The 288,358-nt window shown below is 42.9% G+C and overlaps 5 protein-coding genes across 11 annotated transcripts; 2 read left to right on the plus strand and 3 right to left on the minus strand.

Annotated features, from left to right (window-relative positions):
- Positions 1 to 15,219: 15,219 nt before the first annotated feature.
- Positions 15,220 to 54,539, minus strand: SDC1 (syndecan 1). Its single transcript, XM_054022553.1, has 5 exons — positions 54,338 to 54,539; positions 20,960 to 21,041; positions 18,869 to 19,377; positions 18,443 to 18,566; positions 15,220 to 17,613 (listed from the first exon to the last, which is right to left on the minus strand). The coding sequence occupies exons 1-5, from the start codon at positions 54,392 to 54,394 to the stop codon at positions 17,447 to 17,449; spliced, it is 939 nt and encodes a 312-aa protein (XP_053878528.1). The 5' UTR covers positions 54,395 to 54,539; the 3' UTR covers positions 15,220 to 17,446.
- Positions 54,540 to 76,921: 22,382 nt separating this feature from the next.
- Positions 76,922 to 187,485, minus strand: PUM2 (pumilio RNA binding family member 2). Of its 6 annotated transcripts, XM_054021701.1 has the most exons (22): positions 187,274 to 187,327; positions 178,437 to 178,821; positions 150,539 to 150,607; positions 141,589 to 141,694; positions 141,037 to 141,224; positions 140,138 to 140,310; positions 137,363 to 137,633; positions 136,947 to 137,040; positions 129,396 to 129,521; positions 127,101 to 127,237; positions 124,257 to 124,395; positions 107,999 to 108,142; positions 106,680 to 106,961; positions 101,145 to 101,381; positions 93,781 to 94,048; positions 92,969 to 93,098; positions 89,173 to 89,307; positions 88,773 to 88,910; positions 82,093 to 82,218; positions 81,355 to 81,476; positions 80,243 to 80,435; positions 76,922 to 78,824 (listed from the first exon to the last, which is right to left on the minus strand). In XM_054021701.1, exons 2-22 carry the CDS (start codon positions 178,806 to 178,808, stop codon positions 78,693 to 78,695), a joined length of 3,582 nt encoding a protein of 1,193 aa, XP_053877676.1. In that variant the 5' UTR covers positions 178,809 to 178,821; positions 187,274 to 187,327; the 3' UTR covers positions 76,922 to 78,692. The 6 variants fall into 6 exon arrangements, with proteins under 6 accessions (XP_053877676.1, XP_053877680.1, XP_053877679.1 ...); XM_054021705.1 differs by lacking the exons at positions 178,437 to 178,821; positions 187,274 to 187,327 and adding an exon at positions 187,406 to 187,485; XM_054021704.1 differs by lacking the exon at positions 178,437 to 178,821 and having other exon boundaries at positions 187,274 to 187,340.
- Positions 187,486 to 217,402: 29,917 nt separating this feature from the next.
- Positions 217,403 to 243,097, plus strand: LOC128834290 (b(0,+)-type amino acid transporter 1-like). The gene is made up of 6 exons (XM_054022899.1): positions 217,403 to 218,146; positions 230,563 to 230,696; positions 235,224 to 235,353; positions 238,315 to 238,439; positions 239,088 to 239,175; positions 242,864 to 243,097. Exons 1-6 carry the CDS (start codon positions 217,403 to 217,405, stop codon positions 243,095 to 243,097), a joined length of 1,455 nt encoding a protein of 484 aa, XP_053878874.1.
- A 17,018-nt stretch (positions 243,098 to 260,115) lies between these two features.
- LOC128834532 (ras-like GTP-binding protein rhoA) lies at positions 260,116 to 263,717 on the minus strand. 2 transcript variants are annotated; one of them, XR_008444443.1, is made up of 2 exons: positions 263,613 to 263,717; positions 260,116 to 260,155 (listed from the first exon to the last, which is right to left on the minus strand). XR_008444443.1 is itself a non-coding variant. In XM_054023410.1 (2 exons), the coding sequence occupies exon 2, from the start codon at positions 262,066 to 262,068 to the stop codon at positions 261,472 to 261,474; it is 597 nt and encodes a 198-aa protein (XP_053879385.1). In that variant the 5' UTR covers positions 262,069 to 262,071; positions 263,613 to 263,717. The 2 variants fall into 2 exon arrangements, 1 of the variants encoding a protein (XP_053879385.1); XM_054023410.1 differs by lacking the exon at positions 260,116 to 260,155 and adding an exon at positions 261,472 to 262,071.
- A 9,904-nt stretch (positions 263,718 to 273,621) lies between these two features.
- LOC128834040 (rho-related GTP-binding protein RhoB) lies at positions 273,622 to 276,008 on the plus strand. The gene has a single exon (XM_054022465.1). The coding sequence runs from the start codon at positions 273,920 to 273,922 to the stop codon at positions 274,508 to 274,510; it is 591 nt and encodes a 196-aa protein (XP_053878440.1). The 5' UTR covers positions 273,622 to 273,919; the 3' UTR covers positions 274,511 to 276,008.
- The last annotated feature ends 12,350 nt before the right edge of the window (positions 276,009 to 288,358 follow it).

A 288,358-nucleotide genomic window follows, 5' to 3' on the forward strand; every position in this document is an offset into this window, starting at 1 on the left:
TAAGAGCAGTCCCTACTAAAGTCTCCATCAGCTGTATGCAACTTAACATTTCATCCAGTGTAATAAATAAATAACAAACAATAATAAATAATCATAAAAATAACAATAATTAATAATAACAAACCACACCACATGTTCAAAAGTCTGTAGAAGGGCAGTTAAGGGCAGCCAGACCACTTTAATTCTGCCCTCTGCAGTGTTGTCCTGAGGACAATCAGAAACTCTAAGGAAACCTTATCCATCAGATAAGATTATTAAGACTCAAGTACAATTGGCGTTTGATCACTCATGAAATGCATGTGTGATGGATGGATAAGATTGTCTCAGACTTCCTACCGTCCTCATAGTGGCTTTTCTGATGCTCAAATCCTTTAGTGAGGGGATATATGTAGGCAAATAGGTATGGTTGAGTGGGTGACCCTAACTGTGTATTTGCACACTTTTAAAATACTTTTATTTTAATAGAGTCATAGATTCCAAGGCCAGAAGGGACCACTGTGGTCCTCTAGTCTGAACGCCTGTATAATACAGGGCATAGAACGTCCCTAAAATCATTCCTAGAGCATATCTCTTAGAAAATCATCCCATCTTGGTTTTAAAATTGTCAATGATGGAGAATCCACCACAACCCATAGTAAGTTGTTCCAATGGATAATGACTCTCACTTTTAAAAATTTACACCTTATTTCCAGTCTGAATTTGCCCACCTTCAACTTCCAGCCATTGGATTGTGTTACAGCTTTCTCTGCTAGACTGAAGAGCCCGTTATTAAATATTTGTTCTGCAGGTAGGTATTTATAGATTGTAATCAAGTCACCCCTTAACCTTCTCTTGGTTAAGCGAGATAGACTGAGCTCTTTGATTCTATAAGGCAGGTTTTCTAATCTTTTAATCATTCTTATGGCTCTTCTCTGTACCCTCTCCAATTTAGCAACATCCTTCTTGAATCATGGACACCAGAACTGGACACACTATTCTAGCAGCAGTCACACCAGTACCAATACAGAGGTGGAATAACCTCTCTACTCCTACTTGAAGATTCCTCTGTTTATGCATCCAAGAATTGTCTTGATCATTCTGGCTGCAGTATCACACTGGGAGCTCATGTTCAGCTGATTATCCACCACAATCTCCAAATCTTTTTCAGTCACTGCTTCCCAGGACAGAAGCCCCCATCCTGTAAGTATGGCCTACAGTCCTCATTCCTAGATGTACATTTAGCCATATCAAAATGCATATTGTTTGCTTGCACCCATCTTATCAAGCAATCCAGATCACGCTGTATCAGTGACCTGGCCTCTTCATTATTTACCACTCCCCCAATTTTTGTATCATCCTTTATGAGTGATGATATTATGTTTACTTCTGGAACATTAATAAAAATGTTAAATAGTATGGGGCCAAGGACCGATCTCTGCAGGCTTCCACAAGAAACACATCCATTTGATGTTTTCCCATTTACAATTACATATTGAGACCTACCAGCCAGCTTTTATTTTATTTAATGGTGTGTCACATTAATTTTATATCATTCTAGTTTGTTAATCAAAATGTCATGTGGTACCAAGTCAAATACCGTCTAAGTATATTACATCAACACTATTAACTTTATCAGGCAAACTTGTAATCTCATCAGAAAAGTTATCAGGTAGTCTGACAGGATCTATTTTTCATAAACCCATGTTGATTTGCACTAATTATATTACCCTCTTTAATTCTTTATTATTTGAGTCCCATATCAGCTACTCCATTATCTTACGTGGGATCGTCAGACTGACAGACCTATAATTACCCGCGTCATCCCATTTACCCTTTTTATATAGTGGCACAACGTTAGCTTTCTTCCAGTCTTCTGGAGTGGTATCATCTGATATAACCACATCACCTGCTTTTTACCAAATAGAGGACAGAAAGTAAAGTGCAACCTTAAATTGGAATGTGCAGATTTTCTATTGTTTGTGGTTGTTACGGGAAAATTACAACATTCTCTTGAGGATTTTCTTGGCTGAAATTACATTAACCTTCATTCCAGTTTAATTTTTTGCATGGGAATTTCCTTAGGTCTTAAAAAAAAAAAAAATTGCTCAGTGATAGGAGTCTCTGTGGGCCTTGTAAGGAATTGGAATGCTGGAAGCACCTGTAATATATGCAGGAACGGACCCCGTTGTTTCCCATCTCCATAGGTGGCTTCTTCACTCCCATTCCCTGTAGCAGACCTCTTGCCTTGCAGGTAAATTTCCTTCTGTTCCTTCAAAGACCAACCCACCTGTTCCACATGTTACTCCTGGCCAGGTGCTTCCCTACCATGGCCGTTTGCATCTGAGCAATAAACATTGTGCAAAGTACATATTGCACCATGCAGCCTTACAAAGTATGTGGCCATCTGACGGGTGCACGCTGGAGCAGTTACACATTGAACAGGGTATATAATGAGGGTGTATATTTTTAAATGCATGGTTTTCCTTGGTTTGATATTTATACTTCCAATATTTAGCTAATTACTATTTGACACCCCTGCCCCCATGCCAAAACATTTGCCTCACCACGTGTTTGTGAAGTAAGTAAAATACTAAAACCATCCTATCCTCCTCAGAAATTCAGTCATCTTTTTGGTAATACATGCTTGCTATTTGCACTGCACAGTAACATCAACAACGGTCTACAAAAAAATGTGGAAAAGATCCCATATCCAATGGACACATCAGGGAGAATGTCGGAAGGCAGAATATTATTTCCTGCACTGGAATTTGACCAGAAAATCAGGGCTAACACCTCTACAGGAAAAGTGCCTTAAAATGTTAATGCCCACAGGTGGTCAGGATCTTTGTTTTACGTTTGAAGAACAGAAAAGTATTAAATTACACCTCTACCCCGATATAACGCCACCCAATATAACATAAATTCGGATATAACGCAGTAAAGCAGAGCTCCAGGGGTGCGGGGCTGTGCATTCCAATGGATCAAAGCAAGTTTGATATAACGCGATTTCACCTATAACGTGGTAAGATTTTTTGGCTCCCGAGGACAGCGTTATATCGAGGTAGAGGTGTATTTCAAATCACAAATATAACTAGTTTAATGGCTCATCTCACAGTGCAGCTCTCTACTAACTGGAATATGTAGGTGACCTTGATGGCTGTCTCTCTTGGTCTAGTAGGCCTTCTCTCTGAGGCCTTGTCTATACAAGAGAGTTGTATTGATTTAGGTAAATTGGAACAACCTCTTTGTTGTGGTGATTTACCCAAATGTACTTGTTCCCATAATATAAGAACTAGGGGCCACCAAATGAAATTAATGGGCAGCAGGTTTAAAACAAATAAAAGAAAGTTCTTCTTCACACAGTGTACAGTCAACATGTGGAACTCCTTGCCTGAGGAAGTTGTGAAGGCTAGGACTATAACAGGGTTTAAAAGAGAACTGGATAAATTAATGGAAGCTAAGTCCATTAATGGCTATTAGCCAGGATGGGTAAGGAATGGTGTCCCTAGCCTCTGTTTGTCAGAGGGTGGAGATGGATGGCAGGAGAGAGAACACTTGATCATTGCCTGTTGGGTTCACTCCCTCTGGGGCACCTGGCATCGGCCACTGTCGGTAGACAGGATACTGGGCTGGATGGACCTTTGGTCTGACCCAGTACAGCTGTTCTTATGTTCAAATCAGTTTTTAGACCTATTTAGTTAAATTGTTGTAACTTTCTCATGCAGATGAGACCTGAGACTCACAGATGAGATGCTCTGTGTTGATGGGGTGTTGTTTATGTATGTATATCCTGTGGTAACACATACACACTACAGACATTGTGCTATGGGATATATAAGAAAGACAAATCCTTGTCCCAAAGAGCTTGCAATCTAAAATGGCAAGAGACAGGAAAAATGGCAGAGAGGAGGCAATAAGCCAATAGGACAGAGGCAGTCGAAGCAGGGACCTTTGGACATTCAGAATACTTTCTATACTTTTGACTAGACTTTCACTGCCCTGCTCTGATTGGCTGTTTGCTCCAACCCTCTCCCTTCCTCACAGTCGCTTCACTCCACACCTGTCTCTTTCACCCTATTCTTCCCTGCCCATTTCTTTCTATTTAGATTATCCCCACCTAAGTGATTCCTCCCCTCCCCCACCACAAAAAACAGTCATGGAATTAATATGCTGTTTTCTGCATGACATTGTTCATGCAGTTTGTATGAAGCCAGTGTCTGTCTTGTCTATTTAGACTGTAAACCCTTTGAGGCAGAAACCAACTACTATTGTGTGTGTACAGTGCCTAGCACAATGGGGCCTCATTCTTGACTGGCCCTTAGGCAGTACCAGAATAACCATGATTACTAATAATAAGCAAGATATTTGCTGATATAAGAGATACTTTTCATTATTTCCCTTTGCAATTTACTAATTTTAGTTTATTTTTAATCCTTAGCTATTTATTACTTTTTATTTTGCTCAGACTCATGACCTTTAATTTCTATTTTTCTGCTTTTTGAACCATTGTACATTTTCTGATTTTAAAAAATGATTGCCCTGGTCTATTTTCTGTTTTGGTTGATCTTAAACATATATACAGCATGCATGTATATATATTTATATAGTGGTACAGATCATATCAGGCCTAATATATGTATATGTATATCTATATCTAGCTATCGTATCATGCTGGGGCCTGCATGTGTTACCACTACATTATGTACACAGACAAACAATAACCCAAGTTGCTGGATTACCAACTCCTGAAGCATGGCTCCCAGCAGTGGCACATCTGCGGTGCCTGTGCTAAAAAGTTAGAGGAAGTAGAGTGGGAAAACAGACTAGAATGAATCAGTATGTGAAAGTGAGACCAACCCACTAGCACCAGGCACCTGTTCACAAGGGAGGAAAGCATTTCTTAATCCTGCTCTCTTTAGCATCCACCAAAAGGTCTCTTCCTAGTGACTGTCTTTTATTATGTGTATAATCATAGTACCTAGGAGCCCGAGTTGTGGACCAGCTCACTATTGTGCTAGGCACTGTACCTACACCATGCCCTCCCTGTTGTGAGATTATCACCTGTTCTAATTTAGGATAAGATCTTCTGGTCCAGGAGCTGTGTTCATGCTGTAAAGCTCCATGCACATCCACAACCCTGTATAAATAATAGTAGAGATAGGATGGTGTCAGGTGGACAATGACAATAATTTAATATTCATTACAGAAAATTCAGCACTGAATCAGTATTGTCATCCTATTGGGGGATGCCTACTTGTAATGAGAATAGTAGAAACCTTTCCTCCTTTAATGCCATGAGCTACATGGGGCTGGGCATGATGTCTTGCTGATGATTTATTTTGCCTTCCAATAGTGGCAGTACTGTTAGTAGCTAATCTGGTTTGGCCTCTACAAATAGGACATCCCAGAAGCCTTCACCTAGAAATGTAGTCCAGCTGTACTAGACAGCAAGAGAATTTGCTTCCTAGATGACAATGACATAGTTGACATAGTTCAGAAGGTCAAGGGCTTTATGTCTTATTACTAAATAGAAAAAAAATAAGGAAAAAATGTATTGGAATGAAAAGGGAAGACTTTTCTAATTATTCTCTAGGACTGTGTTCTTTGCAGATGTAAGTACAGTATCCCCCATAGACAGCTCCCCTTGTATTCTTTACTTCAATCATAGTTCCAGTCTCAGATTTCTTTGCTGCTTCCTCATTATCATTTACCCTCTTCCACCCTATTTTCTGTATTTCCACGCACATTTGCCCCACCATTTTTCCCCTCACCGGGGCCTGGACACAAGGTCAAAGATTCTCTTCCTGCTGCATCTCATGCCTCTCAGTTGTAGCCAGGACCAATGTGGTAGTCACTCCAATGTTGAGGAAGTAGGAAGCCAGGGAGCTATTACTGCATGAGGCATAGTGAATATAAAGATAGAAGAACAGGAGTACTTGTGGCACCTTAGAGACTAACAAATTTATTTCAGCATAAGCTTTCATGGGCTACAGCTCACTTCTTCAGATGCATAGAGTGGAACACACATACAGAAGATATTTATACATACAGAGAACATGAAAAGGTGGAAGTACGCATACCAATTATAAGAGGCCAATCAATTGAGATGAGCTATCAGTAGCAGCAGAAGAAAAAACTTTGAAGTGATAATCGAGATGACCCATAGAAGGTGTGAGGAGAACTTAACATGGGGAAAAAAAAATTCAATTAGTGTAATGACCCAACCATTCCCAGTCTCTGTTTAGACCTAAGTTAATTGTGTCTAATTTGCTTATTAATTCAAGTTCAGCAGTCTCTCTTTGGAGTCTGTTTTTGAAGTTTTTTTGTTGCAAAACTGACACCTTCAAGTCGGTCACTGAGTGATTAGAGAGGTTGAAGTGTTCTCCCACTGGTTTTTGAATGCTATGATTCCTGATGTCAGATTTGTGTCCATTTATTCTTTTGCGTAGAGACTGCCCAGTTTGGCCAATGTACATGGCAGAGGGGCATTGCTGGCACATATCATGTTGGTAGATGTGCAGGTGAACGAGCCCCTGATGGTGTGTCTGATGTGGTTAGGTCCTATGATGGTGTCACTTGAATAGATATGTGGACAGAGCTGGCATTGGGCTTTGTTGCAAGGATAGGTTCCTGGGTTAGTATTTTTGTTGTATGGTGTGCGGTTGCTGGTGAGTATTTGCTTAAGGTTGTGAGGCTGTCTGTAAGCGAGGACTGGTTTGTCTCCCAAGATCTGTGAGAGTAAAGGATCATCTTTCAGGATAGGTTGTAGATCTTTGATGATGAGCTGGAGAGGTTTCAGTTGAGGGCTGAAGGTGGCGGCTAGAGGAGTTGTTATTTTCTTTGTTGGGGCTGTCCTGTAGTAGGTGGCTTCTGGGTACTCTTCTGGCTTTTGACTGCTGAACTCGAATTAATATGCAAATTAGACACAATTAATTTAGGTCTAAACAGAGACTGGGAATGGTTGGGTCATTACACTAATTGAATTTTTTTTCCCCCATGTTAAGTTCTCCTCACACCTTCTATGGGTCATCTCGATTATCACTTCAAAGTTTTTTCTTCTGCTGCTACTGATAGCTCATCTCAATTGATTGGCCTCTTACAACTGGTATGCGTACTTCCACCTTTTCATGTTCTCTGTATGTATAAATATCTTCTATCTGTGTGTTTCACTCTATGCATCTGAAGAAGTGAGCTGTAGCCCACGAAAGCTTATGCTGAATAAATTTGTTAGTCTCTAAGGTGCCACAAGTACTTCTGTTCTTTTTGCGGATACAGAACACGGCTGCTACTTTGAAACCTATAAAGATAGAGAAACCCTGATCCTTTTCTTCATGCCAGAAGATCTAGAATACAGAGTTAGAATAGCTGAGGATTTTTTTTGGGGGGGGGGGGAGGAGGGGAAGAGGGAGGGAGAGAAATCTTTGATTTAATAAGGCATGTGACCCAAACTCAAATCTCAGAGATAGATACTATGACCTCTTCTCTAACAATCCCCATTGTCAATAATGCCATTTGCTGAGATGGATGCACCCCAAGACAGTGAATAAGCAACTTGAGCAAAATGGGATTACACCACCTCCTCCTTAGCCTTAAAGAGAGGCATGGGCTGCCTGGTTACCTGAATCAAAGTATCACTTTGTGCTAAGTCTTGAGCCTGTAAACCTACTAGTTCTGGCTAAGACACCACAGACATCAGCAATAGGCTTGCAAGTTCCATCATACATTGATGATGCCTCATGCAACATTACTGCATTGACTTATGCAAGTGACATTTATGTCACTCAGGCCTGGTCCACACTAACCCCCCCACTTCGAACTAAGGTACGCAAATTCAGCTACGTTAATAATGTAGCTGAATTCGAAGTACCTTAGTTCAAACTTACCGCAGGTCCAGACGCGGCAGGCAGGCTCCCCCGTCGATGCCGCGTACTCCTCTCGCCGAGTTGGAGTACCGGCGTCGCTGGCGAGCACTTCCGGCATTGATCCAGGATCGATTTATCGCATCTAGACAAGACGCGATAAATCGATCCCAGAAGATCGATTGCTTACGGCCGGACCAGGAAGTAAGTGTAGACCTGCCCTCAGGGAGGTGTTTTTTCACACTCCTGAGTGACATAAGTTTTTGCCAATGTAAGTGGTAGTGTAGACATGGCCCAACTCAAAGCCACTGCTAAATACAAGGTGGGACAGATTGTTTAGCACAAGTACTGAATACTTTACAAGGGATCATTCCAGGTGCAAGGGACTATTCAAGGTGAAGTGGCCCATTAATGCCTCTCCAGTCATAGGTACGAAAGGAAGAGGGATGGAGGGAAGCAACTGAGCTTTTAAAATGGATTATAGATTGTTGTAATAAGCCATAAATACAGCATCTCTGTTCATATAGCAACTGTGTGGGTGAAACCAGATAATCACTATGTCTTTTATCATGAGTTCCTTCAAGAGCAAACACCTGTTGGCAAACACTTTTCACAAAGCAATTGCTCTCAGTCCTCATCCTCAAGGGGAACTAGTATACCACTTTCAGAAGTGGAGCCTAGGAGAAAATTCATAATTTTGTTGTGTCTATACTACAGATCTTGCTGGAGCTGTGCCACTATAAGGTCTCCTGTGTAGCCAATGACAATGGGAAAGAGCTCTCTTGTTGGCATAATTAAACCACCCCCAATGAGTGGCGGTAGCAATGTCAGCAGGAGAGCATCTCCCACTGCCATAGTCCTGTCTACACCAGCACTTAGATCAGTGAAACTTATGTCAGTCAGGGGGTTATTTTCACACCCCTGATCAGAGACAAACTGCTAGTGTAGACATAGGCCGTGGCTACATTTGCTAGTTACAACGCTGTAAAAGCTCCCCCCAGCGCTGTAACTCACTCCCCCTCCACACTGGCAAGGCATTTGCAGCGCTGCATGTACTCCACCTCTCCGAGAGGAATAGAGAGTATTGCGCTGCCGCTGCAGCGCTGCGGCGCCAGTGTGGCCACCCAATGCGCTGTGAATGGCCTCCAGAATTATTCGGCAGTATCCCACAATGCCTGTTCTAGCCACTCTGGTCATCAGTTCAAACTCTACTGCCCTGGCCTCAGGTAACCAACCATGTGACCCACCCTTTACATTCCCCGGGGAATTTTAAAAATCCCCTTCCTGTTTGCTCAGTCCGGCGTGGTGCGGAGTGCTATCAGCGAATCTTTCCAGGTGACCATGCCTCCACACGCCAAGCGAGCCCCAGCATGGAGCAATGGCGAGCTGCTGGACCTCATCAGTGTTTGAGGGGAGGAAGCTGTCCAGTCCCAGCTGCGCTCCAGCCATAGGAATTACGATACCTTCGGGAAGGTATCAAAGGACATGATGGAAAGGGGCCATGACCGGGACGCCCTGCAGTGCAGGATTAAAGTGAAGGAGCTGTGGAGTGCCTACTTCAAAGCCCGCGACGCAAACGGCCGCTCGGATGCTCCCCCCGTGACCTGCCGATTCTACAAAGAGCTGGATGCAATACGTGGGATTAACCCCACCTCCACTCTGAGCACCACCATGGACACTTCAGAGCCGGTGTGTGTGTGGTGGGTGGGGGGCAGAGAAGGGAGGAAGAAAACGGGAGTGATGGTGGTGGGCCGGATGGAGACACCCCAGAATCCCTGGAGCCATGCAGCCAGGAGCTCTTCTCGAGCCAGGAGGAAGGTAGCCAGTCGCAGCAGCTGGTACGTGGTGGAGGACAACAAACAGAAGAGCAGCTTCCCGGTAAGCGGGTTTTTTTTTTTAGGAAAGGAATTTTTTCGGTGCAGGCTCTTTGGGAGAGGAGGGTTAGGCATGCGTGCCTAGATGCGAAATAGTGGATTGATGTGGTTTATCATATCGCAGTAATCAGCCTCGGTAATCTCCTCGAATGTCTCATGCAGAACGCGTGCAATGCGCTTGTGCAGGTTTATCAGGAGAGCCACCGTGGTCCTTGTCCCAGCCAGGACAATGTGTCCGCGCCACTGTGCCGTGAGGGGCAGGGGGACCATTGCTGCACACAGGCAAGCTGCATATGGGCCAGTGCAGAAGCCGCATTGCAGTAGAAGACCCTCCCTTGCTCCCCAGGTCACCCTCAGCAGCGAGATATCCAGGACGAACTCCTGTGGAAAATGTTGGGAAAGTGTTCAGTGTAGGTGCCCCCTGAAGCTGTTGGCTCTCCCCAAGGCACAGAAACCCAGAGGGCAGTGCAGCCCTGAAACAATCAGTCCCACTTACTCACCATTTTGAGGCTCCCGTGGGATGTGTGCGCTCTGTTTCAGATGGGAAAATTATGCTATTGTGTAGACCCTGTGTGTTTTCTACTCCTTAAGTGCGGGGGGGAATCATTACTCTGTCTGCTATAAACAGTCTGTTAAATGTTGCATTTTGCCTATACAGCTGCATCAACCTTGAGACCTCAGCCATCCCTCTTATCGCCTGCTCAGAGACTGCAAAGACTCAGGAAGAGACCGCGAAAAAGCAAAGACGACATGCTGCAAGAAGTGATGCGGCAATCTATTAAAGAGAACGAGAAGGCACAGGACTGGAGGGAGAGAGAAAACAGGATCCGCCAGGAAAATGCAGCGCACCAGCGGCAAAGCACTGATAGGCTCATAAGCATCCTGGAGCGCCAAGCAGACGCTATCCAGGAGCTCCACTTGTGAAGTAACTCCCTGCTCTCCATGTGTCAGTATATAATGCCTGCATCTGTAGCTTTCACTCTATGCATCCGAAGAAGTGAGGTTTTTACTCACAAAAGCTTATGCCCAAAAATCTGTTAGTCTTTAAGGTGCCACCGGACTCCTTGTTGTTTTTATCCAGCAGCTGGTAGCCATGCAGAAAGAGGAGCAGTACTGCAAACGCCACCCCCCACCCCCAACAGCCCTTGTCCCAAAACGCTTTCTATTGTGCCCCACTGTCACCTCCAACCCACTTTCCCCAACTTCCGTGTTCTTCACGCCACCCGCTGCCTCCAACACCAGTATCTTCACCACCCAGCCCTGAAAATCACAACCCTTACCCTCTGCACTCAACCCCCATCACCATGCAGTATAGCTGTCCTGAAGTGCAGCACTCACTGCACAGCACACCAGACAGGACATACGCAAATCTGTGATTGTACTGTTCCCCATTCCACTCCCTTGTTTCTTTTCAATAAATGGAGTTTTTGGCTTTGAAAACATTCTTTATTATTGCATAAAGTAAAAGACTCCTTAGCCCAGGAAATAAACAGGCACTGCAAGTCTGCTTAGCAAACATGGATTCCTAAAGATTGGAACTACTGCACTTCACTCCTGGGTAGGGCACCAGATATCACTGCTGGTTTTCAGCCTCAAGTTGCTCCCTCAAGGCATCCCTAATCCTTGCAGCCCCACGCTGGGCCCCTGTAATAGCCCTGCTTTCTGGCTGTGCAAATTCAGCCTCCAGGTGTTGAACCTCAAAGGTCCATGCCTGAGTGAAGCTTTCACCCTTCCCTTCACAAATATTATGGAGGGCACAGCACGCTGATATAACCGCGTGGATGCTGTTTTCGGCCAAGTCCAGCTTCCCATACAGAGATCGCCAGCGGGCCTTTAAACGGCCAAAGGCACACTCCACAGTCATTTGGCACCAGCTCAGCCTGTAGTTGAACCATTCCTTGCTGCTGTCAAGGCTCCCTGTGTAGGGTTTCATGAGCCACGGCATTAACGGGTAAGCGGGATCTCCAAGGATCACAATGGGCCTTTCAACTTCCCCTACTGTGATCTTCCCCTCTGGGAAAAAAGTCCCGGCCTGCATCTTCCTGAACAGCCAAGTGTTCCGAAAGATGTGTGCGTCATGCACGTTTCTGGGCCAGCCTGTGTTAATGTCAATGAAACGCCCACGGTGATCCACAAGCGCCTGGAGAACCATAAATACCCCTTCCGATTAACGTACTCAGATCCTCGGTGGGGTGGTGCCAGAATAGGAATGTGCGTCCCATCTATCGCCCCTCGACAGTTAGGGAACCCCATTTGTGCAAAGCCATCCACTATTTCCTGCATGTTACCCAGAGTCACGGTTCTGAGCAGGATGCGATTAATGGCCTTGCAAACTTACATCAAACACGCTTCCAACGGTTGACTTTCCCACTCCAAACTGGTTTTGCGACCGACCGGTAGCTGTCTGGAGTTGCCAGCTTCCAGATTGCAATAGCCACCCACTTCTCCACTGGCAGGGCAGCTCTCAATCTCGTGTCCTTGCACCACAGGGTGGGGGCAAGCTCCTCACACCAGTCCCATGAAAGTGGCTTTTCTCATCTGAAAGTTCTGCAGCCACTGCTCGTCATCCCAGACTTCCATGCCGATGCGATCCCACCACTCAGTGCTGGTTTCCCGATCCCAAAAGCGGCGTTCCACGGTGCTGAGCATGTCCATGAATGCCACAAGCAATTTTGTGTCGTACGCATTATGCAGCTCAATAGCATTGTCGGATTCCTCCCCCTCACTCTCACTTTGGATCTTAAGGAATAGTTCGACAGCCAAACGTGACATGCTGGCGAGACTTGCCAGCACACGCCTCAGCAGTTCGGATTCCATTTCCTGCAGACAGATCATGCTGCACAGAAACCGTTGGAAGATGGTGCCAAAGGTGGACAGAAACAAAGGGATTTCTGGGATGCGAAGCAATGCATCATGGGGCATTGGGACAGGACCCAGAATCCCCCGCACCCGTGCCCCCTTCCCACAACCCATGGTGCCAGAATGGGAAAAGGTGCTCTGTGGGATAGCTGCCCATAATGCACTGCTCCCAATAGAGCTGCAAATTTGGCCACAACAGTGCACTGGGCAGCTGTCAGTGTGGACAGACTGCAGCGCTTTCCCTACTCAGCTGCATGAAGTCAGGTTTAACTCACAGCGCTGTACCTCTGCAAGTGTAGCCAACGCCATAGTGGTGTCACAGCTAAATACAAGGTGGAACAGATTGGTTAGCATAATTAGTTAAGACATTTCAAGGGATCATTCCAGGTGAAGTGGCCCATTAACACCTCTCCAGTCAGGGAGGAAGAAGCAGGGTAAGAGGGAAAAGCAGCTGTTGGGCTGGTTAGTGGTTTACAGATTGATGTAATAAGCCATAAAACCAGTGGCTATTCAGTCCATGATTTAAGCTAGGTACACACTACCACTCATTACAGTATAATGGATGTCACTCAGGGGGTGAAAACAAGCCACGGAGTGCTATAAGTTACACCAACCTAAGGGCCAGTGTGGACATAGCTATGTTGGCAGGAGACAATCGCCTGTCAGCATTGAGCGGTTACACAAGAAATCTTATAGGGCTGGAGCCCGAGATAGTTTGCCACACCTGAAGAAGAGCTCTGTGGAAGCTTGAAAGCCACTCACCCCAACAGAAATTGGTCCAAGAAAAGATTTCTCACCTACCTGGTCAGTCTAATCTGGAGACAGTTCAATGGCCCTTTTACTAACTGCTCTGCCAAACTTCTTCTGAATGGTCTTGGCTGATTAAAGCCCATTCTTCTACACTAGTAAGGAATCCAAAGCCTTGTTGCAAGGAAATCCTTTCTGGACAGCCCTCCTGTGGAGTGCAGTATATACACATGACTGATTCCCACTAGACTGAGGAGCCCAGAGGGTAACAGCCCCTCTTGAATTTGATAGAGGCAATGACCTACTCCAGGTTAGTTTTGATATGGGTACAAGCAGCAATGACCAGTGTGTTTGGTTTGGGGTTTTTTTGGGTGGGAGGGGAGGAAATAAGCAATACTTTATCATTTGCCAAGTTGCACACAAGCAGATTCTTAGGTAGAAAGTAAGTATCTGATCTATGCACACCCACAATTGGCATCCAATCCTTTCCATTTATGGAAAACTCCACATCTGGTCATGGGCTCTGGTAGCCTCACTACTTTCCTCTTGCTTGTTCAGTCTAAAGTTGACTTCCCCTCCCACCTTTACTTAGGCTACATCTACACTATTGGGGGGGGTTCGATTTAAGATACATCAAATTCAGCTACGTGTAGCTGAATTTGATGTATCGCAGCTGACTTACCCCACTGTAGGGACAGCAGCAAAAATCGACCTCTGCGGCTTCCCATCAACAGTGCTTACTCCCACCTCTGCTGGTGGAGTAAGAGCATCGATTTGGGGATTGATCCCGAGAGGTCAATTTCTACCCGCCGATTCAGGCGGCTAGTGTAGACCCAGCCTTACTCTTCACCAATTCCCCCACTAGTTGGGACTGACTGATCCTTGTGTAGGAGAGGAACAGTAGGTCTTCAATCCACAGGGCCTTTCCCTTTCCCCCCCTCCCTTCTATCACTAACAGGTCATTGTAGCAAAGTATTTTAGTCCTTTGGCAATGTCATTCAAACCCAATAGGAGATCTTGTCCCTGGTGTGGTGACACCCACATGATCCATCCCCTACCCACAAAGGTAGTAAAGAAAGATACTTTATGGACAAGATAGAAGTTCCACTATGCATCCCATCAGTATTTGGGACATGTGGTCAGTCCTCTCACCCTCCCAATGCTTGCAAGAGCCACTTTAGACCACAGAATTAGAGATTATGTAGTGGGATACTCCTGCTACACAAGACTTCCATTAGCGGATGTCCTTTTATTGAAGTGATGCCTACTGAAGAATCAAAGATTAGCACAAGCAGAAGAGTACATGGGAGCAGGAAAACTGATTCCCAACCAGACCTAGACCCCACATTTGTATGGCTCAGTGTAGAGTCACATGTAGAAACCCATTCAACTCCCTCTGCTCCTAAAGCAAAGTACTTCTCGCCATCCTCAAATCCAAGCCAGTTCCTGTGCGCTAGCAATCCCCACTCAGGCAAGAGCAGTTTATTTGAAACCTCAAAATGTCTGGCTCTGTCTGTGGCCCAAACATCCAGAAACTGATAGAAAAACACAACTCAGAATATGGAGAAGGAATCTGAAACAGCAGGTTGGTTGTCTGAGCAGCTGTTGGCCTTTGACAGCCAGAGATTCAGGTGGCTCTGTTCCAACTTCTGCTCAGTACTTAAACTGCTCTGCCTCTGAATTGTGTTTCTGGTTAAGAAAGTGCTTCTCCCTGCTATTGTGAAGTGAGAACATGCTAGACTTCCAGGGCCTACTCTTCAAATGCTCTTTCAGGGCTGAAGCTGCTTGTGTAGCTCTATGCCCTTGAACAAGGTTCAAAGAACTCTAGGATTTATGGTTACGTGTGACATTCTGAAAGTGGGAAAATAGGAGCGCTCCCAGATAGGCTGACAGACCACAAGTTATTTGCCAAAAACGCCATTTATTGCATGTGTACAGATAACCAACTGAAGTATATTCCATTAAAATTATGTTTAATTGCACCACTTAAATACAAAACTTCCTGTATGTCAATAACTCTAGTTATCCATTTAGATTACCAAAATATACAGTTATTCTTGGCCTGTAGAAAGGTTGGCAGTACTACTAACGTTGCCCTTTTAAATATATAGTTTCCTGTGGTTTATGAGAAGAATTCTCATAGAAAAGCCTGTTAACAGCATTTCTACATTCCTATACAAAGCAAAGAATTACAGCTATAATTAACAGGCTGGTTGTTGCATTAATTTATAAAAATTCAGTGTAAAAATAAAGGCAGTAATGGACATCAGTTTTGTCTTTAAGAAGGTTAACACAGCTACATTCATACATCAAGGCAATCTCTTGTCCAGAGAGAGTTTGGAATGAAGCAAGTATTTTCTTAGTTTTATTGAGAAATTGAGAAGGCACCAATTTACTCAATTAGCAATTCAGGAATGACCTGCACATCATTTAAATTTTTGAAAAAAAAATCCAAATTGAACATGCAACACATGTGCCTCTGTCAGCAAGTGTTCTTGGATCACTTCCTTTGGCTTGGCAATATAAATATTTACATCGTAAACACTCTCTCCCTCCCCTATACCTTCACTATGAGCAGAAAAAGAGTTCAATTTGAAACAGGCTACCAAAAATAAAAAAAACAATCAATCTAGCTGGCAAAGCAGAGGCAAGGTCTGTGTTGAAATTAAGATTTCCTTCAAACAAAGTTCTTAAAAATGTGTGGTGTAAGATAGACACTGAAGTGAATGATCCTGTACAAGCTACAACTGAATGCATCTACTCTTAGTATATTACATTAAGGACTATTGTATTTGAAAAACCCATTCAAACAACTGTACTTTCATCCAAACAAGAGACTTTTGGGAAGTGTTCCTGTTTAGGCCTATTCTAATCAGTAAGCAATCTAATGACTTGGCTCCATAGGCTAGTTGGGTGATACTGTGGAGATGACAATTATCCATTGCTAACACTCACCTCTATACTAAAACTGAAGATAATATTCTGACATACTTGGGTCTGAAGTTAAAGACCTAAGCACTTATATAGTAGATATTAGTGAGAGCCAATAAAACACCACAACCATTCTAAGCTGCAAGAAAGATTAGTTTAGTTAATATGCTTCTCTGCTCCCTGGTCTTTGGCAGTACAAGAAGCCAGAGATACTTAGTTTGCTGTCTTTCGTACCTTATGTGCCATGTACTGTACACAGGTCTGATGGCACTCATGGCAGACCTAGTTCAAAGTCACCACTACAAACAGACAATGCAGAGAGGTAGATAGCTAGGATATGGCACCAGTTGCCCATCAGAGTCCCACATTGGTGTGGAACACAGTAAGGTATTTCTCATATAAAGACTTGAACATATTTGAGCCAGTAAGACTAGTCTTGACTTGGCACTTATGTGGATGGTTTAGATATGGTTTGTTCCCAAAAGTCATTTCTTGGTTTAACTTCAAAAGGAGCAGAGTGGGGATATAATGCTCAGATACCATTTAATTTCTAGGTTAAAATTAACAGTACATGCATCCAACTGTTAAAGGATCTCATTCCTAGTACTCTTAAAAATCCCAAACCCAGTGATCAAATACTTGTTTGCCTTGCCCCTCCACTCCTTTTCCCAGTTGGCATCTTATGGCCACTATTAAGTGCTATGATCATGGCAACTAGAAAGAGTGCAAGAACCATGAGGTACCAGCTGTTGGTCTTTGTCAAAATGCAGTAGAGACTTTCTAATACACTATACACACAGTGGAGGCCATGAGAGTTTAACAAGGATCTTTAGTACAGATAATTTTGGCCTTGTTAGCTGTTAATTCCTGCTGTTCTCCTAAAGGTCAGTTATATACATACATTCCAGCTCTCCCTCATCTCCTTCCCTCCCAGGAGTCCTTAGATAAGCCAAAGCAAGCTTAGTGGCTTGCAGTCCCATGTTCCACTTCCTTTTTTAAAAAAGGAATATACATTTGTGCAAGAAAGCTGGCTAGGTTCCAGGAATCCAGATGTAATTTGTAGTTATTTTCCAGTGGCAAGGGTTATATCGGATGATTGTATGGCTTGAGTTTAATGCAGAAAAACCACAAGCAGGTTGTATGCCGGGACAGGAGAAGAGTTCAAGAAAGAGGGGAAGTGTTCTGAAGACTAGTGTTTTATGCATAGAATTCTTCTTGTTTCTGTGGTTTTTGGTATCCTCCATTTGATTGTTTTGGTTCATCCAATGAATAGCTGCCTTCATCTTTTTTCTTCATTCTGTACAGCATAAATCCAACTAGGAACACTGCAAAGAGCAGGCCTACTAGTCCTCCAGCAATGACACCTGTGTGTGGGGGGGAAAAAAGTCACATTAGACACTATGCAGGAGAGAGACATTCTGACTGAAATTTATTCCAGAGTTAACTAGTAAGAGCAGAGACCAGTACTATAAAGGCATTTCATAATCAAGTGATTTAATAGGATCCAGAGAGCGTTTTCAAAGTCAAATGGGAATTGGGTACTTCACTTTTTAAGCTTTCAATGGGAACTGAGCACCTAGCGGTCCTCTGAAAGCCTCCCCTACCGAGGCTTTCAATTCCTTCCCAAAAATGGATGACTCCATCTTCAAACTTTCATGTTCCTTCCTCCATTACCTGGAGCCCACTGTACCTAAGCCATGACTCCTACCAACAGGCTATGCTCTAGTACTGCAAGAGGTAGTTACTACTCCCAAGCAAGGATGGGGAAGTTTTCCCTCCGTGTATTACCACCCACTTGAACATGTACCTCAGAGTAACTGGATCGAAACTTTGCAGCACTCTGGTGCTAGAGCAGTTCTGCAGCAGCTTCATTTACATTACCAAGGACAGTCTCTACATGCTATATCAGGTTTGATTTTTACATTGTTCCCACGTTCAATTTGCAACATGCCTGTTTTTATTAGCAATGCATTAATCTAGATATTGACTAGAAGAAGCTCGAGGATCTGGCATCTATATATTGTGCAATACTGCCTTGATTTAGTGTTTTCAGGTTTCCAAACATATCTTGAGCTCTGATAACTAGAGAGTCGAGGTTCTGCATTATTGGGTGGATCCTACAGCAGATTAGGCAGCCACCCATTAGGAGGACTACACAGGACCTTCTATGGCATTCAATGTATTTTGAAATACCTCCTAGAACTTCTTTCCTGTCCATTAACCCCTGGGAAGTTCCAGCAGCTTCAGCATCTCTTGAAGAGTCAACCAGTTCAGATTCCGATAGTATTGTTCGTTCTTCACTAAAGATAAAGTCTCCCTGTGGGAAAGATACAGTGCAAGTCCGTCACATTTCAGCTCACTGATGGAGTTACTGGAAACTTTACATTGACCTTGTTTTGTTATATTTGTAGTTTTTAATATTTCCTTTCAACTGATAGCACAAGAATTTTCCCCACACCCAGCAGTTAACTGCTTATGATGCATCATAATAGTGTGGAAGAAAAAGAAACTAGCTTCATATGTGGAGTGGCACAAAGTTACTACATTCCAGCACTGTTGTATGGCTGTAGCATTGGATATGGCAAAGATCTACATTTGAGATTGAAAATTAGTTCTTACCTGATCCCCAGAGCTTTCTTCGGGAAATGTAGTTTCCTTTTCATCTATAGGGTATATACCCCCGGGTAGAATTGCTGTAGTTGGGGAGTGAACATCTTGCTCACTAATAGTGGTGAAGTTGGGATCAGATGTTTCTTTAGAGACACCAGATGAACTAGAGCTATGGATACTAGGTTCAATTACATGGACTGTGCTTGAGGCTTGTGCAGTGGTTACTCTGACAGTAGGACTGTGAGTAGTTGGACTTCTTGTTAGGGCTGCCTCATTTGTTGTAGGTTTCTCTGCAGCTGAGCCCAGTTTGTGAGTTTCATCCTTATCTGAAAGGACAGCCTTATCTGGCACCACATCACTAGTGGGGGATGATACCGTTTCCTTTTCAGCTGGGTTTTCAGTGCCATGAACTGCAGGTTGGTGAACAGTTGCTCCAGTAGACGTAGTTGACCTTGATGACGAATTTGCATGTTCTAAGGAGATATTGAAGGCAACCACAGGATGGTCGGTCAAGGGACCTACACAAGAATGTTAAGCATTAACTGATGTACAGATGATTCAATAGCAGACAAGTACAAGCAGCTCAGTAACTGTTGTGCTAGCCTTATTATTAAAAGGCAACTTACTGTAGGGCCTGGATTAGACCCAAAAGCAATTAGATTGCTTCATAGTGCCCTGTCACCCCCAAAATCATCCCAAGATTGGATGTGCTGGTTACTCAAGTACTGCCAAGTCAGTACACTATTAGTTGTTAGAACTTGTGCCAAGGAGGGAGAGCAGCCCACTTATCAAGGCCGAACATTCCTTTTTGTAACACACTGACCTGTAAGTTTGCAAGTGTTAACTACTTTTGATCTGCTAGTAACTTAGAATTGCCCTGTGGGGCAGGGAGTCAAAGGCAAGTCTGATAAAACCCAACTAATTTTACCCATCACTAAATTGATCCCAATACTCAAAGACAGAAGACTGTTCAGCACTGCTTCCCACCTTTCTCCTACCCTCAACCCTACCAGTGAGGACATCCCATCTAAAGCTGGTAGCTGGGAATGGGAAGAAGAGTAAAGGGAGAAATAGTATAGGCAGGAACACCAAGTTTGAGTAGCCAGACATCAGAAGTTAATAGTGAAGATTAATCTTAATTTAGGAAAGGGATTAGCATTTCATACCAGAAGGATGGCAAGTCATTTTATCCTCATGGACCAGTTTGAGGAAGTTTTATTTCTTTTGGGGGGAGCCAAAGTCTGGATCAGATTAAATAGGCATTAGTGGTATATAGAAAATTGCACCCAGTTAGGGTCCCTAGCAGTTTTCTATGAACTGTATCACTGTACAGCAAGTTTAACCATTGTTTAATACCTAGATCATAAGTCTTCTGGGACATGGACTGCCTTATTTGGACAAGTCTAGCATAAATTGAGATCCTCATCGGGCATCTAGGAGCTGCTACAATAGAAATAGAACCCAGCATGGAAGATGCATACCAGAGCCCAATTCCATTGAAGGCCTCCTTTGACACTATGGGGTATATAATTAGTCCTGCCTCCCATGGGAAGTCACTACTAGAAGTTGATAGTCTAGTGGGGTCTGTCAGGAGCCCAGAGCTAGGCAGCCTGAGTGAGTTATGGCAGAGGAATTGTGAAGTAGAAGTTCTCATCCAGCTCCTTCCCTCCCTCATAATCCAAAACAGATCGATGGGATAACGTCTTTAACACCTCTACTTTGTTTCCTTCACTTGCTCCATGAATACATGAGCAACTACAGTGGTTTCACATTAGTGGCCTTACAAGTCAGATATGGGTAGGATGTCTTTGTAGACATCTCTGGGATCCTGTTTATTTCCACCAGGAACAGATAATTGAGAATTGAAGTGGGCTTCCAAAAAAAAAAAAAAAAAAAAAAGTGTCTGCTTGTGCTTAAGAGGTAAAACAGCCTAAAATGACTGTTAGGAGCACAGCGCTCCTGAAGGGAAAGACATGGGACACATCAAGTTACCTTGCTCTAGGGAAACAGCAGCCAGGACACATCTTTGCTAAGCTGTGCACCAAGAGTCATGACCTTTATGAATTTATGAGAACCGAGCAGCAGTGCAAGTCCACTCACCAGCGCCAGAGCCAGAAAAAGCATCTTCATCATCGCCAGATGAGTCCAGGTCTTCAGGAGGAAGGTTTAGATTTGTAGTTTGCTTTAAAGAGACAGGACCACATTAGTGAACAGAGTAGCACAAGAGTGATTAATAAAAATAAAAGATACTCCACACAAAAAAGTGCACCATTAGGACCCCCCACTCCCCAAAAGCAAGCATTTGTTGCCATTTAGTACATAAGAATGGCCACACTTTCTGGGTTATTTACTACATATAGTCAGACTGAAAATAGCCTCTTTAGTTCTGGGTTTTATTCAGTTGCAGGTGCTTACATGAAGGAGCCCATCATACTAGAGGCAAGTCAAGTGCAATATGCATCCTGAATGAAGATTCCATTCTTCTTGGACAATCAAAACCAGATTCATCAGTCCACTACTCTTGATCTAGGTGGATTGCTGTACAATAGTTACCCTGCAAATGCAGCGGAGTGCTTGGTTTCCAACCCAAGAGAAATGGACTAATTTGAGGAACATCAACTAGCATTTTGAGCTGCCTTCCAGAAGACAGGGAAAACATTTGCTAGGCAAGGCAGACTTGTTTAAATGAATGCTGTTCATTGAGTTTGTGATTTCCATGCAAGATCTCACCTACTTATTCTTTGAGATCTCCCTTATATCACCCACCATGCTTTGCCAGATGGACAAAAGTTTTGAAAAAAATTGGATTCTGCATGCTTTTTAAATAAACCTGTTGAAAATGAAATTAAAATTTAATACAATATGTTAAGGCCTAAGCTGGTTATAAATAGTTGTAAATGTGAAGCATGTTTTGATGAGCACTTATGTACTGAACATACTTAAGGTTTTATTTTATTAAACAAAACCATGTATATGCTGTTTAATTAAATTCCAGTTACCATCCTAATGCAATTTGACAAATTGTGAGCAAAAAGTTGATTTAGTTAATATTGCTTATTCACTATTTTCTAACATTAAGTGTACAGGAATATGAAAACATTAAGCTAAAATTGCTTAAGTAAACATTTATAATTACAATTGGCCCTCCTAGGTAGCAAGATGTGCCAAATCTAGTGTAAAGACTCTATTAGTTGTAAGTCAATATGCTTTACTGCACCTCTCTTTAGAGGAGAGTACAAATGGAAAAGTTAATTAAAATAGATTTTTTTATTGAGGCTTCCCACTTGGTGATTTAAAATTGCCTTGAATTAAATCAACCCACCCTGATGCTTTGAAAGTACCAGTCTGCCTAGTCTCCCTGGGACAATAGCAGACTACTAGTTTGCAGACTATTGAATGTATTGGAGGAAAGTTTTTGCCCAGACAGGTGTTCAGAGGTCACCTTCCTACAGAAGGCTCAATATGCAGGTAGATATACGTATCTGTGGCATATAGGCAGTTGTGGCAAAGGTGACTAGTGGATTTCGGTCACTTTAAAAACTTGACACTATGAAGTTAACATGAAAGCTTCTTAAAGCACAGCCAAGAGTTTACCCGAGAGCAAAATTAAACAAGGAACAATTTATTACAAGAGCAGGAGTGTTATATATGAGGGTATCCCAGTTATGACATTCCTGCCCCCAAGTACGACCACAATGTTTCAATAGATCTGGTTAGACAATGGCCATCCCTGGAACACAAGACAAGTAGCACAAATAGAAAAGCCAGCTTTCTGTACTGATGTGCTACCCGAGGAATTGCCAGCCTGCTGTGTCTGAAAAAAGTCTAGTTAGACATTTAATCTGCATGTTGATTCAAAGAGTGTCTGTAGACATTGACTAGTTCAGTTTTTGATCAAGGGATTACACTGTTCAGACACTGTGCACACCTCATGGTCAAGGTTTCTCCATGACCTTTTAATTGCAGTTAGATTATACCCAAACAGGAAGCCTTTAATCTCACTGACTAATCAGAGTAGCACAACGTAGTCTGAGTTACGCAGCTGTATTTGAAGGCCGAAAATAAGTTACTAACAGACACTGGGGCCATCTGTGTACTGAAGCAGCACAGGACACTGCTTTCTGGCAGCCTGTTGCGGAGTGTGGGGGAGTTAGGGCCCTGCACCCCTCTTCCCGAGATTCACTGCGACTCTCAACCAGCCAGTAAAGCAGAAGGTTTATTTAAGGACAGGAACACCGTCTCAAGCAGAGCGTGTAGGTACGACCAGACCCCCTCAATTAGGTCCCTCTGGGAGGTTCAGGGAGCTTAGACCCCAGCTTGGGGTTTCCTGCGTTGCACCACCCAGCCCCAACCGAAACTAAACTCCAAGCCCCTCCCGCTGCTCCTCTCCTTTGTCCAGTCTCCCGGGCAGAAGGTGTTAATTCTCCCCACCCCCGTTCCTGGCTCAGGTTACAGCTCAGGTAGCTTCCTTCAAGGGAAGTCCCACATCCCCACTGCAACCCCCCTGCAACATTCCCAGGTCAAATCTGCCCTGCTCCCTGCTCAGTCACATCTCTCCCCCCTTCGAGACTGAACTGAGCGGGGTCACTCTGACCAGTGACCTGGGGAAGTTCAGGGCTCCCTCTCCGGGACAATGCGTCCGCTATCAGGTTGTCACGTCCCTTCACATGGACCACGTCCATGTCATAATCCTGCAGGAGCAGGCTCCATCTCAGGAGCTTGGCGTTGGCTCCTTTCATCTGGTGCAGCCAGGTCAGGGGAGAGTGGTCGGTGTGCACGGTGAAGTGACGCCCAAAGAGATATGGCTCTAGTTTCTTGAGGGCCCACACCATGGCCAGGCATTCCTTCTCGATGGCCGCGTAGTTCTGCTCCCGGGGTAGCAACTTCTTGCTCAGGTACACGATGGGGTGTCTCTCCCCCTTTTCATCCTCCTGCATTAACACCGCCCCCAGTCCTGTGTCTGAGGCGTCGGTGAACACCATAAAGGGCTTGTCAAAGTCTGGGTTTGCCAGAACTGGGCCACTGACCAGAGCCTCCTTCAGCGCCCGGAGAGCCTCCTGGCACTCCTCGGTCCAGACCACTTTGTCTGGCTTCCCCTTCTTGCACAGCTCAGTGATGGGGGCGGCTATGGCGCTAAAGTGGGGCACGAACCTCCGATAGTACCCTGCCATCCCAATAAAGGCTTGGACCTGCTTTTTGGTTTGAGGAGCGGGCCAGTCTCTGATCACCTCCACTTTGGCTGGTTCCGGCTTTAGGCAGCCGCTTCCCACCCGGTGGCCTAGGTAGGATACCTCAGCCATCCCCACCTTGCACTTCTCCGGTTTTACGGTCAGCCCAGCCTTCTGGAGTCGGTCCAGCACTTGTCTAACCTGGGATATGTGGTCCTCCCAGGTCTGGCTAAAGACACAGATGTCATCGATATACGCCATGGCAAAACTCTCCATCCCCCTCAGTAGCTGATCCACCAGGCGCTGGAAGGTGGCCGGCGCTCCCTTGAGGCCGAAGGGCAGGGTCAGGAACTCAGAGCCCCAGAGGGGTGACAAAGGCCGATTTCAGCCTGGCATCTGCATCCAGCGGCACTTGCCAATAGCCCTTTGTAAGATCCATGGTGGTAAGGTACCGAGCACCTCCCAGCTTGTCTAGGAGCTCGTCCGGCCTGGGCATGGGGTAGGCATCGGCTACAGTGATGGCATTGAGCTTCCGATAGTCCACACAGAACTGGATCGACCCGTCCTTTTTGGGGACCAGCACCACCGGCGAGGCCCAAGGGCTGGAAGACGGCTGGATCACCCCCAAAGCCAGCATGTCATTGACCTCTCTTTCCAGGTCCTGAGCAGTTTTCCCTGTGGCTCGGAAGGGGGAGCATTTTATAGGCGGGTGCGATCCTGTCTGCACCCGGTGGACAGTCAGATTAGTGCGTCCAGGCTGGTTGGAAAACAGCTGTTGGTACAGATGCAGCACCCCTCCGATCTCAGCTCGCTGGGCAGGGGTTAGCCGATCAGAGAGGGGAATTGCTTCCAGGGGGAAGCCAACTCTTGTCCCAGGGAATAGATCTACTAAAGGGTCATCTCCCTGCCCCTCCCACTGTCCACACACTGCCAACACCATATTCCCCCTGTCATAATATGGCTTCATCATATTCACATGGTACACCCGGTGGTGGTGTGCCCGGTTCGACAGCTCCGCCACATAGTTTACCTCGTTTAGTTGCTTGACAACCTTGAAGGGCCCTTCCCAGGCGGCCTGGAGTTTGTTTTTCCTCACGGGGATGAGGACCATCACCTGATCCCCAGTGGCGAAGGCGCGGGCCCGTGCTGTGCGGTCATACCAGACCTTCTGCTTCCTCTGGGCTCTGGCCAGATTCTCCCTGGCCAGGCCCATGAGCTCGGCAAGTCGTTCCCGGAAGGTCAGGACATACTCCACCACCGACTCTCCGTCAGGAGTGGCCTTCCCCTCCCATTCGTCTCTCATCAGGTCCAGGGGCCCCCTTACCCGCCTTCCATATAGCAGTTCGAAAGGCAAAAACCCGGTAGACTCCTGGGGTACCTCCCTGTAGGCAAACAGCAGGTGAGGTAAGTACTTGTCCCAGTCCTGCGGGTGCTGATTCATAAATGTTTTCAGCATCATTTTTAGCGTCCCATTGAACCTCTCCACCAGCCCGTTGGATTGGGGGTGATATGCTGAGGCCCAGTTGTGCCGGACCCCACATCTCTCCCACAAGCACCGGAGTAGGGCAGACATGAAGTTGGACCCTTGGTCCGTCAAGACTTCCTTGGGGAACCCCACTCGGCTGAAAATGGTCAGCAGCGCATCCGCCAGAGTGTCTGCTTCAGTGGACGATAAGGGCACTGCCTCGGGGTAGCGGGTGGCGAAATCTACCACCACCAGGATGTATTTCTTCCCAGACCGGGTCGTCTTGCTGAGAGGTCCCACTATATCCATGGCCACCTTCTGGAAAGGCTCCTCTATGATGGGCAAAGGTCTCAATGCTGCCTTCCCCTTGTCCCGGGCCTTCCCCACCCTCTGGCAGGGGTCACAGGATCGGCAGTACTGCGGACGTTGGTGAAGACCCCGGGCCAGTAGAAGTTCTGTAGCAGCCTCTGCCTGGTGCGCCGGATCCCCTGGTGCCCTGCGAGAGGGATGTCATGGGCCAGGTACAGTAGCTTGTGGCGAAACTTCTGGGGAACCACCAGCTGCCTCCTGATCCCCCACGACTCCACTTCCCCCGGGGGAGCCCACTCTCGGTACAGGAACCCCTTCTCCCACAGGAACCTCTCCTTGCATCCTCTCCTCATGGTCTGTACCACACTGAGGTCAGCCAGGCCCCTTAGCTTCCGCAGGGAGGGGTCCTTCTGCAACTCTGCCTGGAACTCGGCGGCTGGGGAAGGGATGGGGACCTGCTCCCTCTCATCGGCTGGGTCGGAAGCCCCAGCCACCCCGCGGCCTGTCTTTGGGTGTTCCCTCCCCACCCGGGAAGGGTTCGGTGCCTCCGGTGGGACATCCTTCCCAAGGTCAGGGCGTAGTGCCCCTCGCCGGCTCTGGCTGCGGGTCACGACTAAGGCGGTCTGGGGGCTGCTTGGCCAGTCCTCTAGGTCCCCCCTCGCCCCCCATCAACACCTCAGTGGGCAAATGGTGGTGCACTCCCACGTCCTTGGGGCCCTCCTTGGCCCCCCATTTCAGGTGTACCCTCGCTACGGGAACCTTGAATGGGGTCCCGCCCACCCCGGACAGGGTCAGGAAGGTGTTGGGCACCACCCGATCTGGGGCCACCACCTTGGGCCGGGCCAGTGTCACCTCTGCGCCCGTGTCCCAGTATCCATAAACTTTCTTCCCATCCACCTCCAGGGGAACAAGGCACTCGCTCCGCAGGGACAGCCCCGCGCCAACCCTGTAAACGGAGAACTTTGAATCCGGAGCATCTGGCCCCCCAGAGAAGCTGGCCGGGGGCCCTTCTCTCTCTTGAGCAGTTGATAAGCTGCCAGCCCCTCTTGCGTGGGAAGCCTGCCCCTCATCCGTCTGGGCCTCTACCAAGAGAACCCGGTGCGGGTTCGGTCTGCTCAGTCTGTCTTTGAGCTTGGGGCACTGGGCCCGAACGTGGCCTCTTCGGCCGCAGTAATAGCAGCTCATGTCCCGTGGGTCCCCTCGAGCCGGTCGGTTGTCCCTGATGCTGGGCATTCCCCGTGGGAGGGGATTCCCCATATTCCCCTTTGGGAGGTCCCAGGGTGACTCTCTCTGCATCGCGGCGGGCCTGTTCCTTTGGGGCTCCTCCCTGCCACCCCCTGACCGGCTCTTTACAAACTCATCAGCCAGCTGCCCGGCGTGTCGCGGGTTCTCTGGCTTTCTGTCCACCAACCACAGCCTCAGGTCGGATGGGCACCGCTCATACAGTTGCTCCAGTACCAGCAGTTTAATCAGGTCCTCCTTCGTCTGGGCCCCACCAGCCCACTTGCTGGCGTATCTTTCCATGCGGACGGTTAGTTGCAGATATGAGATCTCAGGGGTTTTATCTTGACTCCGGAACCTTTCCCGGTACATCTCAGGAGTCAGCCCAAACTCACGTAGCAGGGCCTTTTTGAATAGTTCGTAGTCCCCTTTCTCTGCCTCTCCCAGTTGGCGGTACAATGCCACGGCTTTGGGGTCTAGTAAGGGGGTAAGGACCCGGAGTCTGTCCGCGGGATCAACCCGGTGCAGCTCGCAGGCCGTCTCAAAGGCCTCCAGGAAGTCATCCATGTCCTCCCCCTCCTTGTATGGGGCCATGATGCACTTATCAAAGCTCCGTGCAGTCCTGGGTCCCCCCTCACTCACCGCAGCCGGGGGTTCGCTGCCCTTCAATGTCGCCAGTTCCAGGTCATGCTGACGCTGTCTCTCATTCTCCTGTCTCTGTCTCTCTTCATGCGGACGCTGTCTCTCTTCATGCTGATGCTGTCTCTTTCTCCTCCCGTTCATGCTGTCTCTGTTGTTCACGATCCTCCAGCTCTCTCAGTTTTAGCTCTTTCTCCCATTCCAGCCAATTCCGCTCCACGGATGCCGAACGTCGCCGGGAGGATCCTCTGCTGGCCGGCGAGCTTCGCCGGGAGGGTCCCCTGCTGGCCGGGGGGGCCACGGCGCCTTCGGTATTTGCTGGGCTCCTCCCCACCCTTCCCCTAGGCATAGGAAGGAGGGGTCTCGGGAAGCCCTCAGCAGCCGGCTGACCACTCCCAGCTGGGACAGACACTGGTGCCTGCGCTGCATTTGCCAGGCTGCTTCCCTGAGACACAGGGATCAGTTCATTCGCGCGATCTTCCGCCTCTAGCTGGGCAATGAGCTGTTCTTTGGTGAGCCTCCCAATGCGCAGCCGCCTCTGCTTGCACAGCTCCACCAGGTCGCTCTTAAGCCGCTTGGCATACATCTTCCTGCTGGCCACTCACCGGCCTGTGTGCTCACAGCTCCCCACAGTTCCCAGGGGGCCCCCTAGTGTGCCAGCACCTTCTCGAGGTCACCGCCTCTCTGCCAGGGTCGAGCTGCAGACTCCTCCGCCCCTGGGACCACTCGCTGCGATCCCCCCGGGGGACCCTGTTACTGCAAAAGTCCTTCTCGCTGGTCACACACTCCCAGGGGTAATAACAGTCTCTCTCCCACTCTTCAGCAGGCCTGGTCCCCGTCAATCCCCCTTCGTTTTACTGCTCCCCAGTCACTTACTGCAGGAAGCGCCGTCCACGGGGTGCAGTAGATCCCACTGCTGCCACCAGTTGTTGCGGAGTGTGGGGGAGTTAGGGCCCTGCACCCCTCTTCCCGAGATTCACTGCGACTCTCAACCAGCCAGTAAAGCAGAAGGTTTATTTAAGGACAGGAACACCGTCTCAAGCAGAGCGTGTAGGTACGACCAGACCCCCTCAATTAGGTCCCTCTGGGAGGTTCAGGGAGCTTAGACCCCAGCTTGGGGATCCCTGCGTTGCACCACCCAGCCCCAACCGAAACTAAACTCCAAGCCCCTCCCGCTGCTCCTCTCCTTTGTCCAGTCTCCCGGGCAGAAGGTGTTAATTCTCCCCACCCCTGTTCCTGGCTCAGGTTACAGCTCAGGTAGCTTCCTTCAAGGGAAGTCCCACATCCCCACTGCAACCCCCCTGCAACATTCCCAGGTCAAATCTGCCCTGCTCCCTGCTCCGTCACACAGCCACAGTAGAAGTACTTGATCATGAACGTTACTATTGGAGTACTTCCCATCAGTCATTACAGACACTGCTTGCTACTCAGCTACAGTTGGAGCCAGAGGCAGGCCAGGCACAAGTGCGTTCTAGTCTCCTTCTCCACCAGAAGAGTTCTAGCCAAAGTGTAGTTCAGTTACTGTCAGAACTCACATGGCACCACTGTGCTCCAAAAGTACCTAATACAGCCTTTGACGAACCACATGATGGAAGCTTATGATCGTAACACTGATCCATTAGTGTGCACGATATTCTGCTGAAGTGATCTTTTGCTATTCATCTTAAATGCATGCATGTTTTTGGTAGTGGGATTGCCACAGTTGTAGCCCCATTAATACAGTTTACAATGAAGTAGTTGACATCTCTCAAAGACAATAGCTTATTCATGATTCAGTGTCACGGAAGAGGCCAGTAGCAAATAGTTTATAACTATCTTTCCAAGTGGCTATATTCTTGTTTTGAACACACATGGCACCAGCTCACATTAGTTTGTGAGCAAAGCTTGCCAATCTTACACAAACCCAAACACCCTAGTGCCTTTAAGGGTCAGAATATTGCTTTCCCAATAGAGTACCTTAAAACTGAGTACATCTTATCTTGATAAATAGACAGTGCTTATTACTGTTCCCTTTCATACCATTATGCCAAAGACACAAGTTGCAGCTACAGAGTTCTTCAAACCTGCCAGAATACAGACTTTAGACTTAAAATGAATTGTGAGAAGTAGAGGCTAGAGTTCCGGAGACAGTTGGTGAACTCACCCCACCCACACATCAGGGAAAGTGAGGATTTTACACATGCAGGAGCAAAAAGGCTTTTGGGGGTGCAGTAACTCAATGATTTTTACTAGTTTGTAGCAGCTTATGGTGGAGTCAAGTTTTCATAGAAGTCCTTTAACTAGATTAAGGATTATTTGTATCCCATTCTTATAACACCCTAGTGGAGATCAGTATTATAGCAGTCTGGTAAAGTTACTCTTCAGAGTAAGCCTTACTGGCGCACTAAAGATCCATCACTGTCTGTCGGCACGGAAGGATTACATTTAATTGTTCAATGCCAATAAGTGTCAATTCCACCATACACAAGCCAAGGAAAAAATATGTTTAGAGTCCAAATTTGCAGACAGGCAAAGAAAGAAAAGTGCTGCCTGAGAATGTAGTGATCTTTTGACATGAGGTTGAAATGTTTTACAGTTAAATTGAATCTCAACGTGTCATTAAATTTGACACTCCTAATAATTTCCTACAACTGTGAAAGTTTACATTAAAAATAAGCATTAATGTTTTATTAATATCTGTCAACTACAAAAAGATAAATTATGCCAGGCCTAATTACCTGGAGTAATGCTGGTATGTTGACATGTTTGTTTCTCCCAATTTATAAAATTCTGCAGCATACTGTGGCTTCCCACCTTGCGGTCCCATTTGCACCCACACCGTATCTTGAAAAACCCAGCTAGTCTATTACTGACAAAGACCATTAATTCCTATCTTATCAGACAGGCTAGTGGAAACAGACAGGAACATTTGCTATTAGCGGTTTCCAGTTTGCACACTGAACATCACTCACAAAAGGAGTTAACTGTTCAATCTACTCCAGATAACTCACAAAAACAGTTGAATTGCATGAAAGAGTGGATCAGTCATTCATCCGCAAATGCTGGGGGCAATAACTTCATTGGAAAAAGATGGGCTTTGTACGACAGCTATTTGAAAAGCTTTTTAGCTTGACATGGATACTAGTGGAAGACTATCTTCATTCACCCCACTCACTAAGAAGTGGGGGTTTGTTAGACAGTGGGATGTTGGAATTAATATCCCAGGTGAGACCAACTCCACCCTCCGCTGCTCAAAGCCACAGGCCTGCAGGATGCTCAGATGGGTATGGGGAGATTTCAGATTATTTTTCTGCCATCTAACACTGTCAGCCACCTTCAGGCTTATTTGAAGGTACACAAAGTTATGCACTGAAGTTATTCCCACAGGGGTTCAGGGCAGCCTGTGTGCAGTCATTACTTATAATAGTGAAGGTATGTGTCTAAATCAGACAGTTTTGGCTATTGTGTGATCTTGCTGCACCAGTCTGTGGCTGCTTTAGCCAGACTGCTCCAATGTGGCCCAGGTTTGATGGTACGTGAGCGCCAGTGTGAGGTTTGAATGTCAAATCTGACTGACCTATTAGCTATTACTACATTCACCTGCTAGGAGTTTGCTCATTTGGAAGACACTCAAACCTGGGCCAGCCAAAAGGTTAAAGGGAGCTGCATTGGCAATCCAGTCTGTTTTCCAGAGAACTAAGCGGAAGAGCATTTCAGAGACAACCCATGTGCAACTGTAGCACTTTGTCTTGTCTCTACCAACTGCTATAAAGTGAGCAAGAGAGACAAGATGCATTTGGAGGTTAAATGCAACAGAAAGGTTAAAAATGCCTGGGCTACCCAAGCACCTCCACCACTACTAGCACCAATGGATTACAAGTTTCCTACATGTCAGCAAGGCCAAGGCTCCCATGGGTGGTTGCTTTTGGGGTTGTTGTGGGAGGGAGAAAGGGGCAGGCATCATGCAGCTCTCCCTGTGCCCCTTATTACTTTGGCTACTGGAGGAGGCAGAGCTGCTCTTTAGCTCACCATGAAAGTTAGAGTGTACAAATACTTGCACTGGAGAACAGTGAAGTAAGTGTCTAGATAGTGAATGTATGCACTGTTTCACAGCAGGTATGACCTCACTGTCCAAAGTGTGCTGCAACTATTAGAACAAGCTACCAAGGGAAGTGGTGATTCTCCATTACTTAACAGATTTCAAATCAAGACTGGATGCCTTTCTTCAAGAAATGCTTTAACCATGAGATCCTATGGCTTGTGTTATGCAGGTCTGCCTAGATGATCCCATTTACTTAAGGCCAGCAGGGACATAAGATCTATGAGCCTGCTCAGTTTCCAAAAGTTAAGTACAAGTCCATTCTTGAGAGCTCTTTGGAAGAATCAAAGCCTTTAAGTGCTGGATAATAAGTCTTGTCTCCAGAGTTTGATTTAGTACTAGCTAGTTTTGAGTGCTGAAGCCAGTAAAGCTCTGGAAGACAATCCCAGTATCTTCACTGTCAAGATGTGGATGTAAAGAGTTTGTAAATGGGGCCAGGAATCAATAGGGCAGGGAGACAGGTTTACTGACTTGGGTCTCTGGAGAGAGTCTGCCCTCTACAGAGTCCCTGATCATTCTGCTTTAGGTCACATCAACTTTTACCTGTTATCAGTAGTGCTCCAGGGCTGACAAGGTCCCTATCCTGTACAATATACAAGGAAAAACCAAACCAAAAAAAACCACTGCCACCTGAAGCAGTTTATCTGTTTGCTTTGGAAACAGGAAGTCACCTAAGAAATCCCTGCATAAGGGTTGGATCCTCCCCCCGCACTAGCAGATAAACACTTAACTCCTCACTCCCCATCTCCACTTTTGATAGTGGCCTTCCAGTAGGAACTGTTCCCTTTCTATTGAGGGGAGGTTCTTATTTAAAGTAACATCTCATGCTTCAGGTTTGTGGCTGTGAGCAGTGTTGATTTTTTTGGGGGTGTTTCCATCAATGTACTCACTATTCCAACTCTGTCAGTGAGATGACAGCATGGGTTTGTGGTCTTTATCTTGCTAAGACAGCAAAGAGGACCTAGGACCTATTCCAATGTAGGCAGGCCAGCCCACCAGTGATTTAATCGTAAAAAGGGGTCAGGCTGCCTTCATTTATACTAGTGACACCCAAGTAATTGCAGTTGCATGGTGAGAGGAGAGTAGGATTTGGCTTGCCTTACAAACAAGAGGCAGTGCCAAAGGGAAAGTGTCATGTTTTCCACATCATCTAGTTTGGTATGAATTGATGAGCTATGGCTTCTAAGACTTATGTTATGGACTGGCCATCCAGTTATTCTCTGCTTATAATAGAAATACTCTTTCTAGCTGGTTGTCAGCAATTTCAGAATCATACTTCAGCGGTTACACGTGACATTGTGGTCTGATCAGTATTATGTTTACCTACTGGAAATTATCAGTGAGCCAAGAACTAGCAAGTTTAATGTTTAACTGCTGAGCCGTTAGGTCACAAAATAGATTAACTTGTGGCACACTACGTAGCATGCACCAATATCAGAGGTGGTCAGACCAGCGGACAAATCATTACATATGAGTCAGTAGCTATTTCAGGGGCACATGGCTTTACACAAAAAAGTGAGCAGAGGGATTCCAAGGGCAGTATTCTTTTAATAAAAAACTAAATCCTCAATCCAGCACACACAAGATAAACATAAACAAGACACTGCCTTCAGATCCTCTGTGGCTTTCCAGCCAACCAGACCTACTTAGTCACATACAGTCTATTCCCACCCACCTCCATTCCTCTTGGATTTTAGAGGTCAAATGTGGATGCAGCTCCCTTAATTCAGAAAGGGTGACTGAAATGCTGCCTCTCTTTGTGATACGCCTTCACTACAGGAGTAACTGGCATTCAGATTAGCCTGGTGACCGCAGCTATAATACAAAATCCTACCCTAGTTATGGGAGCATGGCACCATGAAGACCATGTGTGTCACCTGAGTGCATCCCAGGGTTCTCTGAGCTGCAGTATGCTGAGTTGCAGGAGAACTTCTGTCCTGGGCAGGTGGGCAAAATTGTGAGGAAGGCATTTTAGCATCATCATTGAGTAATTTAACCTGTGTTCTCACTACAATGAGTGGGTCACCAACCTGAGGGAAAGCAGCCCCCAGGCTTTAACCTGTATACCCCCAGTTGGGCCAGCTAGCCTGGGTAAGAGCAACAAACTTGGATATGAGAGAGTTGTGAGAGTAGATGGGGAGGATTGAGGCAACACCCAAGAGCCTGAGCTAGCTTTGCCCTTGAAGCTGACTAGGTGCCAAATTGTTCCTAGTTGCAGGAGAAGGGCATGGAATGCTCTGTTATGGTGGGACATGCAGGCTGCCTTTTACTGCCAGATTCAAGCAGCAGAACCTGCATGTTTAAGAATGAACTAGAATGAGAAACTGTCACTGCAACATGGAGACTTAAGTAGCTCTGGAGGAAGAGAAATCAGAATGTCTTTCTAGAAAGACATCCCCAGAGTATCAGCAGCATCTTCCATACAGTGTGTTTTATCTTTTGATTGTACCTCTTATAACCCTCTGGCTCACTTCTCCTATTAGTAGGTTGTTTGGATAGGATGAGAAAGCCACACCATTGGTTTAAGTACACACTTGCAGTTATACTGGAGTTCAGAATGTCCACATGGCTTTTAGCACCAGTTTGAAATGAGCTATTCTTACACCAAGTCAATTTAGTTCAAGTTAACTAGGAAGAGGTTTAGCTAAACCAAAATAAGCCACATATGCCAGAGAGCAATGTTCACACTGCATGTTGCACCAGTTAAACTGTTACCCTCCCTTCAAGAACCACACCCAACCCCCTGCCCCAGCCCTGAGCCCCAACCTGGACCCTGCCCCTCAAGCCCCTGCCCCACCCTAGAGCCTGCACTCCCAACTGGAGCCCACACCCCAACCCAGGGGAAGTGAGTGAGGGTGGGGGAAAGCGAGTGACAGAGGGAGGATAGAGTGAGTGGGGGCAGGGCCTCAGAGAAGGGGGCAGGGCAAGGAAGTTTGGTTTTGTGCAGTTAGGAAGTTTGAAACCATATGTGCATGCTTTGGGACTGCAAGACACTCCCAGCCCTCAGATAGGGGATGTACATTAAGTTACAGGTGCTGAACTGGAGTACATCTGCAGTTCTCCCTTCCATACAGGGTTTTCATGCGTCTCTGAACAAGAGCAAGCTTGGCCTTGGCTGAAATGGCTGCAGCATCTGTTGCAATTGGTGGGAGTTACACCCCTTTATGCTAGACCCAAGTTTAATCCAGTGCCCCTTCTACAGAATAGGTGAAATAAGTCAGGTCAAGTCATACAAGCCACACCTTGATGCATCAAGTCTCTGCAGTTAGGCTACTGCTACTCGTAGAAACCATCCTCTACCCTGGAGAGTGGCGAGAAGTCCTCGAGGAAGTGCACTACCCCTACCTATCACCCTGGGGAGGGAGAGTAGACCATGCAGACTACCAGTGCTAGAGCAGAATATATTTTTATTTATCTAGCTTGGACACGAGCAAGAGATTGCATGAGGAAGGTGACCAAGATGACTTGTAAGGATTTATTTCCTCCCTGGCTTGCCTAGGGAGAGACCACCTGAAATGGGCACAAGCTGTAACATTTGCATCAGAGTTATTTAAGGTACTCTAATTTACATATGGCATGCCTTACATGTTTGTACAATGCCTAGCATAATGGGGCCCTGATCCATGACTACAGCCATTAGGAGAGGACTCTTACAGGCATTCATTAGACAACTTTGCTCAATTAGTCAGCCTTTCAAATAATGTGCCTCTTTGTTCTCCTGCTGCCAGCAGCCCATGCTTCCTGCATGATATGTCCATCATGAGAGGACCACCAATATTTGCTAGTCATTGCAGAACCTGGAAAGTCTGTCCTAGCAAACAGTGTCTACTCACAGCTAGGTCAACTGCAGTGCAGTTCATGCGTCACGGCTACTGATGAGTCATGCTGTGAGTCACCCACATTCAGAGAATTCGATCACTTAATACTGTGGAAGGCTTTTCCATCTAGCCCAATCTCTTACCCTACTTAGCTGATCATGACACTCAGAGACCTCCCATCTCGGGGGTCTATGGTAAAGTAGCTAGAGTTTCTCCATTTCTTCAAATTCAGGCTGGGGTCCACTTGGTAGCAAACTGATCACTTCATGTAGCCTGTCAGGTGTGAACTGAAGTCTCAGGCTGGTTCCTTGCTGGAAACCATGTACACATCCCAAAAGCCACAGCCATGCAAGTTTTTTTACTGTAGGAGTTCCTAGGTGACATTCTCTGGCCTGTGCTAGGCAGCTGGCCAGTTTTGGTGAACTTAGTGGTCCCTTCTGGTCCTAGAAGTATTGACTCAGTATCTGTCTCTTCTTGCTAACTTTCTCTCTGCTGCCAGCTGCAGAGAGAAAGTTAGCAAGAAGTCTCTATCAAGACTCCAGATCAAAAGGAATGCATGCCAGTAACCTTTGAGGAGGGGGGGAGAAAATGGGCTACCTGGGTGATCTAGGTCCTCTAGCATTTATCAAGCCTCTGGGCAAATTCACCTTATGGCAAACTCTTCACCTGCCCTTTACTTTACTCACTGCCAGTCATCTAACAGGTCATTTGATTATAACCATTTGAAGGCTATTTTTAGATTTTTGTACAATGGGTATATCAGAGTATTCAGTGATAGACAGGACCTTTAATCAGTTCAGAGCCTCAGGGACACTGTCAAAATTCTCAGCCAGTGAGGCTTACCACGGAGGTCTCCAACCAAGTCAGCCACTGTTTTGGTAGTTACCTTTCTTGTAAAGGACTTCAATATCCTGCATCAGTTTAAGTTTCCATAGTTAAAAGACTGCATATATAATCAGTCATTAATTTACTTAACTTTGCATATAGTTAAATCTGCATTCTAGAATTTTCACCCCCGAAACACAACTTCAGTCACTAATGTTATGGATGTGCCACCTAAATCTACACATGCAGCACTGTTACTTATTGTATGTTGATTGTTTTGTCCAGTTAAGTATCAAGTTTAGTTCTAAGTTACTCAAGCAGTGGGGCATCATAAGTCCACCCCATAAGTGAAGCTAAGATTTAGTTTTAAAAAGCATCCACAAAGTGTGACAGATCATGGGCAAAAAAGAAAAAACCTTATGGAAGCCCTGTGACCTATCCATGACTTACTAAATATGCATGACAAAATGGGTAACCCTGAGGGCCACCCATGCTGTCTGGGGGTGCCCAGGGCACTCCCTCCCCTGTCTGAAGTAGCTGGGAGCTTGGAGCCCTGCAGTTCCTGGCCACAATGGGGGGGGACCCTGCAGCTCTCAGGAAATCATGGATTCTGTGACAAAACTGTAGCCCTACCCAGCAGCTACAACAGTACATCTTAAGAATTTCCTGATCTTAAGTCTTCCCTTCAGTTTCATCATGATCTCTAGGGCAATGGCACTCAAACTTTCTAGACTGTCCCCCTTTCAGGAGTCTAATTTGTCTTGTGTACCTCAAGTTTCATCTCACTTAAAAGTATTAGCTTACAAAAAAATCAGACAAAATAAGAGTGTCACAGCATTTATGTAGGTTACTGAAAATGTGCTTACTTTCTCATTGTATCTGTATGAAATTTTAGTTTGTATGTATTCACTAGTGCATTTTATGTAGTCTGTAGTAAAACTAGGCAAATGTCTAGAGGAGTGACCTGTGTACCCCCTGAGGTATGCATACCTCTGGTTGAGAGCCACTGCTCTAGGGTGACCCAACAGTGTCCAATATAAAGGGTCCTTCAGGCCCCTTAACCAAGGCCCACATGCAATATTAGAGTGCTTTAGAACACTTACGAGTGCTTTTGCAATCCAGTTTGTTGTAGTGTTTCTAAAATAAGTGAAATGCTGTATTTCAATGCTTGGTAAGCCACCTTTTGGTACTTCCTCATCTCTGAATATACAACCCAGGTGTCAGTGGCCTTTAACTGAAGAAGAGTTCCAGCTTGCACGGTCACCGTCTTTTGACAATGCCTGCCTCACCTCTTCCACAGCCCCATTCCAAATAGCCTCAAAGAACAGCTGTTTATTTAGGCATCTCGTATTATCACCCAGGCAAGGTATTGCCCTCACAATATCACATTTACATGCAGGCTTGTGGGACAACTGTTTGCACTCAACCACCTGATCATGGATGCAGTTAGTTGCCAGGCTGCAATAGCAAAGGCCGGCTTTGACAGTTGAGTCTTTGACATCCAGATTTCCACCATGATTTGGTTCAAGAAAGTGGAGGAAGCAGAGTCTAGCATTTGAGAAACCAATTTGTTTGCAGTCAGCTACAAGGAAGGCGTTCCTGATTACAGGAAGAAGTCCTACTGCTCTTACACAGCAGGATTTGGGACCACTTGCGGTCCTATACAGAGTTTTAAGACTTCTATTTTCAGAATCTTACTGACCTCACCATTTACCTGGGAAATACAAGCTAAAGTCTGTGCAAGAAAGAAAAAAACCGAACACACAACAAAAGCAGTGCTTACAGTTTCATCGCGGTATCCCATACCGCAGCTACTAACCTCCTGACAAGAATGTGTTAATCTTTCTGAAAATTCCCCAATACAGCCATGTTTGATGCATTTCCATTACATAATTAAAATGTTTGCTTAACTAAGGCAAGCAGTGCAGCTGAAAGATGCTTAGATGTGCTACAATAAAATAGTTGATGGAACACACAAAATAGGAAGCCTTTCCCCATGCCACTAGACAGCCAATGGGATACCAACACAATTGTACCATTGTATCCATCCTGCCATGTAGCCCAATTATAAGGTGCTTCTACAGTATAGAATATTCCCTTTCCACTATGGGAGTAAGCTATAACGGCACCTATATCAGGATGTATATTGTACCAATGTAAGAATTAGTCACACCTGTAAGCATGAGTCATACTGGGACAAAGGGTGCACATAGACCAGGGCTCACTGTACCATTTTTCTAGATCTTGGTAAGGAATATTCCTTTCCCATTTCAGTTTTCATTCACAGCTAAGCACAATCAGTACCAGGCTTACTTACTACTATAGAATCTCATGTGCAGGTCTCTCCTTGCTTTAAAGGTAAACTATGCAACTTTATGGCAGAAGAGTACTCAAGCTAGTCAGACTAGCTGACAGAGTACTGTTTCAAACCCACTTATAAGAATGGACATACTGGGTTGGACCAGTGGTCCATCTATCCCAGTATCTGGTCTTTCAACAATGGTTAGTGCCAGAGGCTTCAGAGGGAATGAACAGAATAAGGCAATTGCTGAGTGATCCATTCTGTCATCTAGTCCCAGCTTCTGGCAGTCAGAGGTTATGGGACACCCAGAGCATGGCATTGCATCCTTGACCATTTTAGCTAATAGCCATCGCTGGACCTAGCCTCCATGAACTTAAATACTTTTTGCCTTCAAGACAGCCGCTGGCAACAAGTTCCACAGGTTGACTGCACATTGTGTGAAGCAACACTTCCCTGTATTTTGTTTTAAACCTGCTGCCTATTAATTTTATCAGATTACTCTGGTTCTTGTATTATGCAAAGGGGAAAAATAATATTTCCCTATTCACTTTCTCTATAGCATTCAAAATTTTATAGACCTCCATCATATTTCCCCTTAGTCATCTCTTTTGAGGAGACAGCCTAGTCTTTTTCCTCTTCATATGAAAGAGGTTCCATAACACAAATTCCCCTCCCCACTCCCAATCTCTATTTTTGAATTCCAATATCTATCATGTTTGAGATGGGGGACCAGAATTGGATGCATCATTTGAGGTGTAAGCATATCATGGATTTATATACAGACATATTTACTGTTTTATTATCTATCCCTTTCCTAATGGTTCCAAATAGTTAGTTGTTTTGACCGCTGTGGCAAAATGAGCAGATGTTCAGAGAATTATTCATTATGACTCCAAGACAGGTTTCTTGAGTAGAAATGGCTAATTTAGAGCCCACCATTGTGTGTGTAGAACTGGGATTGTTTTTCCCAAAGTACATTACGATGCACTTAACATTGAATTTCGTCTGCTATTTTCTTGCCCACTCACCTGCTTTTGTGAGATCTTTGTAGTCAGCTTTGGCCTTTATCTTGAGTAATTTTGCAAAATTTGCAGGCAATACAATCTCACTGTTTACCCCTTTTCTCAGATCATTTATGAAGCATTGCTTCCAATATGGATCCTTAGGGGACCCCACTACTTACCTCTCTCCACTGTGAAAACCCTTCCTACCTTTGGTTCTTGTCTTAACCAGTTACTGATCCATGCGGATCTTCCCTCTTATCCCATGACTGGTTTGCTTAACAGCCTTTGGTGAAGAACGTGTCAAAAGATATTCTAAGAGTCCAAGTACACTATATCCATGCCCCTGTCCACATGTTTGGGATCCCCTTCAAAGGCATAATTTCTCTTTACAAAAGCCATGTTGATAGAACATGTTTCTCAGTCTGATAATTCTGTTCTTTACTATAGTTTCAAACAATTTGCCTGGTACTGAAGTTAAGCTTACTGATCTATAATTTCCAGGATAGGCTCTAGAGCCTTAAAAAAAAAAAGGTATTACATTAGCTATCCTCCAATCACCTGTACAGAGGTTGATTTAAGTGAGAAGTTACATATCAGTTAGTAGTTCTGCAATTTCATATTTAAGTTCCTTCAGAACTCGAGTGAATACCAACAAATTGGTAAACTAAACAGACTAAACAGTTTACCATCTGTGTAGTTTACTGCTTAGTTTACCAATTTGTTCCAAAACCTCCCTCCAACACCTTAAACTGGAACCGTTCCTCAGATTTGTCACCTAAAAGGAATGGCTCTGGTGTGGGGATTTCCCTCACATCCTCCACAGTGAAGATGCAAAGAATTCATTTAGCTCCTCCCTCCACCCTGTCTTCCTCAAGTTCTTGTTTTGCTTCTCATCTGTCTAGTGGCCCCAGTTTGGCAGGCTTACTGCTTCTGATATATTTAACCTTTTTTGCTGTTAGTATGTGTTATTTGCTTGTTGCTCTTCAAGTTTTTTGGCATGCCTAATTATACATTTACACTTGACTTGCCTAAGTTTGTTCCTTTAAAAATTGGAAGTCAAATCCTACTGAGGAAAAATAGAAAGGAAGTCTTTAACTGCCTCTTACTGTTTAGCCTTGGTGCCTTTTTGGTTCTCTTACTTTATGTTGGGCACACATTTAATCTGAGCCTGTTGGGTGTTTTTTTTTTTTTTTAAGTTTCCATGCAGCTTCCAGACATTTCATTTGTGACTGTTCCTCTTAATTTCCAGTTAACTAGCCTCCTCTTTGTGTAATTCCCCTTTTTGAAGCTAAATGCTACTGTGGTGGGTTTCTTTGGTATTCCCCCTCCCCCAAAGGATATTACATGATGGTTGCTTTTACTCAGCAGTTCAGCTACATTCACCTCTTGGACCACATCCTGTGTGTCCCTTAGGAGTAAGTCAGGAGTTGCCTCTCCCCCCCTGCCTTCTCCAGAACTAGCTGCTCCAAGAAGCAGTCATTTATAGTGTCCAGAAATTCTCTGCAGCCCATGATGAGGTAACATGTTCGCAGTCAATATAGGGAATTGAAATCCCCCATTATCAGGTTCTGTTGTTGTAGCTTCTGATCTCCCTGAGCATGTCACAAATCAGTCACCATCCTAGTCAGCTGGTTGGAAGTATATTCCTACTTCTACACTCACTGTTCAAACATGGAATTTCTATCCATAGAGATTGTATGGTAGGCTTTGATTAATTTAAGATTACTGTATTTGATTAGGACTTTTCACATAGTGCCACTTCCCCACCAGTCCAGCCTTCTATCATTCCTATACATTTTATGACCTGGTATTGCCATGTCCCACTATCACTCCAAGTTTCTGTGAGGCCTATTGTATCAATATCCTCGTTTAATACTAGGTACTCAAGTTCACCCATCTTTGCATTTAGACTTTTAGCATTTGTACTCCAGCACTTCACTAAATATGGATACATTTTAGGTCTGTCTTCATGTGATGTAGTTGACTAGGACTCATTTGAAGGTTAACTTCTCCCCTCTTGGGGTGACCAGATGTCCTGTTTTTAAAGGGACAGTCCTGTTTTTTGGGACTCTTATACAGGCACCTAATACCGCCCTCCCCCCCCCCCATCCATTTTTTTCCCCACAGTTGCTATCTGGTCACCCTACCCCTCCTCCTTATGATATACAGTATCCCCTACAATAAATCCTGCTCTAAGGTAGGAGCATATAGTTTGGACAAACTCCTACACATCTGTCAGCCTTCCCCCAGCTCTTAGTTTAAAAAAGGTCAGATTTTTAATTTTACATGCCAGAAATCTGGTTCCACTTTGGTTTAGGTGGAGCTCATCCTTCCTGTATCGGCTCCTCCTTTCCCAAAAGTTTCCCCAGTTCCTAATAAACCTAAATCCCTGCTCTGAATATCACCACCTCATCCATGCATTTAGACCTTGCAGTTCTGCCTGTAAATGGCCTTGTGTGGAACTAGAAGCATTTCAGAGAATGCTACCACGGAGGTCCTGGACTTTAATCTCTGACCTAGCAGCCCCAATTTGGCCTCCAGGACCTCTCTCCTACATCTCCCTATGTCACTTATACCTACATGTACCACATCCACTAGCTCCATGCCAGCATTGCACACAAGTCTGTCAAGACGTCTTGACAAGTCCACAAGCTTTGAATTCAGCAGGCAATTCACCATGGAGTTCTCCCAGTCAAACCTGGCTGTTTCTAATAATCAAATCCTCCATTACAGTCTTCCTATTAACAGTGGTCCTTCCCCAGAGAGGTGTCCTTATTGCAATAGGATACCATAACAGTTCCCCTCCACTACAGCTTGATTTTCTCCTTCCCCTCAGACTTTCCTCAACAGCACGGAGGTTTTCAGACTGGGTGTGGCACTGTTCTACTGTGCCCCAGAAAGTCTCTACATACCTCGGTCTCTGCATTCTGGTCTCACGAGCCTGTACTCCGTCTGAGGGCCATGAGCTGCTTGAACCAAATCCACACACACTACTTGCCCACACCACAAGTAATCAATCATACATGCTGCAGTCAGTGCATTAGATTGGATAGCCAACACTCTGAAAAAATAATGCAGGCAGAAGTCCAGCAACACTCTTGCTGGGGGTTTTGTTGGTTGGGTTTTTTGAGGGGGAGTTTATTGGCCTAATTTTAGAGCATGTTTATTAAGTACCCAGCTCTCATACCCTTGCTAAACTCCCTCAAAAGACTCCCTTATTCGCTAGCACCTCAGGTCACTTAGGAGCTGGCTTTTTAAATCCCTGTTTTCCAGGAGTTAGCTCTGCTCCCTTGTCAAGGATCCTAAAAGGATTAGTGATCAAAGGATGGCAGGCTAAGCTCTCAGCCTTGCCTAGCAGGCTGCTAGGCTCAGCACACAGCCCCACAAACAGACCACACTATAAGCTTCAATCAAGCAATTTCCAGAGGCATTTGTAAGGCTTGACTAATTAAGATCCAAGCATCTCAGTGCTCTGGAAGTACAGCAAGGTCCATAATCACTATTAAATTGCTATCCCTGGTTCAATATCATGTTAACAAGAAACGAAGGAGATATTGTAGTTATAGCACCAAAGTTATGTATTTTAATGTGTTGGCCTAGACATGGGATTTTTGGCTCCCAGGAAGAGCATAGCAGAGTCCAGATGAGGTCATTTAGAATGGCTACATATAGCAACCATCTTGAGACAGCACAGATGGTTGGCTATTAGTTATAGATGTGACAGTACAGGCCAAAAACCAGTGTCCATCTAACAACTGAACAGGATTTAGATAGGACATGGGGATTGAGCACAAGGAGTTTAAATGTTTAAAAATAGAAACTGTGTAAAGAGGGTCTGAAAGGTATGACCACATAGTTGAGTTCCATGTAGGAAGAATAATTGAGCTTAATGCTTAAAAAAACCTAGCCTATCAGCTATTCTGTTAAAGGCCATGACTCAGTTGATGCAAGAGTGAGCTAGAAGACCACTCATCCCTGCCCAAGCTTTCCAGGATACAGCCCTCTTGTTTGAGCCTCCATACTCGGGTAGAAAGAGTAGCCAAAATACAATTGTCCTACTCTAATGGAAGAACCCAAGAGATTTAGGTTTATCTTGAAACAGCCTTTGGCTCAACCGTTTTGATATTCAGACAGCTGGCAAGCTTGCCATTCCCACTTCTGTAAATTAAAAAGCTGGTGTTCTATGGTGTCATGTTGGACATTAATCGATGAGTTTTATGCAAGCTCAGAATACTTTCCCACAGGCCCCATTTAAGCACATTGATCTGTTGTAGATAGTTAAATTGATGACCCTATGGGGCTTTTCCACTTAAGTGCCTACCAATGACAGATTATTGGCTATAGCAGGTTTGGCAGGAGGCTCTGTTACAATTAAAGCGTGGCTTGAAAACACCCCCTGTTCTTCACTTACCAAACTGGGGGCGAGGGGGCAATGAGGGAACTTGGGCTTCTGCCCTACATGGCATGCCTCCCAGGGTGCTGGGCTTCAGTAGGAGTGGGGCTGAAGTCCTGGCAGGTATAGATTCTAGGTCTGGAAGGGACCTTGAGAGGTCATTGAGTCCAGTCCCCTGCCCTCATGGCAGGACCAAATACTGTCGAGGCCATCCCTGATAGACATTTATCTAACCTACTCTTAAATATCTCCAGAGATGGAGATTCCACAACCTCCCTAGGCAATTTATTCCAGTGTTTAGCCACCCTGACAGTTAGGAACTTTTTCCTAATGTCCAACCTAAACCTCCCTTGCTGCAGTTTAAGCCCATTGCCCCATGGGACTGAAGCCCCACTCCAGCTGGCACACCCCAGCTCTCAAACTTCTGAAGATCATATGCAGCTCAGATAGTCAGTGTTTGGCCACCTTGACTATAGTGTGGAGTGCAGCAAAAGTGACCCTACTCAACATATCCCTTTAGTCCACTAAGCTCCAGGTAGGCACTTCAGACACTTTTGTCCCATTCCTAACTAGCTTTTGGATTTTTGCTGTGCATCCTACATACAGGTGTAGAAACAGCAGCATCCACAGTTAAGACTTCAAAGGGCATAACGTAGTGCTTTTTAAAGACAGAAGGTTCCTACATGTGCTGCCAACACTTAATTGTGCCATGTGTGCTATTCTCTATGAAGAGACTTGCCCCTAACCCAGGCAAACTGAAACCAGGAAGAATGCACAGAGACCCAATTGTGAGGACCCATTGTTCTTGAAATGGGGACATACTTCCTTAGTTACAGAAATACAAAGCAGATTTTGGGGGGGGAGGGGGGGAGAGAGTATTTTTAGCTTGTTTCTTACCACAGAAATATGCTCAGAGCTGCAAGTTACCCAAGCTCCTATTTTGCAACTGGAGAGTCCGTCTCCAAATATCATGCAGGCACAAGATCTGAATAAGTTTAAAATTGCCTTCCTATGCATGTTGTACGACTTAATGAGGTATGACAAGAAATAAGGCAAGATGAACTGTAAACAGATATGCTTCCAGCATGTACCATCTTGCATCTCTTAATGGAAGAGACTAGTAATGGCCCAAAATCCTAATAAAATTAGGTTTTGTATGTAGGATTGACTCTATTTTAGTAAGAGATGTGGCTTGCAACCTGGCTCTGTTGCTCCACACAATTTGGAAGACTACACTGGACTGACAGATTAGTGCCTCATTTAGATGCTACTTTGCCTGAAGTAGAGATTGTTAGTAGGTTATGAATTTGCTTTGAGACCAAAAGAACCAGGTTATTTTTCTTCTAAGGACTAGCAACCACACAATCCCAGGGGAGTTCATGCAGACACCAGCAAAGTCACTGTAGTTTTGTAAGTAGCAGCATTACAAGAGACCTTACACTAACAGTTTCCAGATGAACAGTCATTTGCTCTCCATATGGTAAGCTGCCTCCATTCTTCCCTACCCACCCCCAGACCTCTATATAGCCTGTTCCTCCAGTAATCTCTGGATGCAACTTGAGTTAGTGTTACTGCCTGGCTCTAACTGGTATGTGTATTGCTGTCTGGGCTATTAGTCTGTCAGTTGGGACAGCCTTTCCCACAGTAGGCTTTCTGAGCTAAGTCAGAGAAAGCTAATGCAGCCTCTGAACTTAGTGCAGATTCAGTTGGTGGGGAAAGGAAAACCAGGGGTCATTAAAACCACCATGTTCTGCATATCCTCAGAGAAAAACAATTCAAATTCTATTCTCTGTCTAGGAGGCAGGGTCCTTTGTCAGTTTTTGCCTGTTTATAATTACATGTGCCAAAGTGTGGTTTCCAAGAACAGATGAGAAAAAGCTAGTCCACTAAAGAGAAGTTACTGTTTTGTGCTATGGGTAGGCTGGTATATTTCAGAGAGCTGGTTGGTAGAGCAACATGCACTACCTAATGCAGACATCACCTGGTCCAAAAATCTGAGCCAAGATCTATAGTGCAAGTTTTTCCACAGCAGGGCATTGTAGACATGCCATAATCATGCAATGAATCCAGAACCACCTTAGCTTCCCCAGGAGTTAATTCATAAAGAATTCAAGACAGCTGTTCCTGCCATTAAGCACTTAAGGCAAAGAGTGGCATTTGACAGAGCCTCAGTGAAAGGCAAAGAAAGATTTGTAGAGTATTACAAGCCTGCTAGCGAGCCATTGCTGTCAGATAGCTTGTCCCCCACCTTTCACCAGTGCCTTAAGTTGGTGTACTAGGACAAAGATCACTTAAAACCAATTGATCTGACAGTCTTTTCCCCTCTCCCCAAAGAGAGACAGAAGTCTCAGTAATAAAGGGACCCACAAGAGATGAAGCATAAGAACTGCCATGCCAAGTCAGACCAATAGCCCATCCAGCCAAGTACCCCCATCTCCAGCTGTAGTCATTACCAGAGCTTATGGGGGAGTGTTCAGAACACAGCAATTATGGAGAGAGTTACTCTGTCTTCCTCTCCCAACTTCTGGCAGGCAGAGGTTTAAGGAGCTGAGTATGGGGTTGCATCCCTGACCATCTTCGCTAATAGTCATTGATGGCCCTATCCTCCATTAACTTATCCAGCTTAACAGTTATACTTTCAGCCATCACAGCATCCCATGGCAATGAGTTCCACAGGTTAATTGTGCATTGTGAAAGCTATTCTCTTGTTTGTATTAAACCTGCTGCCTATTAGTTACATTATATGACCCCTGGTTCTTGTATGGCAAGAAGGGTAATCACTTCTCTACTCACTGTTTCCACACCATTCATGATTTTATAGACCTCCATCACCTCTCTCCTTAATAGCCTCTTAAGCTAAGCAGCCATATTTTTAGTCCCTCATACAGAAGCTGTTCCATATCTCGGATCATCTTTTGTTGCCCTTCTCTAAACCTTCTGTAGTTCCATTATTTCCTTTCTGAGATGGGGCAACCAGAACCTGTCCAGAACCCAAGGAGTGGGTGGACCATGGATTTATATAGTGCAGAAGTAATCTATTTTTTTGTCAGGGTCCAAATTTCTTGGTCAAGGTATTGTCAAGATCCAAACTCCAGAGAAAGATGCCTCCCCTGGCCCTCACAAACAATATTAAGTAAATAAAAAGATGTTGCGGTCTGTTCAAAAGCATCTGGTGGTCTGGATTTGGCCCATGGTCTGCCTATTGACTACCCTGATATAGTGGCATTATGATATTTTTCTGTCCTATTTTCTCTTTTTCCTAATAGTTCCTAACAAGGTTAGCCTTTTGACTGCTGCTGTGCATTGGGCTGACTTTCAGAACACTCCACAGTGGCTCCTAGATCTTTCTTGAGTGGTAACAGCTAATTTAGAACCCATGATACATGTGTACTAGGATTTTTTCCCAGCATGCATTACTTTGTACTTCAGGTTTAATTTTATCTGCCTTTTTTGCCCAGTCACCCAGTTTTGTGAGATCCCCATAACTCTTCAGTCAGTTTTGGACTTTGCTATCTGTTAATTTTGCCACCTCACTGTTTACCCTTCCAGCAGATTAATAAATATGTTGAACAGCACTGATCCCAGTACAGATCCTTGGGGGACCCCAGCTGTTCATCTCTCCCCATTCTGAGAATGGGCCATTTATTCCTACCCTTTGTTTCCCCGTCTTTTAAACCAGTTACTGATCCAGGATTTGACTCCTGTTATCCCATGACACCTGAGTTTCTGTAAGAGCCTTTGGTGAGGGACAAGGTCAAAGGCGTTCTTAAAAAAAAGTACATCAAATCAATTGGATCACCCTGATCCACGATTGACACCCTCAAAGAATTCCTCACTATTTACAAAAGCAGTGTTGATTCTTCCCCAAATTAGATTTCGTTCTCATAATTCTGTTCCTTGCTATAATTTCTTCCCAATTGCCTACTACTAAAGTTAGGAGGACCTCTGGAACCCTTTTTAAAAAAGGGAAACAAAACCCAGCATTGACTGGAAGATGGCCAGTGCATCAACTGCAGAGTTGTGTCCTGTTACTCTCGTAAATTGATATAATCAGTTTCATTCTGGAAAGCTTTCAGACACCACAGACCAGAAGATAACAGTGGAAGATATGATGTGCCATGGGAACATAGCCATCTATTTGATGTAAGTGAATCACTTTGCAAAGTGGAAGGGGGGGGGGGGGGGGAGAGACTGACCTTACTAAGAGCAGCACACCCAGATGTTAAGTCAGGCAAGTCATTTTTATTGCTTCATTTAAGCCAGGACAGCCCCAGAGGGGTTTCCAGGTTTTAGACAGAGGATGAAGAGCCATAAAAGTGTAACATTTTGAGGATTCAGTTGTGACTACAGTTTCAGTGACTCAACAGGAAGTTACATTCCCAACTACACATTGATCCAATGAGCCAGAGATTCCACTAGGAAAGTTTATCAGGGGGTGGGGGAGAGAGAGGGGGGAGAAGGCATAATGTAAGAGCACTTCAGACCCCAATAGTCAATTTCAGAACTTTGAAATTCAGCTGTAGTTCTGAGTTTAGTCAGATGTTTGCCTCCATCACTTTGCTTCTGAACTTGGTAATGAGAGGTCTGTGCTGATCTTGCTACACATAGAAGCCACATTTTAGCTTTTCAGATAAAGATTAACTCCGCATATCCAGATAGCTTTCCATATTGACTAGCCAGTCCAGATACCAAGCATATTAAGGAAACAATGTGCTTCTACAGTAGGCCAAGAGTTGCTACTGGAATCCATATTACACACCAAGTAGGTAGCCCAATATCCAGAAGTGCTCAGCATTCAGAATGCTCATCAACTTCAAGAGGCATCATAGATCACTTACAACTGAAAGTTTTGGTCACTGTCTGTTAAATTCAAATCAAGGAAGCTCTACAGTGGATGAGGCTCTCAAATCCAATATTAAAAAAATAGGTCAACACAAGGCTTTATTGAAAAAGGTTAGGTTAGCATGTAGTACTGGAAAAGTTTGACTACTTTGTTATTATATGTCTCTGATGAAGGCAAGTTTTATGACCAGGACTCAGATGATAGATGATAGAAAGTGAAATGCTCATGTGTCAACTTTATTCTCTCCAAGTTTTATCTGCAACTGGATTGGTCAGTGATATAGAAGAGTTGTGACCTGGCCTATACGGCATATTAATTATGTGGGTAGGATGGTTAGGTACTCTGTAGTTCTCCACACAGAACACTGTTCCACCTGGGTGCATAGACACAACAACCACATTCCTGAAGTCATGCTACAAGACCTAGTAAGACTATAGCATTGTTTGCTAGCATTAGGTCCTGTGTACATTAAGATGGAACAGTGTTTTAATTATGGTTGGGAACTGCTATGTTTACAGCTCAGATTAGGTTTTTCTGCACAGAAGTAATCTGAAAGTTTCATTTGATGTTCCATTCATAGGAAAGTGTTAATGATCATGGATCTCTTACAGAAACCTACATCAGCCTTTTTCTAGAAAACTTAGTCACAAAGCAATGTTTGAATTAAACTAGAATGAAGGCTTAACACATAGGGAGGGAATATTGGAGTCCATTAATGTTCATGTCCTGAGAGGAAAGTGTCCAACTTTGACACCAGGAGTCACATCAAGCTAGATTCGTATGGAGGAGTCCCTACAGCATTTAGTTAAGGACAATTATTTCAATAGTAATAGTCCCACACACTGAAAGACATGCTTAATGTGGACTATATACAAGCCTTGTTCCAGCTAGAATTCAGGTTAGTGCACTTAAAAGCACAGAATTTCAGCTTCATATTTGAGAAGATTTACAGGTTTGTTACACTTGCTGTAACTTGTCTCAGGCTGTTCGAGAACTGTTGAGCTTCCAGCAGCTTCCCAGGGTTGCCATTAGAAGTGTTAATTATTCAGTAGTACCAGGTAAGTCATCCTAGAACAAAGACTAAGAACTATGCTTACATTGGTGTCCCTCACCTGGGAAGAGCTAGAGACCACAGAAGGCCCGACATTTTACACCTATTGTACATCAGCAGCTGGACCTTCACATGGAAAAGCCCCATTTATGATGGGTAGTTTGTGTAACAGATTCCTCCTTATACACAGAGATTTAATGGGAAAGCTGGACTAGCTAGTTTCCTTATAAGACATTAGCTGACATGCAGCTCAGAACGATCTCTCCTTTGAAATGGTTTTCAACACTGAATACAAAGCAAAGCCAGGCTCATTGCCAGCCCCTACAAGTCTTTCGCTAGCCTCCACTGTAGCATTCAGCATGTCTGTACCAGGGAACCAATCAAAACTAGCTATCCATCTTTAGAAGCCATGGTTTTTAGACAATGGACATTGCTAATGCAGTTTCCCCTAATTAGGCTGGAGAGAGCTTGCACCATGCCCTCCTGTAGCTACAGCTATAGATTTGCTATGGTCCTATGAAGCGTATTACACTGTAAGGATACACTGTTCATGCAGCAGTTCTAAAGATTGGTGGCAATGTTAACCAGTTAAAATATCATAGGCTAACAACCCAGGATGACCACAACCCATGCATGCTGGACAGGAACACCACTGCTGTGATCATGTGCTCTATCAGAGGGGAGTCTTTTCCAAATGTGTGGCCAGGCAAAGCAGAGCAAGGGCCATGCAGTAACATGAAGCACAGTCTCAGAAAGCCAATGGGGAGACGGACCCATCCTGGGTTCTTGAGCCATGCACAGACATGTCCATTCCTAAAGGAAGGGACAGTTACTGGCCCAAGTCCCCTTAAGCAATGCCAGGAACAGTCTTCTACTTCTGCAGAGCTTAGGAACCAAGGAAGGTACCAATCTCCATAGTCCATTTAAGTTTCAGGCCCTTCTCACTTTCCACCCCATCACTTCAGAGAGTGAGCAGGGCAGGTTGTGCTCAGATCTTGCTGTCCTGAATAACAAACCACACCCTCCTCCAAGGAGGGCAGAAAACTCCCTGCTCTCTCCTTGTGGGCAGAGCTCAAAAAAGCAGGCAACATACCAACAGGAAATGAATTTGTGGCTTCATGCAGCAACATTGCAAGGAGACAAGTTGTCAAGCAGTTTGCATGGCTGCACAGTTGCATCAGGTGAACCCCAAGCATGTTTTACAACCCACTCCTCAGCGGGTGAGGGAACTAGCTAGAACACTGCTAGCAACAAGCATGTCGGATGGGATCATAGCATACTAGATGGGATCCCAAGCAGGCAGAGGCCTATACAGCAACGCTGTGCTTTCTACACCCATTACCTGAGGTAATCTTATCAAATCAGTAAACTTCATCTTCTGAGTCAAGGGCAACTTGAGAGGAAAGCCAGCTTTGATCTGTGGTTCTAAGCAGCATTAATTTAAACAGAATAAATGCAAGCATGGGCCAACAGTTACAAGGGAAGATATTCAGGTACTGAGTCACCAATGTGTTGCCTGAGGCTTTTTGCTTAATTTATTCATTGATTCTGCCCATATTGGTGAATTGTCTTTAAACCCTGAGTGTCTTCTAGTTTAGAGTATTCCTGTTATCAGGTTAATGCTAGATATCTATACGACCTGCAGATATGCATGAACAGATAAGGGCCTGGTGGTAAGGGAGAACCTATGGAAGCAATGGTGGCCCAAAAGCTGGATAGACCCCAACTGTACTTTGTCTTTGCCAGTAAAAGTGCTGTTAGCAGGTGTCATGCAGGTCACTTCTACCAGGCCATCTCTGCCAGGACAGGATTGGTTATTCCCAGGAATAAAATGCAGTGTTGGTTTCCAAAGTTTGGGCCCATCCACTGTTCTGAGGCCTAATACAGATTAGATTTCAAGTCACATAAATTAACGTATATGAAGCAACAGCAGCTGTACTGCAGAGATTGTCCCTACCTAAATTTGAAAGCGCTCCTGGGGTCTCCTCACCACAACCTTTTGTTTTTGATTTCTCTGATAATCAAGAAAACTCTGTAGTACTTTGCCTGTACATAAGTGTACTGATTTCTCCTACCCTGAAGGCTTTCAAACACCCATTTCACAATTTCTGTAGCATCCCCTTACTGTAGATTTCCCTTCCCTTTCTGGATTTTTTATTTATTATTAATATTAAATCTGGAACTTTTGAAATTCAACCAGGGAGGGACAGTTTGGTTTTCAGGACAGGCCATTTAGCTAAGGACACTGCTCTGTCCTGGTAGAGAAAGTTACACTTTCCTTCCCCTCATGGGATATCCAAGGGGAGGAATAGACTACACAAATAGTGCAGATTCAGATACTGTGTATTTATAGGATGGGAGAAAGTGGGCACTACATAGGCTTGGTCATGCTCAAATAATGCACTTGTTCACACAGAAGTCATACAAGGCATAATTGACCACGTATGCACCTGGGAGCTGGGTATTCCTTAATTCTAGTCCTGTCTCTGCCACTAACTCGCTGTGTCACCTCGAGTGACTTTTATGAAGTGGGTACACATGCCTGAGAGATGGGTTTTATGGATTAGTGAGTGTTTACAATCACTTTAATGAAAGGAGTCAGTGCTTTTCCATTTCATTCAAGTTAGACCAACAGAGTGTACTGTGGAATGGCTTATGCAATCATCATAGGCGCAAAACCTAACTTTTTAAAAATGCTTTGTACGACTATTTTGCCAACTAGAGACTGAACAGCACTGAAGTGAACTTGCTATTCAGTGCTGACATCTGGTGGCTACAATGGGTAGCCATCTGAAGGAGAACCTAAGTGGCTGCTACACCAATCCGCTCAAATTTGGAGCCCACTTTGAAAATATTTAAGGCTGCAGTGAGTTTTTTTTGGGAAGATTTTAAAAAAAATTCTTTGACGCCCAAATAAAGCTTTGACTGGGGTAGTAAGGAGAGCGTTGACTTCGAGAGCCTAGTTAAAACGGCTTAATTAATCCACCATTGGGACGGCACATACTCCGTGCCAGGATAAATTGATGATGATCTATATAGAGATTAGCACTATCAACTCAACGGAATAAACCCTACACTCACTGCTGTAGAAACCTGATTTAAGCCTTCTGCAGAAGCTGAAGTCAGCAAGGAACTACAGAAGGCGAGTTTACTATAACTAGGACATTGACTGAAGCAGTGAGATTAGGGAACTTTTTTTTAAATAGGCATGTTAGCCACTAAGTATTTTATTTAAAATTAATGAGAAAGACACCCACGCAAGAAGGTCTAAGCATGGGAACAAGCCACAACCACCTGATTTTCTGTTTTAGCGCCACAGCATGAGCACAAGTACACGATAGAAAAAAAACTTGATTTGGGAGCACTCTTGAAAGTTTCCCCATCCGCACACTAGCTTTAAGTGGCCATTTCCGAGCCAGGATCTCAACTAGGTTATCGCTTAGCCCAGCCCATGGGAGCAGGGAGCGGAGCTTTCCCCCCTCGTTCTGCAGAGGGACATGGCGTTTGATTAAAGTCGTCCCCGCCTCTGCCGCCCACGTCCTGCCCCCGAGTTTGATTTTTAACTGGGCGGCTGCTGGAGGGGTCTGTTACCAAGGTCTCTCCTCGTGCGGGGAGCCTACATCGGCTAGTCGAGCCCCACGCCCGGCGGCGGAGGAGAGCGCACGGCTCAGCGCTCAGGGGCGCTTTGGCCACGTCGGGACCAGCGGGAGCCTGTCACCGCCGCGGAAAGCAAACCGGCCCAAAGGCACGAGCGAAGACCCAGCCAGCTGGAGGAGGGGCAGGGCCCGGGGAGCGAAGGGCTCCGGCGCGGGCAGCTTCCAGCCAGGCGCTGCTTTGAGCAAAGCCCGGCGGGGCGGGCTGCAGCAGGCTCCGGGAGCCCTGGGTGCCAGCCAGCCGAGCGGGGCAGGGGCGGCTCTAATAACCTGTTGAGAGGAGGCAGCGGTGTCAGGCTCAGCCGCTCCTGCCAAGGCAGCCGGGGAGCGCTTCCTGCCAGCGCGGGACTGGGAGCCTCGCAACATATGGAGCCGCTTTGGGTAATTGAATGCAGGGGGTGAAGTGAAGCAACCAGCCCTCCCCTCCCCCGCGCCTGGAGCGCCAAGAGCCCGCCCCGCTCACAGCCTCTGCGCCCCCACCGGGGGAACCAAGCGCCAAAGCTGCGCCTGGCTCTGGCCCGAGGGGGCGGGGGGGCTTCGGAGGATGTAAAAGGACTGACCCCCCCCCCGAGGAGTTCGGGGAGAGATTGTCCAGCTCCTGTTACTCCTCTGCACATCCCTTCCCTCCCCCCCGGCACAGCACGCCAGCGATCGGGCACAACAAATAACCCCCCTCCCCCCGGGCCAGCATCCCAGGCCTCGGACTCACCGAGCACGCTGCCTGCACGAAGAGGGCTAACAACCACACTGCTGACACGTTTATCATCCTCCCTCCTTGGCGGGCGCCGCTGCTCTGGAGCCTGGGCTGGGCGCTCCCGGGTTCTCCGCTTCACGTGCTCGCTCAGCCGCCCGCAGCTGCAAAGAGCCGACCTAGCCCAACCCTGGCTTCTAATACGGCCAATGTAACAACCTTCACCTATCACCATCCGCCGCCCTCTTCCGGAGCCCCGCCCCCTCCGGGCACCGCTCTCAGGGCGAGCACCGCCCACTCCTGCCACGCCCCTCCCCGCTCCCCGCTCCACCACCTTTAAGCAATCAGCGCTTAATAGCGCTTCCTCAAGGGCTGTTTCCTGACGAAATCACTGCCTCATCATTACCTGTATCACCTACGCAAGATCTTGCTCAACCCTCTAATTTCACACGTCCTTTTAGCTGCGGGCAATCGGCGTTTGCATTGTTCTCCCAGGTAGCCTGTTATTTCATTCCCAGCTTTACTTTGCATAAGAATAATTTCTCCCCCAAACATTTCATTCTCTAGATACAAAAACAAACACACCCAGTTTCCCAGACCTAATCTGGAAAATCCTAGCACGCTCCAGCCTCTCTCCCTCCTCCCCCCCCCCTTTTTTTTTTAAAGCTGACACATGGTAGCAAGAGGGAAGCAAAACCTGAAACAACACACTAATGCAAGGGATGGAGGGGAAGTACCTGCGAAAGCCCTGTGCGGCTCAAAAGCTTGTCTCTCTCACCAACAGAAGTTAGTCTAATACAATATTATCTCCTTCCTCCCCCTTACAATGTGCATTTTGAATCTTGCATTTCCTGTTTAAGAACTTGGAAGTGAATTGAATCATCCTTTTACCATGTGATGTTTTAATTTAATTATTTATTTTAGCCGCAATTCCCTTCCCCCCCCCCCTTAGATCTAGTTGTGAACAGTCATCATATATGGTCGCTCCCACATCATGTGATCGAATGATATTACAAACCTGCTGAACTGTAATCATTTTTTTTTCTCCTGCAAAACCTGAGAGCCGCTACTGCATTGTTTTTTACTCGTGAGACAATGGGTGAAGTAATCTCTTTTATTGGACTAACTTCTGCTGGTGAGAGAGACAAGCTTTCCAGCTCACATAGAACTCTTCATTAAGTCATGGTTTTTATACAGTGCTTTTCAGAGGGCTACCTGTTGCCTTTCACTGTTTGCCCAGGACAGTCTTCTCTTACCATCTTTTCATTAGGTAGTCTCATCAGTTTGATTTATTTTAAACTGTGCGGCTGCACTTCGTGTTTTTAATACATTTTAAAATTGTGCTTAAATAATAAAATCATACTAGATTTGTGACAAAAATGCCAGGTCAAAAACTCTATTTAAAAAGTGGTCTGTGTAAGATGAGAATTGTACATTATTAAATATTAACTTTTAAATCAAATTTATTTTGTCACTAATTTTGCTGTTTGTATTTTTTATTTTATTTTATTGCACTTTTCTGAGCTTGGACAGTTAAAATAAAGAAGGTTTGGTTCCAGCAAACAATCCTGCACATGCTTAATCTTACTATTTGTGTTTGCAGGACTGGAGCCTTAGTCAGTTTCAGTTTGTTTCTAGTCAATTTCCCTGTCAGGTTTATTGCACAGGTTTACTGCACAGTGTTGCAGAGTTTGGTCATAAACATAGCAAGGGAATGTTTATGTTTTCAAAGAGCCTATTTCCCATTTGATTTTTTTTTTAATCATGACAATATTTCTACTGGATTAAGCTTTTGTAAAAGCTTGTTTTTCCAAAACCTACTACTGTGCTATGATGGTGTCTCTTTACAGAATACTTTTAACCTTCAGCTGAGAATCTTAAAGGAATTTACAAAAGTGTGTGTGTGTGTGTGAATATTCTGCTACCACTGAAGTTAACAAAACACTCACTGATTTCAAGGAGGGTAATTTGGTCCCACAACAACCACATTTTATATTACAGTAAGGTAAAGTGAAGCTAAATGAGATGGTAGGGCAATAGCACTGGGGAGGGGAATTCCTCATCCTTGCCATCCACAGTCCCCAGCATAGGAGGTGTGTACGAAGGGTAGCCAGGAAAAGGGGATGTGGAGGAAATATTGCTGTGATCTGGGGATCCCTGGCTGGAGAAATTACCCTTGCAGCCCTGGGCAAGTATCAAAGAAACAGCCCTCCATTGCCCTGCCCACACAGTGCCTCCAGACCCCCTCCTGCTTCCCACCCGCGCTCTGCGGCTCTTCCCCTGTGGCTGGGGCCCTGGGCTGGAGCTGGCCTGCAGTCAGGGACTCCGGATGGCTGGAGCTGGCATTCTGGGGCTAGAGGCCATGTCACCCGCCCACACGGTGCTCTGGAGGTGGGGGCTGTGCCACCTGCCTGCCTGGTGCTCTGGGGCTGGGGGCCGTGTGGGGGAGCTCTAGGCTTCAGCAGGGGAAGGGGGTGAGAGGGGTGGGGTGGGGCCTCAGCCAGAAGGGGTGGACCGGGCTGGGGGCTAGTCTCCCAGCCATGCCTGCAACAACTTAGATCAGCTCTGAGGTTGATTTTCAGAAACGGATAAACAAATAACACACAAACTAAGGGTCACCCAATGAAATGAATAGGCAGCAAGTTTAAAACAATATAAAGAAGTACTTCTTCCCACAATCCACAGTCAACCTCTGGAACTTGCTGCCAGGGGATGTTATGAAGGCCAAAAGTATAACTGGGTTCAAAAAAGAACTGCATAAATTCATGGAGGATAGATCCATCAATGGCCATTACATAAGATAATCAGGGACACAACTGCATGCACTGGGTGTCCCTAAACCTCTGACTGTCAGAAGCTGGGATTGGATAACAGGGGATGGATCATTTGATAATTTGCCTTATTCTGTTCATTCCCTCTGAAGCATCTGACATTGGCCACTGTTGGAAGACTGGATACTTGGCTAGACAGACCAGTGGTCTGACCCAATAGGTCCATTCTTAAAGGTATCCTGCTACAGAAAGAGAATCTGCTTCCACAACTGTCATCCAAAAGCTTAATAGACCCATGAGTATATTTCAGTGTTGCCGAAACTGAAGGTGACCTTCTCATAAGAGAACTAGAGAAAAATAGCTTAGACAAACCTACTATAAGGTGGGTGCAAAACTGGTTGGAAAAGCATACTCAGAAAGTAGTTATCAGTGGTTCACAACCAAGCTGGAAGGGCATGTCAAGTGGGGTCCCCCAGGGATCTTTCCTTGTTTTGGTTCTGTTCAATATCTTCATAAATGATTTGAATATGGCATAGAGAGTACACTTAAACTTTGTAGACAATACCAAGCTTGGAGGGCTTGTGAGCACTTTAGAGGACAGGATTAGAATTCAAAATGATCTTGACAAATTGGAGAAATGGTCTGAAATAAATAGGATGAAAATCAATAAGGACAGATGCAAAGTAGTACACTTAGGAAGGAATAATCAATTGCACAAATACAAAAAGGGAAACAACTGCCTAGGAAGGAGTACTGCAGAAAAGGATTTGGGGGTTATAGTGGATCACAAACTAAATGTGAGTCAACAATGGAATACTGTTGTAAAGGAAGCAAACATCTGGGATGTATTAGCAGAAGAGTTGTAAGCAAGACAGGAGAAGTAATTCTTCCATTCTACTCAGCACTGATAAGGGCTCAGCTGAAGTAGGGTCCCCGGTTTGGGGCACCACACTTTGGGAAAGATGTGGACAAACTGGAGAAAGTCCAGAGGAGAGCAACGAAAATGATTAAAGGTCTAGTAAACATGACCAATCAGGGAAGATTGAAAAAAACTGGGTTTGTTTAATCTGGAGAAGAGAAGACTGAGGCGGGGACATGATAATAGTCTTTAAGTATGTAAAAGTTTTTTTATAAAGAGGAGAGTGATAAATTGTTTCCCTTAACCACTGAGGACAGGATAAGAAGCAATGGGCTTATATTGCAGCAAGGCAGGTTTAGGTTGGACATTAGGACAAGCTTCCTGTCAGGGTGGTTAAGCACTGGAATAAATTGCCTCAGGAGGTTGTGGAATCTCCATTATTGGAGGTTTTTATGAACAGGCTAGGCAAACACGTGCCAGGGATAATACTCAGTCCTGCCTTAGTGCAGGAGGCTGGACTAGATGACATATCGAGGTCCCTTCCAACCCTACATTTCTATGATTTTGTTGCAAGTCCTGCAAAATGTTTGTTTCGTTAAAAAACAAAACAAACTTTCACATGCCCTTCCTATTCCTGGCTTCAATCTTGTTGTATTCCCCTTAGTCAGACTGCCAACAATGAAGCTGAAGCCAGGCCAGATGGCCACAATTTCCCTACACCCTCTGTATGTGGAAATGAGACTGCCCTAAAAAGATGGCCACCAATTACCTGGGTGGAACTGGAGCATAGGGGCAGGGGGGAAGCGTTGGGTGGCCTGGAGCACGGTGAGGAGTCGGTGCGGGGGAGGTTGGGTTGGGTTGGGTGGCTTGGAGCATGGTGGGGAGTCGGGGTGGATGGCCTGAAGCACAGTGGGGAGTCGGTTAGGGTTGCAAACTTTCTAATTGCACAAAACCAAACACTCTTGCCCCCTTCCCCGATGCTCCGCCCTTTCCCTGCCCCTTTCCCAAGGCCCCACTGCTGCCCCTCCCTTTCTCCGAGGCTCCACCACAGGCACCGCCCCACAGCTCCCATTGGCCATGGTTCCTGGGTCACGCAGAGACCCCCTGGCTGCCCCTGCACCTAGGAACCAGACTTGCCGGCCGCTTCTGGGAGCCGCACAGAGCCAGGGCAGGTAGGGAGCCTGCCTTAACCCCGCTTTGCTGCCGACTGGAGTTTTGGCCTATTAAATCTCCTGGATTGATTTCAATAGCAACCAGCAGATTGAGGCTGATTCTGGGAGACTTCTGGCCAATCCAGGAGGGTTGGCAACCCTACATGGGCATAGTAGCCTCGGGCAGACACAAAGCGGCGGTGGCAGGGGCTGTGCTTCATGGCGGTGATCAGCTCCTCACATGAAGCACAGCTCCTACTAGCGGCACCAGCCTCCTCCCAGGGTGGGGGGGCTGAGAGTGGACCTTAGCTCCCCCTTGCCATGGATCCCACCCCTGCTCCTCCTATGCCCCGAGGCCCCACTCCCTGGCCAAGCTGGAAGCTGGAGCTGGTCCATGGTCAGAATCACCTAGAGAGCCTGGGCTGCTGTGGGGAGCCCTGGACCCTCCGCACGCCCTGGGCAGCATGGCCTGGGAAGGTGGGGACCCAGGTCTGGAGCTGCTCTCAGGCACCCCGGCCCCCTGTGCCAATGGAGAGTCGAGGGCTCTCCACAGCAGCCCGGGCTCCCTGGGCAGTTCTTACTATGGCCTGGCTCCAATTTCCCACCTGGCCAAGGGGCGGGGACTCGGGGAGAAGAGCAGGAGCAGAGCCCAGTGGGAAGAGGAGGAGCATGGGTGGTCCCACAGTTCTGGCACTGGTGGGGCCCCTCACTTCGGGTGCCCCTGGTTCTGGTGCTCCTACCAGGGCCCTCAAACTGGCTGGGGCCCATGGGGCTGGGCCTCATGGGCCCGTGTGTTAATCTGCCACAGCTGCTAGCTGTCCTGAATTACAACTCAGCTCTAGGTGGAGGGCTGGGCTGAGCTGGGTTGGGCTGGGGACACCTGAATGTTGGAGATAAAACCTACTTGAACTCTTATATATACCCCAGAAGGCGGTAATGGGTTGCCAATGGTGCCATCGTGCCAGGCCCAAACTCAGAAGGTTGCCAGGCAGGAGTGCCAGAAGCACCCTAGAATGGGGAGGAGGGGCGGGGGGAATCGGTGCCTGGACCATGGTCCCACCCCCTGCTCTGCCCCTCCCACTCTGAGGCCCCGCCCTTACTCTGCCGCTCCCTCCGAGGCCCTCCCCACCGCTTGCTCCTCTCCGCTGCCTCCCCCCGTTGCTCACCCTTAAGGCAGGGGGAAATGAAGGGACCATGGCCCGCTGCCCACTGCCCCGCATTCCGGCTCCCCTGTTGCCAGTTGTCCAGTTTTCGACTAGAAAGTTCGGCTGAAAAGTGGACCTGGCAATGTCTGGTCACAGGGGTAACCGCAATCAGCCTCCCCACCATGAGGGCAGGAAGAGCAGCTGCTGCTGCCTAGAGGAGCTGCAGCTCAGCTGGAGAGAGAGAGAACTGGCTCCCAAGGACCTGGCTCCAGCAGAGAGAGGTAGGTACCGGCTCCACACTGCCCCGGCGGGGGCGGGGGTGTGTGGATGCTATATGCCTCCACCCCCTGCCCCTCTGTGCTTGCCCCCCAGCCCCTGCCTTGCTCCAGGGACCTATCCCCCACCCTGTCCTGCTGTGCTTGTCCCTGGCCTCTGCCTCACTCTGGAGACCCATCCTCCCACCCCACCCCACTGTGCTTGCCCCAGCCCCTGCCTCACTCAAGGACTGACTTCCCCACACACCTTGCTATGCTTGCCCCTGGCCCTTGCCTTGCTCTGGGGACTGACCCCGCTCCTGTCTTTTACTCATTCCCCCTGGGGGCCCTGCCAGAAGGGCGGGACTTGAGGGGCTAAAGAAGAGGTGTTTGCACTCTATCAGAGTTAATACATCAGACCCCCACGAACAGGGGTATCTGAAATGCTCAGGTCTGAGTAAATGATTGAAAGAACCCAGAGGGAGCTGAGGGCAGCGCACCTAACGGGCCACAAGATGGTGTGCTCGAAGGTGGTCTCCTATGACCCAGAGTTTGGGTGGGCTGGAGCACTGGGAGAATTGTGGGGGTGGGGTAGGATGGAGTGAGAGGGGGCTGGGACTGGTGTGGGTAGCAGCTGTTGAATAAAGAGACTCAGGAGATCAGGGTGAGCGTTTATAGCTGAGCAAACTTTATTTTTTGCTAGTCTTGAGCTTCTATACTTCTCCTTTTCGGGCCCCCTAGTGGCCTCTCTTGTGGCTTGGGGCAACCACAAAAACCACATCCTCCCTTTTGAAGTCAACAGCAATAAAACACTAATCCAACCAGTCATTAACCATCAACACAAAATATAAACAAACAAGGCTAGGAAGGAGCCTGCCCAAACCTTTGGTATCGTCTCAGGGGACTATTCTGCCTCAGTAAAACACTGGGGCACAGATGCACAAAGGGACTTGGATGCCTAGAAAACCATTGGGATCCACAAAGCCTGAGTTAGGTACCCATGCTCCCTGTACAGTGAGTGGGGAGAGATGATAGCCTTAGAATGGGATCCACCAAAACCAGCATGCTAGGTGGGGAGCCCCCAGAGCTGGCCAATGGGAGATACTGATGTGAGGGTGTGTCCTAAGCACGAATCCCCCTCTGGTATTTAGGCATCTATATCTGGGTTGGACATAGGCACCTCCCTCTGCTTGGGATCGACAGCCATGAAGTCTCTCCTGGTATCAAGTGTCTAAGGTGTTTTCTGCAACTAATGAAGGAGGAAGTTATATATATATATATATATATATATATATATATAACTTAGCCCAACACTCATGCAGCAGGTGGGAAACAGGGGTTCAATTTCCCCATCTGCCTGATGGGAGAAAATATTTGAACTGAGGTCTCCCAACTCCCCGGAGCATGCCTGGGCTCTGGGGTATTCTGATGTGGGGCTCTGCCTTTCCTGTTGAGGTTGTTCCATTTTTATAAATAATTAAATAGTGATTGGAGGTGAGGGACTGGATGCTGGGTCTCCTATATGGGTGCTCTAACCACCAGACTGTAGAATCATGCTCACTCTATCTCCAGCCCACTGACTGTTTAAGTATTTATCTGAAGTGGAACAGCTTCAACAGGAGTGACTGAGAGACCTCCTCTCCAGCCTTTTCACATACATCGAACTATCCCATAGCTCAGTGGTCAGGGAAGAAAACCTCTGTGCACATCTTTTGTCCCCATTAGGTAGATGGGAGAATTGAACCTTGGTCTCCTACATCCTGGTTTATTGCTGGCCTACAAATGATAAGGGAGGTGGTTTCTCCTGCAGCTGGATTTTGAATGGGCCCTGATCTGGTTGGCATGCCCTGAACACACCTACTGGATCAGGCCCCACAGGAGAATGACTTTCTGCACTGCTTTGAGGATCTTGCTCGGACTTAGGTGTGAGATGGGCATACCCATATTTGGAGTGAGGCAGAAGTGTGCATGCCCAGAGGCAGAAACTGAAGCACCCAGGGGACTTTTAGAGTAAAAATTTAGGTGCCAAGGGATAATAGGCACCTACAGGTTTATGTAGCAGCTGAGCAGGAGTTTTGAGGAACTCAGTGGCGCCTAAATTTTGGACTTAGGCACCTGTCCTTTTATGGATCTGGATCTCAGCTGCTAAACTGAATTATTTGATTTCTCAAGGTCTGATATAATCTTTTAGAAACAGGGAGGGCTGTCTTTCTCCAGCTGGGTATGTCCTCTTGCAGATGGAGTCTGGAGGACATGTGGGTTGCTGTACATGAGTTGGTGAGGCATTGATCATAGGAAGAGATCTGAATGCTTCAGCTGGTGAAACAACTGGGTTTTGATGGATGATACCTCAGGCACTTGAGCAAGGTAAGACTGATAGACTTTAAGTCCAGAAGGGACCAGGAGTCAGACCTCCTGCATGACACATGCCGTAGAATTTCACACAGTACTTTCTGCATCAAGCCTGCAATTTCTGGTAAGATGACCAGCTATTTGTCTCTGCTTGTACTATGCTTTTTCTTGAGAGTCTTAATTCAGCTATAGTTTGATTCTGTGGGGGTCTGTCAAAATTTCTCATAAGATGGCTTTGATATTTTTCTTATTTCCTCTGTTGTTTCAAGAAGTCAGGCCAATGAGAGTCTAACACTGAAGGGGACACAGACGTAACTTTCTACCCTCCAGCTACTCAGCCGTGTGGAATTAATTGGTCAGAGAAGTTGACTGGATGCTAGCAGGGCCAGATAAGGAGCTGTGGATTTTGTAAAAAGTTGTGTCACTGATTATATTGTGCGTTCTGCTTCCCCATTGCTCCATGGAAACCAGGGACTGGATGCAACATGGGTGAAATTGTAGGTATTTGCAAGCTTTCTAAAATTCACTGAAGAAAACTGAGAACCGTTATCAGAGAAGACTTCTAGTGGGATTCCATATTGATTAAACCAGAATTTCATCTTATCAATGACTCCATTTGATGTAGTGGTCAGCAACTAATCTTTATCAATGAATCTTGAGAAGTTGCCAATCACTAGAAGTTAGATTGCATTATCCAGCTGGAAAAGATCTGTAGTTACTTTCTGCTATGGTCTTTCTAGTAAAGTGGATGTTTAAAAATAGTTCTGGAGCTGGTTCTTAGGGGACTGCAGCTATCACAGTTCTCAAATCATAGAATATCAGAGTTGGAAGGGACCTCAGGAGGTCATCTAGTCCAACCCCCTGCTCAAAGCAGGACCAATCCCCAGACAGATTTTTACCCCAGTTCCCTAAATGGCCCCCTCAAGGATTGAACTCACAACCCTGGGTTTAGCAGGCCAACAAGGCTCTGTTGTAGCTATGTGCTAGGGATGGGATTACCAGACAGACTATTAAGCACTCTCTGCATTTTGTAATGCCTTGGCAGCTGTCATTCAGTTAATCAACAATGTCCTCTTGTGCAATGATGCACAATGAGGTCCTTTTGTGTATTGTGCAGTAATGTCAATATAACTAGTCCAGACTCCTTCAACAGCAGACCACAATTTAGGGTAAGATCACCTGAAACCCCCCGCTATGGTTTCATAGGGTATGTCTATGATGCAGCTGGGAGAAAGCCTCCCAGCCTGGGTAGACAGACTCACACTAGCAAGGCTTGAGCCACTGTGCTAAAAATAGCTGGGTGGATATTGTGGCTTCTGTGGAGACTCAGGCTAGCCTACGGGGGCCACGTAGGCTAGAGCTTGCATCTCTAGCTTGAGTCTCTGCCAGAGCTGCAATGGCCACACAGCTATTTTTAGCACACTATCTTGAGGCCAGCTAGTGTGAGTCTGTCTACCTGTGCTGGGAGTATAGACCTATCCATAGTGATACCTGCCTTGGCTTGTTTTGTCCAGCCCTCTTTGCAATGAGTCATGCCTTCTTTGAGCAATTCCATCTGTCTCTTGCTTGTCTTTCACTTCCTGGGAGTGCAAAACAGGTTTGTTTGGTTTTTCCCCTGGGTTTGAATGTGTAGTTAGCTCTAGGGTGGAATATTGTTCCTTTTTTCCTGGTGGAAAATGGTGAAAATTTTGTTCTTGTTCAAAGCACAGATGTCTTGTAAAACCCCACAAGAGCCTTCTCAGTTTACACATAGTGAACTGAGCTAAGCCTCAGCTGTAGCTTAACTAAGCTCCTTAAGTACTATGAGTTCAGATCCTGACAGTGTCAATTCTGTATCTTCTTCTGAGGAAGATAATTCAGACGTATCCATTGACTTTGTCTGGGTCCTGCTGATGAGACCTTCAGCACTGAGGAAGTTTCTGGGTGAACACTGAAAATCACATATGTACAGAGACACATAGACTAGTGATAAAGAAGATAAGAACAGCCATACTGGGTCAGACCAATGGTCCATCTAGCCCATTATCCCGTCTTCTGACAGTGGCCAATGCCAGGTGCTTTCAGAGGAAATGAACAGAACAGGTAATCATCAAGTGATCCATCCCGTCATCTAGTCCCAGCTTTTGGCAATCAGAGACTAGGGCCACCCAGACCATCTTGTGTCCCTGATCATCTTGGCTAATAGCTATTGATGGACCTAGCCTCCAGGAACTGACCTAATTCTTTTTTGAACCCCATTATGGTTGTGACTTTTTTATATGCTCCCATGTCATTAGCCAAACATTTCTCTTCCTATTCCAGTAGAACTTCCTTGACAGAAGACTAGCTGCACTCCACACCCATATAATACTCTATAAATAATTGTAATGTGGCTGGATTTCAGAGGTGTTGCAGTGAATACAGGGCTAGATTGTGCCTGGCCCTCACTTGTGAGTAAGGCGAGGGTCTTCCCATTGACTTCAGTGGGCTTTGGATCTGGCTCTGTGTGCATTAGCCATGAGAGAGGACCAACTCTCCACTGGAACTGTTTGTGTCTTTCCTAATCAGGCCTTTTGCCATCATGCTGACCATTGGTTACCCTGTTAGACTGCACGTTGACACACTGACCTATGAGTACTTGGGCACTAATGTTGAAGCCAGGTATGATTTACCCAAGAGGTAATATCAAAGCACTTTATGGAAAGCCATTTTAATTGTTTTATTGCCCAAGGGTTCCCTTCCAGTCTATTTAGTGTATTTTTGATGCACCAATAATTGATCAAATAGATCTGAGCAATTCCTCTTGAGTCCTTAATATCTGCCTGCTCTTTATGATCACCAAGCCTTTGGGGTCATAATCCCTCTAAATCCAGAGGTTCCCAAACTTGGTTCATGGCTCGTTCAGGGTAAGCCCCTGGCGGGCCATGAGACGCTTTGTTTACCTGAGCGTCCGCAGGTACGGCCGCTCGCAGCTCCCAGTGGCTGTGGTTCGCTGTTCCCAGCCAATAGGAGCTGCGGGAAGTGGCAGCCCGGCCCACGCCGCTTCCCACAGTTCCCATTGGCCAGGAACAGTGACCTGCGGCAAGTGGCAGCCCGGCCCACGCCGCTTCCCGCAGTTCCCATTGGCCAGGAACAGTGACCTGCGGCCACTGGGAGCTGCGAGCGGCAGTACCTGTGGACAATCAGGTAAACAAAGCGTCTCGCGGCCCATCAGGGGCTTACCCTGAACAAGCCATGAACCAAGTTTAGGAACCCCTGCGCTAAATAAATTTGAGTGCAAACTGGGATTTGCACAGGCAATGAAACAGCACAATTCAGCTTTGCAGCGAGGAGGCTGTAATATTGCACAGAAGGTGCAGTGCTGCTAGGGGCTTCACTGAGCAGAAGGCAGGCACACTGGGGCTGTGGAGGCTTACTTCAGTAGTCTTCAGAGGGTGGCTCAACAGTTCTCTACCATCTGCCCCTCCCCTCATGCATCTGTTCAGTGTCCAGCTGGGTGCTGGGCTGAGGGTTTAGCCCCTACTGATCCTATATAGTAAATAGGGCAGTGCTTCTGTCATTAATTAGCTAAGGGTAGATCATAGGAGTCCTGGGTTCTGTTCCTGACTCAGCAACTGTGCAACCTTGGGACAAGAAACTTCAGGTATCTGTGCCTCAGTTTCCCTATCTGTAACATAGGGACAACAGCATATATTCACTTTGTGATTCTTAGATGAAAAGTACTATGCAACCCTGACCTTATAACTGGATTTGTGTGGGCACATCCCTGCATCAGTATGGAGGCCTAGTGACTTCACTGATATCTGTATGGGAACCGATTGCAGGATTGGGGCCTTAGGGTGCAAGATAGTAATGATTATTACTTAGATTGTAAACGCTTTGGGGCAGGGACCATTCTTTTGTTCAGTGTTTGTAGAGCTCCTAGCAGTATGGGGTCCTGCTCCATGACTCGGGCTCCTAGGCACTTCTAGTACAAATAATTAATTAATTATTCCATTTTGGGGGGGTTAGCAAGAGCTGTAACAAACACCTAACCTTATCAAATACTCTATATAAATGCAAATATATTTGACTTATTGATTGATAAGGCTATGGCTCTAATAATTGTAGTACCTACCGACTAAGAACTAGCTGAACAAACGCAAAATTCTAGATTTAAATAATAAACAAACCAACCTTTATTTTTTAAGCCACAGAAACACAAACAATTCAACAGTTCCAGAAATGTGTCAGTGCTTTCATTGGCATGTTTTACACAGCCAAATGGAGTGGGTGTATATTTTGTTTATGAACATGCAAATAAAAATTCCTTTTATACAGAAACTACGTAAGCTACATTTCAGCCTGGAGCATGTTTTTATGACAATTATAAATATTTAGAAAATAAGATTCATAATTAAAACACTGACCAAGACTCCAGCACCTCCCAGTCCCACAAACTGATGTGTTCTTGAGGTTACATCCAATTTGCCCCATTTATTTCAATGGGATGACTCACACGCCTAGAGTTAGCAGGTACGCATGTGTGTGCAGAATCTGGGCCACTGTCTCTGTACAAAGTGTTGCTTTATTTCAAAATTGTTTTCCTCTCCTTTTATACATTATATTAGTGGGGCTCAAACCTTTTCATACTTGCAAGATTCCCCCCTCCCACTTTACCAGTCTCAGTGGCAACCTGAGTGCTTGGTGAGATGAAGTAGTAATATCAGGGCAGTGTTCATGCATCAATCTTGAAAGGTGCTGAGTGCCAGTGACTTTCATGGGTATAGGAGGTGTTCAGCTCTTGCCAGGATTAGGCCCATAGTTAATGGCAACTATCCCTTTCTGGTGACTGATGGTTACCTTACCCTTATGAAAGCAGATTCCGCAGGGATCTCCTAGAAGTGCTCTCCACACCATCGGTGACATGTTGACTACAGTGTAGGAAACTCTCTTATACTGCTTTCCTCTCAACCATAACGAAGTTGATCAGATAGAACAGGACTAGCTTTTAACGTTTCAGGTATCCTTACAGAAGGAACGGATGCTGTGACAGAATTCAGGCATTAATAAAAAGCAGAGCAGCTGACAGAGAAAAACTTTCCTAAAACTGGATGGGTGGGGGCCCAAATGTGCGGTATCTGAATCAACATTAGGATGACAGCAAAGGGCTGGGATACAATTTCTACAGCCCTGGGGCAAGATATAAGTAAAACTGTATTACCACTGTATTACCACAGACCATGCAATACTATGTAAAGGAAATGAGTAGGTGCCTTCCAAATTATAAATGAAGTATGATAATTATGGTAAGTCATCATTTAGGATAATTAGGAAGAGAACATGCACAAACATTATGCTTTACCAGACTTTGGGAATAACCATCAATAAACAGCAGGAGTAAAGGATGAAGAAGAAACAAAACAAAACAAAACCCTAAAATGAGTCCAAGATCAGTTTCTTTAGGAGACCCATGATGAGATCTAAAACCAAGGTTCTGATCACTTGTGCTTGCTGAAAATGCTGTGGCTCTTTGTACAACAGTAGAAGTGCTAAACCTGGCATCCTTGCTAAATTCCAAGTTAAGTAATAACCCGTTAAACTCAGCTCTCTGACACAACCTTAACTATGGGTTTTATGTGACTGCTCCACCATAATATTTACTTCTCCTAAAATTATGGCACCCCTTGCAAGTGTAAGAGTATTAAAACTGATCCTGGCTAAATTCCAATTTAAATAATAACTAAATCCGTTTACCTAAAATTCCCTCTGTAGGCCAACTGAAGACAGTAGTGTTTCTGTGCATTATTAAATAATTGCACAGTTATTTTCCGCTGTATCACTGATGTAATACTTTGGCACGTCACGTTTTAATTGCTTGTGTGGATATAATCTGGAGGCAGCAAAGGCACCTAAGAATGACTCTTAGTGAGATTTTACTGGTCAAATGCTCAACATGTAAAGACAGCTGCATTCCAGATGACTATAAAAATTTCTCTAAGAACTACTTAAACAGGCTTGGCAGAAATCAATTTTTATTTTTAAGCATTTTTAATTTTTATTGAATTTTTACAGTTGCACAAAACTAAATTTTAAGCATTTATTTTTATTGATTTACATTTTCATGTGTGTAAATGTTCAGAAAATTAGGGTGTCAGACAATTATTTAATTACAGTCAACACTGAGATTCAACAAGTTAAAGACTTAACCTTTAAAACACAAAATGTCAACATCACATGACAAAATATACAAATAAGTTCTCGAGCAGCATTTTTCTTTGTCTATGTAAATTTCTATGATGGATGGAAATATTTGTTCATGGGTTTGTGTGTGTACAGTGAAATCGACATTTGCTGACATTTTCCAATAAAAATCGAATCCTTCTAAGCCTACTTAGACATTCAGATAAGTAGAATTTGTAACACTGTCTATAACTGGGGTAACTTCCATTAAGATTACAGCTGAAAGCAGTCAAATAAATCAATACATTGTCCAAACAGCTGAGCTGTATGCATAAGAATGGCCATACTGGGTCAGACCAAAGGTCCATCTAGCCCAGTATCCTATCTTCCGACAATGGCCAATGTCAGGTACCCAACAGGGAATGAACAGAACAGGTAATCATCAAGTGATCCATCCCCTGTTGCCCATTCCCAGCTTCTGGCAAACAGAGACACCATCCCTGCGCATCCTGGCTAATGGCTATTGATGGACCTATCCTCCATGAACTTATCTAGTTCTTTTTTGGACCCTGTTAGTGTTGGCCTTCACAACATCCTGTGGCAAAGAGTTCCACAGACTGACTGTGCAGTGTGTGTGTGTGTGTGTGGGGGGGGGAATACTTCCTTTCATTTGTTTTAAACCTGCTGCCTATTAGTTTCATTTGGTGATCCCTAGTTCTTGTGTTATGAGTAAATAACACTTCCTTATTTACTTTTTCCACCCACTCATGATTTTATAGACCCCTATCATATACCCCCTTAGTTGTCTCTTTTCCAAGCTGAAAAGTCCCAGTCAATATCTCCTCATATGGCAGCCGTTTCATACCCCTAATCATTTTTGTTGCCCATTTCTGAAGCTTTTCCAATTCCAATGTATCTTTTTTGAAATGGGGCAATTACACCTGCATACAGTATTCAAGATGTGGGCGTACCATGGACTTATAAAGAGGCAATATGATATTTTCTGTCTTATTATCTATCCCTTTCTTAGTAATTCTCAACATTGTTCAATTTTTTGGACTGCTGGGGGCTCTTCATGGAAACTAGGGGAGAAATGAATCCTCTGCCCCTTTTTCACCCAGCCAGAAGAACCTATAATTTCCACATTGCACCTGTGAACCAAGCATTACAAATAATTGGAAGTCCTGTTGGAGGAAGAATGTCTTAAGCACGGTCATGAGTGTTGTAAAATAATAAATACAATTGCAGTGCTGAAAAAGGATATGCAGTAGTGTGTTCTCAACTCGTGGGCACTCATCTCTAGTCACACTATTGCACAGGGTTCTTGTTTCTGGCACTCCCTCGTGGGCTCTCCTTTATCCCTGCAATGGCCTTTCCCATCCTTCATCTGCTCCCAGCTCCACCTCGGAGTATTCTGTAGTTTGGCTCTCTGGCCAAGTCAAATGAAAGGCTAAATCCCTTTCGGGGCAACACAAACAATCTCCAAATACCCCTTAATACCTCTCAGGCTCCATCTTGTTGTCCCTACCTCAAGGCTTCCCCTGCAGGCGGCCTAACCTGCTCCTGTTGAGTTCTTCCTATGTTGTTTCCTGTCTGTTAAACCCTATCCCAGGACATCTCTCCTCCAGGAAGACTGGTCTCCTCTGCAGTCTCCCTGCAACTGAGTTCCACCTCTTCTGGCCACGAGGCAATTATTTATCACCCCCCAACTGCAGCACATGACTAATTGGGATTCTTTCCCTTGCCTTGCAGATGGTGGGGAATAAGCCGCATCACAGGATGGTTGCTTACCTTACAGAAACTGGGGGTTTTCGAGGTACATTGTCCACATGGATTCCAATTCTGACATGCAAGTGTTACATATATGTGAGATCAGATTGTTTTCGGCTCATAGTATCCATTTGGACTGCACCTTCACCCTGGATGTCCTTGTGTCCCCTGTCCAAGGGCAGAGCACGCCCAGCTGATCCTCAGGTCCTTTTCTATTAAAGTGTGAAATTGGATCTCTGTTGTTGGGGGAAGCTTTTCCTTAAATTTGGACAGACTGGATTAATTGTTAAAGTCATATTTTGCTAACAAAACCTGATAGTGATACAGCATTGTAGGCTTGTAGAAGAAATGACCGGTCTTCCCAAAAGGTCCAATCTCTGTGTGTCCTGGTCAGCCAGCATAGTCTTGGAATGCTGCAATCTAGCTGTCTCTGTGGCTGCTTGTAGAATCAGAGAGTTGGGTGGGAGAAAAGACATTAAGCCCCTTTGTCCGTGATGAAATAACCTTTTAGCCCTTTTAGTAGTAGGAGGTACATAGGGTGGGAGTATGCCAGATCACTTTGGCTGGCTCCATGCTGGCCTCATTAACTGGGAGTGCCATTGTGCATGGACCTGTAGACTGCAAAATATCCAGGATCCAGTGTTGGGAGTCTCGGACCTCCTCCAATGGTATGTAGAAGCCATTAACTATTGTCTGAAGCAGCTCCTGGTACTGACTGTGCTCATCTGGCGGAGATGGTGAGGACGGAGTGACAGTTTCATTCAGAGATGAGGAGGAGGATTCTTGTGAGATCCAGGTTAACGTCTTCCTTCTCATATTTCAACAGATCTGGTGGGCACCAAGTAGGAGAGGTGTGGTATGACTCATGAATGGATCCAGGGCATCTCATAGAGGTTCCAGGGACCCCCAATAAGGCAGCAGCTGGATGGGGAGGAGGGACCCCACTGCACTGGGTACCCTTGGTCCTTGGGGAAGGCATATCTGGGGAAGGCATTCAGATCTCTGACTATCAGGACTCAGCTTTCTAAGAGGAGATGGACTAACTGGAGCATCTGACTCATCTGAGTCTGAGAACTGCTCTCTCCCCATTGGTGGGTCTGATGGTACTGGTGGGTGGATGCTCCTGCCCAAGGGTTGGAGAGGGGATAGTTCTAGTGTCACTAATGCAATTTCATCCTCCAGTGTGGCAATGTCCCTCAGGAGGTCTGGGCTGGAGAGCAGAGGCCACTGAGGGTAAAGGAGGAAAATGTCCCCTAGTGTAGTGTAGATGTCCGTACAACCTGGTGTTAAAGGTGTTCCAACGGTTGGGACCGATGGTTCCAATGTATCCCAGGAAGTTGTAGCTGGGCAGTTCTTTGAAGGACCATCTGGTACTAGGGAAAAATCAGTTCAACACTTCTGGATGGAGCTGGCAGGTGTCAGTCCTCATGTTTTGGAGCCAGAGCCACTAATGGATCCTGGGTTTTTTTGTGTGATTTTTTTTTTTTTTTTTTTTAAACAGCAACCTGCTTTACCCTCCAGCCTGGGGGGTCTTTTGCAGTCCTGGACTCATCAGATCCACACACAAAGGCTCACCTGGTATGGATGGGCTCAGGGAGGGATCCCTTCTTTTACGTGCAGATCTGGACAGGGATCTGTCCTTACGACCACGAGTGTGCCTCCTACACTCCCGGAAAGAAGAGCCCAGCTGTAGACTCCTCTCCTAAGCTTGTGCTTGGAGAGGCGCTGCTTGTCTGATTGGGCCGATGTATGGGTGGGGGTAATCTCCCCATCTTGAATCAATGAGGCCTCATAGCCTTCTCCATAAAGTGTTTCCTTAATCGAAGCTCATGAGATTCATGTGTTCTTGGTGGAAATGAGTGGCAGATGCTGCACTTTGCAGCAATGTGCATCTCCCCCAAGCAACAGAGACAACATTGGTGATTGTTGCTCACAGAGAGGGAGCGAGAGCAGGGGAGGCAGTTCTTGAATCCTAGGACTCCGGGCATAGTCCCAGTCTGGGTGGAGGGAGTCCCTGTTACGGGGAAAAAATTCCTTATACTGCAAACTCTAATTATACGATTATAAAAACTATGAAGCTAGCTATGTACGCATTTACAGACTTAAGGATGAAAACTGGAGAAATCTGTGGACCCAGGGATTCTGACTCAGGCCATGCAGTGGTAAGAAGAAACTGGAGCGGTGTCAGCCCACACTGCTCTTATGCCTTTGGTCCGAGGCATGAGAAGAACTACTGTGCATGTGAAGGCTAACGGACACAGCTTGTTAGAATTTACAGATTCAGGCGCATGGCATGCGTGCACACTCACGTGCAGCTCGAGGGACCAGCACTCAAAGAACATTCAGTGACTTATATTTTTCTTGCACTACCCTCCACCAGAATTTCCACGGTGACTGCCATGCATCAGAAGAGGTCTTGGAAGATTTTAAAGTCATGTGGCTGCCTAGTAGTAGAAGAGATGACTGTCTCATCGGGGAAGGAGGAAGATATTGCAGTTGGATCAATTGGTCTTCCATTTTCTGCAGGTGTTCGTCCCCATTCACAGCTCTTAAGGAGAGTGAGATGTATGGATTGGAGAAACCAGTGCTGTTTTGAAGGGAAGAAAGAAAATGAATATACTTTTTCCAAGCAGGGAGCTAGAGTCACCGTCATAGAGTTTAAGGCAAGATGAGACCACTAGATCATCTAGTCTGATTTCCTCTATATCACAGGCCACCAGCACTGCCCTACACCATAGCTACCTTGTATGCTGTCCTCGAATCCCACTCCTCACCTGAGCAGGAAAGCTCATTGGTTCAACGGTAGCATTACTAAGTGGTCCTGACAGGATAGATCTTTTGTCTCAATTGACTAGGCACTGAAGGTGGTGACCTATGACTAGTCTTGCTCTGGAAGTCTTGCTTCTTCTAATCCTTTCTGATGACTGGTTGGCAGAGGTCTTGACTGCTCTGTCAGAGTCAATAGTCAAGAGGTTTCATCTTTGAGGAAGAACGAGCCCAGGAGCTCAGTGTAGAGCTGCAGCTTTCAGAATTAGTCAAAAGTCAGTGTTCAGGCTTGGCACGATCCTTTGCCTCAGGTCTTCAAGATGCCAGTAGAAAGAGCTTGAAGTGGCTGCCCTCACTTTGTGTCCTCTTGGAGGAGTGATACATCTGAGCATCCGTCAGGGATGTATCCCTTGCAGAGACTAAAAAGGCAGCTGGAGTGCCCATCACTGAGTGGGATAGCAGCCTCATAAGAGGGGCAAGTTTTAAATCTTGGGGATTGTTTCAATCATATTGGCTTGTGGCCCAGTACAAGGAGTATCACAAGCAGCTGCTGCCCCTCCCAACCAGGTGTATACAAATAAACCAAAAAAGCCCTTCTAACTGCACTACCTGCCTAACGAGATTGCAGTGTGTGCAGAGTAAGCAGACACTGCGGAAGTTCCACTTTGCTGCCAGGGGTGGTAAGAAGGAACTGAGGGACAGCTGGGTCTGCTCTAACCTTTATGCCCTCAGCTGAAGGAGCAGGAGAACATGTAGGGTGCAGCTGTGAGCCCACTGAACAGCACTAGCCAAAGAGAATCAGCTTGCATGTGCACCAGAACTGGAATCCATGTGACAATCACTCAAAGAACCTAAACAGTACATAACACCATTACCACAGCAAAGCTAAAAATTGAGCAAACTATGGTGTCCTCTAAATCTTCGTAATAAACCAGAGACTTAAAATCGCAGGCTGAAATACTTTAGGTTAAGTACCTTTATACACAAACAGAAGCAGAACCTTTTTCTGCTAGTTTTCTTGTTTATGGGCTTTTACTATGGTGTTCATCATCATAGTATTGGATACTAGTTAAGAGAGATCCTGTACAGTAAGTACTTCAGACTAAGAACAGTGGGATTTTCAAAGTGAAAGATGGATGGATTCATTGGACAATACATTTCATCCAGCATTATTCTCAAAGAAACACTACAGTGCTTGAGCAAGGGTTCTATAAAATATCAATTGCCAAGCATTTTACCAACATCATTTATGTTTTGGTCCTTGAAAAGAACTCCTAACAGTTATGTTTAGTATGAATCTCACTTTTATTCTTCAATACTTTTAACCAACAGACCTAAGTAGTCTCCATATAAGTTATATAAAGCTGTGGAAAACCCTGATTATCAGGCTATGTAGAAAATGTTCATAATTCTACGTCAAATTGAGTGATCAGTTGGAAAAGTTCTTGAGTTTCACCAGTATTCAAAAAAGTGTGATTACAATAGCCTGTATCAATAGTATGTATATTGTTCTGTCAAACGAACTTTTAATTTTGAAAAGGCACTTGCTTGTTACTCAAATGGCACTGTTTTTTTTTTTCTTTTAAACTGTATCTATTCCTTTGAGCCCAGGTGATTAAGTCCCAGAAGCTGACAACTGAAATATATGAAGGAAGAACCTTGAATTCAATAATTAGAATAAGAAAACTGCAAATGACCACAAATTGTATTTTCACAAGGATACATTAGAATATTGGTCCATGCAAATTTGTCCCTTAGGGGCCACATGTAGAGCTAAATTGGATTTATTACTGGAAAGTAATATAGTCTGTCGCCAGCCAAGAGCCTACTTGGAACACCAAAGAGTGAGGCAGAGGATTGAAGTCTCTTCACCCTTTCATGACTCACTCACTCTTACTAGTAAAAAAACCATCCAGACCCAGAAGTCACATACAGGACTCATACTGCACAAGGCCACGCTTTACCTCTTCTGATAGAAGAGTCTGAAGCAATTATTCCATTAGAACTTTACTAGTTGATAAGAACAGGAAACACAAAGTGACTAGACCAGTAATTTTCATCTGAACATTGCATTTTTATGAGAGGTATAAATATATTTCCACAGTTGAAGCTGTGCTGAATTAGGAAGCGGGCAATTCATGTAATTGTAATTGAGGGTATAAAGTATGTTTTGTTTCCTACAGAAAAACACAAGACCAGGTATATTTCACAGTGTTATTCACATTTTCATTTTGTTTTTACAGCATATACAAGTGAACATTACATTATTCATTATGAACCACAAGGAGCAGGAGACAGACCTAATCAGGCTAGACAAATTGGTCCATAAACAATCCATATCAAAAGGATACCCTTGAGAAAAAAAAAAAGCCTAGTGGTTCTATTCAAACCTCAATACACTTACTATGTATTGAAGGAGGGTGGGGGGAAGGGAATCGATCTTCAGGTGCTTGTATCTCTTCTGTGCCAAAAAATTCTGTTATGAAAATGATTGGGAGAAGATGATTCAGTGGCTACTGAATATGTTACAGCTTGAAGATCCTGTTTAAAGCCAACCCTGGTAGAATAGGCTGGTGCGGGGGCTGGGAGTACTGGAATGGTGATGTCAGCTTCTGCATAAGAGTGCATGCTGCATCGGTTATAAACACACCCAGCAGCATCGCGTTCAGTGTACCACTAACTGAGGTGAATATCAGCATTTTACGTTGTAACATATGCACACAGTTTGTACAAAGGACAGAATAGAGAAATTGAAAAATATCTCAAAGTGAAACTTTGGATTCCCATCGCCTGTGTCAACAAGGCATAATCTTCAACGCTATTTTATGTATTTTGAGGGAAAGTCCCAACTCAAGATGATTGGGGTTCTGCCTCTAGCAGAGAGGAAGTCTGATGTTGAAAACTAACCTTCATGCAACAAATAACTGGAATGGAAATTAGAACTGTGCTTATGAAAAGTCAGAAGCAAACCACTAGATTACTGAGGAGAGTATTAATGACAGATCCAGAGTCTCAGACGTAGGCCAGACTAACCGCCAGCAAGCTGCTTTGTTAAAGTAATGCTACAAGAATACAACAAAAAGATATATAACACCTAAAATTTTATGCTGCAAGGAAACTTCTGTAGATTTTGTTAGGAACAGTAAGATGACAGAACTCCATATACAAAATTATACCACTGCTGGTTCTTTTTTCCTCATCATCAGAGCCTTCCATAACAGACTTAAGTCATCAATGCTCAAGACATAGACTCTGATAGCTTGTAGATTAAAAAAAAAAAAGTTATGCCATCAAAATTAATGTTCTACACAAAATACTTCAACAAAATACAAGCACTTTTTTCATCGTTCAGAAACTGAAAGTAAGCTTTTTTTCAAAATATCTCCATAGGCAAAGGATTAAAAAGGATTTTAATTATACACATATGGTCACAATTCTGCCTTAAAAAGATCATTGGGAAATGTACATAAGGCCGCTTGTAAATGTACATCATCTTCATGTTACTGTTACAATGTCATATGTCCAGAGAAAAAAATTGACAGTATCATACATATTTGCTTTAGGTTGGGAGTAGGCTATTCAAAAATACAGTACTCTTCTGTACAAAAAAATCATGCCACATTTATTAAGATGGAAGAAGCATTGGTTTCTCGGGTAACCAAATATTTCAATCCATTTCTTGCTTACTATTCTTATCCTGACTTAAATTTTCAACTGATTCATTTCCCAAAATGTCCATATTAACAGAATCAACAGCTATGTTATAAAGAAAACATAATGTTTCTCACAATAGATAAAAAGAAAGCTGGTTCATATTTCTGAAACCATATAAAGATAGAATTTTTAAAAAAATCACTCTTGATTTGTTGAAATAAATTTACATTATACAACACTATATGCCAGGGCAAAGAGGGGAGGGGGATATGAATATACACTAAAATGCAAATTTTTGTCCCCAAAGGGGGTAAAACAAATTACATTTACAGCATGAAGGTTTACAAATGTACATCTGTACAACCAAAGTAAGCATCACTACTAAATTAGCAAGGCTTGTAATAAACATCGAAACAAGAGATTTGTTTTCAAACTGTAAACTTACACCTATTAACTACACGTATACAATGCATATATTTATAGGAAGCAAAAAAGCTATCTGAATATTTAATCATGCTTACATGTTGAGCTATCAAGTTTACTGTTCAGTGGCCCCTTTTCTCCTCCATCAATACCTACTTTTTTGCATCTACTGTGAGAAAGCAAAATAAATGCTCAACACTTTCAAATCATGTCTTACAATTCTATATGCAAATTAAAAAAATACAAAACTCTACTCTTCCCGCATTGCAAAACTGACTGTAAAGTTAATGCAGGATTATTCTCTATTCAGACAGTACTTTATTGTATGGAAGTACCACCATGATTTTATTCCTCTACCTTGTACAACAAGTATATACACATCACTTTTTTTTTTTTTTTTTTTAAATACATTGCTAGAGAAAATATTAGGGCATTGCATTTTTTAAAAAAAATCATGGCCACAGCAAATGACGGATGCTTGTCTTTAAATTTTCCATTGTTTTGTCAATCCCTACTTTAGTTTGCCGTGCCCTTTTTGCTATTTGGATATGTTGTGAACCACCAAAATACAACTTAACTTTCTGTAACATGTTAAATAATATTTATGCAGTTGATCAATTTTAATCTGGTATAAAAGACTCCACACAAAGGGGGGGAGGGGGGGAAGACATTCTATTTACAACTCTAGAAACCTGTTGTGCTGTGATAGTGGGTAGACCTACCAGATTGCAAGCCAGTGTATTAAAAGAATAATGTACTTTTTCCCTTTAAAAACTATTTTTCAGTGACTTTACAAGGTAAAAATTTACAAAATATGTGACAGCTATTTTGATACAATTACATCATATACAGGCATTCTGTGCTTTGTCAGCAGTTCAATCTGATAGGTCTCCGGGCCAGGGCTGGAGATATTTTATAATTCACTCCCCAAAAATATACACAAGAACAATAAAAATTTTACAAATGGATGAACAGAGTCAATAAATAGATTTAAAAAAATCAGAACATTTATAGTTAAGTTGTGGGTTTTGATAATTCACAATGAAATTTTTCTTTCATTCAAGTTGCTGCCTGTATGTCTGGTCTTTTACAGCATCCCATTTGGTGGTCCTCCGATTGGCCCCAGATCAGCACTGTTCTTCAGGTAATACTTCTCTAACTTGGCCAGTATGTGTTTGCCATAGGTATATTTACGCAGAGTTGTAATGTGGGGTCGAATCTACGAGAAGAAAAATCTAGTTAACTTGTATCTAAAAATCTCTTAATCTTATCTACAATAAATTATTCTTAATTTAAATATTTTCAAGTGGAGCCCTATATTTCAAAGGTTACAAAGAGTTTCCAGAAAGATTTAAAATTAGATTCTGAAGAACCAGAAGGCCAAGTGAGCCTTTTTCTTACTACAAACATTTAATTCCAAGCTTGTTTAGTATTGGCTATCCAAATTTAGTTTAATTTCTATTAAATATATTTGTCTTCAAGTTTTTGTTTATTTAAATATGAAAAAATGAATTATTCAGAACATATCAATAAAAGAGAAAGAATTGTTTGTTTACTTTGTTAATTTTTTTCTGTTATGTGCCAACACCAGGAAGACAGCCATTCAATATGCCACAGAGTAATCAGAGTTCAAGCACAATTACTTCAATGGCTATTGAGCAGGGCACTATACAGGGTAGTGTAGATTAACTGTGATTTTCTCCACCTCTAGATAGTCTCAACTAAGAAGCTTGTCTGCATGTCAAGGAGGAGGAACTAAGGCTACATCTACACTGCACGCCTCTTGCAGTGGTGCGCAGGGTATGTGTAGCTACACACTCCAGCAAAAAGCAGGCTGTGGCCACACTGTGGTGCGTGGTACATGTGTCAGGGCAAGGCTCTGGCAGAGGGGCAAAAGAGGGGAAAGGCTCAGCAGCAGTTTTCCCCACTAACCCTCTCTGCCAGAGCCTCTACCTGCTGCCAGAGGCTTTCACTGTGGAAGGGAAAAGCTCCAGCAACTCCCCACGCCAGGAACCTTTTCCTGCCACAAGGAAAAACTCTGGCAACAGGGAGCTGCTGCAGTGTAGACGTACCTTAAGTGTGGAAATCTGGCATCTGGATTAGCTACTATTTGTGTAAGTGATAGGTGAGATGACTCACCCATTCATATTGGTGTCTGTCACATGATGGAAGAAAATTTCAAAACTACTGATTTTCTAAAATGTATACTAAAGTAAATGTACAACAAGAGCATTGGATAGAAAATTTTTATGTTTTTTAATATAAAAAGTCAGTCTTTTTTTAAAAAAGAATAAAAATTAGATTATTACTAGACATAACTGTTAAGAGCTTTTTTCAAGGCCCAAACCATAAATCCGTAGAAACTAAACGAATTGACAAAAATCCAATTATATCCTGGTTCATCAGACTATTAGACATTTAAAATAATTAAAAATTAAAAAGAGGATGTGCTTTTTATTTTACTAAGCCACAAATGCCCCCTTCCTGACAAGGGTAATGAACCTACAGGAAAGATGGCTTCTAAAGAAATTCAGGTAAATTCAGAAATATATACAAAGAAGAGGTGACAGGAAACGTGAATATAGAAGAAAAAAACCTCCTAAAGCTGATGAAGCCATCTATCTATTTATCGAGTACCTTGTGCATTATAATCTTCCGCTGCGCAGGTTCAGCCATATCAATCATCTTCTGAACAACATAGTTGGCATATTGGTCCTTCATCATGGTGTATAAGGCACTGTGAGGACCATCGTTCTGGCAACAAACCTCGTCAATAAGTAAAGCTCTTTCAGCACGAGATGCATGAGTTACACATTTTTCTACGACATTGCTGGGGAAAAAAATAAGGTAATTGTGTTTTATAGGTTTAAAAGGTTTTAAATTAGAAAGTAATACACTAAAAGAATATTCATTTGAATAGGAATTGGCACGTCCGAGTGTTTTATACATACATTATGACTGTGGTACTAAATATTGAAAAGAGCATGATGTATACCAAAAGATTAATTTCCTTAGTTTTGAAAATACTTTCTTTTTGTGTGGAAAAAATGCTGATAATCTGTATGTTTGAGATGGTCAAAATTAGAGCTGGTAGGAAATTTTCCAACTCAACATTCTTCTGTTGGAAAATGACTCGAATTCCAAATAGTGTGTGAAACCTGCCCGGTTTACTGCCAGCTCACCTGACTCTCTTCGCAGCCCAAGTTTACAGGCTCCTGACTCCTCACGCAGACTGATGGGGAGCAGAGAGCCTAAAAATCCCTCGTTCCCAAGCCACCAGCTCCTTGGCAGCCCACTTGGTGGGCTTACAAAGAGCCAAATATCTGGAAGCCCCATCTCCCAAGCTCACTTCTCCTTGGCAGCTATGGTTCTAAAAGTCCCTGATTCTACATCAGACTGCCTAGTGGGCTCCTGTGGAGCCAAGGCTTCCCTGGACCCACAGCTCCCCAAGGAGCTGGGTCTGGGTGGCTGATTCCCCACCTGGCCATCTCCCTGGGAGGACATGCTTCCCAGCTGCCAGCCATTATGTGAAAAATTCTGATGTTTTTTGTTCCACTATGGAACATTTCTTTTTATCAAAGTCTCATTTTTTCCACACAAATGGAAGCTCTAGGCAAATTATTAATCACCTTTGAATAAAGGCAAAATAATGAAATCCTTTCCTCAGCAACTGACGTAAATAAGTCAATTCCAAAACAATATTAAAAAGGTTAGTGAACCCTTCTTTAACATGGAGAACATTGTAATACCTGGCAAATTTGTGCTGACTCAGAGCTAGAACTTTTCCTCTTATTTCTGAAACTATTTTACTCTTGTCTTCAGGACGACCGTGCTCCAGCACATGTTGGATAACATAATTTCCATATTGATCCTGAAAATAAAAAGATTTCAGTTTTCTTATTGTGGTTCCATCTGAGGAACTCAGATAGCTTATGCATTTTTGTATTCACCTCAAGAAGTACAAGAGAAAAAATTAGTAACTGTAACTGACCATTACAAAATGATTAAAAGAGCACATCTGAAAAACAACATTTCACCAAGAATTATTCATGGTCCTTCTACAGATTTTAGGTCCAAAATCTGAACCTTGCTAAAAATTGTGATTTGCCAAGGAATGACCACTATCTGCTAAATCCGTGTAAAATTAATTCTACACATTCACCACCAATGAAGCCACCAATTTTGTAGTGGTCATAAAACCTCCAAAACCTTCTGCAAGCTGATGCTACAGATGCTGTTAACTCACACTGTACCCTACACTATGCCAAAAGTGTTTAAACAAAGCTTTATCATCTCCATGTTCACTTATGCTTATAAATAAATAGAGCTGGAAGCTGGGAGAGGAATCAATGTTTGCTAAATCAAAAAAGGACATGTACATAAAAATACCTAAGCAATTAACAGCCAGTAATATAAAAGAAAATGAAATCTACAACAAAAAACAGAGTTGATAGTAACTTCATATTGAAACATAAGAGTACACTAACCTGCACAAGCTGTTCTGTGTGTTGATGCAATTCCTCTAAGATGGGCAAAGTCTGCTCAGCAGTGCAGTGCTCCAGAATACGCTGAATTACTCTGCAGCCATACGGATGAGTTGAAAGCACAAACACCTTAAAACAACAGGATTACAAATTTTGAAATTAGATATACTGAAGTTTACAAGTGTGCTGTACATTACTTTTCAAAATCGAGTTATTGAATAGTAGCAACTTCTCAAAGTACTGAAGTCTTCACAAAAGTGGTGTCTTCCAGCATTAGAAATTTCAGCCTCCAATCACATTCAGAGCCAGAGAAAGTCATAAGCACTAAAGATCTGTGCCTAGGACCCCAGCTCCTAGAGCCCTCTGATTACATCAACTTCTCAGTGGCAGCAGAAATGTGCTCTGGGTACTGCCAACCCAGCTAAGCAGATAAACTTACACCAGTAGCTAGGGTAACAGGGGCACTCCCACACAGCTGTTCCTGTTTTTCTTGATAGAAGGAAGGGGGCCACTTGCCACCACTACTACATCATTTATGGGCAGACCCACAAGAGGTCCATGACATGATGTACTAGGGTCTCGGAGAGTCTTCACCTGCCCTGATGACATTTAAGAAAAATATTTTTTCACTCATGTTTCCTAATCTGGAATTTTATGTATTAACTGGATATTCTGGAATCTTATAAAACAGTTTTGAAATTCTGCAACTGATTATGCTATAAATTTTGCATTCCATCATATATACCAAGCCCACTGTTAAATACTTACAAAGTATGTGCATGTATTAAAAATATACAGTCACATCTTTGGCTTACTCTGGTTACTTAAATTCTTATCCAGACATGTCCTTGAAGGTTTGATTTAAGGCCTTAAATTTTTATGTGATGGCCAGGATTGAACACAAAGACTTACACCTGGAAGTTTTGATTAATTCACGCACAAAGTTAATAAAGCTAGTCTGCAAATTATTAAATTATCAAATTATTGAACAATCAAATTGTAACCACCTAGAGGATAATAGGGTTATAAGGAATAGTAAGCATGGATTTGTCAAGAACAAATCATGCCAAACCAACCTAATTTCCTTTGACAAGGTTACTAGCCCAGTGAATAGGGGAGAAGCAGTAGATGTGATATATCTTGATTTTAGTAAGGCCTTTGACACAGTCCCACACGACATTCTTATAAGCAAACTAGGGAAATGTGGTCTAGATGAAATGGTTATAAGATGGGTGCACAACTGGTTGAAAGACAGGACTCAAAAAGTAGTCATCAAAGGTTGGCTGTGTGTCAAACTGGGAGCGCATATCTAGTGGGATCTCACAGAGGACAGTCCTGGGTCCAGAACTATTCATATTTTCATTAAATGATTTGGATAATGGACTGAGGAATAAAATTTTCAGATGACACCAAGCTGGGACAAGTTGCAAGAGCCATGAAGGATAGGATTAGAATTCAAAACAACCTTGACAAACTGGAGAATTGGTCTGAATTTCAATAAAGATGAAATTCAATAAAGACAAGTGCAAAGTACTTCACTTAGGAAAGAAAATATCAAATGCATTACTATCAAATGAGGAGTAACAGGCTAGGTGGTAGTATTGCTGAAAAGGATCTAGGGGTTATAGTTAAGGCTACGTTTTAGTCACTGTATTTTTAGTAAAAGTCAGGGACAGGTCACGGGCAGTAAACAAAAATTCACGACCCGTGACCTGTCCATGACTTTTACTAAAAATAGCTGTGAATAAAACTTGGCCACGGTTCCCAACCAATGGGAGCTGCAAAGCCAGCGCTCTGGGTGGAAACAGCACAGAGCTGCCTGGCCACACCTCCGTCTAGCAGCTGAGCGAGGGGGATGTTGCAGCTTCTGGGGAGCCCCCCAAGTAAGCACCGCCCAGAGCCCACCTCACCCCATCCCATGCCCCAACCTCCTGCCCACTCCCACACCCTCTGGGGTGGGGGGGGGTTGGAGTGGAGGGGGGAGGGAGCGTCGTGGCCCAAGAGTGCCCCAGCAGCAGCAGGTGCGCTTGGCCCAGGGGCTGCCTGAGCTGCCCCTGAGCCAGGCGCCCCGGCCACTGCAAAAGTCACGGAAAGTCATGGAATCAGTGACTTTCTGTGACCTCCATGACAAACTCGCAGCCTCAGTTATAGTGGATCACAAATTGAATACGAGTCAACAATGTAATGCAGCTGCAAAAAAGGGTAATATCATTCTGGGGTGTATTAACTGGAGTGTCATATGGAAGACAGAGGTAATAGTCCTGCTCTACTCAGTACTGGAGAGGCCTCGGCTGGAGTAGTGTATCCAATTCTGGGCACCATACTTTAGGACATGTGGACAAACTGGACAGAGTCCAGAGAAGAGCAATAAAAATAATAAAAGGTTCAGAAAACCTGACTTATGAGGAAAGGCTAAAAAAACTGGGCATGTTTAGTACTGAGAAAAGATGACTGAGGGGGGACCTGAAAACAGTCTTCAAAATTTGTTAAGGGCTGTTATAAAGAGGCTGGTGATCAATTGTTCTCCATGTGCACTGAAGGTAAGACAGGTAGTAATTGGCTCAATCTGCACTTAGTGAGATTTAGTTTATATAATAGGAAAAACTTTCTTACTAAAAGGATAGATAAAGCACTGGAATAGGCTTCTAAAGAAGGTTGTGGAATCCTCATCATTGTAGTCTTTTAAGGACAGATTGGACAAACATCTGTCATAGATGGTCTAGGTTTACTTGCTTCTGTGTCAGCGCAGGGGCCTGGTCTTGAGTTCTTGAGGTTCCTTCCAGCCCTACATTTCTACGATTCTATGAAAGTTTATCTTCTGTTACATTACAAAAGTGTTGTACTTTTTCATGTTTTCAATTACTACATTATATTACACCTGGAATAATGCACGGCCCTCCAGTAAACAGTGTTACAATTTAGTCAAGGGCATCTATTTATAAACCATTGAAACCAGCCCCTCCATCCTTTCCCCCCACCATCATACTTTGTTGTAAACAGCGAGGGGACTCGAAAAGTGAAATCAGCCATCATTTGTTAAGTCATGGTATTGCTATTCACAATAAAAGGTTAATATCACAGGGAAAAAATATCCATCTCAGTACTGTAAAGTGCGTGAGAGACAATGATATGTTGGAGATTTTGTAAAGAAATGTGTTTGGTGCATCACTAAATAAAACCTAATAATCTGAATTACTGTAGTTGTACTTTTCAGACAAGTACAAGGTGGTCATACTAAAAGTTTATTTAGCTGCAGTGATTTCTGTATTGTCTTTAGTACAATATTAACCTTGTAATACAATTTCTTGGAAAAATGATCAGTGTCACCAGACACTTCTACTAATCCAAGCTCAGAGAACATCTGATTGAATTTAATACAGGTATTTTATTAGATGTGATTAGAATCAGGTGGATAACTTTGGAAGAAACTGCATGGTGTCAAGTATCAGGGGGTAGCCGGGTTAGTCTGTATCCACAAAAACAACAAGGAGTCCGGTGGCACCTTAAAGACTAACAGATTTATTTGGGCATAAGCTTTTCTGGGTAAAAACCCTTGATTTTTTTACCACGAAAGCTTATGCCCAAATAAATCTGTTAGTCTTTAAGGTGCCACCAGACTCCTTAAGGTGCCACCAGACTTCTTGTTGTTTTTGTGGAAGAAACTGCTACTACTTAAGGTAAAGCACATAGGTACAGATTGAGGAGAAATAAATCTCTCTTTACAAGAGTCTGGGAATAACTGCAGTTACTTCTATTGCCATGAACAAAGATCAGAGATGGCCTTTGGTTAGCTGAAATTATAAAATATGACAAAGGAAACCTGATCATGTCAGTCTCTAAACTGGACTGAAAAACTTCACAATAAGCTGAATATTTCTGCCATCAAATTCATAGAGCATCTGATGTCACTTTCAGAGGGCCTCATCCCCAATATACTCTAACTCTACGTCACATTAACCATCTAATTGAAGGGTTTTATTTTTTCCAGTTAGGACAAAAAAAGTGATGTTACATGCTATGTTAACTTAAACGAGACACCAATGTGTTGATAAATCTGTTTGGTATTTGCAAATTACACTGGTCTACAATTTTTGAGAAGTCGTCTGCTTCAGAGATAAAATGTGCTATTTATTATGTATTTTGAGGTGCTGAATTCAAATATGACAATTAAAACAACTGATTGGCTACTGTTTCTAAGATATTTAAGTTTTTACATTATATGTCTATGTATATTGTGTAGATAGTAGAGTTTTAATCATAAATTGTAAACCTAGGTCTTTTCATGTGCTTATGGTTGCTTTACACGAGAATATTTCACCTGTCCTGTTTATGTAACACTTTAAAAATCAGCAAAAGGGTTATATAAATAAAATGTATTATGAAACAAAAGGCAAAAAACTATTCTGTACATAGTTTAGTCCCATTCAGTGTCTACTCAGCGCTTCTTGGCTTGTCTCTTGTATTCATTAAATGGAGCATCTCTTGTCACTGTCCAGCAATAGTCTGCAAGCATTGATGGGCTTCATTTGCCCTGATAGCGTTTCTCCATTGTTGCAATGTCCTGGTGACATCGCTTACCGTGCTCGCCGCTCACTGCTCTGCAGTTCGGTGGAAAAAAATCTATACGAGAGTGCAAAAAATGTATCTTTAGTGACATGTTGCAACCAAGGTTTTTTGTATGCCTTGAGGAGTTTTCCATCAACAACCTGTAGTTGTCTGCCTTGTTGTTTCCGAGAAAATTTATTGCCTCTAACTGGAAGGCTTTCCATGCCGTCTTTCCTTGCCACGCAGTGCATGGTCAAATGCATCATCTCGAAGAAGTTCACGAATCTGAGGACCAACAAAGACCTTCCTTTATCTTAGCTTCACTTAACCTTGGAAATTTTCCACGGAGGTACTTGAAAGCTGCTTGTGTTTTGTCAATGGCCTTGACAAAGTTCTTCGTCAGACCCAGCTTGATGTGTAAGGGTGGAAACAAAATCTTCCTTGATTCAACAAGTGGTGGATGCTGAACACTTTTCCTCCCAGGCTCCAATGACTGTCTCAGTTGCCAATCTTTCTTGATGTAGTGGGAATCTCTTGCACGACTATCCCATTCGCAGAGAAAACAGCAGTACTTTGTGTATCCAGTCTGCAGACCAAGAAAGAGAGCAACAACCTTCAAATCGCCACAAAGCTGCCACTGATGTTGGTCATAGTTTATGCACCTCAAAAGTTGTTTCATGTTGTCATAGGTTTCCTTCATATGGACTGCATGACCAACTGGAATTGATGGCAAAACATTGTCATTATGCAGTAAAACAGCTTTAAGACTCGTCTTCGATGAATCAATGAACAGTCTCCACTCATCTGGATAGTGAACGATGTTGAGGGCTGCCATCAAACCATCGATGTTGTTGCAGGTTACAAGATCACCTTCCATGAAGAAGAATGGGACAAGATCCTTTTGACAGTCACGGAACATGGAAACCCTAGTATCACCTGCCAGGAGATTCCACTGCTGTAGTCTGGAGCCCAACAGCTCTGCCTAACTCTTGGATAGTTCCAAATCCCTGACAAGGTCATTCAGTTCACCTTGTGTTATGAGGTGTGGTTCAGAGGAGGAAGATGGGAGAAAATGTGGGTCCTGTGACATTGATGGTTCAGGACCAGAAGTTTCATCCTCTTCCTCATCTGACTCAAGTGAGAATGATTCCAGTGCATCAGGAACCGGCAGTCCTTCTCCATGGGGTACTGGGCGTATAGCTGATGGAATGTTTGGATAATGCACAGTCCAATTTTTCTTCTTTGACACACCTTTCCCAACTGGAGGCACCATGCAGAAGTAACAATTGCTGGTATGATCTGTTGGCTCTCTCCAAATCATCGGCACTGCAAAAGGCATAGATTTCCTTTTCCTGTTCAACCACTGGCAAAGATTTGTTGCACAAGCGTTGCAGCATATCTGTGTGGCCCACCTCTTGTCCTGATCTCCAATTTTGCAGCCAAAATAAAGGTGATAGACTTTCTTAACCATAGTGGTTATACTGCACTTTTGTGATGCAAAAGTCACTTCACCACAAACATAGCAGAAGTTATCTGCACTGTTCATACAAGTACGAGGCATTTCTGCTCACTTTGGCTAAACAGAAATGTGTCCCTTTGCAAAATCAAACACTGACAAACAAGAGACCACGACACTGTATGGATTTCTAGAGCTGATATAGGGCAATTTGTTCAGCAGAGTGATGTAAGCTTCGTTATGACTGCACGATCCATGACTTCTAGGAATAACATGATGCAATTCATATCATGTATGATGCAATACCAGCTTCAGATTGCATCATTCATTGTTTTGCCTAAAAAGCAAGTACTGTCCAAACCCAGTCATAGATTTATTCATAGATCCAGTCAAAGATGTATTTTAGTCATTTCTGGTTTAAGTTGAGATCCCTTCCCTTTATAACTGACTTATCCTCCGCCATTCCCAAGTCAAGGGTCATATATACTGACCCAATAGCATATCTTGAAAACTAGAGTCAATCAACAATTTTAAGCATCATTTTCGTTCTCAGTGACCCAGAATTAGTAAAGTTTGACTACATTTATTTCAGAAGCATTTTGGCTGTAGAGCAGTGTTATTCAGCAATCCTTGGGTCAATGATGCAACACCTAGACTAAAGTAGAGAAATTAACAACATTACCTGTCCTTTGAAAGCATCAATGATGAACTGGAGTGACTGTGGCTGGACACATTCAATGCATTTTTGTACAACATGGTTTCCATTTTGATCTTTCACACATTTCAGAACATGACCATCCAACTCTTTCACCATTTCATTCTGCAAAAAAATAAGGAAATTACTAAATTATCCACTTCTCTACACTGATGCTGTAGCAAAACTGCATTTTCGAATATAATATTCAAATCTTTATGTTCACTGTAAATCTAGCCAGACAGATTATATTTTTTATCTGAAGAATTACACTAATAAAAGGTTCATTTTATTTCGAGCATATGTCAATAGTAAAAACTGAAAATCTTTAGAGAGCACGCAATGGATTTGTTGAAAATAAATACAAAAAAATACTGTTCTAACTTACAATTACCTGCTGATCAGGTGAGATAGATTCTAGTGCTTTCTGAATAACCCGACAACCATACATCTGTAGGGCTAACGGCAGAACATGACCACGTATGCGTGTTGCTAGGGCTAACTTTTGTTCCGGGCTTCCAAACTACAAGAAAACAAAGATGCTGTTAAATGAAAGCTGATGCACTGCAGTATGATGTGGTTTTATTTGGCAGAATCTAACTGTCATAGGGCTTGTCTCCACTTACTGGGGGATCGATGTGCGGCAACCGAGCCACAGGGGGGTCGATTTAGCGGGTCTTCACCAGACCCGCTAAATCGACTGCCGATCGCTCTCCCATCAACTCTGGTACTCCACCGGAACGAAAAGCATAAGGTAAGTTGACGGGAGAGTTTCTCCCGTTGACCCAGCGCAGTGTAGACACCGCAAATGGTCGACCTAAGGGGCAATCCTTTGCAATTTAACCACATCATGTGATCCCAATTTGCCAATGAACAACATTTTCAATGTGCTCTTTCAATGTCTCAGATTTGGTTCAGTCACTGCATCTTGACAAAATCATTCTAATAAACCTAATATATGAGCTTTTTTCTAGGTAGCAAAAGGGAAGTAGCAGAGAAAGGTGTCAGCTCTGGAGTGGCTCACTGTAGCCTCAAATGCCATGCAAAGCTTGTTGGTACCTTGCACACCTTGGGGAAGTTTGGAACTGCCTAGGACCCATGAAGCAGAGCCAAAGTGTACCAGAACACTGGGTGTGTAGGTAGCTGAGGAGAAGTAGAAGTGTCAGGCAATTTAACCTGCATTTAGTACTTGACATTGGAACCCCTAAGCTGTATCTATGGATTAGTGCTGTCTTTCTTGGGAACATTTTTGAGGCTAGGCCTGAGTCAATTTGGGACAGCAAGATGAAATAACTACAAACCACCATCTAATGTGACCTCCTGCATAACAGGTGGTAAAATTTCAGTCAATAATTCTTGAGTTAAGGTCAATAATTTGTGGTTGAACTAAAGAACACCTTTAAGATAACATCCAGTCTTTGTTTAAAGATTAAGTGAAAACTAATCTAAACCATATACCTTGGGAAATTGTTCCAACAATTGTTTTCCCTGTTCAAAATTTGCAACTTATCCCCAATCTGAAGTTTTCTAGCTTCATCTTTCAGCCGTTGACTCTTGTTATGATTTTACTCACATTAAACAGCCCTATAGTATCCGGTATCTTCTCCTGGCATCTGTATTTATAGATCACAGTCAAGCTGCTTTTTATCCCTCTCTTTGAAAAAATTAGCAGGTTGAGAGACTAAAGATAAGATGTATCTTCCAGACCTCAGAATAATTCTTTGATGAACCCTCCCTAGCTTTTCTAACTTCACTTTTAAAGAAGTATAAACACCAGAACCAAACAGTACTTGCACGGAGGTCTGAAATACTTTATACAGAGGGAGTATCACCTACTTATGTATTCAAATTTTTTGAGAGTCCTTTCAATCACAGCACTGGACAGCATTCATGTTCAGCTGGTTATCTACCATGGCTCATAAATTCTTTTCAGAGCCACTCCTTTGCCAGGATGAAGTTCTATATCCTGAAAATACCCTTCTAATTATACGCCCAGGATTTTTTGGCCATCTCACTTTGTGGACTAATCTGCACAGGGAAAAAGCTGGAGCATGCGGTACACAGAAACTACAAAAGCATGCAGACTTAACATGCAAGGGAGCGCTGCATTCCTTTTCAACACCCCATCCCCGCTGCTCCTGCAGCTCTAGGGCACTCCTCTACTTGGAGAAAGAAAAACCTTGGAAAGCATAGGAGTAGCTCAGGGCCACCCAGAGGATTCAGGGGGCCTGGGCTCTTCAGCGGCGGGGGCCCCCACCACCAAAGACCCGGTACTTCGGCGGCAGGTCCCGGAGCGGAAGGACCCCCCACCGCCAAACTGCCACAGAAGACCCGGAGTGGAAGAAGCTCCGGGGGCCCGCGAGAGTTTTCCGGGGCCCCCAGAGCAAGTGAAGGACCCTGCTCCAGGGGCCCCGAAAAACTCTCATGGGGCCCCTGTGGGTCCTGGGGCAAATTGCCCCACTTGCCTCCCTCCCCCCAGGCGGCCCTGGAGTAGCTAGAAGCAGATGCAGCTTGTAGAGGTTAGATGCTATGATGGCATTCTGACTCAGTGGGTGGGCAAGTGAGTGTGGAAAGAATCTAAGCCAGACCTATCATTCTGCAGAGATAATTTTTACGAGGGGGAGAGAGGGAGGGAGGGGAAGAATAGGATGAGGGATATAAGCCTGTAGTGCAGCAAAGCTATACAGGGAATTTGGATGCAGAGAAAGAAGATGGAACAAATTATCCCAGCTGCACAGAATTCTCAAACAAAACAACTTTGTTGGGCTGGAGTTGCAGTTGAAAGTACATCACACATCTAAGAGTAAAAATCCACACAAGAACACCGTATGTTAACAAAAACAAGAATGAGAAACCAAGAGAAGCTGAGTTACAGTAAAAGTAACTAAATGTTTTAAACTATGGAGATACACAGTTAAGAGTCACCCAAACCAACACAGCTTTACCCTACTAGCAATTAATTGAAAACAAGCCGATTTTTAAAACAAAAGCATTTTAAGTCCCTATATGAGTATCCTACTTTTTCATTTTTTGCCTCCTCGTACTAGCTTGTGATTGTTGGATAGCTGACATTGCTAGCATCAATTTTCAATGTATTTCTTTAGATATACAAGGAATTATTCTGGAACACTGCCCTGCTTGCCACCACAAAGAATTAAGCTGAATGTGTAGAGAATTAAAATAAGTAGGAGGCATAATTGTGAACCCCTCAGGCACTGACTATGTCCATACAAATTATTTTAGTTTAAACATGGCCATGTATGCACAATAAATATTTTCATTGAAAAGTTCATAAGGAGGTGTGTTGTTGTTTTTTTTTTTTAACCATGTGCAGTATTATTCTTCATTTACTTGACAGATTACAAAGATCTAGTGGGAGAGAGAACTGCAAGTTACATATATTATAGGAGAATCTGTTATGGACCCAGATCAATAAAGGATTTTTAAAATACTGAGGAAAAAAAATTACTAAATTTTAGGGTAACATTTTTAAAAATATGTATTTATTTTTCACATTGTGATGGACACTCATCTATTAAGATATTTATTTAAGCAAGTTGATGTGATGTTTATCTTAAAAACGGCCTTAGTGGGCCTAAACAAATATTAACACTTCAAAGCATCAGCCAAGGATCTCTACATAGCCGCACCAAGCAACGCAACAGGACTTCTATGCCCCTATCTATAATAAAGTGGGTCTAAAACTGTATTTCCTGGACTGGTTCTCAACACTGTTAAAACTTCAGGCTAACTGGTTTAAAAATAGTTCACCTGCAAAGTGTGGATGAAGTAACACTGTTTTTAAAGCAATTTTAGAAGTCATCCCTACCTAGTCAAGACAAAAAATTTTCTAAGCGATAAGGAAACTACTGTGTCCCCTTACAATAGGCAGGCAAACTGCACTCACCCTGCTTCCTGAAACACGATTATAGCCTAAGAGTAGAGAGGATAACAACTGTCAACAGGACGGGGCTACACCAGGACACCACCACACAAGGAAAAACTCTCCCACTCTTCTTGGGGAGCACTGAAGAGAAAACACTGTCAAGCAGCCTCCAGTATCAAAAAACAGAGGTGCTATGGTAAGTGTACAATACCTGTTACAATATTGGAATAGAACCTTTAAATAAACAAAAAAGTCTTTTAGTGCAGGCACAAAAATGCTGACTAAAGTATATATTTACCTCAAAGAATTTCTGTATTACATAGTTTCCAAATACATCAGTCATCAACTGATATGCTGCTTGCAGAATCTCAGCAAATACCATCTGGCGCTCAGCTGGAGCAGCTCGTTCCAGCTTTTGCTGTATGAATCTAAGTGCAAGAGAAATTTATATGCCACTATATACAAAAAAAAGTAAAAACCTCAAATACTACAAATCACTACATTTATTTTGATGAGAAATCAAATCACTAAAATTAGGACATTTAGTTAAGACTATATTTAGAAGCAATACTTGCATTAATAGTTTTTAAAAATATAAATATAGACATGTTTCAGAATAACACTGATGATTAAAGTTCCAATAAAAAAAATGGCTGAAGGGTAAATTGCTCTTGACGAATTCTTCTAGCAATTTGTTACCGTATCTAAGGCAGACAAAAAAAAGTAAAAAAAATGACAACTAAGTAGCTGGTGTGGTACTGCTGAAAAATGTATTTGATTCCTGATTCCAGTCTTTTACCAAGGTCTTTTTGATACTTAAGAGAATTCCTAAAGTTTAGAAAGACTGATTCTATACTGAAAATATTTTTTACCTAAGAATTGTACATTTAGCTCCTTACATAACTTACGGTGAAATTCTTCCTAGTATGAAGGGAGGCTAGTGTAAGACTTTCTGCACTACTTAAATGTAGCTCTATTCTAAAAACTGTCTCTGTAAAAATGATAGATACTTCACAGTGGGGCAACCACAAGTTCACATTAAAAATGAAATGCTTTAACTCAATTGATAAATGTTATTCCTTCAATTATAAGCTTCTCTACAACACTTACCTCGAACCATGCTGGTCTTGAGAAAATTCAACTATATGTCCAACAAGGTCTCTTAGTTGAAGGTTAGGGAAGCGATTATTTCTGAAATCTTCCAGCAACCTACTGCGTCCAGAGGGCATAATATCAGACCTACTATAACGAAGACGTGACGGAGGGAAGAGTTGGCTGCTGGAGCTAAAAAGACTGGAGGTACTCGTGGCACTGCGATACTTTGCTTCTGCTCCAGGTGCTGCAGAGATATAGCGACCACTACCATTTGTCAGCCCTCCTACAATGAAGCAGCTCTGTCAGTAAACAAGCTTTAAAGAAAGTAAGCAACAAACAGAACTGTACTAAACTGTGTATGTTTTAAAGAAAAAGAAAAATTGTCTTTTTACTATTCAGTCACCTCAACTGAGATAACAGAGTTGGTTATTCATAAAAGAAATAAAGCACACCCACCCACACCCCCTTTTCGTTTTTTAAGGGAAGGGCAGGAGGTAGAACTTTCATTGAAACAATCAATACAACATATGAAGTGCTGTAGATCTACACAAATGTATAGAAACCTTAGAACTGGGTGGTCTCAGCCCAATGACCCATGGGCAGGTTTCCACTTCACAAGTGGCACTATCTCATACCCTTGGTTGGTAATCTCACAGTTGGCCAAAGATTTGAATAGGCCACAGAAATTGAACTATCCTTTATCCCCTATGGTGATACTCTAGTCAGTTATGACAAAGTGGCAGGGCATTTTGGGGCCCTTGTGCTGCCATTGCCCATGCTGTACCTGTTCTGTGGGGAAAACAGAAGACGTCAGCATCCCAGGCTTTGCAAGCACTATATGTATGTGAAACAAATTTTAAGATAGAACATTAAAACGGTTCTGCTTTAAATACCTTCAACTGTTTTAGGATTAGGTAAACTGAAGTTCATTTAGAAATGGTAATCGCTCCACTGGCTGCCAATCCTCGATCATATCAAATTTCAGCTTCTCCTCAGCACCTCAAAAGCTCTATATTACTCTGCCCCTCCCTCCTTATATATGAACTGATCTTGCTTTGTGTAGCACCTGTTTCCTGCATGGTTAGTATTTTCACCTACAGCTGTCCGATTGTCTTCACCTCACAAACCCATCAGCATCATCTTCCATGTTGCACCCAACAGATATCACCATAATCGAGTACCAGGCAACATATATTTTAACTGCTACATTATGATATGTAAAAGGGATACTGCTACTTTAATGAAAATAATAAATAATGAAAGTCACATTTCTACTTGAAAATCTTGTACCTACTATATTGACAGACACTAAAAAAAAATAAGGGGGTGGGGTGGGGAAAGCTACATCACTTTCAATGTTTTCCCTGGACTTAGAGAGGGAGACACTAACTCAGACCCTTATTAGCATCACAGGAGAGCAATAACCCTCCCACTCCCAACCCAAAAATCACTTACTCATTTTAAAAAAGGAATTTTAATGTGTGCTGTAAAGGGTGTTCTATCAGGAAACAGATTTAAAAAAAAATTCAAACTGACAATGTCCTTTTAAGCCATAACCAAGCCTTTGATTGGTAATATTTTGCTGACCAATCTACTAGACCAGACAACCAAGTTATTACAGTGGGCTGGTAAACATTTATAAAGTGTCCCAGAATCTTTTTTGAATGGCCAGCTGAGATGTATGCAAAAGACTGAGATATATTAGTATATCTGGAGTCATTTACATTACATTGGATAGCACAATGAGCTAAAAGGGAAACAAAAGATAAGTAATACTAATTGTAAAATAACTATTTAAAGGAATAAGTAGTTTAGGTCCCTAATTTGATCTATAACATCTCAAAATGATATAAAAAAGTGCTCTAGTCTCAAGGTTTTTTTTGTTTTGTTTTGTTTTTTTTTGTTAAAAATCGACTACTTTATTGTTATGACGTTAGCGGCAAAATCCACATCTCACAGCTACCATTTATGTGATTTCCATTATCAATATTTCCAGAAATGGGCTGACAGATGATGATGACAATAATGTAAAGGATATATTATTATTGTATAGGTCAAGATGGATGCAGAGAAAGTTTATGCAGTGAGACTTTTTTTTTTTTTTAAACAGCTAAGGATTGAAAAAATCATGCTTTTAAATGTTATCCTTTTCAGCTCTAAGTAATTACAATTCAAGACTAAATCTCATTATTAGTTTAAGAATAGTGGAGTAAATCTAATGCCACAAAATTTCAGCACAGTTTGTTTAATAGCGATGTGAGTGCAGCTTTAATACAATGTTGCCTCCATAAGAAGACTGGCAGGATTTAAAATTCGTATTACTTTATTACACAAGTACTGTATTCTGTGTAAAGTAACAGGATAGTTCTGAGTAAATGCGCCTATATTTTATGGATCTAATTAGCGCATGCACACAAAGATGGAATTGCATGTGTGAATTAGGAATAATTTAAAACACATACTTTTGAAAAACAGGGCCCATGAGAGCATAATCTGGGTATGACAATTTTTCTGTTTTAACTTTTTGGGTAAGTCATCTAACCAAGTGTATTAATAAATTTATGTAGCAAAATTTCATCCTTAAGGATCTCAAAACACTTTACAATTAAATTTTATTTGGAGAATTGTTCCTGGGAACAATTTGTTTTCTTTTTAATATTGTCAATGAAAGTATATATTAACTCAAAGGAAACAGTAACACCTGCTGAATTACCAACTCAAAACCCTGCTGAAATACTGTCTTGAGAACATAAGAATGGCCATATTGGATCAGACCAAAGGTCCATCTAGCCCAGTATCCTGTCTTTCGACAGTGGCCAATGCCAGGTGTTTCAGAGGGAATGAACAGAACAGGTACTCATCAAGTGATCCATCCCCGGTTGCCCATCCCCAGCTTCTGGCAAACAGAGGCTAGAGCCTTCTATTCAAGAACTATCCTAGCTCTGTTTAGCTTCTGACATATGACAAAATCATAGCATAACTTGGTATGGCTGAAGACATATCTCCATCCCTCAATAGTTGATCAGCATGGAGAATTTGTCAAACTTCTAGTATTGTTCTGCTTTGAAACATGAAAAGAATGACTTCTTCCTTAAATCTGCTCTCTATTTGTATTGAGACACATCTGTTTACTTCAGTAACAACTTAAAGAAATCTGTGCTACAGAAGTTACTGAAAAGTTTAAACAAAATATTGGGGAATACTGATTTGTTGATGAGGTGGTTAGCTTTGCTACTATAATGAAGTATTACATCAGAAGGAGTGTTCTAGCTTAATAATGAACGGAACAGACTGCAAACGAAAACCCTTAAAATAAAAGTAAGAAGTCATAGATATTTATTGTATAACTATATATTCTTGCTCATTGTGTTGACAGATACAAGGATTACTCAGCTTTGTACTTCTCTCATCTATTCTACTCAGACATTCTTAGTGCACAAAAAAATAACATGCAACCAATACCATCTGCAGAAGTGCATCTCAGCTATTTCTATAGTTCAGGACACCTTTCAGTTATACTCACGAAGATTTATTGTTTATAGCACTGTAAATTCTTCAAAACTGAGAGCTAGTTTCTAAAGTCCTTCTGGCTACCTTACTATGTCAGGTTTGTTCTACAAAATTCAAAAACTTATTTATTTTGCAGATTCCGATACCAAAACAGAAGTCTAGTAGGCCAATTCTTTTAAAAGAATTGGCCAACTGATACATAATGCATTGCTCCATTCATTAAATGGATTGGACAATGACTAGCTTTCAAAGCACTATCTACAGAAGTTTGCCAACTAATCTCCCAGGTAAGTTTAGAGACCGAACTATTAACAAGAAAAGAACCAAACAGGATATCATCTAGTATGAGATCAAGTGCACAGTATGCCTAATACGGTAACAAAGAGCACATTTATTTGTAGGGTGACCAGATGTCCCGATTTTATAGGGACAGTCCTGATTTTGAGGTTTTTTTCTTATATAGGATCCTATTACCCCCACCCGTCCCGATTTTTCACATTTGCTGTCTGGTCATCCTATTTATTTGCTACCACTTCTGATTTTACACAAGGGAGATCTTCAGTATGGTAAAACAATAATTGGGCCAATACAAATTTTAAACAGTCCTCTGAATATTAAGTAAACTACTACTATCTAACTTAGATAGTACACATTATTTCATGAAACAGGGAAAAAATGAAAAAGAATATTTAAAAAGTCCAGTATCACCATTCCTTTAGATATCAAGAAGTTAATACTTATTAAATTATTTGTTCAAGAATTTCTCCCCAAGAAGTAAAACAGCTCTGCCATACAACAGCTGTTGTGTTTAAGTGTGGTTAACAATCTTACTTTCTAACATAAAAATACAGTACAATGATTAAATAATTAACACGGGCTTATTTATTTATTTATTTATTTGTAATAAGGGAACAGCCCCAGCGGATCCTCAAGTAAGAAGTCGGCTCTATTTTTTATCCGCTCAAGGAAAAAATGTAAAGGACTCAAGTATATAAAGGTTTTTCATAATTTATTTTGTCTATATTTCAGAAATGAATTCAGTGCTTATGACACCTCCACAGTCAAGGCGCTACACAGTACCCCACATGAGCTGACAGTGGGCCTCGACTCTCAACCAGACTGACCAATTCTTAAGGCCACCTCTATGGGAAAGCTAAAACAGCATCAGCAGTTCAGGCTAAGCAGCTTTGCCTGGACAACATGGACAAAGCATAACTTCAAAACTTTGCTCTGGTCTAGAATACTTAAAACAAAAGTCGTCCCAATGTTTTAAACATGGCTTAAAACCAGATGGGCTCGCAGTTTTATCACTGTGAGTGAAAGGATAGTTTAGTGTCTTGAATCATTCAATTTGCAGACTTTCTACTGAAATTTGGTATTAGAAAGGAGCTGTTACAAGCAACCGGTTTGTACTATGATGGCTTGACAATAGGGGACAAATTACTAAAATAACTGAAGTGAGCTTACACTTTGTCAAGTGGGAAAGAAAGGAGATGGTGACAGGAGATGAATGCTATTTTAAAATTTTAAATTTCTTGCAAAGGAGCAGTTGGTTGTTTAGGCTGTGTCAACACTATAATTTGCAGCAGGCTCTGACAAAGGGGGTATAAACCATGTATGTCTCCACCCACTGTTGCAGTAGTATGGACAGGATCAACTGAGTCCCAGCCACCATTTTAAGAGAACAGGAGTTAAATGTAGTTAATCCTGTCCATACCAGCAGGCAGCACAAAGGACTTCAACACCAGATTCAAAGGGGGATTAGACCTGTGTTTGACAGGCATTATCAAAATACAGATGAAAACTGCAGTACGAACACAGCCTTAAAGTATTGTTCTGCTCTGAAACATGAAAAGAATGACTTCTTCCTTAAATCTGCTCTCTATTTGTATTGAGACATCTGTTTACTTCAGTAACAACTTTTGCTACTTTTTGTACCTGACAGCACTACTGAGTCAACACAGTTTTCCAAGAGAAACAGGTAACTAAATTTCAACTGCAGGGCATCCTTTACGTTTGTGCAACCCCATTAGAAACAATCCGACTGAAAGAGTAACTGAATCTTCATTACTGTTAATTATGAGAGCTAAAAAAACCACAACGACTTTCGGATTTTAAGTTGATTTTGCAGGACAGGAAAACAATTTTACATGTAAACTGATCATATCTGATCTGGAAACGTTTGAGACAAAGCAAGCATGGAATCTCATGGTCCATTTTATAAAGTCACTTTTCAGAATATAGCTTTATGGTCTCTACATACTTTTTAGCCATTAATCCAATACACTATTTTAACAAACAATTGGGCTTAGCCCACATTGTCAGGCAGGCAGTCTAAACTGTTTAAATCCGGTTTAACTCAATTCTGCTGACCGGTGTAATCCTTGATACTGATGGCACCTATATATTTTTTCAAAACTGGAAAGGCTTCTGTTATTTAACACAGTTCACTAACCATACAGATTTCATCAACTTTATGGATACAGATAATGCCCCCAAATATTGGATTTAAATTACAGCTTTCACTGTTAGTGAAAGCTCTAGTTAAGAACTACAAAATGGTTTTCATGATAACCCCATTGTCAGATGCAATTTTCTGAAAAGTTTCCATTTGGACTGAAACTTTCCGTGCATGGTCTCAGCCCAAAAGGTGCACTTTATAGACATAAAAAAGGAAAAAAAAGGTTAAAAAAATAAATCAAGTTGCTAAAATGTACCCTTAACCATTTTTTATTTAGAGAAGTCAGTATATAACCATAAAGTCATATTAAAGTGGGACACTAAATTGTAACTGTATTGTATATTTCAATTATGCTTAACACGAATACATATATCACTTATACATTTCTTGCTTCAAGAAATTTCTATTCCTCTAGAGCCTCAGTTCTCATATCTTCCTGTTTTAATTTGTACAAAAATATAAAAGTGTACAAGGATTAAATTGTCTACTACCTGCATGGATGGATGACTGTGTACAGTAGTCAATGGGGCCAAGTGAAATTCATTCTAATAGTTATGTGCAATCATGCATCCAAATGTAGAAAACCACAAAAATTTACAGCAAAAAAGAGGAAAAGGCTTTATGAAATAACCCTGAATTAAACACATGATCTTCCACATATATACCTATTTGTGGGTTTGGGTGAGTGTGGTGCTTGTGGTTTTAAGATCAAGCCACCACATGTTCTTACTGGATCAAATATGTCTAGAACTATTGTTAACAAATAAATTTGAAAATAATACAGAGGGGCACCACAGAAAGAATGCATTATGGATCTATAACCACTTGATTTTCTTCATCTGCTTGGTGATAATCCTTGATGTACTGGCAAAGTAGCTGACCTCAAGACAACAGACTAATTGATTCAAAATGATCCTTCAATAATTTCAATATTGTGTGCTTTGCTTAAGTTTTTCTCCTAACATTAGCATATCAGGTGATAGTGAAAGTTATTTCACTATCAAACAATACATTTGCTCATATCAAAGAGTCCTCGATAAATATAAGTAGTACACTCAAATCACAAATAAGAATAATACACTTTTTCCTGTTGAACATAGTAGAAAGGAATATATACTACAAAAATTGAGTTGTCTTACTGGGCATCAGACCTTCCTTTCTACTTTTCAGATCTGAAGAGTGGTAGAAAATCAATTGTTGGCTCCATACTGCAAGATGCTGTGTGCTCTCCACTGTCACATCAATGAGAGTTTGAGTGCACTCTGCAACTTTCAGAACTGGGCCCTCTAATTAAAAAACTATTTGACAGCAAAGATAGCGTGACATCTTTTATGCAACATACAATATTTTACACATATAGAAATACATACACACATACAAACAAAAAGGGTTTTTGTTTTGTTTTTACCTAAATGCAAACTGGATGAGGATCCATGTGATGAAAGTGATGGCGGTGGCGTAAGTGAATGTCCTGGAGTTTGGCTTGGCAGAGGCATGCCTATTGGACTTGGAGAGGAGGAAAATCCCAGACTATTGTAAAATGGCTGCCCTATGGGTGCTAGGCTGCTACTAGATCTTTTGTACAAGTCAGAGCTAGTAGATAGAGAATCTCTCCTTGTGGCACTACTACTTGCAGAACTGCCAACTGAAGAAGAAATAAAAAAACCCTAATTACATACAGTGTCAACTGAATAAAACCTATCCCCAATTACAGCTGGGCAATAACAGATGTGATCACAATAACTATAACAATTGTTATGATAAAGACAATTACTGTGATAACCGTACATGCTTTTGAATAAATCACAAACGGGTATAAACATACCACAGATAAGGAAGTATTTTAACTCAATGCCCAAATCTTTTTTGACATTTCACTTCAGACTTTTTACTGGTATATTGTAGTACTATGTTTTAGTGTCCTGGCTTCAGGCTTTGGGATCAGTAGTCAGGAATTTCCTACACTATGCTTTATATGATTCAGTGGTGATGAAAGTATTGCCACTAATATCTGCAAAAAAAATTCTCCACAGGAAATAATTCAAGTTGGTGTCACTTGGTTTCAGGAAACAGGCTGGATAAAATAAAAGTATTTGCTTAAAAGCTGAGAAAATAAAATAACGAATCTCCTTCACTTTTGTCCCAGCTGCTACTGAATGTCTCTTCTTTGTCATATACCTCTTAGAACTGTGGAAACCAACTGGCCACTTTAAGTAATTCTGCTCGAGTCAGTTTTCAAATTCCCTGAGAGAATTGTTGGTTTTCAAAGAGAATATTTTGGATGAAGATCATAAAGGGGTATAAGCTGAAAAGAGGAGAAGCAGAGCACAGAATGGGATAAACAAAATAAGGTGAGAATTGGGTACAGCTTTAAATAATATTGTGGCATTGCTTGAAAGTAAATTATGGACTAGAAGCTTAGGCTAAATTGTGTTAGTGAAGGACTGCTATATTGCCCAGTATTATCTGCAGGCCGATGACCATTCTAGGATAAATTAAGGGATACATATGAATCATCATTTTACAAACTAAAAAATTCTGTAATGTTATGTAATAGTGCAATGTTAAAACAAAGTTCCTGTTTTAATTTTGAACATTTCTAGCACACTGGAGAATGTAACTAAGGCTGCTGAATTTCCAAAAATAATGAGCACAGCTTGAACTCACTTTGGCAAATTGATTTTTATGTCAGTTTAAAAAAGGACAGGATCAAAGCTGACAGTTTTAAGCTCTGACATATGTATAAATAATAGGTGGGGCTGGTAGCACTGCCTACTATGAAGGTTGCTTGACACTTTCTAGGACTGGTAGCACCATGTATTATAACAAGATCCTGTTTTTCAGTTGCTTTTAAGTTTAACCATTTGGGCTGAAACTTTCCTTGCTGCATTCCTGCCTCAAGCTGAATTTTTTGGAAAATTTCATTCAGAACAGTTCAGCCATTTCAGAGAGACTGGGGTTAGTGAGGAGTAAGTTTTACTTATGTTAAATTCTGGCAACTTTTAAGAAGCTCTAGTATCCCCATGGTTTGGAGCAGAAACTTTAAATTTGGCTGGGGGTGGCCTTTGTGTCAGGGATGAGCCTTTTGCTGTCCCTGTAAAAACTGTCCAGATTTGTTCAAATGATAAGCCTTTGGGGGGAGGGGGAATAGTTTGCATATGCTCAGTAGAGACTAGAGTGTCAGCTAAAATCTCCAAAAAGTCTAAACTAGACATATCCCATCCCCCAAGACTAAGCAGGACTTTCCACGCAACTGCAGCTCTGGGATGTTGCATGCTGTGCCAGGGCTGGACACCAGAACTGATAGTATGGAGACACTCTCTTCTGTGCTCTTATTGCCTTCTGCTGATGGGCCCAGGCACTGAATGGGACAAGAAGGTTTGGACTGGGAGCATACTGGGCAAGGAGAAAGAATCAAAGGAGGCCTGAGATCAGAGGAGATGCCAACGTGGAGACTGGGACAAGGAACTGGGGGGCAGAGACAAGACACTGACACTAGAAAAGGAGCCCAGGGACAGAGACATATCAGACAAGGAGCTAGGGGATGATGGGGCTGGGGGGCGAGGGGGTGGCCACAGAATGGAACTGGGACTGGCTGGGCACGGGCACTGGATAGAAGGAGCTGGGAGATATTAAGAAACCTGGGACGAGAAGTGTGAGGAGTGGAGAATGGGTCTAAAAGTACCAACCCTGCTGATGAACAATATGGGTGTCTACTTGATGCAATATGACTGAATTTTGTTTTTTTAGTTGACCTTTTTAAAAACTAAGAAATTGCATACAAAGAACTACATGAAAAGAATGTTATGAAGGTTGCAAGTGCAAGAATTCACAAGTCAGAAAATGCCAGAATTAAGGTTGCCTAATGTGGCCCCTTTGGGAGTATGCATTACAATACAATCTTTAATTACATGATTACATCCTATTTTTTCCACTACCTTTTTCAGTGCATAGAGATGTCTTAATGAGTAGCTATTCAATATTTTGTTTTCCTTACACTGTTCAATAGGTGACCCCATATCTTATTTACTACATATAATTTCCTCATTGATTTTTCTGTGGCATTTCTCACTATATATCCAAGTGCTTCACAAAATTAATGAATTTATCTTCACAATAGCTCTGAGAGATGAGTGGGTGTATTACCTCATAGACTTCAGTTGCAGCTGTGAGTGCTCAGCATTTCTGCAAATCAGACCCCAAAGTCTCAAGTCCAGCACCAACAAACTGAGGAACACAATTAATGACCACCTTTGAAAAGTTTGATGTAAGTAACTTGCCCAGTATCACACAGGATCTCTGTGGTAAATGCAGGAATAGAACCCAATTCTCCAAGGCAGCATTCAACTGCCTTCACCATGAAACCATGTTTTCTCTTCCTGCATTCCTCTGCCTCACTACACATTTTCTAACTTCTACAATAAATGAAGAAAGGTTGTACAGACTCTCCTTCACTATACAACCCTGATTCATCCCCAAAAGCAGGTCCATCTAGTGCACTGAATAAGGTAGGGGTCCTGTGGAATAAATAGGTCATGATCATGTAATTAAAATTGTAGCATAATGCATGAGCACAACAGGGCCAAATTAAGGGTGCACGAGCAACCTTAATACTGAGCATTTCCTAAGTGCTTGACTCTGCATCCTTAACAATGTTCTTTTAATGTAAGTTTGTGTGTGTAACTTGTATACGAGAGCAGAGTAGTACAATTCATAGTCATCACAAGCATGCCTGCCTCTTTTTGCGCCACTTTGTTTCCCAGCCAGTAGGTCAGTTAGGATATTAGGTTTACCACAGATTTACTTTGGAGTGCCTAATTAGATTTTGTTTAAAATTTTTATTTTTACAGGGAAGAGCTATGTTTTTGCCTGTCAGTCTTCATTCTTCCCATTTAATTAGTACCCAGGTCTTGAAAGGCACTGAGTGGAGACAGAGAGAGAAGCTCTGTCAAGTCAACTATTAAGCAAATTCCCCTTGAATTTGTGGCAAGTATGCATTAACATCATTTTACAAGGAAGGAGTTGTAAAGTTCAGTTCAGTTATCAAGCTGTTATAATTAGTATTTTTATCAGCAACTATATAGCTTTTAAAAAAGGCTGTGGTTTGGTAGGTATCAACTATACGTGGCACAAGGGCACCTGAATATATTAGTTTTAGGTAGCAACTCATCCTAAGGGTTCCACTACACTTCTCAAAATACAAAACACCGACTGCTTCTCTCCTCATGAAGGGCTGCCCTGTCAGTAAAGTCAGCTGGGGTAACGATTGAGAGATTTCAGCATCTGGGGGCTGTGGCCAAGGCACCCACTTCTATATAACAGAGGCTCAAGCTGTTGATTTTCAAGACATGCTGGAAGGGTCATTTTTGCCTCAGTGGTGGGCCAATACATGGTTGACATTTATTTAAGTTGTGGGGTTGTCTTTTTTATGCTGCTGCTCAACAAGTTGTGCATTTAAAAATATTCTACATGTTTAGAGATTTCCTACAGGGTTTATATCTTATAAATTAAAAATATATATACACATACGATTCACTTCATCAGCCAATAAAGTGCAATCAAATCTGGAGCAGAACAGGGCTGTTGTTTAACAGTACACAGAAAGACTACAGTGTGGTTCAGCAGAGAAATCTACATTTAAAAATTCAGAAATGGGAATGCACAACTACTTTGCAAATAAGGCCCATCTGCATCAACACTGCTTGAGATCATTTGAGAACACAACTGAATATTCTTCTAGTTTTTTTTTTTTTTTTTTTTTTTTTTTTTAAAATAAAGGGGTCATATTTGGGTGCTCTTAAATCCCCCAAAATTGGCATAAAAGCCAGACTGTAAGCTTTGATTCTGGATTTCCTAGCTTTAGTAGTTTTATCACAATGAATGTTATTCATATTCTTTAGTGCAAAACAATGTTGAGACAACCTGTATATATGCCATACTTAAAAGAATATTTTTGAAGTGTGTAAGCTCAAAATTTTGCCCCAATATTTATTCATTTGCAAAGCGCATGCAATTGTTAGTGTGTTCTACTGATGTTATTTTTCTAAACTAAACTTAGCTGAGGAAGAGATTTTCTACAAAGATAGTTCAGTTTCCAGCTTGTAGAGTTTATGAACAAATGATTTTAACAGGAAAAGCTACCTCTCCATGTGCTCTTATGTGAATAAAAAAAGTATGTGTCAAGTTTCTACTACAATTAAAAAAAAAAAAATCAAGAACATTATGGCTATATGTCATATAGTGTTTTTCAAAACAGACAACTCAATTTTGGGACATCTATGATAATGATTAAGGCCACAATCCTGCCCAGAATTACAGGCATGCTTAACTATACTTATCAGAGCAATCTAAATGAAGACTATGAGACTACCAATTGGAGTAACTCTTTGCAGAATCACAGCCTAAGGCCCTTTAAAATATCATTTAAGGGTGAGCACAACACTTGGTCATATCTGGTGCATGTGTGTCAAATACTATTTCAATCAGTACTTTTAAAATCATTTAAAAAATTTTTTTCAAGACATAAAAAGCAAGTTACACCTCAAAAGCAATGGGCTAATCAATGGTTTTATAATATTTTTAAAATCACAAAATGCAGTATTGCCTGAGAAACTTCCTAAAAATAAACACACATAAGAACATTCTAGACCAGTGTACAGTGCTTATTATAGGAGAGTAATTATTTTTGGAGAGGTTTATGACTGAGGTGTATTTTCTTTTTATAACTAATTTATTAAGAGAACAAGTTGCTTCTTATACAGATGGCCTAGTGGATCAAATAGCCTCTTGCTCTTCTCTCTAGATTATGTGGCTATTTTTGTTTTAAACCTGAATAACCTATTTTTCAAGTTCTATCTGGAAATATGTGTGGATACAAGAGTCATGTATTTTTTCCTTAAAGCACAAATCTCATAAAATCTCCTCACTATATTAAAGAACCTACCTGATGAGCCAAATCCACCAAGTGCAGAGCCGATAGCTGCTCCTAAGGAGCTGCTACTTCCAAAGCCAAGAGATGTACTTCCTGGTTGGCCAGGACCATGTGAAAAAAGGGAACTGCTCTGGGAGTTATTGGTCAAAGAGTTACTGCCATAAAATGAATTAGATTGTAGACTACTATTTGTTTGCTGCTGCGGCTGTTGTGGTTGGGCACCAAGTGGCCGAAATAGACCGTTCGTGGCTCCCGCGAGATTGTTTGCTGTTCCTCCAGCTGAAGCTGCTGCAGCTGTAAGACACATGTTTTCAATCATCATAATGGCTCTCTAAAACATTTTGACCTTGCAAATGGATTATTCAGATCTAATCTTATGCTCATGGATCCCTCCCAAAGAAGTAGATATGTACACCTTAAATTAAGGACTAAAATATACTTTGCAATATTATACAATTTTGATTATCCAAGGAAAAAATTAAGACAATTCTATTATTGGATAATTGAGGCTGTGGGAAATTGTCAATGCAATTCAGAAAATTTTCAATGTAGACATGACTGTGTGCAGAACGGGATTTTGGTAATCAAGGTTAGGATAGCAGAGTTGTAACTAACAAATTGAAAGATGTCTTCATCTGCAACTCTCAAAAATGAGCTCTGGATAAAAATAAGCAGCTGGAGAGGGCCAACAAAGTCTTATTTTCTGAGATTTTCTACAAGTTCATTTTGTCCATCTGGTGCCAGGAGTTACGATGTACTAAACAAATAAGAGCACCACACCCTACAACTAATGAAGGGTAGAAAATAGAACCAGAACCTTCTGATGTCATTAAGTTCTCCCTTTCTTCCTATTATCCACCGTACATTTTAATCCTTGCTGCTTTCTCTATGAGGCCCCAGGGCAATCCATAACCTTCTGCCAGGCCGAAGCAATGAAATGGTGCTTCCCAAGGGAAAGCATCCTTTTAGAGACTGATGGGAAGTGCATGTATATGCGTGGGGAGAGGGGAAAGAAAGAATGCACTCTTTTAGAAGCAGCAATATTTGCAGGGACGTGCCTGTATGTGTATGAGGAGAGGGGTGAGGAAAAAAAGGGAGGGATGCTATACCTTTGAGAAGCAGCCGTATTTGTAGGGGTGTGCCTGTATGGGGGAAGGCATGAGAGAAAAAGGAAGGAGAGCATGTATGGTATATCTTTCAGAATCAGCAATCTTTGCAGGGTTTACATAGAGTAAGAACCGTAATTAATACTGAATATTCCTCAACACAGATTAGAGTGAGAAGTTTCAATATAAAACTTGAAAAAAATGTGTGGCAGGTCTAATACTTACCTGCTTGTGCTGCTGCGGAACTAATTATAACAGGAGTTGAGGCCACCAATCTGACCGGTGCTCCAAGGCCAGTTCTTGCTCCAGGGCCTACTACTAAGGCACCAGTCTGATCATAATAGGCAGTAGGGGCTAGTACTTGATAGCCTAGACAATACAAAAAAAAAAAAAAAAAATGTTTACTAGTAAAAACATTTGTTGTGTGTGGGGGGGGGGGGGGGGGGAGAGGAGAGAGAGAGAGGGGAAGCACAGGTCAGCATCTCTCCTCTCCTTGGAGAATTTTATGCCAATGAACAAACCCAGAAAGCAGTATTTTTGCAATATTCCCTAAATGTCAACGAGATCTTAGGTGGAGCTAAACATCTAGAAAACCATTTTGAAAATAATTTTCATGTATACATACATTTACACTGGAAAAATGTCAATGAAACTGGGAAGCTCTAATATTGTACATCCCAAAGTAGTGCAAAAACTTGAGCTTCCCTAAACTGTTTTTTAATTCTGAAATATCGATTCTCTTTAAAAATCATTTTTTCCTATGTGGCATTGAAGTTTAGAAGCACTATTTTTTACTTTCAATGTTAATAAGCAGGTTTCTGATTCCAGGGTTTAAAGAGCAACATAATTTGCCATAGTTGAGTGGAATCTTCTAATCTATTTCTTCTTATACTTAATATATCTTCTATTTCTTCCAGTCTACCATTAGTTGTAAGTAAATATATAGAGAGAGCTAAAAAAACAAAACAAAAAACCCTCGCCCCCATCACCACTCACATACATACCACTTAAATTAAATTAGGAGTGGGATTGAGAGTTTCTTGCATTTCCAGGCAAAACCACATTTAAAATCCACTGACAAGAAATATTTTGGGGGAGGACTGTTCCTGCAGTACAGGTGGGAATATTAAAATTAAGTGCTGAAATTAAAATGACTCTGTCCTAGTCAGTTTCACTTTGAAACTCACAGAAAATATTTTGTCCTACAAATGAAACTGATTAAGTTTATGTCAGTTTCACTCTGGAATTTTGAGGGTTGGGTGAGGGGAGAGAGAAAACAAAAAAGGCTCAAAATGAAAGCAGAACAGAGAAGGGAGGGACACAAAAAAGGAGACTAAGCAAGAACAAAAAGGAGGCATGAAAAGGAGAGCTTGGCTAGGAAAACACATCTCTCTTTCTCTCGCCAAATCAAAATGCACAGACAGAAACATACAGATATAGATAAACTTGTGTCATTATAAAGTACCTAATATGAATAAAGGCCTCAAATGGAAAAGGAGGGAACGATATATAATTCCAGAAAGGGAGAGGGTAAGACAGAAAAAATAAAAGCAATTGCTTAAATTTATTTAGGTATGTATTTAAACAAAGTAAAATCAAGGCGATCGTTCCGTATGCTTCCCCTACAGGCAAGCAAGTTCAAATATATATAACTGGGGTGGCCAAACTATGGCTCTTGTACAGTTAAAGTGCGGCTTGTGGAGCCTCCCCCCCCCCCTCCCTTCTCTGCCTACCAGGCTCAGAGGAGAGTTCAGGGCTTCTGCCCTGAGGGGTGGAAAGGAGGGAGTGGTGCTAGGGGCTTCTGCCAAAGATGACTGATGCTTGTTGAGAATGGGGGGGGGGCACAATTTAAAGACCCCCTCAACAGTGAGTCACAACCCCAGCACGCCCCCACCCTTTACTCTCAACGACACCTCTCTGCAGCTCCCAAGGGTTAGCTTTGCGTGGAGAAGCAGTGGCAAAACAGCTGTGAGCTGCAGAGAGGGGCCTCTGATTTAGCTCTGAAGGGAGAAGCAGTAGCAAAAGCAGCATCTCTTCCTGCAGCTCCCAGCTGCTTGCAGCTGCCTCTCCCCAGGGCCACAGCTCCCAGCTTGCCGGCTGCTGTGCAGGGCGGGGGCCCAACAGCACTACATGACCAAGCACAGCCAGCAAACACTAGCAAAAATCAGAAGGGGGCAACATGCTGCCTCTGGCTTCTGCCCAGTGGCGAAGGGGAGTTCGGGACTTCAGCTCCAACCCTTGGCAGGCACCTCCCATGGAGCTGTAGCCCCGAGACCCCCCCCCCATTCCAGCAAGCCCCAAGACCTGGCAGTCGCACCCCATCTCTCGAACATCTGAAGATTGTTGTACGTGGCCAAGAGGGTCAGAAAGTTTAGCCATCTCTGATATATACTATTGCATTAAAATAATGCTAAAGTACTGCAAAGGTTGCAAAAAAAATCAAGCACATTAAAGTTAGGAAATGCCAGAATTAAGTTTACCTGTGCAACTTTAATTTACATGATCACATACTATATTTCCACAGGATCCCTGCCTCATTCAGTGCACAGGATTGATGGTGTTCCTCAGAAGGGAAGCTATTCAGGTTTTTAATCATTTTCATCAAATGTGTTGTCTCAGGCTTTACTTAACATACCCCCATCCAAACTCAGTAGTCTGTGTACGGATATTTATGCAATATTCCTCTCTATAGTATCTGAGTACTTCACAAACATTAATGAATTTATCTTGACAACACTCATGGGAAGTGAGGTCTCACTGTCATGCATCCACTAATGTTGGATACTCAACATGAGATGTCTAAGGCCTGATTTTTTCAGAGTACTTCACATTTTTACAACTCCTGATATATTCAAAGCACAGGTCCAACCAACTTCAGCTTTAGTAGTGAGTACTCAGCACTTCTGTAAATCTGACCTCAGGATCTCAAGTCAGGTACCCAGAAGATGAGGAACAAACAATTAGAGGCCACCTGTGAAGTTTAGTTTAAGTCACTTGACCAGCACCACGCAGTAACAGGGACACAATCAAAATCTTCAGCACGGTAGTCAACTGCCTAATCACAGTATCATCCTCTCTCTTCCTGCAGTCCCGTTTCATTCACTCCACACCTTTCAACTTCCGTAACAAATAATACAAGGATCCTATAGACTACAGCCACATTCACCCTAACCTCAATTCATCCCCAGAGCAGGTCCATCCTGTGCACTGATTAACACAGAACCTGTGGGGAAAAAATAATGTGAGCATGTAAGTAAAGATTGCAAATTGAAGATGGCACAAAGAAGCTGAATAAAGTTGCACAGGCAATCTTAATTATTAGATTTCCTAATTCGAGTGCTTGACTTTGCAACCTTGATGCGCTTAAAAATGTCATTTCTTAAGCTTTTAAAAAGCAAACTGAAAAACAAATTCCACCATGTGGAACCCCATCAACCCCCATGAGGATGATCAGATTTCAGCACATATCTCCTCCACTGGAGCTATAAGAACAACCCTGAATAAGTTTACCAGCATACTTCTTACAAGAGACACTTTGCAAGTGGGTTCCCACAGCGAATGGCTAGTCAGCAGAAAAATGATGAAACTCTAGACCCCTAGGTTCAATTCAAGGCTACAGAGGGGAATGTGCTGTAGAGGTTATAAACCCTGCTGCCGTGTCCATCTCTGCTGCTATTGCCTGCAGCATGTCACTGTCCCCACCCCTTATGCATTCCAGTCAGGCTGCTTCCTCCTCCTCTTCCACAATGACAGCAGAGTGAGCACTGAAAGCACAGGAAAGAGTCTCCCTGCTCTCAGTTCCAGTGCCTGGTGCCAGTACAGTCCCAAACACCCAGGAAGGGAAGTCCTGTTCAGCTCCTGAAGCTGTGGACTAGTGCATGCTCAATGCCCTTGGAATCTTTGGAGAATTTTGATGCCAACTCTTACAAGCCTGCATTAGGCATGTGCAAACAGCAATTTTCAGAGGCCTATAATTCAATTAAGTTTGGTCAGATTTTCATGGGGGCAGCAGAATGTACCTCCTGCCAAATTTTGCATCCGTTTCAAGCCAAGGAAGCACTACAGTTTTTCAACTAAACAGTAGTAAAAACTTTTTTTTCAAAAACATTGGTGAAACAATGCATTTCCCCCTACCCTCATTCTCAGAACTGGTGGAACTGTTTTTGCTGAAAATTTAAAAACATTCAACTTGAGGCAAACACCCAGCATGGAAAATTTCAAGCCTGAACAGTTACAGTTTGGCAAAAGTTATAAGCAACTGAAAACAGCGTTGTATAATGTAAAGTGTTAGACAACCTTAACTACAGCCTATGCTGCCAGCTCCACCTATAAAACTGCCGTGCTGCCACAGACTTCACCACTAAGACAGCTACTTTTCATATGCTAGAAAAGGGTGAGGCTTTCTGACTGCACTCAGCTCTAGTGAAGTTCTGTAAAGAATGCAGAATAGAATATTAGAAGATAAGTGATATAAAATGCACAGCAGAAAAACACTCCTTACAATCTGTTACTATACACACTTATTACAAACATTAGTAATAATGATCCAACTACCAGTATTTTCACCTCCCTTTTATTTACACGTCTTCCAATGATGGACTTTTAACTGATTACTGGTATGCCACAATAAATCTATTTTTTCAGAACTAGAAAGGGAAAAAGTTACTTACCAGTACTTTTGTTTATTTGAGTCTATTGCCTTTGCATATCCACACTCCTGAAATGATGCCATAACAGAGAAACATCTAAAAAGCAGTGACTGCTGAGGCTGTGCGCGCATACCCCACACGACCATCTAAACAGTCACAGCTCTCTAGATGGTTTCAGGCTCACAACACCTGTTTATGTATTTTTCCAAAGCGGGGGGGGGGGGGGGGGGAGAAAGGTGTGTAGGGAAAGGAGGTTCTATGTTTACACAAACTTGGAATAATGCAATGTGTTAATATCAGAGCTCAGAAACTACTTTGTATTTCAGATTCACTAAAATTGTTGACCACCATGAGGTGTTGTTTCTGCACCATGTCCAGGTGTGAAAACAGATTGGAGATGTCTAAGGAACAGGAGGATTCCAGATGCTGGTGGTATTTGCTTGTCACTGTTTTATCCATGATCTCTGGCAGTTTGCTAATGAGCGATAATTGGCTAGGGCATTAGTGTCAAGAGACTGTTTCCTGAGCAAGGCCTGGACTACGGACACGTTTGAGATCCACTGGCAGTTAGCATCCTCTCCCGCACGCCCTTCCCCCCCCACGTTTTTGTGATGCATAAATGCTCTCTGCCAATAAAAGTCCTCAGCATTGCCCACTCAATCTCCTCAGACATAAGGAACAGGGCCCCAGTGACTAAATTGTTGAGAAGATCCCATTAAGTACATTTTAGAACTTTAGAATAAGACACTATGTAAACTGTATTCCCGCCTGCCTTGACATCAAGACCACCCTTCATCAGATTTCATCAGTGAAAAATGAAACCTCACAGAAAGATGATTCAAACTACCCCTCCCATGCCCCCTTCCCTCTTCATACAGGACCTTGCAGACTTAGGCCAGAAAGAAATCGGTAAGATTCAACATGGCCTCCCACCTATCACTTCTCTCCCTACTCCTGTCACAGATCTGTGGTTCCTTGCCTGCTCTCCTCCTCTAACCTCTCCACCCACCTGTTCCAGTGACCACATGCTCTCTCACATCATGATCTTCATTGCGCCTATTCATCTTTCTCCTCAACTAGACCCCTCACTCCCAGCTCACTGCCTTCACAATGCAAGCATACTGTGGTCTCCTCATCTGTAAAATAAAAGCTGCTGCTCTAACACCATCTTTAATCCTCTGAACACAAAAGTGCCATCTACAACTGCTGCCTCAAGTTCCTCTGCACTCTCTGATTCCCCTGCAGTTTGGCATACCCACTCTCCACTGAAACTGCTTTCACAAACCAAAGACTTCTTTTCACCTGAACCTCATGGCTTCTACTTCATCCTTAGTCTTCATCACTTCCCATTATACTTTTGAAAGCACTGATCATACCCTCCCCCTTTCTTGAAATCTGTTCTCTTGGTTTTTTTAACTCCATCTTCCATTTCTCCTCCTATCTAGTAATTCTGTCAGCATTTTTTATGGCGTTACTCATCCTTTCCTTCCTCTTCTAATCAGGGAAGCTACAGTGCTCTGTCTAGGCCTACTCCCTCTACATCATTTCTCTAGTTGATTACATAGCTTCAATTGCAATCTTTACACGTACAACAGGAAAAATCTACTGTCCTGTCTCCTTCCATCCAATCCCATACCACAGCCTAGCATCTCCTCCTGGATGTCTTACTGTCAATTTAAATTTAACATCACTAAATCTGACTCGTCTTCCCTCCTAAATCCTCCACCACTCCTCTCTCAATCACTGTTCCCACCATCACCCTGCATTCTCTCATAATCTGAAGGTCATTTTAGATTCCACACTTTCAACCTTGAGCTACCCATCCAGGATACGTCTAAATCTTGCTGCTGCTTCCTTCTCAACATGTCCAAGATCCACCCTTTTGTTTCTGCATTCTAAACTAAAATGCTCAACCAGGCCCTCTTCATCCCTGTTCTTGATTACTGCAACCTTCTCTTCTTTTTGTTCCTGTCGTAAGAATGGCCATACTGCGTCAGACCAATTCCTCGGACAGACACTTCAGAGGGTAAGAAAAGAATAGGGCAGTTATCATCCCATTGTCCAGTCCCAGCTTCTGGCAAACAGAGGCTTAGGCACACCCAGAACATGGGGTTGTATTCCTGACCATCTTGGCCAATAGCCATTGATTCACCTATCCCAACTTCCAACTCATTTGTTGTTCTGACCATGTAATCTAACACCCTTTTAACCCCTACACTAGCTCCTCTTTCCTCACATCAAATTCAACCTTCTTGTCCTTCACTACTCAGTCATTTCCTCGTCATCTATTTGCCTGTCACTTTGCCAATGCTGCAAACCTTCTGCCACAACCATCTTTGTGTTTTCTTCCACGCTGTCTTTTAAGCATGGGCCACCCATCCCACCACAATGTCCTTTTTCAAATCCCTCAAGATCCATCTCTACCATTATACCTATGGAAACTGTCAATGGAAAAACAGATGGCCATTGGAAACTGATGATAGCTATTATCTATATCATATAAAACTTAGACAAATGTTTAAAATGACTGATCAAGTTATGCACATAAGGAGTCAAAGTAATAGCATGTTCTTTAGTCTTACTCCCTTCCCTATTCCTTCCAATTGTTTTGTTATACCAACTAGTTGCATCTTGTCTCAATTGAAATGCAAGCTCTTCAGAATAGCGACTCTCATTCTTCTACATGTATATACCTCATCTAGCAGAGTGTGACTTCAGAGCACTACCATAACATAAAAAGTACAACCTCCCTTTGCTGAGGATGTTTGTAGTGCCATGTATAGCCTATATGCTTACTAGAATTCACACATGCACTTTATCCAGGACCTTGTGTACTATTTGAATTTGACTGATGGTCTGAGTCTCTGGGATAGGGTAAAGCATCTATTATTAGATGCAAAAACAGTCTTCCTCCACCCCGGTCATCTCAACACTACCAAGGCTCATGCTGCACCAAGTCACCAGCAGCAGACCTGCACTAAAACAAGGACAGATGAGTCAACGAGGCAGATCTTGGCGTGTCCAGTCTTGACTGAATCATCATCCATGATCAGACCATGGTGATGCTAGTTTTACTGACAGATGACACTGCATTAATCATGATGTAATGAAGTTGAGCCCACTGCCAGATTTTACCCTGTGAACGCACCACATCTGAGACTGTCCCATTTTTATCCTTTTTAGATTTCCTGATACCGAGTTATACTATCTACACACTAAAATAAGCGGACTGAGCTAAGGTAATTGTACAGATTGAACCCCAAACTCCCTTGGCTTTGGTGGTTTCAAACAGAACTAATATTTTCACAAGATGTATTTTTTTTAAAGTCTAATACAAATAAAAATAGAAAAAAATTACTAAACTAAAAAGTAACTTGGTATTTGAATTGCTTCATTATGTATTCAGGATGATAGGTTTTGTACATTGTGCTTCCATGTTGTGAGATTTAGATGTCAAAGATAAATCTTTTATAAGTGTTCCATATGGAAACAGTTGAAACAATAACGGTGCTAGTAGAAACCACATCACACTTCATAATTAAACTAAACAAATGAGTTTAACATGAAAGCTGTTCTGAATACAAAATTGAATAAAACACCTCTCTTAAAAAAAAGACTGCATTAAGTTTTTTATGCATGTGTGTGTTCAAATATGGTGTCTCAAACTAAGTTTCCAACCTTGCAGAACTCTATCAGGGACTAAAAAACCCCTTGTAAAATATCCCTTTCTTTTCTCTCCTTTGAAGATCCATTTTAGCTTGAACTAAGTGAGTTTTGCTCAGTAAAGTTAGAGCAGATCCAGTTAAAGAGGCCAGAATGTAGTTAGCTGCTGCTATGTTGTATTAAAAACTTATAGGGCCAGTTTTGACAAATTAAGCACATGCTAATGTGTGCACCTCATTTATGTGCAAATACCCTGTGTATGTTAACACAAATCAGGTGACCACATATAAAACCAGTTACATAGCTGCAGATATTGGAGCCAGCATGCACTGAATGTATTAACAGATGGATGTGTGGATGTCATTATGCATGACTAACTTTGCAGACCTGGCCCACGGGGTTTAACATCTTAGGCTAAATTCTATCTGTAGACTGAGAATTTGCTTACCTGATCATTTTCTTTTAGTAGCTTATCTCCTCTTTTATCACGAACGGAGTGATACATTAGTAGAATTTGGAGACAATCCAATGTTATTGCTGGAGGCTCCAGGACTAAGCCCCACCCTTCAGCTCAGGCCACCCGAATTCTTCCAAAGCTGTAGAAACACGCCAGCAACTGATTACCACCATTAAGACAACAACTTGCTATATAATTGCCTTAAGAATAATTAAAATGTTTAAGTCCCCCTTTAGAAAAAAAATTCCAGATTACCAAGGTGAGATAAACGAGGAGAGAAGATGCTAACAGAAATAAAATTATCAGGTATGAAATTTCTCATTCTGTTGCATGACTTCTCTCCTCAATTCATCATAAATGGGAAGTAGTGAGCTGTGAATCACAAAAACATGTGTGCATGCAAGCACGAGAGAGGTTTTATTATTATAAAGTAGAATAGGCAGAAAAGTAAGTTACCCACAAGAGTTTTGTAATTTAAGGAATTATGTGGGAGCGAACCCTGTAGTATTTGCCTACCAAAGAATCCGCCTGCAGAGGAATGGAAACTTACTTTGAAAATCTTCCTTGGATGAGGCTCAAATTCTTCCCCAAATACACAGGCACACTGCACCACTAGGAACCTTGTAAAAGGAACCTCAATTCTTATTCTACAAATAGGTTCCCAGATGCCTAGCATGCCAAACGGTGCAGTATTTTAACATCTTCCCTGGAAATAACTTGGAGGCTCTAAGGCACTGGCATTTTGGATGGAATGAGATGAACAGGGTACAGTTGGCAAGTGTACTTGTCATGCTTGAGAGGTATCTTTAGAGTGCTAGGAAAGCCTTATTTCCAGTCTGAACTTCAACTTTCAGCTATTGGATTGTGTTTTTAAACAGGGGAATCTCAAGTAGGAGTAGAGAGGTTATTCTACCTTTGTATGTGGCATGGTGCAACCATGGCTGAAATACTGTCTAGTTCTGGTGTCCACAATTCAAGAAAGATGTTGACAAATCAGAGAAGAGCCGTGAGAATGATTAAAAGGATTAGAAAACCTGCCTTATAAATGACAGGCTCAAGGAGCTCAATCTATTTAGTTTAACAAAGAGAAGATTAAGGAGTGACGTGATTACAGTCTAGAAGTACCTACATGGGGAACAAATATTTAATAACGGGCTCTCCAATCTAGCAGACAAAGGGATAATATGATCCAAGACTGGAACTTAGACAAATTCATACTGGAAATAAGGCAGAATTTTTTTTAACGGTGAGAGTGATGAATCACTGGAACAATTTACCAAGGGTCACTGACCATTTTTAAATCAAGCTTGGATGTTATTCTAAAAAAGAGAAGAGAAGTTGTATGGCCAGGCAAGGTGATCACAGTGGTCCCTTCTGGCCTTGGAATCTAGTATAGCTGAGATCACCAGAACTTTGTGATTACGTTCATTTGTAGCATTTAGTGGCCAGGGCCACATTGTGCTGGGTACAGTGCTAACAAAAAGATAAAGCTCTTTTGGGCAGAAACTGTTTCCCCTCGCACCAGAAACATGATTTGACCAGATCAACAAGTAAAGTTTCCTGCTTGAGTTCTGCCTGGAGATCAAAATGTCAATACAGCTAATGGAGAATCTTGGCTTTGAAAAGGTCTGGTCTCCTCTGCAAGTGGAAGGTTCCTTGGCTGTCTATCAAGTCCAAAGTGCCTTCCGAGTCAGTAGAGAATTGGAGGAGGACTTCAACTCTTCCTTTTCTTTCTGTATCTTTTATGTGAATATTTTTGAAAGGTAGCAGATTCTTCTCTGTTCAGGAAATTATTTCCATTGCCATTAAGAAGTTCTGACCTTTAGTTAATCCCTAGTTTTGGAAGGGATATAAACATTCTTTCTTCAATCATAAGCCAGCCTCTAAGCGGAGACAAAAAAAAATTTCCCTTTGATTACCATAACTGCCCACCAGGTGATTTTCTGCACCTTTTTTGAAGCAGTTGGTACTGGCCACTGTCAGACAACATAGTGGATTTGATGGACACTAGTCCCACATGCCACTGATAATGAAAGTTGGTTGTCTGTCAATATATTGTATTTACCTGCCCACGAAGGGACATCCAGATGTGATGGGGAAATGACACCTAATTCTGCATCATATCAGGTGCATGGGGTTCCTTGTTATCAGAAGGAATTTCTGGAGGCGCATTTTGAGAAATCCGACTTTGGGGATAAAACTGATGCATGGAACCAGCAACCCTAGCCATTGGCGATACTTGGCTATGGATGACCACTATCAAAAAACGATTGGTACAATGAAGTTTTGGATCTTTGAAAAACTTTACCATAGTGGTAAAATTAGGGCCAGAGCCATGCCTATTTTGACCCCGTAGGTGCACAATTCTCTGCACTGGGTTTAAAAAGATCTTGATTTTGAACTTACAGATATGAATCTTTCCAGCAGCTGGCAAATTATGAATATGTCTGTTTCTCTTGACAGGGCATGTTGTTCATGAATGGGTGTGCAGTCATCAATTACAATCTGAGCTTTGTTGTGATTTACAGCTAGACTGGGTGTAGGAAATAAATAAAAGATTAATACATGAACTGGACATACACAAATGCTCATTTTGTCTTTGTCATGCTGAGGATTGTTGATTTGAAAATAAATGTATCTAAATTTCCTTGGAAGCTGCTGCTCCAGATTCTTCCCTCTACTAAGGAAATAGCGTCTTCTTGTAAAGCCTTGGCATTGACAGTGATCAATAGATTGCTATGCTGGCTTTGATCGTGAGGATTGAGGTCTCACTGCAAACTCAGCTACTAATTTCTCTGACGTTTTCCCAAAGAGCTCCTCACCTGTAGGTTCAGATTCACAAAAATATCTGTTTTAAGATGACAGCTATTCATGGATAATTGCTTGCTATTCATGAGCGTAGCACTGCTTCCAGGCTCGTCTTTTGAAAGCAGCACTGACCATATAGTCACTACAGTAAGTTAGGAGCCACTTGCTTGTCACCAAGTAGGTTTCTTTACTAAGCACAGGAAATGCTTTTGGTCTGAATGGCTGTGGCTTTGAAATTGATGGATGTGTCCTCATTCTTATGGTCTGTGGAACCTTTCTGAAAGAAGTCCCCATCAGAAGGTGTAACTATGGTGGGGCTACTGCTATTCCAACTAATAAGTGTCTCCTAAAACTTAGACATTTTTCTAAGTTTTTATGTAGTATTTTAGTTTAGTTTGATTTAATAAGTCTTTATTTGATCTTACATCTTTAGAGGTGTCCTCGGGAATGAGTTCTTTGCCAAACCACTGGCATCCTATCCTGGAAGAGTCTGGCTGCGCGCGTGCGGGGGGAGGAGGGGAGAAAAGGAGGAGAAGTGGGGGAGAGGGCAGGGGAAAGAGAGGAGAGGCAGGCGGAAAGGAAGCATGCACATGTGTATGCATAGGGTATTTACCTAGGCAGTTTACAGGTGAGAAGTAGCATACTTTCATGCTGGCCTGGGGACTACCCAATCAAGGACAAATACCTTGATTGTGGGAGTGGCCTGACAGATGTTACTGGGAGCCTGAAAGGATGCCTGCTTACTCCCCCAGCTGCCTAATACCCATGTTAATATTTTAGTAATTATCTAATACCATTCAGAACTTAATTTAGTAAATGAGCCCTGGTCTACACTACGGGGTAAATCCATTTTATAATGAATGTGTCAACACAACCAATCCAGTTCCGTCGATCTAAAGAGCTCTTAAAATCGACTTTGGTACTCCTCCCCGCTGAGGGGAGCAGAGCTAAAATAGCTTTCTGGGGCAAATTTGGGGTAGTGCAGTCTCCCCGTTAATCTCACAGCTATTATGGAGCACAGAGCAAGCAGCAATAACAATGGGAAGATCAGGTTAGACCTGAGCGCAACCAGTCAGCAAACAGCGTCAGCAAGCTTTTAAATGTCCAAAGGCAAATTCTACTACCATTCTGCACTTGCTCAGCCTATAGTTGAGCTGCTCCTTACTACTGTCCAGGCTGCCTGTGTACGGCTTCATGAGCCATGGGAGCAAAGGGTAGGCTGGGTCTCCAAGGATAACTATTGGCATTTCAACATCCCCCACAGTAATTTTCTGGTCTGGGAAGCAAGTCCCTTCTTGCAGCTGTTCAAACAGCCAGGAGTTCCTAAAGATGCGAGCATCATGCACCTTTCCTGGCCATCCCACGTTGATGTTGGTGAAACATCCCTTGTGATCCACCAATGCTTGCAGCACCATTGAGAAGTACCCCTTGTGGTTTACGTACTGGTTGGCAAGGTGGTCCAGTGCCAAGATAGTGATATGTGTTCCGTCAATCGCCTCACCACAGTTAGGGAAACCCACTGCAGCAAAGCCATCCACTATGATCTGCACATTTCCCAGAGTCACTACCCTTGATAGCAGAACGTCAGTGATTGCATTGGCTACTTGAATCACAGCAGTCCCCACAGTAGATTTGCCCACTCCAAAATGATTCCCAACTGACTGGTAGCAGTCAGGCGTTGCAAGCTTCCACAGGGATATCGCCACTCGCTTCTCAACTGTCAGGGCAGCTCTCATCTTGGTATTCCTGCACTTCAGGGTGGGGGAAAGCAACTTACAGAGTTCCAGGAAAGTGGCCTTATGCATGCGAAAGTTTCCCAGTCACTGGGAATCACCCCATACCTGCAACACTATTCAGTCCCATCAGTCTGTGCTTGTTTGCCAGGCCCAGAATCGGCGTTCCACTGTATCAACCAGCCCCACTGCCGCCGTGATGTCCCAATTGCCACATCCTGTGCTTTCAGGAATGTCTGTGTCCACGTCCTCCTCACAATTGTCCTCGTGCTACCGTTTCTTCTTGAAGCAGAGAGGCGGTCACCAGAAGGCTCATTCAGACCGCAACAGCTGCCAGCAGCTCCTGTCCTGCTCCTCAGCCCTGTCCCCCATCCTCTGCTCTGTGGAAATGGGGTACATGGGTGGGGGGGACACACCCTGACTTCAGCACGCCCCCCTTCCCCCTTGGCTCTGCACAACAAGAAGGCGGGTCCCAGGAGCAACTGGCCAGGGGCTCCAAGGCAGAGGGCAGGAGCAATGCGTCTGCAGAACAGCCGGGGAAGGGACACCTGAACATGTCGCCGGATGTGCGCGGCTCTGCTAATCAAGTGTGCCAAGTGCGCAGCACTTGATTGACTCTTGGGCTGCCGCACACCTTAGAGGAAACATTGCTTCCCAGTGTAGACCAGGCCCCAGAGAGGGAAACTTATGGGACTTATCAACATAGAGGACATCTAGACAGTGGCCCAGCACAGACAGGAACGGTGAAGCCTTGTTTGTGCCCTAAGCGACGTCTGACAGTGGGGGAAGAATCCAGGTTCATGATGGTGCAGCTGCATGGGGAATGTAACCTTTATGTACCTCTGTTCTGGTCACAGACCGCTTGATGTGCAGCTTATGCTTTAAAATTATTATTTTTTTAAATTAAATTTAAATTAATGGAGATATCCCATCTCCTAGAACTGGAAGGGACCTTGAAAGGTCATCGAGTCCAGCCCCCTGCCTTCACTAGCAGGACCAAGTACTGATTTTGCCCCAGATCTCTAAGTGGCCCCCTCAAGGATTGAACTCACAACCCTGGGTTTAGCAGGCCAATGCTCAAACCACTGAGCTATCTCCCCCACCCCCCCAATGGAGCCAGCCCATAGAGCGGGGAAGAGACACTCCTTCCTGCCTGAGCCCCATGCCCTGGCAGAGTGAGGGTCTATTGTCTGAAAACCAGAAAGGTGCAATTCCCATTAAACTGGTGGTTGAGGCATGGCTTTACAGGAGTGACGGTCTGCATGCTGCAGCGTAGGTGAGGATGGCGCTAGTTAGCCTTCTCCACAGCACTGTAAATGCAACTCTGTGACAAGAGCTCCAGCAAAGACTTCCTCAGCATGGAAAGGCAAAGGAGAATGGGTTTAAACCCTGATTTTTATCCAAACTAACAATGTGACTTGTTATATTAAGAAGGGATGATTTTTTTGGAACCCAAAGTCTCTGGAGTTTGCAAGGGTTAACAACTAAGCAGGCTGTGAGGAGTTCTCTCTGCAGGAATTCACATGCTCCTGGTTGAACCTCCCATAGTGGAGAAATAGCTTCTGGCAGGGGTCGAGACCCTACATGCCTGTCCCTCTCAACGCCCACGTCCTGGCAGAGCACAAGGATCAGTGGCTTGTGGCAGCAGGGCACAAGCTGCCCTTTGAGGCTCCTGAAAAGCTGCTTATAACACTTCTAACTTGGCTCAATGCTTGCAGGGCATCATCGCTTGCTGTTAGAGGGGCAGAAGGAGCCTGACTGAGAGGTGCTCTATCAGAGAACACAAAGGTTAGAGACTCAGTGCTCCAGTGATTCCTCACTTCAGGAGATGGAGAGAGCAGCTAGAAGCTGAAATGAAGTCACCACTACACGAAAACAAACAAATTGAAGTTATGAAACAATCTGGCCAGGAGAAACTGAAAGGCCAACCTGTTCGGCAGCTGGAGTTAAAAATATTTGGTGGTCTGAGCTGAAAGGGGGCTTAGTTTTGCAGCCTCCAGCAATACTGGACTGCCTCCAAATTCCACAGGTGAGGGGCATCACTCCAATAATGATAAATGAGAGAGAAGCCATGCAGTAGCAGTAAACTTGCTACTTCCATCAACTGAGGGTAGATGATAGCACTTTCTAAAATTAAACTAAGAAGAAAAAAAGGAAAAACCTCAAATATGTTTGTATTGACATGAGGGCAAGGAGAATGGTTAAGTTGTTCTGGCTCATGCAGTTGTACCAAAGTTCCAAAACTGTTCAACGGCAGTTTTGATCTTTTACTGCAATGCACTGTGCATTTTATCACGTAAAAATAATGAGAATACACTAGGACGAACGTTTTCTCTAAATAAAAGCTATGACGCATACATTACTTCCCTGTGGAGAGTCTAAAGCTCTGGAGACTGAAAGAAGTTTAGAATATGCAGCTTTGTTTTAATTCTCTTGCAAGCCTCATAGATATCAAAAAATGCAGTAGATCTACACTGCTACCTTGATATAACGCGACCCGATATAACACAAATTCAAATATAACGCTGTAAAGCAGTGCTCCGGGGGGGGCGGGGCTGTGCACTACGGTGGCTCAAAGAAAGTTCGATATAACGTGGTTTCACCTATAACGCGGTAAGATTTCTTGGCTCCCGAGGACAGCGTTATATCGAGGTAGAGGTGTATTTCAAACCCATCATCCTTTTCAGAGGTAATTAAGCAGTTTCCTTTTTTCTTCTATCATTTTACATTCTCCATTTCAGTGTTGTTAAGAGTCATGTGGTACAAGTATAAAATTTATTCTACAATAAGTAATTCTTTTGGCATTAGCTGAAGTGACAATTCTGAGTTTTAAAGTGGTTAATAACAGAATTCCTTTGGAACTGCATATCTACGGGCATTATTCATTTATAAGAATTTTTAGATGTACTAAAAACTAAATACATTAAACTGGAAAGACAAATATATTTAAAATTATATAACAGCTAAAAACAAGTTGAAAGAAAACCTCTAGTATTTGAAAAACTGTGTCAAGATTTTACCCAAACTAAACAAGCATAAAGTTGTACAGAGATGAACGCCAAATAGCCTATTACAAATAACAGGATTTTAATATATAGTTAACTTTATTTCTGATAAAACCAATATTTTAGCTCAAACTGATTTTTAATTTCCTTAATCCATCAATTATATACCTGGCATGCCTGTAGCAAGACCCTGACCAAAAGCCAAAGCTGGATTTGCGGCCGCAGCTGCTGCAAGTGACTCTGCCTGTTGCCCTTGCTGACCCTGATTGGGAGTAAGAGGGCGCTGACTTGCTCCAGCACGCAGAACCTACAAAAGACCAATATGATACTATTTTCTTAAAAGCTGAGTACAAAATCAGTTATACGCTATAAAAGGTCTAGGACAGCTGGTTTATGTATTTAATGCTTTTTAGCTCTGAATTTAATATTCTGAATACCCCATCTTAATGATTTCAAGCACATAAACATGTAAAAGTGTAACAGGCATAGACTATTTTGCTGACAGGCACAAGAGACCTAGGTTCAAGGATTGCCGTGGGTCTTTTGCTAGCCAGCACAACAGACATCGAGTATATTTTAGAAATGGTAATGATTCTAGAGGAAAGTAAAATTGTAAAAAGTCCTCCTAAAAGTTAATCTATAAACACATCTGTGAATCCAGACAATTTATTAACTGAAAACCGATCCTTACCTGACAAGCACATAATATATTAAAAATAAATAAAATTCTTTACCTTCACATTCCGCCAATTGAAAATTTTTATTCCTGAACATTGCATAACTTGAAGGAACTTATCTTATGCTTTGAAAATTTACCAATTGTAGTTTGTAAATACTTACCTAACCTATCCGCCCCACCAACACTCAACACATATTCTGGAGGTTGATAAGTGAACTAGATTTTGTTTCAGGTTTTTAACTCCTCTATCCAGTTATGACAAATACGCTTTATATCTTGTCACCTATTCGACAAACAGTCCTTTTTCCACACTCAAATTTGGAAAGAAAAATGAAGTTTAGCTAGTCTTACACCTATGCGTTCCTGCACGAATATCTGGCATGAAAATTATTTATAGGTTAAATCAGTTGTTCCCAAACTTTTTCGTTAGGCAACCCACCAACTGCATTTTGACTTTTTTGGGGACCCGCCATTTATTTGTTTATATATATAATTTACACACACACACACACACACACACACACACACCCCCCGCATGCTAAAAGCTGTCATACAGGGCTGTGGAGCACCATTTTAACTGGAGGAGGCTCTCCTACCCTTCCAGCCTTTCAACCCCCTAATCCCCCTCCTCTCCACTTCCCTCCCCTCCCCCACCAGCCCAGTCCCCAAGCTCCCTGCTCGACTAATGCCTCCCCCCAGTCCTTTTGCTCTCACTCTTGAAGCCCTGCCCGTCTCTGCAGCACCAGCCAGCCCCTCTCCCCCAAACTGCTGACTGTCCACTTGCTGGCTCTGGCCACTTCCTCCACGCTGCTGCCCCAGATTAGTGGAAGAGAGTGTGTAGAGGTAGAGCACTTATGGCAGACATGCCAGCGCGGGGAAGGCAGCGTGAGGGGGCTTAAGGTGTCTGAAAATCACTGGTAACCCACCTAGACCCTTCCTGGGACCCACTATTTGGGAAACACAGAATTAGATATTCATTCAACAGGTGAGAAAAAATTCTGCAAGGAAGAGATGCTATTCAGCTATCTAGACAGCTCATCAGTGACAAGTAACGACTAGCAACTGCTTTAAAAGATCCAGTTATATAGGCTTCTAAGGTGAGGATGCGATTTTGGAATTTGAGAGAATGGAAATTCAATAAAAGAAATTCCTAGTAAATTATATATTGGTTAATGATGGCATTGAATGTTTTGTTGTTTTGAAGAAAGGATACTTTTTATTATTAGATATATATCCTACATAAGATTTATTTGTGTCTTTAGGAAACATTTTTGTAATGGCTTCAAGCATTTCATCACAAATGCCCTTACACCATGAATGGGATTTTAAAAAATATTATAAAAATGAATCTTATAAAAATGTAGCAATCTAGAGTTAAAGATTAATGGAATTAAAGTAGTAAAAATACCATTTCAATAAATAAAATGGTGAGATTTATTTCAGTGATATATTTTAGTTACTATAGTTTCTTCTTGATTTGTCAAAGAAAAAATAACCCATGGGCAGGACACAATGTCATAGCACATTATCTTCCTGTTATAGAGCAACGCACATGGAAAAACTAGAACTTCAAAAGGACGTGGCAGTCTTTATCCTCATTTTTTTCTCTTGCTGCTGAATGTTTAAAATCATTTTAAACTTTATATGAATGTTTGTGAGATTATTCATGCAGCACTAGTTACAAAGGGCTTGATGTCTACACTTCAAATACTACAGCAACACAGCTGCTATGCCACTGTACTGCTTCAGTGCAGACCCTACCTACGCTGACAGGAGTGTTTTTCCTGTCAAGGTAGTAATCCACCTCCCTTACAGGCAGTACCTTTGACCTAGCACTGTCTACACTGGGGTTAGGTTGGCTTAATTACGCCACTCAGGGTGTGGATTTTTCACACCCCTGAGATGCATAGCTGGGTCGACCTAACTTTTTAGTGTAGATTAGGCCTGAGTATTACAACCCACCTTCAATTAAGTTATAGCAACCCAGATGAAAGAAGCAATTTTTAATATATTCTTTTTAATTAGTATTGCAACAGTAGTCAGATAAGAACAAAAATAAAGATTAATTATGCTGCAGGTAAAACTAAAAAGATTTTGATATAATTGGTAATATTAATGAATTTAAGAAATGAGAACTAGTCAAATACTAACCAAAACTTTTGGTGTACAGACTGTTGAAAAGCACAAGAGAAAGTCTGAAGAATAACATGCAATTTTTGTTTACAATTCCAGCTGAATTTTCTTTTAAAACTGATATTTTGAAGTGGAAAACCTTATACAAATGTTATTGTTTTTAAAAAATACAGTTCCTCTGCATGAAGATTGTACTCTACCTGTTGCTGTCCTTGTGCTTGTGATGCTGCCTGTTGATTTGCTGTGGTGTTTGCAGCTGTAGCTTGCTGCTGAAATAAATTGGCTGGATATACCCCCCATGGAACTCCATAATACTGAGGAGGGACCACTGCCGGACCTAACAAAACACATTCTTTTCAGTTTACTTTTGTTCATCAAAATTATTATTTTTCATATTGCAATAGCTCCTATAAACCTCGATTGGGATTTTCATTCTACTGTGCTAGTTGCTGAATGAACATCACACAGAAGACATCATTATCCCTAACACAAATTAATCTACTTTCAATTTTACAAAGAGAACTTGCATTATAATTGTCAAGTGCTCTTAAATAAATGTTAGCAAAACCAGACTTGTATCTATTTTAAAAGATCCATTTGATTCAATTGACGAGTTTTATTTTAACCCCCCTTTTCTGGTTTGAAACAATAACAGAAGAACACAAAAAAGGCTGATATCCTTAGAAAAACAGCAACTACCGGGTACATGAAAAATATCAAATCACTGTTTCTGTTCTTTGAATGCAGCCGTTTGGTTAGACAGTCAACCCTGAGTCTAAGTTTTAAGCATATAACTGATAACTCTCATAACAATTCAAAGTTGTTCAACTGCTTTACCAGAAGGTAGCTTACACCCAACTCTTGATGAGGGATAGCAGTAATTACTTTCTGGACACACTTTATATTCAAGTTACTTCTAAAAATAATTTATAAAAGGTTAAGAAATGATTAACAGATATTTTAATAAATGGTTAATCAATTGTTCTAGAATGAACTCTAAAACAGGTGAACTACCATGGCCATCTACAGCATCTATAACATGCTTTTAACATCTATTAATTGGTTATAAACCATTTATAATTGAAACCTTACTACAAAGCATCACCCTACTCTGCAGGGACGGGATTGAGAAAAATTATTAATTTTGAGGTTAAATTTGGTTGTTTCCTCTGGAAGGAATTTTTGATAAAGCTTGTGAAAGTTGGATGAATCACTTTGCAAATTGAAGCTACTACCACCAAAAAGAAAGTGCCCATGTTCCTGGTCTATCGGTGTTGAACAGATCAAAAGGAAACATTCCATTTTATGAACTCCTCCATCCCCAATTAGTTTGTTAAGTAGGAGTTCTGTTGTAAATGTAAATGAAGATCACTACAATCCAAACAGATACATGTATGTGGTCAAACAACTTCTGGGTCTGGGACACAAGAGGATTCACACCCTAACAATAAATACTCTTCTGGTAGACTCTTGTAAAGTTAGAAACACTTACATAACATTCAGTAGTCGAAGCTTACATGTAAAAGTATGCTCAGTCAGTTTTATCACACATTAACAAATCACATCAGATTCCACAGGATAAACCCAGCCTATCCTGCCTAAACCAAAGAGCTTCCCACAGCAACTTTCTTGGTCTTTTTTCTTCAACACTCCTCATTCTCCACTTCCTCATTCTGTATCCCTTTTCTCTTCTGCAAATACAGCCATGCGATTTTCCTTTGACACTCACACATGCTAGATCACATCCTTCAAACTGGGCTGAGATACTGGTTTAGTTTTCTAAGCCCAACATTTCCAGTCTACTTGCGATATAAAAAAACCTAGCAGTGAAAGGTTCTAACCATCATTTCTAGTCACCTTGCTCATCAAATGCCCCAGTTCTCATGTATTGGGTGCATATTTTACATTCCTTTCCACCTCCATTACTGGGAGACAACAAACTTAAAATCTAAATCACTTTCCAAAATGCCAGAAGCAGTTCCAAATACTACATTTGCCTTGAGTACTCTGCAATATTTGTGGTTTTACACCATACCTTCCTATTTAAAGGTATTTTTTCCACTTCCTGTTGCTGTGTGAAAGACCCATGCAAACAGGGAACATACTGTCTACTGTATAGGGTACTAGATAGAGACTCAAAAAACATGATTTTCTAATCTCAGTTCCATCAATGACCTGTTGAGTCACCTTGGAAATACACTTAACAGCTCTAGGATCTCAGTTTTTCCATTTTAAAAAAAGGAATAACAATACTATCATTTTTAGATAAAATATTAATAAAAAACTTCTAGACAGAGCAATCTTCGATATTATTTGCAACAATTGAGAGTACAAAATATTCAGAAAGAAGGGCAGTTTATTAAGTGGATTATGCCCTCTTAATTATTCACAGAAAAAATCTTCAGAACTACAAATACTGATTTATCTACAAATCCAATCATTTTCTCAAAGAAAATCAGTAAGTTACAATAAAAATTGAGAAAAAAATGTGTTACCTGCTAGTGTTGCTGCTGCAGCTAACCCTGCTGCAGTGTATGGGTCAGTACCTGGAGGAGCAGCACTGATAATGTACGGGTTTGGCACAAAAGCAGCTGGAGCCAAGCCTGCTGAGAATACCCCTGCTGTATTAATAAACAAAGATTTAATTGTAGCAAATAGATCCAACAGACATTATTTCACATTTAATCAATGTGATCACAAGTTATACCTGTATTAAAACAAGTACTGCATGTACTCTTCTTGATGTTTTAAAGTGAATACAAAGTAGCAGAGAAATCATTACTTTCATTTTTTCTAACCACAAAATCTCCACCCTAACCCCATTCAGTTATGTCACATGACGACAGACCACTAAATATTGACAAATTTTGTAAGTGCTTATATGCAAATACAAGAAGTCTAAATACTAAGATGGTGAACTTGAGTGCCTGCTATTAAATGAGGTTATTGATATAATAAGCATCAGAGAAATCTGGTGGAACAATAATTAAGGCTATGTTTTAGTCACTGGTATATTTAGTAAAAGTCGTGGACAGGTCATGAGCAGTAAACAAAAATTCACGGCCCGTGACCTGTCCATGACTTGTACTATATAGCCGACTAAATGTTGGGTGGAGAGGGAGCGCAGGGGTGCCCTAATTAGGCAGGCCAAAAAAGATTTTGAAGTGCAACTAGCAAAAGAAAAAAAAAATGTTGCTGTTAGTTTTTGTAAGTACATCAGAAGCTGGAAGCCTGCCAAACAATCAGTGGGGCCACTGATGATGGAGATGCTAAAGGAGCACTCAAAGAAGACAAGACCATTGCAGAGAAGCTAAATGAATTCTTTGCATTGGTCTTCACTGCAGAAGATGAGAGAGAGATTCCCACATGCGAGCTATTCTTTTTAGGTGATAAATCTGAGGAACTGTCCCAGAATGAGGTATGCAATATACGTGTGACGGTGTCAGTCCCAAAACATTAGAGAGCAAAGGCGGGTGAGGTAATATCTTTTATTGGGCCAACTTCTGCTGGTGAGAGAGAAGCTTTCCAGCCACACAGAGCTCTTCTTCAGGTCTGATTTCAAAAGACGAGTCTGGGAGCTTAAATTTATTACTCTGCTAGACACCATGATTTTTGAATAACGAATTTAAGCTCCCTCGCTCGTCTTTTGAAAGAAGACCTGAAGAAGCGCACTGTGAGGCTAGAAAGCTCGTCTCTCTCACCAACAGAACTTGGCCCAATTAAGAGATTTTACCTCACCCACCTTGTCTCCCAGACTGAGGTATTAATAGAAGAGATTTTGGAACAAACTGATTAATTTATCAGTAATAAGTCACTAGGACCAGATGATATTCATCCAACAGTTTCAAAGGAACTCAGACATGAAATTGCAGAACTACTAACTGTGGTATGTAACCTATCATTTAAATCAACCTCTGTATCAGATGACTGGAGGATAGCTAATATGATCCTGATTTTTTAAAATGTCTCCAGAGGTGATCCTGGCATTACAGGATGGTAAGCCTAACTTCAGTACTAGGCAAATTGGCTGAAACTATAGTAAAGAACAGAATTATCAGACACATAGATGAACACATTTTGTTGAGAAAGGCTTTTGTAAAGGGAAATCATGCCTCACCAATCTATTAGAATTCTCTGAAGGGGTCAACAAACATATGGACAATGTTGACCCAGTCCCTTACTAAAGGCTCTTAAACACAGTAAGCAGTCACGGGATAAGAGGGAAGGTCCTCTCATGGATCAGTAACTGGTTAAAATATAGGAAACAAAGTGTAGGAATAAATGGTTAGTTTTCACAGTGGAGAAAGGTAAATAGCGGGGTCCCCCAAGGATCTGTTCAACATATTCATAAATGATCTGGAAAAAGGGGAGAAAAGTGAGATGGCAAAGTTTGCAGACAATTCAGTATTACTCAAAATAGTTAAGTCCAAAGCTGACTGCAAAGAGTTACAAAGATCTCACAAAAGCGGGTGAGTGGGCAAGAAAATAGTACATGAAATTCAATGTTGATAAAAGCACAGTAACGCACATTGGAAGACATAATCCCAGTTGTATGTACAAAATGATGGGCTCTAAGTTAGCTGCTACCACTCAAGAAAGATCTTGGAGACATGGTGTACTCATCTACTCATTTTGCAATGGTAGTCAAAAAAACAGACTATTAGGAATCATTAGGAAAAGGATAGATAATAAGACAGCGGTATTATGGTATTTTCTATATAAATCTATGTTATGCCCACATCTTGAATACTGCATGCAGTTCTGGTTGTCCAATCTCAAAAAAGATATATTAGGAATTAGGGCGGTCAATTAATCGCAGTTAACTCACGCAATGAACTCAAAAAAATTAATCGCAATTAATCGCACTTACAACAATAGAATACCAATTGACATTTATTAGATACTTTTGGATGTTTTTCTACATTTTCAATTGATTTAAATTACAACACAGAATACAAAGTACAAAGTGCACAGTGCTCACTTTAGATTATTTTTGATTACAAATATATGTACTGTAAAAATGATAAAAGAAATAATATTTTTCAATTCACCTCATACAAGTACTGAAGTGCAATCTCTTTATCCAGAAAGTGTAACTTACAAATGCAGATTTTTTTTTTTTTGGTTACATAACTGCCCTCAAAAACAAAACCGTGTAAAACTTTAGAGCCTACAAGTCCACTCAGTCCTACTTGTTATTCTGCCAATCGCTCAGACAAACAAGTTTGTTTACATTTATTCGAGCTACTGCTGCCTGCTCCTTATTTACACTGTCACCTGAAAGTGAGAACAGGCGTTCGCATAGCACTGTTGTAGCCAGCATTGCAAGGTATTTACGTGCCAGATACACTAAACATTCATATGCCCCTTCATACTTTGGCCACCATTCCAGAGGACATACTTCCATGCTGTTGATGCTCGTTAAAAAAAATAATGCATCAATTAATTTTGTGACTGCACTCCTGGGGGGGGGGGGGGGGGGGGGATTGTATGTCCCCTGCTCTGTTTTACCTGCATTCTGCATATATTTCATGTTGTTATAATTCATGAAATTCATTATAATGCATAAAATTTAATGTGGATAAATGTAAAGTCATGCACATTGGAAAAAATAACCCCAACTATACATACAACATGATGGGGGCTAATTTAGCTACAAATAATCAGGAAAAAGATCTTGGACTCATCGTGATAGTTCTCTGAAGACGTCCACGCAGTGTGCAGCAGCGGTCAAAAGAGCAAACAGGATTTTAGGAACCATTAAAAAGGGGATAAAGAATATCTTATTGTCCTTATATAAATCCATGGTACGCCCACATCTTGAATACTGTGTACAGATGTGGTCTCCTCATCTCAAAAAAGATATACTGGCATTAGAAAAGGTTCAGAGAAGGGCAACTAAAATGATTAGGGATTTGGAACAGGTCCCATATGAGGAGAGATTAAAGAGGCTAGGACTTTTCAGCTTGGAAAAGAGGAGACTAAGGGGGATATGATAGAAGTATATAAAATCATGAGTGATGTGGAGAAAGTAAATAAGGAAAAGTTATTTACTTGTTCCCATAATATAAGAACTAGGGGCCACCAAATGAAATTAATGGGCAGCAGGTTTAAAACAAATAAAAGGAAGTTCTTCACACAGCGCACCGTCAATTTATGGAACTCCTTGCCTGAGGAGGTTGTGAAGGCTAGGACTATAACAGGGTTTAAAAGAGAACTGGATAAATTCATGGAGGTTAAGTCCATTCATGGCTATTAGCCAGGATGGGTAAGGAACGGTGTCCCTAGCCTCTATTGTCAGAGGATGGAGATGGATGGCAGGAGAGAGATCACTTGATCATTACACCTGTTAGGTTCACTTCCTCTGGGGAACCTGGCATTGGCCCCTGTCGGTAGACAGGATACTGGGCTAGATGGACCTTTGGTCTGACCCAGTATGGCCATTCTTATAGCAGTCTCGGATGATGATGATGACCCAGCACATTTTAAGAACACTTTCACAGCAGATTTGACAAAACACAAAGAAGGTACCAATGTGAGATTTCTAAAAATAGCTACAGCGCTCAACTCAAGGTTTAAGTATCTAAAGCGCTGTCCAAAATCTGAGAGGAACAAGGTGTGGAGCATGCTTTTAGAAGTCTTAAAAGAGCAACTCTCTGATGTGGAAACTACAGAACCCAAACCACCAAAAAAGAAAATTAACCTTCTGCTGGTGGCATCTGACTCAGATGATTAAAATGAACATGTGTCAGTCCGCACTGCTTTGGATCGTTATCAAGCAGAACCCATCATCAGCATGGAAGTATGTCCTCTGGAACGGTGGCTGAAGCATGAAGGAACATATAAATCTTTAGCGCATCTGACATGTAAATATCCTTGCAATGCCAGCTACAACAGTGCCATGCAAACACCTGTTCTCACTTTCAGGTGACATTGTAAACAAGAATCAGGCAGCATTACCTCCTGCAAATTGTAACCAACCTTGTTTGTCTGAATGACTGGCTGACCAAGAAGGAAGACTGAGTGAACTTGTAGGCTCAAAAGTTATACATTGTTTTATTTTTGAACGCAGTATTTTTTTTTCTTTTTACATAATTCTACATTTGTAGGTTCAACTTTCATGATAAAGAGATTGCACTACAGTACTTATATTAGGTGAATTGAAAAATATTTTTGTTTTTTACAGTGCAAATATTTGTATAAAAAATATAAATTGCACACTGTACACTTTGTATTCTGTGTTGTAACTGAAATTAATATATTTGAAAATGTAGTAAACATCCAAAAATATTTAAAATAAATGGTATTCTATTATTAACAGCGTGATTGATCGCGATTAATTGTTTTAATTGCTTGACAGTCCTATTAGAAAACATACAGAGAGGGCAACAAAAATGATCAGGGGTATAGAACAGATTCCCTATGAGGGGAAATTAAGACAGACTATTCAGCTTGGAAAAGAGAGAACGAAGGGGAGATATGACAGAGGTCTATAAAATCACGAATGGTATGGAGAAAGTGAATAGAGAAGTGTTATTTACCCCTTCACATAACACAAGAACCAGGGGTCACCCAATGATTAATGGGCAGCAGGTTTAAAACAAACATAAGGAAGTACTTCTTCACACAATGCACAGTTGACTTTTGGAAGTCATTACCAGTGGATGTTGTGAAGGCCAAAAGTATAACTGGGTTCAAAAAACAAATAAGTTCATGTAGACTAGGTCTATCGATGGGGATTAGCTCTGGAGGTGAGGGATGCAACCCCGTGCTCCAGCGGTCCCTAAACTTCTATCTGCCAGAAGCTAGGATTGGATAACGGGGATCGATCACTCGATAATTGATCTGTTCTGTTCATTCCCTCTGAAGCACCTGGGCTAGGCAATGTCTGAAGACAGTATATTAGGTTAGATGGACCGTTGGTCTGACGCAGTATGGCCGTTCTTAATACCACTCTAACTGCCTGACAGCCTCATGTTGCTGGTCTGCCTTTCACAACTGCCAACTCAATTTTACTCACCTATGCACTGTCAACATTTATGTATCACTAATCTTTCTAGCATCTAAGCTCCATGTATGACTGGGGCTCCTAGGTGCTGTGATAATACAAATAGTTATATTGAGAGAAAAGAGACTGGAAGACTTGCAGCTGAAGATGCTCAGGGTCCTGCACTAATTAACAGATTAGAGGAGAGCCCCTCAACTGGAATGACAGCCTGGGTGAACCACCACAGCATGGATGGACATGGACAGGTCTCAGCTGGGCCTGCACTTCCCATTTCTTTCCCCCGTTCCCCAACAGTTCCACTCACTCATGTCCACTGCATATAGATGCCCAGACCCCAGGAGCAAGGTGGCGAAGGAGGATGAAAGTGAGGTGAGTCCAGGAGTTGGAGTCCACTGCTCCTTCACCAAAGTATCCCAACTTGAGGGGCTCCCTTGTTGGGTTGTCTCAGATCACTGAAGCAGTAGCCCTCGAGAAGCCCATTTGTGTCCTGATGCCTCCACAAAGATAACTCAGCTTTCCTGTAGTTACTGCTGCGGCTACCTTGACTCCTGAGAACACTCAGGCAGTAGCATCAAGGGAGTAGAACGTATTCTTGCTAAGATATCAATGCACCAAGGGCTCTGCAAGGCACTGCTGTTTCATTGAACCAGGGGATGCTTAGCACAGAGCTCCTCACAAAACAGGACTCAGTGAATAACTTCTGCTAAGCTGTAAAAATTAAAAAAACAAGCTTATCTTTTCCTTAAGACTTTACTGAAGTGTTGGTGTGTAAAGTTTGGACTTTGCAGCAACTCATAAGAGTCAAAAAAACCCTCAGGATTCATAAGAAATATGTAGACTAAATTCAAACACTGAAGTCTTAAACAACGGGATTTTAGCCCTGCTTTAAATACAAAATTCAACACTACTTTAACTAGTCTATTGCTAGGGAACCTCTAGGATAAGCAGCTATTTATGAAGGAATTAAGTTAATCAACACAATAAAAGCTATTTTGCACTTCTATAGTGCCTTTTACTGGAGGATCTAAATGGGCTATTACAAATATTAATTTAACCTCAGCACCTCTGGGAGGTATATTAAGTATTTTCCCATTTTACAAATGAATGAGTTGCTTCACTTACACTTACCATATATACTTGTTCATAAGCCGAATATTTTTGGTAAAAGTGTGACGCATCAAAGAGCGGGGGCCGGCTTATAAACAGGTCTACATGAAAATTTGATGATTTTAAACTCTATGGAATCATTGAATTGAATATCTAATACATTGTCGGTTTGTTTACCTGGAGTGTCTGCAGGCACGGAGCCCCTCAGCTCCCTTTACCCATAGTTCGCTGTTTCCAGCCAATGGGAGCTGAGGGAAGTGGCCCTTCCCGCAGCTCCCACTGGCTGGGAATGGCGAACCGTGGCCACAGGGAGCTGAGGGGCTCCGTGCCTGCAGACACTCCAGGTAAACAAAACATCACAACGCGCCAGCTGCTTACCCTGATGGCCGGGAGCCAAAGTTTGCCAACCCCTGAAATATAGGGTCAGCTTATGAAAGGGTAATACAGTTTTTGCTATTTTTACCTAACCATCTTTGGGGAAGGGGGGGTGTCAGCTTATGAACGAACAGTCTAATGAACAAGTATATATGGTACTTTATGGCATTAAAATAAGTGTATTTCCCATTTTTAGTCTCATCCATATTTTCAATATAGAGTTCTACATAAGCAAAACTAATTTTCAATCATTTGAACACAAGTGTCGTGACAAATATTTAGGTGGAGGAAACAAAAAACTGAAAATGCAATTTGAAAAACTGTTATATAGAGTAGGAACAATCTGATACAGCATCTCTTTCAAATGATCACTAATATTTCTCTTTCCAGTGCATATATATACTATCCATTATTTATTAACTAGTTAGAACACCACAAACCAGCAAACTTGAATTAGCTTTGATATTTAGTAAACTGAGAGCAGTGCAGCAAAACAATACATTGTCAGCTTTTTGTCACTGACCTCTGAAATATTTATGCATTATAAAAATCTCACCTATGTGTGGCTGCTGAGCTGCAGCCAATGCGTACTGCTGCTGCTGAGCTGCTGTTAACTGCTGGACAGTTAGCGCATTAGTCCTCTGGAAAAGCTACGAAATAGCAAACACTTAAGTTTTCAATTTGAAGATATGAGATATACTTAAAGTTTAGAATTTACATATAAAATACTCTAAACCAAGACTCTTCTGAAATAGGATGGAAAATTGTGCACAACATATATTACATAGAAATTTAAGTACATTTATTTGTTCCCATCCTACTCTCTCTCAAGTATAGGAGTTTAATGAGGTGAAATACATCAAGAATTTTATGCTTAAATCGTTAATTATCAAGAATAAACTAATTGCAACATCTTCAAACCACAGAATATTTTAACCACATTCCCATCAGTTCTAGAAGAACAGCACTAACCTGCTGCTGAGAACTGTAGTCAAAAAGTCCTACAGTAGCTCCTGAGGAGTCCATTTGTACCTGATTGCCCGGATAGTCAAACTGTAAAGAATCAAGACCAACTTGTTCCATGGCATCCAGATTCTGAGTTTCTGGGTTTGAAAAGTCTTCTACCAGAGGTTTGTGGGTTGCAGGATTGGGAAGTGGGCCTAATCCTTCTGTGGAGTTAGGGTTAGAACCCAGGCGCTCAGCTACTTCTGTTGGGGAGGCTTGTCGGCTTCCAGGAGTACGACTGCATAGAGGAAATTGAAAGATAGCCTCTTACAGCCGTGATAAATAAATCAATAATGGACAAAGCATATTACAATCTGCTGAAGGAGAATCTTTAAACATGAAAAAGTTTACAAATATAACTAAGAGAAAGAAGATTTACTGTAAGCAGTTTAACAGGGATATAATGGTGACCTAGCAAAAAGCACACCTTTAGCTTTATCCGTTTACTTGTGTTATAAAGCCTACTGAAAAATACTTCCAGACTCTTATGAATGAAATGATGTGAACTGCCGATCACCTGTAAGGGCTTGTCTAGATGGCGAGTCAGTGCCTGGCAAGTGGGGTGTAAATCTACAGCATGTTGGCATGTAGCACACTACCTGGCCATTTGGACCATGTTACTGTACACTAAAAGCACCCTAGTGTGCTGTCAAAGGTTGGTAAGGTATCACACTCCACTACCCAAATGGGAAGTGATATGTCAGTCCTACTTCTCTCATCTCTGAAGCACTCAAAGGTTTCAATCTTTCTCACTGAAATGAAGGCATGGGTGCCTCCAGCAAATCTGTAGACATAACTCTGAACTTTCCAGTATCAAAAATCAGAAGTCAGTCTTTTGTTGGGGGACAGAAAACACCATAAAGCTTCTCAACTTTTAACAAACTGATTCATTCCAGAGCACATATAGCCACTCTAGTGCTTTGATGGTGACAAAAAGCAACACTATGGCAGGGAACTTTTGTCAGCTAGTAACCCAGCTAGTAACTCCAAACCTAGATTAAGCATTAAAAACCATTTAGTACTGCCTTTTCTTTGCCTGTGGCACAAGCTAGGAACCAAAGAAACTAAAGTTTCATGCATTGGTTATTTCAATATCCATTTCACTTATAAATAAGAATTATATAGGAAGAAAACCCATACCACAAGTTAATTCAAAATACTATTTTAATATAAATGTCAAGAGATACAGGACAAATAGTACAAACATTTTAAAAAAATATTTTTAGTTAGGATAGGTTTGCTCCTTACAGTGGTGCTGTTGTGTTGCTATAGTTAAAGTTGTGTCAATAGTTCAATTATAAACCTCTATTTGCAGAGATTCATAACTCTGCTTCAAATTGGCCACTTACTTAGATAGCCGTCTCTATTATTTCTTGAGAGGTTTACTGGGTTTGGATGCTTTTCTGCACTTATGCAAATAAAAAAAAATTTCTAAAAACAATTTGGAAACCATTTTGTTTTTAATATTGTCATTGCTTTTGATATTTAAAAAAAAATAATAGATTAAAATTAATCTACTCTGCATGTGCAGTAGACAATTTATTAAAATGAATGAAAAATGTTTTATTTTTGATACTGTAGCATGCATTCCAAAGGAGTGACTGTAGCTTTTCAGATACATAATATGTTGAGGATTTCTCTTTTGGCATAATTAACGTGTTTGTTATTTTGTTTGTTTTTAATATGGGCAATCATGTATTTATCCAAAAGACTAGAAATGGGTCTGGAGGATTCATTCTTATCCGTAGGGTAAATATGCATTTCCTTACCTTCCAAAATTTAAAAAATAAAAGTAAAATCAAACAAACATTTAAATATATAGGTTCAATTTTAGACCAAGAAAAGTAAGAATATTAAGAATTGAAGATTATGATCTTTAACTCACTTTTGTACCTCCCCATTCTCCCATCCATATTAAGATGGCCTTATAAGCAGCAGTCTGAACAGTAGTTTTCTGTTTGTCAATGATCATGTCAATTATCAAGGATTCATTAGATAGGTATTTAGATACCAAGGTGATTAATCTGGTAATTGTAAAGTACCAAAGGTTTAATTAAAGATTAGATAAAATAGGGTGGCTGCTTGTGACGGCTGATTGGGTTGTTATGAGTGGGATCAACGTTCAATTCCCAAGCTTGGACCCTCTCCTTTTGAAACAAACAAAAAAAACCCCCCAGAATAAATGTCACTCTCATCAGCATTCAGAATGGTGCTGACTGGCTGAGAAGGGAGCTGAATCATATCATGTTGGTCAAATTGTGTATGGAAACTGAATTGGGGTTCCGACAGGTTATGCAGAGGGAGGATGCACTGCTTTATAGCAAAATTAGAGGTTACATTAAAATTCTGCAGGACTAACTCCATAACACATGAGCCAGATGTGAAAGTTATGAAGTTTAAGAAGAAAAAAAAGTTACAGAAAGTAATTTAGTTCATGATTTATTAATAGGATAAAATCTTAAAGCCCCCTTTAACATGTGTTACACACTGCCTTTTGCGGGTAGTAATTTATTTTGAAGAAGAACTACTAGCTTTATTTATTTAAGATGAACTTTTCTCTCTCATGAAAAATGACACATGGGCTAATGAAATTGTAAGTAATGTGGCACAGCAGGAGGGGGAGGATGTGAGATAAAAGAATCAATCTACAGCTGAATAAATGTTTGAATTTGACACAAACAAGAACTGCATGTATCCCTAAAGAGATATGCTTGTCTTCTTGAGAAACAGTTAAAAGCTTACTTAAAATCTTTGCAATCGGCATCCATTCCATTTGGCAAACCTCTGCCATTTATTTTAGTAACATCCTCATCATCTCCTTGTTTAAGATCTCTGTTTTTGTCCTCCTCAAATGGAGAAGCCTTTCCTTTCTGATCTCCTTTCTCAGGTCCATCTGTTTCAGCATCTCTAGTGCCCTGAGGAAAAAGAATCTGTTTGATTCTGAAAATTTAACAAGAACACAAAAGGAGCACCATAAGATGACCTAATTCTACACTATAGTGCACGTAAAAAATACAAACATTTTGTTCTAAATGAAATTGCATTTGGTAGGTAACTTGTTTATGAAGTTTCAACCACATGCAATTAGTAATTGCTAAAACATAAAAGGGCATTGTCAGGATTTATAATGGAAAAGTTAACTCAACCTTAACTATAGCGGTGCTGGGAAAGCAGTAACACCACAAATTAGATCACTATATACTGTTTGATTTTTATTTATTTGTTTTAAAAAAACAAAGAAGTGTTTTTAAGAACACAAATAATATGAAGCTCTAGCCCAAACGCCATTTTGTATTTTGCTTTAAATATAGTTATTAAGAGCTTTTACAGCTCACCAGTGATTTGTACAGTGCCTATTTTTCTGACTGGATTTGAAGGTGATTGGTAAATAAATGCAATAATTTTCCTGAGATACTTATTCAAGGCCAACAACTCCCCAAATGCTTTTCCCTAACCCCTTCATGTTAGGACCTTCCAACTAAGGAAAAGTGGTGGGTAAGAACTACACATTCCTCAATTGAAGAGAAGGAGGGAAGGATAGAAGAGAAATGGAAAAATGCAGTAAAAAAACACAACTATGTACAAGAATTCATAGCACTGCTGTAAGTAACTATGCAAGCTTAAAGCATTAGATTACTTACAAAAGCTCCTTTCCTAAACCGGGAATCCAATTTATCTGCTGGAGAGGAACTTAACACATATTCTACCATGCTCACTCCAAGGCCACCACTTTCTGATCGAGGAGACAATACAGCATTTACTTCACTGTTTCCATGAAAACCCTGTCCAGGCTTTCTCTGTACCATAATAGGCTGGGACATAGAATGGTCTGTTTAAAAAAAAAAAATAAATAAAAAATTACTAATTTGTCCTTTACAGTATAACTTGCAAAGCTGATAACATTTCATAAAGGGGAACATATTAAGCAAGACCAGAACATGACAATTAAGTACAAAGCCAGTTTTATTTTTAAAAGTTATAACTGAATATATTTAAAAAAAAATCTTGTATCCCAGTTTTGAGATGTTAAGTGTTACTGGTGTACCACTGTCATTTGTTCAGTATAGATTTCTCAGAATTAACATGAGGGAAAACAATTTAAAATTTAATGCATATCTAGGGTTTTATAAAACTATTACTTTCAGATAACAGTTAACAGGAATGATCTTTGAATGCGTATTATAATCACTTACGAGGAGCTCCCCATGCAGTCTCTCTCCACTCATCACCAAGGAATATCCCTTTTTGTCCATCTTTTGCTGAATCATCAGGTTCCCAAAACTTTTTGGCAGGTAACAGCTATTTAAGAGGGGAAGTTACTTCATTTAAAATAGCCAAAAATTAACCAATAGTTCTTATAAATAGCCAAAAATATTAACAGCACAACTAAGGGGGATATGCTCCATCAATGAAACAAAAAAATTCTAGGTATTTAATTTAGACATTTTATAGATGTTAAATGTACAGAAGGAAACAAATTATATTTAAACAACATTTAAAGAGTGAAAAATAGCATCTAATTCCTCATGAAAGGAGCCCAACTGACAACCTAAGACTCAGGTACTAGTTACCCAGAACTCACACAGAATGAACAGTAACTATGGAAGCTTTCCCATGCAAATGTGCTGATGTTCTTCAACCCTCACCTAGTACGTTGCATCTCTAAAGGGGAGAAAACACTCCAGTTTCCATCATGATTCAAAATCTTGACCTTTCAGCCTAGGCAACTAACAAGAATATCAAATCCAGAGGTAGTTTTCATGATGTGGTTGTGTTAACTTGGAAATGGACCAAGTCCACAAACTTCAGATAATAACTATCCGCATGATGGCAGTTCAGCTACCTCTACCTTACTACAAACCCTGCCATGTTTGACCCAGTGACCTACAGATTAAAGGTTCGAAATCTCAGACATTCCCCTCAGCGATAGGGTTTGCTCAAGTTACTACTTCTAAGGTAGAAAAACCAAAGCCATTTCAGAAAGCAGGCACTGCATTTAACTTCATCAAAAACATTCCTATGTCACCAGTCTTTTTACATCATAATTTTTTCTATCTTGCTTTAGAACTATAATCATCAATGGCAATATAACTAGGTGTACCAACTCTACCACTGTGGTGTGCATCTAAGTCCTCTCAAACACATTAAGAATACAGCTTTCATTGGATTGTAATGTTTGTGCACACTGAAAAATTGTAACCCAGCATTTATTTTTAAAAATCTATTTGTTAGTGGAAAGTAGGAAAACATTTGAAAGGAGAATATTAATCCAATTCTGCAGAATTTAATGATCCATTTAAAACAAGTTTCTAGGCCTTCTGGAAGTGGAAAAAAATAGGACAACTATAATCTGATGCAACACTATTTCGCCTAGTCTGCAGATAGTGCCTATGCAGCTGCTGCTATCCTCTCTACTGCTAGTTGGGATAAGGAACATAAACTGCACTAGCAAAACTGACCAAAGTTAATGCCATATATGTAGGGCCCTACCAAACTCACGGTCCATTTTCATAAATGTCATGGTCATAGCATTTTAAGAATCTTGAATTTCACTGTTTCAGATATTTAAACCTTACATTTCATGGTGGTGTAACAAAACATGAATTTGTATTTAAAAATGGCAAAATATAAACATGTAATACCCTTAAGACTCAAACTGGGGTCCTGACCCAGAAGGGGGTTTCAAGGTTATTGTAGGGAGGGGTCACAGTATTGCCAGCCTTACTTCTGCACTGCCTTCAGAGCTGGGGGCTGGAGAGCAGCAGCTGCTGACCAGGACCCTAGCTCTGAATGCAGTGCTGCTCCCAGCAGCACTGTGCCAACAGCAGCACAGAAGTACAGGTGGCAATACCATGAGCCCCTACAATAGCCTTGTATTAACCCCCTTTTGGGACAGGACCTCCAGTTTGAGAAACGCTGTATTTTGGTATACTTTTATCCCGTAGTATAGGCTATTTTTATAGTATAGGGTAAAAGTACACAAAAGACCAGATTTCATGGGGGAAATCAGATTTTATGGTCCAGGACACATTTTTCACGGCCATGAATTTGGTAGGGCAGCAAGAAGAGACCATGAGATCCTACTTCTTTAGCGATCAGAAAGCTGAAGTCAAGAGAGTTGCTTCTCCCCTCTAGTAACTAAAGGATTAATGAGGCTTCAAATGTCTCAGAAACCTACTAGCCAGGAACAAAGTTGGTGGATAGAATCAGTGGGTGAATAGTTAAATTAAATTTGAAGGCCATTTCCCCATTCTTCATATTAAAATCACTGGTTCTTACAGTGGGATTTTAAAAAAGTCATAAATGAAGGGAGGAAAATAACTAGAAAGACAGAGCACATTTTCCCTGTGTTCAGGAGGATCTATGTTCATGATAATATTTAGGTATGCAGTGTCTTCATGTCAAAGACTGCAATGGAAGATGCTTAAGTGTCTGTTTCTATACTGTATATTTTAAAAAGTAATCACCAGGTGTCCACATAATAGTTTTTCATGTGGGACAAAGCACTATGTCTTCTATAAGTTTGCAAAGATCTGAAGTATTTAGATCTCAGAGGATGGAGAAGTACATCTCGAGGACCATGCAGGATTCCTCAATACTAGGTAACTGAGTGAAATTTAATGGCTTACTAACTAACGGTCCCATCTAGCTTTAAACTCCATATCTATGCCTGTAAAGGCACCGCTGTTTTCCTTTTGAATGTCCCAGGATAGGGCAGAAGGGAAATAAAGCCATTTTATGAAAACTATAAAAAAAGTGTGTTTATAGAAAAAGTGGCACTTCCAATAGAAAGTGCAAATACGATCATTCAGTTCAGAGATTTTTCTGGCAGAGATTACAGCTACCAAAAGCAAAAAACTGATGGGAAGAATGGAGCAGATTAAATCAAAATCTGATCAGGTCATCAAATTGTCATGCACTTCTAGCATGTTTATTTTGTGTCCTCTCAAATGAAGCTATTTCTATATAACTTCCATTATCCAGCTGAAGGTCAGACAGGGATGGTAGAAAGGCCAAGTGAGGAAAGATTGGAATAACATTTATTTATCCCTGAAACAGTGTGCAGGATTTTTTGCAAAACACAGGAGTATTGTCTATTGGTAGAGTGTCTCATCGAGAAGAGCAGCCAGAACATAAGAACGGCCATACTGGGTCAGATCAATGGTCCATCTAACCCAGTATCCTGTCGTCCGACAATGACAGGTTCTTCAGAGGGAGTGAACAGAACAGGTAATCAAGTGATCCATACCATGTCACCCATTCCCAGCTTCTGGCAAACGGAGGCTAGGGACACTTCAGAGCATGATTTTGCATCCCTGCCCATCCTGGCTAATAGCTAAGTTCAAGGAGGATAGGTCCATCAATATCTAGGTTTTTTTTTTTGGACCCTGTCTAATCTTGGCCTTCACAACATCCTCCGGCAAAGATTCCACTGGTTGACTGGGTGTTGTTTGAAGTAGTACTTCCTTTTGTTGTTTTAAACCTGTTGCCTTTTAATTTCATTTGGTGACCCCTAATTCTCGTGTTATGAGAAGGAGTAAATAGCACTTTCTTATTTACTTTCTCCACACCAGTCGTGATTTTGTAGACCTCTATCATATACCCCGTAGTCATCTGTTTTCCAAACTGAAAAGTCCCAGCCTTATTAATCTCTCCTCATACGGAAGTTGTTCTATACCCCTAATCATTTTTGTTGCCCTTTTCTGTACCTTTCCCAATTCCAACATATCTTTTTTGAGATGGGGAAACCAGATCTGCATGCAGTATTCAAGATGTGAGAATACCATGGATTTATATAGAGGCAATATGATATTTTCTGTCTTGTTATCTATCCATAATACTCAACGTTCTGTTAGGAGCACATTGAGTGGATGTTTTCAGAGAACTATATACAATGACTCCAAGATCTCTTTCTTGAGTGGTAACAGCTAATTTAGACCCCATTGTTTTATATGTATAGTTGGGATTATGTTTTTCAATGTGCATTACTTGGAAATTCAATGTTGATAAATACATTTTGTAGCCCAGTCACCCAGTTTTGTGAGATCCTTTTGTAACCTTTTGCAGTCTGTTTTGGACTTAACTATCTTGAGTAATTTGCAGATGATACAAAACTTTGCCACCTCACTGTTTATCCCTTTTTCCAGATCATTTATGAACATATTGAACAGTACTGGTCCCAGTACAGACCCCTGAGGGACACCACTATTTACCTCTCTACATTCTGAAAACTGACCATTTATCCCTATCCTTTGTTTTCTATCTTTTAATCAGTTACTGATCCATGAGAGGCCCTTCCCTCTTATCCCATGACAGCTTACTTTGCTCAAGAACCAGAAGAGGACTAAACTTCATCTTTTGCAGAGTCCTGCCCACGAGAGAGGATGCAGGAAAGGAATTAAAGAGGTATTTCAGGAATGGTTAGGATAGCAGGTCCATGGCTGCTGCTCCTTGTGAGAAGCAAGGTGTTTTACAACTGATTTTAGGATGCAAACAGATCTACCTTTGGTTGTCCAAATTTGTCTGGGACAGTGCCAACAGGTAGATGCTACATTTTGCTGTTGTGACAATTTAACAACACAATTGAATTTGCCCACAGAGAATGGAAGTACATAGGTAGGATTTTTCCCTGCCCAAGTTATGAGGGTTTAATCTTCCCTAAGGAGGGGGACTGACCTGGTTCTTCCTGACTGCTGATAGTTAAGCAAACATTGTGGTGTTCATCATAATTAAAATGTGGTTATTTAGCTAGTGATTAGCTAAGGGAAGGAACAGCCCAAACTAATTCCCATCTGTTATTTCTTCTGTGGTACCTGAAAAAGCAGTCTGCACCTCTATGACAGGCATGTCATTCATTCTGCCGCGTAACAGAGAAGCAAAGGCAAAACAGGCCTTTCACTTCAAGTGATGCAAAATGAACCGTATCCCTGGGTAAACTGTTCCAGGGGTTAGTCACCCTCAATGTTAAAAATATCCAGTTTGAACTTTGCCAACATCAGCTTCCAGCCATTGGACATTGCTCTGTCTGTCTGCTAGATTAATGGAGCTCTCTAGTAACACATCTTCCCCCCTGTGTAGTTACTTATGGGATACGATTAAACAGATTTTCAACATGCTCTCTGATAAGCTGAACAGACTTCTTTAGTTTCATTTTAAGGAGCATTTTCCAGACTACCTATTCTTGTATCTCTTCTCTGAACCGTCTCCAATTTTTCCAACTTCCTTTTTAAAATACTGACACCAGAACTTGACACAGTGTTCCAGTAGCAGTCTGACAACGTTATTTTTCTTGCTTGCCACTGGCTTACTGTATGGCCTTTCTTGAAAGGATTTTTTTCCCTTAATCCTTAAGATACTGCTGTGTATTTTCAACCTTTTGTGTGTGTGTGGGAGGGGGGAGGGGGAGGCTGGCAATTAGGTTAGAAAGCAGTGATATATAGTAAAGATTGTGATCCTAAGGCGGGTCACAGGAGAATGACTAATGGGAGACAACCAAACTGGGGGAAAAGCCTGTGAAATTAATAAGCAGGAGCTGTGGTTGGAAAGTGGAAGAAAGAGAGAAAAAGTCAGAGGTAAAGCGGCAAAGAATAAGACTGGAGGCACAGCTAAAAAGGGTAATCAGTTTTCAGGTGACTAACAGAGGAAGACCTCTGCAATACAATGAATCTCTTTATGTAGAAAACTTTTCTTTTCATCTTGTTTTCTTCTGAAGTAAACCACTACTGCATTATAGCATGGAAGTGGATCAAGGGAGATAAATATTTAGCTAAACACCTTATTCGGTCTTACTCATAAAATTAATTCAAATTGGTTTAGATATGATCACCCTTACAGATTGAAAGCTAGCTGAAGGACTGCCAACAAATGGTCATGATAAATGAACAAATGGCAACACTAGCTTGGAAAATTCTGATGTAGACTTGGGATCATTAATGAGCCCAAGTATAGAATTAACAGCCCAATGAAACCTGCAGATACTAAAATGGGAAGTGCTGAACCCCTGCAGAGACAGAAAAATAAATTGACCTATGGGGATTAGGAATATGATCAGGGAAATGAAATTCAATTCAGAAAAACGCATATGTGAGAACAAGAGAACATAACAGGAACGATGTCTTCACTGGGAAGAAAAAACTATCTGGACGTTTTTTAAAAAAGTACCAGTGGCGTAGCCAGGTGGAGGGAACAGAGGGAGTGATCAAAAACAAGGGCACCACCCGCTGTGGCGCTTTTACTCCCCTGGCGGCGCTCCGGGTCTTCGGCGGCAGGCCCTTCACTCGCTCCACGTGTCTTCGGCAGCACTGAAGGACCTGCCGCCGGAAATGCAGCCAAAGACCCGCGGAGCGAGTGAAGGTCCAGCCGCTGGGTGAGTAAAAGTGCCACAGCGGTGGCGCCTTTTTTTTTTTTTTTTGATTGCTCCCCCCCGGTGAGTAACAATTAAAAGGGTGCCAAGAAATTGACAAGGCGCCACTTGTGCTCAGTGGGGGAGCGGCCACTGCCCCGCTCCCACCCCAGCTACGCTACTGCTATTCACATGTTCTAGGAGCATTACAACACTACACTTTACAAAAAGTGCAAAAGAATTGGGCCTGGTCTTCACTAAAAAGTTTGGCTGACCCACCTATGTTGCTCAGGAGTGTGAAAAATCAACATCCGAGCAGTGTAATTAAGCCGACCTAACCCCCAGTGTACACGGCGCTAGGTTGACAGAAGAATTCTTTTGTCGAACTAGCTACCACATCTCAGGGAGGTGGATTACCTATGCCAATGAGAGAACCCTTCCCAGCAGCATAGCTTGCATTTACACTGAAGTGCTACAGCAGTGCTGAGCCATGCTGCTGTAGTAGTGTTTCAAGTGCAGACAAGCCTTTAGTCTCTGACTTTTCCCGAGGTGTTCATTGGTTAAACAGTAAACAAATTATACCAAGGTGTTCAGTGACAACTGGCATAAAAAACTGACACAGTTTTTTAGTTCCCACATTCAGAAGAATCACATCATAAAAGAGATAATCTGCTCTTGATACAGCTCTGATGAGACCACACCTGGAATACCGTGTTCAGTCTGGTGCCAAGAAAACAATCTGGAGTTCAGGGAATAAACAACAAAAACACACCACAAAACTAGGGTGTACTAACATGTGTCACTTGGGTAAAAGAATTAAGAAAAGGGAAATCTATGGAAAATACAGCAAACTTCCTGAAAGCAAGAAATGTGGAATAGGCTCCTGAAGAAATGGTAGAAGCCCCTTTGGAACATTTGATATAAGTTAGGATAAAGTACCTGGAATGTACCCTACCTCACGTGGTTGAGAGGATTATTTCATTAGGGTTTGTAAGGTGCTTAGAGACTATAGATCAGACTGGGAAAAACAAAATGCTCACCAGCTAAAACTTCAAATTTGTTTTCTCATCAAGAAATAATACTTTCCTTAGAAAGATCAGAGCCCAAAAATGATCTCTAACATGTTAAGTTGAAATATTGTTTGTTTTGATTGTCAAAAGGCATTTCTCTAATTTTCTGAAAGACAGCTAGGTAAGTAATTAAGAAGTTAGTGCATCATGCATGTAAAACAATAATTTGTTGTGGATTTGATATTTCAGTTTAATTTTAAAAATAACTGTTTACAAAGAGCTATCTTTTTCTTTTCACTCAATACTTGTGTAAAGTAATCTAGCATATGTCAGTTTGTACACAACCATATTGTACTTTTTAGCTGTATAATCAAAGCATTGAAATCACATGTATTGTGGTTGATACAGTTGGTGTCTGCAAATGTAGGAAACATCACTGCATCAGTTTACATTCTGTTTACATAAAATACTGGTTATTAGGTCCATAATAAAATAAATGTATCCACAATTTGGTTTATCTTGATTTCCTTAAGAATGCCTCTTGGCCCAGGCTACATCTGCCTTGACTCAGTTTTCTCAATATATTCCAAATGGACAATAGCCAAACCATACTTCTTTGCATTGTCTTCAAGTGATCTGGCATAACAAGCAACACAGTATAGATGGGGCATACTTGCAAAATATCTCACAGTTGCCACTATGATATCAGAGTTTGAAGCTGCAGTCACTTTTGGAGACTTAACTGGAAAAACTTGAAAATAAGATTCAAAATAAATTCAATCTTTTTAAGATGGAATAAATCTTAATGAGACTGAGAATAGCAAGCCTAACGATATGTTTGATACAGTGCACAAAAAACAAGGAATATTTTATCAAGAGGCCTGTGTGCCATTTGAATAACTCATATTTATCACTGTATTGGCTAAATGACAGAATCACTTTTGATTTGATCTTTACACCCGATTCCTATAACCTCCTAAAGCTACCCTGTATAATCAACATCTTTTTTCAGATTTCACCTCCACTACGTCAGCAAAGGGACAAGTAGCCCTTCATTAATGTGATGTACATGGACTCTTTGTTAGCTGCAGAACTGTCAGATCCTCAGCAAGTAGAGTAATAAGTCTAGCTTTCAGTATGCATTTCTCTGAATTTCCTAAGAGACTTTATAATAGTGTTTTTAAAGTCTCTCACTCTGTGGGTGTTAATCTAGTTTGAATGAAGGAAAAGGCTATTTTTAACCGGCAGAGTATTTCAGATTATTTAAAATTGCACCTCTCATTCTGGAAGGAAGCTTTTGTTCCTCCTTCCTAGGCCATGGCACATGCACTGGTCTATCAGCACTAAGGTTGTCCATTGAAGAAGCCATGCCACTAAGGGTATTATAAATTGCCCTAATTTCCAGCCAGTTTATAATTGTTATTTTTCTTTGGATCCAGGAATCCTGTAAAAGCCCCAGCACCCCAGGCTTGGGTTAGTGGAAATAACTTCTTAGAAAGCAACAGCAGAGAATTTCACACAATCTTTACATTGCCTGCTCTTCTTCCCCAACCTTATCAGCTAACAAGCCCAATATGTTAACATGATCGCTCCATTTACCATAGTTCTTAGATACTGGAGTTAACTTAGACACCACCTTCAATATTGTAAATATGGTCTTTAGATGCCTGAAAAATTGGTTTGTCTAAGATCAAAAAACTTCACTAACCAAGCTAAGAATCTAAACAAGCTAAATTTTATTAGAATTTTCAGTCCTCCAACAGGATTTTCTAATCACCTACAAATATTTACCTCTCCCATTCCCCGAGATTCTAGTGCAAGAGCTTGAAACTCATGATTCATCTCATCCACAGATCGAACCTGAAGAAAAAAATTAATGACAATTAGCAACCATTAGATAGTGAATTATATCTTAAATACAGTTATATATTCCCCATATGATTTTACTGTTTTTTAAAAAATGGTTTCTAAAGTTCCATTTCTAAAATTTGCTATTCAATCTATAATCATACACCTTTCAGATTTGGTAAATGAGTTTACTTAAAGACTGCAACCAGTTCTTTAATGCTCCATGTTAAAATTTGTTTTGCATTATTGTGTTAAGGACAAATATTTTAAAAAACTATAAATGTAGCATATTACAGTAAACATCAACTACCACAAAAACAATGAGCAATTTTCTATCTGCAAACACACACAAGCATAAGTGAAATTAATGATTGGTGTATACATATTAATTTGGAAAAGAAATGATTTGTTGCACACAAAGTTACTGAGTACACTTGAGGGAAGACAAAAGGTATGGAAAAATCTCATGAGAGTGCACACGAGTGGCTATCACTACTGTCTATCCTATTCCCATCAGAGATACTAACCTCACCCCCAACAAACACTTTGTATATTTTCTACCTCTAAGGAATGGCCTTCAAAGGAACTTTCAAAACTAAGGAAAACTTAGAAAAAGAAGGGGCAAGAGAACAAATAAAACTACAATTGGGTTGTTTGTAACACTAAAATATGAGAGGGCACAGCAATGAAATGATTTAGAAACACAATAACCCCAAAATTATGGAGGAAAATGAAGAAGCAAATTTCCTTGTTTTTGTTGTTCTCTGTTGGATCCCAAGGAATCAGTTGCTCCCAGAATGCTGTGGATGTGCATTTTCCCATACACAGTAATTGACACTACACAAACATTGCATTTGTATAAACAGATGTTTATCTAACAAGGTATACAAATGCTGTTTTCTTTCACACATCAAAGTTTCTGGTCATTGATAAACTTGAAAACAAGAAAAAAACTGAACATGTTCAAAATTGCACATGCAAATGTTATTATCATCTTTCTGTTGATAGACTGGATAAACTTTCAGTTTTATAAATTCCCCAACAGCAAGTTTTTTGTAGCAAATTTAGCATTTTGAATTTAAGCAGCAGTGTTGATTTCTTGGCAATTTCCATTGCTAAAACTCAGTCCTCTCAAGAGGTCATTAACTGAGCATATTAAACTACAAAATATTAAATCTTTGAAGTCAGCATATGAGTACATAGTTAATTTTTCTGAAGCAAATGCTTAACTGAAAGTCATAAAAGAACACTTCTTCATGAAGAATATGATTTTGGTTATTTTAATTCATTATCTCCATCCCCAGTGAGCACTCAATGTATTCAACCAGCACTAGCAGAATATTTAGTTTTGAACTGAATTATTGAAAGAGCAACCTAAACACAAACTTTCTTTTCCCAATACTAGAAAATTGGGAATTTAAGTCAATTAGGTTGATTTTTACACTGATTGTATCAATGAAACTGAAGTAAGACTAGACAGAACATTATGTTCCTATAAAAATGTCTAAGAACAAATTTTAGGCTGGAGCATAATCAACAGCAGATTAGTAACCTATTTAAATAAAGAAACTTTTATTTGAAAAGCTCAGGGAAGCAATGAAAAATCCTTGTGTGTGGAAAAAGATTTTTGGGGAAAGAATGAAATTGCAAAATTTCAGTTTTGGAAGAGGCTTCTGAATTTGGGTAATCTAAATTTCTAATTTACCTGCATAGATATTCATAAGAAACAATGGAAGACATGGAAGACATATTATAAATAAAAATAAAAAATATTGTGAACCACTTCACTATTACTTTGCAATTTACTATTGAAAGAAAAAAAAACTTGATATATACACAATTTCATCTCCAAGAACATGGTTTTGTTCAATTAGCACTTTTCAAACAATTTGTAGTAAATTCTTGTTAATCTACAGTCATTCAACACAAATGTTGTGTAAGTCACTGTCTAACAATTAGCCACATTTATAAGTCATTAACATTTTATTAAGCAACAGAGGGTCCTGTGGCACCTTTAAGACTAACAGAAGTATTGGAGCATAAGCTTTCGTGGGTGAATGCCCACTTTGAAGTGGGCATTCACCCACGAAAGCTTATGCTCCAATACTTCTGTTAGTCTTAAAGGTGCCACAGGACCCTCTGTTGCTTTTTACAGATTCAGACTAACACGGCTACCCCTCTGATACTTAACATTTTATTGTATTTTTTATTTTGCTGCAAAAGATTAAATGTACATTGCCATGCCTACCCAATTTTCAACATTAAAAATACCTCAATTACAGTCCCACAGAACTCTACAAAAAGAGCGAAAGGGTAACAATGTAACTAAATACATAGGTTACACTTAACAAATGCTTTAATGAACAAAACTGAGGAGCTGGAGGTCTCTATAGTTGTAGATCAATCCTATACATTGCTCAACTTTATTTTGCCCATGTTCCAGTCTCATAAGCATGAAATTTGAAAGATTATTACTGTTACTGTTAGTAATGCTATTGCAAGACTGTAACGTTACCAGAAGAGTGGAGCATTCATTTGTGTCTCCTTCAGGACACACGCCTTCATCAGAAACAGTAGTACACAAAACACTGCCATAGCATTGCAGGTAACACTGATGTTTTAAAAGGTCTGCATTCTCTAATCCCTATTATACTGGATTTCCTTGGGTATTGCCTACCAAAATTTTCCTACTTCTTCACTGAATTCAAGAATTTATTAAGGAAATCTACAGAACCAAAAGGAAAATATATTGGCTGGAATCACATAAGCAGACAGGAAGTTCTGACTAGCATTGCTTATTACTTATATTACCATAGTACCTAGGGGCCCTAATCATAGACCAGGACTCTATTGTAACAGACACCGTACAAACCCAGAACAAAAAGAGTCTCCTGCTTGGTTCCTCTGATCCAGAAGTAACATTTATCTAATTAATTAAAAATGCCTTATTCCTTTGGTGCAACCTAATTAAAAGATCTTTCAGTACAGAGTTTTTTGATTTCTTTACAATTTAAAAAACACTGTCAAATACTTTGTTCAATATACATTTCCCCATCATTTGTAATACTTTATGAACTAGTGAGAAAAGGGTGCCTTCTCTTAATTATTTTGCCTTTGACTAACTTATTTCCCCAAGCACTTTTTGAAGTTTTCAGTTGAGTTCAAAACTACTGTGTCAATTTTCAGTTACTACTTAGGCTAAATCTACAATAAGAGTCAGGAATGTGATTCCCCTGCTTGTGTACGCACTCCCACTAGCTCTCATCGAACCAGGGTGAATATAATTGGAAGTGTTGCCCCAGTTGCAAGCGTAGTGGCAGCGAAGGCCACTAAGCTGTGTGGAGTACATACCCACAGGTTTAGGCAGCTTTATACTCTGCATGGCTCAGCTGTGCCTCTATTGCTGCTACCCATGCTACCGTGGCAACACTGCAGTATTTATACTTCCACTAGCTGGATGAGAGCTAGCGCAAGTACATGTACACAAGCAGGGGAAATCACACCAACAGCTCATACTGTAGACAGCCATTGTTTTGCACAAACATTTATTATAGCACAGGGAATAGTGTTAAGTAAACGTGTGCTGTTAAGCCCACAGCAAAGTCTCTCTTTAATTAATGTCATATTTAGTTAATTAGTTTAGAGGTCAATAATTTGGAAAACCAAAAGATCCAGCTGTTTGAAATGTAAAAAATGAGCTGTAGTTCATTTTAGAAGTCTAAGTAGGACAAACTCCCAAACAAAAGGGGGGAAAAAAAAGAGCAACATTTTCAAAGCAAGGGTTCCTTGCTTTGCATCTTCTCACCTTTGTGCAGGCCACCCTGACAACTCAACTAGCACTTCTGGAAACAGAATCTTTTCTGTAGCTGGAAAGGCCCTGTTTTTGGTTGAACACATTTGCCTTTCATTTATCTTTTCCCCCTAAAATCATTTTGTTGAATATTCTCTTCCATCATCCAAATGTTTTGGCATTAGGTGCTAGCACTAGTCCCGATATTTAATACAAAGAACTCATTCCAAATGTCAGAAGCAGGTAAATACTCCAATAAAAACAAAATATACACAAAGTTGAGACTAAATACCTATGACACATTCCCCAGACAGGTATGTATAAATTTTTGACAAAATAAATCCATGTAGGATAAAATAAGCAAACAAAATAGAATATATCCACTTTAGTTTTAAAATATATTCATGTGTAAATTAGAAGTGTTGTAATGTCTTCCTTGACTTTCTGGTCAAAACTCTTTCAAGGTATGTTTTCCCCGCTCTGCTACTGCATATCACTATTGCACAAGTGCCTAAAGACTGCTCACCTGTACTGTGTTAATATCACTAACCAATGCAAGAAAGTATCCCCGACTTGTGGTACTGATAAAGGTGAATGTAAAGGCTTTTTATTTAAGTCCTATTTACTCACTGAAGATAGATCCCTACCTTAGAGCTTTGCCTTTTGGTCTGTTGTAACATCTTTGATTGAGGAATAGATATGGATTAAGTATTGAGCTAACTGATCTTAAACTGTCACAAAAAGATAACTCGTATTATTACCCTACAGCATTATCTGAGGTTACCAACATTTCATCCCACCCACTGAAATAGAAAAAACAAACAAACAAAAAAAGACATCAGAAACACAAACACACCATATCTTAAATACCTATCATGTAGCTCCACATGGAATCAACAAACTATACATCCACTCACTTACATACTTTGTTAGGCGTTCCAGCTCCAATTTTTAAGTATTAACAGTTTCAAAAGGTACCTTTATTTGGTCATGAACTTGGTAAGCAATTTTTAGAATAATCAATTCTGTTCACCATACAAAAATACAATCAGTCTCCATTACACCTGCCTTTTCCTGTTCACTTCCAACCTCTCCCTTACCCCAATCTCCCTTAGCGTATGTCTACACTGCAATAAAAGCCTGGGGCATGGCCACAACTTGCCCGGGTCAGCTGACTCAGGCTTGCGGGGCTATATAATTTCAGGGTAGACATTCGGGCTCAGAGACCCCAAACATTTACACTGGAATTGTATAGCCCTGAAGCCCGAGCCCCGCAAGCCTAAGTCAGCTGACGTAGGCTCTTAGACTTGGTACAATAGTTTTTTTTTTTTTTTTTTTTTTTTTAATTGCTGTGTAGATGTACCCTTAGCTACCAACTGCACTGGTCCTAGTTTATCTCACTCCATCTTTTAACCTCCCCCTTTCTTGATGCCTTATTCACAACACTCAGGCATATTCTGTGCCATATCTAAGGATTGGACAATAGCAAATGTGTACTTACCTTAAAAAAGGCACTAAGAATGACTCAGAGAAATACAGACCAGTAACTTTATTCCATTTACCCGGTATGGAAGTATTAAAAATATTACAGAACAACTACGAGACCATGACATGATAGGGTTCAACCAGAATGGCTTCTGCAAAGGAAACTCATACCTCCCTAATTAGAATGTTTTGAATGTGTTAATAAAACAATGGATAAAGGAGAACAAACAATTTATTTACATTTTCATGAGGCTTCTGACAAAGTCCCTCAAGAGGCAACTGAAGAAACTAAGCAGTATTGTCTTTTATCAAAAACTGGCTAAAAGACACAAAATGCAGGAATGGACAGTTAATTTTTTACTAAGTGTGGGGTGCCACAAGGTTCCATACAAGAACCGGTGTCATATATATTTATTAATAATCTGGAAAAAGATATGAACAGTGAGGTGGCGAAGTTTACAGATGACAAATTTATTTAGGTCAAGACCAGAGAAGACTGACAGCCAAGAGACAAACCAAGCCAAGAGATCGAGCAATATGATGGCAGATGAAATTCAATGCTGATATATTCAAAGCAATGCACACTGAAGGGAATTTCTGAGCTACTCAGAAACCTTACTGAGTTCTAAATTAATTAGATCAACTCAGAAATTAGGTCTGCCCATCACTGTGAGCAGTTCAATTGAGACTTCTGCTCAAAGAGCAGAAAGTAAAATGTCAGGATGGATACACAACAGGAAATACTACAGAAATTTTGCCATTATATAAATCAATGATATATCCTCATCAGAAATATATGTTTAGTTGTGATGACACCATTGCAAAGTATAGCTCAGAAATGATATAGCAAAATTGGAAGTTTAGTGATGGGAAACAAGAATGACTAAACTCCCATATGAAAAGAGATTTAAAAGACTGGGATTGTTTACCTTAGAGGAGATGAATAAGAGAGAACATAAGAGTATACAAAATAATGAATAGTACAGGCAAAGTAGAATGTAAATTTCATGTCACAATTACAAGGGAATAGCTGATGAAAATAAAAGGTGGCAGATACAGAACAGGTAAGAAGAAATATTTTTCCCACACAATACACAATTAGCCCATGGTACTTATATATGGATTTGAAAAGGAACAGACATTTATATGGTTAACAAGATTAACTTGGGTCACAATGGAAACTACTAAAACAGATGAGTTTTGGAGGATACATAAGCCCTCTCACTTCAGGGAATACGCCAACTTAATTATCAAGGGGTAAGTGGAAACTTCCCACTGGGGCAGGTTAACCAACAAACGCCTGTTACAGATTTTCTGGAACTTTCTTCTAAATATGTTATTGGCCACTGTTGGGACAGAAAACTAGGCTCAATGGACCACCAGTCTGACCTACTATGGATATCCCTGTTATCATTTTTATAGATAAAAACCTACTTGCTACAATATTTGTACTCATAGCACACTGCCTTCCATCATGGTTGTCTCTCAGTATATTACCTAAAATCAAACTGCCTCTTAGTGGAGCAAAAAACTTCATATTTGAATAGAGTATATACAAAAACCTGATTTCACAGCTTTGATACGTAGCTAACAAAGAGTAACTACCAAAGTAAAGGAACCTTTTTTAATATCATTACTAGGCAACTTAAAAAAAAAATCATTGTGCTATATGGAAAAATCAACTTCACCTACATTGTCACGATCACATCTCTGTAAATAAGGCAACTGATTGTCTATACAAATCTCTCAGGGTTATATGTTACATGTGAGTGACACTTGCATCACTAAACACAATCACAAGATGATTGCTTTCGAAGAGTCCTGTCTAAATTTCCAGTACAGTACGTTAATGACTGGAATTGAGATTTATAGTAGAAAATGACTACTCTGAATTTAAAAGTCACAAATATTGGATTACAAAGCTTAATACTAAATCCCGAAAGCAACATTCCCCACCTGAAGTCATGTATGTAGCCCAAGGAGTATAATTTTTCTTACAAATCCCAGTATGTATTCATAATGTGCTACAAATTCAGTTATCCCTCCATCAAAAACAGAACTTCAGTAAGAACAGCAGCAGCTTTTTTAATTTGGGGGGTAGCCTTTGAATTGTCCTTCCTATTCACTTCAAATTTGATAGGGGGAGAAATAGCTCAGTGGTTTGAGCATTGGCCTGCTAAACCCAGGGTTGTGAGTTCAATCCTTAGAGTTCTGGGGCAAAATCAGCACTAGCAGGACCAAGTAAAGGCAGGGGGCTGGACTCGATGACCTTTCAGGGTCCCTTCCAGTTCTAGGAGATATTTATATTTATTTTTATTTTTTTTAAACACAGCTGGAGTTGTCCTGCTATAAGTGAAAACATTTCAAATTTCACTTATTTCCCCCATTTTCTCTAATATGTCTTCATTTGATCAAAACAAAAACACACACACACACACACCTCAAAAAAACTACACACACAAATATAGAGCCCAAAACCATCAATAAAATGTTGTAGAAAATGCTGTTACCTTTGAAATTTCAATTACAAGATTTTTCCTCTAAGTGGCGTGACAGAGTAATCCTAATTAAGATTTCCCTAGTTTAGATCACAGGATAAAAGCTATGTGATGGTATTCCTGATGACAAAAACTATACAACAGCTAAAAGGACAACAGACCAACACTATGGGGTCATATTACGCCCTGATTTATTTTTAGCAATCCAAGCATAAAAACTAAATTCGTGTCGGTAATTTATATAATACCCCAACAAAACTAATCATTGGAATTATCATGGCTGTTTTTAGCCGGAAGCATTTTTTTTTTTTTAAATAATCCATCTCTCACTCAGATACTAATGAAGAGAAACTTTTCACTTCCACTTAAAACCTGAAACTTTAAAAAGTAAAACCATAAACCTTTTTATTTGCAAAACCTAGAGTTTACAGTGTCTCTCCCCCAGAATAGATCATTATCAAGAGAAAACATTCTCCGCGTGTATTACAGTGCTTTAGGTGGGTACAGTTGATACCTACATCACTAAATATGGTCCTCTTATTATTTTATGGTAACCCCATCTAGCAATAAATTGCAATTTCATATCTATTCTACAAGTCAGCAAAACCATATAATACTAACATTTTAATTTACATAGTTAAATACTGAGATTTCCAATAGTTAGGTTATTTCCCAAAAATAATTTGCACACACGAGAAAGACAAGCATTCTAACTGCATATATTGAACAGTTCACAAAGTTACAGGACCTGGCCTTTCCTGTTTTACTTACTCAGAAGAATACAGGTTACAACTGGCAAACTACAAAAAACAAATGTAATCATTTTGTTTCTTTCCAGTTGAGCAACACACACATAATTAATGGATTTGCATCAGTCACAGTCAGATCATGGCACAAAAGCAGTTCTTATGAAATATCTTGGATTGCCTCTTTAATCTGAGTGGATGAGACTGAGTCACCTGCAGAGACAGAACTCAGACAATCCATTTATAAACTCAAAAACAGACTTCAAGGTGTACACTTGCAATCTCAAATGCACATGCTGCAAGTCACTTATAACAAATATTAAACCAAACATTATTAAGGTTGCAAAGTCAAGCACTCAAGTCAGAAAATACCAGAATTAATCTTAATTCAGCCCTCATGTGTACTGTATGCATTATGATACAGTTTTAAATTACATCATCATTATTTTTTCCACAGGACCCCTGCCTCATTCAGGGCACAGATAGGAACTGTGCTCACATAGTGAACAAGATATTCAATATTTTTTCTTCTCATTACTTACTGGGGGCCCACATTTTATTTACAGCACACTATTCAAACCCTGCTTTCAAACAGAATTATTAATGCCCTCATGGGCTTTTCTACAGCACTCATCACTACAGAATCTGAGTACTTCACAAACATTAATTTATTTTCACAACAGCTCTGTGAGGTGACAGGGTGAGGAGATCCCCATTTTACAAATGGGTAACTAAGGCACAGAGAGATTAAGGTCAAAATTTTCCACTACTTTTGGGTGCCCAATATGAGATGACTAAAACACGATTTTTCAGATTTAGCATGAATTACAGAACACTTATATGTTCAAATCACAGCTTCCACTGACTTCAGCTTGCAGCACTTCTGCATAACAGACCCCAGCATATCAAGTCAGTCATCCAGAAAAGGAGGAACACACAATTAGTGACCACCTACGGAAAGTGTGGCTTAAGTGTCTTGCCAAGAATCACATAAGAACTGTGTGGCATAGAATCTAACTGTCAAGGGCAGCATTCAACTCCCTCAACCATCTTCTCTCTTCCTGCAATCCCTTATCTATGCACTACAAACTTTCCAACTTCAGCAACAAATGATCCCTGGGTCATAACCTCCTTCACTATACAACCCTGACTTATCCCACAGCAGGTCCATCCTGATGAATAAGGCAGGAATCTTGTGAGAAAAAAACAGTAAGTGATCATGTAAATAAAAACAATCATAATGCATACACACAAGGGTGTTGATTTCAGGGTGCACAGGCAACTTTAATGATGGCATTTCTTAATTCTGAGTGCTTGACTTTGCAACCTTAATAATATTGTTTTAATATAGTTGTGTGCAAGTTCCTAGGTTTCTTAAAGTCAACTGAAGAAAAAGGAATTCCATCATGTGGCATTATACTGACACCTACACGGATCATCAGCAGAGTTGGAACCTTCAGATCGACCATACAGACCTCTGGCATTTGAGCTTACAAAGTAACAGCCCTAAATACCCTGTTTCCCCGAAAATAAGACAGTGTCTTATATTAATTTTTGCTCCCAAAGATGCGCTAGGTCTTATTTTCAGGGGATGTCTTATTTTTCAGAAATGAAAAATGCCTTATTATCGGTGGATGCCTTATTATCGGGGGGATGCCTTATATTACAACGAGAGGCAAAACTGTAAGTAGGCCTTATTTTCGGAGGATGTCTTATTTTCGGGGAAACAGGGTAGCAGATTGTCATCCTCTATTTTCCTCTGAGCACACAGTTATACAGACGTGAGTTTGTAGTGTAGACCAGGGCTCAGGAATCTTGGATTTCATTCCAGGCTCTAGGACTGTGCTCTAGTGGGCACAAACTTCTACCTGTCTCCCCGTCCAAGTTTGACCCTTTCTGTCCTATCCCCTCCAATCTGTCCCTGTCCTATCTCCCTCCCCTGGCTCTCTGTGCCAGACCCGTTCTCCTTGCCCAGCCAGTCCCAGTCTGTGAAACACCCTGGCAAAATGTGTGTGTCTTCTCCCACTCTGGTGCCAGTTCACATAGAGGATGATAGCCTACTATTTTGCTATCAGTCACTTTGTAACCTGCCCTCTTACCCCCAACTCAACCAGTCCCAGCCTCCTCATCCCAAGACACAGTCCTCTTGCTCAACCAGTCCCAATCTCACTACACATGTCCCAATCTGCTCCTTTCCATCCTCACTCCCCCTGCCCCTTCCCCTGCTTTCAAAACAGATGCCTTCCTCTTCCATGGTGCCTCCATGTCAGCAAGAGGGGTCACAGACAGTACAGGAGACAGGCTCCCTGTTCTCAACTTCAGTGCCCGGAACCTTCTCACAACAGCTAGAGCAGCACTTAAGATGGAAATTTTGGTTTCTCCCTTGTAGCCATTGGCTGCAGGGAGCATGCTTAGTGACAGAATCTTAGCTTCAAAAATCAAAGAAATCTACTGAGCATGTGCAAAATAATTTTGCAAAGGCTTATAACTTGGCCAGATTTGGGAAGATTTTCACAAGGGTCGCAAAAGGTATACCCCTGACACAGAGGTCACCCTCCGGCCAAATTTCACTAAAGCAATTACCATCCTTGCCTATAATATACGGCTCTTCCATGCAAATTGTTTAAAACCATATTTTACAGCAATCACATTACATTTTCTTAATTCCAAAGGTCTCGGTAGTATTGAAAAATGACTAGACATATATCCTAATGCTTTCGTCCACATAACCTAGCAGGTTTTTCAACTTTCCATCTTATTTGGTTAGGAATCATTTATTTAAAACATCTACAAAGGAAAGTGAAGAAAAGAGTGAAACAAGGTCAGGGATGGTAAATGTCACTGAGTTTTGTAAAATGAAAACATGACACCTTTTTGATGCTACAGTTGTTTTGGCTATATTTTTACCAAATTAAAAAAAAATAGACAAAAAAAATCTTCTAGAACCTTTTGTATTGGGAGCTTCTGAAAAAGAAGAAGAATGTCACTGTTGATGCAAGGACAATTATTTACAAAACTGGGCTGTATGTTCCTTAAGATATGAGGATTTCCTCTTGGTAACACATGCTAATACTGTTAAACAGTCAGCTCTCTCTCTATTCAAGAGTTTTAATAATTGGGTCCTGATTTACACCGAGATAAAATGCATATATGCTCTAGAAAGACTTATTTAAATGCATACTGTGAATGATCCACATTTATTTGTACACAGCCATAAGGCAAGTCACATTTTCAGTGAAGGTTCAAAAATTTATTTTGCTAATATTGATAATACATTCATTTTTATTTAGATTTACAACAAATAATTCTTGTATTCCAGATAGCCTTTTTCACAGCTCTAGAACCAAAGTGATTTAGCAAAGTGTGGTTTTACTCTGAAAACAGATTACAAAAATGTTATTTTTCTCATCACCATGATGCTGACCAGATACCTCTGCTTGAAGCAATGATCGAAGGACTGCCGCTTATTCTGAAGAAAATTAACAGGGCAGAACTCACTACATAACACCAATGTAACTTACCATGGGGCAAGCAGAAGTTCCTCCCTTCCCACTCACCAAAACTCTGGTTTTGAGACACAGTCAACTGAAAAGCTGGTTAAATATTTTCTTTCCAGATTATAAATAAAAATGAATTTGCAGTAGTTTCATGTATTCCCCCTGCCAGAGTCCTCCTGCCAGTTTTCATGATTTTACAACTACACACACACTTTTTTAAATGAACTGTTCTCTCCCCTACTGCTGTATATACACAGAAAAACTGGAAAAAATATATGTAAAAACTATTTAAACAGAAGCGTCATTTTGAAGTCGATAGTGCCCATTTAAGAGAACTATCTAAAACACACATAATTTTCTCTAACTTTAAGATACTGCACATCACACAATCTGGCTCAAGTTAAGTTAGAGAGAGACAGCCTGGCTGACACAGCACACGAAAGCTTGTCTCTTACTAGACAAACTTCTGCTGGTGAGAAAGATATTACCTCACCCATCTTGTCTCCCTAATATCCTGGGACTGACAAAGCTACACTAGTTAAGTTAATCAGTTAGCAGCATCTTGCCACAAACAGGCCACGAGTCAGAACAGAATAATGAGAGGTATCATCTTGGACACTGTGCTTGGAAGTAATACAGAAATAAAGTGCCAATTTTTGCTACTCACCATGACAGAGTACTGTGCTAGAATAGATAGCTTTGTCTGCTTGATCATTGGAGACTTACAAAAGGAATTTAAAACCATATATATTTGAGGAAGTAATTCACTGTGTCTCTTTTGAGACCTAGTTTTCATTATTCTACTTCAAGTTAACTCCTGTGATTTATTAGTTCTCAATTCATGATCAGTGTAGCCCAATTTCACCTCAGTCTCCCAGCAATACCAATGCATGCCTCTTCTTCCCTCTTTGTTATTTGTATTACAGTAGCCTCTAGAGGCCCAAATAAAGATTGCGCCCTCATTGTGCTAAGCACTGTAAAACAACAAACAAAACAAAACAAACAAAAAACCACACACATAGTAAGAGGCAGTCACTGCCTGGAAGATCAGATAGTCATCAGAAGTCTATCAGTGAACAAAAACAAAATAAAAAAAACTAATTATATTTAAGTGCTCTTAAAAAAATCCTCATGGGGGAAGTGGGCAAAGAATTTTGCAGCACCAAACTATTCCATTACACAAAACAATGCTTTACGCTACTGAAGATACATTTATTCAATTAAAAATCCAAACCAGAATGCTAGTGTGTTTCCAGTGACTGTTGGTTCCAGTCAAATCAGCTCAAGAATTAAGGCTTCACAACACCCACTAAATCTGTGAAGTATTTAAATATGATCATAAATATATTTTTTATTTATGATCATATTTCAATATATACACATACATATGCACAAAGGGAAGACCAGCTACATTATTCAATAGTACACTGGAAGATTTTGGTCACCTACATTAAACCTATGTATTTACCATACTATTTAGCACAAAAGCTCTTTAACCTGGGGGTCAAGAACAGGCACCCTGGGGACTGGATGCAACCTCTATATCTTTCCCATACAGCTAAAGGAAAGGCATCCCTCTACATTCTGGTTATATGGGAGGAGGGCCCAAGCATGAAAAAGGTTGAGAACTCTTTCCTTCTCTCAGACATTTTACCATATCTCTATGGCGTCCATGCTATTACTCTGACCCAGAATGGGGCAAAGACTCCAAATCATAATCTCTGCCAACAGCTTTTAAATGATATGGCTACCAAGAACTAGGGAGATAGAACACCAAACTATGGGGCTACTACTTTTCAAGAGGCATGTTGGACCATAGTAAACTTTACTTTTGTATGATGGAAGTCAAGATGCCAGTGAGCAGGTAAAAAATTTCTCAAAATCCACCAGCATATGTTTCAAAATTCAAGTTTTAACCTTTGGTCCTTCAAGTTTTTACCATCTAAAGAAAAGCTTGAGTAGAACCAGAGAGCTTTTTACTGCAGCACTCTTTAGTCAGCATTCCCTACTATCTTATTTTGAAAAAAATGTCAATGGTATAGTGCAGGGGTAGCCGATTCTGAATGGCACGCAGCCTGCCGGTGAGAGGAGGAGGGGCCAGAAAGCGTCACGCTGGGGGAAGAAGCAGGGGAGGAGGGAAGCTTGGCTGCGGCAGGACCAAGCTTCTGCCCCCTGCCCCCGCAGGGGAGAGCAGTGGTGGGGGGGTCCTGCCCCCCGCCCCACTCAGCCCCACCGCTCTCCCCTGCGGGGGCAGGAGGCAGAAGCTTGGTCCTGCGGCAGCCAAGCTTCCCTCCTCCCCCGCTTTTTCCCCACAGCTTGGTGCATTCCAGCCCCTCTGTCCCTCCTCCTCCCTCTCCCTGCCGGGATGGCCCTTCCAAGGGGGAGGGGGAAGAGCAGTAGGCTGCACACAGCTCCGTAAAGGAGGCAGAGAGAGGTAGGGCGGGCCTGGGGTAAGGGGGTGGAACAGGGCATATCCCTTCCAGCCCCCTGCCCTGAGCCGCTCAGGGCAGGGGCTGGGAGCACCCCCACGAGCCGAGCACCCCAGCCTTCTGCCCTGCACCCCCCCACACACACACCCTCCAGCCCTCTACCCTGACCTCCCCCCAACACCCACCCAGCCTTCTGCCCTGCACCTCCACCCCCCCCCCCAGCCCTCTGGCCTGACCTCGAGTCGCCCTGCTCAGCCCACTGCAGGCCTAGGTGAACAGAACCCCAGGCTGGCAGTGGGCTGAGCAGGCTGACGGCGTAAGATCAGCATTTTAATTTAATTTTAAATGAAGCTTCTCAAACATTTTGAAAACCTTGTTTACTTTACATACAACAGTTTAGTTATATAATATAGACTTATAGAGAGAGACCTTCTAAAAAACCTTAACATGTATTACTGGCACACAAAACCTTAAATTAAAGAGAATAAATGAAGACTCGGCACACCACTTCTGAAAGGTTGCCTACCCCTGGTATAGTGGGCTGTGGGGTTTTTTTTACTTTTATCTATGGCAAAAGTGAAGACAATGTTTAAAAGGAATTACTATTATCAATTTATTTTATCCTCCAAGGGAGTACTCTTTGGACAATGTACTTGTTTAAAGTAATCTGGAAGATTGTAGGAATTGTATTCCTACTATGTCTGAATAGGCAGCTGCGAAAGAAAACAGACTTTTTTTTTTTTAAACTTCAATAAGTTTTGACTACCAAAACAGGAAAAAACAGTTTAGCCTTGGACATTAGTCCCTTATTGGCACAGTTCTTCAAAGAAAGTGGAAGAAATTATGACTTCTAGACTAAACAGTGAAAACTATTTTCAACAACTTGTTTAACACCAGTAAATAGGTAGCTTAGAATTCAAATAGAAGAAATTAAAGTTCATCTGTAGAAAAAAAAAGTAATTAATGATTAGTATTGCATTGCACCCCCCTCCTGTCAGTTCTTTCTCTGCTTCCACAGTATTAACTAATAAAACAATTGTAGAATGGAAGGCTCCAGGGCAAATTCTGCAACTTTTACATTGATTCAAAAAAAATCAGCAAAGGTACTAGTCAACATGAATAAATTGTAGAATTGGGTCACAGTGCAATAGCTCTGCATTAAAGAGAACATTTGCCTATACAAAAACAACAAGGAGTCTGGTGGCACCTTAAAGACTAACAGATTTATTTGGGCATAAGCTTTTGTGGGTAAAAACCTCACTTCTTCAGATCTGAAGATACAGACTAACACGGCTACCCCCTGATATTTGCCTATACAAGAACCACCAAAAAATTTAATCTCAGAATTTTAAAAGTTATCTAAAATGGTAAAGAGATGACCCTAAAACAATTAATTTAATTTCTAATTAGAATTTTAGGTATCAGATTCCCCATTATTCCCAAAAAATCATTTAATCCCTCAAACCCATTTGTCTTTCCAATTATGCTGCATCTTCCTCCTTCCCTTCATCTCTATGATCAATGCTATTTACAACCAGAGCCTTGCATTCCCCTCTTCCAATGCTGTCTTTGATACTTTTTAATCTGGCTTCAACTTTCTTCAGTCTACTGCAGGGGTCGGCAACCTTTCAGAAGTGGTGTGCCGAGTCTTCATTTATTCACTCTAATTTAAGGTTTCGCGTGCCAATAATACATTTTAACATTTTTAGAAGGTCTCATTCTATAAGTCTATAATATATAACTAAACTATTGTTGAATGTAAAGTAAATAAGCGTTTTAAAGTTTGTAAGAAGCTTCAATTAAATTAAAATGCAGAGCCCCCTGGACCAGTGGCCAGGACCCGGGCAGTATGAGTGCCACTGAAAATCAGCTTGCGTGCCACCTTCGGCACACGAGCCATAGATTGCCTACCCCGGTCTACTGCAACCATGCTCACCAAGGCTCTCTAGAACCCTTCATGGCCAAATTTCTGGGCCCCTTTTCTCCATTGTTTTTAATGGGAACTGTGCTAGACTGAATTTAATCCAGAAAATTAAATCTAGTTCTTCCATATGACACAGCTGAGTGTTCCAGATTCTTGATAGTATATTTTCATACAATGAAAAAGTAACAGTGACTGAAAATTACTAGGCACTATATAAGCACATAAAGAGATGGTTCCTGTCCCAAAGAGCGTATAGTCTAAGTTTGAGAGGTGATAACCACTGACTACAACAAACAGGCCAGGAAGCAAAAGATAACAATTAGACTAGTAATCAGCAGGAAAAGCACTAGTCAAAGCACACCTGACAAATGTTTTTGTAGGAAACATGGCAGAGGACAGTTTTAAGGACAGTGAGGTGGCTTTGCAGAGGTGTGCATGCCTCCCAGACATGAGGACTGACGCGAGAAAACACCAAGATGATTGTCTGCAAATTTAACAATTTGGCAACAAAGGCTAGAATCAATGGCAGAGAAGAGACAGGGATCAAGATCTTCCTGGTATTTAAAAGATGATAATAGAGCAGGGATAGGTTTCAGAGTAGCAGCCGTGTTAGTCTGTATCCGCAAAAAGAACAGGAGTACTTGTGGCACCTTAGGCTACTCTGAAACCTGTCATTATGCAAGGCACTGCATTTAGCCGTTTGGAGTAGAAATCCATCAACCTCATGAAAAAACTCGTACAGATACAGACAGACATCATCTTCCTTTCCAAATGCAAGCAGATGGACATCATACCAAAAGGACTAAAGGTATAAATTTGTTAGTCTCTAAGGTGCCACAAGTACTCCTGTTCTTAGAGCAGGGATAGGTCATGAAGGGCTTTGAAAGAAAAAACAAGTAGTTTGTGTATGATGTGGTGAAGAATGAGCCAGTGGAGGAATGCAAAGAGAGACGGCTGATGTGACTGAGGTGATGATTAAGAAAAATTATCTTTGACAAATGCTCATGTGGGTAAAATAGTATTTGATTAAGGTAATAGCTAATATACTTAGTCTTCCATCAGGCATCTCATTCAGCACTGCATGACATTTTGATTAAAAATTAGAACAGTGCAAAGTTAACATGACACACATTATATTGATTAAAAACTGACTAACTGTAAATGTGGAATCATCATCAAGCAGGTTTGTTTTCTAGCAGGGTCCACCGGGATTGGTTCTTGGCCCTATGCTATTTAACATTTGTATCAATGACCTGGCAGAAAATATAAAATCATCACAGGTAATGTTTGCAGTTATAGTCAGCTGGGGGATTTTACCATTCAACCGGATGGGAATACTGATATTTCAAATTGTGGAAAACGACTTTATGGACGATTTGCTGTGCTGTCTGACTTTACCAACAAATACAACAGGAGCACAGATATTCAAAGCACTGCATGACTCCATAGTTGGAAAATACAAATTGGACTGGGCTAATTGTAAAGGAATTACAAGTGATGGTGCAGCAAATAGGACAGGTAGAAACAGAGTTGTGAAAAAAAATATCTGAGGCAGCTGGTAATGATGTTTGGAATCACTGTTTCATTGACCACAAAGCTTTGGCATCCAAGAGTATTTCCCTGACAATATGGTAGTAGTAAAGGAAGTAGTGAAAATTGTTAATTTAATTAAAGGAAGCTTCCTGAAGAGCAGGCTCAAAAATAGGAGCGGAGCATACTCATTTACTGTTTCACACCGAAGAACGGTGACTGTCATGGGGCAGGGTGCTTAGAAGGGTGTACAAACTCCTCTACCAGAAAAATGTGACTCACATTCCTGAAACAGTCTAACGTGGCAAATTTGTTTGACGATGACAGTTGGTTAATAAAGTTGTCATCTCTAGCTGACTTTTTTCAATTTTAAAAAAACTGAATTTGAAGTTACAAGGAAGAGGCAATGATTTATTTAGACACTGAACAGATACAAGCATTCTAAAAGTCTTTAGCACTGCGGCAAGCACAACTGAAAAGTAATCATCCGAGCTACTACATTTTACCAACACTGTTACAACATGCTGAGCAGAACAGCATCAATGAAGAAAAAGTGAATGAAATGAAAAAAGTGTCATACAGTTACACCTCGCTGCTCTGACAATTTTAGTCACTACTTCCCTGCAGACAGGTTTGAAAATTTGAAGGAAAAGCATTGGGTGAAAAATTCTTTTGCTTTCGAAAATCTGAGTCAATAATGGAACAAAACTTGATCCTGAACAAGAAAAAGAGCTACTGCAATTCACCTGTGATAGCACATTCAAAACACGTCACAAGTCATTACATTTGTCATTGTTTTGAATAAGTGTTTTCAAAGAATATTAAAACAAAAACAAAAGAAAAAAACCAACTCAACAATGCACCTGACATGTGGGTAGCGCTTTCATCTTGTGATCCAGATTGGAACAAGATCATGAACAACAGGCAGGCCTACCCATCACATTAAGCAAGTGTAACTCAATCGGATTGTCTTTTTTTACTGTATTTAAAAATGTTTTACAAGTAATATCGATGTCTAATTTTAGTTATTACTTGAAGTGAAGTGGTTAAGGCTAGCATGTATTGCCCTCAGGTGGATAAAAATCAGTGATTTTTTATTTAAATCGGATTTTTTTGATAAAATGCCTTTTGAGGAAAAAATGTATCTGAAGATAGTTTTAAGATATAAAGTATCTTAATCAAAACTATCTCATCATGGAATAGGGATTATAAATTCCAATTCTATAGTACGAGAATATATATTCATGTAATGTTTTAGAAAAGTTTTGTAAACGAGTTCCAATAGTTCATGAATTAGGGACCCAATCTTGTGGGGTTCCAGGGACTTCTGTATAGATTATTTAGGTTAATCTTTCTATCTACTCAATGAGACTCAGTGCTCAGTCTAGAAGATACTATCAGAGATGCATAGTTTTGCAGTTCTCAAACTGTGGATTTGTGTCTCCAGAGATAACATGCTTGTTAACAGCAAAAATGTTTTTAAATAAAATAAATAAATAGAGAGATGAGAAACAACAGACAATGGGACAAGCACTATCTCCAGCTCATTTTCTTGCCAATATTCAGTACCAGGGTCAAACCTTAACTGCTGAAGAAGAGGAGTCGGCTATGACATGGACATCCAGCAATCATCCCTCCATAATGCCAACTATAATAAACTTTGGAACTAAGGGTGAACCATTCAAGAAATATATGTTTGCTGATGATGTTTTAAGAAAGTCACACCGTGAACTGGTGGAAGTCACTTAAGCACTTGGATTCAGAGACTATAAAAGTGATAGTCTTACTTTTAACAGCAGTAGCTTCTTGTGCCAGTGTAGAAAGAATATTTTCTTCCTTTGGACTAATTCATTCCAAATTGAGAAATCGTTTGGGGCCTGAAAAAGCAGGAAAGCTTGTTTTTCTTTTCCAGATTATGAACAAACAAGAAAATGAAGGTGAAGACGACTGAGTTAGCTGCAGTAACCAATATTTTAAGTGGTTCTCATGTTGATCTGGCTGACATGGTCGATTTAATTTTTGTTTTTTAAATATTTCATTTAACTTTTTAGTTAAAAACAATTTTAACAAAAACAAACCTGATTTTAAAAAAACTCGAATATTTAACTAAATTCAAAAATTCATATGCTTGTTTTGTTAAAATATTATATGTTTGTTGTTGAAGAAAAAAGTCCAGAATATAACACGTAGTTTTAGTTAAATAAAACAATTTAAATGTCTGTCTGGTGATGTTCTCCTCCTAATATAGCATGGCAAGAAAACCCTCCAAATATTAATGATTAACCTGTTGAATTGGAGAAATTTATGAAGTAATTGGGAGGTGAACTATCTGTTTCAATTATCTTTGGTAAATGAAATAACCAAACAATCATTCATTTTCTGAAACAGCTGTAAAACTAATCTGAAAAGTTTTCAAAATAAATCACTTTAAAAATGTGTAGTGCGTACCTTCTAAAAATGAAACCTACATCTCTCTCCGAGTTGTGAAGAATATGTATAAAGGTTATAACAACCAACAAGAATGCACTTTTATGTAGAAATCCATGATTGAATCGAGTCTTCTTGACTAGTGATTGAAATCAATTTGATTTCAATAAAATCCACCCTGTCAAAAGGCAAGTAAAATATTTTGAATGTAATGAAACCTATCATTAACCTAACAAAAAATGTAATTAAAAATCAGTTCTTAAAATTCTTAGCTAGATTCCCCAAGAACATTTTTTTAAGTAAGGCATCTATACAATTGGAAGAACAAATGACTATAAAGTTCTCCTCCCACTGAAACTACAGGAAACTGATTATGTGGGAAATATTCACCTGAGCTAAATGGCTATTCCAACTCAATGCTCCAAAAGAAGGTGAAACTCCTGTACAGTTCAGTGTGGGAAAATTCCTTCCCAATCTCAAATTTGGCAAATGTGTTAGCACAGCATGTTTGAGCAAGAAAAATCCATACTTAAGCATGCAATATTATTTAAAACCCAAGATATCACGATTGTCCATTTATTCTTGGTGTAAAGAATTCCAAATATTTTTGTCTAAGAAAGCGCTTCAACATATGTAATCTAAACTGCTGATTCTGTTGTTGCTAATATTTCAATTTCTAATAATGCATGTGTTTCCCCATACTTGTATAGTTGAAACAAAGTCTTACTGAAGTTTTTGTGATCCCTTTTATGTACCTACATACTGCAATAGATGACTAGCAACTTCTCCATCTTGTACACAAAATAAGCTTTTCAACCTATCATGATAACTAAGACTCTGTCCTACTTCTGATAAAGTTATGTAGTAGTTGCTGCTCTCTATACCTTCTCGTAAATTCTAATAGAAGTAAGATGCCCAAAATGAGATGGGTTACTCCAACTGGCACCTCACTAAGGCTTTGTGTAATGGTGTAATCATTTACATTCTCTTGTTGACAATACTGCTATTTATTGTAAGTATAGGAGGCTTCTGGTAGTCTTTACTGTAACTGCAGTATTTCCTTGGCATTCTTCCACCAAAATTCACTAATGTCTGCTTTGTCTAAGTTCTGTGAAGATCTTGAGACTTCTGAAAAGACCATGTGTGATAACTGAAGGGAGAGGGGGGAAGGTGGGGAAGAGAGAGAGAGACTCCCTTATGGACACCCAGCCAGTTAACTGTAAAATCCCTCTTGGTGTCTGTTCTCTGCTTGCTTTACCTGTAAAGCGTTAACAAACCCACAGGTAAAAGAAAAGGAGTGGGCACCTGACCGAAATAGCCAATGGGAAGGCTAGAACTTTTTTAAATGGAAAAAACTTTCCCTTTGTCTGTGGTTGTTCTTGGGGCTGCAGGGACGGAGCAGAAATGCTGTGTAAGGTTTGAACCAGGTATGAAAAAGTATTTTCCATACCTAGAAGGAATAATTTGGATAGGGAATGTTTAGACACTATCAGGTTTATTTCTTATTTTGGCTTGTGGATCTCCTCTGTGCTAACTCCTGATGCTTTTGTTTACTTGTAACCTTTAAGCTGACCCCCTGAGAAAGCTAGTTTGGGTGCTTAATTTTTGGAATTGTTCTCTTAAATACTAGCAAATGCCCAAGTTCCAGATGTATTTTCTCTCTTTTTGTTTTAATAAGATTTACTTTTTTTAAGAACAGGACTGGATTTTTGGTGTCCTAAGAAGTTTGTGTATGTTGTTTGATTAGCTGATAGAAAACAAAGGAGATTAGCTGTGGTTTTCTCAGCTTCTTCACCTTTCCCAGAGGGGGGAGGGTGAAAGGGCTTGAGGGTACCCCACAGGGAAGAATTCCCAAGTGCTCTCTCCTGGGTTCAAAGGGGCTTTTTTGCATTTGGGTGGTGGCAGCGTTTACCAAGCCAAGGTCAGAGAGAAGCTGTAACCTTGGGAGTTTAATACAAGCCTGGAGTGGCAAGTATTAATTTTTAAAATCCTTGCGGGCCCCCACTTCCTGCACTCGGAGTGCCAGAGTGGGGATTCAGCCTTGACACCATGTGTCTCTAAACTTTCACAGAGTCACTCACTTCTCAGGTCCTAGAGGATTCTCCACTAAACATAGAGAATTGATATAAGTTCATGGTGACCACTAATTTACTCTTAAAAATCCCTGTAGAGCTGATGAAGGGATGATGCCAGAGGGTAGATGTCCTCCCCCCACTGCTGACCAACCCTCTCTTGCTCTACAATCTTTTTCAGAGTTGGGAAAAACAGACATAGCCGTACAAGATCAGACCAGTGGTCCATACAGTCCAATAGATCTTCTATAATGACACAACCAGAATTTAACACAAGTCTAAATGAAGGTGTACTATCAATTAATATAAATGGCATAATATTTTCAGTAAAGTTTTTTATGCAATGTGTTTTCTTTATTTTTCTTTTCACTGCCATTACAAAACTGAGCTGACCACAATATCAAAGTCTTTTGCCAGAATGGTTAGTTTAGAACCAATACATATAATTCAAATTATTTGTTCCAAAGCATGTTATTTTACACTTGTCAAGGAATTTTCATCTACAGCTGTGCTCCCCATTCACCTAACTTTATTCTGTCTTCTCTGAATTTCCTCTTTTGTCAAGTCTTAATTGAAATAACTATGCCATCTGTAAGTTTTTCCACCCCACTGTTCACACTGCTTTCCAGATCTTTAGTACATTAAACATCAGCCCTACTATGGAACACAAGGGTACCTTTTGTCATGTTAGAAATTGATCCTTTATTCCTATTATTTATTTCTAACTTTTGAGTTGCTTCCAATCTACTAAAGTTTTTAAGTAGTCAGGGGGTGAGATGTAGTTTCCTTAGTATCTCTTATAAGGAATTTTGACAAAGGGGCATAACTACAGTTGTTCTTTATCCACTATTTGTTTGAGAAACTCAAAGAATTTTAGTAAATTAAAACCAATTTTCCTTTAGAAAAGATGTATTGATTGATTTGTCCCTACTGTCTCACGCTCACCTGTTTTATAATTCTATTTTAAAATTATAATTACAATCAAATATTTTGCTACTGAAGTAAGCTTCACTAGGTCTGCAATTCCCAGGATTTGCCCATGTGCCTTTTTTTAGTTTTTTTTAAAGATATGTACATTTGATATCCTCCAGTACTCTGCAATATTAGCTGATTTTAGTCACAGACCGCATATTTGTATTAGCAGTTCAGCAACTTCATTCTCAAATTCATTCAGAATACATGGGGAAAATACCATACAGTCAAGGTGACTTGTTGCTCTTTAATCAATTTATTCCAGTGTCTCCTTTTCTGACCCAGTCACTAACAATGCTATCTTTGTTGTCTGAAAATCAGTAAGTCCAGTATGGGTGACCCACTAATATTCTTTGGGTGAAGAATGATGTGAAAATGTTAGCTTTTCTGCAAGGTCCTTGATCTCCATAATTGTCCCTCAACTCACCAGTCCTCTTGCAATGTTCTTACTTCTAGTATTCAGAAAGTTCTTGATATTTGCTTTGTGGCTGACTAGACTGGACGTCTAAGATATTATCACTGGCATTCACTAAGGTAGGATCAGAGTCTAAAATAGGGAAAGAAGTCAAAAAATTACTTAGATCTCTTCATATCACCAGGGCCTGATGAAATGCATCCTAGAATACTCAGGGAGTTGACTGAGGAGATATCTGAGCCATTAGCAATTATCTCTGAAAAGTCATGGAAGACAGGAGACGAAAATTGGAGAAGTGCAAAGATAGTGCCCATCTATAAAAAGGGAAATAAGGACAGCCCGGGGAATTACAGACCAGTCAGCTTAACTTCTGTACCCAGAAAGATAATGGAGCAAATAATTAAGCAATCAATTTGCAAACACCTAGAAGATAATAAGACGATAAATAACAGTCAGCATGGATTTGTCAAGAACAAATGTCAAACCAACCTGACAGCTTTATTTGACAGGGTAACAAGCCTTGTGGAAAGGGAGGAAGTGGCAGATGTGGTATATCTTGACTTTAGTAAGGCTTTTGATACTGTCTTGCATGACCTTCTCATAAAAAGAAACTAGGGAAATGCAACCTAGATGGAGCTACTAGAAGGTGGGTGCATAACTGGTTGGAAAATCATTCCAGAGTAGTTATCAGTGGTTCATAGTCATGCTGGAAAGGCATAATGAGTGGGGTCCCGCAGGGATCAGTTCTGGGTCCGGTTCTGTTCAGTATCTTCATCAATGATTTAGATAATGGCATAGAGAGTACACTTATAAAGTCTGCAGAGGATACCAAGGTGGGAGGGGTTGCAAGTGCTTTGGAGGATAGGATTAAAATTCAAAATGATCTGGAGAAATGATCTGAAGTAAAGAGGATGAAATTCAATAAGGACAAATGCAAAGTACTCCACTTAGGAAGGAACAATCAGTTGCACTCATACAAAATGGGAAATAACTGCCTAGGAAGGAATACCGTGGAAAGGGATCTGGGGGTCATAGTGGATCACAAGCTAAATATGAGTCAGTGTAACCCTGTTGCGCAAAAAAAAAAAAAAAAAAGCAAACATCATTCTGGGATGTATTAGCAGGAGTATTGTAAGCAAGACAAGAAGTAATTCTTCCGCTTTACTCCATGCTGATTAGGCCGTAACTAGAGTATTGTGTCCAGTTCTGGGGGCCACATTTCAGGAAAGATGTGGACAATTTGGAGAAAGTCCAGAGAAGAACAACAAAAATTATTAGAGGTCTAGCAAACATGACCTATGAGGGAAGATTGATTGTTACAAGGAGGAGGGAGAAAAATTATTCTTCTTAACTTCCGAAGATTGGACAAGAAGCAATGGGCTTAAATTGCAGCAAGGGTGATTTAGGTTGGACATTAGGAAAAACTTCCTGTCAGAGTGGTTAAGCACTGGAATAAATTGCCTAAGGAGGTTGTGGAATCTCCATCATTGGGGATTTTTAAGAACAGGTTGGACAAACACCTGTCAGGGATGGTCTAAATCAGGGGTTCTCAAACTGGGGGTCAGGACCCCTCAGGGGGTCGCAAGGTTATTACATAGGGGGTTGCGAGCTGTCGGCCTCCACTCCAAACCCCGCTTTGCCTCCAGCATTTATAATGGTGTTAAATATATTAAAAAGTGTTTTTAATGTATAAGGGGAGACGCACTCAGAGGCTTGCTATGTGAAAGAGGACACCAGTACAAAAGTCTGAGAACCCCTAGTCTAGATAATACTTAGTCCTGCCTTAAGTGCAGGAGACTGGACTAGATGACCTCTCGAGGTCCCTTCCAGTTCTATGATTCTATGAAAATTTCTCCCAAGTTTGCTAGTTTCCATTTTGTATTTTATCTGCAATAGTTTTGCTCCTTTCTACTGGCTTCACTTGAGCTGGGTTTCCACTTTCTGCAACTTGAACCTTACCATTTTTCTCCATACTGCTTATTTTCTTTCCTTCCTGCTTTTTTTTTTTTATTTAGGCATATTCATACATTCGGTGACTCAGCTACAGTATGCTTAAGTAATCCATACTGAACCTAAGGATTTTAATTTCCTCATTTTGGATTTCAGTCATTTTTACTAACGTCATTTCTATGCAGTCCTTCTTTCCGAACATGTCAAAATATCCACCTCTTTCATCTCTCACACAAAATGTGCTGATTTTTCCTAACCTATGCATGTAGAAAGGAATGATAATTAAATACTTTCAAAGTTTGCATATTCTAGCTTTTAGATGTACCAGGTCTTTTGGAACCTCACTCTGAGTGCTGGCTCTTTACAAGATGGTAAATATGAATGTAATTCCTGTTTTCACATATCCACACCAAAAGCAGCTGTTCTGTGTGCACTGTGGCCCACAAAGAACACACTGCAACTTTTAAGGCACACAGAACAGCACTAGGGAAGTCTATTGATCTGTTCTTTCATGGCAATTTCCTATTTTTCTAGACTATCAAAGAAGGAAAACAGTGAAAATGGCAGAACACAAAAGGAGATATTGCTCAGTTATATAGGTTAGAAAAGTATTACTGCTCCCAAGCAATTAAAAGTGAATAAGCAAAAGTAAAATAAACTTCCCCTTTATGGCTCTTTAGGATTCATAAAACAAAATATTTTCAAGAATTAGGGGTTTTTTGGAGCTCTTTTTAAAACACATTAGGTATAGAATTTTTACATTTACCGTTCTCTCCTGGATGAGCGTGGCAATACTCTGAAGGACTAAATAGTGTTATTACATAAAGCTAATCTGAGCTGCATCTCTCTCTGCTCCCCGGATGGGGGAGAAGATATGCCAATTCTTACTTGCTTAAGAATAGCTTAATACATAAATACACACACAGACTGTATCACCTTGCAAAACTGTAATAAAATTCAACCAGCCTCGGCACGCAATCTAGTTGCCCACCCTGTACCACAAACCCAAAGATGATGGGGAAAAAAGCTATTATGTTATTACACATTCAAAATAATTACTTGCCCCAAGTGGGCAAATAGAATATTGCGAGGGACTTGATTTATATTTTAGTAATATATTAAATATATTTTATACAATACAAAGAAGCAGGTACTGACAAGAGAGGTTTTGCTGCGCAATTAATATTACAGGAAAGAGAAAGGAGGGAGAATAAAAACAAAACCAAGAAATAAAATGAAAAGAGAAATTAAGGTAAAGAAGAAGAGCAAACTGATGAGAAAAATAAAGATAACCGAACTTTTAGGTTGGTAAAAATTTTTGTTTTATTCATGTTCCTACATTTTACTGCATTTCCTTGGAACATACCCCACAACCCTGGGGTTTGGGAAGATAAAGAAATTGCCAGTGAACCTTTTAACTTGCCGAACTCAGGTTCATAGAAAAGAACGTTTTGTTTTCTGAATTTCAAGAGTAAATGTTTAACGAGAGAAATTAGAAAGCTGTACAGTTACACATTTGGAGCTAGGTGTTTGCTATTTGAAGCTTTGTGGGTAACTACATTTCATTATCTACAAAAGAATCAGGTAATAACCTATTGTATAATGTTAAGTTTAAACAAGAGGTACCCCTTGCTTAGTTTTACTACTTACGTGTTTATAGTGTTGATAATACAAGTTTTTACCTGCAAGTGTAACAAGTAAGATTGTGTGCAAGACCCATGTTACTTTTCATTAGGTCTGTTATAATTTGGCCTTTTATCAAACTAAAACAGTTGGCTACCATCTGATTTCAGATCTAACGAGTTATACTTGTTAGTGTTCCTGGAAAAAAACTAGACACATACTTTGAAAAGTAATGCTTATTTACTTTAACCAAACAACTTTTTAATGAACACTTAAAGTATTACAATAGAATAATTAAACTGATATATGTTTAACTGCTCAAACAAAGAACTGAATGGTTTACATTATGGAAAACTATATGCTTTGAAGCTATAATTGATACAGAAAGACACGCTTAACCCACGTATAGCTTTCTGAAAGATTTGGATTTAAGAAAAAAACATAAGAAGTTTTTGAATGAAAAAAAACAAATAAGCTACCTACCGAATGATCTACATGAATGCTATCTCCTGTGGGCCAGCGATGTTTGCTGGAGTAGCCATTCAACTGCTCACCAGCCTGCCTCTGGAAGAAATATCCAACTGTGGCATCATCCTGAGACCGTCCACTGAGGGGTACCTGGACATTGAAAGCACCTGACACTGCAGCTGTAGGGATGGTGTGAGGATTGTTTCCACCTGAACTGGGCCCTGAAGTTCCAGGCCCTGGCCCTGCTGTTGCTCCACCTACTGTTCCAGCTGGGGCAACCCCTATTCCAACCCCACTGGCTTCCTGACCAATGTTCGCATGCATCATTCCTCTGGTCTCCTGCCAGGCCACTTCATTCATGCCTAGGAGGACACATGGAATGCTCATTCCACGTAGAAACCTAAAAAGAAAAAGTCTTGATAACATAAAAGGCTTTCCAATGAATGTCTTTAAATATGCAGTTCTTATAATTAGGATTTAAAAAAAAATCCAGACTATATAAGAACAGTGTTCTCTGTTAAAGATGTTGGCTTAAGCTTTTTCTATTTAATTAATTTAAAGTACTGTTATTGACCTAAGATGACAGGGTTGTCTGAGACAATACATAGTATGGAACCAAACATACTAATGTAACTATCCTTGATCAAAATATAATTTCAGATCTTGAACTTCGCGACTTTTTTTTAAACAATATCAATTGACACGTACATTCCTTCATATTAGGTCCTACAACTTCTGCTACCAACTTTGTTTTTCATAGCCTACAGGCACTTTCACCTAAGTAGTATGGAAGGCTAACTCCTAAATATCAATGCAGATATGTCACAAGTGAAAAATGTTCAGTGTTGTTCTGGTTGTGCAATATTTTAATATCAAATTTCATATTAAAAACACCTATGACCAAACTGGCAGTATATTTTGCCCTTCCACTGACCACAATTTTAATCTGAACCTGAAATGTTTCATCAGTCTGCCAACTGTCTTTTTGGCTTGAAATAAGTGTAACTGACAACCACACATTTATTGATAAAAGACTGAAAATACTCATGAAGTGGACAAAGTAGAAATCACAAATTCAAAAAAATGCATGATCACGTTGCCCCTTCAAAGATTTTGGCAATAAAAACCACAGGAGAGTTCATTCTTAATCTGGTAGAATGGATTCTCCTATGATTTTATTGCCAAAATCTCTGATGGGGGCAACGTGATCATGCATTTTTTTGACTTTGTGATTTCTACTTTGTCCATTTCATCAGGTGTATTGTCAATCTTACAGCAATAAGTGACATGAAATTCATAGAGACCAGGAGTAGTACACAGACATAAGACAAAAATATCCTACAATGTAATAATTTATGGCACCTGCAAAAATGGACAGAGTTATTTTTGTTTTAAAGTACAGTCTGGAAACTTTACAATAAGTTTCATACCTTCCGTAATCACTTAAGAGGAACAGTATAAAACCTGAATGGAAAAAACTCACATGCAGAAAGCTCCTCACCCAGAATGGAGTTTCTAAGCGTAAAATGGTGTACAATAAGAGATCATGACCCCTTCTAATTCCTCTGTACATACATATATTTTATTTCCAGTGTTAACACCTCCTCCATGTACAATCATCATCAAAAAAAATGATACCATACTGTGGAATTGAGGTTTTTGCTATAACTCTGAATATGCATTGTTTTATCGGCATTGTTGGACAAAATGCTACTTAGATGTAGTTTTACAATAGCGGTTTACTTCACTGAAATGGCATTCTACAAACATGGTATGAATTCTGTGACTTCTTCAAACTCAACAATATGACAAACCCCTCAATGCAATATAAACAGAACAAAGAATTTCGCAATATATACTATACTGAAAAGGTAATCATGGATTAACAATAGTATGCCTAAAAATTACGAATGTGATATAAAATGTGTACGTTTTATTTTTCTTAACGAACATTCACAAAATTCATTCCAAGTGGCTCTGTGCTAAAATGTATACTGTGAAAATTTAATATTTGCATAACATGGCTCCAAAAAACTAAATACACATGCATAGTAGCCTCTCTTTGAACCTCAGCATCACTTTTTTTCCTTTTAAAAAACTAGCAGGCTTTAGACCACTTTATTTATATATAAATAGTATACAAAACTTTAAAGCAAGTAAGTAACCAAATTAAAAAAAGTAGTTTGGTACACTTATAACTGAAAAATTTATGCTCATATCAATGATGGGTGAGCAAGCTCTCATTTAATAAGTAGTTTCTGGACTGAGATTTTCTCTGTCAACCTTTACCATCTCCTTGTTCCCTTCTCCCCACACAAAGAGAAAAATCAAAGATTTATGACACATGTAAGCACAAAGAGATTTACAATGGAAACACAAAGCCAGACAGTGCCGTAATTTGTATCTGTCCATTTCTCCAATACCTTCTCTAGCACTGGCTAAGTGAGAAGTAGTTTACCTTTACCAGAACAGGTCAAATTGTAGACGTACAGTTGGGCCTTGATTTACACAGTGGTTACATTCTTGAAAAAACACTGTGCAAATAGAAAATTGCTTTAAAAGATACCAAGGGTTTATGGGAAATAAGGGTTTAGGTTCCAGGCTCACAAGATGACCTCCCTAATTTATCCAATACAGGTTTTAAAATTAAATTTTTTTAATGAAATTGCTATTAACCTTTACTGATGTTAAGGATGAACTTGATATGATGATAATGCTGATGTTTTTGAAGTCAGAACTCCGAGGGTTCATCTGAGGCGTCTGGGGAGGCCAGGGAGTGTGGAGCAGTAGCATAGCCAGGTCAGGACACTTGGGTAGGAGGGCATGACGGGAGCGGGGAGGCAAGAGTGCCGGGTGTAGTGGGGTAAGCCCCCGCGCCCCGACCCTGTTCCCCAGCAGGAGCAGTGGGCGGAACTAAGCGAGCCTCTGACCCCCCCCCTTCCCGACAGGAGTGTCAGGTGGAACAGAGGAAGCCCCTGCGCCCCGATCCCACTCCCCGGGGGCTCCCCTGGGATTGCCAGTGCCCTAGACAGAGTGTCCAGCTGCCACCCGGCAGCCTCCCCTCCCCCACCCCCATCATTGCCCACACAGCCGAAGTCAAGGCCCACCCAAGTGTCCCGTCCTGGCTACGCCACTGACCTGCGTATCTTGGTGACAGCGCCTCACGGTATAAAAGTAAATCCATACCATGTACAAAAATAAAGGGTCACAATTAATTGATTGTGCATAACTGAAATAGTGCAAAAAAAATACTGTGTAAATTGAGGCCCGACTGTACAGGCCTCGATTTACATGGGTTTTTTTGCAGTTTCAGTTATGCACAGTCAATTAGCTGTGACCCCATCCCTCCTGCCTTCCCTCCCACGTCACGGCCACCCACCCATGCGTCCTGGTTATGCCACTGCTCCACACTCCCTGGCCTCCCCAGACACCCCAGATGAACCCTTGGAGTTCTGATTTCAACAACATCAGCATTATCATCATATCAGGTTCATCCTTAACATCAGTAAAGGTTAATAGCAAGTTTAAATTTCAATAATTTTTTTTTTAATTTCAAACCTGTATTGGATAAATTATGGAGGTCATCTTGTGAGCCTGGAACCTAAACCCTTATTTCCCATAGACCCTTGGTATCTTTTGAAGCGATTTCTATTTGCACCGTGTTTTTTCAAGAACGTAACCACCGTGTAAATTGAGGCCCGACTGTATTTGGAAATATTTGATGAAATTGTTGAAAATTTTCAACAGATTACCAACTCCAATTTGTAAGGAAAAATCACAGTCTCATATATGTTGATTAAAATATATCTGTGCTACAATATGTGATATTAACATGACTATATTTAGGGCCCTACCAAATTCACAGTGTATTTTGGTCAATTTCACAGTCATAGGATTTTAAAAATCCTAAATGTCATGATTTCAGCTATTTAAATCTGAAATAACAGAAGGGTCCTGTGGCACCTTTAAGACTAACAGAAGTAGCGGGAGCATAAGCTTTCGTGGGTAAGAACCTCACTTCTTCAGATGCAAGAAGTGAGGTTCTTACCCACGAAAGCTTATGCCCCCGATACTTCTGTTAGTCTTAAAGGTGCCACAGGACCCTCTGTTGCTTTTTACAGATTCAGACTAACACGGCTACCCCTCTGATACTTAAATCTGAAATGTCACAGTGTTGTAATTGTAGGGGCCTGACTCAAAAAAGAGGTGGGGGGTCTTGCAAGGTTTGTGTGTGTGGGAGGGGGTGGGGGGGTTGTGGTACTGCTACCCTTATTTCTGCTCTGCTGCAGGTGGTGATGCTGCCTTCAGAGCTGGGCAGCTAGAGAGCAGCAACTGCTGGCTGGGAATCCAGCTTTGAAGGCAGAGCCGCCGGCAGCAGCAGCACTGAAGTAAGGAGGGCAGGGTATGGTATTGCCACCCTTACTTCTGCACTGCTGCCCGCAGAGCTGGTTCCTCAGTCAGTAGCTGCCACCCTCGGGCCGCTCAGCTCTGAAGGCAGCAGCGCAGAAGTAGGGGTGGCATGGTATGGTATTGCCACCCCTACTTCTGCACTGTTGCTGGCTAGACACTGTCTTCAAAGCTGGGTGCCTGGCCAACAGCTGCTACTCTCCGGACACCCAGCTCTGAAGGCAGTGCAGAAGTAAGGGTGGCAATACCGCAACCCCCTCTAAAATAACCTTGTGATACCCCTGCAACTTCCTTTTGGGTCAGGACCCCCAATTTGAGAAATGTTGGTCTCCCCCATTAAATCTGTATATTATAGGGTAAGAGCACACAGAAGACCAGACTTCACCGCGGGCAACCAGATTTCATGGTCTGCGACACAGTTTTCATGGCCATCAATTTGGTAGGACCTTATCTATATTGTGTCCAAGTCACAATATTTTGTTTTGGACGTATTCTTGCAAATTCTATTTGATAAGAGCCCTGCACATATCTATGGATTCAATAATTTTGCAGCTGCTGCATTTCAGAGAGCTTTATATTCCTCTCTCAACACCCAGGATGGTCATCTCATAACTTTCACAGGACCATGTCTCCAACATGTACATATTAGCTCTCCAAGAGCCACTTCCAGAATGGATAATTCATCGGGGCCTAAATATCAACTGATAGATAACAAAATGGACACCGTAATTATACTTCTACAGATAAGACCTGGTTTTGATTCATCAACTAGATATTCTCACACTCCGGACTGAGACATACTGCCAACTGATCTAGAAGTATGGTAATACTGACAAATTCTGAAGGGGACATAAACAAAGGCCCCCTGTAAAATAAAAAAGTCTCAAGCTATTAGCAGAAAGGAAAGATTTTATACATACCTATTCGAAATCAGAGAACCCGAGTATACTTTATGTGATCTGAAGGTATATTTTATAAACATACAGCTGCATAGTATTTCTACTATATTACCAGGAAGTGCCTTGAAACATTGTTATTAAAGGCACTATGCAAACTTAACTTGATGTTACTGGAGGAGAAAACAAGCCTTTCAGTGATGGACTTCTTATTCCATTTCACAGAGCTTGGGTATTGGCTTAGTGACAATGCTGGAACGGTTCCATTGTGTGGAATAAGCAAGAAAATAGTTGTGTTATGGGTGGAAAAACTTCACCCTGGATGAGGGAAACATTTTTCTACTACTTTTTTTTTTTTTTTTTTTTTTAAGAGAACAGAAGCAGAAAGAGCAACTAATATATCTCATGCCTATGAACACAGCTTATACAACCCAACTAGTATCTATATGACCTATCCATCACACTTTCTTATATGGTCACTTTAGCAGTTTTCATTTAGAAATGAAAGTATATTTTCTTAGGGGAAGAAAACAGACAGGGCCAATATCTTTGTTACATTTAAAAAGTGATACTGCAGACTTCCTCACCACCTCATGCCTCAGCATTAACACCAAGAATAATATTTAGGAATTTTTACTGCAATCGAGAATGATACTCTACATAATCCTGTACACCAGAAAGAAGGCATCAATGTATGTGAATAGGAATAATGAAAGTTAACCATTGCCCATCTAACAACTTATGTTCTTAAGAACGGCCATACAGGGTCAGACCAATGGTTCACCTATAGCCCAGTATCCTGTCTTCCAACAGTGGCCAGTGCCAAACACTTCAGAGGAAACAAACAGAACAGGGAAATTATCAAGTGAACCATCCCATGTCATCCAGTCTCAGCTTTTGGGATCTCTTAACATTTCAGAAACAACTGTACAAAGCAGAGACTTGAGTTCTCAAGATAAAGCATTTTAGAAAGTTCTGTACACACATTATTAGTACACACATACATGCACACCTAGACAAGGGGAAAATTGGACAAGAGTAAAACAGGAAAAATGCTACTAAGTTAACTTGAAAACCTGGGAATGAGTCTAACTCCCTGCTAATGCTGTCCCCCAATATGTCCAGAATCTCTCTCGCACAACTAAACAAATGGGAAAGACGTTACTTATTATGTAATATACTACAATCAGGCAATAAACACCAATCTTAAATATATATTGCAACCCTACATTAAAACTGATCTTTTCCCCCAGGACAAGGAAAAATGATCTTTTCTCTCTACCAATGAAAATGTATTAGCAATAATAGATTTCACTGCAGTTAACATTTAAGGCAAGTCAATTGTACTCTTCCTGGTCAAACGCCTCCAAATTTTTGCACTACTGATAGACATTACAATGCATAACTGTTTCTCACTTTTCATTATTGCAATTGCCTAGCCACCATTCTATTGCTTCCCTTCCCCCCAAAAACAGGAAGAAAAATTATAAAGATTAAAATAGCACATGTATACACATACATGATATTCATGCAATAAATTGAAGAACCATGCGATAAAATTGCATTTATCAAGCACCTCCTTACCTGCGTTTGCCCATTAGGTCTATCTCCTCCGGGACTACTTCTAACTTTCCAAACCCTTGAGCATTTTCAAGCAGCTGCCAGATGCTTTGTTTAAAAAAGCAAACAAATAAAAACTGCCACAGAATTCAATCTTTCCCCATCCTAATTTCCTCACCATCTTCACCTACCACAAAAATATTTGCAATGGTACAATATTCAGTCATGGACCAATGAAAGTTTTAAGATCCAACACCTCTTTATACCATGGCAAAAATGAGAGATCCAGCTTTCCAATAATATGCACAATACCTGTTTCTAAACCCAGGAAGATCCAGAAGTATATAGACATTAAAACCCTCCAGACATCAAAATTAACAGCACTATGTATATATAAAAAAGGGCATTTTAGGTATATTTAGAGATTTCAAAAATGTATTTGTTTTCATTTTCCTCTCTCTCCAAGGCCTACATAGTTTGAATCATGATAATTAAAAGAGACCGACTGTTCAGTTGTGGGACACAAAAAGGACCACAAATAAAATAATTAGGAGACACATTTCCAAAAACTATTTGTTAATATGTAACATATAGAGAATGCACAAATGTTTGGTATAAAGGTTTATGGGCACTCATTTGCAATGATATACAAAACTCATGAATGCCTTTATCACTTGGTAGTAATGACGCATCCCAAACTCACTTGATAAAACCTCTAAACGACACCACCATGTAAAACACAGTACATTTTTTAGTGTTTTGATATTTTGCTTGCTTTGTACAGTATGCTTAGTACACCAGATGGGTATAAAATGCTCAACATGTATCACTTTACCTTCACAGAATTAAAGACAGTTTGAAGTGAAGTGCACACAAAACTTCATAGCAACAAAGCCAAAAAATCTCTTGTATAATGACTATTAAAAGATAATTTTAAAAATAATCAGCAGTAATCAAGTAAATATTTGATCTGCTCTGCAGGTAGTTGTATTGTGAGAATGGTTATATTTTCCAATAATGTTTTCTCTGATTTTGTGTGTGCAGATAGTGTATTTAAGAAAAAATAAAATCCAACATTTCATTGTGTGGCATCAACTATAAAATGTGCATTTAGCCTTCCTACCTACCCTCACACGTCCCTTAAAAAACAAAACAAAAGACTTAGATATCCTTAGTAACCAGGTGAAATATAACAACCTGTGATATACAGGAGATCAGCCTAAACGATCTAATGGTCCCTTCCGGCCTTAAACTCTACGAAAGCAATGAAAAAAACCTTGTTCACATTTCCAAAACATTTCCTGTGTCTTGATCTCAGTTGTGCCCTTCAGTGAGAACTGCTCTCCCAATACCTTGGCACCCTTCCCCTCCCCACCACAGATCTGTTTTTCAGTCATGAATTAATCTCTTGTATCTAAATCCCATCACGTTCCTTGGCGTAAACTGCCCACCAAGTCTTTCCTCCCACCTCACCCAAAGCGTAGTAAGCTCCCTCACCAAGCGAGTGTGTGTTGTTAGCATTCTTAAGGTGCTTTAAGGGTCACACAGCAGTCCCCCCCCCCCCCACCACCACCACAACACTCCCCCAACCTCAACATACACTGCCCCTACAGAAGATCTCTTCCCCTCCACAATACCCACTCTCCTCCTCCTCCCAGACTGTTCCCCCGACACACACCCCTTCCTTCCTACACCCCCTTTCCCCAGGCTGCCCCTCCCCCTTACACACCCCCTCTTTGTTCCACCCACCTCCGCTCCCTATCCCTCCCCACCGCCACCCCCACCCCCTTTGTGCTGCTCCCTACAGCGGCCCGGAGGAGGGCCCAAGCAGAGAGGCACAAAGGCAGGGGAGAGGGCAGCCACCCTCGACCAGGCGCCGACCAGCTGGCTTACCAGCCACAACATGGCCCCCGAGACAAAAGGGGGCTCCGTCCGCCCCCCCTCCCCCGCGGCCTGGCCTAGCCCAGCCCGGCCCCAGGAGATACTCACGGGCTGGCTGGCGGCGCTGCTCCCTGGAACGGAGCCGGACAGGGCCCTGGAACACCCCTGTCCCCGCCGCCCGCCCCCACCTCCGGGTCTCTCCTTCCCCCCTTCCCCCCACCTCAGCCGCCAGAGACTCACAACAACATGGCGAGAGAGACCCACACACACTCAGAGCAGCAACCCCCACTGCGCAGGCGCGCTGTGCCCGGGACGGAGGAGGGGCGGGCCGCAGGAACTCTCGAGGCCCTTCCGCCGCGCGCCAATCACCGGCGTTGGCGCGGCGTCTGCGCGCGCTTTGATGTTCCCTCCCAGCGGCCCTGCGTGCAGGGGTGGGGAGAGAGGAGGTCGCAGCGGCGGCGCTCCTCCGAGCACCTCATTGTTCCCTCCTTCTGCACCGCGTGGGATGGGACGATGCTTTAGGGCCTGATCCAGCTTCCCGCTGGAGTCCACGGGTAGTGATGCAAATAGTCATTGAAGGAAAGACGTTAATTACAACAACAATAATAATAATGAAAAGCCACACCTCACCAAACAAGACTAGGCTGTGTCACAAGGGGTGAATCCCTGGCATGCAACTGGCGTGGAGACTAAACCTAAGGTTACCATATGTCCGGTTTTTCCCGGACAGGTCCAGCTTTTTGGTAATCAAACCCCCACCCGGGGAGAATTTCCAAAAAGCCAAACATGTCCAGGAAAAAGATTCCCTGGCTTACCTTAGAGCGGGCGCCGAGGGCTGCTGTGCTCCCTGACTCCTGGGCTCTGTAAGAGCCGAGCTGCCCGAGCGCTACCAGCTTCGGGCAGCCCCCATGCCTCCGAACCCTGCGCCGCCGGCCGGGCACTTCCACTCCCGGGCTCCGGGGGCGCAGGGTCCAGAGGCATGGGGGCTGCCCGAAGCCGGTAGCGCTTGGGCAGCTCGGCGCTTACAGAGCCCAGGAGTTCAGGGAGCACAGCAGCCGCTGGAGCCCGGGAGGGGAAGTGCCCGGCTGGGGGCGCAGGGTCCGGAGGCATGAGCGCTTCCGGCTTCACGGTTTGCCGGGCAGCCCCCAGACCCTGCGCCCCCGGCTGGGTGCTTCCACTCCCAGGCTCCAGTTGCGCTGGGGAAGCGCCGGCCGGGGGCGCAGGGTCTGGGGGCTGCCCGGCAAACCGTGAAGCCGGTAGCGCTCAGGCACCCCTTTTTGCGTGGCTGGGAGGGAGGAGGGGGAATGCGGGGTGCTCAGGGGAGGGGGCGGAGTTAGGGCAGGGACTTTGGGGAAGGGGCGGAGTTGGGGCGGGGCCAGGGGTGGGGAAAGGGGCGGGGCCAGGGCTCCATGGAGTGTCCTCTTTTTTTTATTTTTTAAATATGGTAACCCTACTAAACCAGCTTTGATGGATCAATCCTCAAATCATTCTGAATTTATGGTTTCATAAGAAAAATTGATTTCTCCTCACTACCAGGTCATCATCTCAAGTAGGGTGACCAGATGTCCTGATTTTATAGGGACAGACCTGATTTTGGAGTCTTTTTCTTATATAGGCTCCTATTACTCCCCACTCCCCTGTCCCAATTTTTCACATTTGCTGTCTGGTCACCATAATCTCAAGCAGCATGATACACACAGATGTGATCCATATATCAAATCGACCATCTAACCAAAACATCAGTAAATAGAAGATTCACTGATATTTACAATATTTTTTCCATGCACATTGAACAAGTACTATTTTCAGTCTAAAACTAATTACTTTTAGATAAAAAAGGAACAATGAGTACAGCCTCCATGAAAGAATAAAATGTGTGCCTATTCTATAATCAGCTGCAGCAAACTGGGAGAGTTCTTCGAAATTTAAAGATGTAATATATAGGAAAAAACCCTCACTTTTATAGCTACACACACAGCATTTTACAAAAATCTAGTAAAAAACAGAGAAGTTCCAATCCCTGACAAAGCTGAAACCTGTTTAAGCACTGAAAACATATTGATAGTCCAATGTTAGATGTCAACAGATCCACTCTTTCAATTATTACTCACGTGACTACCAGTGGCCCCAATTCCCAGTCCAAATGCCACTTTATTACTGATGCCAAGTGCTGTAAAGCCAGTTTAACCAGCTATATGGGGATTTCCCAGCTGAGGGGGATTTCCCAGGTGGCATAGAACCAATGCAGTGGTTTCCAAGCACTACCCTCAGAGCAGGGAGACGTAGCTAGGGGAAAGGTAGCATGGTAGAAGCACAGCTGCACTCTGGCCATTTCCAGGAGAGAAAACAGCTCTTGGGGGCCATAGGCAAACATGTGTAAATTACAGGCAGTTCTGAGATTTTGAAAGGATTTGGGAACTATAGTTGAAGTACAGCACCTCTGAAAAATCAGGCCCTCAGCATCTCAAATTGAGCATCTAAAATTAATGATCACTGTAGTGAGCTTTATTGGAAACAACTGGAGGTGGGCGGGCGCAAGCCGCCCCGGAGGGGGAAGAGCCCATCCGGAGGCCGGAGTGGGCGGAGCTAGGGAGCTCAGAGCCCACCCCCCAGAGGGTCAGGCAGCGACCCAGAAGTATAAAGGCTCGCCCTCAGCGCTTAGTAAGGCCCTATCTGCTGGAAAGACCAGATGTCTCCAGCCTTGCTTATGGCTGGGAAAACTCTGTGGCCCAGGGCAGCCACCTGCGCCTGCTATCTGGAGGAGTCCGTGGTCCTGGATCCTGACATCAGGACCCAGGTAGGCCCCAAGGGGGAGTGTGGAAGTAGGCTGGCAGCAGCCAACCCCAGTCTGGCTACAGCACTGCCAGAGCCTATGTCAGTGTGTTGTGACCAGGATCCCCACTGACAGCAGCGGTAGGGTTATCCTATTTCAGCACTGAAAAAAGAGGACACTCCACAGGGGCCCTGGCCCTGTCCCAACTCTGCCCCTTCCCCACCCCGGGCCCTGCCCCTTCCCCAAAGTCTCTGCTCCCTCCTCTGAGCACCCTGCATTCCCCCTTCTCCCTCCTGCTCTGATCTTGGTTGGGGGTTGCTAAGTGCTTCCCTGTGTGCCCCCCTGCAGCCTCTGAGACCCCTGCTCCCCACTCACCCTACACCCCCCTGCCTGCCCTGCTCCCCTGCTCACCTGGCAGCCTCTGCCTGGTGGGGGCTTCAGATGCTCAGCAGTGACTGGGGCGGTGTGGGTCCCTGCAGCCCTGGCCGCAGCCTCCTTCCTGCTGCTGCTGAGCGTGTTCCCTGGCCTGTTGTCCCCGCCAGAAACAGCTCCTGCGGTGCTGGGTTCTGAGCCATGCGGGGCAATGGGGCCACAGGAAGGGTCCCCCAGCAGCCAGGAGGTTCCTGCCTGTGAGGGAAGCCCGAGCTCCCCCCGCCTGCGCTCGCTACAATGTAGCCGGGGTGGCTGGGCTGCGCTGTGGACCCGGCGGATCATGCTGGGGCTGGGTGGACCGTGGCTTATGCCTCCTTATTTCCCCGGACATGTCCGGCTTTTTGGAAATTCCCCCCCCCCGGACAGGGATTTGAGCACCAAAAAGCCGGACATGTCCGGGGAAAGCCAGACGTATGGTAGCCCTAAGCAGCGGGTCTTCTGCTGCTGCTAGGGCCCTGGGCTGGGACGCAGTGGAGTGGGAGGGCCTGCGTCCCCCCTGCCACCCAACCCGTGGCAGTCTCCCCCTCTCCCAGGCCTTTTGAAGCTTGGGGCCTGCTATTGTTGCCCTGCCCTAACCTAGGGCCTGGGCTTAAAAACCGTGTACTATTGTTGCTTAGCCCTGACTGAGGGCCTGAGCTCCGGACTTCGCATTATTGCTCGCCCTGAGCAGGGTCGGGCTTACCGTGCTCTTCTGGTTACAGCAAGAGCTGCGGAGGTAGACCCCACGGCCGGACGAATTTCCCAAGGTCACTGGTGGGTAGTGAGCCGGTGTGGCTCCCCGCCGCCCCAGAGAGGGTCGAGCCCTGGCAAACTCTCTACATCACTTAAAAAATATTCTGCAACCTCTCCTTCAGTTTCTTCATTTGTAAAATGGGGAAAATACCACTTTCCTACTGCACAATGGTGTTTGTGAGGATTATCTAATGCTTGTAAAATGCTTTGAAGTGCTACATCCTGTAAATGCTAAGCATTTTTTATCAGCATAAGCTTCAGAAATATGTTATCTCTACCTGGTCTGTCTGGTCCTTTGTATTGGAGGATGAAAAAAAACACAGAAGAAAAATGTATAAATGTAATTGATTAACAAACTAGTTTGAAAAATAAAACTATGGCAATTAAAATAAAGTAGGAACTAATTATCACATTAAGAGTATCATTCAAACTTTTGGCTCACACTACCAAAAAAAGAGCCACTCCTGGTTTTGTGCTGAAGGGAAACTTAAAAGTACTTAATAGTTTAATTGATATTAATCCATTTTTGAGCTACTTAATAAAAATGTTAGGATATAAATGTTAAAGCATTAATAATTGATAATGCTTTCCCAAGCACTCTCCAGGGGTTTCTTATGAATCACACATCAACCTGGTTTTACTTTATTCGGTCCTCTCACTGTGTATCTGCATCATCAACAAAATACATAGCTGTAGGAATAGTCAATTAGTATTTCATATGTTGGACCTGCAGCTGAATGCAACATATAACAGGTACTACACAAATGGTGCCTGTTTATCATCATTATCAGGGTGGGTGATGGTTGTGTGTTAACCTGGGCATCCTCCTCAACTCAGCCTGATTTGATGACCTAGAGAGGTCTATGTCAAAATCTTGCAGATTCTTTCTGCATGGCATCTCTAAAATACCACCTTTCGTATTGATTCACACAGCTTTCATTATCTCATGTCTTGATTACAACATACTTCTCTCTGCACTTAACAAATGCACCCCTGCTCTGCTCATATCCATTCAGAATGCTGCTGAAAAGATCATTTTCATAGCCTTTCACTTGGGTCAAGTCACCCCTCTTTTTATAACCTTTCTCTCACTGCCTCTTCTCTCTTGCATCAATTACTGGTCTTCACTTTAAATGCCCTTCACCGCCTATATTTACCCTACCTATAATTTCTCATCCACTGTCAAAAGGGCTTCCAATTGGCTCTTGATACCAGCCTCCATTGCTCACTTGTTAACACAAATATGTTTCTTTGAAAATTTATCTCCCATTCTACCCCTCATACTTGGAAGGAGCCCCCCATAAAGACATCTGCAAAACTAATGTATTCTCCTCCTTCAAATCTCTCCTTAAAAATCTCCTTGCCATGATGCCCATAAAAAACATGACAATGGTTAAGCTGCTGGTGTGCTGAGACCATAGCCTATCATGAAGATCAATATTGTCTCACGGTTTCCTTGTGCTCCCCTATCTATCTATCATCTCTTGTCTTATTTTTAGATTGTAAGCTCCTTCGAGCAGGAGCTGTCCTTTTGTTCTGTGTTTGTACAGTGCCTACCACAATGGGGTCCTGGTCCATGACTAGGGCTACGTCCTCACTACGGGGGGGGGGGGGGGGGGGGGAGAGGGGGGTGTCAATTTAAGATAAGCAAATTTGGCTACGCAAATAGCGTAGCCGAATTCGACGTATCAGAGCCGACTTACCCCGCTGTGAGGACGGCGGCAAATCGACTTCCGCGGCTTCCTCGTCGAGGGTGCTTACTCCTACCTCCGCTGGTGGAGTAGAAGCGTCGATTCGGGGATTGATTGTCGCATCCCAATGAGATGCGATAATTCGATCCCCGAGGGATCGATTTCTACCTGCCAATTCAGGCGGGTAGTGTAGACCTGCCCTGAGACTCCTAGGCACACTGGTAAAATAATACAAATAAAATAAATAAATAGGGGCTGGGTTACACCTTGTTGTTATGGGTGAGGTGTAACCACTGCCCTTCATGTTACAACCTCCCACCTAAAACACAGGCATATGTGAGTCCACTCAGGAATTTGAACCATGTGGGAAGAGGAGTTTTGGCTGAGCATTGTTTGGGTAAGGGCATGCCTGAGTGTGGGTGAGAAGCAGGAGAGAGATAGAAGGAACAGAAAGTCACAGCCTGAACAAGCAGCTGGTAGCACAACCCTGAGAAAAGCCTAGAGAGCTTTTTAGGGTTGCTGGCTGAAAGAAGTTTGGGTCTGAGCAAAGAAAATATCTCCCCTTATTTTGGTTCCTTTTGTCTGTGTTCAGAGAAACAGAACTTTGTATTCTTTGTAAATAAACAAGATTGCATCAAAAGGTACTATACTCCATCAGTTTCTCCTCCTCACTGGAAGAACCTACAAGACTCCAAATTTTTGCTAGCGGCTTGGGTCAAAAGGGATAACAATTACAATGTTTATATGTAGAACCCATAAGAGTCACAACTAAATGACAATGCTTTCAGAGTAGTCATGTGTTTGAGAATAATTAACTTTTTTTTAAATGTACAGGCTGCTGTAAGGTTTAATTAGCTGGCCATTGCCCCCTAAACATTCTGTTTTTGAATAAGCAGGCAGGATAACGCTGTTCTGCAAAACTTTTAAGTGAAAGATCAGTGTGTCAAGTGTACAACCCTAACCTAAGCAATGTCACCAATGACGTTAACACAAATAAATATGCTTTGCAGTAGTGCAGAGCATAGCAGGTCTAGACTGAGGACAGAACCAGGAACAGTGATTTCCCTCGTAGGCCAACTTTTGTTCCTGAGTCACTTCGTTCCCCTTAATAGCCTGTGATATAAATAGATATTCATAATAAACATACCTCAGCATCACAACAGTCAGAGACTATTCATTGTAATAGTGTGAGTAGCTAATGATATCATTTTGTGTATGCGAATGCGGCCCCAAAGCAGGGATAACAGCTGGCTTTCAGATTTCGTGTTGCTTGGCCTCAGATGATTCCATCTTGTTCACAGTTGAGCAACTATAATCTTGTATTTTTTTAGATAATAGATGTCTCAGTAGGACTATAATTTTCTCTGATTCAGTTAGTGAATCGTTAATGCAGGAGCTCTTCAAGATGAATGTACACCATCAAAATCACGTAGTGCACCTAGTACACAGTATAGCTGAAGCTGTAAATAAGATTAGTTTCAATTTGATTCTTGTGCATATTGTATAAAAAACAAGAATAATAAGTAGATAAGTATTCTTATCTTAGTCTCTATTAAAAAGCACTGGAAGTTCAAAGAAATAGCCTAGGTAATGAATATAACCATTTTGATAATAGCATTTGTCTCTGCCATCAATGTATTGTTTTGCAACCTATTGTTTACTAACTGATGGAGGTGATGAAAGGGAAAATACTCAAGTGTCATCTGCTTGGGGGCATACAAACCAGATTAAAGCTTCCCTCCCTTTTCCAAGAAGCTTACAATGGAAGGCTCTGATCCTGCAAAGACTCATGCAGTGCTTAACTTTATGCATATGAGAAGTCCCATTGACTTCAATAAGGCCTGGTCTAAACAAGCCACGTTAGGTCGAATTTATAATGTGCGTGTCTACACTACTGAGCCCTTTCCACTGACCTAAAAAGCTTCTAAAATCGATGCCTGTACTCCACCTTTGTGAGAGATGTACCGCTAGAGTCAACCTTCCTGGGTTGAATTAGGGGTAGGGTAGACACAAGGCTGTGTAATTCAATGGGATTGGCCTCCGGGAGGTGTCCCAGAGTGCTCCAATGTGACCATTCTGGACAGCACTTTCAACTCCACTGCACTTCAGCAAGGTACACAGGAAAAGCCCCAGGAACTTCTGAATTTCATTTCCTGTTTGATCAGCATGGAGAGCTCACCAGCACAGCTGACCATGCCTGCCCAGGGCCGCAAAGGCGCTCCAGCATGTGGCATACAGGAGACAATGGATCTGATTGCTGTGTGGGGAGAAGAGTCTGTGCAGGCAGAACTCCGAACCAGCAGAAGAAACGCTGACATCTATGCCAAAATCACACAGGGCATAGGGGACAAAGGCTACACCAAACACACAGCAGTGCCGCATGAAAATAAGGAGCTCAGGCAAGCGCGCCAGAAGACAAGGGAGGCGAGCAGTTGCTCTGGTTCTGAGCCACAGATATGCCGCTTCTATGAGCAGCTGTATGCGATTCTAGGCAGGGACCCCACCAGTACCCCAACACTCTCTGTGGATACCTCCCAGGGGCCCCAGTGGCCAGGGGCAACAATGAGGAGGACATTGTTGATGAGGAAGAGGAGGAGAATGTGCAGCAGGCAAGTGGAGAATCCATTCTCTCCGATAACCAGGACCTTTTCCTAACTCTGGAGCCAATCCCCTCCCAGGGCCTATTGTTGCGGGACTGTGATGGCAGGGAAGGCACCTCTGGTGAGTGCACACTTGTAATCACACTACAAGCCTGTTTATGTGCCAAGAGTTGCCCCACCAAAAAATGTCCCTGGGTGTGCCCTGACACCTCCTACCCTTTCTTGTGTGCTTACCATGCCTGCCTGCAAACCAAAATCTGCTGCCCAGTCCTCTGCCGTGTGTTGTACCTTACTGGTAGGTGCTTCTTTTAAAAGACAAAATGTGGCCATGTACCTCAGGGAATGTATTTACTGTTAAGTGTTTCATTCATTGCAAGTTAACCTTCTGTTTTCAACAATGTATGTTCTGTAAGGCTACCCTTGTAGTGTTTTTTCCTTACAGCTGCAATCTTGTCTATGGGTGCTTCCTCCACCCCAGCACAAAGGCTGTCCCAGATTAGCAAAGGCATGATCTGTGATTTGATGCATTCCTCTGACACTGACAGAGTCCAGCTGAATGGAGGCTTACACTGTCAGAGAGCACACGCCCAGACCAAGAGGGCAGGAAAGCATGAAGGGAACAAGAGTGTAACACACAAGAGGAGATGTTGTGGCTTACGGGGGAGCAAACAGACATGTTGAGGTGCAGGAAAGGCAGCTAGACCTTAGAGTCCCACTGCACCCAATGATGAACCAGCTGCCCTCCTCATCAAGTTCCATATCCTCCTCTCCCAGACATCCTAGAATGGGGGGGGGGGCAGGAGGGAGGAAAGCTCCATTATCCCTTGAACTCAACAACATTGGATGGTTCATGGAGCAGAAGGCTCTCATTTCCACAGCTTTGATTGCTAGACAGTGCAATTGTAATAAGCTACATGTCCTTGCCCCTTCCCCCCTGTGTTATCAGGTCCTTAGACCCAGGTTATCTTTGCTATTCATTGATGTCTCTGTTCAGCATTTAGCATAATAAAAATGCATGGATTGAGGACAAGAGGCTCTTTATTCACTGTAAACTAAACCATGGTGGGGGTTTAGTTTAGAGGGCAGTACATGCAAAAAAGGGGGCAGCTTGGTAAGGAACAACACACAACTGTCACATCAGGGTTGGGTCATTCATTAAACTGGTTTTCAAAGCCTCTCAGAGACGCAGTGTTTGTCAATGTGCTCTTCTTATTGCCCTGGTGTCTGGCTGCTCATAATTGGCAGCCAGGCGATATACCTCAACCCCCCCACCCCGCCAGAAACTTTTCCCCCTTACTTTCACAGATATTATGGAGCACACAGCAAGCAGCAACAAAAATGGGAATATTTCTTTTGCCGAGGTCTAACCTAGTGAGTAAACTGTACCAGCGCCCCTTTAAACGTCCAAAGGCACATTCTACCACCATTCTGCACTTGCTCAGCCTATGGTTGAACTGCTCCTTACTGCTGTCCAGGCTGCCTGTGTACGGCTTCATGAGCCATGGGAGCAAGGGGTAGGCTGGGTCCCCAAGGATAACTATTGGCATTTCAATGTCACCAACGGTAATTTTCTGGTCTTGGAAGAAAGTTCCTTCTTGCAGCTTTCTGAAGAGACCGGAGTTCCTAAAGATGTGTGCGTCATGTACCTTTCCCGACTATCCCATGTTGATGTCAGTGAAACGGCTCTTGTGATCCACTAGCGCTTGCAACACTGAGAAGTACCCCTTGTGGTTTATGTACTCTTTGGCAGGGTGGTCTGGTGCCAATATAGAGACGTGTGTTCTGTCTATTGCCCCACCACAGTTAGGGAACCCCATCACGGAAAAGCCATCCACTATGTCCTGCATGTTTCCTAGAGTCCCTACCATTCTTAGCAGAAGTGAATTGATTGCCCTGGCTACTTGGATCACAGCAGCCCCCACGGTAGATTTACCCACTCCAAAGTGATTCCTGACTGACTTATAGCAATCTAGCACTGCAAGCTTCCATAGGGCTATCGCCACTCATTTCTCAACTGTCAGAGCAGGTCTCATTTTGGTATTTCTGTGCTTCAGGGCTGGGGAAAGCAATTCGCAAAGTTCCATGAAAGTGGCCTTACGCATTCAAAAGTTATGCAGCCACTGCTCCTCATCCCATACCTACATAACTACGCAGTCTGCATGTTTCCTGGGCCCAGGAGCAGTGTTCCACCATGTCAACAAGCCCGGCTGCCGCCACCAGTATGTGCAAATTGCTCCATTCCATGGCTTCCAGCATGACTATTTGTGTAGCATCACATTCTTCCATGCAGCAGCTCTTGGCTAGGCTCTGCAAATACAGCAGGACAATGCGCGAGGTGTTTGCAGATGTTCACAACAGTGTACAGCTGAGTAGGGTCCAGGCTTGCCATGCTATGGTGTCTGCACAGGTTACCCAGGCTTAGGGACGAAAATGATTGTTTGCTGTTGCTTTCAGGGATGGAGGGAGGAAGGAGGCAAATGCATTATGGGAGGCTGACGACATGTACCCAAAACAACCCGCAACAATGTTTTTGTCCCATCAGGCATTGGGAGCCTAACCCAGAATTCCAATCGGCAGCAGGAACTGTGGGATAGCTGCCCACAGTGTATCACTCCATGAGTCGATGCTAGCCATGATAGTGAGGATGTGCTCTGACGGAATGTACATAGTGGGGACATGCAGCATCGACTTTGTTAAATCTGAGACTAAACATCGACTTAAATAAATTCGACCTAATTTCTTAGTGTATACATACCCTTAGACTATTCACATAAATAAAGAAAAGCCTGTGCCTAAGGCTACATCTACACTACAGCCGGGATCAGCGCTCTGAGATTGATCCACCAGTGGTCGATTTAGCAGGTCTAGTGAAGACCCGTCAGATCGACAGCAGATCGCTCTCCATTCTACCCCAGACGAGACGAGTAAGGTAAATTTATGGTAGAGTTTCTTCCGTTGACCCCCTGTGGTGCAGACCCCGTGGTAACTTGACCTAAGGTACGTTGACTCCAGCTACGTTATTCACATAGCTGGAGTTTGGTAGTATAGATTGACTTACTGTGGTAGTGTAGACATAGCCTAAATCTTTGCAGGACCAGAGACTTAAGACTAGAGCCTAAATTAGAATAAAAATATTTATAACAATACTTTGTACTTATATAATGCCCTTTTTCTTAGAATCTTAGAAATAGAAATATTAGCAGTCTGACCCTCGCAACCCATCTAATAAATATGGTAGGTATTAATGTCACTCTTTTACAGGAAGATAAATGCAGGCATAGAGAGGTTAAGTGACTTGCCTAAGGTGACAGAGGAATCCTGTGGTAAAATTCAGGTCTTCTCAGTCTCCTGCTGTAATCACTAGACCAGTGGTTCTTAGTCTTTTCCATACCAGGACCACCTTTTCCATACTGGAATCTCCTCCTGCAGCCAATCCACAGAATGTTGCAAAGACAGGGTGCTCAGAACCTAGTGGCTCCTGTTGGCAACCCATCAGGTTGAGTATCCATATCGCATTCTGTGTCTGGGAGATGCATTCAAAGCAAGCCAATGCTGATTCCGTGTCTTTTTAGCAAGGGCAGAGCCACATTCAGCAAGGAAAATCCTTGCCTATACTCAAAACTTAAACAATTTGATTCTAAACTTTGCCATGTGAAAATCAACAAACATCCGTGTGGAAGAGGAGTTGTCTGTTAGGTGGTGGCTCTTCATATACAGTAGTTAAGTGGCATGTATTGATGAGCTTACCTTTAATAAAGTCCACAGGTTTTACTGCCTTATTAAGTACCTTTTTCAGTTCTACTGGCAACTTCTTTCCCACCAAAACTTCCCAACAGAGTTGGTCAAACAGAGAAAAAAAACTCATATTTTGATTGTTAAAAAATTCTCTTTTTTGAGGGAAAAAATGCAATTTTTTTAAAAAAGACCAGCTCTACTTCCTGGTGAATTCAACAATGTCTAAATGGCTTGGGGTAAAATAGACTGGATTCTTGTCAAAAGGTTTTCCTGTCATTGCTGAGGCACCATTAGTGCAAATGCCAATACAATGACACCAATCCAATTTATCTGGAAAGCATCAATTTTTTTCCTCCTTGTAGTACATCAGCGGACAGCAACACAGGAATTCCGTGTGTATGTGTATGAGGACAATTGTGACTGCCAGTATCTGATTCCAACATTCCATTAATGATATCCAAAGTACTGGGCACAATCAATGTTTCTCCAGTTATGAGACTTGGCAAACTTTTACTATTTGCAGTAGTACCTAATATGGAGTTCAGAGAGCATTCATAGAACCATAGAAATGTATGGCTGGAAGGGACCTTGAGAAGTTGTCAAGTCCAGCCCTGCTGCACTGAGACAGAACCAAGTAAACTTAGATCATCCCTGACAGGTGTTTGCAGGGCCGGCTTTAGGCCGATTCAGCTGATTCGGCTGAATTGGGTCCCGCGCCAAGAGGGCCCCGCGCTGCAGCTGTCCACCCCGCCCCCAGCTCACTTCCCCGGCCCCTCCTCCCCTCCCCTGAATGCCCCGCCCCCTCCCCTGCTTCACGGGAAGTCTGAAAAGAAGCAGGGGCGGGCCAGCAGCACAAGGTAAGCTGGGGTGGGGGTGGAGGTGGTGGGGGCACGAGAAGGGCTCCGGGGAGGCGCGGCCCATTCCCGCAGGCCCCAGCGGCTCTGGCCCGGCCCGGTCCCTGCGGCTCGGGTCGGCTCCTGCCCAGTCCCCGCGGCGCGGGTCCCGTCCTGTCCCCGGTCTCTCTCTCTCCCCCCGCGGCGCGGCTCTCTCTCCCCCCCCCCCCCCCCCCCAAAGGAATCGGGCCCCGCTCTTGCTAAAGCCGGCCCTGAGTGTTTGTCCAACCTTTCTTAAAAGCCTCTAGTGATGAGGATTCCACAACCTCCATTGGAAGCCTATTCCAAAGTTTAGTTACTCATATAGTTAGACAGTTTTTCCTAATATCTAACCTGCATCTCTCTCGCTGCATATTAAACCCATACTTCTTACCTTACCTTCAGTGGACATGGAGAACAATTGATCGTTGTCCTCTTTATAACAGCTTTTAACATATTTGAAGACTCTTATCTGATCCCCTTTCAGTTTTCTTTTCTCAGGACAACATGCCCAGGTATTTTTTTTAATCTTTCTTCAGAGGTCAAATTTTCTAAAGCTTTTATCATTTTTGTTGCTCTCCTTTGGACTTCCTCCAATTTTTCCACATCTTTCTTAAAGCGTGGCACTCAGACCTGACCACAGTATTGCAGCTGGGGTCTCAATTATGCTGAGTGGAGTGAGACAGTTACCTCCCATGATTTACATGTGATACTCCTGTTAATACACCCCAGATTGATATTAACCTTTTTCACAACTGATTTTTTCCCTAAGAACTTTCATTTTGTTGATTTTCAGTCCAATTCTCCAATTTATCAAGGTAATTTTGAATTATAATCCTGTCTTCCAGAGTGGTAGCATCTCCTCCCATCTTGGTGTTATCCACATAAGCATATTCTCCACTCTATTACCCAAGTCATTAATATCCAAGTAAAAAATATCGACTAATATCAAACCCAGGATTGACCCTTGCAGGACGCCACCAGATACATTCCCCCAGTTTAATCAAAGAGTAGTTATCAATGATTTGCTGTCAGTCTTTCAAAAAGTTTTGCTCCCACCTTATAGTAATTTTATCTAGACCACATTTCCCTAGTTTGCTTCTGAGAATGTCATGTGGGACTATATCAAAAGCCTTACTAAAATCAAGATACATCACATCTACTGCTTCCCCCATCCACTATCCAGTAACCCTGTCAAAGAAGGAAATTAGGTTGGTTTGGCGTGGTTTGTTCTTGACAAATCCATGTCGGCTATTATAAACATAATATCCTCTAGGAGCGTTAAAATTGATTATTTAATAATTTGTACCAGTATCTTTCCAGGTAACAAAGTTAGGCTGACTGGTCTATAATTTCTTGGGACCTCTTTGTTCCTCTTTTTAAAGATAGGTACTATGTATGCCCTTCTTCAGTCCTGTGGGACTTCACCTTTCCTCCATGACTTCTCAAAGATAATTGCTAATGGTTCAAGATTGTTTCAGCTAGGTCCTTAAGTAACCTAGAATGAATTTTGTTAGGCCCTGCTGACTTGAATACATCTAATTTATCTAAATGTTCTTTAACCAAGTCTTTTCTTATTCCAGTTAATGTTCCTTCCGAAGAAGTGGGCTGTAGTCCACGAAAGCTTATGCTCTAATAAATTTGTTAGTCTCTAAGGTGCCACAAGTACTCCTGTTCTTTTTGCGGATACAGACTAACACGGCTGTTACTCTGAAACTTATTGTTAATAGTCATTGTGTTAAGCACCTGGTCACAATTAACCTTTTTAGTAAAGACTGAAACAAAATAGACATTAATATCTTAGCCTTCTTGATGTTGTCCATTATTAGCTCTCCTTCCCTTCTAAGTAGTGGACTTATACTTTCCCTCTTCCATCTTTTGCTCCTCATGTATTTATAGAACCTCTTCTTGTTGTCTTTCATGACCCTTGCTTGGTGTAACTCATTCTGAGCTGTAGCCTTTCTGATTTTGTACCTACATGCTTGTGCTATTCTTTTGTTGTTCATCCTTAGAAATTTGTTCATCTTTCCATTTTTTGTAGGATTCCTTTTTGATTTTCAGGTCATTAAAGAGCTCCTGGTAGAGTCATATTGCCCTCATATTATTCTTCCTATCTTTCTTTAGCATCAGGATAGTGTGCTGTTGCATCTTTAACATTGTCTCTGAAAAACTACCATCTCTCTTGAACTCTATTTATCTTTAGATTTTCTTCCAGTGGGACCTTACCTAACAGTTCTCAGAGTTTGTAAAAGTTTGTTTTTTTTTTTTTTAAGTCCATTTTCTTTATTCTGCTACTCTCACTCCTTCGTTTCCTTTGAATCACAAAATGTATTGTTTCATAATCCCTTTCACCCAAATTGCTTTCAACCTTCAGATTTGCAACCAATTTCTCCCTGTTAATCAGAATCAAGTCTAAAATGACTCTCCCTCTGGTTACTACTTCTACCTTTTTGAATCAAAAATTTGTGCCTAATACATTCCAAAAACTAATTGGACATTTTGTGTTTTGCTATATTTTAAAAGGGGAATAAAGGTTGGGTGGTCAGAACCTCGCTGAAACTTGTTCATGACAGTTTGAGAATCTCTAGACCAGAAAATGCTGCATCATGAAAAGAAATTGAAGAAAGTTCAGCACTTGTTACTAGTGTGTAAGTAGATGGATTTCTCAGCCTGGTCTAAATACAGTTTACACACACCAGATGTTGCCCAAACTTACAACATCCTGCTTTCTGGGGTTTGCCTTTATTGTTAAACAAGAACAAAAACAGACAATCTAAATTTACTCCACCAACTTGGTTGTTCCTTGGCTTTACTCTCCAGGACCTCATCTACTGCAGCCATTATTTCCTTCTGCCTTAAAAAAAAAAAGTCATCTCTTCTTATATCCTGAATGAAGCTAAGATCCACCTGCTAGCACTACTCAGCATAAATAACCTGTTTTCATTTGAGATTAGATGCCCAAAACTCAATGCCAAATGCCTCTGAAATCTCAACATTTCCACTTATTTGTATGGATTTCACAAGGTTTACACCCCACCCCATAAACTGGCTCAAGTTTCTTAGAAAGGCGCACAATCCTCAGTGAAAGTGGCATGAATCAACCCCCTTTACCCCCAACAAAAGATCAATATATCAGATCTTTAAGGCAGAAGCTATCATTTTAATAAGTGCCCAGCAGGTAGGACACTAATTTTTGATTGATACCCTGAGATGCTATTGTGAATAAAGTATACATATTACACAGGCATATCATACCTCCAGTGGAACTATTTAGTTTCTATTTAGCTTTGGGTTTTTTTGTGTGTCATGCAGATTTATGATTCTTAGTTTTTACCTTAAGTTTTAACACATTAAAAATGTTAAAAGTAAATTTAAATTTTCAACAGTTTTCAAACCCATAAAAACAGCAAAAGGAAGTTTAGAACAATACTGAAGAGCTACAGGACAATTGTTTTCCTATTTATAGGCCAGCAGATGGCAACAGCAAGTTGGATCTCAGAGTTTGAAATGTCAAAGACAAAAACAAATATCAGTGGGCATAGGTGCTGAACTAGGGGTGTTACCGCACCCCCTGTTTTGAAGTGGTTTACATCATATACAGGGTTTACAGTTTGGTTCAAAGGCTGTCAGCACCCCCAGTATACAAATTGTTCCAGCACTTCTGCCAGTGAGTTGTTAAGATACTGGATTTATTAAATGCCAGCTCTGCTAAGAGTTTCACAAGATCCTACTAATCACAAGAGGAAAAGGGTACTCTGACCTCTTCTGCTCACAAACCTTTTTAGGGAGAACAGTGATGAAACCACGCTTTATATAGCTCATAAAGTTAGTTTTTGGCTAAGTATGTGAATAGTGCTTTGGATAATACATTAGACACAAACTTAATGAGCCTGTCTTTCCATTGCTTCATATCTCAAGGAGTCATTTAAACCTGGAACAGTGGGTGTAGACATGCAAATAAATGAGAGCATTTGCATTTACATCTACTTAGAAAAGGTGTAAATGACTCATCCAGGTGTAAAGAGTAGAGAATCAGTCCCCAAATTCTTAGACATTGCTAGATGTCCTGATGAGTTAGGAGAGAGGGAATTAGTGTTGGTATCAATTATCATGGGAATGGAAATAGACCTGTCTCTAGGCACTAGAAAAGGCTATTTAGATACCAGCTTATGAGTCTTTGTTACTTAGGCTCTGAGCCACAAGGTAGTTGGGTGCCTGCAATTGCAGCAGTAGCAGCAGGTAGTACCTATTTAACTTTTGGGCAAGTGGTTAGAGCACTCACTTGGGATGGGGGAGACCCAGGTTCAATTCCCCCCATGTCTGAGAGAGAGGATTTGAACAGAGTCTTATACCAGTGTGCTAATCACTGAGCTACAGGATATTCTGATGTGGGGCTCTCTCAGGGTACGTCTTCACTACGCACAGGATCGGTGGGTAGCAATCCATCTATTGGACTGATTTATTATTTATCTCATCTAGATGCAATAAATCGATCCCCGAACACACTCTCCGTCGACTCCGGAATTCCACCAGGGCGAGAGGCAGACGTGGAGTCGATGGGGGAGCCGCAGCCATCGATCCCACGCCGTGAGGACAGGAGGCAAGTCTATCTAAGATACGTCGACTTCAGCTACGCTATTCACGCAACTTCAGCTACGTGAATATCTTAGATCGATTTCCCCCCCCCCCCAGTGGAGACCAGCCCTCAGTCTTTCCTGCTGAAGCTGTTCCTCTTTTTAAAAATAAAGAGCAGTTGGAGGAGGGAGACTGGACTCTGGGTCTCCCATCTTAGGTGAGTGTCCTAACCATGAGGATACAGAGCAGTTTCCCTGCCTTACTCTCTCTGTCCCTAATGGGGGAGACAGGGTCCAGCCCCCCCTGCTCCAATCACTTGTTCATTATTTATCCACAGTGGAACAGCTTCAGCAGGAGAGACGGAGGGGGCCACATCAAGCTATCGCAGAGCTCAGTAGTTACAACTGTTAGACAAGAGTTAAAATTCAATTAGCAACTGAAACAAAAACCCACATAACTAACAAGCAGGAACACCGGAAGCCCAAGGACACTGACAACTGTAAACACTTGATAAACTTATATGGTCAAACGTCCGCCCAGTAACTTGGCTCTTAGAACAGAACAAAACCTCCCTTCACAGCCCTCCGGATATCTGTAAACACTCGCCCCCACCCTTAAGGTAGTCTTAAGGTAATCATGAATAATTGATGCATCAAACTGTTTTGATTACATATCTTCTGGTCCTGTCACTGTCATGTTAAGTGCGTTCTGTCTCTGAAACAATGTTTGTCTCTGTAAGAACAAAATAAACGCAAATGAAGTGATAAAAGAAAGGTATATAATTGGTCACTGCAATCCCACACCTTTGAAGCTGTCAGTCTTCCCGGTACCGTAAATAAACCCCCTTCAGTACTGTCTGTGCCTGCCTGATTCTTGGGGAAAAGAATCTCTTTGCTTCACACAACACTCATCTGAGAGGTGAGAGACTCTGTTCAAATCCTCTCTTCCACCTAAGGCAAAAGGGGGATTGAACCTCCACATCCCACTTGAGTGCTCTAACTACTGGGCTAGCAGTTATAAGGTGTCAGGGCACCACTACTTCCTTCTCCAGCTTTATTTGTGGAGTAAGGCAGATGCCAAACACATTCCTATAAGAAACTACTTAGGTGCCTAAGCTGTGTGACTCCAGGAGAGGGGTTCCAGTTCATGGATTGCTAAACAGATAGATGCCTATCTCCATGAAAGGAGTGGGGTTTAGGCAGGGGCGGCTCTAGCTTTTTTGCTGCCCTAAGCACAGCAGTCAGGTGGCCTTCGGCGGCATGCCTGCGGGAGGTCCCCGGTCCCGCGGATTCAACGGCATGCCTGTGGGAGGTCCACCAGTCCCGCGGCTTCAGCATACCCGCTGCTGAATTGCCGCAGAAGCCGCGGGACCGGTGGACCTCGCATAGGCATGGTGCTGAAGGCCACCGGACTGCCGCCCTCGCAGGGACCGGCAGAGTGCCTCCCACGGCTTGCCGCGCCAGGCACACGCTTGGAGCGCTGGTGCCTGGAGCTGCCACTGGGTTTAGGACACACCCCTGTTGTCAGCATGTCCCACTGACTATTTTAGACTGCTCCACAAGTAGCATGCTGAGTTTTGTGGATTACATTCTAAGACTTCCCATTCACTGTATAGAGAGCCTTGGTACATAACTCAGATGTGTGTATCACAGCTGTTCCTGTGATTTTCTAGGTGTCGCAATGGTCAGCATTGCAATACTTAAGTTCCTTTCATGTATCCCAGCCTTAGAGCTCTTACAGAAACCTCATTGACTGGCTCAAATTTAAAAAATATTTTTTTTTAATTCAGTCTGTTATATGTGGAGTAAAAAATTTAAAAACATGGACATAACCTCTTTTTCAACCTTTTCTAAGTTATTTCAAGAGAAAAAAGGTTTTTCATTTAACCACACTTAAGTCTCCTACGCAAATCAGGAGATGAGAAGTTAGCACTTCAAAAGAAGTGACAAGGCTGTCTCTCCGCTTAAGACTTCAGAGAGAATAATTTGAATACATCGCTGAGTCTTAGAAGTGAGTTACTGAATGCGTGCAGTCAAATGTTGTATCAATACCTGGAGAAAACTGCACACATTCAGTAACTAGGTTTTATTTATATATATATATATATATACATATATATATATATATACTTACTTCTTAATTATTTATAGTACATCAGCACTATAGCATAGACACTGAAAATAATAATGAGCACTACTATACTGCCTTTCTTCTAAGGTTCTCCAAGCACTTTACAAACATTAATAAATTCATTTAAAACACATCCTTGTGCCACAAGATTTGTCTACAGTTTTATTCTCTGAAAACAAACCTTTAGTAAGAAGAACAAAAGACTACCTGTTGCAGATCATGAAGCCATTCATTCTTGTTAGAACTTCAGTTCGTTCACCTGTGAGGCTTTATGGTAGCAGAAAGAACATTCAGCATGTATCAATTTCCTGCTTGGGAAATACTAGCAAGTTGGATATTAGGGGAACATCAATTGTATTTTTTTATTGAGAAACTTCCTTACAACTTTGTGGTCATCTACCTTTCTGCTTGAAAGATAATCTACAAAGGAAAATAAATGAGTTTGAGCTCTTTTCTGTGGTAATAAGACCTAAAAGGTTTCCCAACCCACCTTCACAAAAGATTTTGTACTGCTTGCTTTTTAAACTTGAAATTCAGGTTTTATATACCATGTATTACTTGGAAGACTGTGGATAACTGCTAAACTGGTAGCATGATGATGCTATCACAAATTAAAAGAAAGTGAAATCTGAGTAACTGAGAAGGCAAGGATTTTTTGCTTTTCACTGATGTTAACACTTATTTAAATCAAATGCTTGAGGAGGAAAGATCTTTGTTAAAAATTCTATTCTATTTTTCTTAAGTGCTAAGAAAACTCCTGCTCTTGTTTCCTGGTGCTCCAAGTAGACTTCCAGCAAAAACAGGAAAGACTGAAATTCATGATATTCCTATGGTAAATAAACAAGCAGAACACAGTATTTTTCCAAAAGCTTTTAGACCTTCTTTATACTTCTTAAAAGCAAAAATAGGAGGCAACCCTAATGTATTTTCCTTTACAGATCACCAATGAAACATTCCTCACAAACACATTTCAAACAACAGAGATGCACTTAGCTATCAGAAGCAAATTCTGATGGTCAAGGCAGGGGGTCAGGAACAACTGAACTGGGTCTGGAATAACTGATTTTTCAGTTTGGTGGCAGTTCCAAAAAATCAGGGCGGGGGAATTGGTTGGGGTCAAACTGCATCTGAAAATTTTCAATGAACCAGGAAAGTTCATTTGTCTGTTCCTGGGGGGGAGGGAGGGGGATTTAAACCTGGGGTTTTCTAATCCAAATGGGCTAGGGAGGAGGATATAGCACCACCTCCTTGTCTGGCTAAAATTATTCATGGCAAATTCCTGAATAGTTTTGATTCAACTGAAACTGCATTTTTCATCAAATAAATTATTCATCTGAAAAATGTTGCTCAGCTCTAGTCTGGAATACAATGGGGAGGTGAAGAGGGTGAATAACTCCTTTCTCCTGAATTTTGAATGATTTATTTGGATGGAATTCAAATCCATGTGTATAGTTAGCAACTCCCCATTTTTCTTCATTATATTGTTTACAACAGGGGTCGGCAACCTTTCAGAAGTGGTGTGCCGAGTCTTCATTTATTCACTCTAGTTTAAGGTTTCGCGTGCCAGTAATACATTTGAATGTTTTTAGAAGGTCTCTTTCTATAAATATATAATATATAACTAAACTATTGTATGTAAAGTAAATAAGGTTTTTAAAATGTTTAAGAAACTTCATTTCAAATTAAATTAAAATGCAGAGCTCCCCAGATCAATAGCCAGGACCCGGGCAGTGTGAGTGCCACTGAAAATCAGCTTGCGTGCCGCCTTCGGCACGTGTGCCATAGGTTGCCTACCCCTGGTTTAAAAGAAAGAGTTGGTGGATTATAGTATTGTTTGAGAGAAAGGAGGAAAAAAAATACATTCTCTGTGAGTATGTTTGCTTGCCTCCCCCCAACCTTAGGCCTAGTCTACACTACAAGTTTAGGTCAACTTTAGCAGCGTTACTTCGAATTAAGCCTCGACACGTCCTCACGACAAAGCCCTTTCTTTCGACTTAAAGAGCCCTCTAAACGGGTTTCTTTACTCCACCTCCGATGAGGGGATTAGCGCTAAAATCAGCCTTTGCGGGTTGGATTTGGGGTAGTGTGGACGGAATTCGACGTTATTGGCCTCCGGGAGCTATCCCACAGTGCTTCATTGTGACCGCTCTGGACAGCACTCTCAACTTAGATGCACTGACCAGGTAGACAGGAAAAGCCCCGCAAACTTTTGAATTTCATTTCCTGTTTCCCCAGTGTGGAGAGCACAGGTGACCACGCAGAGCTCATCAGCACAGGTAACCGTGATGGAGTCCCAGGATCGCAAAAGAGCTCCAGCATGGACAGAACGGGAGGTACGGGATCTGCTCGCCATATGGGGAGACGAATCAGTGCTAGCTGAACTCCGTAGTAGTAAACCAAATGGCAAAATATTAGAAAAGGTCTCAAAGGCCATGAAGGACAGAGGCCATAACAGGGACACACAGCAGTACCGCATGAAAATTAAGGAGCTAAGGCAAGCCTACCACAAAGCCAGAGAGGCAAACGGAAGGTCTGGGGCAGAGCCGCAAACATACCGCTTCTACACGGAGCTGCATGCCATTCTAGGGGTTGCAGCCACCACTACCCCAACCGTGTGCTTTGACTCTATCAATGGAGAAACACGCAACAGGGAAGCGGGTTCGGGGTACGCAGAAGACTATGATGATGAAGACAATGAAGATAGCTAATAGCAAGGAAGCAGAGAAACCAGTTTCCAACAGCTAGGATATGTTTATCACCCTGGACCTGGAGCCAGTAACCCCCGAAGTCACCCAAGGTGTGCTTCTAGACCATGAGGGCACACAAGGGACCTCTGGTGAGGGTACCTTTGTAAATATTACACATGGTTTAAAAGCAAGCGTGTTTAATGATTAATTTGCCCTGGCAATCGTGGCCAGTACAGCTACTGGAAAAGTCTGTTAACGTGTATGGGGATGGAGCGGAAATCCTCCAGGGACATCTCCAGAAAGCTCTCCTTCATGTACTCCCAAAGCCTTTGCAAAAGATTTCTGGGGAGGGCTGCCTTATCCCATCCGCCATGGTAGACACTTTACCACACCAGGCCAGAAGCACGTAGTCTGGAATCATTGCATAACAAAGCATGGCAGCGTATGGTTCCGGTGTTCGCTGGCATACAGACAACATCCATTCCTTATCTCTCTTTGTTATTCTCAGGAGAGTGATATCATTCACGGTCACCTGGTTGAAATGGGGTGATTTTATTAAGGGGACATTCAGAGGTGCCCGTTCCTGCTCGGATGAACAGAAATGTTCCCTGCTGTTAGCCACGTGGTGGGGAGGAGGGGTGAAGTGATCATCCCAGAGAATTGTGTGTGTGGGGGGTGGGAGGGTAGTTGGGTGTGCTGCTGTTTGAAACCATTCCCACATGTTATGAAGGTTAAAAAAGCCAAAAGACTGTGGCTTAATGCGACCTTGTAACAAAAGCACATATGCTGTGTAATGTGAACAGCAAAATTTAATGTGAAAGAGTGTATCCATTGTTCTCTAAAATGTGTCTTTTTTTAACCACCTCTCCCTTCTCCTCCACCAGCTGCAAATGTTTCTCCTTCACAGAGGCTAGCGAAGATTAGAAGGAGAAAACGGCAGACTCAGGATGATATGTTCACGGAGCTCCAGATGTCCTCCCACGCTGAAAGAACACAGCAGAATGTGTGGAGGCAGTCAATGTCAGAGTGCAAAAAAGCACAATATGAATGAGAGGAGAGGTGGCGGGATGAATCGTGGGCTGAACAGAGCAAGTGGCGGGCTGAAGATGATAGGTGGCGTCAGCTTGCAGAGAGAAGGCAAGAGTCGATGCTCCGGCTGCTGGAGCATCAAACTGATATGCTCCAGCGTATGGTTGAGCTGCAGGAAAGGCAGCAGGAGCAGAGACCGCCGCTACAGCCCCTGTGTAACCAACAGCCCTCCTCCCCAAATCCCATTGCCTTCTCACCCAGACACCCAAGAACACGGTTGAGGGGCCTCCAGCCACCCAGTCACTCCACCCCAGATGATTGCCCGAGCATCCGAAGGCTGGCCTTCAATAAGTGTTAAAGTTTTAAACTGCAGTGTGTCCTTTTCCTTCCCTCCTCCCACACCCATCCTGGGCTACCTTGGCAATTATCCCCCTCGTTGTGTGATGAATTAATAAAGAATGCATGAATGAGAAGTAACAATGACTTTATTGCCTCTGCAAGCGGTGCTCGAAGGGGGGAGGGGAGGGTGGGGTGGTTGGTTTACAGGGAAGTAGAGTGAACCGGAGGGGTGGGTGGAGGGTTCATATCGAGAAACAAACAGAAGTTTCACACTGTAGCCTGGCCAGTTTTCAAAGCTTCTCTGATGCGCACCGCACCCTGCTGTACTCTTCTAACCGCCCTGATGTCTGGCTGCGCGTAATCAGCGGCCAGCCGATTTGCCTCAACCTCCCACCCCGCCATAAATTTCTCCCCCTTACTCTCTCAGATATTGTGGAGCGCACAGCAAGCAGCAATAACAAAGAGGATATTGGTTTCGCTGAGGTCTATCCGAGTCAGTAAGCTGCACCAGCGCGCTTTTAAACGTCCAAATGCACATTCCACCACCATTCAGCACTTGCTCAGCCTATAGTTGAACAGGTCCTGACTACTGTCCAGGCTGCCTGTGTACAGCTTCATGAGCCATGGCATTAAGGGGTGGGCTGGGTCCCCAAGGATAACGATAGGCATTTCAACATCTCCAACGGTTATTTTCTGATCCTGGAAGAAAGTCCCTTCCTCTAGCTTTCGAAACAGACCAGAGTGCCTGATGACGTGAGCATCATGTACCTTTCCCGGCCATCCCACATTGATGTTGGTAAAACATCCCTTGTGTGATCCACCAGGGCTTGCAGCAGCATTGAAAAGTACCCCTTGCGGTTTATGTACTCGGTGGCTTGGTACTCCGGTGCCAAGATAGGGATATGGGTTCCGTCTATCGCCCCACCACAGTTTGGGAATCCCATTGCAGCAAAGCTATCCACTATGACCTGCACATTTCCCAGAGTCACTACCTTTGATATCACCAGGTCTTTGATTGCCCTGGCAACTTGGATCACAGCAGCCCCCACAGTAGATTTGCCCACTCCAAATTGATTCCCGACTGATCGGTAGCTGTCTGGCGTTGCAAGCTTCTACAGGGCTATCGCCACTCGCTTCTCAACTGTGAGGGCTGCTCTCATCCTGGTATTCTGGTGCTTCAGGGCAGGGGAAAGCAAGTCACAAAGTTCTATGAAAATGCCCTTACGCATGCGAAAGTTTCGCAGCCACTGGGAATCGTCCCACACCTGCAACACGATGCGGTCCCACCGGTCTGTGCTTGTTTCCCGGGCCCAGAATCGGCGTTCCACGGCATGAACCTGCCCCAGTAACACCATGATTTGCACATTGCTGGGGCCCGTACTTTGTGAGAGGTCCATGTCAATTTCCTCATCATTCTCGTCGCCGCGCTGCAATTGCCTCCTCAGCTGGTCCTGGTTTTGCTTTGGCATGTCCTGGCTCTGCATATACTCCAGGACAATGCGCGTGGTATTCATAGTGCTCATAATTGTCACGGTGATCTGAGTGGGCTCCATGATCCCAGTGCTACGGCGTCTGGTCTGAAAAAAGGCGTGAAACTGAGGGAGGGAGGGGTGACTGATGACATGGCGTACAGGTACAGGGAATTAAAATCAACAAAGGTGGCTGTGCATCAGGGAGAAACACAAACAACTGTCACACAGAATGGCCCCCCCAAAGATTGAACTCAAAACCCAAAGCAAATGAATACATCTATTTTTTACATCTTAAGCTGGCAGCAGACGGTGCAGCATGACAGCCCTCAGCATCTTCTGGGTGCTTGGCAGAAGATACTGTACTACGACTGCTAGCCATCATCGTCAAGACGGTTCAATAGAACTGCCGGCAGGACTGAGTCTCCAGCAGACAAAGCATGTCTGCCCAGGTGCCTCTGATTGAACTGGAACACGACGATGACGGATACCAGTCGTAATACACCATCTACTGCCAAAAGGCAAGGGGTTGCTGCTGTGTAGCAATGCAGCCCCATGTCTGCCAGCACCCAGATAGCCGATGAAGGCTACCAGTCATATTGCACCGTCTACTGCCAAAAGGCAATTAGCTGCTGCTGTGTAGCAATGCAGTACCACGTCTGCCGGCACCCAGATGACGTATGGTGACGGTGAGCTGAGCTGAGTGGGCTCCATGCTTGCCGTGGTATGTTGTCTGCACAGGAACCCAGGTAAAAAGGCACGAATCGATTGTCTGCTGTTGCTCTGAAGGAGGGGGAGGGGCCTGACGACATGTACCCAGAACCCCCCGCGACACTGTTTTGCATCATCAGGCATTGGGATCTCAACCCAGAATTCTAATGGGCGGCGGAGACTGCGGGAACTGTGGGATAGCTACCCAGAGTGCAATGCTCCGGAAGTCGACGCTAGCCTTGGTACTGTGGACGCGGTCCGCCGACTTCATGCACTTAGAGCATTTTATGTGGGGACACACACAACCGACTGTATAAAACCGATAGCTATAAAACCGGCTTCTATAAATTCGACCTAATTTCGTAGTGTAGACATACCCTGGGATACATGAACACATACATCTCTATCTTAACCTTGGGGCTTTAATAGTTAAATATTTAGAAGATGAAATATAATTTAAATAATAGTTTTAACTATTGTTGTAAATGTAGCACAGTGCGAGGTATTTGGTGACAGACACTATAATAAAATGTTAATAGACCATAATTCCTGCATTTTATGTTTATCAGTTAGAGCAAGGAACTGGGAGTCAGAATTCCTGTGCTTTTGTTTTGTTTTGATTCTTGACTTTGCTTCTCACTTATTGTGTGATTTTGGGAAAATACATTTTTACCTCTGTTTATTCACCTATGCAGTGAATTTTAAATACCTCATAGAGGTGATTTGAGACTTAATTAATGTTTGCAAAGTGCTCAGGGATTCTCACTATACATGTTAAATGTATTATTAATACATAAAATAGGCCCACAAGAGTTTACCATAATCTCACAAGAGACTAATCACTGCAATCATGTAAAAATCTTGAAAATACTTTTTTTTCTCTATTGGGGTTATTGCTGATATGCACTTGGGGTGACAAGCTGCTTTTAACTATACGGGTGTGAAACAGGACTAACGCTATTGATTTAATTGAAGTCAATGGAGTTACTCCTGATTTGCACAAATACAGCTGAGAAAAGATTTTGTCCATGGTACCTAGACAAATCTGTGGTGCACAATGGCAATAGGAGGCAAACTGAACACTAAAGATTGCAAGTAGGCCAAGGTTTATGTCTGCAAGAAATCATTGGTAAAATGTAGAATGACCCTAGTTGTGCAACAGGCTGACAGATTAGAATCTGTTTTTTGTACATAATCTAAGATGCAATCTCAGTTAGTGCTATAATGCAAATGTAGGGCGATAAATACTTATTATATGTATATAATGGTTATTCATTCAAGGATTGCAATGCCATTCACAAATATTAATAATTAACCCACTTAGCAGTCTTGCAAGGTCAGGAAGCAGTAATATCTCCATTTGCGAGGCAGGGAGAGACTCAAACTAAAGTAGTCAAATGTAGGAATCTTGGTCAAGTCACTTAACTTCTCTAAGCCAGATTTTTAAAGATATTTAGGAAGCTAAAGATGCAGATAAGTACCTCGCTGGATTTTCAAAAGTGCCTAAGCACCTAACTCCCATTAGGAGCTGGGACCCCATCTGCATCTTTAGGGGCCTAAATACCTTTAATTCTGATTCTCAGTGCCTTCTTATCCCTATTTGTATAACAGGGATTATAATATCACACCTACCTCTCTGGGGTAGTCTTGTGAGACTTATTCTATCTACCATAAAGTTAAACACTATGAGATCCTTAATGGAAGGCACTGTAGAATTGCTGCTTAGTGAGATTATTAATTAGTGTTTTCAAATATCCCCAACCTCCACTAGACTCCCTGTCTCTTTAAGTTGGACTTGCTGAAAGATGTCTTAGTCTTTTCACCTAAAATGTGTGTTCCACAAAGTAGTTGTTTGGATGTACAGCATATTGTATGGCTCCATGCTCCATTAAAATCATTTGTACAAAGAGGCATCTGCCTGGCTGCTGAGAGTTCATTATAATTTTGAGGATGGAGTGGCACATTGATGGCTGCTGTGATTAAAGTTGGTCAAAAACGTCAGTGTATTTTGTGAAAAATTTCCCCCCCAAAAAGACTTTTTTTTTTCATTTTGTTCAGTATTTTCCATTTATATATATATATATATATATATATTGTGATGGGGCAAGGCCAGATGGCTATAGTAAAGTAGTGGAGACAGATGTATTAGCCACAGGCTAAACAAATCCCTGTTACCAGGATAGGCAAATGGCAGCTGCTCCAGGTCAATTAAGACAACTGGGGCCAATTAAGATCTTTCCAGAAGGCAGTGAGGACAGCTGGGTTGATTGGGATACCTGAAGCCAATCAGGGGCTGGCTCCCAGTTAGTCAGGTGAGGGCATGTGTCAGGAGCTGTAGGAGGAAGCCGCGCTGTTGGAGCAACTAAGCAGTACAAACCATATCAGGCACAAGGAAGGAGGCCCTGAGGAAAGGGTAAAATGGATATTGAGGAAGTGCGGGCTTTTGTGGGGAAGTGGCACAGGGAGTTGTACACATCCTGTTTCTAAAAAGTCAGCTACCATAGCTGATACTATTAGGGTCCCTGGGCTGGAGCCCGGAGTAGAGGGTGGGCCCGGGCTCCCTCCTTCGCCCCCCGATTAATCACTGAGACTGGGAGACAACAGAGACTGTGCAAGGGAGGGTAGCTTCTCCTCACCTCCCTTGCTGGCTTATGATGAAAATGGCTCAGTAGTCTTTGACCCTTGCCTCTAGAAAGAGAAGGGCTACGTGGAGGGTCATAGAATCATAGAATATCAGAGTTGGAAGGGACCTCAAGAGGTCATCTAGTCCAACCCCCTGCTCAAAGCAGGACCAATTCCCAGCTAAATCATCCCAGCCAGGGCTTTGTCAAGCCGGGCCTTAAAAACCTCCAAGGAAGGAGACTCATAGTGAGCCTCTGAGGCAGTGAAATCTGCCAGGAAATGCAGGACCATGGAGATAAGGACAGAGCTTTGTCACAATATATATATTTGGTTTTCAACAAAAAACTTTGAAACAAAATGTTTTGAAATTTTCCAAAAGATGTTTTTTTAAGGTGGGGGGTGGAAATCACTACGTCTGGAAGGGAGTTACGGTGTGAGTGAAAGTGGGGGTTTCCTCACATAAATTAAACAATTTTTAATTGATAAAATGATTTTTTTTATGAAAATGAGGAGTACTTGTGGTACCTTGGAGACTAACAAATTTATTTGGAAATTCTTCACAAACATTTCTGCTTTGGCTGAAAAGTCATTTTCTGAGGAAAGAATTTGATGGAAAAATTTCAACCAATGTTGTGATACCTGTGAGTGGGTGGAGTTTGGTTTTCTTTGTGTGTATGACTGGGTGGGGTGCTGGGGAGGTTGATTTTTTCGGTTATTCTCTGGTTTGGGGAGCTTGCTGGATTTATTCCTGTTTGTACCATATGTTAAGTGTCTAGAGTCCTGGATCGATGCCTTTTTCTATATCATAGACATTGAAATGAATAAGATTTAAAAACAAATAATTTATATGTGTAACTAGTCCTTAGTCAGGTATAATTTCCATTGAAGCCAAGAAATTGAAGCTGCACAATTTGCCTCTTCTGGGAACAAAGCACCAGTGGAAATTATTAGATGCAAGCACAATGGCCCCAGAATGCAAGATGAACACAGGCAGGAGCAGCAGCTGCTATACCACATATATAAGATTACCAGCTCATGCGGAATGGGGAGGGACACTAGCTGCCCCCGTTAGAAGGGTGTAGGGAAAAGACAGCTGCCCGCACACACTTTCTCCCTTCAACCATTCAAGCACTGCAAGAATCTGCCCTTAACTGTGAGCATTGTGTCTATGGACCGCCTTTGACAGAACATTCACCTCACTTGCTCTGTCCTTGGTTTCGAAACTGAACTCAGTGCTTCTCCAAACAAGACGCAATAACAGCCTTCTGGGGAAGAACCTGTTAAACAGCTCCTTGATATGGAATGAAAAACCAAGTCCAAAGCTCCAGCAGTGTGCAGGGTCTACGGTACCAGTTCTGAAAATTGCTTGAATAGTGACTTTTAATCAGCCGCAGAGAATAAAGTGCATATTTGTATGGGAATTTAGCTTGTCTACAGCTTGTCCTTGGATTTACACAGACATATAACATGCAAAACTGCGAGCTAATCAGGATTACACAATCCTGCAAGGTGCTGAGCACCTCCTCTGGGGTGTTGAGGGCAGACCATTCCCATAGCCTGCAATGGGAGTAAAAGGGGCTCTGTACCTGAGCCGGGGTGAAACAAGGTAACGCAGCACTGTGTTATAACACATCATAAAATGGTAATAAAAGGAAAGGGAAGCAACAAAAAAAGTTCATATAGCTCGACAGTCTATAAATCCCTGAACAGTAATATCTGAAATAACTTAACTGCTGTAATTATTAACTGTGACCTTAAGGATTGAGACAGTCCTTATTTGAGACACTGAGTCCTGCTATTTTACATCTTCTCTGAAGCAACATATACTAACAGCTCCATTATGAGGGAAAGGAGGAGAGTAGACTCTTCTAGTTCGGCTGCAGATCCGAGTGAAGGGATGGGGACTTTAAGGCTGAAGCGAGAGGTTGGACTGATTAGCGCCGTGTCGTTAATTGCTGGAACCATGATAGGGTCTGGGATCTTTATGTCTCCAGAGTGGGTGCTGTACCATATGGGGAGCCCTGCAGGCAGTCTCATCATCTGGGCTGCTTGTGGTCTGCTGGTCATGTTTGGAGCCCTGTCTTATGCTGAGCTTGGGACCATAATTAAAGAGTCAGGTGGGGACTATATTTATATCTTAAGGAATTTTGGCTCTCTTCCTGCTTTTCTTTTCGCCTACACTTCCATCATCGTGGTAAGGCCTGCCAGCGTGGCAGGTGTCTCTTTAAGCTTTGCCAAATATGCTGTTGCTCCATTTTACCAAGGATGCTCAACCCCTGAGGTAGTGGTCAAGTGTACGGCCGCTAGCTGTATCCTGCTTTTAACCATCATTAATTGTCTCAATGTGAGGCTGGCCACAGCCATTATGAACATATTTACAGCGGCCAAACTGTTAGTTTTGCTGGTCATCGTGATAGGCGGAGTGGTGTTACTCATCAATGGACATACACAAAGTTTCCAGAATGCCTTTCAAAACACAACTACAGGTATTGGGCCAGTTGGAGTGGCATTTTATCAGGGACTGTGGTCCTATGATGGATGGAACAACCTGAATTTTGTGACCGAGGAACTTAAGAAGCCTGAAGTGAGTGAATTATACTGATTTTACTTTATTTGTTCAATTTTGCAAATAGCACCCTTGATTTTTTTTAAGCTAATGAGAGGGGCAATACTGCCTAGTGGTTAAAGCACAGAGCCAAGCAAGCTGGGCTCTGTCCCTGACTTGTTTGTGATTTTGAGCAAACCATTTAACTTCTCTATGCCTTATTTAACAAGCATGCGGACAAAGGAGATCCAGTGGATATAGTGTATTTAGATTTTCAGAAAGCCTTTGACCAGCTCCCTCACCAAAGGCTCTTAAGCAAAATAAGCAGTCATGGGATAAGAGGGAAGGTCCTCTCATGGATTGGTAACTGGTTAAAAGATAGGAAACAAAGGGTAGGAATAAATGGTCAGTTTTCAGAATGGAGAGAGGTAAATAGTGGTGTCCCCCAGGGATCTGTACTGGGCCCAGTCCTATTTACAATATTTATAAACGATCTGGAAAAAGGGGTAAACAGTGAGGTGGCAAAATTTGCAGATGATACAAAACTACTCAAGATAGAACAGGAGTACTTGTGGCACCTTAGAGACTAACAAATTTATTTGAGCATAAGCTTTGGTGGGCTACAGCCCACTTCTTCGGATGCATAGAATGGAACATATATTGAGGAGATATAAATACACATACAGAAAGCATGAAAAGGTGGGAGTTGTCTTACCAACTCTGAGAGGCCAATTAAGTAAGAAAAAAAAAACTTTTGAAGTGATAATCAAGATAGCCCAGTACAGACAGTTGGATAAGAAGTGTGAGAATACTTAAAAGGGGAGATAGATTAAATGTTTGTAATGGCTCAGTCATTCCCAGTCCCTATTCAAGCCTAAATTGATTGTATCTAGTTTGCATATCAATTCCGGCTCAGCAGTTTCTCGCTGGAGTCTGTTTTTGAAGCTTTTCTGTTGCAAAATTGCCACCCGCAGGTCTGTCATTGAATGACCAGACAGGTTAAAGTGTTCTCCTACTGGTTTTTGAGTGTTATGATTAATGATGTCAGATTTGTGTCCATTAATTCTTTTGCGGAGAGACTGTCCAGTTTGGACAATGTACATGGCAGAGGGGCATTGCTGGCACATGATGGCATATATCACATTGGTAGAGGTGCAGGTGAACAAGCCTCTGATGATATGGCTGATGTGATTAGGTCCTATGATGATGTCACTTGAATAGATATGTGGACAGAGTTGGCATCGGGCTTTGTTGCAAGGATAGGTTCCTGGGTCAGTGTTTTTGTTCAGTGATGTGTGGTTGCTGGTGAGTATTTGCTTCAGGTTGGGGAGTAGTCTGTAAGTGAGGACAGGTCTGTCTCCCAAGATCAGTGAGAGCGAGGGATCATCTTTCAGGATAGGTTGTAAATCTTTGATGATGCGCTGGAGAGGTTTTAGTTGGGGGCTGAAGGTGACAGCTAGTGGTGTTCTGTTATTTTCTTTGTTGGGTCTGTCTTGTAGGAGGTGACTTCTGGGTACTCGTCTGGCTCTGTCAATCTGTTTTTTCACTTCAGCAGGTGGGTATTGTAGTTTTAAGAATGCTTGATAGAGATCTTGTAGGTGCTTGTCTCTGTCTGAGGGATTGGAGCAAATGCGGTTGTATCTTAGAGCTTGGCTGTAGACAATGGATCATGTGGTGTGTCCTGGATGGAAGCTGGAGGCATGTAGGTAAGTATAGTGGTCAGTAGGTTTCCGGTATAGGGTGGTATTTATGTGACCATCGCTTACTAGCACAGTAGTGTCCAGGAAATGGACCGCTTGTGTGGATTGATCTAGGCTGAGGTTGATGGTGGGATGGAAATTATTGAAATCATGGTGGAATTCCTCAAGGGCTTCTTTTCCATGAGTCCAGATGATGAAGATGTCATCAATGTAGTGCAAGTAGAGTAGGGGCGTTAGGGGACGAGAGCTAAGGAAGCATTGTTCTAAGTCAGCCATAAAAATGTTGGCATACTGTGGGGCCATGCAGGTACCCATAGCAGTGCCGCTGACTTGAAGGTATATATTGTCCCCAAATGTGAAATAGTTGTGCATGAGGACAAACTCACAAAGTTCAGCCACCAGGTTAGCTGTGACATTATCGGGGATACTGTTCCTGATAGCTTGTAGTCCATCTTTGTGTGGAATATTGGTGTAGAGGGCTTCTACATCCATAGTGGCCAGGATGGTGTTTTCTGGAAGATCACCGATGGCTTGTAGTTTCTTCAGGAAGTCAGTGGTGTCTCGAAGATAGCTGGGAGTGCTGGTAGCGTAGGGCCTGAGGAGAGAGTCCACATAGCCAGACAATCCTGATGTTAGGGTACCAATGCCTGAGATGATGGGGAGATAGATTAAAGGTTTATTGATCTTGGGTAGCAAATAGAATACCCCTGGTCGGGGTTCTAGGCATGTGTCTGTACAGATTTGTTCCTGTGCTTTGTCAGGGAGTTTTTTTAGCAGATAGTTAGTTTCTTTAGGTAATCCTCAGTGGGATCAGAGGATAATGGCCTGTAGAATGTGGTGTTAGAGAGCTATCTAGCAGCCTCTTGGTCATATTTCAATTTATTCATGATGACGACAGCACCTCCTTTGTCAGCCTTTTTGATTATGATGTCAGAGTTGTTTCTGAGGCTGTAGATGGTGTTGTGTTCAGCATGGCTGAGGTTATAGGGCAAGTGATGTTGCTTTTCCACAATTTCATCCTTTGCACGTTGATGGAAGCAATCTATGTAGAAGTCCAGTCTGTTGTTTCGACCGTCTGGAGTCCACGCAGAATCCTTCTTTTTGTAGTGCTGGTAGGGAGGATTCTGTGGGTTGCGGATATAGACTAACACGGCTGCTGCTCTGAAACATACTCAAGATAGTTAAGTCCCAGGCAGACTGCGAAGAGCTACAAAAGGATCTCACAAAACTGGGTGGCTGGGCAACAAAATGGCAGATGAAATTTAATGTTGATAAATGCAAAGTAATGCACATTGGAAAACATAATCCTAATACATATACAATGATGGGGTCTAAATTAGCTGTTACCATTCAAGAAAGAGATCTTGGAGTCATTGTGAATAGTTCTCTGAAATCATCCACTCAATGTGCAGCATCAGTCCAAAAAGCAAACAGAATGTTGGGAATCATCAAGAAAGGGATAGATAATAAGACAGAAAGTATCATGTTGCCTCTATATAAATCCATGGTAAGCCCACACCTTGAATACTGCGTGCAGATGTGGTCGCCCCATTTCAAAAAAGATATATTGGAATTGGAAAAGGTTCAGAAAAGGGCAACAAAGATGATTAGGGGTATAGAACGGCTTCCGTATGAGAAGAGATTAATAAAACTGGGACTTTTCAGCCTGGAAAAGAGGCAACTAAGGGGAGCTATGAGAGAGGTCTATAAAATCATGAGTGGTATAGAGAAAGTAAATAAGGAAGTGTTATTTACTCCTTCTCATAAAACAAGAATAAAGGGCCACCAAATGAAATTAATAGGTAGCAGGTTTAAAACAAACACAAGGAAGTATTTTTTCACGCAACGCACTGTCAACCTCTGAAACTCCTTGCCGGAGGATGTTGTGAAATCCAATACTATAACAGGGTTCAAAACGGAGCTAGATAGATTCATGGAAGATAGGTCCATCAATGGCTATTAGCCAGGATGGGCAGGAATGGTGTCCCTAGCCTCTGTTTGCCAGAAGCTGGGATTGGGTGACAGGGCATGGATCACTTGATGATAACCTGTCTGTTCATTCCCTTTGGGGCACCTGCCATTGGCCACTGTCAGAGGACAGGATATTGGGCTAGATGGACCTTTGGTCTGAGCCAGTATGGCCGTTCTTATGTTCTTATTTTCTCTCTCCATAAATTGGGGATTAAAATAGTCACCAATCTTTGGTTGAATGGAGCCATGTGAGTGCAAAAGTATACAGAGCATATTTCATACCAGTGCAGCACCAAACAAATTTACAGATCTAATAGAAGGTGGACAATTCAATAGTAATTTAAATTACAATGAATATCTTACATTACACAGCACTTCTTCCCGAAGAATTTTAAACACTGAAAGGCAGACACCTTTAGGGTGGAGAGAGACAATCTACGGAAATACAGCACACTGTTTCACAGCACAGGTAGGAACAGGAAGAATTTTGGTCAGGTGCTCTCCACTTGTGATATCTTCAGTAAAAACCCCCTGTGTTTATTATTTGATAGTTCATAGATGTTAAGGCCAGTAGGAACCATTGCAATCACCTAATCTGATTTGCTGCATAACACAGCCCAAAAATCCTCACCGTGCTCTCAGTCCAGGTCCCAGTGGACAAGTATTCACATCACAAAAATCCATAGGACAATTAGGGCTAATTGTCACCAATGATCTACATGTGATCTAACCCTTTGACATGTTGAATGTCCAGCAATACACATGGATATTTCATCAATTTCAGGGAAACATTCATTGGATGATGCAGCAGACAGGTGGCCTTCAGGATTGGCAGCAAATAAGCTAACGTTAAAATGATCAAGAGTCATGCAACAGATTAAAGTACAATACATCTTTGTAAATGCCTGGTTTAATTATTCACTTGACAACATAATTATCATTTTTTTCTCCGTTAGGAAAGGAGTACTTTCTAGTGGGAAATGATAGCTTGTAATCTTAAAGAGTTGTGGTTAAACAGACACCCTTGGAAAATCATTATTCAGTCATAATTGGACCCTCAGAAACAAACCAATAAATAAGAGACATTTTATGAGAACATGTTGGGAGATAGTATGTCTAGTGGGTAGGGCATTGACCTGGAGTTCAAAGAGACCTGGATTCTATTCCTGGCTCTGCTACTGACTTACTGTATAACCGTGGGCAAGTAATTTCACCTCCCTGTGTCCCTGTTTCCCGCCCACCCCTTTGACGGTCTTGTCTATTTAGATTGTAAATCAATCAGGGCAGGGGCTGTCTATGTGTTTATATGATATCTAGCCGAAGGGGACCCTGATCTCAGCTGGGGTTTCTAGGCACTATTGCCATACACATAATAATTATAAGTGTAACTGACCCCCATCTTGTCTCAGATAGGCCCGTGCAATGGCACAGGTGTCGGCACATACAAACATTACACCACAAGCTTTGGAGCAAGTGTTGTCTGTGTAGCTATAAGAGCCATGTGGGCATTTAACATTTGATGTCACTCCAAGAATGACAGTCGCTCTGAAAAAAAAAAAAGAGATCGTTATTCCCAGGGCAGGGATAGAATGAAAGTCATAAGTTAGTGAGAATGTTACACTAAACAATAAATGTCATTAGGGTATAACGCAGTTAGCAAATCCTGCACTAGCTACTGGTCACACTAACTCTTTGGTTCAGACCAGGATAAACTGGCATGCGTCTGTGTGGTCCTTTGGAGGAATCACAGAGATATTTCCAAAATTGGGACTATCTGTGGTGCAGATGTCTTTCCTCTTTGTTCCTCAGCATACAGTCTCTCTAGCAGGAGTCTCCCCATGATAAGCCAATTCTCCTACAGGATGGGAAGGAAGGACGAGACTGATATTGTTATTTGTATTTTAAACACTTAGTGGTACCAGGTACTGTGATTAAATTTATTTAATTTATATTTATTTATTGTAGATCTATTCAGGGTGAAAGTAACTTAAAGGACTTACTGGTACGCCGGATTCCTGAGCAGGAGGGCAGGGCCTCAACCAAAGGGGCGGGGCCTTTAAATCCTCTGGGCCCTTTAAATCCAGATTTAAAGGGCCTGGGGCTCCAGCTGCAGTAGGGAAGGTCCATGATGCCAGGGTGCTCAGGAAATTGGGGTTGTACTGCAAGGGAAAGATGGGAATTTATTCTTCCAAAACCATGTGACTATGTATGGTGCTTCTGTGCCGACACTTATTCTGGGGACTCCACATACCCACTCCTACCATGGCTCATGAAGCCTCACCCCAACATCTCTGACCCAAGAAAAAGGGAATTAAACTACAGACCAAGTAGCTACAGAATGGTAGTGAAGTGCGCTTTTGGGCAATGCCTTGTATCCATCTGGATGCCAATGTGGCCAACGGGGTTTGGATTATCGTGGTGAGCTTGCTTTGTACAAAGTATGTGGGGCTCAATGGGAATACTTGCACAGCCAGTGGGCACAAGACAGAACTGCCTTCCCAAGCCTATACAGGCAACCCCCACCCATGTGCACACTGGTCCTCATTCCTGGAGGGCCAGCAAAATTCATGATGCTGTGAGCTCACACATAATGGCATAACGAGGAGCCAGATAGATGATGAATTGGGACTGTGTCGGGGTACACTATTATAACAATGTAAAAATTATAACTGCTTGACAAGCGCAATAGAACATTGCCACATACTTCAAGGGATACCTAGATAGGTTTTGATCCCCTGCAGTGAATGTTCTAACTGAAAGCAGACAATTGGGAGAGGACCCTCAGGGTTAACACCTGTGGACATGGTTTTGCATTGTGGATACTTTTAATGCACTTCCATATCATCATTGAGCAATGTTTTTGTTTCATGTTAACTGCTCTGTTTGGGGTCGGTTTATGGGAAGTGTGATGGGGTATTCACCCCACACGAGCCCGGAAATGATTAATGTGGCCCAAGAGGGGTTAAGTAACCTGGTAGACCACACCTGAGGGAGAGTTAGGCTTGATGAGCAAGCACTGATTGAGGATGAAGCCCAGCTGGGCAGGAGCAGGCAGGGCTGGTATAGGGTCAGGAAGAGAGGGCAGAAGGAGGCAGTGCTGTGGAAGTCTGTGGTTACTCTCTGGGCTTAGAGAGGGAAAGAAGGAGACCCAGGGGAAGAGTAGAAGCCCTGGGATCCTGGCCCTGAAAGAAAGGTTTAACCACAGGGTGGTGGAGCAGAAGTCTGATAGGGGTGGAGTAGGAAAAGGCTCAGGAAAACGGCAGCAAGATTTAGGATGGTGCAGACCTTGGCTGCTGATTTGAGAGTACCTCGACTGGTACCCGGAGCGTGGATGGGCCCAGATTCCCCTACCAGTCACTGGGGAAGCGGCACAGGGGTCTCAAACTCAATTTACCTTAGGGCAAGTGCCAGTCCTCAAATTCTCGTAGCGGGCCAATAATGTCACTGAAGATGGTGTTCAGAAAAGAAAACGTTGATATTGTATTTTTTATTTTGAATTTCTTAGAAATAATAAAACTGTCATACAACTTTATACAATTCTTCACCTGCCAGAGAGTTTTTAGTGTTTGCCAATACCTGGCAATGCTTCAGTTCTGTCAGTTTGTTGATGTTTGGCCTCAGTGATTGAGCAGTTGAAACCTTCAGGATTGCAGCAAGATATGCATCAGAAGGTTGTGTTCGGTATTTTGACTTGTTTATATTCATTGTGGAAAAAAGTTTCTCACAAATGTAAGTACTGCCAAACAAGGACATGATTTTTCTGAAAGTTTTGCAAAGATCTGGGAAAGATGGTGGTGGTTGTCTGAAGAACTCTGTGACATCCTTGGTTTCTCTGAATTTAGTCTTTAAAGATGTGTTGCACTGCATATCTATGAGTTCCATTTGTAAATCATATGGTGCTGTTTCCACATCAACAGAAAACGGATTAGCAAACATATTGACGCTTTCTTTGTGCTTTCTGAAATCTGAAAATGGCTGATCAAATTCTTACAAAAGCAGGTCAAGCTTAGTAGTGTATTCAGAACCACTGAACTGTATTTCAGAGCCGAGCTTTTCCACAAGTGAATTGCGTGCTGGGAAATGAGTGAGATTCCCCTGAGAAATCTGATTTTTCCATAATTTTAGTTTAGTTGTGAATGCTCTCACACATCATACACTGCGGTCACCAGCTGGCCTGGACCTTGCAGCTTCAGGTTTAGGGTATTCAGCTCTTGTGTTATGTCAACAAGGAAAGTAAGATCTGTCATCCATTTGTGATCTTCAAATTCTGGTACAGCCATTTTAATTTCTTCCATTAATCTTTTCACCTCTGTTTTCAATTCAAAGAATCTCTTTAAAGTAGAACCCCTGCTTAGCCAGCGCACTTCGGTGAAGTAGAGCAAGTCACTGTATTTAAATTCAATTTCCTCCAGGAAAGCACGAAACTGTCTGTGCTGCAAGTCCCTGGAGTGAATGTAATTCACACATGTCACAACAACTGACATGACATTGTCAGATTTCAAAGATTTACTGCACAGTGCTTGTTGGTGAATGATGCAGTGTAACGCTATTGGTTGCTCAGCGTTTTGCTCGGATATCTTTCTTTGTACTAGTGCTACCAATCCATTTTTTTGACCAATGATTGCTGAGGCCCCATCAGTGGTTAAGCCTGCTAACAAGTGCTATGGCAGACCGGATTGTTCCAGTGCTTCTGTGAGGCAGTGAAAAATTTCACTGGCCGTTGTTCTACCACGCATTGTTGAAAAACTGAGCAATTCTTCAGTTACTGCCAAGTTTTCATCAACGCCTCTCCCAAATATGGCAAGCTGCACACTGTCAACCAAATCGGTACTCTCGTCAATTGCGATTGAATATGCGCGGAAAGCGGTGCTTTTCTCAATGAGCTGCCCATCAATATCTTTAGAGAGCTCAAGAATACGCTCTGCTAGGCGGATATTGCTGAAAACCTCTCTCCTATTGGGACATACGATCTCACTGACTTTAATAAAGCATTGTTTAATAAATTCACCATCAGTAAATGGCTTCCCACACTTCGCAATCATTTCACTCATGACATAACTTGCCAAAACTGCTGACTCTGACTCTTTTCTCGCTTTCTGAAGAAACTGCTGCTGCTTTGCTCATTCTTTTTTCAATGGTAAAACCATCTTCTCCCTGTGTTGTCCCTGATATTTATCATATTGCTGTGCATGTTTCGTTGTGTAATGTCGTTTGATACTGTAGTCTTTTAAAACAGCAACTTGGTCTTTGCAGTTCATGCATGAGTTAGTCTGTTTGTACTCAATGACAAAGTCTCTCAGGGACCACCAAGCACCTTCACCGGGACCATCCTACCATGAGGCAGTTCCTGCTCCACACTCCATGCTCTGCTGACAGGAGGACCTTGCTAGGCTGGGCCTCCTTGGGCACAAAAGCGGCTGAGAAGGCACAGTCATGGTCTACCCACTGGTCAGATGCAGGGAGGGGGGAGCATGGCTACTACCCTAAAGAGATGGGGTAGTGGGTGGTTCTAACCCTCCCTGTGTTGTGTGTCTGAGATTATGCTCTCATCAGGTTCAGTGCCTCCTGATGCTCCTGCTGAGATGGCCTCTCCAACACAACCTACCACCATTACATGGGACAGTGGGTAAAAAAGTAAATAAAGGGCCCCATTTCATTACACAGACCTGCAGTGCCGACAGCTAGAAAGAACTTCTTTCCTTTCTTCTTATCTTCACCTTATCTTATCTGCCAGCACCAGGCACATTGCCTCCGTGCAGGCGCTGCTCCTGGAGCTCCCATTGGCCATGGAGTCAGCGCTCGGGGAGGGGGAAGGAGGCAGCGTGCTCCCTTGCGCTGTTATTGGAGCCTCCTGAGTCACGCCACCTCCTAGCCCGTTTCCCATTCTTTTCCCTCGCTCCCTTGGCCTCATGCTGCCCCAGCTGACTCTGCCCAGCAACTAGTGACACTGCCTCCATGGCTGACTCTGCCCAGCGACTAGTAATGGTATCTCTGTCCCTCTCCCCCAGCCAATGGGAGCTGCAGGGGGCAGCACCTGCAGCAGACAGAGCCGGCAGCGTGGCTGCATGGGTCATGGCTCCACCAGCAACAGCAGGAATAGGGAACTGCTTGCAGGAGTCAAGCTGCCTGAGGTGAATGTCCCCCAGGCAACAGACCTCAAAAGTTTTATGAATGAGACGTTGCCGAGTGCAACCCCTGGGAGGGTCCCAGGAACAGCAGGATGGAGCAATGTTGGGGTGAGGGGCATGTGAATCTCTCCTGCCCCCTCCCCTCCCGCCCTCCCTCCCCCCGGCCGGCAGCTACGAGGGCCGGATGAAAGAACTTTTAAAAAAGTTTCCGTGGGCCGCAGTGGGGAGGTTCTTGGGCCGCAGATGGCCCACGGGCCGGGACTTTGAGACCCCTGTATTAACATATATACATCGAACAAGAACGGTTTGTAACATGAACAAATGAGCCTCCTACCCCCACCCCTCCCCCCAAAGCCAAATTCTCTTACAAGTGGGCAAAAATTACTTTATGCAAAGACATCTCCACAACCTTCTCCTCTCCTTGAGAAGAGGGGGAATGCCCGTGGACTATTGTGTGGTGTGACAAATTGGGACATCTCCTGTGTGGCGTCTGGGGGCCGAACACAGGCTGTGCTAGGACTGGACCGGGCTCCCTCAAGAGGGGATTTTGGTGCCTGAGGAGGACATAGTGTTGGGCATCCAGCATGTCCCTCCCCAGCAGGGAGGGAGTTGGGATTCACTGCTGCTGGAGGAGGAAGAGGTGGTGTTGCCTGTTCCCGTAAAAGAGCAGCGGCCCCAGCAGTGGGCAGGCCCTGAAAGCGTTCCGCTAGGGGCTGCATGAGTGCATGATTCTATTCCCTCTGTGCACGCTCCCATTGCCCAAGCTCTCTCTCCATTTGCAGGAATGCCTCATCCTGCCTAAGAGCCTGATCCTCTCTTGACCTAGGAAAGACCGACTGCCCCTGACTCCTGTCTACACCAACAGGCAGGTCCTCCAGAGTCCTTGACATCTTCCTTTGCTATGTCTGGGGTGCCCCTCTGCCCTACCACCAGAATGGGTTCCCCCTCAGCAGCAGAATGTCTTGCCACGACAAAGACCCGGGTAGCATTATATTTCATTTTTTCCTTGGAATGGACCTAAATCCCCCCACATAACACAACTGTTCTGCTGAAGACCACAATATTGATACTTTTTAGAATCCAGGCAATGCAGCTGTTACAGTCCCCTTCTTTCATACTACTTTGGCAGCCACAAGGAAGCAGCTGAGATTAAAAATGGTAAGATACCTGCCTTACTGTTATTAAAATGCAATGTTTACAGCGTGTGGGGTTGGTTCGGTTCTTTCAGGGGTCATAGTACAAGTCACCTTTCTGTTCTTTAAAGGCTGCCCATCAGTTGGAGAACATAGCAGTCCTGAATAGACCAGAATCGAAAAGACTCTGGAGGGCACCCGGCCACCTATGCTAGAGATGTTTCTAATAAGGGTGACCCCTCTATTGCTGAGTGGAGGAGTTTGGTGAGCTACGGAGCTGGACCACACCCATTTGCCCTGCTGTTAAACCCGGGGAACCAGCTTGAATTTCTGCTACACCAAATATTTGCTGAATTATGCCCTCAGGGCTGGGTGGAAATTTGAGAGGAAATTGACTAGCTAGCAGACAGAGTTTCCTTCCCATGCTGAAGAAACAAAGAACAACAGAAAACATCCACTCACCCCTGAACTCATCCCACACCCCCCGCATCACCAGAAAGTCCAACCCCTGTGTTCAGTGAGCAGCACTGAAAGGGACAGGGAAACTACAGAAGTGCCTTTTCTTCACTGCACCTTTGGATGCAGGGCCGGCTCCAGGGTTTTTGCCACCCCAAGCAGCTAAAAAAAAAAAAAAAAGCCGCGATTGCAATCTCGATCTCTACCGCCGCCGCTTCAGTCTTCGGTGGCAATTCGGCGGCTGGTCCTGTGCTCCAAGAGGGACTGAGGGACCCGCTGCCAAAGAGCCGGACGTGGTGCCCCTCTCCGTTGGCCGCCCCAAGCACCTGCTTGGTGGGCTGGTGCCTGGAGCCGGCCCTGTTTGGATTAACACCTCTCCACTGCTAAGGGCCACGGCATTCTGTCAGAACTGCCAGAGAGAATGCCTCACTCACCCCACTTCTCCCCGCTTCTGCAAAGTGACTCGGTGGAGAGAGAGGCCACATGGACTGGGAATGGTAATAAACATTTGCAATGGTCACAGGGAGAATAGACTGCTCTGCCTTTCCTTGGACCAACAAATGGTACCCTTTCCCTTCTCGGACACATACCCAAGCCACCACCTCTCCTCCCCCTCCATGCAACTCCCATTTGCAAAGGACAGGAAGTGGAAGAGAGGGAAGTGGGGCGGGTTTCAGTCTTTGAGCAACCGTAACCATAAGTGTCAAAAAAATGTTCTTTTCCCATCCGGGCCCTATCAGAACCTGCATCCCTTTCCCTTTGGTCAGCTTGGTCCAGTCTCTAGCTCTGTTCAGCATGCTGGCCAACAAATACTCAGGCACACAGGAACTCTGTTATAGCTGCTGCTAAATGCTTTACAGTGGTTCATGGGAATTCAATAAAATAGGTTATGGCACAAGAATGTACATGTGACCATGTCCAGTCTCACCCTATCAAAGGTTTTGCGGTGCATTAATTGTCAATGAAGATTTCAATTCCAGAGTGAGTTGGCCATCAGCAAGAAGCAGCTGTAAATATCCATCGCTGTGTTGGAATCCTTAGCTCATCCTTCTTTATCTCTTCCCTAGGTGAACCTTCCAAGAGCAATGATGATTGCCATTCCTTTGGTGACATGCTTATATGTGCTGGTAAACGTGAGCTACTTCGCAGCCCTGACTCCAGCTGAACTTCTGTCTTCGGGCGCTGTGGCCGTCAGCTGGGGGTGAGCTATGCGTGTACTAACACTGTCACTGCGGCCCAGTGGCTAGGGCACCAGACTGGCATTCTGGACAACTAAGTGCTACTCGCAGCCCTGCCACTGGCCTGCTGAGTGATCTCGGGCAGGTCACTTCACCTGTTTCCCCACCTGTAAGATAGGGATAATGACACTAACTTCTTTTGTCAGAGGCTTTGAGATCCATGGATGGAAAAGTGCTATACTATTATTAGAGAGCTAGATTATTTTTTAAATTTTTGTCAGCCCAAAGATTTCCAGAGCACCTCCCAAGCCATATAAACACAGTACCACCGAGATGGACCCATAGAGTGGGATAATGCCACGCAACAGGCTCACAGGCCAGAAAGGGCTAGTCTGATCTATTCTGGACTCTGGCTCAGGCCTTGGGTAAACTGTGTCTTCTTAGACCCTTTTTCAACCCCCTTAGTGCACCCTTTTCAAGTAACAGGCCTGTGCCTCCACTTCTCTTGGGAATGGGACCCTGTAGCGGGGTGGTCACCTGCTCTGGCCCTGGAAGGGTCAAAGCCAGCCCTGGGATAGGGCTCAGGCTGCGAAGCAAAGCCTGGGATGATTGGGGAAGTAGCCACAGCTGGGATGACACCCCAATCAAGTCGCAGCTGGCCCTATAAAGGGGCTGCTAGGCTGGAGCTCAGGTACAGTCTCTCTCTAGAGTTGAGAGGGATGGGCCTGGCTGCTGGGAGCTGAGCAGGGTACCTAGACTGGAGCAGCGCTGGGGAAAGGCCAGAGGAGCTGGGGAGCTCCAGCCTGGAAAACCCCCAGGCTGCAGGCCTTGACAAAGGCCGGAAGGGGAACTGGGGTTGCAGAGGGGCAGCCCAAGGGTAGGCAAAGGCAGCAGGTCCAAACCCTCCTTGCCGATGATGAGTGGCAATTACACTGCAGTCTGCCCCCAGTGAGTGGGGGCTAGACGGTGACTGGCAGTAGCCAAAGACTGAGGTGAGGTTGGCATAGGGGGTTGGGGAGACCCAGTGAGACTGTGGGGTACTGCAGGGGGCAGAACCCTGAGTGAAGGGGCACCGGGGTCCGGGAGGGACACAGGGCCAGCGGCAAGGTGAGACACTGGCCTGCAGAGGGCGCTCTGGAAGCTGGCAAGCTAATTCCCTGGACGATCAGCAGGAGGCGCCGCAGGGGAGAGTTGTCGCCCGACTACAGACCCACAATTCAAACACTCTCCAACTAGGTCTCCCCCTTTTGATCTAACTCCATATAAATAAACACACAGAGCATGCACAATGTTCATAAAAATAATAAATCCCCTAACTGTTCATTGCAAGCTCCCAGTTACTTCCATCTCTGGGACAGGAGAAACAGATGGCCTGTTTGCTGCAGCTTTTGTGTCTTTTTCCATGTGTCTCCTTTCATTGCTGCTCACTGACATTCCCTGGACAGCCTCTCCAACTTGCTCACCCTGTGTATCTTTTCAAGGCCCCATGTCCTGCGATGGTTTAGTTTTCTTCTTTGATCCTAGGATTTGCCTTGGGAAAAGTAAACCATTCTAGCCTGGCTGGAGCCAAGCAGGGGGTATCCCTCCATTAACATCTTCCCCATTGTTTCCTCAAGGATCTCTAGCATTCTCCATGATAGTGCCACTGTTTCATTTCCTGTTTGTCCCCACTCTAACAAATCCTTAAATTGAACTCCTTGCTGTTAGGCAGGATAATATTAAACAGATAATCTGAGGTACAAAAGAGATTTATAAAAAGCCAACACATCACTCCCTCATTCTCCACATCCTGCATACACAGACCATAGAATTTCATCAAGTGACTCCTGCATCAAGCCCATGGCTTCTGGGTGAGATCTAGCATATCTTTTAGAAAGCCATACAACCCTGATTTTAAGACTTCAAATGACAGAGAATCCACTACACTTCTAAATAAGTTGTTCATGGGATGGGAGGACAAATTTTGGCCACAAACACTGAGGCAATCTCTATTCTTATTAAAAATGCAACAGGAGCTTTGTTTCTATGGGTATGAGACAACATCTCAGGTTTTAAGAACTCATTTATGCTCTTATTGCATTGTTAATAACCCTTAATGTAATTGAAAACAGGAGTTCAAAGGACCAGTGTTCTGCTCAAACCAGTTACAAAACCCCATTAAGTTATTGGGGCATGAACTTTCTCTGCACTTCCTTTCCTGTCATTCCTGATTAACAAGTTATTTGTGAGTTCTCTGTTTTATAACCTGCCTCCTTCTCCTGCTTGACTAACCTTTTCACCCTGAGAGCACAGCTTTGGAAGAAACATGGCCCCAGCAACCAGGAGGTGGGCTAGTGTGCAGTGCATGTCTGAGGGAGGAGGGGGAAGCCCATGGCGACCAGGAAGGTGGGTAGGGCAAGATGCTTATGGAGCATGAGTGAAGATTCCAGCAGCAGTGCAAGAACTCTGACAGTCACATGCTTTAACTGCTGGTTAAAGTAAAAAAAGCTGCTAGAGAAAGGCATTATCTAGTGACCAGAGCATAGGACAGGGGGCTAGGAGTTCCTGAACTCTTGTCCTCCCTCAGATAATTATGGCTGAAATTTCAGAAGCATGGTCTCCCTTTGGGCATAATTTGCATCCACAAAACTGCCTCAGGATTTCTTTTGAGTCAGCAATTGGGCACCTTGAGAAAGCTTCTCAGATTTGCACCTGCAGTTCATTTTCAGGGCCTCAGAAGTGCAGCTGCCAATTTTGTAGGTGCAAAACAGTGGTGTTGCCAACTCTTGTCAAGTATCAGGGGGTAGCCGTGTTAGTCTGTATCTACAAAAACAACAAGGAGTCTGGTGGCACCTTAAAGACTAACAGATTTATTTGGGCATAAGCTTTCGTGAGTAAAAACCTCACTTCTTCGGATGCAACCGAAGAAGTGAGGTTTTTACTCATGAAAGCTTATGCCCAAATAAATCTGTTAGTCTTTAAGGTGCCACCAGATTCCTTGTTGTTTTTGCCAACTCTTGTGATTTTATTGCAAGCCTGGTGATATTTGGAGTTTTTTCTGAAAGCCCCACCTTCTGGAGTCATGTGATTATGTGAGGCCCTCACCTTTTTTTTTTTTTTTTTTAAAGGTGGAGCCCTCCTAGATTCAGAGAAGCTTGAAATCAAGAACAATAAAGGCTCAAAAAACAGAAGGCAAACACCCTTCTCCCTTTTAATATTTTTTTATATCATGATTTTTAAGCTCATCTCTTATTTTGGAAGGGACCTAACTCATGATTTTTGAACTCCTGGGATTGACAAGACCGAAACAGGGTGACCGAGCCTTAGCCAGGCTGAAAGTATAATCCAAATCTAGTGGCTTCCAATACATTCTGCCGCAAGTGTGGCCATGTTCCTCCTCCCTCACCCTTTTTCTCTCTCCCTTTTTCTTTATAGTGGTATAGATGGGTTCAAGCCACAAAATTCAGATTGAGATTTCAAGCATAGAATGATAGGGTTAGAAAGGACCGCAAGGGTCATCTAGTTTAACCCCCTGAAGATGTTTGGATCTGGGATTTTGGTCCATTAAATGCACACAAATGGTGATTTCTTTTCAGGCCAATGTTGTAACACATTTACTATTGTTAATTTCACCCTCCATCATCCCCAAAGGTAGAATCTAGTTTTGTTTTAAATACCAGACGGCAGTTTGTAGGCAGGAACAAGAGGATATCATCCCAGTATCTGCCTCCAGAGACGTCTGCAACCTTACGTTTGGTTTGTTAGGGTAACACCAAGCTGGATGGAGCCTGCCCCAGTTTTTATGGTTCTGATTATCCTCTTACTGATTTTAAACCAGTGTAACTCTATTGACTGATACGGAATCATGCCTGATTTACTCCAGTGAGAGAGGAGAATCAGGTCCCCTGTGTCTAGCAACCTTCCTTGGGGAATCCATTAACTGTTTTCTGGACTCAAAGAAATGTAACTCTAGCATGTCTCTGAGAATGTACTCTGGAATCATAAAGCAACAGGGCAGTAACTAATGCTGAGATGTTGAGAAATGTACAAGTGTATTTAAAGAACTATGCTTTCAATGCATGTTTGAGGGGGTTGTTCTTTCTTTCTTTCTTTCTTTCTTTCCTTTCTTTCTTTTTGTTGTTGTTGTTTTTGTAGTAATAAAATAATAATAATAATTTAAAAAACCTCCAACAACCCTTCGGTTTCACGTCAGCATTCTTCCCAGGATTTCTCTCTTGCCTCTTTAGATAATTAAACAAGAGGCCCCAATCCTACTCCTATTAAAATCAATAGGACTTTTGCTATTAACTTCAATGACAACGAACACAGGCCCATGGTGTGACAGTCGCACTGCATTCCTTGAATGAATGCAATCCAGGGCTCAATCCTCTACCATTCCTTAAGGGCATTCTTCCAGTTCGTCAGGATGACCGCCTCTGCTAGCCATAGCATTGCACAACTAGTTAAGGAGGAATTAAGGGAGTGAGACTGATTGTCTTCCTCTGTCATGTTTAAAACCATTTGCTTTTGCATGATCTGTGGCTTTGCTGTTTTATTTCCCTGTCACTTAGGAATAAAGTCCTGGGCAACTGGGTCTGGGTGATCTCCTTGTCAGTTGCGCTGTCTTCATTTGGGTCAGCGAATGGAACATTTTTCAGTGGAGGCCGTGTGTGCTATATTGCTTCAAGGGAAGGCCATATGGTAAGGGAGTGGAAACTGTCTATTAAGTGTAACCCTTCTGCCCCTCTGAGTTGGCAGCAACAAGGGCCGGGTTCAGTATCTAGGGGTTCCATTTCAATAACGCAATGCAAAACCAGCTCGAGCCCCCACCCAGTGACCTGGGACAATTACATACCACCTCCCGGGCATCTCTAGGAGGCAATACTTCCCCTCTTGCAAGCACGAAGTCGGAGTGTAGCAAAAGCCTTTTAATAAAGGAGGGAAACAATGCGGCATTATGTTGGGGAAACACCACAAACAGGATTCATAACACAAGCCATGAGCAAAAGACCCATCTCCAAGTAAGTTTGGCAGTGTCCTTTTCCCCTCAGAGTCTTAAGTCCAATCACCCCAAAGTTCAACAACCCAAAAGTCTCTGTCCCTGGTCAGTGCCGCCCCAGAGTTCAAAAGTTTATTTGCAGAGTTTTACCCCCCAAGCCTGGGTGGAAATGGGGGGGCACACTGGGTGTTAAGGGGCACCTTACGTGGTCCAAGGCCAACTGCCCTGCCTTTCCGTGGAGTTCTGCTGCAGCCTTCACCACGAATGGCTCCGCTCTACCAGCCGCTCCGCTCCAGGCGTCCCCACAAATTGCCCCGCTCCGCTCGCTGTTCCGTGGGCCGCTCCAACTGTCCCACAAACTGCTCGGCTCTGCCAGCCCCTCCACTCCACCAGCCGTCCCATGAACCGCTCCAGCTACCCCTGCAAACTGCTCTGCTCACTGTTCCATGGGCTGCTCCAACTGTCCCGCAAACTGCTCCACTCTGCCAGCTGCTTAGCAATATATCTTTAGGCTCCCCCACTAGTTAACACAGCAATCAGTGATCTCAGCTCAGCAATTTTAGCTTGTAGTAGGGGAGCCCCAGTGCTGGTGCACCATTAGCCCAAAATGAATTCAGCTCAGCAATCTCTAACTAGACTCCTAATGGAAGCAAAATTAGCTCTGCTATTCAACAGTGGACAAGGGAGTACTGCAATTGGTGTTTCAGGCCTATCCCACCAGGTATACATACCTTCCCTAACCTCTCTCAATTCACTGAGTTTTGGAACCCATGTCCCTTGTCTAGCATGTGCTACTTAGTTAATGGTGAGTCCCTCTGTCATACAACAGTTCCACTGGCCTTGATTCACATAATCAGGGTAACAATACTTTATTCTTCCTGCCCCAATAACAGAGAAACTGGGGATCCCACATCAGCCAAAGTAACTTTCAGTTGCTGTGAGCTCATGCTAGGTGTGTGGGTGTGCCTATGCAAACAAGATCAGCCCTTGAAGTTCTTTTCCACACTCGCCATAATTCACCACCAGATGTCAGGGTAGAGCTCATCCTGACTCTGCTTACATCAGGTTCGTGCTCTTCCCCCCCCCCCCCAATGGTGGCATGTGAAAGCAAAAAGGGGAAAAAGCTTCTTTGAGCCATTTACTGATATATATAAAGACATCCTCATTGTTTGATTCCTGCCCCCCCCCGCCAGTCTGTTTTGTTTTTTTAAAAACACACGCATTAGAAATATTGGCTCCTAACTCCCCTTTTGCTCTGTGGATTGACTCTTCAGTTGCTGCTGGCCCAGCCACAGCTGAAATGGGAGGTGATGCGGAATCAGACATTGTTCATAAACTCTCTCTATTAGGGTTTGTCTGCATGTGGAAAGGTGCGGCTCTGAGCACCAGCAACAGAGTGTGCAGATGAGGTGTGGGCTTTTTTTTACCCCAAGGTCATCTACTGTGGTGGAAATGCCTGCACATTGGCTACATTCGTGCTCACACCATTGCTGGAGCTGAAGCTGCACATGTATTAGATCAATTGTGGGGTGGGGTTGAGGGGAACTATCAAAAACGTTGAGTGTAGACATAGTCTCGAAGTCTTTTACTCTTAAGGGTCTCTCTCAATGGTTAAAGTAAATTGAAACAGGGTGGGGCGGAGGGGAGGGGAGCTGTGAGGGCGTGCTGATCCCTATGCCAAGGAGAAGAAGAGGAGTTCTTTCTCTGCACTTAGCAGGGAAGCTGTGTTCCTTCTAGCACCCTCTTAGTATAGTTCTTGCTCTCCCTCATTTCTCCTCCCACCTGCATAAGTGTAAGACTCTGCATCCCCTACGCCCTCAGCTCATGGACTCTTCAGTGTGTTTAAATGCCTGGGCCCATGCAAACAACTCAGGGGGTTATGTGTTGCATGGCTCCTATTAGAAATGAAAGATGGTGTCATCCATACATAGAAAGTTCTGGGATGCATATGATGCTCTGGGCAGTTTGGGATCTGAAAGCTCTGAGCATGTGCATTAACAGATAGTTCAGAATGTATGCCATTACCCAGTTTTTCAGGCAGTAGGGTAGTATTATAACTGAGCACCTGATAGTCATTTCAGAAATTAGACAAAGTGCTCTCTTTAAACCCTCCCATTCAGAACCAAGCAATGGAAAGGCTAGCAAGTTACCCCACATTCTGTAACAAATCAGGGTTTGTTTGGGGGCTGGTTGCAATAGTCTTTCGTTTCTAGATGCCTAGTTCCCCAAATGGTCCCACAGATGTCAAGTCCCATTGGAAAGTAACTGAAAATAGCAGAGCTGGAGAACAGTGAGGCTGCCCAGATGTAACAAGGCAGAATTTGCTTTCAGAATCTTTATTATTAATGATGATTAATGATCCAGAAAGAATCTGACTTGGCTTTCAGGTACCAGCTAGAGGCTACAGACTAACAGAATCCCCTCTTTTATTTGCAGCCTGGGCAAATCTGATGCAAAATCACTGAACCATGATAAAAATAGCCTTGAGGCGTTCCATGTTTACACCCTTCAGAGTAGAACTGAGTTTTAATTAGAGTGCTTAGCTGCTGGTAAAGGTCCCAATCCTGAACTCTTGCTTCAGGCAAAACTCCCACTGCAGCCTATGGGAGCCTGAGTATGCGTTTCAGAATTGTCTGTCTGTTACCTTTTGCTTTGACTTTCAGCCAGATATTCTGTCCATGGCTCATGTGAGATGCCTCACGCCTTCCCCAGCTCTGATATTTACATCAGCCATGGCTTTAATAATGATAATACCAGGAAACTTCAGCAGCATAGTAAACTTCTTCAGGTATGGTTAATATTTCCATTTCCCCTCCCCCTCCCAGAATCTGTTTTTACATTTTTAATACATTCTCTCTACCTGCTGCCTTCAGGTTATCATTTTCTAGCTAACAATTTCTGGGGGGAGGGGGAAAGAAGAAGTGAGAGTGTGTGACTAGCAAATTCGTGGCATGTGAATGCTGCTGTGATTTATAGTAATTTACAAATGGATCCATACCTGCTATTTTCATAGATTATAAGAAGAAGCCACTGTGATCCTCTTGTCTGACACTATATAATACAGGCATAGGATTTTTCAGAATCAATTCCTGTTTGAACTAGAGCATATATAGAAAAGCATCTAATCTAATCTTTTCTTTAAAAATTGCTAGTGATGGAGAATCTACCACAAACTTGGTAAATTGTTCCAATGGCTAATGATATTTTCTCCATTTTAAAGTTTTGATCACTGTAGGTGAGAAAAATGGAGTGCATGTTGATAAGTGTTGGATTAAAAGGGGCTCTTTTGTACTAAAGTTAATGATTCCTTTCCTTTTTAAGCAGTGCACTTTCTTAAAGATACATACAGTTGCAATCTGAAAAGCAAGGCTTTTATAGTCAGCTGATCTAATTCCTGAACTCAATGGTAGTAACTTATTTTTTTTTTTTTTTGCAGTTTTACAGCTTGGCTTTTCTATGGCACAACTATTGCTGGTCTCCTGTACTTAAAGATTAAGAAACCGGAACTGCCAAGATCATATAAGGTAAAACTTAAAAAACATTTATTTGTTGCCCAGGGAAGTGAGAATGATGTTGCACCCTTGATAAACTGTACCAGATATTCTCTTTAATCCCATCTGGCAGGATTGAACAGTAGTGTACTATGGAGACAAATAGCTACTTGCAAGGAAACTGCTCTAAAGCTAATTAAATATGTATTGTATATAAAAAAATAAAAACAACGCTGTCCCTCACACCAGGGAAGGTTTATCTTTAGGCCTGGATCTAGGACAGTGCTTCTTCTTACAGATGGGAGAGGAAAATAAAATCAGATTCTCATCTCAAAAGCTATTTCTGGCTACTCCTGGGATGGGTCACCCCCTTCTGTAGGTAAACCTGTGAGAAGAGGATCTAGGAAAAGGAGCGTTCTAAAAGGAGCTCCTGAGTCATTTTGCCATGGCTGGGGCCAGGGCCAGCTCCAGCATTTCTGCCGCCCCAAGCAAAAAAAAAAAAGCCGCGATCGGCGGCGGCAGTTCAGCGGCAGGTCCTTCGCTCCTAGAGGGAGTGAGGGACCTGCCACCCCCGAATTGCCGCAGGTGCCGCCCGTCTCCCTTGTCCGCCCCAAGCACCTGCTTGTTAAGCTGGTGCCTGGAGCCGGCCCTGGCTGGGGCACGTGTTTGCTTCCTAGGGTACTGGTTCCCCAATACAGCTTAGCTCATGGGATCCATATGAGGTCCTGTTCTGGAGTCACCTGTTCCTCTCTCCAGTGCCCCAACAGACTGCGCAGCTCCAGAGAAGATGTGTTGTAGGGCTTCTCCTGTTAGGCAGGGAACTCTTTAGAAAGGAGAGTTCCTAGGCATAGAGGGGTTCACTGAAAAAAAGAGAACACAGAGCAGGCTCCATTCACAATCCATTGGCTTTTCTTTGGGATAGGAGCAATACGTAGATTTGGGGGTTCTCCAGGAGGCATGGAGCAGGTTTAATATTTAAAGCTAGACTTGACAAAGCACTAGTGACGGTACAGTAGAGCATGGCCCTGCACTGGCAGGGTGATGGAAAAGTCCCAGGAAGGCACCTATCACCTGTGATTCTGTCCTGAAACTAAGACAGCGAACTCCATGTTGTTGGCTAAAGAAGAGTGAAACAGTGAAAGTGCAACCCCCTATTCAGTGTGTTTTATGTGCCTCCTGGGTCTCAGTCCACAGAGGTAATGGGCCTGTTACAACTGTTAACTTGATAGTTTGGCTCTTTAGCTCAAACTGTAACAACTCATGTCACTAACTCCAGAGGTCTGCTGACCTTGGCTAACATGGCAGTGGCCATAGAAGGATCTGTCCTTGTGACACACCATTGTCTCCAAGAGGAAAATTTTCACACCCAAAGTAAAACTAGAGTTTTTATTAGAATTTTGCCAGAAGGGTTGGGGCCCAGTTGGCAGTGAGCAGGGGCTGAGGCAGGCAGAGCAGTGCTGCTGAGCAGTAAGGCTAGGGAGATCTGTGGAGGGTCCCATCCATGCTCTCCCTATTTGTAAGGGGACTGTTGCCTCCTTACTAACATTCAGTGGGGGTGTTTTGGTTGGCTAGCTCCCAGCACCAGAAGGGGAAGGGTCGATGGGAAATCAGGAGCCTGACACTGAAAGTCCCCAGGGACAATGGGGAGAGGTCAATGCTCCAGATCAGCCTGATTGACAGCGCAGGCAGGCTAATCAGGGAGTCAGGAGGCCAGGGGGTCCCGTCCTCCATGTGAGCTGGAATTGTCTGGGTCAGACAGAGTGGGGCCGAGCTAAGGAGAGAACAGGGGCCCGAGCTAAGTTGCTAGAAGCAGAGCTGCAGCCCCAAAGCCAGAGCACAGCCCAGAGAGAGCAGACCTGCCCTGGGAGCAGAGCTGCAGCAACCAGAGCCAGAGGGGCCAGAGAAGCAGCCCAGGGAGCTGGAGGCAGAGCAGCAGCAGCAGCAGCCATGCTGAGGCAGTGTGGTGGAGCCGGAGCTGGAGCTGGGGCTGGAGCAGTCCGGAGCTGGGTGTGGTGAGCAGCTGGGGAGAGGAGGGGGACCCTGGGCAGAAGGCCCAGCACAGGGAGATGCCTCAGCCAAGAGGCTCTGCAGGCCAGACTCAGAGGGGGATCATAACCCCGATCGGGCAGGGGCAACGCTGAGAAAAAGGGTCCTGCCACCTAGAGCCTGAGAGCGTGTGGCCACCGCCAGAGCAAGTGTCCAACCCACAGCGTCTCTGGTGCACAGCCAGGGCCTGAGAAGGAGCCTGGGACCTACAAGGAACAGACTGTGAACTGCCCTGACGTTCCAGAGACACTGTTTGTGATGTTCCCTGCCACGGAGCAGGGTGACGTGTTTTCCTTTAACCTTTCCCATTTTTCCTTATTCTTTTTTAAAATTAATTGTTAATTAAAAAACTTGTATTTGCTTTAAATTGTATGAAATGATCAGTGGGTCAGGGAGGTGCCCAGTGCAGAGAGAGTACCCCGGAGTGGGGACACCCTAGCCCCTGTCCTGGGTGACCACAGCAGGGTTGGGGGTCGAGCCCCCCAGGAATCCTGGGCCCAGCCTTGTCGGGGTTTACGAGGACTCTGCCAGACAGAAGAGTGGAAGGGGAGTCCTCAAGGGCAGGGAGGTCTCTGGGTAAAGGAAGTGGGAGCGAGGACTTAGATCCTTTCGCTAGCCCACTTCACTGGGGTAGTGCAGAAGCCAGGAAAGTTCCCCACAATAGCGGGACCATTCCCCCGCTTACATGTTAAACAAGCACAACACCATTGCCCTTGGCAGTTTGATACCCTACTTTCAGGAAGGAATCACAGAAGTTAGAGATGGAAAAGAACAATTGGGGCACCTAACCCATCTCCCTGTCAGTGCAGGATTATTCCCTCTTGTTTATTTACAGGTTTTTGGTGAAATTTTAAATTCAATTTAATTTTAATTTAAATTTAAGTTTTGGATTAAATATTTTTAAGGCCAAATTTACAGAAATAGGCTACTTGGGCATCCACCCATCGGTGCATGTGTAACCCCTGTCTGCTTGGTGTGGCGCTCTGTCCCCCTCTAGTGGCATCTAGACCATCTAGAGCAGGGGTTGGCAACCAGCAGAAGTGGTTGGCCGAGTCTTCATTATGTCACTCTAATTTAAGGTTTCATGTGCCAGTAATACATTTTAACATTTTTAGAAGGTCTCTTTCTAGAAGTCTATAATATATAACTAAACTATTGTTGTATGTAAAGTAAATAAGGTTTTTAAAATGTTTAAGAAGCTTCATTTAAAATTAAATTAAAATGCAGAGCCCCCCAGACCAGTGGCCAGGACCTGGGCAGTGTGAGTGCCACTGAAAATCAGCTTGCATGCGCCTTTGGCACGTGTGCCGTAGGTTGCCTACCCCTGATCTAGAGATTAATGAGTCTGCTACAGCCTTAGGCTGTACACCAAAGCTTCAGTTGTGCCAGGTTTGATCCTGCCAGCTGACGACCAGGTCTGTCGGCATTGTACAAGTGATCAATCAGACACCATTATAGGATTTGTGGTTCTGTGTTCATAATCCTCAGTGTACCTAGAACATGCACGCACAGGTTTAATGGCTGGCTGAAGAGTTTGTGCCCAAAGGCCCCGTTTTGCAAGGTGCTGAGTGCTTCCTGGAAAGTGCTATTCCAGCGGGGGTGAGGACATTCAGAACGTCACAGGGTCAGGCCCAGGATATATATGGTCCTTTACAGAGATGTTTTGCTTTCACAGGTTCCAATTATTATACCAGTAATTGTGCTGATTGCATCTGTGTACCTGGTGCTGGCTCCAGTCATCGACCAACCACAGATCGAGTTCTTCTATGTCATCCTATTCATCCTTAGTGGTATCATTGTTTACTTCCCATTAGTTCATTACAAACGCCATCCCCAGTTTTTACAGAGAATCACTTTGCATCTCCAGCTGCTCCTGGAAGTTGCCCCGACTGCTAAGAACACGAACTGATTTAACATTCACTGTACTATACTGTTGGCTGCTCCTACTTATTTATTCCAATATTGAAGACCATATTTGTTTGAGATATATGTGCAAAATAGCTTGTTCATAGGGAAAGCAGAATAACTACATTAAGTAGATTGGAAGAAAATGGAACAAAACCATCTGGTAGATAGATATGGGCCAATGGAAGATTCCTTGTGTATTTTCTGGGGAGACATTCTCCCTTCCACACATACATTCTGGACCCCCTGCCATTGCTGAAGACTCCACAGTGCATCATGTATATTTCTATCCTGGCAAAGAGGAAGAGGAATTCTCATGAAGGATTCATACTTTTATTCAATCAAGGAAATAAGGTCTTATCACTGGTAACGTACCATTATCCCTGCAGTAGGCTACAGCCATGAGCCAGCTTCTCCCAGCAGGCCCTTTAAGTTACTTCTACCCAGCTCTGCCCAGACGGGCGCCACAGCCTTACAAATAAACCGTAGGGGCAGGGAGGAACCTTCCACAGCAAAACATCCTTTGCTTCCCAACCATCTCCGCTGGACTGAGGTTTTCCCAGTGCTCCTCCACAGTTCAGAGGCAGACCAGTTCAGTCTCCCTGATCTGAGAGAGAATCACCAGCAGGCAGTCCTCTGCTTACCTGTGTCTCTCCTGTTAGGAGGGTAGAGGCAGATTATATGCTTCCCTCTTTCCCTGAACTTGCCCTGATTGGCTGAGAGGGGGAGGAGGCCTGTCCTACCCTACATGACTAGGCCCCTTGAGGTCCTAAGTACTAAAGAGAACCATAGCTTAGGGGTTTTGCAGACACCAGCTATTAATTGGATATTAATAGAAATTATGGGATTAATTTCTCCCCCTCAGCCTCTGCCTCTGTTGGTCAGTATGTCTGTGCCCGCCCCAGAACTCCTGGACCAGGGGAGCTCCCCGTAGACGTCCCCTTCTGACCTTGTCACAGTGCCTTTCTGCTGATCGTGCCAGTGCCATCCCTCTGAGTGGCGGCATCATCAGATATAGATACAGAGATGCAGGTTTTTTGTTTTTTTTTTGGTATGGTGTGATTAGGGCCTTCTGAATGTGTTGCTCTTCTAAACCTATTGGGTTAAATACTGGTAAGGAGGATTTTCTTTCACTACTATTTACATAAAACAATAGAGGAGAAACAAGGAATCATTTCCCACCCTGATATGTACACTTATTGTAATTATTAAACACTAATGTCAAAAGCATTCACTGTGGTTGCTACATATTGCCTTGTTACATTCTCTGTTCTTATATCTTAGTGATATACAAGTAATGGAAAGCTGTGCTGTCACATGGAAAGGGCAATTGGATCACATAATCCACCAACTGTGCTGTCTCCCTCATACAACCAATGAAATTGTTGTATGCAAATTAGCTGTAGAGTAAGGGTGGCAATTGGTTGAGTTACTTCTGATATCACAATGGTATAGCACTCTTACTGTGGCTGTTCACCGCATGGGTGTAAATTTGTAAAATCAAAGTGCCTGAGAACTTAGAAATTGGACCATAACAGACCAGGAACCCCAGGGATGATTGAACCTGGTGATATTCTAAACAAAGAGAGCTCTCAGCCATGCTTGTAGCTGTTTCCATCACTTCACACTGACTCAGACATTCTAGGCTTTCGAGTGACACACAAAGTAACAATCCTGGAATTTTATTATATAGATTCTGAGCAAGGATGGTCTTGTGGTGGGCTAGGACTCAGGAGATCTAGTTTACTTTTTGTGTACCTTGGGCAGGTCACTTGGTCTGTGCCTCAGTTCTCCAGCTGTAAAAATGGGACTAATAGTGCCTTTCTGCGTGACACTACGCCCATATTCTTCATAGAGATATTGTTAGGATATGAATATGGCATAACTAAGATATGTTTTATGCAAGATGGATCATGTGAGGTATCATTGGAAAGGTTATGATTATGATTATCCTATTTGTATGCATGTATCGTTTCTGTGTCTGAAGTTAGGAATATTGACTATGTAACAATTAGAACTGTGTTTACACCCAGGGAACGCCCATCAGAAAGTAGGCAATCAGACTGGATGGGCCATTAGGGAGAACAATAGGACTCTGAAGACACCAGCGCCACTCCTTATGTGGATGACTGGTTATGAAAACCAATACGCGAGTGAAAGAAAAAAGGTTCTCCCGATCTCAAAAGACCAAGCCCCAGACCCAGATCAATATACCAGTCAGATCTGACCCACAAATCATGCTGTTGCCAATCCTTTAGACTCTAAAATCTAAAGGTTTATTCATAAAAAGAAAGAAATATAGATCAGAGCTAAAATTGGTTAAATGGAATCAATTACATACAGTAATGGCAAAGTTCTTGGTTCAGGCTTGTAGCAGTGATGGAATAAACTGCAGGTTCAAATCAAGTCTCTGGAGTACATCCACAACTTGAATGGGTCATTCAGTCCTTTGTTCAGAACTTCAGTTTGTAGCAAAGTTCCTCCAGAGGTAAGAAGCAGGATTGAAGCCCAAAATGGAGAAGATTCAGGTGCCTTTTATAGTCCTTTTGCCATGTGGCTTGTGCTTCCTTTGTTCCAAACACAAGCTACCCAGGACATGGAAAAACCTTAGAGTTCTCTCCATAGGCATGTTCCTGCATGCCTTGCTGAGTCACAAGGTGTATCTGCCTTCTCTCAATGGGTCAATTGTATAGCTGATGGTCCTTAATGGGCCATCATGCAGGCTAGGCAGTGCTGATGCCAAATTATCTGGGGTGTCACCCAGAACACAGATTTAAAATACAGACAACATAGAGCCAATACTTATAATTTTAAATACAAAAACGATACATGCATACAGATTGCATAATCATAACCAGCACCTCATTTGTCCTCCTTGTCACAAACACCTCATTTGACCTCCTGTGTACAAGATTTGGTGCCACTACAGGACCTTGGTTGCAACAATGATCTATATGGTCACAGTTCATGTCAATAAAGTCACAGCCTGGCTGTGGAGAGACGTGGAGGGAGTTGAAAGCAATGTACAGATGTTTGGGGCACTGCACAATAGCAGCAGCAGAGGTGTCCTAAAAGGAGTTAACACAGCCCGAAGTTGTATTAGCACCGGTCTGGATTTTTGCATGGAAATCCAGGGAGTCTGCAGGTATGGTGTCACAAAGACCACAAAGTCAGGAGTAAGCGGAGACAAAGAGCCACCTGTCTGTTCCCCTTTGCAGTTAAAATAAATGGTGCAGACAGGGCAAAGTCTTCATCAAACAATCTCCTCTAAAAATGTGCAAAGCAGGTTCACACAGCCAGCCATGAGAAGCATTAGCTAAAGCTTTTCTGACATTAGCAAGTTAATGCTGCCAAGTAACTGACACTTTCCACTCTGGGGTAAACCTTGGTGGCTCTCCAGAATATGATGCTTCATTTGGCTTTTCCCTATCTCCTGCCACAACACACACCCCACCATCCGTGTGTCTGAGGATCCTCTCTGTGGCAGAATTCTTATTGGGAAGGCTGGTATGGCATCACACCATGTGGGCGGCTTTGGCTTATGCTTAAGTCCGCCATCGGGTTTTGTTGTACAGTTGCTAGGCTTTTCAGTGTACAAGCCACAGAAGCATATGGCCTAAAGAGACTAGTCAGAAGGAAAGCGAGGGTGGAGCACAGAAAGCAGGCAGATGTGTAGGAGAAGACGAGGGCAGCGTAATTGAGATCTTTGGAAATGCAGGAACACCTTGAGTTTCACTAAGGAGAAGAGGAGAAGCCTTTGCAGAGATCCACAGAGGAGAGAAACAAAAACAGAGCCGCAAATGAACATAGCACAGCATTTTGGATGCACTGGAGGAGGGAAAGATGGAAGAGGCCAGAGAAGAATAGAATGGAATTGAGCCAGGGATCCCATCCCAGCACGAGCTAGTGTCTCAGCAGCAGGAGGAGAGAGGAAAGGATGGATTTTGGAGCTACTGTAGAGAAAGAAGTGGCAGAATTTGGTGGGAGCCTGGCTGTAGAGAGATGAGGAAAGGAGGGAGTTGAAAGCAATGTACAAATGTTTGGGAGTTTTTTAAATGGCATCCTCTGAAAATTATTCATAGTCTTTCCATTCAGCACTGCTCTGTTTTTCATTGTTTATTGTCTGTATTACAGTAGTGTGTTGAGGCCTCAACCGAGATTGGGGCCCCAGTGTGCAAGGTGCTGTACAAACACATAGTAATAGAGAGAGTTCCTTCCCTGAAGACCTTATAGTTTCAAAAGAGATAAGACAGACAAAGGAAGTATTATTATATCAGTTTCACTGATGGGGACCTGAGGCGCAATGGGATTAATTGACATGGGAAAGGTCACACAGGAGAATCTGTGGCAGAGCCATGAATTGACCCAAGAGTGCCTGAGTCTCTTAACCACAAGACCAACCTTCCTTTGGTGGGTAGTGGTATCTGGAGGTTTGTGCAGCACCATGTGCTATAAGGCAGAATTGATAGTTACAGCCCCTGGAGATTCCCTAGTTGTGCAGCAAAGGGCTCTGGAGTTTCCTCAGACCCTACAGAACTAGGGATGGAGCTGTTTCCTCCTGCAGGAGAGGGTGGAACTATGAGACTCTCTCACTCTTCAGAGGACTTTTTCTGGGTTAAGGGGTCAATGAGTTGACAAGGTGACTTCTTGGAAAGAGGGATGATCGAGGAAGTGGCCACCCAGTATCTTCCTAAGATCCTGAGAGGATGGGAAGAGTGTGCAATCTGACTAGATGAGCTAAACTAAATGGAAGGGATTAACAATGGAATAAAGGTGATTATCGCTGTGCAGGATTCAGTTTGCCTCTCTCAAATCCCTGGGCTAGACTCAGTCATTCTGGGTCAAGAGGAATAAATTACATTTCTTTGCCCCAGCAACAGCCTAGAGAGATTCATCTTAGGAGAAACAGGTGGCTTCATACCTGTCCGTCCCCCCCACTTTGGTCTGCTGGCCTCATGTTCCTTACTTGTATCTGGGCCCAACAGGCTGACAGTGGAGGCTACTGAGAGCAGGTGCTGAATCTAAGGGCTTGTCTACCCACAGAAGTTGCACCAGCTTAACTTCAACCTGTGCAAACCCTGGTGTGAACACCCCCTCTGGGTTTAGACCTGGCTTGTATTGCTTTGTAAAGCAAAGGGGCAAGCTTGCTTGACTCATATAAACCAGGTCTAACCCAATAGAAAGAAGTCACAGACAAAGTTACACCAGTTTAACTAAATCAATTTAAAAATTACACCTTCAGTTAAACCAGGGCAACTTCTGCTTTTAGCCCAAGCCTAAGTCTTCCTAATCAGCCTGGCTCCATCCCCTTCCCAGCCAGGGCAGCACACTTCTGCAGATGTGCTGGTCTCACTACAATCTCCTCCCTTGAGGGACTTTCAGCAATGGGTGCCCTGTGCCTGGATTTAGCATACACCAACCTGGGATGAACCCAGCTCAATGTTTCCTGTAGCAAGCTGCTGATGGGGGGTTGGGGGAGACCTTTCAAACATTCAGAGTCTATGGAGACAAAGTGGGATCCAGATGTCCTTAAGCTTCTTGCTGCTCTTCTGCGAGGAGTTTTCCCATAGCATTTCCCCTGGTTTCACTTAACTTAATTTCTCTTGTGACTATGTACGTTTCCCTTTCAGGTGTTCACATCTGTGCAAATTCCCTAGAGGGAACACATGGCAAATGTAATAACAAACCTGCTTATGCCATGTACAGAGAATGGCAACATTCTCCTCCTCTTCACTGAAATCTGCTGACTGAATGCCAATTGAGCCTAAGTGGTGCCCTGGGCTGCAAAGCTCCCCCATCTAACCAGGCCTACTGCACCCTTTTGAGATCAGGCCCTGCTTTGCCTTTTTACAAATTGATGAATGTATCTACAGCGTGTGTTCTGTGAGATGAAATAAAGAATCTGATGACTGCCACAGAATTGCCAAGGCCGGCAGTTCAGGGCTTCCACTACTGAATGCTACAGCATTTGCTCAGCCAATTCTAACTCCTAGCGCCAACCAGCCTATTATGATTTGGATGCCCTTATATATGGTTTCCCATCAGCACCCTGCAGAAATGGATTAGTGATGCTTGAGGGCACTGCAGCTGAAAGAGCCTGTGAGATGGGGCCAATTGCTTGTGGTGTATAAGTAAGTTTTTGGGTCTGAATTTTTACCTCATTTTTAAGATGTCTCCTCTTTTCACAGCACTCTTCTTCAGCAAGGAGACCAGGGGAGGAGCTTCCTTTGGGACTTCCTTGGCCCAGCCAACACCGTTACCATGGATGGGATATGTTCCATTAGTGAACAATAGAGAGGGAAACCATGTCCCCTTGCCCCTCCACCCCACCTCACTCCACTCGCACACACCCTATAGGGTGACCCAACATGTGAATTCCCTGTCTTGGGTGGGGCACATTGCAGAGATGTCACACACGGGGATTCATAGAGCGGGTGAATGGGAAGCAGGCTGAGAAAGGCACAGGGCTCCATGATTACAATATAGAGAGGCCTGACCACAAGCTTCACAAAGGGGATGGTTATTATATTGCGAGTCATTGCCAGTGCTATAGCTTCTGGGCTGTAGACAAAGTGCAGGAGTGGCTGCATGATGTTACATGGGCTGAGAGAGAATTCCATTCCCCACCTGTGCACAGGTCCCCACACCGAGTCTGTTTACCAGGATTCCAGCCACCGAGCATATTCCATGCTGTATGTCTACTCACGCATGTCTATGGAAGGCTTCATAATATATTAAGAGCACTTTTACTAAAGTGTAGCTCTTGGTCTTTAAAGCTGAAAGCATCTGCTCAAAGACTACTGTAACTACCACTATCAGTGTAAATGCCCTCTGTGGCAGTGCTCACTCACCCTGCAGCAACCCCTTGCATGGGTACGGTATGTTGCCACTATCTTCGGCTCCAGCACCTCCTGCAGGCCGCTTGCCTCTAGCTCCAGGTCTTCTGCAGCTCAGCCCTCTGGCCAAGTCACCTGAGTTCAGACCTCTTCCCGGGTATCACAAGCCCATACAAAAGTCCAAGTGACACTGAATAATTCTTCTGCCCTCTTGGGCTACTGAAGTCTTCTCTTCTCAAACCCTATCTCGGGGCTTCCTTCCACAGGAGCCTCCTTTGCTTCCTGTGAGTTTCCCTCCATGGGAGAGTCCTGCCTTCTCCACAGTCTCTCCCCTGATCTTGCCCCCACCACGGGGACCAATCCTGTCCCTGTGACCTTCCTTAGTCTGCCTATCCCAGGCCTTTCCGAGAGAGCAGGAACTCCCTCCTCTTTTCTGGGTCTTCCCTCCACAACTCAGCTCTCTCAGTCTACTTATAAGGCCTAGCTCTTCCTCTTCTGGCCAGGAGGCAATTAGTTAATCAGCAACCCCCCAGCATAACTGATAGGTGTTTTATCCCGTACCTTGCAGGTGATGGGGGTTAGGTCCTATCACACCCAGTTTCTACTAACAAAGGCTGGGGATCAACATCTTGAATACAGAGAGGACCCATGCCTGTCAATAGTGAGGGAAGGGGGGAGTAGACTGAAGGCAGCCGGCTTCAGCAGTGTTACTGAGCATGCCCCAGTTACTGTCCAACATGAAAGAGTTTTAAACAAGGTTCAGGGTTTGGCATGCGGAGACTTCAGCCTGCTTCGTACCATGGCAAACACACAATTAAAAAATCTTATATTCACGCTACAGAAGAAGAAAACAACAGAGCATTTGAAATGTAAACCATTAAGTAAGGCTTTCATTTTTACAATGTTCTTTATTCCATTTTGGGTGGCAAGTTCATAGAATCATAGAATATCAGAGTTGGAAGGGACCTCAAGAGGTCATCTAGTCCAACCCCCTGCTCAAAGCAGGACCAATTCCCAGCTAAATCATCCCAGCCACGGCTTTGTCAAGCCGGGCCTTAAAAACCTCCAAGGAAGGAGACTCCACCACCTCCCTAGGTAACGCATTCCAGTGTTTCACCACCCTCCTAGTGAAATAGTTTTTCCTGATATCCAACCTGGACCTCCCCCACTGCAACTTGAGACCATTGCTCCTTGTTCTGTCATCTGCCACCACTGAGAACAGCCGAGCTCCATCCTCTTTGGAACCCCCCTTCAGGTAGTTGAAGGCTGCTATCAAATCCCCCCTCATTCTTCTCTTCTGGAGACTAAACAATCCCAGTTCCCTCAGCCTCTCCTCATAAGTCATGTGCTCCAGACCCCTAATCATTTTTGTTGCCCTCCGCTGGACTCTTTCCAATTTTTCCACATCCTTCTTGTAGTGTGGGGCCCAAAACTGGACACAGTATTCCAGATGAGGCCTCACCAATGTCGAATAAAGGGGAACGATCACGTTCCTCGATCTGCTGGCAATGCCCCTACTTATACAGCCCAAAATGCCGTTAGCCTTCTTGGCAACAAGAGCACACTGTTGACTCATATCCAGCTTCTCGTCCACTGTGACCCCTAGGTCCTTTTCTGCAGAACTGCTACCTAGCCATTCGGTCCCTAGTCTGTAGCAGTGCATGGGATTCTTCCGTCCTAACTGCAGGACTCTGCACTTGTCCTTGTTGAACCTCATCAGGTTTTTTTCGGCCCAATCCTCTAATTTGTCTAGGTCCCTCTGTATCCGATCCCTACCCTCTAGTGTATCTACCACGCCTCCTAGTTTAGTGTCATCTGCAAACTTGCTGAGAGTGCAGTCCACACCATCCTCCAGATCATTAATAAAGATATTAAACAAAACCGGCCCCAGGACCGACCCTTGGGGCACTCCGCTTGAAACCGGCTGCCAATTAGACATGGAGCCATTGATCACTACCCGTTGAGCCCGACGATCTAGCCAGCTTTCTATCCACCTTACAGTCCATTCATCCAGCACATACTTCAAGTTGTAGGCATATTATTTCTATTAAAGAAATAACAGACTTTATATAAAATTGTGTTGTCCAGGAGAGGGTGGATAGTACAGGACATACATTTCCTGGGGGAAATCTAAGACTGGGAGTGCGTTGGGGTCACCCTGCAGCATAACCCAGGCTGGTGAGAACCCAAGTGGCTGGCAGACTGCAGTTACACACAAACACTCAGGGTGTGGCTTGCATGCTGGAAGGCTGTTGGTGAGTGGCCCAGGTAGGAAGTCCTTCAGCAAAGCATCATAAGGCACCCAAGGTTGCAGGGCAAGGATGGCACAGCTGCTCATTAGTCTGGATTGTACCTAGGTATGTCACACCCTCCCAGCAAACTAAGAAGTTGGAAAGGTCTCTGGTAATTGGGACTTAGTGTTTTTGTCTGGAATCATTTGTTTATGAATCAGTCAGAGAAAGCCCTGAGGGAAGGGAGTGAAAGGCTGCTACTGGTGAGAGCTACTCATCTTCCTCGCATGATGCTGCTGCCCGCAGGCCTAAAGGGCCCCATGATGCTGGATGATGTACAAACACATGACAAAAAGATGGCCTCTGCACTGAAGAGATTACAATCCGCTTGTCCCACATTATACAGTAAAACCATTTTAGAAGCATCGCAGTGAATTCTGAAAATTGTTACCATCATACTATTTTTTCATATCCTTTCAGTTGTAAAGCCAGGGTGTCTTCTTACCATGAGACCAAGCGCCTGAGTCTTAGGAGAAGGAAATAATAACAAATGCATTTTACAAACATTGGACACCACTTCCTCACGAGCCATCGACTTGCACTTAATTGGGCCAAAGTCCCATACCAGGCTCTCCTCGCACAGCACTCTCAGCCACGCTGTCTGAAGCACTGGGTCAATGCAAAGCAGGGTAGAGTGGATCTAATAATCCCAGGTGGAAGTTGGCTGTGGCTTACCAGAGTTGAGCCCCCAATAGCTGAAAAAAGTGCCCATGTACCCCTCATCGTGAGATCAGACTGAATGAAAAGCACCAGGCTGTGCTGCCTGCAGTATGCTTTAGAACATCGCCATCTGTTAACAATTTATTACTAATGCACCATATAAGATGTTTACTGTAGGCTATTAAAATGTAGCTGGATCCATGAATCATTTTTAAAGAATAATAAATAAAAGCACTTTAAGTGGAACATTAATTTAAAGTTAGCCTCCACCAGATAAGCTGATTGAACAATTTAACAGTGGTGAGAGACCCTTCCAAGAACATTAATTTTTTAGTATCTGTCTTTTCCTACATATGGTTAGCGATAAATAATTTATTTAGACTTTCCATTGAAAAGATCTAGAGAACAGACACATCATTTCCTTCCAGGTTTAAGTACTGGTGATTGTGGGTCAATGATGGCTAGCAATTTGGGGAGACTCTTCAGAAGTAAACATTAAAGTGAGCTTTTTATGGCACGTTAGTGTATCCAAGCCCATTTGGGCCAACATTGGGGTTTGAAGCAGTGATGGTCTGCACTAAAAGCATTAACCACTGCCTGAACTAGAGCACTATGCCACTAGTAGTTAGATGACGCAGAGTCCTTAATCTCTTATATAGACCAGCCACTAGCGGGGGATAAAAACCCATATTGCATTAGTGTATGTAAGTTGGGAATGAGGAAGAGTATATCTGGTGTGACTGTTTTTCAAATACAAATTGACTGGGGTCATGCTACTGTTAAGACCATATGTGGTACATGTAGCTAGCTAACTGCTTTGACTCTGTTTCTGGATTTGTATTTGTCACCTGCAAAGACTCTGGGGTCAGAATAGGAAAGTGTTGTGTGTTTAGTGCAGACTGCTAGAGAGGAGACACACACTGTGCTCTCATCTGCACATTTCACTGTTGCTCTTTCTTTCTTTCTCTTTTGTTCTGAGTCTAGGGTGACCAGATGTCCCGATTTTATAGGGACAGTCCTGATATTTGGGGCTTTTTCTTATATAGGCGCCTATCACCCCCCACCTCCTGTCCAGATTTTTCACACTTTCTATCTGGTCACCTTATCTGAGTCTAACATAAAGGTAATTGAGACTGAAAGTATCTGCCTACTCTCTGCATATGGGAATGTGTAACCCATGTTTGTGCTTGGAACCATGGTTGAAACAGCTTTCTAACACACCCAAATAAAAAATGCATGTCCACAATAGTAGTTAAACTAAGGGCCCAATATACTCTGGAGAGGGCAACACAAAGTTTATGCACCACTTAGGGCTTAAATGGAATTTAAGTAATGCATAGGCCTTAAGCTGGCCTCTACCCAGGGGTGAATTTCACCCCAAGTGATTATCCTGGCCCCTGTTGGTTGTGGGGTAGACACTGTACAACTTGGAGCTCTATTTGCTTTTTCACAGATACATGAGGTGAATCCCCACTGAAAAGGGGAATTCCAGGAGTACTCTAGAGGGGGCTGGTCCTCCAGGGGGACCCAGGCAGGGAACAGGAGGGTGTGCAGAGTGCCCTGAGCTGGTGCAGATCTCTGCACATATGGTCTTGTGCCTCTCCACCAAGAGCTGCACCAATATCAGGGGACTCCCTACGGCTTGAGAGCCAAACCTCAGGCTTCTTCCCCTGTGTATAAAAGAAACTCAAATTCCACAAGTAAAGAATCCAGAGGACACTCCAGGAGGGGGCAATCAGTTCCCAAGAAGCAACAGACTCTGATTTCTACCAGTCTCCTGAACTAGCCACTTAGGCCCATAACAACTTTAGAATAAATTATCAGACATGCTTTTAAAAATGATAATTAGTTCCCCTGCATGTGATGGGTGAGCGAAGCACAGAGTTATTTGCTACCCATTCTGGGCTCGTCTGGGCTTTGTTCATTGCAAACTTTAAGCCCAATCCTTCCATCCTTCTATGCACAGAAGGCTACTATGGTCATGCCAAGTATGGAGTGCTTTGATTGGGCCCTTCATTTCCATCAAACTATAATGACAAGTCCTGTGCTCTTACCCCAGTCTGATGTTGCACGAGTGTTTGTTGCTATACACTGTAAAATGCTTTAATCAGCTGCAGTACAGTTTGGATAATGAAGTAGCAAGACATCATGAAAAAAAATCAAGCTACAAAAACATAAGAAAATGTATTTTCAACACAAGGCACAGTATTGACAGTGCTAATCTTTGGTGAGTATGAGAATTAGCAGATGATAAATTGGCCACAAGAGGGAGCCGATATTGTTTCAAGAATGCAATGGAAACATGAATTACATAGAGAAAATCAATTCAAAATTATAGGTCAATGTTGGACAGCACAAAACATGTCTCTCTCCCCACACATAGTCCATAGTTCATATATAGGTCAGTGTACATGCAGAGCATCCTGAAAATGTGAAATAATTTATGGAAGTCTTTTTATTTCACATTGAAAGAAATACCTTCCCTTCTTTTCAAGCTCTGAGTTGGGGGCTATTCAGGAGCTTTTCTCCATAACTTGAACGTCTACTAAAATGCGCTTTTTGTAGCTGATATAAAAAGTACCATGTCTTCCAAAATCTCTAAACAAAATGTGTATTATTTCACCCTAGGTTCCCCATGAACTATATATAGGGTTACCATGCGTCCGTTTTTTCCCGGACATGTCCGGCTTTTCGGCAATCAAACCCCCGTCCGGGGGGAATTGCCAAAAAGCCGAACATGTCCGGGAAAAATACCGGCCGGGCACTTCCTCTCCTGCAGCTGCTCTGCTCCTCCCCGGATTCAGACTTCGGCTCTGTTTAAGAGCCAAGCTGCCCGAGCCAGCGCTATCGGCTTCGGGCAGCCCCGTGCCTCCGGACCCTGCGCCGCCGGAGCAGAGCAGCTGGAGCCGGGGAGGAGAAGTGCCCAGCCAGCGGCTGGGGTCCGGAGGCACGGGGGCTGCCCGAAGCCGGTAGCGCTGGCTCGGGCAGCTTGGCTCTTAAACAGAGCTGAAGTCTGAGTCCGGGGAGGAGCAGAGCAGCTGGAGCCGGGGAGGAGAAGTGCCCGGCCGGGGGCGCAGGGTCTGGAGGCATAGGGGCTGCCCGAAGCCCGAGTGCTACCGGCTTCATGGTTTGCCAGGCAGCCTCCAGACCCTGCGCCCCCAGCTGTGCGCTTCCCCACCCGGGCTCCAGCTGCGCTGGGGAAGCGCCGGCCGGGGGCGCAGGGTCTGGGGGCTGCCCGGCAAACTGTAAAGCCGGTAGCGCTCGGGCAGCCCTTTTCGCGTGGCTGGGAGGGAGGAGGGGAAATTAGGGCGGGGACTTTGGGGAAGGGGCGGGAAAGGGCGGAGTTGGGGCGGGCCCGGGGTGTGGGAAAGGGGCGGGGCTAGGGCCTGTGGAGTGTCCTCTTTTTTTATTTTTTAAATATGGTAACCCTAAGTGTATAGAGACATTGGTCTGAAATTGAAAATCTGCTCCTGCCCAGTATCTTATTATTGCTATGTACTCTGTTGTTTTTTCTCTGTCATGTAAGTGTTAAGCGTTAAAAACATCAACATCATTTAATTACATTATTGCATTATTGAAATTGCGAAGAAATCCTGGCCTAGTTGCAACTCAGTCACATTCATCTGACATTCAGTACTATACATTTCCTTTGCTATTTCAATTGGAAATCTGTCCTAAAGTGTTGTAGGAGCTGGTAAAAACAAACAAACAAACAAACAAACAAACAAACAAACAAAAAACACATTACATTTATCCCACAAGTTGCTTTATTTTAGTGATAAGTAAAGTGCTCCATTAGTTTCTCTTGTTCTCTCCCTCACTGGGAGGCAATTTTGCCAAATGAAAAGTGCTGTATCTTGTATATATGTAAACACATTTTACAAAAGACAAAATGCATTTTAAAAAAGACAAAACAAAAGGACTATCTGATTGCCAGCTACCCTGGAAGAAACAGTTGTCTGAAAGATTTATGGACTGCAGAGCTGGGCTCACGTTGTTGGTTTAGCATTACACAGATTTTGAACTTTGGTAGTTTGAATTCACAATAACTCTTGATTTTTATTTTAGATTTCAGTATTGTCTATTTATCTTATACATACTTCTATATCCCCCATTTCCATAGTAGCTGAGCATCTCACCTACAAAGAGACTTTCCCCACGACATATAGGAAGCCTGTAGAGGAACAAGGAATTGAACCTGGGCCTCCCAAGTCTCACACCAGCATCCTATTCACTGGACCATCCTTCCTCTTGTTTAGCTCATACGTCAAAGCTAAATCTCAAAACAAGACGGCTTGATTTTGTTTTAATCTGTGCATTGCTTATGGGGTCCAGAGGCCTGATGTGTGGGCAACTGTTACACAGGTTTTGTTGTATAGCCAGACTGAAACCTACTCTCGAAAAAGTGTGCTAAGACAGAGATTTAGGTTTGCTCTACCCTTGAAAGTTAGATGCACATAGCTACTCAAAACTCAGTGCAGATGCAGCTATATCGACATAGCTAACTTCGCTCATGGAGGTGGTGTTCCTACACCAATGGAAAAACTCCCTCTGCCAGGGTAGGCTGTGTCTACACTGCAAGTTTATACTAGCACAGTCCCTGTAGTGTAGACACAGCTTTAGGAAAAAATTGTTTTGAGTTTTGACAAAGCATTCAAATTAAGCTTTGCTGACCTCAGCTTTATAGTAAAGTTTTGCATGGTTTTGAGGAAAAAATATTTGCTCAGCATCAATACTCTGACCATCTTTAACAGCCTATTGAACAGCTTATGGCCAAAAAGAGGAGGATTCGATTCTACTGTGAAATGTGACAATAGCCTGAGAAATTAGCAAAAAACGCATTGTTTCCCTTGTTCAGTTCCATAAGTGTGTTCAGTAAGAAGAGGCTGTGTGCGCAAAATGCTAGCAGGCTGAAGGCCTGGTGTTAACCAGTAACTAACCAACAAGATGCCACCACTGAGGTCAAGGCAAGGACTGATTAATACAGAGGTAAATATTGACAGACACAAAAGTGAATTCACTGTTACTTTAAGGCAAAATACCTAAAGATTTGGACTGAAAACAAACGCCTCTCTGTGGGTTGTTAAATATATTCAAGTGCGAATAGGAGCGCCACCAGCTTTTCTGCCGCCCTAGGTGGCGGAAGGTCCCTCCCCAAAATGCCGCCACGGTCACTGCCCCCCAAATTGTAGCACCCTAGGCGAGGTCGCCTAATGGGTTGCGCTGGCCCTGAGTGAGAAACCAATTGACAATGCATGACTTTGGACAAGTCACTTGGGTCCACATTTTCAAAAATGGCCTCTTGTGTTTTGAATGTTACAGGGTGGTGGGCACTCAGCACCTTGGAAAATGGGGCCCCAACTGTCTCACGTTGGATATCCAAAGACTGAAGAGCCAAAAAGTAGAGACCACTTTGGAAAATGTGTTCCTTAGCCTCTCTGCTCCCCAGTTCCCCCCTACCCCCAAGCTGTAAAATGGGAATAACAATGCTTACCCACCCAAATAAATAAAGCTCTTTATGATGTAAAAAAAAAAAAAAAAAGCATTATGGCCCTGATTCAGGAAAGCGCTTAAGCATGTGATTTGAATTCAATAGGCACTTAAGCTGAAGAGCCCTCCAGAGAATCCTTTCCTATCTTGGAACCTATATCAGGTAAATATTATTTGAAAGGCAGGGGAGTAGCAAGGGAAGTAGAGGAGGAATTGAAGAGAAAAGAGAAGGGACAAGGTAAGTACAGAAAGAAGAGTCAAAGCAGAGGAAAGATCTATGGATGTGGATGACCTTGGGCAACTCACTTACTCTTGGTGTTGCTCAGTATCCCCATTTGCAAAATGGAGATACTACCTGCCTATCACAGACAGCTGAAATGTGGCTTAGTAAATCATATTTAAAATGGCTTTGAGATCCTTGGAAGAAAAGTGCTTTAGAAATGTGAAGTATTATTCTTAAAACATTTTGATGTAATTGCACATTGAAGTAGAGGGGATTTTACCACTGCTAGTAGAAAGTGATGTAGCATAGATTCAGCATGTCCCATGCTATCCAGAAAAGGGTGTCATCCCCCAAATATTTTGTATCTCGCTTTACACTGTAAGATCTTTTCCAAGCACCTCAGTTAATTTTCTCATTGATAGGGCTGAACTTTTTTTGTTGTTCTAAATTCCATGCCTTGGTCTTTCAAGTAAATCAGCCCACTTGCCATTTGAATATTTTTGCATGTGAGTGGACAGGGTGCTAACAATTACTAGTTTGTTTAATTACTTAAGTTTAACTCTCAGTGTTGGAAGCAGCAATAAGAATGTAAGGAAGAGAAGACCAATCACAGGATAAGGTGTGGCACCAAGAACTCTGAGAGATCTAAATAATGACTGAAATAAAAACAGGATCCGGGGCAGACAAACTGCGCCCACAGACAAACCTGCTGGGGACTACACCCATCCAGAGATAGATTGAAGAAAAAGTCAGGGGATGAATAGCTGGCTCCTGCTGAAGATCAGTTGGTGCAGGTATTGGAAGAACAGAGTGGAAGTCAAATTATTAGCACCAAACTCACTTCAAGAAGGACCACTCGCAGCAACTACAGGGAGGAAGGGGACTCTACTCATAGCCATGGTGGTACAACAACCAATGCCTAATTTACACTCGGACTTCTACTAGTGCTACAGCCAGTGGAACTCTTATCAGTTGGGAAGAATGGGTAAGAAGATTTTTAATGCAGTTGGAACTTACTTATCCTTCTTTTGGATTTGCTATTCTGTTAAAATATCAAGATGAAGATTTTGGTTACTCTGATTTTGTTTCCTCTAGAGGGACAATAACCAAGATGCTTCAATGATGGAACTGCCATTGAGAAAGATACCAAAGGATGTTGTCCTTCTGTATGATGAGCTAGGCTCAATAAATTAGCTCCTTGTCCCTTTATACCAGGATCCTAAGATTATTCACTCCTGGATTGGTTTTTTTTATCCACCTTCTGATCTGTAGAGTATGTCTTTAATAAATGCTAGTCATGCTATTTACCAGCCATCTTTGCATCTATAGCCAAAATTCAAATCTCTTTTCCAGGACTGCCAGCAATGCTCTTAATATCCGTGCTTGAAAGAAAGGAGGTGTGTATACATGCATCCAAGTTCAACTACATCTCATACGGCTTCTGGAGACTCACCACTGCTGCTGATGGGATGTCCCCATCTCACCCTAGGTTGAAAATCTCTCTCAACTGTTGGCCGCATCTCTGGCATTCTTTTTTACTTCATTGCTTCTGTCCACAAGTGCTAGAGAAGGAGAAAAATATGTTAGAGGTCTCCAAAAAAGTAAGGATGTTGAGGATTAGATGTCATCAAAGCTCTGTTTCAGTAGAGCTCTCAGACCTCTCTTATCATGTACCTATCAGGTTCTATTTGAATACATGCTAAAGGTAAGAATCCTGTTAAGGACCAGATTGTCCCTCTGTGTATGTGGAAAGGGAGGGGGCTGCCTTCACAGCAGTCTACTGTCCATCTCCAGACCTGTGGCATGGGGAATCTAAACATGGAGAAGGCTGGGCTTTGGTGTGCTACGTGCATTGTCCTCACAGGAAAGCAGTGGGTAATCAACAATCAAGTTAATATAGCCTGTGACTGTATGTACTTTTGCATGGAGCCTCTTTGCCTTAAGGATACGCTCCATGTGAGTATGTGTAAGGAAGCTGCAGGGGAACAGGGGGAAGCCTAGCCAGCACAGTGCCTTGCCACTAAAGCTGTGCAAACAGGGAGCTGCAATGAGAGCCGTGAGATCTAGGAGGTAATGCACAATCACGATACTTCTGTGGAGAATTATGGCTTTGGCCTCACTTTCATCTCTCAAGATCTGTGCAAATCTCAGTTCATCTATGGGTTCCTGTAGCAGGGCGGTCACCCTGCTCTGGGTTGGAAGGGGTTAAAAACGGCCCTGGGAAAGGGCGGCCCTGGGAAAGGGCTGCCCCGGAGAGCCAACCATGAGCAGGCTTGAGGCAGCCAATCAGGACCCAGCTGGGCCAGTATAAGAAGGGCTAAGGGAGGAGCTGGGTCAGTCTCACTCCAGCCTTGGAGTAGGAAGGACCTAGCTGCTTGGGAGCACAGGGTACCAGAAGTAGAGCAGTGCTGGGGAAGGGCAAGAGGAGCTGGGGAGCTCCAGCCTGGCAACTCCCCAGGCTGAGGCCTTGTTAAAGGCCCAAGGCAGGTCCTGGGGCTGCAGAGGTAGCTGGTCCAACCCCCTTGCCAGTGATGAGTGGCCATTACAGACTGCAGTTTGCCCCAGAGAACGGGGGCTAGATGACGACTGGTAGCAAGGTGGGCTTAGAGGGTTGGGAGTTTCCCTTTGTACCCACGCCCCTTCCTGGGGGGGTGGGAGGAGGCAAACCCCACTCACTCCCCAGCAGAATGACCTAGTAGAAATTCTTCAAGAGAAATGTTGCATGTTCCTCTCCTCTACCCAGCTTTTTTCACAGAGGAGGACAATCTGGCCCCATGAAAGCATTCATTCAATACTCATAAAATTCCCACATACCATCTAACTTCTCAATAAGTTATATATGTACTTATACATTTAAAAAAAATAACTTTTGCTCTTCTTACAACAATCTGAAGAACACATGATGCTTTCTTCTCTTCTTTGTTCCATCTTGTATTGCAGCTTGACCAATAATCTGCAAGACTCTCTCAATGCCATCTTTCATCTTCGCAGAGCACTCCAGGTAGGCATATGCCCCAATGCTAGCAGCCAAGGCTTTTCCTTCTTCCGTCTTTATTGGCTCTTGTTCCAGTGTAGCAAGTCTTTCCAGCACACCCTCATCGTTCCTCAGTTCTTTCTTGGTAGCCACCAGAACAATGGGAGCTGTGGGGCAGAACAGTTTGACCTCTGGAATCCAAATGTCAAGGATGTTCTGCAGTGCATTTGGCCTGTCCACTGAGAAGCACATTAAGATGACACTTGTGCCTTGATAGAACAACGAACGGAAGTGCTGATAATTACCTTGGCGCTGCCCTGCTACATCGAAGAGCATCAGCTTCATTGACTTCCCATCAACCTCGGCGTCCTTGATGTAGGTTTCAAACACTGTTGGCTCATAGCATTTGGGAAACTGTTCCTTGCAAAAGGCAAGCAGGAGGCATGTCTTGCCACAGGCAACATCTCCCACAACAGTTAGCTTTTTCCAAACAGCAGCCATCTTCTGAAAAATAGGATGTGGTGCAGAATGAACCCCTCCAGCTTCAAGCGTCCAATGCTTTGTAAATACTCTTTGAGGAGAGAGGGAGAGGAGGAGGTGGCAAATCACACTAGATTAGAATCTGTCCCTTTGTATTATTCCCTTCTGCCCATATTTATGATTTCTTGATCTTTGTGTTTATTTGTGATAAGAACATAAAAATGGCCATACTGGGTCAGACCAAAGGTCCATCTAGCCCAGTATCCTGTCTTCCGACACTGGCCAATGCCAGGTGCCCCAGAGGGAATGAACAGAACAGGTAATCATCAAGTGATCCATCCCCTGTCGCCCATTCACAACTTCTGGCAAACATAGGCTAGGGACACCATCCCTGCCCATCCTGGCTAATAGCCATTGATGGACCTATCCTCCATGAACTTATCTAGTTCTTTTTTTAACCCTGTTATAGCCTTGGCCTTCACAACATCCTCTGGCGAAGTGTTCCACAGAGTGAGGGTGTGTTGTGTGAAAAAATATTTCCTTTTGTTTGTTTTAAACTTGCTGCCTATTAATTTCATTTGGTGACCCCTAGTTCTTGTGTTATGAGAAGCATTAAATAACACTTCCTTATTTACTTTCTCCACACCAGTCATGATTTTTTGACCACAATCTTATCTCCCTTTATTCATCTCTTTTCCAAGCTGAAAAGTCCCAGTCTTATTAATCTCTCCTCATATGGCAGCCGTTCCATACCCCTAATAATTTTTGTTGCCCTTTTCTGAACCTTTTCAAATTCCAGTATATCTTTTTTGAGATGGGGCGACCACATCTGCCCGCAGCATTCAAGATGTGGGCATACCATGGATTTATATAGAGGCAATATGATATTTTGTGTCTTATTATCTATCCCTTTCTTTATGATTCCCAACATTCAGTTAGCTTTTTTTGACTTCCGCTGCACATTGAGTGGATGTTTTCAGAGAACTATCCACAATGACTCCAAGATCTCTTTCTTGAGTGGTAACAGCTAATTTAGACCCCATCATTTTATATGTCCTCTCAAGTCCTTCATGATTAGCTTCGTCCACAATTTTCACTGACCTGCTATTTACTCTCTCTTCTACATCACAGAATGAAGATGTCAAATCAGACTGGACCTAAGATAGACCCCTGCAGTGCCCCATTAGATAACTCTCCTAATTCAGACTATTGCTGTTTCTCATTTTATATTTTGTTTGCATTCAGCCGATTCTCACTTCCAGGACAGTGTTAATTTTCAAGACAATTTGATTTCATTTTCAAAGTGTGATTGTGTGTGAGACACTGCAGTGAATGCTTTACTAATAGCCAAATAGATTACATCTCCTGCTTTCCCATCAGCCACCAACAGCGTAATTTTTATCACCAAAAAACCCCAAGCTTGGCTGGCACCATCTATCCTTTATAAACCCATGTTGCTTATTGCTCAGGGGTCTGTCATCATGTAGAAGTTAAGAGAGCCGATCCTACCCCCAATTTCATACATGTACCATTATTTTATTACCAGCAATAGGAATTAGACTTACAGGTAGTAACTTCGAGGATCACTTTTCTTCCCTTTCTTGGAGATCAGCAGGACATTTGCTTTTCTCTAATCTTATCTCCCCAGTTTTCTTTGGAACACTAAGTCACCTATGAAGACAGTTCTCCACCACTCTTGCAGGACACTCACGATAAGCACTCTTTTTAAATACATGTTTGTGTTTCTTAATTTAGCCAGCCAATCAGCAAAGAGCAATGAATGAGATCATTGCTTTTAAAAGCAAACTGCTTTACTTGTAATAACGTAAGGAGGGTGAAAACATCAATTCCACAGTCCTGGAGAGGATTACAACATCAATTACGCAATGCATATACTGGTTACTTCATGTACAATAGAAATGAGGAAGTACTGCTCAAAATTCCCTCCCTGAGTAAATTATGTTTGTATTATTAAGCGTTCCAACTAATGTAGTGCTTTGGAACTGTCAGTCCAGGAGACTGAAGCTCTTTAGTAAGCTATGTAGCCAGTGGAGCATGGGGGACAGTAGCAGATCAAACTTCCTCATGCCATCACACCAATATACCTTTTTTCTGATCTGGAGAGACAGCTTAGAGAAGTGAGGTTAGTCCAGTCTCCACGACCCAGTCAGTCTAGAGGGAAAGGATGGTCCAATGGTTTGGATGCTAACCTGAGACCTCAGAGACTTGGAGTCAATGCCCTGCTCTGCCACAGACTTCTTATATGGCCTTGAGGAAGTTATTTAGCCTGTCTGTGCCTCAGCTCCTCATCTGTAAACCAGCACTTCCCTACCTCACAGGGGTGTTTGGAGGATAAATATGCTAGAGATTGCGAGGCACTCAGATACTATGGTAATGAGGGTTATATAAGTGTAACACCGACAGATCCCGGTTGTCGGCAGGTGGGATTGAACCTTGGGACCTCTGGAGCTAAATGCATGAGCCTCAACTGCATGAGCTAAAAGCTATCTGGCCCTTAGCTAAGGCTGTAAACCAGACTCATTAATCTTTCTCTAAGTGGTCTCAGTGCCACTAGATGGGATAGAACACCACACCCAGGTGGTGTGTGGGCTACATAAGCAGCTACGATAGATAGATTTGGCGTCTGCTGAGAGTATCAATTGCAGGGGTTATTTGTAATGCAGACACTTAAGCCTGGATACACAAAAGGAATTAGATGCCTAAGTCCCAGTTTTGGCACTATTGCAAGGCACGAAACTGCTGCTGAACCTTTTAGGCACCTCACTCTGCACCTAAGTTTTAGCAGTAAAAGCTCCCTAGGCACCCAAGTTGCTGCTACCTTACGCTAGGCATCCAGCTGTCTATCTCCCACCTAAGCCTCAGAGCGATTCATGCACCGGGAAAGACAGTCATTTTGACACTTAAGTCACCTGTGGGGCCCAATCCAGTTGGCACCCTCTGAGCATGCCAGCTGGGGGCAGCGGAGACAGGTGGCAGAACTCCCTCATAACTTTTTGCCCAGTGGTTAGGGCACTCAACCTGGGATGTGTGGGAGACTTCCAGTTCAAGTCCCCGCTCTGCTGGAGGGGGAGAAGGGACTTGAATAGGGATCTTTCTGTGGGGAGGGATAGCTCAGTGGTTTGAGCATTGGCCTGCTAAACCCAGGGTTGTGAGGTCAATCCTTGAGGGGGCCACTTAGGGATCTGGGGCAAAATCAGTACTTGGTCCTGCTAGTGAAGGCAGGGGGCTGGACTCAATGACCTTTCAGGGTCCCTTCTAGTTCTAGGAGATAGGATATCTCCATTTATTTATCTGCCACCTCTCAGGGGAGCGCCCTAACTAGTGGGCTATGGGTGGGATACTCTAACGTGGGCCTCCCTCAGTCTCTCCTGTTGAAGTTGTTGCTCTGTGAATACATAATCAAAGAGTAACTAGAGTTGGGTTCTGAGTCTCGCACATTCTGGGTGAGTGCTCTCAGGCTATCGAGTCATTCTCATGCTTGTACGCTCTCTCTCTCTCTCACACACACACGCACTTTTTTCTGTCTCTCTGGCCCAAATACCCTCCCTGGCTTCTTGCAAAAAATAGCATAGGTGCCTGACTCCAACAAGGGTTCCCGGCTGAGAACTGCAAGCAGAGATAGGCACAGTCCCTGCAGCCTGGACTTAGACGCCTTACTCCATGAGAGGAGTGGTACTTAGCATGCACCCCAATGGTCAGCAACTCCACTGCTTAGGTGGCTTCCTGCCTAGCACACTGGCTCTTGTGAACCACAGTCTAAGGTGCCTATCTCTTCCCATTCATTGTATAGGAGCTTAGGTGTCAAACTCGCACTTTGTGAACCGCAGTGATGTACTAGGTGCCTAAAAGTGAGGCACTGTGGTGCTCAGTGTCACAGACTGCCTAACTTAGTGGTCTCCAAACCTTTTACCTCCCGCCCCCTCTTACCTCTATCCATGCCCTCCCCCCCAGGAGATGGGACCAAGGCCACAGCTTTGGGAGGGTGGGACACAGACTGGGGTAAGGGGGCTGAGGCTGGGTCCACAGCTGGGGGCGAGGCCAGGAGTGGAACCTTGGCCAGGGGCCGAAGCTAGCAATTGAGGCCCCAGGTGAAGCGCCGGCAGCTGGGGCCCCAAGTGCGGGGCTGAGAGCCGGAGCCCTGGGCGTGAGGCTGAGAGACGGAGCCCTGGGCGTGGGGCTGGGAGCCAGGGCCCTGGTCGTAGGGCCGGCAGCTGGGGCCCGGGCATGGGACTGCAAGTAGAGCCCCTGGTGCAGGGCCACCAGCTGGGGCTGGGGCCAGGAGCAGAGCTGGGTGGCTTCCCTCCCCGTTCCGCAAGGGGGCTGACCCAGGCCCCCACCGTGCCCTCCCAAATGTTCCTCTGTGCCCCTAGGAGGGCATGCCCCACAGTTTGGGGACTTCTGGCCAGCTCCTTTTGTGCATGCAGGCCTTATCTGCTAATGCCTGGATATAAGCAACCCCTTCATTTAATTTTAGCGAAGCTACTAAAGAGCTATCTGTTTGTAACAAGGTTTTAGGTTTAAAATAGTTTTAGCATAAGAACATGGAATTCATGACTTACTTTTTTTTTTTTTAAGTTGGAGCCCTGAGGACGTTCTGAGTCCATTTACTTTACTATGATTAAGTACGTTTATGGTTGATTGTATAAGTCCTCATGGGTGGCATTCAAGGATATTTCTGGTAGCCTAACCATTATAGTTCACGGTGTAAGGTAACTTCCCAAAGTAAAAGTATTTAGACTGTGAACCCATTGGGGCTCGATTCTGCATGGTGCTAAGTACTTTGTAGGATTGCACCCTCATTGTTTATACACTTATTTAACATATTATCGGGCTAATTCCTCGTCGTTCAGGATATACTCTTACATGTACCGCACCTACTGTTTGTGTGCTTGTTATACAAAAATACACTATTCTTGTTCAATTCCTGTTTTGTGTATTTGCATTCCAGGAATGTATCTACTTTATTCCTCCATTTTCAGTATTTGAGTGTTAAATTCAGCTTTTCTCATGCACCTGTGACAGCAATAAGCCTGCCACATCATGAAATGAGCATCCCAGTCCTTATAAATGCCATAAGCTCTCCTCTTCCATCAAATAGCCCCATACTAATTATTTGAGCCTTTCTTCCCACATCTACTCAGAGGCTTCTTAGCATAAGATTGCAAAATAACCATATTAGGCCAAATCCTGCTTATCTTACTTCACTGGGATTTCTGCCTGCATCAGGACTGTAGGGTAGGGGTCTTAACATCATGGGAAGAGAAAGCATGGAGGACTCAATATACAAATGAACATATAATGTTATTAGCACATAGGAGTTCCTCAATAAGTGTTACGCCACAGCAGGAAATGAGCTTACTTGCCTAATCATTTACAAAGTGAGAAGTGATTGCTTCCTGGCTAGGTTTTTGCATTTTTAGTGTATGTTTGTATTTGAACATAAATTGTCTGGGTTAAATAAATACTACTACCAATTTCATCAAGGGTAGAAGGGAGTGAAATGAAACACCATTATCCAGTGGGATTTTCCACCCCTACCTCACCTTTATCTCTTCACTTGCTTAATTTTTAAACAATTAGGTTGTCTTCCAAAGCATCAATATCTGAAATGCAAAGAACATCAGAACTAGATACTCCGGGCCAAACTCAGCCCTGAAAAATGTGTATGGACCTCAGTGGGACCCATTAGTACACACCTAAAGGCAGAACTGGCCCTTGGGAAGGAGGAAAAGCCATCTGGTCCCAACCACCTATTTTAATTTTACTTTCCTGCTTTTCCACCATTGCCCTCACTCACCTTCTTGAGAAGGAAGACCAGGCACTGATATATGTTATTATCCATTTAGCTCAATTTACAGACACCAACTCCGACACACACAGAAATCTGAGGCTGACCACCCCTGAATATATTAAGCACCAAGGAAGACAATTCATTGCAGGTACCACATAGCTGTTCTAGCAGCCTCAGCTCAGAATCTAATTGCTTTTCTGGGTCTCTGTCTTGACTTTAAGGTAATGTTTATGGACTGATGTCACTGCTGGTGTAAGTGAGCATGTTTCATTGAATGTGGCCCACTGGCCTTATGTTAAATTTGCATTTTTAAAGGTATAGTACCTTGACAGAAATTGCACTGATGCTGATGTTTTAATTGGAGACGGAAGCTCCAATTCTTGGACAAAATTCTTGGGCAAAAGTCTCAGTGCTCAGTGAGAATTTTACCCGAATAGATCCTATTCACTTGAATCATTGGTTATTGGTGAGTAACTCTGTTGACTTCTATGGACTTTCTCTTGAAAAGCAAATGAAATCAGAATCAGGCCCACTGACTTCAATGGGACTACTCATGTGAGTTAGGAGAGCAGAAGCTGGACTCAAATGAACACAGATAGCTCCCACTGGCATTTTGGGAGAAGAACAGACCCGTGTTCTTTTGAAATTAATAAGCAATACATTTTTATATTCCTCATTTCAGAGCACAGTTGATATGTCAAACATAACTAACCAGTCGGCTGCTTCCTTCACCCTAGTTAATTCATTTCTTTTTTTCTTTTTCTTTTTCTTTTTTTTACAAAATGATAAAATCTAATTTGAGCTATGTTTCTTCATGGAGTCCAAAAGCAAGTTAAAAATCACATCAACAACAATAAATCTTAAACTGAATACATAGAATTTGTGACTATTTTGTAAGTTTATTTCTTTCTGCCTCCCCAGATGCAAAAGTTCTGACTTACCAGAACAGACCATTAGGTTGGCCACATGGTGGCACTAACCTCCAGTGAAAAAAACAAACATAGTTTTTGTTCACATGTTCAAAGAGGTTCAAATAACTTGCAAACGGTAAAGGTAGATAATATGGTTTAAATTACACAGCAAATGAACTCGGACTATCTTTTAAAACAATACGTAAAGTACTTGTTACAAAAAAAACCCAAAACAATTATCTCCTTATAGTACAAGATACAAATGCTCCACTATTAGAAGGATCTGTCCTCATGAGAAGTGAGATCTTCTTTCTACAGAAATGGCTTACCTCTTGTCATGATGGAGAAAAAGTTAGCCCAGTGAGTGGATTCACAGGGACACCAACACCTTGAAATCTAACCAATTAAAAATTAAAAGTGTATCAGCTATTGTATCCCCCTGTAAAGTTTTGGAAATTTACAATCATGTTTTTCTGAGGGGGTGGGGGGGCGCTTTCAGCTAGAAATGGGATTTTGAAGTGGTGATGTCCCTTTAATACCAACATGACCCCAATATCAGTCAAAGTGAGTACATGATTGTGCTCTGTATAGTTTTAATAGCTTTAATGTGAAAGATACTGCATCAATCACCACAAGAGGATTTACAGCCAGTTACAAAATAGGATTGCATAAATCAGAGGTGGAAATGATCTACTAAGTCACCAAATCCATCACCCTGCAAAGGCAAAGTATAGTCCCCTGACAGCGGGGGGAAACGGGAAAGAGAGAGATCCTTATAGAAGATTCATTTTATTCAAATCTATAGGATTAAATGAACCATAACCACATCTTTGGCCTACTGACAATACACTGCTGTAATAGTCTAAGGGAAGTACCCTGTCAAACCACCCTATATATGCAAGTGGCTACATACTTTTTGTAAAGTGTGATGTGAGGTCAGTGTATATGGAATTATGGCTTAGGAGTTATATACTTTGGACCCAGTCCTGCAGTGGAAGTGTTCGTGAGTAGTCCAATTCCAGTCATTAGTCAATAGAATAAGTTAAGCCACTGTTTGCAGGAACAAGACCTTAAGGAGATACTCAATGAGCAGCAATAATAGCAGCAGAGGTACAGCACAGTAGATAGCAGCAGGGTACCCATCATGTTGTAAGATTTTAAAATGCATTGTTTTACTGTGTCCAGCATAGCTACCTATTTTAGGGTTTTCAATAGCTCCCGTCATCAAAATATTGATTAACTGAATCACTTGCTCCTTCCTTTTGTTTAACTTCCATATTAATTTATTGATTAACATGCTTTACTAATCATCATCATCATCGTGTTCCTATTACACCTCTGGCGTTTAAGGCAGTGATGAAGCTCCTCCACTCCTATCTGTTTCTGGCAAGTCTTTCAATGGTTCCCCAGCTGTGCCCCAGGTTTTTCAGCTCAGCTTCCACAGCTCTTTGCCATGTTGTTTTCGGGCAGCTTCGCTTGCCTTCAGGTGTCCATCTTATTGCTACTCTGGTGATGGAATCAGTTTCCATCTGAAGCACATGACTGATCCATCTCCAATGCCTCTTGGCAATGATGGTGCTCAGATCTTCATTGCTGCACTGTGTCAATAGATCTTGGTTTGAGATTGTTCTGGGCCAAAAGATATGGAGGATTTTTCTGAGGCAGGTTATATGGAATAAAGACAGTTTGGACATGTCATACTCTCATTCCCCACTATAAAGTAGTGTTGAAAGTATGCAGCTCTGATAATTCTTGAGTTTGATTTTTGTGTTGCATTTTGATGATTTCCAGACTGTATTTAAGCTCTTGAAGGTGTTCTTGGCTTTATTGATTTTGTTCCAGATGTCCTGGCTTGTTCCACTATCCTGGCTGATGGTGGTGCCCAAGTATGTGAATGTTTCTACATTGGCGAGAACATAACCCTCTATCCATACTGGTGATGGTGAGGCAATATTAAAGGTCATGATATCTGTCTTATTGCGGTTGATTTTCAGTCCAATTTGCTGGCTGAATGCATTGAGTTGAGCTGTTTTTTCTTGTATATGGTGTTGGGTATATGATAGGAGAACGACATCATCTGTGAAGTCTAAGTCTTCAAGGGATGAGAAGAGTGTCCATGTAATGCCTCTTGTCATGTCTTCTGTTGTACGCCACATTACCTAGTCGATGGCAATGTTGAAGAGGACTGCAGACATGACACACCCCGATGTACTCCTGTTTTTGACTTCAAAACTGAGCTCACTGTGATCAACACTGCAGGTAAAGCTGAAATAGAAGCTTTTGATGACGTTGATTATATGGAAAGGAATTCCATATGCCCGCAGAATGCTCCAAAGGCTGGTCCTGTGAATGCTATCAAAAGCCTTCTCAAAGTCTATGAAATTTATGTTGAGTTGTCATTGCCATTCTAAGCACTGATCTATTATGTTTCTTAGAATGAAGATCTGGTCTGTGTATCCACGACCTTTCCGAAAACCAGCTTGCTTTTTTCTGGGAACTCTATCAACTGTCTCTGATATATGCTGGACTATGACCTTACACAATACTTTGCTTGGCACAGATAAAAGTGTGATACCACACCAGTTATTATAATCACTGAGAGTTGCTTTCTTTGGTATCTTCACTACAACTCCATTATTCCACTCATCTGGCACTTTTTTCCTTTCCCAGACTGATGTAAATAGAGTGGCCAGGATAGATGCTGCTAATTTATTTTTTAAGGATTTGATGGCTTGAATGATCTCTTCCTTAGGGTACGTCTATACTTACGCGCTGGTTCGGCGGCAGGCAATCGAACTTCTGGGTTCGATTTATCGCGTCTTGTCTGGACGCGATAAATCGAACCCGGAAGTGCTCGCCGTCGACTCCGGTAATCCTGCTCGGCGAGAGGAGTACGCGGAGTCGACGGGGGAGCCTGCCTGCCACGTCTGGACCGCGGTAAGTTCGAACTAAGGTACGTCGACTTCAGCTACGTTATTCACGTAGCTGAAGTTGCGTACCTTAGTTCGAATTGGGGGGGTTAGTGTAGACCAGGCCTTAGTTGCAGTGTCTGTGTTGATATCAAGATCTTCTTCTGCTTCCTAGATGTTTGCTTCCTCTTTATGTGGTTCCCGGTTCAGCAATTCTTTGAAATGTTCTGTCCAGTGCACATCTTGTTCTTTTTCGGTTGTTAGTAGGTGTCCTTGTTTGTTCCTGATGAGAGTGTTTGTTGGTGTATGCCGTTTACCACTGATAAGCCACGTCATTTTGTAGACTTACTAATATTACTATAAATTAAGATTCAGAGGGCAGTTCAATTAAAGTCTACTAGTTCTAGGATTTTATAATCCCTCCATGCAAATATTCCTTCTGGACTGAAACTTGGCATATGAGGATCTTAGACTAAAGGAAAAATTATCACTATATTTGAAGGGAGGAAGTGGATGGGTCCTGTTTTTATTATTAGTCAGTGATCTAAATGTAACTTTTTAAACTAACCCCTCTAAATAATCCCTGAGGACTCCAGTTCCATTTTGTCCAACCTTTAAAGACTTTCTGTTCTAGGCAGTGTGATTGCTTATTATTATTATTATTATTTGCTGGTCCCTGAAGTGGCCTCTTAAGACAGGTTTCACTGTTCACACACACAGAAGAATGAAAAATATTTTTAACTAGTCAAGGCTCTAAATGATGGAAACTGTGTGCACTGCACATCAATTAACCATGTGCAATTCTGTCACAGATGGAGCATTTCATTACAGGTCAATGTTTGCACAGGGTAATAAGGCAAAACTGGGCATATGAAGTTGGTTACTTATTCCTAGGCAGGTTGTGGGGTGGGGAGCATGATGGAACAGTGATCCCTCCAGGGCTGGCTCCAGGCACCAGAGGAGGAAGCACGTGCCTGGGGCGGCACATGCTAAGAGGCTACATTCCATCCATTCTTGGGGCGGCACAGTCCAGGCGTGGGTTTTTTTTTTTTTTTTGCTTTTGGCGGCAAAAATGGTAGAGCCAGCCCTGGATCCCTCAAAGTATCTTCATCTGCTTCCATATCCCTTGCAGCCTGGTAAGTAAGTGTTTAGCATGTGGAAAGTGTGACGTTTGGTATCAATAACTAACTGCGGCTGGTGAGTGAGGGGAGATGGGGCTGGGAAGGAGCTAGCTTGAGCCATGCTCCGAGGGATCTACAGCACAGGGCTGCTTGTGAAGGTCTGAGAAACACTGAGGTGGAGACACTGCAGTGGAGGGAGGCAGGGAAATATCTGTGCCATTCAGGAAAGTTTAAGGGGAATCAATCCTCCAGCTCCCAGGAAGCGGGACCCCTTCTGGGAAAAACACCGACGGCACCTGGCCCTGGGGAGAAGAGCAGAGGCGGCCCCTTTAACGCCCTCCCGCTCCACCCTTCAGGACGGTGCAGTCCCTGCCCAGGTCCGAGGAGCAGCGCGCCTCAGTCCGGCCACTTGCAGCGAGCCAGCCGCCTCCCTCATTGCAGAGTGCCAGTCACTCCGGCCCGGCCCCGCCTGCAGTGCCTGCCGCTCCCCACCAATGGCTGAGCGCCTTCAAAAAGATGACCTCACTCTTTGCCTTGCTATTGGCCGGCTATATTAAGAAAGTAGCAGGCCCCTTTAAATAGCAGCGCCCAGCGGCAGCCTGCAGCACTGGTGGAGCCAGACTGAGAGCGGTGGAAGGGTTGAGCGCTCGCTGTCCACGTTGCTCAAGCCTCTGCCCCACAAAATAAACCTCAGGCTGCTTCAGGTGCGCGGCGGATCCGCAGCAGCGGGGGCCGGCGAGAGGCGCAAGCCGTACGGAGAGAGGAGAGGGCGGGCTGCCTACGGAGAGCCCCGGCTGCGGGAGGCGGTGAGGAGAGCGAGCCCGGCAGCCTGCAGAACGGGGCGGTGCAGCGATCCCCCGCCTTCATCGCAGCCCGGCAGGGGAGAGCGCGGCAGTAACAAAGCCCCGGGGCCCGGGGAGGAGACAGCCAGTGTGCAGCGATCCCGCTCCATCCCCAGCTCGCGTGGTGCGAGAGAGACCCCCCGGCTCGCCTCGCCCATCCCCGCTCGCCACGGTGCCCTGTAGACAGCGAGAGGGAGGCGGAGGAAGGGGGGCGGGCGGCGAAGAAGGCGCTTCCAGCATCCTGCTGCACCACAAGGCGAGCTTGGCGAGCCTGGCCATGGCCGCGATCCGCAAGAAGCTGGTGGTGGTGGGGGACGGGGCGTGCGGCAAGACCTGCCTGCTGATCGTCTTCAGCAAGGACGAGTTCCCCGAGGTCTACGTGCCCACCGTCTTCGAGAACTACGTGGCGGACATCGAGGTGGACAGCAAGCAGGTGGAGCTGGCCCTGTGGGACACGGCCGGCCAGGAGGACTACGACCGCCTGCGGCCGCTCTCCTACCCGGACACCGACGTGATCCTCATGTGCTTCTCGGTGGACAGCCCGGACTCGCTGGAGAACATCCCGGAGAAGTGGGTGCCCGAGGTCAAGCACTTCTGCCCCAACGTGCCCATCATCCTGGTGGCCAACAAGAAGGACCTGCGCAATGACGAGCACGTCCGCAACGAGCTGGCCCGCATGAAGCAGGAGCCCGTGCGCACCGAGGACGGCCGGGCCATGTCCGTCCGCATCCAGGCCTACGACTACCTGGAGTGCTCGGCCAAGACCAAGGAAGGGGTCCGCGAGGTCTTCGAGACGGCCACCCGCGCCGCCCTGCAGAAGCGCTACGGCGCCCCGAGCGGCTGCCTCAACTGCTGCAAGGTGCTATAGGGCGCGCCGTGGGGCTGCCTTGGGGTCACTCGCCCGCCGGGACCGGGGGGACGCTGCACTGGGGGGTTTGCCCCTGCTAGGAGCCGCGCACTGGAGGTGAAGCGGGGAGACCCACGCGCTTAGCCCAGGGAGCGTGCGGGGGGCAGAGAGCTGCGGAGCGGGAGGGCGCCTGCATGCCCTGAGACTTGGGGGAGGCGCCCATCGTCCAGAGACCAAGGCTGCTCCCACCCCCTGCAAACCAATGGCTCATGGACTGTGAAACGCAGCCACTGCTGCTGAGATTTAGGCGGGGGGGAATGAACCCAGCTCCTCTCCCTGCTCTCCGGCTGGGGTTATTAACCCAGCATTTACTGCACCAAGACAATCTCCTTTGTGAGAGGGGATCAATGCACATGAGACACTCGGAAAAGACTTCCTCCTTCCTGTATGTGCGCTCTTCCTATCCCAGGCCCTGAGTGCTTTGGGGTGGGGACTGCATTTCTCAGACTTCCTGCAGTACCTCCCATGGGGCAGATTTCCTGGACTGAGCTGACCTCCCATGTACCTGCTGTGTAACATAGTTCTTTGAGGACTTGGATCCAAAGGGGCATCAGGGAAGGGTGGGTTATCCAGTGTGTATATACCTAAATGTTATTTTTGTTTGAACTGGGATACTGAAAGGTGTGTTTATTATTTAAAGTAAACTGGGGAGTGGGTGCCAAACTACTCAACCCAGCTTGAATTTCAGTCATTGAAAGGAACAGACACCCTTCCCCAACACAGTCAAGAACGACTAAAGCCTGCTGTTTAAAGAGCTGAACTGACTCCAGTTGTAGAAGTCACCCAGCTGAACTGGAAAAGATTGATCTACCCTAGACCTCCATCTCCTGATGGCAGTCCCAGCAGGATGGGAAAGGGTGGGGAGAAGCCCAATGTTGCCATGTATTATCTTGGTGCCTGCTCCTTCAGTTACAGTTGTCTTCTGCAATTGTGTTGCTTCGGTTAATTTAAAAAATATCATTTTCCAGTGAGAACTTACTTTGCACAACTAGGTGTTAACTCTTTAATTTTAACACTTGTCAAATGCATATAACACTGTAGCATTATGAACACTTTTGACATAGTAACCTCATCTGTTTTGGATTTCTTTAAAAAATGTCAAATGAAATAAAACCACTGTATTTCTTTGAAAAGTGAGTGGAAACACTGGCTCCTTCCTCTCCCCTCCCAGAGCAGTTTAAAGTATTTGGGTTTATTTAAAATTTATTTTTACAGGGCAGCCATTAAACCTGTGCTTCTCTGGTTCAGAGAACAAACCTATCCATCTATTTTTGTCCTTTATGAGGTATTTTGGTTTCTCTTTTTGACAGTGGTACTGACAGTTTGTTTAGGGTTTTTGTTTTTTAATGAACTGACATGGCAAAAGCAATGAGACTTATATGATGTTTACATAAAGTTATATAAGCTGTGTATGCAGTTTTTTTATGTAAAGTATTAAAAGACTCTATGATGACACTCATGAGAAGTTTCTTGTGGTTCAATGAGTTGCCTGAACTAAGCTGAAGTTACTATCTGCATATAGTGACGGCATACAGTGACTAACCTCACAGATAAAATTTGGGATGAGTGGGGTTTGATATGTATGGTCTTTTGAAGCAGAGTTCTGTAATAAGTGTATTTTCTGCAACATTGGGTATCCTTTTCGGGGGAGCTTTCCAGAGACATCAGCTTCTGCAATAGGGAGACCAAATTCTCTGAGGTCGGGTTGTGGGAGGGAAGTGTTGTTCCTATATGGAGTGTTTTTGTTTTTGTGTTGTCTGTGATATGTCACCTTCATTTCCTCAGTAAGTAACCAGTTCAGAAGCACAAAATTCCTTTGTCCTGCAGCAGGGCGGGGTCAGTGACTATCCCCACTTGCCTCCTAATGTTGTTTTTCCATAGGTTGCCCTTAACTGCTGAATTACTCTCCTGCATAACACATCTGGGCTACAGGCTTCACTTGCTTACAGCCCAAAAAGAGAGGGGACACTCTTGCACCAGAGCAGCCCAGTAAAGATCCCTTTTTTTTAAAGCAAGTTTTTAGTCTCTGATCCTCCTGTATGGTTGAGGGGGTGGACCTAATTCACTTTCTGCGAGTAAATGCCCATCTTTATTTTCTTTCTCTCTTGGCTTGGTTCACCTGGGATTTTTCTTTGACAGGTACTATGTTCTACTGTTCAAATAAAAATGGCACTAGGTGGGGTGACAACACCTGCAACTATAGAACATATTCAAATTGTATTTATTTTAGGGGAATCCTTCCTGAGTGATAACTAGATAGGTACAAAATATCAATTCATCCTAATGCAATGCAGTACATGCCTTGCTGATTCACGCACAAAATTATAAACCCTCTTGTCATTTTAGCAAAAACTTTGAGTCCTGAAGAGCGGCCTCATCATATTAAGATTATATTGATCTGATTCTCCTCTTAAACCAGTTTTATACCAGTGTAACCCCATTGACTTCTGCAGAGTTAGTGTAAATCAGCAGTAACAAGTGACTGGAGAATCAGGCCCTTCACTTTACACAGAATCTGAACATTTGTTAGTACCTTCTGGATTATAAACAAAGTAATGACAATTGTCAAACAACACCTTTTGTAGCGCTTGCTTTGTTTCAGCAGAGAAGACTGCGTCCCATGGAACTCAATGGGCATTTTGCCATTGATTTAAATAGGAGCAGGGTTGGGCTCTTTGAATTCCTAATCAGCAGAACAATTAGTAGACAGACAGGAAAAATACCTCATATTACATTTAAACTAGTGTGTGTGTTTTATTGAATTTAAAAAAAAAATGTCCTTAGTGAATGTAATTGCTTCTAATGGTTTTCAGTGGAAAATACTGGCATTTTTAATTCAGCCAAAAATAATTGGCCAGGATTTTTCAGAAATAACGAATGATTTTGGATGCTTCAATTTTTGGGCTTCAAATTTTAGACACTCTGGGCGGGGGGGAGCGACTTTTATGGAGGAATGCTCATCACTTTCTAAAAATCAGGCCCTCTTAAAGTATGTTCATTTTAGCACCCAAAACCTCAGGTACCCAAAAAATCACTAGTCCCTTTTTGCAAATCTCCTGCATTGTGCTTAAGGGGTTATTGCCAGAGACTATTTCTGCAAAAGGAACTACAAACTCAGATCCTTTCTCTAGCCTGGAGACTCTCTGTATAATTTGAGCCAAAGTCGGTAAACCCAACATGTGACCTTTTTTCTTTAATCTGATTATAATAATATGATACTTTGTACTTACAGTAGCACTTTACAGTTTTATCAAGCTGTGCAAAAACCAAAAAACTGATCTCCAGTGTCCCGGTGAGGTAAGTATTAATGTTTCCAGTTTATGCATTGGGAGACTGAGGCAGGGGAATTAATTACTGTATCCTTATATAATGCAGCAGGGGTCGGCAACCTTTCAGAAGCGGTGTGCTGAGTCTTCATTTATTCACTCTAATTTAAGATTTCATGTGCCAGTAATATATATTAACGTTTTTAGAAGGTCTCTTTCTATCAGTCTATAATATTATAACTAAACTATTGTTGTATGTAAAGTAAATAAAGTTTTTAAAATGTGTTAAGAAGCTTCATTTAAAATTAAATTAAAATGCAGAGCCCCCTGGACCGGTGGCCAGGACCTGGGCAGTGAGTGCCACTGAAAATCAGCTCGCGTGCCGCCTTTGGCACGCTTGCCATAGGTTGCCTACCCCTGTAACTCAGTACCAGTATTTACTACTGAGGTGCGTAGGAGACAAGTACATTCATGCTGGACATCAATTGTGTTTTGTCTGAGTAAGGGCTGTAGTATCTGGCTCAGGGGAAAAATAAATCCTGTAAGAAAAAGAATGTTTTAACTGAGCATCACCTTCTTATACCATCTGTTAACTTATGAATAAGACTATAGTGAGATCATATTAAGAGTCCTGATCCACACAGCTGATTGCAGGATCGGAGCCTTAGTTTGCTTTGTCTTGTGCTGTACACTGTGCATATTCATTAACTGTAATATTCTTGATTAAGGAGAACTGAGTATAAAGCTAATCATATCTTCCTTTAAATAGCCAGAACTGTTGGTTTCAACTTGAGAAGTCAGTGGGAGGTTTGCTTGAGTAACCAGTGCAGTTTCAGGCCCAAGATTCCAACTAGAAGTCTCTTGAATCCAAAGATTTCTATGATTTGGATATACTGAACCTGAAGTAGCCTGGGGAAGTTTTGTTATTTTCCTCTTCCCTTCCCTCCTTCCCCCTCCCGGTAGCAGATACAGCACTAAAAGAATAAGGATTTTTAAAAGTATGTATTTTGATATTCCATTATTAGACTGTATTTTCACCAACACAAGCAAAAGATAGAGATGACCTTTTAGGGAGATAGAAGTTGGTGAGTCACTAATTAATAGTTTGGGTAATAGTTTGGGTAAAAATGTATTTTAAATAATTTGTTCATTATTATCCATTAACATTAAACTACATATTTTGCCCAAATTCTTCTTTCACTTTTTACTCTGGTGTAACCCCATTTACTGCACTGGGATTGCATAGGTGTAACTGGGAGCAGAATTTGGCCCAATGTCTTTTATTGCCGTCCCCCCAACCCCCCCCCCCCCCAAAAAGAGCTTAATTTAGTTTGTTTTGCTTTTCTGTGCATTGAAAAGATTCTTATGCTATTTTTGCAGGGAGAGAAAAAGTTTGCACAGACATAAGAGACTACTAGGTAGAGACGCAGGTTACATGGCCACCTCAAAGAGGCGATGCTTCTCCCTCAGGAGCCACAAGAGATCTCACTTCTGTAATCCTTCGCTTTACTACCATGAGTTGACCACCACTCAAGGAAGTTAAACCACGTGAATGTAAGGCCTTGGCTACACTCGCGGATTCACAGCGCTGCCGCGGCAGCGCTGTGAAGCGCGAGTGTAGTCGCGCCGCCAGCGCTGCGAGAGCTCTCTTGCAGCGCTGCAAGTACTCCACCTCTCCGAGGGGAATAGCAGCGCTGTGAGCGAGCGTGCAGCGCTGCAGGCGCTGATTACACTGGGGCTTTACAGTGCTGCGCTCAGGGGGGGTGTTTTTTCACACCCCTGAGCACAGCAAGTGCAGCGCTGTGAATTGCCAGTGTAGCCAAGGCCTTAGAATCTATATATCTACAGTGAGTGAGTATGGACATACCAGACATTACCAGGACCAGGATTTGGTCTGCAGTGTGTGTCTCTTTCTCACCATCTATATGTCTATAAGGGCTTGATTCAAAGTCCAGTGTAATTAGTGGATGTTTTTCCATAGACTTCAGTGGGGCCCTGGATCAACCCCCAAATGCATAACTTTAAGCAATACTGTACATACACTTGTAGAGAACACAGAAGAGGAAGGGAATAAGATTTTTTTTTTTCCAAGTTTATCATAGCTCATGTTGAGAAGGAGGAATTTTCTTTCACATTAACATCTAATGTGCCACAGCCTGTGAAAAGCAGCAGACAGGTCTAATGCCTTTTCTGGTGACAGCCAGAGGATTGCAGACTGTTTAGAAAAGGAGACCTTATCCCTTCTTTTATCGTTCTTTCTTTGCAGCTCACTTCATGAGGTGCATATATGTGTGTGCAGTTTATCATTCATACATAATTCCGAAGCAAGTAACCATTTGCTATAATAATATAATAAGCACAGGCAAATCTGCTTCACTTACATGAATGGAATATCAAACTAGTGCTAAAAAGGGAGTGTAATTAGTAAGAAATTTTAGAACCAGAGGGACTGATGGAATGTCAGTGGTCTAATGCTGACCGTACAGCAGTATGATTTGGATATTAGCTGGGAGCTTACAGCACATGTTTAGCCAGCTATATTTTTATACATATTAAGCTTGACTGTCTATTTTTTGAGCTAAATCTTGGTTCTATGTGAAGCACCTTTGATGGGTTGGATTTAGCGCTAAATGTTTATTACATGGTTTGATACTATTCATTTACTCATTCATTCAAAACTTGATGTGGCAGTGTGGGGGAGGGGGAATTCAGAATTTGGAAACAAAGTGGGTTGCTTGGTGGGCTCATTTGCATGATAATACACACAGTTGTCTTCCAGTTCACTGCCCTTTCATAACAATGCTGGTGCCCCCGCTCTGGGAACCAACTGAAAGCCCTGAGGATGCATGTGGGGCAATTCAGGGGGATGTGTGTGTTTACAAGCCAGAATTGCAGAAGAGGCTTGTCTCCTCATTTTAAGCTTTCATGCAGTTATTTTTTCTTTAATATATACTGGGGTCCAAACCTGCACTTTTTTCTTTGCTACAGTTCCAGGAATGCAGAATCTGGCCTTATGTTTCATGGACTTTCATGGGAGATGAGGGCACTCAGCATCTTACCGGGGGGTCTTAGCACTGGTCCAATAGCATTCAATCCAAACATGTCGGATTTTTTCCTCTAGAGAAGATTATAACAAATACCTGTAGTACTATACAGATCCTTTTGTATTATATATGCATAATACACCTACCTCCACAACCTTACCATACATATGCAGAAAGAGCATGTGTAACTTGCATTAGCAGTAATGAGAATCATGCTGCTGCCCCTGGAAACATACTTGGTTTTTCTTACCATCAGCTGGGAATAATTTTCATTCTTCAGGTCTTAGGCAAACCACTAACTGATTGAGGTTAGGAAGAAACTTCCCCTAGGTGCAGGTCACTTCATAATTGTTCATGAGGGGTTTTCTGACCCCAGGACTCTCCCTGACACTGGAGGGGGTATTGGCATAGATTGCTGCTAAAATCACCACAGTCTTCATCACTGAAGAGCCCAAAGCCGAGGCAGCTGACATCCAGGTATCGTGCACCAATCTCTCTTCACGCTGTCAAGCTGCTGCAGGAAGACATGGGCCTAGAGTGACCAGATGTCCTGATTTTATAGGGACAGTCCTGATTTTGGGGTCTTTTTCTTGTATAGGCTCCTATTACCCCTGCACCTCCTGTCCTGATTTTTCACACTTGCTGTCTGGTCACCCTACATGGGCCTGGTCTACACTTAAAAGTTAGATTGACCCAGCTATGTTGCTCAGCACTGTGAAAAATCCACATCCCTGAGTGATGTAGGTAAGCTAAGCTAACCCCAGTGTAGACAGCACTACGATGACCGAAGAATTCTTCCATTTATCTAGCTCCTGCCTCTTGGTGAGGTGGATTAGCTACGCTGAGGGGAGAACCCCTCCCATTGGTGTAGGTGGTGTCTACACTGAAGCACTACAGCAACGCAGCTGCAACTGAGCCTGTGTAGCATTTCAAGTGAAGACAAGCCCCTGGTCTCAGTCCTGTGCCTCTCAGCTTTCTTCAAAGCGGATAGTTAAGAGATTTGTCAGCACCATGCATCTTCTTTTGCTTTTCCCATCAACCAGGAAGATGTGGAAAAGAGCTGGGTATCTGAATTCCTCCTAAAGGAGAGATCCACGGCTATACATTTTACTGGTGATGATTCCAGGATCTTGGACAAAACACACATAACAATGAGCCATGAAGAGACCCTGCCAAAACCCAAGAAGTGGTAAAACAAAACATGCCATATATGATCATTAGCTTGCAATTTGAACTTTAGCAAAGGTGTGTATGTAGTCCTTGAAGCATTGAGATACTAATGAGTCTCAGTGCATATTTTTTCTTGAAGTATTTAATATAAGTGTTTAAAACATGAATTGCTGAACTTAAACACATTGCATCCCCAGCAAAAGGGAAAATTCTGCAGAGATTTCTTCAAGGCACTAGCTAGCTATAGCTTGGGGTATACAGCAGTTTAAAGGTCAAATTTGTCCTCAGGCACAAGGTTGTCCCATTGAGGTCAATGCAGATATCCTACAGTTGTAGATATTCATTTATCTGTAAACAGGATTAATCTGAAATCCTCAGTGTCACCAGCACAGCTAGATGCTATTCAGTCTAATGTAGGCAGAGGGAAGATAAAAGCCATGGGAAGATTCCATCCCCTCCCCTAAAGTGGAACTGGGCGTTGGTGGTACTTTGGGATGTTCAGATTGGTTTAATCGGATAGCTTATTTAAATAAGGGTAGGCAGGAAATATGTTAATTCAGTAGTTTAACCATTTAGAGATAACAGCAAATGAAATCCCTGTGGTGCCCCCAGGGACTCTTTATGGCCATTCCATGGCCTTAGGAGGGAGTGGGGTGGGTAAGGATTTCTTCTTCAGAGATTTCCCCTGCTCTTGGGCTGTATATAGTGGACTCCTAAAGAAATTGTCATTAGAGCTGGGTAGGGAACGGTTTTCCTACCCCAGGAACATTTTCAAGATTTTGAAAAATGTTCCAATTCCAAATTGGGACAAGAAGGTGACATCTCAACATTTTTCATGAACCAACAATCTGAAAAATGTTTCAGTTTGGGTCAATCAAATCTTTCATTTCAATTTCCACCTTTTAAATTTTTTAAAAAAAATTATAGGTAGCTTAAATTTCTAAATAAAAAGTCATTTTGAGCTGAAAAAATGGATTTTTTCCTTTACAATGTTGCAATGGGATGTTTAGGCAATTTCAAAACTTAAAAAAAAAAATTCTGACGAGAAATTAATTGAGACTGACTCTTTCCTGTAAATGCTTTTGGTTTGAAAAAAGAATTTCCAAAATAAATAAAATAAAAGAAAAATCTAGTTTTGTCAAAAAATTCTCTAACAGCTCTAATTGTCTTCCCACAAAGATTTTCACAAGCAAATAGTCCCCTTAAATTCAGGGCCATCTGCTCATGTATGTAAAGTTATTCTTGTGCATAAGTGTTTGCAGGATCAGGGCCAAAGAGTTTTAAATAATACGAATAAAATAACTTCTCTCAATTAACTGTTTTATTTCTTAGGTGTAAGATGTTGCCAATCAGTTCTCATATCATCCACTGAGTCTTCATAGAAAAGAAGACCTCAATTTCTAATGGGGGTGGGGAGGGAAAAAAAAAAACACGTTAAGGCTATATCTATACTACAGACCTTACAGTGGCACAGCTGTACCGCTGCAGCTGCGCCTCTGTAAGGTCTCCTGTGTAGCCACTCTATGCTGGCAGGAGAGAGCTCTCCTATCAGCATAATTAAACGACCTCCAACAAGTGGTGGTAGCTATGTCAGCAGGAGAGCGTCTCCTGCCGACATAGCACTGTCCACACCGGAACTTTTGTTGGTGAAACTTGTATGAAAAAACACCCCCCTGGCCGACAAAAGTTTTGCTGACAAAGTGTTAGTGTAGACAAAACCTTGAAGAACGTGTCTAAGTCGTCTTATATAGCATAATAAAAGAAAAAAAATGGCACAAGTCCATATTTTTCCTTTGCAGGTCACCTTTAAAGTTAAGGGTTCTTTAATTAGAGCGTGATTGAAATAGCAGACAGTAATGTTTTGTTTGGAACTGCTGCAATGTCTCATATTTGTGTAGCTGAGATGTATGTCCAGTAACTCTGTGTATTGACAAGCGCCTTTGAAGTGTTTCATGAAGTGTATTTTCTATCCTGGCACAGTGGCTACTTTTGTAAATGAAGCCACATGTTCATTTTTACATTCCTCTGTGTCGTTTCTTTCCCCGAGAGCTATAGTAATTAGTGAAATTATGGAATAACCCATGAAAAATGTAATTTAAATCATTATGAGAGTGGAAACCCTTCCCCCAAACTTCAGTCATTCAAAATACATGAGTCAGGCTCCCTAAAAATTCAGGAGATGGTTTTTAACTCATGATTTTTAAACCAAACAAACTTTAGGCTTTTTATTTGCCTGTTGGTTTTTGAACCTTTAAGTTTTACCTTTTCAAGCTTTCCTCCACAACTATCAGGGCTAGAAACTGACTTTTTAATTTTTTTTTAAAATGAGAGCTGAGATTCTTGCACAAACACAGTAAAAACAACTCCAGGAGCTGGCACTTTAAGAAAAACACCAAATAGTGTGAGTCTCTGATAAAATCATGAGAGCTGGCACCATTGGCCGTGATCCTGCAATCAAATCCACAAAGATGGATGTGCCTTTGGAGTCAATAGGAAAATGTGCTTGTAAAGCCACAAACATTGCCAGGGGATCCTAGGGATAGATGTAGACTTTTTGAAACGAACTGGATTTCAAGGTGAGGGGGTGGCAACAAAAGTAACTTTATATATAACTTTTTTTGTTTGTTTTTCCCAGAAAGAATTCCTGTTCCTAAACCAGGAACTTATCTGTCTTATCTGTAAAGCTCCACACACATATACAACATCCTATAAATAATGAATGAAAAATGATAAAGGGCCTGCTCATGCTCCTGTGATCCATGCATGGATCTATATATGGCTCTCATGTCTCCCACTTGGAAGGAGTGTGGCGGGGTCAGCTACTTCTGTGGCACTCGCCCCCGTTTCTGGAACCCCAAAAAGGACTGTTCAGTTGGGATCCATGTGGGTGGAGAAGGTGGGGACTGCAGTGCATTGGGGGCATGCCAGGGATGGATGGAAGGGGAAGACTGGGGGACTTGAGTGGCTAGGGAGCAGATGATGGGTGTGCTGCCCCTAGTGTCAGTGCAGAGTCTCCTTATCCCCTATGGGAGCATGCCTCCCAGCCCAGGTAGACAGACTTGTGCTCACTCAAGATAGCAATATGGCCTTTGCAGCACCAGTGGAGGCTTGGGCTAGCCACCTGAGCTCAGACCCCGGGGGTCAGGTGGCTCCAAATTTGGGTGACTCGCCTAAGCCTCAGCCGGTGCCGCAACATCCTCACTGATATTTTTAGCACACTAGCTCAAGCCAACCTGGATCCCAGCTGCAGTGTAGACATACGCTGTGTATCCCAGGGGATCCCTGTTTAGGGGCCAGCCCTGGGTCTGTTCTATATGGGGAAGTCATGGGGTAAACCAAACACACCCACACGGAACAATGTGGGAGTTCCTCAGCCTTAGCCCATTTCATGAGCTTTACTGCAGAAGGGGTGAGCCGGCCCACAACAATAAAAAAAATCTAGAATGTCCCCACAGATAGTGATACCTTAACTGTAGTGTGACAGCAGTTGTTATAAGGCACAACCACATTTTGAAACTGCAAGTGCATAGTGTATGAATATGGACTCCTTTAGTAGCTACAGTGAGTGGTTTTCCTCTCAGATGTTTGTGGCAATCAGGATATTGTCAATGGTGTTTCATTCAGAAAGGAAAATGGCTATGTTACGAACTCATGCAGCAGCAAAGTGAGGTTTAACTGAATGTACAGCTGCAGACCAAAAAACAAATGCACTGTATGGGCATGTTTCTGTGTGTCTAAGCTCAAAGGTGCGATTACATGTTCACAGCTACTCTGAAACATGTTCACAGCTGGCAGTTACACAGGGCCTGTTTACATTAGGAATGGGTGAACTGCTCCCGGTAGGGAGATGGACTGATGGCCTAAAAGGTCTTTTCCATCTCTGTTAGGATTCTATTGAATATGCAGTGCATGGAACAATCCTGCACTGGCCAGGAGATGCCCTGGATCACCTAATAGGTCTTCCTCATTTCTGTCTTCTATCAGCCAGCCCAAAACTCTGCCGACAGTAAAAATATCAGTGAGGATGTTGCGACACCAGGCTAGTCACCCAAATTTGGAGCCACCTGACCCACTGGGTCTGAGCTCAGGTGAAGGTCTTTAGGGTCCCCTGTGGAGTTCAGTAGAGATGGGTAGGATACCTGGACACAACACAGGTGAGTGGGTCAGATGTTTTTTCCTATTGTTGGGGCCCAGCTACACTAGCAAAGTTACCCTGCTGTTGGGTGGGCAGTGGAGATAATGCTATAGCAAAGCAGTGCCTCTGAACGTTACAAGGATTTTGCTTTTGCTCAGGTCCATGCAGTCTTGCTGACTTTGAGTGATCAAAAAATCATGAAAGAGACCCAAAATAATCATGAGATTTTAAAAATTAATACATTATGGGTTCTTTTTATTATTTGCATTCTGCTTTCTGAGGCTTTAGGGTTCACTCAGGTCATGTTTTCAAGCTTTTCTCTGCAACCAAGAGGGCTAGAAATTTTTTTTTTTTTTTTTAAATGTAAGCTGAGTCCTCTGTAATCACATGACTCTGGGAGCTGGGGCTTTAAGAAAAATCACCAAAATACCGTGAGACTCATGATAAAATCATGACAGTGGTAACATTGTAGAAGGGACCAAATTATTTGTGATGAAGTGGGGATTTTCCCTTGTTATGTTGTATATAAGCCTATGTGAATCTTACTGTTTTGAATGAATACTGTGTGTGCCCCAGTTTCCCTGTGTGCTGCACCAATGCGTAGGCAGTGGGAATAAGGGTGTGTAACTTTGGCTGAGACTCTTGGGGACAGGTGAGGTTGCTCCAGCTACCTGCATGTAGGCTATGGCCAGTGCCCTTCGCAACCTGAGCCCCAGGAGGGGGATGTGACCGGGTGACGACCAGGTGACACTTTGCCTGGGAAGCAAGACAAAGACCAGGAGAAGATGCAATGGGGTGGGGGTGGTGGTGGTGGTGGGGGGTTGAGGTCGGGTCGCTGGTAGCTGGGCAGTCTGCTTGGGGGGACTAGAGGGGGGAGTCCAGGGTGTTTGGCCTGGGATTCCCCCAAGATGTACTTGGCTGAAAGTCACTGATTTCTGTGCTAACAAGTTCTGTTCTATACTGTGTTCCTGTTGACTAATAAACCTTCGTTTTACTCTGGCAGAGAGTCACTGTTGACTGTGGAGTTGGGGCGCAGGGCCCTCTGGCTTCCCCCGGAACACCCTGTATGGGCAGACTCACTGTGGGAAGTGCATGGTGTGGAAGGGGATGCTCCGAGGTCAGACCCAGGAAGGTCGAAGCTGTGTAAGCTTCTTGCCCTGGCGACAGTATGCTCAGAGAGAAGAGGCATGCTACCCCAGAGTCCTGACTGGCTTCATATGGAGTAGTTCCAAAGCATTGGCCCGCTGACTCTGTGACACTGCTGTAACCATGGTACCTAACAATGATCTAGATTATGAGTCACCTTCAGTAATGTACTATATGCTGAACTCTGCAGACATCAAACCATGTTATAACAGTCGAGAGACTGTAGTTTTGCTGTTGTAGCAAGGCACTTTTTTTCTGAGTTTGGGTTAATCTGGAATCAGGAATAAACATTCTGCAATGGTTTCTCTCGCTTGGTATGGTCCCTTAAATCCCTTTACCTGGCTGGGGAAAGAGTTTCCCCAGTTCAGGCACTGTATAGGACAGCCATAAGCCACCATGCTCAGAGCCTGTAGCTAGCCCCATCATATGGGACATGCTGGGTTGAGAGGAGGTTTGTCAGCTTGCAGCCTTGTCCCTGTTTGTTCATTTTTTGTCGCACATACTCAATTAAGTTCTAGGGTGCCTCTATCTGGGGGGACAGGCCTTTTGTTGTTTTGGTGGACTCCAGCCGCCATGCTTTGATGTAAATAGGTTGCTCCAATTTTCTCACCAAGCCCCGGAGAAGCTCAGAAGAGGGAGGTCACAAAGGTGCCTTAAAGCCAACTCCTGCCTCCCGGAGGTGCTTTTCAGTGCTGCGCCTCCCAGAGGCACAGCTCAGAATCTCAGCCTCTGAGTAGAAAATAAAAGTTGTCTGGAGTTTGGGGGATTTTTTTAACTAAAACTTCAGCAAATGAAGAATTGGACTGGAGGAAGTAGGCCTGTGGTATTCTAGAAGCAGAAGCCCTTGACCAAGGAACTTGAGTTACAGGGAATCGGTCCCAGAGAAGTCATAAAGCACCATAATAACAAGAGCCTCAACTCAGGCAGCTGCAGACTGGTATTATTCCTTTTGTATTTGGAGACTGTTGCTGGGAAATCACAAGTTTCCTGCAGAATTTAGATTTTCTTCTCAGGAGTTTTTTCAGCAACTTTTCTCTTAGCCAAAGGG

This window comes from Malaclemys terrapin, chromosome 3 (assembly GCF_027887155.1).
Source record: "Malaclemys terrapin pileata isolate rMalTer1 chromosome 3, rMalTer1.hap1, whole genome shotgun sequence".
NCBI classification, from domain to species: Eukaryota; Metazoa; Chordata; order Testudines; family Emydidae; genus Malaclemys; species Malaclemys terrapin.

What these genes read in the sequence shown, in the direction of transcription:
- SDC1 (XM_054022553.1), bottom strand. Translation starts at nt 54,394, where the DNA reads ATGATAAACGTGTCAGCAGTGTGGTTGTTAGCCCTCTTCGTGCAGGCA. An exon ending in TCGTGCAGGCAGCGTGCTCG is followed by an intron (nt 21,042 to 54,337) that starts GTGAGTCCGAGG and finishes GTCTCTTTAAAG; the next exon opens with CAAACTACAAATCTAAACCT. An exon ending in TTTTTCTGGCTCTGGCGCTG is followed by an intron (nt 19,378 to 20,959) that starts GTGAGTGGACTT and finishes ATTCTTGTGTAG; the next exon opens with GTCCCTTGACCGACCATCCT.
- PUM2 (XM_054021701.1), bottom strand. Translation starts at nt 178,808, where the DNA reads ATGAGCATTCCATGTGTCCTCCTAGGCATGAATGAAGTGGCCTGGCAG. An exon ending in GCCGATTGCAAAGATTTTAA is followed by an intron (nt 137,634 to 140,137) that starts GTAAGCTTTTAA and finishes TCCTCTATGCAG; the next exon opens with TCGTACTCCTGGAAGCCGAC. An exon ending in ACTACAGTTCTCAGCAGCAG is followed by an intron (nt 137,041 to 137,362) that starts GTTAGTGCTGTT and finishes GCTATTTCGTAG; the next exon opens with CTTTTCCAGAGGACTAATGC.
- LOC128834290 (XM_054022899.1), top strand. Translation starts at nt 217,403, where the DNA reads ATGAGGGAAAGGAGGAGAGTAGACTCTTCTAGTTCGGCTGCAGATCCG. An exon ending in GCTGTGGCCGTCAGCTGGGG is followed by an intron (nt 230,697 to 235,223) that starts GTGAGCTATGCG and finishes CCTGTCACTTAG; the next exon opens with GAATAAAGTCCTGGGCAACT. An exon ending in AGCATAGTAAACTTCTTCAG is followed by an intron (nt 238,440 to 239,087) that starts GTATGGTTAATA and finishes TTTTTTTTGCAG; the next exon opens with TTTTACAGCTTGGCTTTTCT.
- LOC128834532 (XM_054023410.1), bottom strand. Translation starts at nt 262,068, where the DNA reads ATGGCTGCTGTTTGGAAAAAGCTAACTGTTGTGGGAGATGTTGCCTGT.
- LOC128834040 (XM_054022465.1), top strand. Translation starts at nt 273,920, where the DNA reads ATGGCCGCGATCCGCAAGAAGCTGGTGGTGGTGGGGGACGGGGCGTGC.